Source organism: Mastigoproctus giganteus, chromosome 7 (genome assembly GCF_048544385.1).
Source record: "Mastigoproctus giganteus isolate SK-2022 chromosome 7, ASM4854438v1, whole genome shotgun sequence".
Lineage (NCBI taxonomy): Eukaryota > Metazoa > Arthropoda > Arachnida > Uropygi > Thelyphonidae > Mastigoproctus > Mastigoproctus giganteus.
In genome coordinates this window covers 221,505,949-221,794,306 of record NC_143581.1, presented here as the reverse complement: position 1 = coordinate 221,794,306, position 288,358 = coordinate 221,505,949, and the positions used below count along the sequence as shown (strand labels likewise).

The 288,358-nt window shown below is 37.6% G+C and overlaps 1 protein-coding gene across 2 annotated transcripts; it reads left to right on the top strand.

Annotated features, from left to right (window-relative positions):
- The first annotated feature begins 52,698 nt into the window (after window positions 1-52,698).
- LOC150083713 (uncharacterized) lies at window positions 52,699-287,723 on the top strand. Of its 2 annotated transcripts, none has more exons than XM_090378142.1 (18): window positions 52,699-53,116; window positions 164,067-164,177; window positions 184,045-184,152; window positions 187,110-187,195; window positions 220,843-220,945; window positions 223,113-223,177; window positions 223,284-223,433; window positions 243,238-243,279; window positions 249,294-249,381; window positions 253,144-253,221; window positions 260,631-260,700; window positions 262,738-262,890; window positions 264,922-265,106; window positions 270,763-270,924; window positions 271,412-271,521; window positions 274,976-275,159; window positions 278,926-279,091; window positions 285,364-287,723. In XM_090378142.1, the coding sequence occupies exons 1-18, from the start codon at window positions 52,895-52,897 to the stop codon at window positions 287,259-287,261; spliced, it is 3,981 nt and encodes a 1,326-aa protein (XP_090234268.1). In that variant the 5' UTR covers window positions 52,699-52,894; the 3' UTR covers window positions 287,262-287,723. The 2 variants fall into 2 exon arrangements, with proteins under 2 accessions (XP_090234268.1, XP_090234269.1); XM_090378143.1 differs by lacking the exon at window positions 52,699-53,116 and adding an exon at window positions 148,105-148,687.
- The last annotated feature ends 635 nt before the right edge of the window (window positions 287,724-288,358 follow it).

Genomic DNA, 288,358 nt, shown 5'->3' with positions numbered 1-288,358 from the left:
AATTTATAATACAGATTTGCGCACTAATTAAAGTAGCAACACTACTCAGTAGGCAAGAGGTTATAATCACTGTTGTCCACACCGATTAGGAAAGGCCTCAGTATGAATCCCGCCAACGACATGAGGAATTTTTATGGCTTTTTTCGCAGAGTGGTGAGTTAGTCAGTCCCATGTAAGGGTAGTATAGTTTTACTCCCGGAAGCATTCATTCAGAACACAACCCCCGAAAATTTCCGGCAATTACAGACCCCCCCTCATAGTCACTGTTGCTTTGGCGCTTACAACACTCAATCAAATTTATCAAAACACTCATTCAGTTAACTACAGGTCTCCAAATAAAGAAATAAGTTTTGAAGAATTCAAGAAAATGCAATTGCATCCTTCGGAAGCCTAGAATTTAGATTCAGAGGTGGTAACGCGATTAAGTTCAATTCAAAAGTAAAGATCGTTGGCCAATTTAATGGATTCGTCACAATGCAGGTGAGCTGGGGCATCATACAGCGTGATCATCTAGCTTATTCCCTAAGTTTAATGTTTATTACTCCTGCTGAAAAACTCTGTGTTTAAGATAATTTGCAGAATTGTCCTAAATGTCATCTTAAATTTAGCATTTCGAAAGGACAGATCCAGAAATGTTTTTCAACAGAGGAAACATCGTTCGTTAAAGTAAACTTTACAAGAGATGGCTGAGGACCTATTTTGAAGATTGAGTTTAGTATCCGCACGGAAGACACACATATACAAAAGGCTTGAGTTCGAAATGTAATTCGAACTCAAGCCTTTTCCAACACGATGTAGAACATTTTCATAAACTATTTTGCTACTTTTATTTCTTCTGCCACGCATTTCAGCATACGTTCCTGGTATCTCAGCTGTTTCCTTTTCCTTCTTCTTCTTCTTTGGTCCTTAGCTGGCAGCTGGGGGAGGTGGTTGGCCACGCAACCAGTATGCTGCTGTAGGTGCCGCAGGGTTTCGGACTTGCTCTGTGATGTTCTTCCATACCTTACGATCCATGGCTTCAGTCCTGGCCTGGTTAAGGTCGAGACGTCGGCTCTTCAAGTCATCTTCCACTTGCTTGGCCCACGTTTTCCTAGGCGCGGTCCGTTGGATGCTCCATTGGGTGGGTCGTTGTCTCCAAAGGAGTGTGGATGGTATTCTGTTCGTGCCCATTCTACATACGTGGCCAAACCATCTGAGCCTTCGCTTCTGGATTTGGTCGGCAATGGTTGGTTGCTGTTGGCATCTGGCGCGGATGGTATCATTAGTGATGCGGTCGCAAAGAGAGATGCCCAAGATCTGCCGCAGGCATCGCATTTGGAATACCTCAAGTTTGTTCAAATCTAACTTGAGACAAATCCATGTTTCCGATCCGTAAAGAAGAATGGGCAGGATCAAAGTCCGGAAGAGTCGGATTTTAGTCTTTGTGGAAATGTTGGTCCTCTTCCACAGACACCATTTGAGCGAGGCGAACGCAGTGGCCGCCTGTCCAATTCTGCTGTGGATTTCCATGGTGGATGCAAGTTTCTTCCTTTTCCTTAGAGAAATTTTGAGCCTATAAGCCTTATAGGCTCAAAATTTCTCCGTCAGGTCATTTTTTTTTTGCTAGTCAAGAAAATATTATTTTTTTCAAAAAGCTACAAAACAAAAAAAATTAGTACCTTGGCTTGGATACCATGTCTTATTTTGTTATATACAAATTCTGTGCATTACTTATTCTGTAATAAGTTCATCTGTTATTCTACTTGCTGTCTGCTCAGTTTCCTCCGTATCAGATAAACTAGAGGAAGGGGAAGGAAAAGTAAAGTTCGTGACCAATTTTGAGGATTTGTAACTTTAAGAAGGGAACAGAAAATAATAGAAGGGAACTAAGGAATTCATTGGAGAGGCTGAAAAGCGGAAAAGAACAGAAAATGAAAAGGAACGGTCATGAAGAGCATACGTCCTCTAGCTTTTCACTCAAGCGGGAAAAAGAAGAGATTGAACCCGGCAGGCACAGTGAAAAAAAAAAAAAAAAAAAAAAATCAGGAAAAACTGTGGATGATTCGAGTAGGAACAGTGACACTGGATGAATGGGTCAGACACATGATTGAAAGGCATGGACCTGTTCTCAAGACATTTGTATAACAATCAGCAGTTAGTGGAAGCATTGAAATCACTTCTTTCCCTGATAGGCGAGAAAAAAAAACATTAAAATTAAAAAAACATTGCTAAATATTGTCAGGAAGCATTATGTTTATATAATAAACAGGTTCAGATAATACACAAACAAAATAATTACTTTAAACAGACAAACCAAATTCGAAGCTGAGTCGCGAGCACTAATCTACGCTAAGACTTAACCTTAGTGTAGCGTGCAAGTGGGTCGCCATATGTGGTTCCTTTATTTAGGTTCGGGAGGGGTGAAACACGTTGAACTTGTAAGGTCAAAACACTCTAGTAGACAAAGTCAAATAATATTACATAAGGTCAAACAATCCTAGCAGACACGGTCAAATAAGGCAGATATATAAGAGCCAAACATGGCAAACAAGTGCGGAGATTAAATAACATTAACATTTTCTGTTTACTGGGGGATGAACCTATGAAAGTATTCAGTACTTCGCAATGTTTATAGACCTGCTGTTCCGCTAATCATGAATTCGATATAATTTAATAAAACACTATATTTATAGCATAGCTATTATACAGAGTCAGTCAGTAGTTTATAAGCAGTTTTCTGAACAACTTATAGGGCTAAGTTTGCACCGCGTTTTTGGACATCATTCGGCTTAAATTGAACTTTAATTTCATACTAATAGGAACTCCATTACTCTTCAGGATAATGACGTAGGGGATTTTCGCAAAAAATTTTAAAGTACACAGAGTAAATGAGAAATTCAGACATTTCTCGCTGAACTCACTCCATACAGATAGCATGTAAGGCACATAAAAAAGACATTATAGTGAACAACCAATGAAATCCACCAACACACGACATTCATCAATTAAAAACCCTCTCTATACCCTTAATCCTCATTAAATATATTACTGTATACTAAACTTCATTTTTTAGGCGCGTTAGCATAGGTTGTCTCCTCAGGTATTTGAGGCTGACAGGTTTGAAAAAATTCAAGGGTCAACTGGATAGTTACCTACATAAGGAGAGAAGTGCATAATTTGTATTTTCTTATGTACTTTTTCTTTTTTTTTTTTTTGTTGGTGCAGCAAAAGCCTGTGACTTCCTTGCACTATATGGCTAATATTAATACTAATTCTAATATGCATAATGCTCCTATTTTTTCACTATATCCATTCGTTCGTTCGTCCACCCGCATGAAACAACTCGACTACAGCGAACAGATTTTCATGAAATTTTATATTTGGGCATTGCAGAAAGATTTATCAGGCAATTTCATTAAAATTGGGTGAATATAAATCCGGCAATTATTATTACTTTCTTCTCCCCCCCCATATAATAACTCGACTCTCAGTGGATGGCTTATTATGAAATTTTATATTTGAGCATTACAGATATATTTGTCCAGCCGTTCCAAATTTCATTAAAATCGTACCAATAGAAATCCGACAATTATTGCCCCGTCATGTTGAAACCAAATGTTGCGTTTCACATTTGCTGGAACATCGTCAAGTAACCCTGGTAGAACTTGTTCAAGAAAGATCCAATATTTAGCGGAGTTCATGCGGGATGGTAACAGGTATGGGCCGACTAAGCAGTCACCAACCGTACCTGCCCACACATTTATTGCGAAACGATGTTGTGCCGCATGGGGGCGCACACCGTGTGGGTTGTCGTGAGCCCACACATGATCATTGTGCTGATTGAATTGAAAGCCTTCCCGAGTGAAATACGCCTCATCCGTGACCAAAACATAGGCTGGAAAATTCAAGTCTTGAACACTTTCTTGGAGAAACCACTGCGCAAAAGCCACACGTGCAGGATGATCTTGGGGGAGCAGTAACTTTGGAGATGAAAGGGGTGTAAGGAATCGTCGTGTCAGACACGCTGTACACTGCAACGAGACACTCCTAAGGCAGAGACAACGGCACGTGTGCTGGTAGTAGGATTATTCTGGACGGCATTCAACAAACTTTCTTCCATGGCAGAAGTTCGCGTCGAACGTGGTCTGCCCGCACTACTACTGTTACCTCTAAATGACCCATAATCGCACAAATTTTGATGCACACGCGCAAACAAACGGTGATTCGGTACATGTCTGTCTGTCTGGGAAGAGTTCTCCATAAATTCGTTGAGCGGCTCGTCCATTGCCCTCTGCTAATCCATACACTAGGTGCATGTCTGCCAGCTCACATTTCGTATATCGATGCATGCTCTTCGTGCGGCGACTACTGCTTGAATGAGTAAACCAGAAATTTTCCCTCTCGCAAACTGATGAACAGTGCCGTCTACCGACTTACGGTGACGTTTACGGTTATGGGTTCCTATGCGATTCACATTCCTTTAGATATTACCTACCTCCCCTAAACGTTTGTACCAATATTTTTGAGACACCCTGTATATACGAGGTGTGTCTAAAAAGTAATTAGACTGAATGCGTGGCTCGAAAACTGGCAACACTGTAGCCACGCCTCCGACACCAACCGAGGCGTACATTCTTACTTGATGTTCAGTGCAAGTTTCAACTCGATAGCGTTAACACGTCTCTGACTTGACAGCGAGTTGTGTAAGTGTTTGTAATAGTGACGCGTTACGAAAATGTAAAAACGAAATCTCGAGCAGCGTTGAGCGATCAAATTTTGCGTCAAACTTAACGAAAAATTAAAACGCTTACGGAGAGCATGCTCTATCGAGGGCACAGGTTTTTAGATGGCATAAAGCATTTTTGGATGGCCGTGAGAGTGTGGAAGACGAACCACGTTCTAGAAGACCTTGCACGTCAAAAACGGACGAAAATGTGACCAAAGTGAGGGCTCTCGTGGGGTCTGATCGACGTTTGACAGTCAGAATGATCGGTAGTGGGTTGAATTTGAATCACCAAACCGTTCACGACATTTTGACCGAGGAATTAGACATGCGGAAAATTTGCGCAAAGCTGGTTCCAAAAAACCTCACCAACGAACAAAAGGAAAACCGAAGGAATGTGTGCCTGGACCTTCTTGAACGCATCGAAAATGACAAAAAAATTTTCAAACATGTCATAACAGGTGATGAAGCGTGGATTTTCGAGTACGATCCCGAAATCAAACAACAAAGTTCGGATTCACTGAAAGCCTCTGGAGTCAGGAACTCTTATGATTCATCTATAATGCTACTAAAAAACTGACTCAAATCGATAAAATGCCTTTACTAAACAAAAAATAAAAATAAAATACACATACTGACTGCATAAACTGTATATCAAAATAAAATGGTATATAACAGGAATAAAATTCGATAAAATATAAAATTAAAAGCGCTAAAAAGATGTTTAAAATCACTATAACAGGAGCTTTCGACAGCAGCGACCGCCTTCATTAGCAATAATGGTTGCAGGTTATCCGACAATCTATATACACTCTGCTGCCAGGTAGGTGTACTTTATTAGGCACACCTACCTAGTAGCGTGTTGAGCCTCCTTCAGCCTTCAAAACAGCCTGAATTCGTCTAGGCATGGATTGAACAAGATGCTGAAAACGTTGTGCAGGAATGGAGTACCATGCTGGATTATTTGCAGAGTGTGTCACGCAGTTCCTTGAGATTCGACGGAGGTGTAGGCCTGTAGCAAACAGCCCTTTCCAGCTCATCCCAAATATGTTCAATAGGATTGAGATCCGAACGATTGAGCCGGCCACTGCAGCAAAGAAAAGTCATTGTCATGTTCCTGGAACCATTCCATAGTGATTCGGGCTTTGTGCACCGGCGCATTATCCTGCTGGAAGTAACCAACTGACTGAGGATAAACTGTCAACATGAACGGATGCACTTGATCAGCAACGATGTTTAGGTACGATGTGGCATTCAGACATGAATCTATGGGTATCAATGGACCCAACGTGTGCCAAGAAAACATTCTCCACACCATAACACTATCCCCACCACCTTGCACAGTAGTTGTCAGACATGACGGGTCCATGGATTCATGTTGTTTTCGCCAAATTCTGAGCCTTCCATCAACATGATGCACCAGGAACTTTGACTCGTCAGACCAAGCAACTGTTTTCCAATCCTCGATAGTCCAGTGCTGGTGTTTCTGTGCCCACAGGAGGCGTGTTCTTCATTGAGATATAGAATAACAAAGGTACGCGATGTGGCCGTCGGCTGTTGTAGCCCATTCGCGACAAAGTGCGACTAGTGGTCTGTTGCGTTATTTTGTTCTGCGCACCAAGGTTGTATTCTGACGTGATGTGCAACATTGTGGCCCGTCTGTTTGCTTGCACAATTCTAGCCATCCTTCTCTGACCTCTCTCATTAACAAGCGATTTTCTTCCACAGGAGTGCCGTTAAGAGGATGTTTTCTGTCCGTTGCACCATTCTCGATACACCCTTGAAACTGTGGTGCGTATAAAGTTCAGGAAAACTGCCGTTTCAGAGATGCATTGTCCAGCATGTCTTGCGCCTACTACCATGCCACGTTCGAAGTCCGTTAGATCACTTCCTTTCCCCATCTTGCTACGGTTTATAAGCTTAACTGATACTAGAACGGTTGTCCTGCTACAACTGTTGTTATATGACTTGCAACGTTGTGGGACAGACCATTTGTGTGCACAGCAGGGGTGTACCTAATAAAATGGCAGCACAGTGTATGTACACATATACGCCCCAACAGGTCCGCGACACGAACTATGGCATCTGCGCACGATCCACTTCTCGTGCGTTGGAACCGGAAATGGAACGAACCACTCTAAACCGTTCGTATCTCCTTAGGACAAGGGCTTCAAAGAGTGGATGAATGCGACAGCTCTTATCTCTATTAAGACTATAGCGTCCAGACGAACATATCCTTAAACTCTCTAGCCATTTCCGGTTCCAAAAGCCATGCGCTCTATCCACAATCACGGCTTCTTTAGCTGTAATGCTATGCCCAGTTTCCCAGGCAAATTGTCTGGCAAACTTATGCCCAGTTTCCCAAGCAAATTGCCTGGTAAACTTAGCTTAGCATTACAGCTAAAGAAGCCTTTAGCTGTAATGCTAAAGACTGTGGACAACATCCAAAAGGTCGTGACAGACCAGCTGAATGCACTTTCAGTTGAAAACTTCCAGTACTGCTACCGGGAGTGGGAGCAACGTCTTCGGCGGTGGATGGCTTTTTAAGGGAACTATTTTGAAGGGGATAATGTTGATTTGTAGTTCAGTTGTTAAAAAAAAATCTATAGCACCAGTCTCATTACTTTTTAGACACACCTCGTATATACAGCACAATATGACCTAAGTCTTTGATGTGCCTAAAATACAACAGCCTTCCACTATACTGATTAAATGGTAGTCTCTGTACCCAACTGCGGTTCCATCTCCAATTGGACACATTCCGACGCAAAATGAACTACAGTACATATAATGGAAGATGAAACAGCAGTTTTTTCGCATCGTGACATGCCCTTCCTTAAAAACATATCCAAACAATAATTATTGCCACAACCCTATTTGGTGCTGAAATGTGGACATCAGTTGTCTCAACCATCACCCTCAGACGGATCTAGTAGGACGAATTCTCGGTGTAACGGTAGGCAGCCTATAAACACGACTCCGCCTACAAAAACATACTTCTGCTGTTCAGAAAGTACTGATGACCAGAATACGTGAAAATCACTAACAACCGTAAAGGTGCTGAGATTATCTGGGAACAAAGCGACTGGAACTGCTGCTTCTGAAAAACCCAGTTCCATCATCAAAGAAATACTGCTCTCTGTCTTAAATTTGGGAGGCTCCACCTCGCAGATCGGTTCTTGCCATTAATAAACCTAAACCAGTCAATTAATGGTTTTATTGCTTGAATTATTCTGAATTCTATATTTTCTCAATATACACCATTTTAAACAGACCGATTCTCAAAGGCTAAAGAAAAAACACGAATAAACTTTAAACGTAAATAAAACTAGAATCAAATACCCTTTTGGAACAAAATAATTTGTCTAACTAGTCCTATCTCTAGTACTATCGATTTCATGACAGCCATCATTCTGAAAATCCACAAAAACACAATTGGATGATTCGTCGAGGAGGTGGAGAGCAAATAGGGAGAATGGCCGCAGGACAAAGCCAAGTCAAAGTGGCCAGGTTGCTGAACGTAATTCGCAGCACTGTAAACAGATATGGTACAGTTCCAAACACGAAAATACCTGTTTGAGGCCGTACTCTTGTCACCTGTCCATGTAAGTCGTGAAGAAATCTACATCTCGCAGTAACTTCATAAAGATTTTAGAGCAAGAAAACTTGCTTCGAGGCTTGGACTTAGAAAATGGCTTATACCTAAGCATGCTTGGATACACAGTTGTACAAGTCGTCTACACGACGAAAATCTGTCAGTGTTTCCTTAACCCTATACACAATAGAGCTTATTTGAATTCGTGCTAACTGCATGTCGACTGAAAACAGGAGCAATGGGCCATAGGCATTCACTGGCAAGTCTTTTGTAGGAGAAATTGGCGCAGAGATAAAAGCATGCAACCTCGCCAAAAATGGATTAAATCGGCCATGTGAAAAAACGGGAGAAATGGTTCTAGTCGTTAATCAACAAGAGTGACTACAAGTGGGTCCATAATCTATAAGTGACAGTCGTAGTTTCCATGGTAGAACGCTCCCTAGCCCAACACAGCGCCAATGAATTCTCAAAATCGCTTGAGATACGTGATGTCCATCGTTTTTGGTCTTTGAGACGATGGAAAAGTCCACTGCATTTATGCGAAATGGTCATGACCGTCTGAGAATCTCCAGAGAATATGACTTATTGAAGTTTATCAAACCAAAAATGAAGTCAGAAGAGTTTGGATGGGTTTCTTAATATTAATGCCAAGGCAACTAAATCCACAAGGTGCAAGTATAATGTGACTATGAATTGTTTTCTATAATTAGTTTCCTGTTTAGTTTTCTATATAATTAGTTTCCTGTTTAGTAGGATTAAAAACTCGAGTTTCTAGAAGAAACTCATACACCCTTAACCAAACTAATCTAGCCACGGTGTGAAAAAGCATAAATTTACGTTCTGGACTATTCTGTGCTACCTAGATTGCTGCAAATAAATCTTTGATTTTACAAGCTATAAAGCCAGGTTTGCTCCTGGATCAGAAGAACGCCTTTATATGTATAATCTGGCCAGCGAACAGTCTGGCCGAAATCTTGTGGAACATCTTTGATCAGGAAAGCATGATCAAGCATAGCTGACATACTAATCTAGAACTATGCAACTGACAAAGCATTTTTAGCTGGATTATTTGGTCTCAGGCGAGGTTAGCATGATTTTTTATCCCGGAAACTGTGGTTCTATTTGCGGGAGAAAATTTCTCCCACAAATAGAAAACGACCTCAGAACACGCAATTTACAGACAGAATATACGGAGCAATATGGCCTTAGTCGCTGATGCTCCTAAACCCTACAACAACTGAAAAAACAAAATATCATCTCTGCACTACAACTAAATAGATCGAAAATATTCACACAGGAGTATCATGACAGTGATTATAGCCAATGCAGTTTCTTGATAAACATCTAAATAAACATCCATTTTAATAAAAGCCGGCGTTAAGAGAAACCAGTTCATCTAAGAAATATTGAAATTTTATAATAATTAAAATAGGCGTATTAAAACCTTGATAAGATCAATAGTTTAACAATTCGCTAAATTTTACTGCTACAAAACATCAACCCTAAAGTTTGTTCCCCTTTCTGCAACCTTTTTTTTTTTTTTTTTTTCATAATCTCCCCGTCAGAGCATCACCCTTAAATGGGAAAGTAACTTTTCCTTAAACGAGGGGCAACATATTGTACATGCTGACTTACGGTTATGAGTAAACATATATAACGCAGAGTTATGTTCGAGGAAACTGTGCCAGGCAATTCTTTATTGTAACTGACTTGTGCAGTCATTAATAACAAGATTATGATCTAATAAATCTCTCCTTGGATGTGAAAATTCCATTTGTGTGCATCTAAAATAAAAAAAAAAGTTATACAAAGAAACGTTCTAATAAGAATACTATACACAGATTTCTGCTAAATTAATCCACAAGATTCGGATTTACGTTAAGAGTCAATGCCCCAGTAATGAGTTTCAAGTGCACATTAACTGGGATGCATACATACAGATACTCTTATTTTTATATTCTTGGCCACGAAAACAAAAAAAACAATACATCTTTTATCTTTTTCAGGGCAATTATTCTCCCGCCAGTTCTGGCATGATTATGAAGAATATCAACAAAACTTTGTATCTATTATGCCGTAAGTGGAACTTCATTCTTTCTTATTTTATTTTTAATATGCATATAAAAGAAATAACAATTACGATAAATATTACGCAAATTAAAAATTTTATTAAAATAAATAATATAAGTTGTAAATTAATATTCATAATAATTAACGAAGCGTATGCTAAATTGTCATATTTCTTAAATAAATGCACGGGATATTTAACACTAACAATTTTGATATTTTACATCACAGCATTCAAAAAATAACGAATTATTTTTTCACTTTGTAGCGACACCTATAGTTATTTTTAACTCAACTAAATATCAACTGTATCATCTGCTCGTATTCTGTAGGTTTCGTTCTTTACTTCGCGCTTGGTTAGCTATTAAAAATTGCCACCTGGTGTCAGCGATCTTATTTCTGAAGGATATTTTAAATGGAGGTTAGTCGGTCAAAAACTTCTGCATCACTTTTAGGGAAAAGGGAATGTCTTTCACTGCCAAGTCACGTTTCTTATCTAGGCAGAGTACTGAGTAATATGCATTTCATGGTTCGGAAGATCAATGAAATGATAAGAGGTAAAAAAATTCTATCGTCGTCATTTGAGCTGTTGAGGGACGTTTATCCTGGTAAAAAATCTAGAACAAACGACGTCTGTCCGCTCTTTACTACACGGAACAAGGCGATTATTTCCGGTAGAACGGCAGTGAAGTTAAAGTTTCTGACATCCGTCTATTTTTGGACAGTCGGTTTCGTTCAAACGATGCTTCTGAAAGGAAAACTTTGATCTTAACCATTTTTCTCCCCTTTTGGTGGTGTCATTCGTATGGAATTTTGGTATGTGGCCATTATTTATTGATTAGATATTTTTTTTTCTCTCGACCGGGCTGGTTCTTATTTTTTGTTTGAGAGTTTTTTGTACGAAATATAAGGAATGATGGTTTTATCAGCAGAACTGCGAATTCTCAAAAAAAGTGAAAAGAAAAAGAAAGATAAATGATGATTGATTTGAGCTACTGTCGTATTTACTTCACTGCTTTCAAAGAAAGCTAAAGTTGGGACAACGATGAACTGCGATAACAGCAGAACTCCACGCCTCAGTAAAAAACAAAGAACGCGGATGTGGGAGTGTCATAATCCTATAACAGAGAGATCGCACGAAGTGATGCCAATGAAAGACAAGATTGGACACAAAAATCAGGCTGCGAAAATATTAGTTTTGTTACTACAATCAAACATAGAGTTCACTCATGTAATGTTCGCAGCCTTCCCTTTATAGAATATTTCTAGGTCAACTAGTGTATCACGCAGTTTCCTTGTATCTTCGAACACAAATTTCCTTCATAAATTCCCCATCATCTTTCCTTGGTCCCAAATTTGCTTCATAAATCATCTCGAATATGTTAACTTGCTAGATATTGTCCACCCATTTTCTTCAACCCATGGATGCTTCCTCAAGTACAAACACCAATTCGGTTTTAATTGGTTTATTTGGTTCACTCTAAGGTCGTTATTACACCACCATAGCCCTCTTCTACTTTAACATGGGCAATCTTTCTACAGCCAAGGGCCCGAGGAAATTTGTAAGCTGCTTCGGGGCAAAGTTCTCGCTATTATATTAAAAAATTGTAAAAGTTACTGCTAAATTCAGTGACTAGGCTGAAGTTGATGTCTGAATTTACTTTAAAACAATAAAAATATTTGATAGCTACTCTCGAGCTGTTTTGGTGGTAATAATCTACAAGCTATGATCTTTTTTTTCGGTCCCTGAATTCTCATTCAAGGACCGAAATTCGTGAGCACAATATCTTTCTACCTTACTAAATTTTCCAATATTGTAAGGTGGAATGAAGTTACAATTCCTACGGTGTCTTTCCCACAACCGAATTTTATTTTTGAAAATTTTAATATGACTGCCTAAACTGAAGAACCACCTGGTTCATCAGTTGCATGGAGAGCGAAACAAGGCAAATGGGGTCCTTGTTCCTGGTATCGCAATGAAGTTATATTTAAAATTTTATATCTGTGATTAATTTGCTGATGTTTTAATTATATAATGTTCTTTTAATGATCTTTAATACTGAGCTTATGCTGATCTTTTATATACGACTATATTCTGTTTATATAGCTATATTCTATTTATACACTCGCAGTGACGACTTGTAGCAGAGAGAAAGTACAGGATGAATTACACAAGCGGCGCGTTTGCTGCTTGTGTAATTCATCATGAAATACAGAAATATTCTTGTAGTCTCAAACTTGTAAACTCCTCTTATCTTATATCATCTTCCCGGAATAAAAATAAAAAATTTATTTAATATACTACATTACCAAAAGTACTGGGACACTAACGAATAAGCATTTTATGCAAGCTGTTGGTTATGCAAATATTGTAGAGGGCAGTGCGGTAGCGCAGAGATATGAGTTACAGGAGAAGATCGAGATATCCTTTACAATCGATGTGCCAAGCAGAAAAAAATCTCAGCGAATTTGAGTAATTCGTCTAGCAGAACTTGGCAAATAACAGATTAATATGTTTCTTAACCTTCCAAAGCTGGGATACTGCATGCAAACAGGAGGCCTCAACTCTGCGAGTAGAAAACCTTGTGTATTTTGACAAGGGATTTCTGAACAGCTGGTTATACAGTATATTGTCCAAAAAAAAAAAAAAAAAAATTAACAAAAAAATCAGCCATATCTGGCTACGAACAAGTAGTGCAGAAGTAGTTTCATGGGTTAGGCCTGCCTTTGGTAGTGGGATTGTGGCTTTGGACCAATAGATTTTTATGGATACGACTTGAAGAAGGAACGATACTTGACTTCCTGGATGATACAGAAAAATTTCTATCACCCAAGAATATTTCCATTCGGAAATATTTTTCGAAATCTAAAATTTAAAAATCTGATCTCTTAACTGTTATTGTTATTATTTAATCAAGTTTGAACTGCAATTGCTTCAGCCCTGAACAGTCAACCAGCTAAATAATGTGCATTCTAATCTGACAAATACTACACCATTACAATATACAAAAATTTATAGGTAACTTACAAAGCAACACAGACTGACATTTAGAATTAGTGGTACATTTTGTTCTACTTAAAGTAAATTCAGATGGATTTTACAATTCACAAATTGTCCAGACATCAGTCCCCAAAAATTCACAGGGTAATGCTGCCTTTGGTAGTGGGATTGTGGCTTTGGACCAATAGATTTTTATGGATACGACTTGAAGAAGGAACGATACTTGACTTCCTGGATGATACAGAAAAATTTCTATCACCCAAGAATATTTCCATTCGGAAATATTTTTCGAAATCTAAAATTTAAAAATCTGATCTCTTAACTGTTATTGTTATTATTTAATCAAGTTTGAACTGCAATTGCTTCAGCCCTGAACAGTCAACCAGCTAAATAATGTGCATTCTAATCTGACAAATACTACACCATTACAATATACAAAAATTTATAGGTAACTTACAAAGCAACACAGACTGACATTTAGAATTAGTGGTACATTTTGTTCTACTTAAAGTAAATTCAGATGGATTTTACAATTCACAAATTGTCCAGACATCAGTCCCCAAAAATTCACAGGGTAATGCAATGACCAGTGAGATAATTTCTTCACCACAGTTACTTGACTAACTAACGAAAAAACATGTAATGGAAGCTGTTGGTTATGCAATACTGTAGAGGGCAAGCACAGCTAAGGTTTATTTGAAGGACTGGAACCACAATGGTCGCGAGTGGTCAGACAGAAACGCAGATGTCATCTTTTATGAATCCAGAAATACAAGAAATGCTGACTTGGCAAAACTTCCAGCGTAAGGACAGCCTTGGACAGGGTCTTATTCCAACGTTACTTATTTTTACAAAGCATTCAGCGTAAACTTAGAGGGTAACCATGTCAAGGAAGTTAGATGGAGATACCCTATATACCCAGTTGTTAATCATTTAGCTTTCATCTTTGTTCGCCATCTGGTACGGCTAGTGTTCTCGTTGCTCTGGTATAGGGATCCACCAGCAGCAAATTTGCCAGAGCAGCAGGGTTGCAATAATCTCTACTATCAATATGATTGTCATCTGCCTTGCTAAGTATATTTTCTCCCGAAGTTGCTGAAAGTTGAGGCTGTCTTATAAGGTGAGATATATAGTTATTTCAAGAAATGGATTACCTGTTTGCAGGTAATCCATTGTAGCTTTGTAATCCATTCATCTCAGAAGAATATTTTGATCTTGTATGGTGCTGCGGATGCTCATATTTCTTTTCTATATAATGAAACTGTGTGCATTATGTGATACACATATTCTTTTGTGGTGTTCAGATCCTTGTTGTGCAGTAACGTTGTTTCGCCTTCCATTTCAATCTCGATGTTTTTATGTGAAAGGATTAAATTTGCTTATTAAGACTTAATTTTTTAATCAAAAACGATACCAAAGTCCCCAGCCTTACATTTCCAATTACATTCCCATTAAGCTTTCGCTAGATTTGTATAGGTCTTATATTTTGAGAGAAAACTATGTGCTTTGCTGAGAATGGATGGATTACTGTTGAACAGTAAGCCGGAGAGCCCCTTCCCCTTTCCCTGTGACACGTCGACTTCAGCTGATATCGAATACTTTTTGCCTTTAGTCCGTGATCCTTCCCCTTCCCCCTCAGCAGGAGTCAGCTTAGAGAACTTCCTTTAAGTTTATAACAGTTTTTAAGCATTGAGGTACAGCGTGAATTTGAATATTTGACAGTAGAGAATATTCAAAGAGATCGACTATTAACAGGATGACGGAAATAGTTGACGAGACAATAAGAAGGAAGTCGTCTGAGTAATGAAGAAAGGAGACAAAGTAAATGCCAATGGTTACTACAAGATACGTTTTTCCAAAAAGAAGAAGATAAATAAAAATAAAATAATAAATTTTCTGTTTATACTCCGGGACGACCAAACGGTCAGAGGAGTTCACAAATAGACAGAATACAAGAAACAGCACCGTATTCAGTAGTCACGGGCTTGAACCCCCGTCACTCAAGGCACGTGTACTTATGCACCCGCGCGCCTGACCACTAGGCTACGGCGGGGGTCATCTTGAAACGATATAGTGGCGTTTTGAAGTTGGGTCTGTCCACCTTACTCATCGCGAATTCATGTGATCAGAGGCGCACTTTTGTGTGCGCGAGCAGCCAGTTACCCTAAATGAACCTTGATAAGGGGCGAATGTACAGCAAGAGCAGCTCATGTCGACTGGGACAGGGGATGCACCTCTAGGGAGGTGTCCTCGGCGCAGATATTACTCTGTATGCCTCGACCATATGATTATTTCTTATGGAAATTTCTCGAACGAACTATGGAGTGAATAAACGCCTGGTTAACTAAGAAACGGTGAGATAGAAAAAGCTATTGAATGAGTAGAGAGAACATTTTCAGGATGTTTTCACATGAATAAATCCATTGTTTCATGAGTTTTTATATCAGAAACAATGATGAAATACTTCAAAAACTACAAGCAATAGAAAGTGGAACGTCTTTTTCGTGGCCCTATACAAAAATTGATTATAATCTTTGTTTATTTAATGTTTTAAGCATATACTGTTTCATTAACGTTTCATATATACCATTGGGTTTTGCAATAAAATTCTTGAAAGGTCAGTTTACCAATGCCATTGCTGTCTTCAAGATCTGATATTAGATTCATTTGTTCAGCAAACTTTTACATTTAACGGATCACCAGTATACAATATGATGGAAACAAGTGTCCTGGCCGCCATCTAATGATGAGGGAAAATAGGCTGGTATCGTCTCCAAAGTTCCTCATACTTATTGATAACTTCGATACCTGCCCGAAAATCTCCAAGAGAGAGATTAGAAAAAAGGTAGATGATTAAATTTACACTTTTCAAAATAAAATGTTCCCGTCTGAAAAAAGATCTAATTTTCTTCCAATTCTGAAAAATCATGCCTAAAATTCAGCAGCAACCAAGTAAGAAATTGTGCTTTAGGATAAACCAACTAAAACAAAAAATTTCCTTGCACTGCCTTCTTTTCAGTACAGATTTCTTAGTAGTCCATGGTGTCAAAAGATTTCAGTGGCCAAACTAGATTTCACCTTGACTGATGGTGCACTCGTGTTTTTTATTTTTTATTTATTTCTTTCGCATTGGTTTGTTTGCTCTTCAAACAAGTTTGAAGAGCAAACTCGTTTTGTCCTCATTTTATCTTCTCCTAAGTTCTGTCCCATGATAACACACTGGTCCCGATACCGCGATCACCTTAGGAAACGTCCAGTAGATCTGACACAGTCATCGAACGCCAAGATAAACTGCACGATCCATTTGGTTATGGTAAATAGTTCGGTAAGTACATACTCAGGCTGATGCACCGAATCTTATCCGGTCTTATCTCTTACGGCTACGTTTACGTTTATTTTGGTATGATCACAGTAGTGGTCAAATTGAAGAACATAATTTGCTAAAAAAAAAAAAGTTCTGATTCTTAAATTTTCTTTTAGAAATAATCTTAAAAACTGCATTTTTTTAAATATTTTTTCTCTTTCTCTTTTTTTATTATTCAAAGCTTTTTGTATCCAATTAATAATTTTGCAGGTGTGTTAGTCTAACTGGAAAATTATTAATAGTTGCCAATTCTGAATTCACAGTTAAAAAATTGTAAAAAGGAACATAGTTCGAAAACAGGGATCGCAAACCTTTCTGAGACTAAATAAAAAAAATTAAAATAAAAAATGAAGGACTCGCAAATTCGTATTGCGTGCCACAGGTTCGCCATCCCTGGTCCAGGACATAATCAACTTGTCAAGGAAACCATGACGAGTTTCAATTCAATTAATGTAGTCGATTATCAATTAATTGGTTTTAACCCCCAGACCATTTACTTTTCCGTGTAAAATCAGACATGACTTAAGAGAAAACGAAAGAACTCATCATTTGAACTTTCATTGCAGACTACTGAAGGAAAAACAAGCCAACGATCCCGAGTTCGTCGCTCTCTACCATTTGCGACAAAGAGCAGCCAGACATACTCTAGATCTCCTCAGGCTACCGGTAGGTAGGACCTTTCATGTTTTCCTTTCTTCCATTTCCTTATCTGCAAGAGTCGTGGCTTATATTTGATAGGCCTTTCCACATTACGGTTATAGATTATGACATTTCGCTCTTACAACATCAGGTGGCAGCCATTATAAAACCTGAAAAATTGATTACGTGACTCCTTGCAGAAGTGCGCTCCAGTCACCTGCAGCACGCGCTCCATGATGACGCACGCGTTACCATGGTAACACTTTAAGATGAACGAGCAAGTTCATTTATGAGTATTTATGGTTGAATGGATCAGTAAACTTTTAATTTTAACTAAATCATTGAATTTTTGAAACTTATAAATCTCTTTTTATTGTCGCATGGATGATTAACCTGTTGACTTCCAAAGCGATAGTTCGTGTTTTTATTGTTTTTCTTCTTATCAATTTTTATTTTATTTATTATTATTATTTTATTTATTTAATTTTTTTTTTTTTTTTTTTTTTTTGTCCAAGCTTAATCCTAATCACCACTCGTTATCAAAAGTCGTTAGTTAAAGAAGGCAACAGAAATTATCAGACCAAGCCATTCATGCAACACAACAATTTTTGTGATTATTTTAGCTGATATTTTTTCATATTTTGCAATATTACGTCATCATTCCTTTGTGAAACAGCGCATTTACCACGGACTATTTGTTTTCAAAGAGAAAATTCAGAAACAGAACACAATAGTAAATGGTGGTAAATACGAGCAATATTCTTTCTTTTAAGTACAGCCTTGTGCAAAGCTGCAAATATCGAAAGAAGGGCCACACACAGGAATGCCTCCTATATACGAAGTTTTGGTATAACGAACTTATATCGAATCATCGATATAAAAAAAATAATAATAAATAAGTAAAAATTATTACTCTTAAAATTCTTTTTGCTCCTGTTTTTTTTTTTTTTCGTATTCTTTTAATACGTACACGTATTAAAAGAATACGAGTTTTTCCTCTGACTTTTTCTCACTCCAGTTTCTGATATATAAGTGTACAAACCGATTCATATATGTGAATACTAAACTAATTAATTAAAAAAAATAATAAAATGCTTTTATTTTTTTTAATTAATTAATTTTTTTTTCAACAATTAAGAATGGAAATATTTGCCATTTCGATTTATGGAGGTGTCAAAATTTTATGAACCGAAACAAAAGAGTCCTTTAATTCAAACGTTCTTGTTTATGCGTTAATATAAAGTGAATTTGTTTAAGAATGTTATTTTTTAAATAATAAAAAAAAAACTGCTGCACAATAACATCTATTTTGCGAATTTTTATCGTATAAACTTTGTTATTGTGAAGATCTTTTGTTGGAATGATGTTCTTATAAATTTATTTATTTATTTATTTTTATATAATTTTAAAAAAATTTTATTATTATTTATTTATTATTTTTTTTATATATAAAATGGTGGGACACGTCAAGGTGAAGATGCAAAGTGTTATACGATAAATGTAAAATGAAGGCTGAATAACCTTCATTGCCAAAGTCCAAAAAAAATTTCGGCGTTATCAAATGGAAATATTACGTTAACTGTTTTTTTTTGGGGGGGGGAGGGGATGAACATGATTACTTTTGCTTGTTTAGTATTTGCACCAGGGCAACTAAGGGTCCTCGTGGGTAGCATAATTGGTATAATCACCATCCTTCCCCCACCAAGTGGAAAAGACCTGAGTTCGAATCTCGTCGATGATGCGAGGAATGTTTATAGACCTTTTTCACAACGTGGCTGAGTTAGTCGGTCTCAGGCGAGGGTAGCATGGCTTTTCTCCCGGAGATGGGTTTTCGTCCAGCAAACAGAAAATCGACCTCAGAAAACACGCAATTTACAGACATATTATATTACGCTGATGTATCTAAAACCCTACAACAAACATACAAAGTGAATCGTAAGTGATGGCAGTAAAAAAAGCTCAAACATTGAATGTTTACCCTTTGGTCAAAAAATATATAATTAAACCTGTTATTATGCATCTGTATCAGTTGCACATTACAAAGTGCTGAGTCCCTCAAGGGTGACGTAATGCTAGTACGCAGTTTCTGCTTGACAGAACCTTTTTTTGAAGGAGACATCAATATCTCCAGCGCACATCTTAAGATGGTTATTTCTAAGTTAAATAAAATAATAATGAAAGAACTTCCGCAGAACTATGAGAGTCCATTTTGAGTGATTTGGATCACTGCCAACTCATGCCATTTAAGAGTGTGTAAACCTTCCTAAAGTTTCTGTTTTAATAACTCATCTGCTTCTGTATAGAACGGGATCGTATGGTGTTAGTGGATTTTTTGTTTTGTGAATAACTAGTTACCTCGAACAGCTGAGCATAAAACAAATAAACAAAAAAAAATGATTTGAAGATTACTTATATGACAGTAAAACAACACATGTCATACTCAAGCTCAGCTCTCTCCATCAAGGAAAGTTCATTGACTCAAAATATTTGCACTGTCGATTGATAAATACTAAGATAGGTTGCCTCAGCTGCTCTAATCTTGTCATTAATGCATCCTACTCTGGCACCCGAAACTGTCTGTCCACGCACCTATCGAACTAATTACAGACGATACAGTTCATTAACTCACATGATGTGGGAGGTAGAATTTTCTCTACCTGGACTTCTTTGGGGATGACTAATCACTGAAGAGAATTTTTAGACAACATACAATGGATGAGGTCTATTTTACAGTTGGCAGTTTGAATTTTAATTGAATACAGTTTTCTTTTCATTTAAATTAGTTTATTTTCTTATTTTGTTTGATATAAACGAATATTATTAATCTTCTGTATGTTCAAAGTTAATTAAATAAATAATAAAAGAGTACATAATGAGTGACGCTTAAAATGCTTTCTAATTTAATGTGTTTCTTTTTTTTGAGTACATCCACGAGATTTAATGACGCCTTAAAGTTTTCTTCGTAATTTTTTCCTGGAAGTTTTTATTATTTTTTTTATTTTATTTATTTATTTTTATTTTTTTTTTTTCATAACTTCGCTGGATCACGCTGGAAGGGAGGACTACAGAGATACACGAGGTGAAGAGCCAAAGTCTCTGAAAAAACTTCTACGGGAATACGTTTTTCATTTAAAAAAATTTTGTCCGAAGAAAGGAAGCACCATGATTACCTGGTAATTACATATATATATTCTGGTTGCTGTTTTCGGGATGAAAACTTCTGCCCGGAGGGAAACAATTCAATCAACACACGAGGCTGGTTAACTCAACCAAAGTATAAAAAATGCCATAAAATATCCTCCCTTCCCGACGATAAATACTTTAATTCGCCAGGTAGATGGGAATCGAACCCAGAGTGTGAGCCAGGTGTGAACTTAAGGTGTGAACAAGCAGCAACGTTATCTATTGCGCTTCTCCCGAGGGACTTAGGTCACCAGTACTCAAGTAGTTTTCGTAGAACTTTTTTCATCAATTTATGACACCTGTCTATTGAAATACACTGGCTGGTCAAAATATTAAATACTCTATTTACATTGGCAAGTTACAAAGGAGATTTCGTCACATCTCATCCCTGATGCCTTAAAGACCCCCGGGAGAGTCAACAACCGAAATTTAACATCGAGATGGGCAAGATACGTGACACAACTGACTTCCCAAAAGGACTTATTGTTGATGGTCGATAAGCTGGATATACAACAGCCAGAACTATGCAAGTCACGGGCTTGCCTAAGGCTATAATATCCAGAATTTATAAGTTGTGGTCGGAAGGCAAAATAATCTACTTCCGGAAGGAGTAAGGCAACAAAAAGAGGTTACAGAAGAGGAACCATATGATCTTCCAAAGGTCAGCTGCAAAATCCAAATTTAGCAGCTGTTATCCTATCCAGAAATACTCGTTTTGGCTAATACTGAGAATGAAAGAAGGAAGGAAAGACTCCCGCAATGAATCGAGGAGATTTGACTGGAGAGAACTGGAAACAGTATGTGGTCTGATGAATCCTAGTTCACTTTTTAGCACAGACAGCAGGGCAGGAGTGTTAAGGCAAGGGATTGAGATGATGGATCCATCATGTATCCCCACTCTACAAACTGCGTGAGGCACATAAATTGTGTAGAGAACACTCTCATGGCATGGATTGAGTCTACTGGTACATCTATTTTTATATTTCTTTCTATGCACTGCGCGTTGTCTTTATGCTTATTTGTTCGCAAATATCTGATTACATCGCATCTTCCTCCGCTTGAGATGGAAAATCACGTCTACACAAAACAACGCATTACCTTTTCCAGATTTTACAATCCCTGGAAATTCTTGTGTATAAGTTTTCTGAAATTTTGTGCCGTGTTTCTTAGGCAGCTCACTGAAGGACACTGTTAATTAGTTTCGCGCAAGTAAGAAGAGGAAGCAAGTTACAAAGAACAACACAGTTATTCCGCGTTCCAATTTTGCAAAGTAGACTAGCACATCTGAAGGCAAATGCGTTAGCGAAAATAAGAAGAAATTCGCAGGATGGCAAATGCATTAACCTCTATATCATTTGGGTAATCAATAATTCCTATAAAATGTGCTTGTTCCTTAAATGTCCCAATACTTTTGACAATATAGTATATATAAAAGAAATTATATAGGGAAAAAAATTACAAAATTTAGCACATAATCTTCAAAATATCAGCATTAACCGCACATGAAATACAAAGGCAATTCCTTATCAACTTTCTTAAATTATGAAAATATAATACAAATAACTCAAAGTTTATTTAAACTAATAAGTAAACTCCATTCTCCATTCAAGATCAATTTTCTCTTTGCAATAACTTTGTGCTATCTTTTAACTCGCAATTTATTATGTGGTTCTTGTTAGGGACAACGGTGACCCATAAATCTGCTAAAACGAATCAGGTTTTTTTACTCGTTTGCTTGCATTGAAGTATCTCTCCATCGTAGACTGCATGTCGCCTACCGACCTCCGTAGACACAAAAGAGCCTAAAATGTTTGCTTCCTTTTTTTTCCAACTTTTTCCGACCCCCTTCCATCCTGATCTACGCTAGGTAAAGAGGACGCCTCAATGTTTCTCTTCTTATGTCGATTGCAGACAAGAGGATGCGTCACCGGGTCAAGAGCCCAATCCATAACCCTCTAATGAAACAAGCTCACGGGGTTATTTGACTCTAAAGTGTTTCGCGAACTTGGGCCAAGTAATCGTATTAACCTTTTTAGCGATAACAGATGTTGAGGAGGAGGAGATGTTGAGGAAGTGTGAATTGCATTTCATTTCACACTTCGAAAAAGGTGTAGAATGACACAGTAAAAGACTGTTTCAGTCAGTTCCGGTCAGCTTCTTCATATAAAAATAATTTTCCTATGAAGAAACTGACCGGAACTTCTAAAAACAAATACTCGAATTAAAAACATCATAATCAGGAGTATGAAAGAGAATGTAGTGGTGAGGGACGGGTATAGACGAAATGTCTGCTTAAAAAAGCGAAACATTACTTTGGAAATTACCAAGATGGGCAGAGGGAGTTTCGTGTTTTCTTTGTGCAAAGAGATGTTTGAATGCAGCTTGAGGCTTAGTGGGTGACGATTTCAATGTTATTCTTTAATCATCCAATATTCAATTTAAAAAATATCAATAACTGTTTGAGAAGGCGTGTTTCTTAATCAAAATCACTGTTTGCTCCTGAAACTTCCAACGTAATTTTAGGTAGTCTCAAATTTCAACCACTGAGAGCATTTTGGTATAGGCCTGGCAACATGGGCGCGAAACAGGCTTACGAATTTTACACGAGTTCAGGGTAACGCGTGTAAAACCATGCCGTTCCTTGAGACAATTGTTGGCTACCATCCGCTTGATTATATATTTCGTCCAAACTACATCAGTTCTCTGAGCCCTCTTGAGTAGCAGAGTTCGTATAACCACCATCCTCCCCCACACCGGGTGGAAGAGACCTGAGTTACTCGGTTTCAGGCGAGGATAACATGGTTTATCGTCAGGCAAATCGATCCAGAGCACACGCAATTGCAGACATATACAGCGCAATATGGTCTAAGTTGCCGATGCATGCCTAAAACCTTATAACAACCCAATCAGTCCTTTGAAGAAACACATCACTATCATTGCTCTGACCGGTCTACCAGGCCGATATTCATCAAGCACACTTGAGCGACTATTTTCGAAACAATTCAAATTCTGTGTAGATTCTAGTACAACTTTTGCTCTGTTTAACTTCATTCAGACAGTAAATGGCGAATGATACTTCGATGTTACACAGGCAGCAGAGACTGAAGGAGCAGTTGTCGTTTTAAAAAAGTGGCTGTCAAGTTGGCTCCAGTGTAGCCAACTTTATAATGTATCTCAAACTTGTATTACAAAAATAAATTAGCGACTCACATTGGCACAATGCCATTTTAGTGACCATTTCGCATACTAGAGGGCAGCACCGACATCAGTATTGTTAACTACAGTTGTTTTGAAATTTAGATTTTAAAATTTAATGTGGGAAGTACCTAACAGTTAACATTTGATATAATACAAATTATTCGAATATTTTTTCATATTTTAGTAGATAAACCATCATGTGTAATAATTCATAAAAATTATACTGTGTTTCACTAATTCAAAATTCCCATCTAATATAATTTAAACTCAAAATGATTAAATTCAATCATATTAAAATGCGTCTATCAACTCTTTTCGGATGGGGGAGGGAGGGAAGAGCAGTAATTACCGCCATAGTTCTTTTCTTTTTTCCCGACGTCTGTTTGTCCTCCCTCGACCTATTTCGTAATGTCGCCTCTGGTGTTCAGCAAGTTTGTGTCCGTAAAGTATTTCAATCATTCTGAGTGGTTGGCCTCAGACAATTTAACACATACACTTAAAAACGCCTAAACAATTTACTCCACGTTGCTATGGTTATAGAAACCTTGTAAGGTCAGGCACCAGTTACTGTGGTATGGGATATACACGTCCGTGACAATATGCAGAGTTCGTCCGCCTCTCATCAGTGTCCTTTGCTCAATGGATCGACCTGATGGACGTGTTGTCGGTTGCGCATCCCTTCTAGTGACCCGACCAGGAACAGTTATGCGGGGTGAATCATTCCCGCTTCGCTACACATGACTACAGTTCCACAGCGTGGGTGCCGTTGCTTCTAAAGTACAACATTCTAAAGGTGCTTAGGTGTGAAGGGTAGACAGCTGGATGTCTAAGAAGCCGAGGGGATATAGAGGGAGGGAGTAATGCACCGTTAACGTTATCTTTTTTATTCGCCTGAAATTCTTTCTTCGTTAAGTACAAAAGGCTTACTTTGAGCGTGTATCGCCATCTAGCGAACCTTTTGAGAATTAATAGTTAAACGCAAAGAAGGGCAAAAGAGAGAGAGTATTAATTGGCCTCAGTGAATAAAAGAGAAGAACCCACAAAAACATGTTGCTGCGTAAGATTAATGATTCCGTAGATCCGGTTTTAGTTTCATTAACAATCTTCAGGCAGACCATTAATGGTATAACCAGGGAACCTAACAGAAAGTCGGTGGAAGAATTTTTCTAGCACAAATTCCTCTACATGAGTGGATTGTATTCCGATGATTGCAGATATACGAACGCTACGGCATTCTATTAGACTTTGGTGGAGGCTGGGGGTCAAGGTTGCACAGGCCAAGGTTAGGGGGCGCTGGCTGAGAACCTGAATATGGAGTGGCACACAACACCCGGATCTGCTCTTCAGGTAAGAGTGAGTATGAGCGCCAAACAGCATCGGCGTGGTTACTTTGTGGGTGGTGCATTGTTCTGGGAGAATTTCCGCTATTTCCACACGCTTCTGATAACCTTTGACACTGTATTTTTGGATTTTGTGAGGGAGGAAAAAGAGAGAGAGAGTGTGTGGATGTGTGTGAAAGGGCCGACCTTAAAAAGAATGTGTGAACTTTAAAATAAGCGATCTCCCTCACCCATTCTCAATGTTGTCTTTATGAAGGCGTTTTGGGAATAACTATAAACATTTCACTTTTTATTAAATCGCACTATTTTTTATATAATGAAAAACACATTTATTAAAAATACAAATCAAAATGTAAAAAGTCGAAAAAAAATTTGTTTTTGTTTTTATGATAAAATTATAAAATATTTATTTTTATATACTGTGTATATATACAAAAAAAATAATAAATATTTTAATGGTGTTTATCCAACAAAAACAATCCATTGTGCACTTTCGTAACTAATAGTGCCGTGGATTATGACAACCCATAAAACAACATTCTACAAGTTAATTTTTTATTCATGATACTATTTCTTTTCTCTGCAGTTTCGCAAGCTTCAAAATTTTCGTACTAACAACATAATTGTTCTGTAGTTTTAATATTTCCAGCCAAATCAGCCTGTTTGGGGATTAGGTTGGCAACACTAGCAAACATCAAGAGTAATCCTGAAGTTCCAGGATGAAATTTTTGACAACAGGATGGTTTCTAACAGCTACCTTGAGGTGTAAGGCAAAGGACTGCGTGGCCAGTCCTTTGTCCTAATGTCGCAGATTTAAACCCATGGAATTCTTTTTTATTTCTGCAGTTATCAAAAAGACAGGGTGTTTCAGAAGAATCCACAAACCATTCCTGGAAGAAAGCGACTGAAGCTGAATTTGTTTCTGTGTTGGAAGAAACGTTGGCATATGTTCTTTGCAACTTCACACGCTGACTGCGACACATTATTGATAAACGCGGAGGACAGATGGAATATGTTATGGTATGAATTTCCTAACACTGCTAAATACAGTTAAAGTGTTAACATCTATTTCTAAACAATATTTTATGTTTTTCAAATGAATAAATGGTATGACGAATAAAAATAATCGCCAAGTGCTTTATGCATATTGACAGAGTAATCCACAGCTGATTTCCTAAACTTCTTGACTCGAGGACGCTAAAATTCCAAAGACAATTTCGAGTGGTTTAAATTCATTTTGAAATCTAATTAATATGTAATCTGAGTACATAAAAACCCAGGTTTTTAGTTAGTAATGCCACTTATGGCAAGTGAAGCAAGTGGGAAAGTACATGGAGAAAACGAAAAATGCAGCTTGACTTCTGTCAGTCGTGTGTTAAGGTATTCATTGGTACAGGCTGTGCCAAGTATGATAACACAGCGTTGCAATCTATTTCGTAATATGGATACAATCGATGGAATCTGGTCGACAGATACAGTTGTGTAACCACTATTTTGTTTTTTTATGAAAACTCCAAACACGAAAGGTATTAGAACCTACAGTACTTAGTATGGTGCGTGGTTGTAGGTTGAGAAGATGAACGAAAATACGTGTTGAAATTAAACTTGAATTTCTATAGATTGTAATTTTTAGGAAATGCGTGTGGTAGGTTGTTCCAGAAAACAAAGCTGAAGGGATAAATGGGGGAAAAAAGGTTGTCCTGTGAGTTTGAGGTCGGACGGTAAGTGGATGTTGGCTGAACGAGGCATGTATGGTCAACTGGTTTAGGAAAGGGAGGATGATTAGAGAAACAAATTCAGAAGACGAGCCATGGAAGTATCTTTCCATGAGCTGGGTCTGTGTCATCTATAGAAAATGCATGCAGTAGAAACAGAACATTTACAAGATATGTGTTACAAGCGAGTGGAGAGACTTTCTAAGAGAATTTCATTAATTAACCTAACTGCCCTCTTTTGAATGGAATCTAGAAGACAGAGAGGTTCTGGGGGCGCCACAAGAGATATGGCAACAATATTCCATGATAGGGTGAATTTCAGATTTATAGTCGTTTAGAAGAAAAGTAACGCCGAGGGCAAAAGAGCAAACCCAGTTTTTTCGATGCAGAGGAAGCAATATTTTTAATGTGCTTATGCTAAAAGAGATTAGAAATCAGGGTATTCCCTAATACAGATATGTGATCTTGTCTAGAAATCTGAGAGTGTCATTGAAAATAATAATAGAAGCAGAAGAATCCTCTTTTGGATCGAGTTTTAGGACAGAAATAACCTAGGTTATCTTCGCCCCATTGGAAACCAGCATTTAAGTAATTGACAATGGATATTCGAAAACTTGAAGCTGTTTGTCTAGGGCAAGGTTTCTCAAACTGGAAGATGGAATGCAATATGCATTCATCAGCAAAACTACAGATAGGATTTCCAGTCAAATTAAGGTCATTAATATACAATAGAAAATAAGTGGCAGAAAGAACTGAACCTTGGGAAACAACAGCATTAGGTGGAGAAGTTAATAGACAGATAGCCATCTGCCATCAACCGCAGTGAACGGTCAGAGAGAGAACTGGATACCCGATTAAAAAAACCAGTTGGCAAACCATAAGATGGAAGCTTATTAAGACCTTTATGCCAAACACGATCAAAAGCCTTGGAAATGTCAAGAGCAACTGCTTCAGTTTCACCAAACGTTTCCATTGAATTTTTCCACAGATGGATAACATAAGCCAGTACATCACCAGTGATCGCCACTGACTGAATCCATATTGGCGATCATTGATCAGACGGAAGGTTTCAAAATAGTTTAAGAGTTAACGGTTAATGAATTTGTCCATAATTTTGGAAAAGGGAAGGAAGTGCAATAGGACTATAATTGAATGGGTGGGGTTTCCGGCGAGATGGTATCTCTGCCGCTTGTTAACCCCTGGATTAAAACTGTGATGGGCTTTGTAAAGTCAGTGTATCTGCGTATACCTTCGCACCTTGCAATAAAGATCATAATTATTTGTCACCCCTTTTAGAACTGACTGGGTATGAGCAATTTCCAAGCAGAAGAAAAAACACGAGTGGAATAAGAAAGTGTAAAAAGCAACACAGAACACGAGTAAGCTCAAGAGCATAGCTTTTGAGAACAAGTGGAGAAATACCGTTAAGACCCGGAGCTTTCTTGGGGTCAATATTATTCAAAATTCTCCTAACATCGTTTTGACAGAGGACCTCAAGAGGTATTGAGTGCAGTGTACTAGGAAGATAAGTGGCAGTGGTTAACCACGATTGTCAATACAAGAGTTAGAAGGCAAGTAAGATGTTAGTAAGTTTGATTTATCTTTAGCTGAGGTAGGAACAGAACCATAATGTTTTAATAGAGGTGGAGTACAGATGGGCAAAAGTTGCGGCCAATAACTTTGGCAAGAGTAGAAAATGCTTGAATACCGTTCGGATAAAAAGTAAGTTTCTACTCTTAGCCTGATCAAAATCTAGTTTGGACTGATTAATTATTGATTTACAATTGTTGCGAACTTTAGTGTAAAGTTTACTAGGTGGTAGATGACTCTCATCAACCGGTGCAATACCACCACTTTGCTTATTGGAGGCTTGAAGTGGTGGAACCCATGTTTAGTCTCTAGAGCTAAGTTCCGGTCAACCCTTCCCTATCTCTTCCATCATGCATTATGATTGATGACTTTTGAGGTTATGATGAACGTCTTGGTGAGATCCAATATTCCTTACATTTCGAGGGTACAGCGCTAAAACGGTGTTCGCAGGCCGGCCGCTAGTTAGTACACCGGATCGAACCTATTGGTAACTCTCTAGGAGGCTTCCGGATCAGCTAGTGTATAATCTTGCTACCTCTACTCTGCCAGATAGTGACTGGAGGGAGTCCGAGTAGTGTGTACGCGGGGAGCATTGTCGAGGCCACGTTATGTCAAGGATCTGGGTATATTCTTACCATGTGTACGCCATATCCAAAAATTTCAATACTTCATACAGCATATCCAACCACTTTTTCTTACTATTGAATACACCATGAATTTTCAAACTAATAGAACAAGCTTATCTGCGAAAAGATCTAAACCTCCCAAGGACTTCCTAATTCATTTCACAAATATACGTGGTCTCAATTCCAATCTCAACGATGTCCATTTCCACTTGCAGTCTTGCAAACCCCATGTACTTTTTCTGACAGAATCTCAGTTATCGGTTGATTCAACTACTGCTCATCTCAGATGCCCAAATTATTCGCTGTATGATTCCTTTCTCCTCAAAGGTGGTACTTGTGCATATGTCCGTTCTGATATTCCCTGTCAGAGACTTGGCAGTTTGGAATCTCCTTTCTTTGATCTTCTCTGGCTTAAAATCCGTCTACCTCATTGTGTCAAATTCACCTGTTGTCTCTACCGTTCTCCCAACTCCACTAAGAGCTCTTTGACTTCCTCTCTTTGCAACTTGACTTTCTCCAGTCCAACTTTCCTAACAGTGAGACAATTTTCCTTGGTGATTTTAATGTTCACAACTCCAGCTGGCTTCCGTTTTCTAGTCACACTGACCCAGCTGGTCGAGATCCTGAGACTTGCAATTACTAATGACCTTGCACAGATTGTTCATTTACCTACAAGAATACCGGACAATCCTAATCATACAGCCAACACGCTTGATCTTTTTATCACAAACAACCCTTCTAAATACACGGTCGAAGTGAGAGGTCCTTTAGGCACTTCAGATCACAACTTGGTGATTGTCTCGTCTCCAATGGAGCCTTTATCTCGTGGCTATTCCCAACCTCGTGTTGTTTGGCATTACTAGAATGCAAAATGGGATGACCTGCGAATTTCTTTTCTTCTTTTCCTTGGTCGGATTACTGTTTCAAAACTTCTGATGTCAACGTTTGCTCAGATCGTGTCAGTGAAATTATTCTTGCAGAAATGGAATCCTTTATCCCACACTCCACTTTAAAATCTCGTCCTTTATCTAAACCTTGGTTTCCCAATAAATGTGCTAAGGGTGTTCAAGAGAAGAATGTTGCATATCGTAATTGGCTTGTTTATAATTATTCAGTTTCATTTTCTGCCTACATCAAAGCTCGCAACAATTGTAAAGCAGTTATTAATCAGTCCAAACTAGAGTTTGAACAGATTAAGAGTAGAAAACTTGCTTCTTGCCCTAATGGTAGCCGAGCATTCTGGTCCCTTGCCAAAGCTATTGGCCGCAACTTTTGCCCATCTCTGTTCCCACCTCTGTCCAAACCAGATGGTTCGGTTGTCACTTCAGCGAAGGATAAAGCTGACCTGCTAGCATCCCATTTTTCTTCCAACTCATATATTAATGAGCTTGGTAAAACACCTTCCACCATTCCCAACACGCTCCATTCAATGCCTCCTGTGGTCTTCCGTCAAAAGGATGTTAGGAGGATTTTGACAAATCTTGATGCTAAGAATGCTCCAGGTCCCGATGGTATTTCTCCACTTGTTCTCAAAACCTGTGCTCCTGAACTTACTCCTATTCTTTGCCGCCTTTTTTCACTTTCTTATTCCAAAGGTGTTTTTTCCTTCTGCTTGGAAATTTGCTCATATCCAGCCAGTTCCTAAAAAGGGTGACAAATCCCTCCCATCCAATTATCGTCCCATTGCAATTACTTCTACTCTTTCTAATGTAATGGAGAAATCAATTAACCGCCAACTCTTAAACTACCTAGAAACCTTCCGTTTGATCAACGATCGCCAGTATGGATTCCGTCAGTGTCGATCCACTGGTGATGTTCTGGCTTATGTTACCCATTTATGGACTAACTCAATGGAAAGGTTCGGTGAAACACAAGTAGTTGCTCTTGACATCTCAAAGGCTTTCGATCGTGTTTGGCATAAAGGTCTTCTAAACAAGCTTCCATCTTATGGTTTGCCAACCGTTTTTAATAATTGGTTATTCAGTTTTCTCTCTGATCGCTCACTGAGGGTGATGGTAGATGGCTCTCTGTCTTCTAACTTTTCCACTAATGCCGGTGTCCCCCAAGGTTCAGTTCTTTCCCCCACTCTTTTTCTCTTATATATTAATGACGTTCTTCCATTGACTAGAAATCCTATCGATAGTTTTGCCGATGATAGATCATTGCATTCCACTTTCCATTTTGATAAACCTTGCCTTGTTCAATCAGCTTCAACTTCTAGAATATCTGCTACCAATTCCCTAAATGCCGATCTTCAGGTAATTCTCCAGTGGAGCAAAGACAACTTAGTTGATTTCAACCCTTCTAAAACTCAGTCTTGTCTTATATCTCGCAAAAAGGATTCTTCTGCTCCTATGCTTATCTTTAGCACGGTACTAAGTACTATAGGTTCTAATACCTCTCGTGTTTGGGGTTTATATATATATATAAAAAAAAAAAAAGCAGAATATGAACCTGGAGATTTCGATACAAGCCAATTGCGATATGCAACATTCTTATCTTGAAACAGCCTTAACGCATTTACTGAAACACTACGGTAAGTTTTAAGGGAATGAAATTTTTAGTCGGAATAAAACTGTAGAATAAAAGATTTCATTCCTACAATTATAATTTCAATGACACGATTTGAGCAAACATGAAATATCAGAAGATTAAAAACAGTAATTCAACCAAGAAAAAGAAGAACACAAATCTCGTTAATCATCCAATTTTGCATTCTTGTAGTGCCAAACACGAAGCTGAGTATGGCCACGTGAAACATGTTCCACTGGAGAAGAGACCATAACCATCACCAAGTTGTGATATGAGGTGCCTAGAGGACCACTCACCGCAACTGCGTACTTGGAAGGGTTGTTCGTGATAAAAAGATTGAGGGTGTTGTTGGCTGTGTGATTAGGGCTGTCTAGTATTCTAGTAGGTAAATGAAAAATCTGCGCAAGGTCATTAATAATTGCAAAAGTTTCAACATCTCAACTAGCTGAATCTGTGTCAGTAGAAATCTGAACCCAATTGGAGTTGTGAACGTTAAAATCGCTAAAGAAATCTACCTCACTATTAGGAAAGTTGGATTAGAGAAATTCGAGTTTCAAATAAAGGAAGTCAAAGAGTTCTAAGTGTTTAGCGGAATTAGGAGATCGACAGAGGCAACGGATGAATTTGAGAGAATGGGGTGGAGAAATTTTAAGCCATAGAAGATCGAAAAGAGGAGGTCCAATTTTGGTCTCGGGTAGGGAATATCAGAGCGGACATACGCACAAGTACCACCTTTAAAGCGAATGGAATCGGACAGAGAATAATTAGGACAACTGACACAAGCAGTGGTTGATCAACCGATAATTGTGATTCTGTTAGAAAGTGTAAATTAGCCTTGGCAGACTAAGTGGGAATGTACACTGAATGGACAGAAATCAAGGGATACCTACCTAGTAGGCCCACCTTTCGCCCAGATAAGGGCAGTCACACGGCGAGGCATTGAATCCACTTGTTCAAGAAAGCGTTCCACAGGTATTTCCATCCATGCTTGCTGCACCGCTGTCCATAATTCCGCCGCATTCCTGGGTGGAGTGTCTGCGCGTGTAGCACAGTGGTATCGTCACCGTCCTCCCCACACCGGGTGGAAAAGGCCTGGGTTCAAATCCCGTCGATGACGCGAGGAACTTTAATGGGCTTTTTTCACTCCGTGGCTGAGTTAGTTGGTCTCAGGCGTAGATAGCAAGGTTTTTCTCCCCAGTAACTGGGGTTTTTTCGTCCAGCAAAACAGGCAAATCAACCATAGAACATACGCAATTTACAGACACAAATACGGGTTAATGTATTTAATTACGGGTAACCCTAAAATAATAATAATAATAATTCCTGGGTGGAGGATCCGAAACTCGAACGGACCTTTCCACAGCATCTCAAAGATACTCCACAGTGTTCATGTCCGGAGCCCATTCCATGGTGGTAAAATCTGCGGAATGCTCTTCGAACCATGTTCTAGTCACCACGGCTCTGTGGGGCGGCGATGCCCTGTGGATACACGATGATCATGAAGGGATTCAGATGGTCTGCAAGGATGGACACGTAATTATAGACGCATCTCTGGACCATTCAGAGATGCGTCTAGACATACCAGAGGTCCCAACATGTGCCAGTTGAAGACGCCCCAGACCATTATCGACCGTTCACCTGCCTGAAGAGTTCCTTGTTGAAATGACAGGTGCAGAGCTTCGTTCGGCTTCCGCTGGATACGCACCCTCTCGTCTGCTCGAAATAACTGGAAACTAGGAGACCCGTCTCCAATCATCCAAGGTCCAGTGCCGATGTTCTTTAGCCCAGTTGAGGCATAAATTCCTGTGTCGTTGTGTTAGCAATGGGACTCTGGTGGGTCGGCGGCTCCCATAACCTATTGCGGCTAATGATCGCTTGATGGTCTGGAGCCGTTTCCTAGGTCTCGCTCGTTTAAGTCGGCGGTGATGTGTGCCACTGTAGCGCTCTGGTTGGGTGAAACAGTGAGAGACAGACGTCGACTGCCAGGTTCATCCACCACCTTTCTCCGCCCACAGCGCTGTCCACGATGAGATGTTATTCCAGAAATGGAGTATTCCCAATACACTCTTGATACTGTAGAACGGGGATAGTGCAATTTCTTTACCACCTCCGCAACAGAGTGACCCATGCGTCGGGCACCCACTATCATCCCTCTTTCAAAGTCGGTTAACTCACAACGTTTATCCATACTGACATCGAATTACTGTCTATGTGAACGCAGTGTAACTATATACCTGCCAAGCGGTGGGTTGGTCCACCAGCGAGAGGGTGACAGCATCGCGTTTCTCAGGAACCAGGTGTCCCATGAATTCTGTCCTTTCAGTGTACATCATTTAGATTGGAACTGAGACCACGCGTATTTGTGAAATGAATACCGAAGTATTTAGGAGGTTTAGAGTTTTTTGAAGATACGTTTGTTCTATTAGTTTGACTATTCATGATATATTCAGTAGTAAAGAAAAAAATCTTATAGTTTGCGGCATACGATTTGCTGAGCTGACTATGCAATAATTCATTCCGTCGCAATTTCGTTCATATAGAAACGTACTACCTAACGTCTGCATATTTGAAAAAGGAACTAACAGTCAGCACACTTATGAAGCCAAAGAAAAGTTTCACGGAACTATTGTACATTTTTGACAGAAGCGTTCAATGTGTGTGGGGCTGAGGACTCAGATCACGAAAATTACTGAAGTTTGTGTTTGATTAATCCATTACAAAAATGCGGAAGGACTATGGATATTGAAAGGGTAACTTTTGTGGGGTGTAGGGAAGGAATCCTTGCTGTTCATTATTTTTCGCTGAAGCAACTAAAAGGAAGAATTGGGAGGAAGTGAGCATGCACCATGGCCCAGACCGATTAACTAGACCACAAGATCGTCAAGTCATTTGCAGCAGTGACAGAACTGGCCGCAAGAAAGTCCGTTGAAATCCGATCGAGACAGGATTCCAACAGGCTTCCTTGCGGGATTTCTTTTCATAGTCGAATTAGTGAAGCTCGGGAAAGGTCGACTTTGAGGATTATTAAAATTCATCAATATGTTAAGCTCATATGATCCAAAATGCATTGCGCGGTGCATTGTGATGTTTTTTAAGTGGTTTTAAGTTTTATATGGTCTCTCCCTTTCGAGATTTCAGGAGGGGTGGGACCATACAACCATCGCCCAAGACAAAATGAGTTCGTCACACTGCAAAAAATATATAAAACAATCGCATGAAACACGGGATTCGAACACAAAGTTGAATACATGCCGTCTTTCCACACCATTTTACCAGTGTGGGAAAACGACAATCATAACCAATACGCTACCGCGGAGGCACAAACGATGACCATGGGCAATTTCAAAATATGGAGTCCATTATTCAGCGTAATCCATCCAATCTCTTTTCTTGGATTTAGCGTAAAGATGACTACGGGGTTTCGAGAGCTAACACGGACCTTGGGATAAACAGCTTCACCAACCCACGGGTGGTGAAGCGTGGAGAAACCCGGATACCGCGGGTTTCTCCACGGTATCCGGGAAAGCTGAACCGACCCCCTCGACGCCCTGAAGATAACCTCTTAGAACACCGTCGTAATACCGAACAGTGACAGTGTGTCTTTTTGGTATTTAATGATCGTTGACAAGGACCCTAAACAATAAAAACAAAACAGTTTGGGGCACTTAGTTGCATCCTTGCCTTCTTTGGGGAGGAGGGCAAAGCAATGCGAATGGTAAAGAATTTTCCTCAAAAGCTGCCCGCATCATACCATGATACGGCAACTTGCCTCAATGAGAAAAAAAAAAAAAAAAAAAACTTCCACAAAAAACCCACCCACATCGGAGGTTAATTTAAAGATGAATTGATTTTCAGTAAAGTCTAAGCTCCATATAACTATCCTCAGGGGAATGAGAAAGCGGTCGTTATATCAGAAGGATGTTATATCGATTGTTCATAAAATACCATTAGGTTAATGAGAAATTAGCCTGGACCAACCACATAGGGCGTTATAACGTGTGGGACATTAAAAAGAGGGTCACTATAAAGAGCTTCAACTGTATATCGAAACTCTGTAGCTAAAAACGGGAAAGCAAAAATGTATGGCATTAAAATAGCAAAAATCTTTTTACTCTTTGAATGCCATTAAAAAAATAGGGCATTACTTTTGGGCGACATTCATTGGATTAAGATTGGCAATAAGATCAGATTAATTGACAATAGCAATAGATTAATTGACATTGACTTTAGTGCACAGAGTAATTTTAGCATTCTATAAGTACACATTGAATATTAATTTTAGAATTGTATGAGTACTGCAGACTGAATATTAAAAGTTAATTGGGTTTCATTATTTACAATAACCACCCAAGCAACTAAAATCATGAGACGACAGTATGCACCACTCACAAAAGCAAAACTATAAATTCTGCACCCTCTCCCCACCAGTTAGCCACTGACCACTCAATCAAATGTATCCGAGAACTTCTCCCTATGTACTGAACACTCACTGCAAACGAGACGCGTGCAAAGTAGGAACAGGTCTGAACGTGCAGGCAATAGTAGAGATATCAAACAAGCAAAACGAAACTCGATAAAACGCTTACGGTGTTTAAAAGCGGGTTCGGCGTCGGATGCCATATCACCAATTTGTCCTTTGGCACGACAGCCACAAGTTTGAACTTCTCAAAGTCGCTGATATAATAAAAAGATCGAAGACTGAGGGCGATTTAAGTGTGAGCAAGTCGGTCAGTCAGGCCAAAAAAAAAAAAAAAAAAATCAGCTGACGGGCAGCACTCACCCATTGCTGAAGAAAGTGGTGAAAGCAGAACTGAGTGATAGTTTACGAAAACGTTACGTCGTAGCTCTAGATGCCACACGAGTGTCTGTAATTGCATTTTCAGTCTGTAGAGATGCCCATAAGCCACATATCAATGAACGAACACCAAACGTCGTTTTCAGGTGTCCAGCCTATCGCTCTTCGACCATGGAAGCGTATAAACAATTCCCATGGAAAGGGAGTCTCGATGCACAGTCTTCAGATCAAACAGTCGCGTTTGGGTATGGAGGATGCCTGAAGACCATTATCTATTGCAATATGCAATGCTGCTTTGAATCATTCGGGCCCGGACCATTGGTTGTAGTGCAACAAAAACCATCCTTGCCGAGTCGTATGCTGACATCTTGGACAATTCCGTAGTGCTCACACTCCGATGTTTATTATGACATGAGGCCTCCATGTTCTGGCACAATACTCCATCCTGTTCGTTGTGTATTAAGCGCCAAAGCAACTAAGTTTATAAGGCGCTATTATGGCGTGTATATTCTTCCGTTCGTTTGCTGGACGAAATACCCGAGTTCCTGGGAGGTAAAAGCAGCTTTATCCCGTTTGGTTTAAAGAAAACGAAGTCTAACAAATCGCCTGGCCGGCCCAGAATCCAGACCTCAATCAATAATATTAATATTTTTATTGTGCATAATAATAAAATAGTAAAAATAATTAAATCGAAAAGATATATATCTATACATTCGAAGCTCTATATAACGACACACCAGGGAATGAGAAACGGTCGTTATATCGGAAGGGTGTTATATCGATTGTTCATAAAATATCATAAGATTAATGAGAAAGTGACCGGGGCAAACCAAACCACATAGGAGGTTATAATGTGTGGGTTAAAAATAGGGTCGCTATAAAGAGCATCGACTGTAATATTAATTTTACATATTTTTGGTAAGTTGCTGTGCAGAAACAGTACATTAACAATTTCCGGGTTCAGCCACATTCCTATTTCTTAGATTAAGAATCCAGCTGTCGAAAACTCTTTCGCCGTCTGTGCTGTTGGCAGGAATGACAAGAATTAAATCTGTTCCGTTTTCCAAGATAGCAGGATGATGCCGTCTTGGAAAACCTGATGCCGAACTCCAGTGCGTACCAAACGCACACATAATGCAAATAATCATTAAATTAAGTAATGCAAACTAATACACACCCTTTATGCTTGCACACTACGGAAAGCACCACTGCTGTTGACCTATGTGTGAGGTGTTTGCCTAAATTATCCGGACTGTAATGTAGTGAGGGGGGGGGTCTTAATATCATACTTCCGAATATTTCATGTTGCCCCTTTGAAGTTGTCCCTTACGAGATAATATATTTTCTAGCAAATTTTCCACTGGAAGCACATCTGGAACAGCTCGGTTTCTGCCCTCGCGGTACCGCAGTAGATATAATCACACCAATTGTAAACAGCAAAAGTTCGAATCTCGCCAATGACGAGAAGAATTTTTATGGACGTTTTTTCTCAACGTAGCTGAGTTAGTCGGTCTCGGGAGAGGACAGCAAAGTTTTTTTACATACATATTGCAGACACAATATACTGTAGCCTCATAGCCTTAATGACTTCGGTACCTAACACACACACACACACACACACACACACACACACACACACACACACACACACACACACACACACACACACACACACACACCTCTGTTTCATCTCTTGCAGTGCCTTCTCTTCCATTTTCGTTCCATCTCCAAATTGGTAATACAGTATACGATTAGTAAGATGTCACGCAGGTAATAAATACTTGAATTAATAAGAAAACACTGAACACTACTTTAGTTAGCATTAGTAGAGGCATATGATGCAAGAAAACAAGCTTAAACAGCATCAGCAAAAATAAATAATAATAAAATAAAATAAAAAATAATCCCATTTCGCAAATCAATTCGCTCTAAAAGTTTGTCCAGTCTTCCTTGAATTTATTTAAGCTATCAACTTCCACAACGACAGATGGAAGTTTGTTCCAGCAATTAACCACACGCTGGCTAAAGGCAATTTCTGCAAATCTATTCTACAACTGTCTTTCTTCAATTTGAATTTACGCCCCATCATGTTCGTAATCTCAGCAAACGGATGTATCCCATTAGCATTGAGCCTGCCCAACCCATTAAGGCCATATACACCTCAATCAGATCACCACGCAGGTGCCTAGTCTCCAGACGCTGTAATTTGCAGAACTTAAGCCTTTCTTCGTAAGAGGACCCCTTCATTTCCCCTCACCAATCTTGTTGCCCTCCTCTGTACTCGTTCTAGCACAGAGTTGCCCTTCTCTATACTCGTTCTAGCACAGAGTTGCCCTTCTCTGTACTCGTTCTAGCACAGAGTTGCCCTTCTCTGTGCGGAGCAATATGGCCTTAGTTGCTAATGCTCCTAAAAACCAAATAACAACAACCCTTCTCTGTACTCGTTCCTAAAATGAGGCCTCCAGACCTGTATGCAGTACTCAAGAGGTGCCTGACCATTGCCTTATACAAAGGAATAATCACCTCCTTATCCCTACTAGCAAAATTAGTAGCAAAATTCCTGTATATCATTGACAAGACCCCATGACCTGACCTAGCAGCCTGTCTGAACTGTCAGAAAACTTCATATCTGACTGTACAATTACCCCCAAGTCGTTTTCAATCTCTACCACCCTGAATCTAGTAACACACAGTTGGTAGTTTTTCAGGGGTTAGTTCTATCCATATGCAGTACTCTGCATTTGTTAATGTTAAACTTCAGTTGCCACTTCTCAGCCCACCTGCTCAACTTTTCTAAATCCTGTTGCAGTAGCACACTGTCATTAATCACCCTGTTAACTTTTGTATCATCAGCAAACTTCGACATTAAGCCAGATATATCATCGTCAATATCATTGACAAATACAAAAAACAACAATGGACCCAACACCGAACCCTGGGGGACACCACTAATAACATTAGTCCACACAGAGCGGTGTCCATTGATTACCACCCTCTGTCTTCTCCCACTGAACCATCCGTTTATCCATTGTAGCAACTTGCCCTTAATATCATACTTCTCCAATTTGTACAATAGTCTTCCGTACGCAACAGTGTCAAAAACTTTCCTGAAATCCAAATATATGATATCAAAATTATTTTTTGCATCCAGTTCCTTTGTAACCACATCATAATATCCTATCAAATTTGTCAGACAACACTTTCCCTTAACAAACCCATGCTGTGTCTGAATTATTGCTGCAGTCTTGTCTAGATGATCCTGCAATGCATCTTTAACCAGTGACTCCATTATTTTACCCGGAACAGAAGTTAAATTAACTGGTCTGTAATTACTCGTGTCACCCTTCGATCCCCCTTTGTGAATTGGGGACACATTTGCACATCTCCAGTCCGTGGGGACCTCCCCTGCGTCCAAGGATGCTCTCATAATTATGGCTAAGGGTTTTCTTACTTCCTTTGCCGCCTCCTTTAATATAACTGGACAGCTCCCATCCACCCCAGGTGCCTTTCTTGTGTTTAACTTCAACAATTTATCCTCAACTTTGCTCTCAGTTATTACAAAATCATTAAGCTCCCTGTCAATAAGCTTCTATCCTCCACTTCCGTACCGTACAGAATTCCTCGTGTGTGAATGTAGATGCAAAATACTCGTTCAAGTTTTTAAATGTACTACATTTATTCTATCTTTCACTGCTACAATACACAACAAACCAGGTCAACTATCTTAAAATAAAGTATAATCCACCAAAAAAAAAAAAAAAAAAAAAAAAAAAAAGGTACATCATAGTAATGTTTCAGCTATTTCGCCACAGCCTTACGGGAACAAATCTAGTCTGAAGTTACTGGTGGACCGCGGCTCTACTGGGTTGCAGTTTAGCAATCTGGCTGTCCGTTTCATATGGGCTCTTCCCCACTCGTTAGCATCTATTAAAAGAAAGCTTGGACCAACTGATCCTGTAAAACGGTGGATATAAAGTTCACGGATCTCATCTCGATAACCATACAGTTGTCACAGTTCCTCGTGCGAATCTAAATCCGTACGGCCATTGACAATGATTCTAGTTATTTCTATTCCCGCAATGTCAGATTCTGGCTCCTCATTAACTCCAGATGAAAGTGCATGGAGAATCCGATTGAACACCATCTCTTAACTCATCAATAAAGAGCAACATGGCCCACTGCTTGCAGGTTAAGTCGACATGCTAATTATAGTACCGCACAATGTCTTTATATAAGGGCAGAACCTGGTACTACAGCATCATACAGCGTACCAGTCTTCTGTGTAAAGAATGGGCTAGTGACCTAACCGAGTTCCAATGGTGCGGGGGCGGGGGGGCGGAATCGTTGGGCCATATTAACGTGGACAAGCATTTCGGACACGGCCGGTCTGATGAATGGCGATTCCAACTGTACTACGAGTATGAGGACGGAAATGCGGCCTACTGAACATGAGGCTCTCAAAACGCGTTGCACTGGCCAAAGGGGAAATAGTAATGGTCAAGACTTTTTTTAAGGGTGCATGCCAAAATTGGCTAAATCCATTAAAAAACTATCCTCAAGTGCCCAGAACACAAAATGCATAATGCTTTATTATCCTTCTTAATCATACCAAATCTTTCACTCCAAGATTCTTGAAATTCTCTGCTACTCCCCGCTCCATTTGAACGTTTTTGTTTCTTTGCTGGTTGAGCTGACATTCTAAACAATCTGTAAAGGGCAAATAGCAATTAAAATATTTTTGAGAATGTATGGGAATTAATGAAGAATAATATCCAATTTCCACGCCACATACAAACCGTAATTGACAATGAAGGAGGCCACACTAAATACTGAATGTGGATAATATATCTCACATAACTTTACTAATAACTTATGTTCTGAACGTTCTGGTGTGAAATGTTCGAATTTTTTTGTTAATTTAGTTTCACAATTTCGTCAGTACGTCTCACCACTCTGACTTCAAATATCTGCATGAAGTTTGAATTTTTTTGGGACGCTCTGAATTCCGCGTGCCCAAAACATTTGTACGCGTGGAACTTTGGGCAAGCGTGCCATGGGTTCACCACCCCTGGTCTAGACTCTAGAGCATGTTTGGATGGGAGACCCTGGGTCCTTTGGTACCTATCGATCAGCGCCTACCTGGAGCTTCTTACAGGTCCATCATTTCCAATCATATGCACCATCATCGTTATGGTCACCATAATGGTGACCATCATCCCTAACCACCAAGGCATTTTTCAACAAGACAACACTCCATGTCACAAGGCTGCAATGATGTTGAGAGTTCGGTAAGAATTCCGGCTAATTCTCTGCCATCCCACGACCGCTACATTCACCCGATCTTATCCCATCTGAACGTGGAACATAGTGGAATGGTAAGCTAGAAGCCTAGAACCAGTATCATCGAATGTCCGGCAATTGTGAAATGCAATGTAGTCGGCATGGTTATCATATCTGTGAACACCCTCCACTACCTCGTGGAGTTTTTGTCACGACGTATTCAAGCCATGCTACCTATTAAAGGTTGCGCAACCACGTACTATCATCGTGCCCATTATTGCCTCAACGAATGGTCTCCTATGCTATGCCGATGACTCAAACTGCTGACTCAAATTAACCCTGGCCACAACCCCGTTCAACTCAGCAACAGGATCAATTCCCAACTTAAGGAACTAGAATTGTACCTGGCAAACTTCAATCTAAAAATCAACCCACTGAAGTCTGCTCAGGTTATATTCTCCCTTAAATCCATGCCGACAGTACTCAACGTTTCACTCGCGGGGGTACGAATACCAAACGTACCCTCACATACACATACCTCACATACCTTGGCGTTCTGTTTGACCAAAAGATGTCCTTTGTCAACCAGATTGACAAAATCAGTACCAGATTTTCTCGTCTACGGTGAATCTCAAAGCAGCAGCTGTTACACGTCCGACATCCTGTCACTGTTAGAAGGTTCATCACCTCCACCTACCCCGCCATTCTGTATGGTGCAGAAATATGGGCCTCTGCTGCACCTAAAAACCTCAAGCGGGTGTACACCGCTGAATACTGGCTACTGAAATGGGCCAATAACAAGCTTCGGCTACCTCCTGCTACCACAACCACCATGATGGCACAAGCACTCGACATCCTGAGGTTGAAGAGCTATCTCAGCGTAAAACGAGCTGTGTGTGTGTGTGTGTGTGTGTGTGGACAAAATAAATTAAGGCTATGAGGCGTAAATTATCTGTAAATTGCGCGTATTCAATGGTCTATTTGTTCTGCTCAATGAAAAACTTTATTTACGGGGGAAGGGGGCGCGCACATCTTCCCAACTAATACTGACACTGGATTTTAGAAGCCTATAAAAAATTCCTTGTGTTGAAGGGATTCGAACTCCGGTCTTTACGGTGTGGGAGAACGATCATAACTACTGTAGTATCAGCGACAGCATTATCCTATTAAAACATAAATTAGTATTAGTATTAGCAATGGCCACATGGTGCAAGGAAGCCTATGGATTATGCTGCTTCAGCCAATTATAAAGAGTATTCAACACAACGTCGATTTTGCGAATTCCATTATGGTATAGACTTCACCTAGTGGTAGAACTCCATGCGATAATGAGACTGCAACTTGTACTTTTGTATCAAAAGACTGAGCTATACAAAAAAGTATATGCCGCATTACAATTTACAATTGATATTCTGCAATGATGTCCAAAGTATTGCTTTGCATCACTAAATCTTCGGTCCAGGAATTTTCTTTTTACGTTAGTAAGGAGGTTTAGAGGCTCACGCAGTACGTGTATACCTGCAATATAACCAGGTCCTTTTTTCATAAAGTGGCTAAGTTAGTCAGTCCGCGGAGGGGACTGCACAGTTTCCACCTAGGAAGAGGCAAACTGATCAAAGAATACCAGCAATTTACAGCCACAACACGCTACCGCTTTAGCACTTTTTCTGTAGAGAGGTCAGACCTCCATCTCTATGGGACACACGTCAGACATTCACTCTATTTAACAATGCATTCGCCAATCTATATTCCTATTATGATACGCTCCCTCTCTTCTCATCTATCTGATCTATCTTTCCATCGTTCGTTCGGTTGTATATGTGCGCGCGCACGAATGAGAAAGACGCGTAAGAATTACGGTGATCACCGCCAGAGGCGCTACTTCGGGTGAACGACCACGAAGGAATGTCCACAAAACCTCCCCGCTGGCTTGACGGCCTTGCCAGTGTGCCCTCGTGGTCCGAGCTGTCACCCTTTTCTCGGCAGCGTTCTTCGCGAAGAGAAAGCGAAGGTTGCCTGAATGCAGGATGAGGCAGGATGGTGTTCCAGCTAGCTGATGACCGAAGAATATGCCGGAACACACGGCGAAGATCTGGTTTCCTTCGATTGTGCGTACGGAAACAGGTGTAGAATGTGTGCATGTCCTTGGCTGCGATTTGGCGGCCTCGAAGTCACATTAACATGTTTTGCACATCCCATTTCCAGTTTTCTTCTTCTTCTGTCATTTCTCTGCAGCTGTGTGTTCGAATGATGATTGGGGACACTTTCTTTTTTTAACCACTACCTAGTGAAATCCTTACTCGTAATACACATTAATTTGTACCAAAGAAAACACTGATTAGCACTGTAAATCCAGAGTTCGTAAACAAATTGGAAACAAGCTGCTTATTATTTTTCTCACTCTTGTTTTTTATTTATTTTTTTTATTAAACCTACATAACAAGGGAGATTTCCCATACTGCTTTCCACAAAGAAGTAATGAAATTCTCATGTTATGTAGTTTCTTCGTAAAAAAAGGAGCTTCTTCGAATTTTTTTAAAGTCTCTTTATTGCCATAGTTACCATAACTTCTGCTTCACTGAAAAAGGTTGCCCATTTAATGAGTTCTTTAGTTAAAAATAAAAATCACATGGTGCAAGGTCAAGATGCATAAAAAGTAAGACGATAACAAGTGTTAGGAAAGGTATTCAGAAGTTATGGTCACAAAGTTATGTCATGGAGTAAGTCCCAATTTTCGGAGATCAGGTCTCTTCCTTCTCATGGCATCTCTGAAATACATAATAATTTCTAAGTACGTATTCTTGTTAGCAGTATGGCCAGCATAATTCATGACTTATTCCTTTTAATCAAAAAATAATTATAAAAAACTTTACTACTGGAACTACCAGTCCCAGTATTTTTTTATTATTATTATTATTATTTTTATTTGCAAGAGACATTAGTGTTAGCATTATAATGCCTAAATGATGTAAGGAAGCGGGCTTTTTCTTCATTTGCAAAAATATAAACGAAAAATTCTCTATGATTCATACCTTCTCCCGTCGCCAAAAAGTGGCTATCCAATTTCACTTTGAACTTTACTGAACTTTCCATCTCAACCTATGGCAAGCAATTCATTCCGATTATACGTATACAATATGCTACTCAAAAGGTGGTAGATAACTCTCGTCAACCGATCCAACACCACCACTTTCCTTACTGGAGGCTTGAAATGGTGAAATCCATGTTTAGACTCAAGAGCAAATCTGTTACTCTCCAAACACTCACACTTTCTCTCTCTCTCTCTCTCTCTCTCTCTCTCTCTCTGTCTCGCCAATGAAAATATACTCCTTAATTTTACTGATTCGCTACAGGGCCTTATTTACCTCTATCAAGGGCACTTCCGTAGCCAGGTGGGAAGGAGCAGCAGCAGTGCATAGCACACGCTTCTTGATTAGACCGGGGTTCTAGCCCGTCACCACCAAATACGGAGGATGCGGAAAGGTCAAGGAATGACCACCGCATATTCCCGGAGCAATATGGCCTTAGTTGCTAATGCTCCTAAAAACCAAATAACAAACCTCTATCAGGACCCGCCCCCCTCCCCTGAGATGTATAGCTGATATTGATTAACACCGTTTACCAATCTGGTTGCCCTTCTCTGAAGTTTTTTCTAGCAGCTCTATGCCCCTTTCTTCAAGTGTAGTCTCCAGACCTGAACACAATATTATTTTCATTCAGGTCACAGACGTTTTGTCCGCAGGTCGTAAAGCTAACACCAAGTTTCATTTCGTGTCAATATTATTTTTAGATAGTCTGCATCACGATCACATATTTCAACCAGTTCTTCATAAGGTTCGGAGTAAACAGGTGACCAGGAAAACTCATGGAGTCCTATCGATGATTAATCAAACAATGTTCTTTAGAGATAGGTAGGTCTAATCCTACTGTATAAGGCAATTGTAAGACCGTATTTGCAATACTCTGCCCATGGAGACCTCATCTGAAAAAAAAAGACATTGATCTTCTTGAATCGGTACAAAGACAGACAATTGGCATTGAAAGTTCGGCAAAGGGGCACCGAACGAGGAAAGACTTATGATTATGTTGGCTATAGAGTTTGGCAACCAGGCACCTTAGAGGGGATCTTACTGAGGTTTATAACCCTCCGGGAGGGATAAAATGAATGAAGCAAAATTTTCACTGTTATAAAGAATTCTAGAAGTAGGGACCATAAATTAAATCATTCACAGGTGAAGAGGAAGTTGCCTCCGCAGGTGGCTGAGGCTGACAGTTGGAAGAAATTAAGAGATCAATTGAATAGTTACCTATGCGAGGTGGGAAACGCATGATATGTATTTTTTATCTACTTTTCTTTATTGGCTGGCGCGGCAAAAGCCTGTGGCTTCCTTACACTACATGGACATGGCAAGTACTAATCTATCTGCTGTTGAAAACTGAAGAACAAAGCAGTTGCATAATAAGCTTCTTTGTTCCAAAATATTGACTTGGTAACTACCATACAATACCCAATTTAAGATTCCATGTTTTCGATACTTATTTGAGGCTAATGCGCCAATAAAATCCAAACTTATTTGAGGACTGGCACGAATAATGAATAGGAAGTAAGTTCATCATTTGTTGATATGCAATGTCTCTCAAAATTCGCATTACATCATTGACAAGTTTTACAATTCAAACATCCTATCCCTTGATAAAGCTTTTTCACTATATTCTGCGACAATAACAGTCTCTGAGGCTGATTTCGCCAATAAAAATTAAAATGTCATAGGTCTTAGTTCAAAAATTGACATTCTAACGGCAAAAATTATAGCTAAAAAAAAGGTTTTCATATTCGATGTTCAGATATTTTTAACAAATTCAGTCCTGAAACTTTAATTTTTTTTACCAGATCGGTAAAAAAAATTTTTTCGCAAAAATAGGCTCAACGAAAGATCTCCAACTGCTGAAATAATTTGCAGAATAATTCTTTCAATGCCAGTGACCGTGGGATCAGCTGAAAGGTCATTCAGAAATTAAAATCAATTAAAAATTATTTCTGGTCTACATGTCACAAGAAAGGCCGACTGGATTGGCGCCAGGGCTATTAAATATGGAAGTCAGAAAGTGACAGCTTCCAGTTGCCAGCTTTCACAGGCAGCAAAATGAATAGTATGAATAGCATCTCCTTGTAATAGGACTGCAGAAAAATATATTCATTTTCATAAAATATAAAATTTCATAAAAATCCATCCACTAGAAATCGAGTTGTTACATGCACAATGACTCTGAATTGGAACAATCTCTATTTTAAACCTTTTTTTTTTTCTTTTCTTTCTTTTTTTCAAAGAACCAAAATTATGACAAGTCTGGACTTAACACAGGAAGTCTGAATGTCTCCAAGCGCATCATTTGAAGCAAACCTGAATCAGGATGGCAACGTGTGGCCATGAGTTATGAACAAGGTGATTCCATATCACTTGTCCACGTTTATGTGAAGAAAATTTCCAACCGTTTAGGCGCTTCAAAGTTTCAGCATACCGTTTCCAGCTAATTGTTTTCTGCTGGAATGATGTTGGCAAGTCTAGCAGCAAAAGGCCACGGTGATCAAAGAAAACAATTACGGTAACTTTTCCTGCGATAGATGTTCTTTATGCTCTCGAAGAATGAAAGCGCTTCTATTACTCGCTTTCTTGACCACTCTACGACAGCGGATTTTTTTTTTTTTTTTTGAGTAGCACCCTACGCAGTTAAAATTGAACAAGTGTATTGCAATCCGTTTTGGATGCACTGTCTATTTGAAATCAGATGAGCAACAGAACACAACACATGAATAATATAAACACACTTTTAAATCTCTGGTCTTCCCAGCGAACTGGTACACCCACAATGAAAGCAACGCGGAGATGGGGGGGGAAACCCCTGGTGCCGTTAGACACTAAATACACTTTTGTCTATTTGAAATGTCATACTAAAAATTACACACAACCGTAACAAAGAGCAAACTAAGCGAAATAGGTGTTACTGAGAACTAGAATGTCGACATGTTGGTTGAAGGCTACGCGCGTCCGTTTCCTGCTAAGGACTCTCATGTGCCGAACGTGTTTGATGGGAAAACCGTCGTAATTGATCTCTGACTCAGCGCCCAAACTCTTTTTATGTAAATCCAATGCCATCAGAATTTAACAGAAGAAAATTGCACGCTTGCGCGCAAAAGTTCACCATAAAACCTTCATTATAAAAATTTATTAGTGATAATAGTAGTAGCAAATGATGCAAGAAAGCAAGCATATATGCAGTGATGTCCAACCTACGGCCCGCACAGAAAGTGAACTAAAACAGCATTTTTAATTTTGTTAATTATCAAAAAAATTTTTCTCATTAAATGTTTTGTTCAGTAAATGTAATTGTGTATTGTACTTAATAAAATTTTCGAATATTTTTCAATTTTTGGTGCATCATTATATTTATTTACCTTAATATTGAAAAGCAGTGATCCTTTTCAGGTTGTAAATTTTCTAAAGTTAGCTTTTAAAAGCAAAAGTAAGGTATTTTTTTTTTTTTTTTTTTAAACAAAAGTAAGTCATTTTTTTATAATTTTGATAAAATCTAAAAAATAAATCACTGACATAGATTTGTTCCACATAAAAGTGTTGGGAATTTGCATTTTTTATATATAGCCTGAAAATTAAACGGTAACATGAATTTAATTGATTCGAGAGTGTAATTTTCAATACTGTATTTCCAATCATTTTGCAAAACTGACTAAGCTAAATTAATCACAGCGTTATTTGCAGATATATCCTAGAATAGGACCGCATTGGTAATGATGTTTGCATTTTGCATTTGTTAACTATTAAGAAAGAAACTTGCTCGCGATTAACTTAAAAAAATCCGAACAACCCAAACTTTGTTTTAATAAACTTGTAAGAGTACACTTTTACAAGTTGAGGGTAGTGAGAGGAGAGGTGAGGAAATGAAGAGGTTTTTTTTTTTTTTTTTTCTTTTTGAGTTAAAGTTTGGATTTTGGAAATAGTAAGATATTAGATAAGGGGGGGGGGGGGAGAGAAAAGAAACAAGAGAGTTATGGAAAGAAGTGGAGAGGTCTTGTTTGCTTTTTTTTTGGAAAGTGTGGACCAGTGTATTCTGAAGTATAAAGTAAAGGTGGAGTTGGCCATCAGTTGGGTGATCGGCGTGCCTAGCAACGTCATCGCATGATGTATTTCTGAAGTAAATACATGTGTAGGAATCTACAAGTGCGCCTAGGGTCCGGCCCGTTGAGAAGAGCCAGGTGTGCAGATATGTGAGTCAAGAATCTACATGGACGGAGAAATCCAGTCCAAGAGTTCCCGAAGAAGAGATAGACCGCCAGAAAGATTTGAAACGGGTGTAAGAAGCCTGTCTGTCACGGAGAAAAAAACCACAGCTGAAACAGGAACCCAACAGGAAGAGTGAAAAAGAATTAGGAGTAGCGGCTCGTTTTCAGAATGTAAGTGTGTTCTAGTTTTTTTTTTTTTTTTTTTATTGAACTCCGAACTCAGACTCATAAGCTAAACTCTGAGAAATTGTTTGACAGTTTCTTTCAAAGGAAATCTCTTTTTGTACTGTACAATTAAGTTATTAATTTGGGCTAGATATAGATAAAGTTAATGACCACGAAATGATGTAAGGGTACTAAAGGGGTAAAGGGGGAAAAATATATACATGAGGGAATTAATAATAGGAATAACTCATAGGCGTAGTAGGATGAGAATGTTGTAACCTATATTATGATTCTAGAATCTAGATAATGTGTTAACAGATGATAAAATAACAGATAAGATTCTGGGTAGTGAATTAATGTGTGTAGAGAAGAAAAAAAATTATTTTATTCGGAGACCTTGAGAGAAAAGGCAAACCCTTCCCCGTATTAGAAAGGGGGAGTAACTAAGAAGCTAGCTAAGGGAATAATTACGATATAAATAAGTGATTTTCAGTGAGAATTACTAATGTAAGGGGATAAAAAAATAGTAATTGATTTTATAATCATCATTCTTCTCTTTCTTGGTGATTCCTCTCTCTCTCTCTCTCTCTCTCTCTCTCTCTCTCGGTAACTCTGGATTTTTTTTTTTTTTTTTTTTTTTTTTTGGCTGGTGCAGCATAAGCCTCACGCTTCCTTGCACCATATAGCTAATAATAATAATAACCTGTAAAGGAAGAGAAACTCCGTTTCCAAACAACAGTTGGAATTTATAAATTGTGTGAGAGATTACCAGTAAGGAAAAAGGAAAGGAAAGCTTGTGTTAACCAACACAAATTATGTATACATATGAGAAATATTTGAGAATAACTGATGATGTGAGTGAGACGGCAAATTGTCTTGCATCATAGTTCCTATATATGAAAATAAATTTTGTTATATAATGTAAGACTTGTAAATTGGCTCATTAAAAGTTTGTTATTTACGAAAATTTGGTGTGGTTTTTAATGCTCTGCTAACTCACCGCTTTACCACTGTAGAATTAGGATTGAAAGAAAGATGTAAACATAACACAACAGTTAAAAAATAATAACTACAAAATTAATTAAATATTATATTTCATAACTCTCTAAATATAAAATTTGTAATTTCTTTGCGATTTTTTATTTTTGCTGATATTTATATAAAAATGTAATTTTCATTTGAATTTTCACATGTGTAAAGGGCATACCACTGTTGCAAACTCTCACCTCCGGTCAACTACTGTATTCTCAAACATCTGTCAGTGCTGTTAACATACAAGATTCTGATTTCTACCTACACACATTTATATTCAATAAATACATTATGCTGCTACCTATTTTCGCAATTAATTTTCACCTAATTAACATTGTTTGCTAATATAATCTAATTAACCTTTTAAGAAATAACGGAAATGAAAGCTTGGAGGAATTTTTGTTTTTAAATTGTTTATAGCAGGCAGCGAGAACGTGTTTATAAAAGCTGAACTTCATGGGAGGTTAGTTAACCAGGCGGCGGGTGGTTAACTACCCTCTGAGAGTAGTTAACCACCCTCGGAGACCTTTTATGTTCCCGGTAAGAATGAAACTTAAACCCATCAGCAAGCTTTTTTTTTTTTTTTTTTTCATAGTGGGTTGTTTTGTTTTGTTTTTTGCGCTTAATTCAAGGAAAAGCCAATCCTGTTTTATTTCCGCATTACATCTTTTAATAAAACATTTCTTCCCCTTTCCCCCAAAAAATTCTTTAGACCGAACAAAATCCTTCCAAACAAAAAGTTGATTTTTCCCCTATTATCATTTTTAATTAAAATATGGGAGGTTGTAGCTGGCATTTGTATAAAAGAAACAGCTAAGTACCCTTTTATCTTCCTGCTACAAACACGGAAGATGAGTCTCAGAAGATGAAGATAAAAAATTGAACTTTTTGTTTGCGTTTTTTTTTTTTTTTTTAAACCCTTCCTCTTTCTTTGTGCGAAAAGATAATTGCTAGTCCTATACAGATTGACTTATCATGCGCGGAAAGTTTGTACAGACATTAACTACGAAGAATGCATAAGCAGTCGGACTCAAAGGGTTTTTTTGTATACTGGATCGTTGATGGATTACTTAGCACGATAGATAAACGATTTTTTGAAAACACCTGTAGCCAGTAGTTATTGCATACTTTCCACTTTGGTTCCTTCTTCAACGATGCGTACAAATGAAACAAGTCATCTCAGAAGAGCTATTGTTGTTGGTCGTCATGGACACGTGATGCTGTACACATAATTTACTGCCACCTACACTAAACAAAAATTTTAATATTAATTTCAGCACAGAAGCTTATGAATGGAAGAGTTTTAGGATGTCGTGGGTTTGGACAAACGAAATTCGTGGAAGGGCTAGTAATTATTTTATATTATTAAGTTTAATTGTTGTGATGGTTAGAGAGGCCATCTGGTGTTGGAATATTAACTATAGTAATATGAATACATGAATGGAATTAGCGTAGGTTGGTTAAGTAGAGCCGTGCAAGGCCTCTTTTCTTATCTTTCATACTTGTGCGTTCACTAACCCATCTTCCATTGCCTGAGGCTATTAGACTTTGTAGCATTGTCGTCAATCGTCTTTCGAACAGTAACACCTCCATAGTGGTGCTTTATGTGCTGTCAAGCATAGTCAAATGAAACACCTGCAAGTTCGATGTCCGCTACTCTTATTCTTAATCCTTGCCTTCTACTCGCTCCCTAGAGTGATTTCTTTTTTCTCTTTCTTTTTTTTTTTTTTTTTTTTTTTGATTGATATATGGCTGCCAACAACGCTCTCAAAAACTAAAACATATAAACTTTGGCTTTTGACAGCACATATGAGAGTCTGAATTTACTGTCAGCACTCATAGTTGAGAGTCAAAAAGTTCCTTTGAGAGTCAGAGTTTTTTTTGGGTCCAAAAGAAAATATAAAGGTTTGCTAAATTTCTTCATTGATTCTTCTGTTCCACAACCGTTTCTGCAGGTGCAGTTCGAAATAATGCCACAGAAGCGAATTTTAAAGAATAAACAGTGAAATTCTGTGTATCGGTGGATGATACTGGATGTCTTGTGCAAGCTAATTAATGTAAATGATTATAATAGTGTGATATGGCGTATGTTAGTCTCACCAGCACATCAAGCAATTAAAGATGGCAGTTGCACATTAGACCTAAGTGTGAAGTTTTGGGAGAATCATACAAGGCGAATGCAAAACACAGTTAAGCTGGTTAATCCTGTTCTCATCATCTGTTCCTCCTTCCTGCTCTCCCATGATTCCCCTGACAAAGAAACAAGTGACGTGAAGCGGAGGATATCCGGAGTAAGCGTCCGGGCTCACGACACTGGAGAGAAAGAGGGGCTGTTCAAAAAGACAGGAAGACGCCACTGTGGAGGTAGCCCGGAGCGGTAGGACGTCCCTTCCCGTGTGCAACGACCGAGCCTTTCCCCACGCGTACTCCTTTGTTAGTCCTGTTGCCCCAACAACGGGGTGCACAATCCAGAAGCCGCTACTTGGCGAATCCGAAGTTTCGGTGTACACTGTGAGTGTTGTGGCCCAGTCTGCAATTTTAGGAGCGCCAGGTCTCGTGCGAATGAGCCATGCCGACAGTGATATGTTGGACTCGTCGGTAAGGAGAGGGATGACGCTGTCCATAAGTAACTGTCCGCAGTCTCCTGTAATTATCTCAGCTGTTCGTTTGATGTGTCTTGTTGGATATGTACAACACAATGCTTCAGTGAGGGCGGAAGTAGATGGAAAAAACCTGTAACAGCAATGTGCACCAACTCTAGGCGTAGATAGGAATGTCTCTAAGGGGTCTGCATGCAGTGGAACAATTTTTTGAGACTGGGATAAAGAAACTACAATCGCTCACCCCTTTCGTTACTCCCGTTACTAGTCCCGTAGGATCTCCTCGATCGCTGAGAAGAAAACCACGACATAGGCCCGCCCTGTGTAAGAAGTATGGAGAAGAGCCGGGAAGCTGCGATGAATTGGACCACACCGAAGACACGTACCTCCAACAGGTAAGTGATCGAGTTTAATATCAGGTATAATGGGAGTTCCAGTATTATCGCTTTATTTACTAGATTTACTAGATAAATGTTTGGAGTACTAATTGTGTTATCTATTACTCACAATTATGTGTTAGTTAGATTTACGAATATATTTTTTGCCAGACTCGGTTCACTTAGCTTTTCTGGAAAATTCAGCGCAACTAAAAACATCATTACACGGGAGAATAAATAAATGCCCCCTGAAAGTTTAATTTCCCAATTAGATAATCCACGATAAGATCAACTAATACCGAAGGCAACGAAGGGCATAAAAATAGGGGAATAGGGGGGGGGGGAATGTTTCGTACCACAGTCTTAAATAAGCACGCAAGTTTAAAAATAGCGACTGTTTTTTTTTTATGCTACAGTGCATTGGGCTTACCAACTGGATGTTCGGTTCTCAGCATGGATGAGTAGTTGAAAATGGAATGTCCACAGTGTATTAACTGGAATAATTTGAGTTCGAATGACGGGAACTCATCGTATCGACTGTTGTCAAATAGCAATGGCTTGAGGCGATGCCTTATATCAACAAAACCTAAGCTATACTCGCCTTACTAGTTGGTGACCTTGACCGCATCTAGCAAAGAGGCAGGTCAGGGCTTAAGAACACACCCTAGAATGGCCAAGGTACAATTAATTTTTAATGGCGATTTTATTTTCACTGAACAGTACCAACAATACTTTTTTGTTTTGACTTTTTAATGAGCTGAAACTGAATTGAAAGAACTAGGGTTTAATTCCAGCCTTTGCATGAGTGGCTCGTTAAACTGGCTGACATTTTCAACTGATGTATAATTATACTACGGGGGCCTTCCGGAACCATAGTTTAGAAATACAAAAATGATCCGAGACACGTCAACAGATTAGCTAATCAATGTCCATATAATATGCTAGCACATTGTTCGATCAGGATGAACAGCGTAGTTAATCGCTATAATAGGCATGTCTGATAACTTCATTTCAACATATTTTAACAAAACAGTTCTTATCCCGAGGAGAAAACTGTTGCTACTGAGTATGGAATTGTCAATGTCCGAAGAACAACAACAAAAAACGACTTGTTTACTTTGTTTTTAAATTTCGATTCAAATTACTGTGGGCAGATCATTTGGATGGATTACTTAGCTAAAGAATTCAAAAACAAAGGGTTAACGGGACTGCAGTCATAATCAGATTTTTAAAAGGTATTACGTTTTTGTACACGGAGTTTAGTGATTACTACTGCCACCTAGTGTCCGTAACTCTAAAACGCTGCCAAATACTCTACTTATCCTGCTTAGAGAAAAATTATCAATAATTTGCGCTGAAAATCTAGACACGCAGACAAAAATTTTCTATCATATTGAATCGAAATTTATTACCAATTTACAACGGTTCCATAAGATATTATTATATCATATGCTTGTAATATACATTGTCCCGTTAAGTAAACCGAATATAGGTACACAAATGTACTTGACATGTATTTTCAGATCATAAATAACAAGGTAGCGTGGCAATTGGCACAGTCATGCATCATTGGCAAATTACAGTAAATAATCAAGTGGTTGGCCATCGACTAAGAAATGCTTTCCAATTCGATTCAAGCGAATCAAATAGTACTAAATATCTGGGACTTCAGCATATCCTTTATGTCCAAATTATAACTGTGTGATCAGATCTCAGGTCCACGACACAAACAAAGTTATTCTTAAAAAAAGTATCAGAACACGTGATATTCGGGTGGTGGTTTATTTCTTTAGATGTACGGTGCGAAAAAAAAATTATTATGAGCCATGAAGTGCCTTAATAAATACTGCAAGAAAAGATGAGTGAGAGAGAGAGAGAGAGAGAGAGAGAGAGAGAGAGAGAGAGAGAGAGAGAGAGAGATTCATTAAGTTGTAAAGATGACGTATATCACTTACATGATAAACAAGAACCATTCCTGATTTTTCAGGATTCCTGAATACTACTTTAGGACGCGCATACAAAAAACAGTAAAAGGCATCAGATCCACCGATGGATACTGAATGCCCAAAAACGTTATCAACTTTCTGGGAAATTATTCTGGTTCGAAACGTGGTTTAAGTTGCGAAGTACCATCTGGAGTTACCTTTCAGGTTTTCATGTGTTTCCTTGAAACACGTGGCAATAAATACATACAAAACACAAAAAAAAAAAAAAACCCCTGTGGAAAGCATGGAAAACAACCCACTGGATGATATTTTTCTAGTGTTCATCATTATCATCCAAAAACTACGAACAAACAAATTCCTCTTTTCACTCTAGTTAGTGGGGCTAGTGAAACCTTCTTTAGGTTTCGTTGGCCCACTAACATTAGCATTAGCATTAAAGTGAAACAGCTCCTATTCACTAAAGATGATCCAATTGATATAAATTCTCTACTATAAAAAACACCATATTAATGCTCCATATCCGTAGCCGAGTGGTCAGGGCAGGAGTGCAATAGCACACGCTCTTTGAGTAGATCGGGGTTCAAGCCCCTGACTGCTGAATACGGTCGATCTGCCAACCCGCACTGGACCAGCGTGGCAGATTATGGTCCATTTCCCTCAGCATGAATTGTTGAGGAGGCTTCCATCCTGCAGTGGGTTGATAATGGCTGCACGTTACTTTTTACTTTATAAACGTACAGTTCTTAAGCAACCTGAACCTTGTACGACTGCATTTCTTCAGGAATTCATTTATTGGGACATATGGATTACTTACGTCATTAATAAGGTGTGTGTTAAGCACCAAAGCAACTAAGGGTATGGGGAGTCATTATATATTATGTATGTAAATTGCGCGTATTCTGTGTCAATTTGCCTGTTCTGCTGCACGGAAAGCTCAAGTTTCCGGTAGAGAAATCCATGCAATCCTTGCTTGAGAATGATTCAGTCACATTCAGTCACTAGGGAAGATGGTGATTGTATCAATTGTACTACCCGTGAGAGCAGTCATTTGGCGTACATAACTATCCATCGAGTGGCGATGAATTTCACCAGGTTTAACATTTTAGGTCAATGTAAATCGAATAATAATTCGTTTCTTTTCCCGGTTAGTTAGCGTTGCTTCGCCATTTTAAAAACGTCTACTAAATATGCGACCAGAATTTGATTAGTGTTGCCACTAGCGACGCAACGAAGACAATCAACGGACAGCTTCACAAGTTATTTTGGACAGTCTTTCTGCAATGTTCGCTCTCGTATACAATTGCTGTGGATTGCGTGCGGCTTGAGGTCGGTTTGCCTGTTTTTTAAGGGATGAAAACTTCAAGTTGCCACTAGAAAGATCCTAACTATGCCTGTGACAAACTCCGTTCTTGATAGCTCTTAATAATAATGGAAAAAGGGTAAGTAGATCACCTAAGCAATAAATGCTAATGCGTAAAAAGTTACATATATTAAAAATCTATAAAGTTAAAAGAAAACTTACCCAACTTTACTAGGTGAAGGGAATCACTTGTAACGTGGGCGAAGTGGATCAATGAAGTAACTGTATAAAGAACAAGAAATATGAAGACTCGTACAAACGCTTGTACAAGACCCCACTTCTACACTTCCCAAATTAACCTATTGTGGGAGGATTACAAGGTTCACAAATGTACAAACGAACTTCTCATATAGCTCAAAAAACATAGGAGCATTCCCTTTTACTCCCACATAATATTCGTAGAACCTAAAGTTGAAGCTGCTGAGGATCACGTGGTATTTCTTCCCGGAAATTCAGGTTTTCAGCCAATAAAACAGGTAAACCATTCAGAGAAAACAAGAAATTTACAGGCATGCAATTTGTAGATACACTGACACAGCATGGCCTAAGTTTGGTCCATGACTCACCCGATAACTGTTACCTATGGCGTCCATTCTACACTGCTCGACAAAATTAACAGAACAAGCAGGGAACGTGGTATAACTCGCGCAGCTTGCTATGAAGCGGGACAAAATTTGGTATGGTGGTGTACCATAGAATAACGATGAAATAAGGAGACAGCGAAAAACTTCCGACAGGTGTGAGGGACACTTATATGGATTGTATACGAATTACTAAAACGGTCGCATTACAGAAGTCGATACAAGATGCTCGAAAATATCGTCACATGGCATCAGTACAGCGTATGATCCTCTCTAGCGGCTAAACAGCGGTGAGTCATGCTCAAAATAAGGGTGTTTATAAGATTCTGTGGCAACAAATACCATTCTTTCAACAGTCCTTAACTCACTAAGTGACCGAGGAGTTGGCTGTCTGCGTGCAATGCAACATAAGAGTCACTGACGTCCCACACATGTTCGATCTGATTTAAGTCTAGCGATCGTGCTGGCCACAGCAGTCGTTGGATATCTTCAGTTTCAAGATATTCCTCCAGCAATTGAGCATATGTGCAGTGGCGCTTCGTGCATGAAAAAAAATCTGGGCCAACCGCACCCCTAAAAAGTCGCTCATGGAGCTGTTCTCAGTACCTCTGCACAGTTACAGTACCCCTATCAAAAACATGAAGACAGGTACGGCCGTTGATCATAATTCCGCCCCACACGAGAACACCGCATCCACCGTAAGTGTCTGTTTCTCTGATATTGGAAGGATGGTATCGCATTCCTCATTGTTTCCAGATGAAATAACGTCTAGAATCTGTTTGTAGGATAAAACGGGACTCATCGGAGAACAGAAGTGTACCCCATTTTTTCAGGCTCCAAGTCACATGTTCGCGGCACCAGTTTCGACGAGCTCTTCATTGGTTTGAGGTTAATGGAATACAAGCCACTGGTTTTGTTGCGTAGAATTCACTTGAATTGAGCCTTCTTAACACAGTCTGGTTGGAAATGTTCTCGCCTCTGGCTGCAGCAACCTCAAGACATAGTTGATGACAGGACATAGTAGGATTCCGTCTTGCTGTTAGAGCCAGGTAGTGGTCTGTTCTGGTTGACATAGCCCTCGGGCGACCTTAGGGGCTCTTCTTGTAATAGTTCCTGTCTCCTGAAACAGTTTCCATAGTGCCGAGATGGCACTGAGAGACACATTAAGCCAACGTGCCACCTCCGCCTTCGAATGCCCGGCTTCAAGTCGCCCAACGGCCCTCCATCTCAAAGAATCATCTAAACGACGATAATTTGCCATCCTGAGTACTGGAGATGTGGCTATCCCACTGAGAAAGCCAAAAAACTGGAACGAATGATGTGGTGGCAATCCGTGTTTTATAGGCATGAATAATTTGCATAATGTGCAGCTCTGTAATGTGGTAGATCAATTTCTATTGGACACTCGGAATTTGCATGCCAGGATGCCTAGTATATCCCCTTCGGGACACTGTTTACAATAAAATATTTATGAAAAACAATTTGTTCTATTAAATTTGTCGAACAGTGTATGTATACTTTATTCTAAACAAAGAGGCAGTCACTATGGATGGTCGTTGAAACTAAACAACCACAATGTTTTTCTTATCCTAAACCACAGGTTAAAATAAGAAATTAAAGCAGGCAACTAAAGCTGTAAGGTGCGACTGTATCATGTCTTTATATCGCACGTATCTATGGTTGGAAATGCTGTTTAGCAGGATGAAAAATTCAGTAACGGGGTGAATCATGTGGACTTCTCTCGAGACCGATTAAATCGGCCACAAAACCCATAACCGTTCCCACTGAAAAATCATCTGGAGTTAAAATCAGGCCTTGCCATAACATGATGTGAAAGAACACTAGCGACTATGACTGCTGTACTAACACCGCGAGGACTGAATATATAGTCATTCCTATAGAAAATAATGTTATGTACTGTATACAGTACAGTATACAGTACATAACATATCATGCTTACAATGTAGAGTATTTCTTTACCCAAATCTATCAAACTGTGTGCAAAAACGTTTGAATAATTTGATCCACTTGGGTGCGAGTACTGAGACTGCACATACACGCTGATGTAACTAAAATACGATAGCTTCTAAAACCGTGGTTATACAAAGGAAATGTTGTTACAGGATCCTCCCTTGTTTACATTTCTTTTATTAATTCAAACAAATTGAATTAATTTATATGAATATGTACCCAGCATCAGAAAAAAAGAGTTTACTAGCTCGTGCTAAAAGCATAATAGGAAATAGGACAGTAAGGGGGGATATAGTGAATGGAAATGGAAGGCTGAAATCCCAGAAGAACAGTACAGGCATTAAAACTGAATAAATAAATAAACTCCCTTGTACTACCATAGTAACCTGTGCAACCACTGGACATAACAGATTTGAGTTATGATGGTGACGCTTCGTGTCAAACTTCCGTTGAATTAGTCCCTGACATGATAATGAACGTTAGAGTTAGAAATATCTTTAACAGTTGATCCAAAGGATTCTTCGAAATTTGTCCGTCTTACTTACTGGTTGCAAATATATATAGCTCTCTATACAGTATGGAGAAGGTGATATGCTCCACCTACCGAACTAATTTAAATTTAAATCTATAACAAGTTGCATGAAAAAATGATCCATATTTTGATCCCCTTGTTCTCCTCCTTCACCAATTCTCATCCTAATAATAACACAGGAATCGAACCCGGGTTTACACAAATCGACTTACCCTCCTAATATGCGATATAAACCAATCTGAGAGGTTAGTTGGTTGTAGATTTTAGGCGCATCAGCAACGTAGGCCATATTGGGCGTATTTAATATGCCTGTAAATTGTGTGTCGTCTGTGGTTTGTCCAGCCAGCAAATCGTTTTTGCTTTTTGATGGACGAAGGATCCTAGTTTCCGGTAGAAAAAATCATGCTACCCTCGCCTGAGATCGACTAACTCAGCCACGTTGTGATAAAAAGACCCATAAAAATCCCTACGTCCTTGATGAGATTCCAACTAAGGTCTTTTTCCACCCGGTGTGAGGAGGACGGCGACTTTAACAATTGTGCTATCCATAAGATATTTGCAAGGGTCCAATTAGGCGGAAAAAAATCCATATAAATGATAACCTTTATAGAAGTCAAGCAGGTATCGAACCTATACCACATATCACAATCACTCGTGTAAGGCACGGAGTATTTTTTGTTAAAACAGTTGAGAGGTTCCCTAAAATCCTAAGACCAAAGGTTGTGTGTTGTCAGTACAGTCTTGTTTATTTACTTCTTGGGCTTATAGCCTCCAGATTGAGAGGAAACTATTGCCATTTTTAATTTTTAAAATTATATAAAATAAATAAATTTTCTGTTTATACTCAGGGGCGACCACGCGGTCAGAGGAGTTCACAAGGACTAAGCAATTTCCGGTTACTCAAAGCACGTGTACTTATGCACCCTTTCGTCTGACCAATCGGCTACGCTCTTAATGAACTCGATTAATTTTAAATGGTCTCATTCCTCTAATCATTCTGGTATTATATACTCTGCCCGGGATAGATCGACTAACTACGTCCAAATGAAGACACTTGAGAATTTTGGGTTCGAATCCCATCAAAGAACTTGAACACAGATTTCTCTGAACTAGTGACAAGTGGCGGAGCTAACTACTATAGTGTCAGAGGACTAAGAAGTTATATAAGCATTTCTTCTTAGATTTTTCTCTCTCTCTCTCTCTGATGGACTACAAACATTGGAGTGTTCGCACAGTTCAAAGTTTAGCTAACCAGCAGATCAAAAAGGAATTTCGGGTGTTTAGAGTATTGAAGGGTGGAGTCTTCTAAGCAAGCCTTCCTGGAGTTACCAAACTTCAATAGGGCCAAGCAAAGGTAGAAGTCGAATGGAAATTCATCACCGTGGCCTTGTGACCCTATAGGGCATTGGGGCGTTTATCGCATCCCCCATTTAACCCCTCTGATAAAATTCGGATGATAAAGGACTCGCCAAGGCGTAGGTTAACAAAAAGGACTTCACACTTAAAGGAATTGATCCGTTAACTTTTCATTCACAACATAGACGTGGGATTACTTACAAGGTCACGTGATCATCTGGGTGTGCGCGTGTTTGTTTGTAACTGTGCTTGTCTCTAACAGACACCGTCTGTCTACCTGTGGTTCGCTCTTCCTGGTTACGGGAGAAACTCCACCCACCCACACGGGGTCACCTGGCTGTTGGAATTATTACTACATTGGCACCACCCTTTAAGAAATAAGGGGTGATGCTGGGGGAAATAAGCTGCCATAACAGAAGTAACAGGAAGCGACTTTTTACAGAGAAAGGCGTTGATTTGATTGCTGGGTTCACTGCAAGGGCACAAACGGATATCCTTGGCATTAGCTTTGTACGATAGAACAGGATATTCTATAGAAAATGGAGGAAGCAAAAACCAGGTGATATCGTGCATAACGAATCGATTATCTCCAACTCCCTTTTTACCTGGCTGGGTCAGGGGGAAAAAGTAACTCGGGATAATAACTAAATAGGTTTCAATGCCTCAGAGTAATGGATTCACTCTTTCATTTACACGGATCTTCTAGTTCCAACGCAACTTCAATACCATTAAATGAAATATTATATCCAAGTCTAAAGGTCCTGCCTTTTTTATTTTTCTGTCATCAAACAGCTGAAATCAGGGAAGATACACTGTGGAAGGGCATCGTATTGGATAATCATCAAATCTAAAGAAAAATAAGGTTTGTTTCCAAGATCGAAACAATATATGCGCTAAAATATTTTTGTTACATTATTAAACAACGATTTAATTTATTTAATGATAACAAAATCTACAATGAAGTGTAAATTTCGTTTACAGTGTACACAAAGTCAGATATATATTTAAAAAAAAAAGAAATCATAAAATTCTGAATTCATAAAACCCATTACTTCAATAAATATGATAATCAAATCTTTTCTTATTCTATACATTAATTCCTCAGTAAATGTGACGGAAGGATCCGTCATGCTTTATTGGCTCATACGGATCTTGATCCTTCTGCTACATTTATTAAGGAATTAATATATAGAATACGAAAAGTAGAAGAATTTTGATTATCATATTTCTTGAAATAATGAGTTTTATGAATTCAGAATTTTATGACGCATGCAATAAAAAAAAAAAGAACAAGGCTAGGATTACATGTTCATATAGTTCTTTTCGTATTTTTCATTGTAAATGACAATACAGAGTACGGCTACATACGCTAAGTTCCAAAAATACCTTTTTGATACTTCTGGATCCAGTTTCATTATGCATTAAAGTGCATAATGAAACTAGATCCAGAATATATTCGAATCCAGGCGAAACACATGCTGTACAAATGCAGGAAAGAATTTTTTCAGTGAATTTAGAGAATTGGCCAACCATTTAGTGGATCCTAATTGCTTCGTAGCTTTAGAATAATAAGCCAGAAATGGTTCTTAAATGAAGTTACTAGTAAATACACTGTTTGGCTATTTTATTAGGACCACGGACTACATACGTATGTAGCAAAGTTTGATAGTTATACCAGTGCACAAATAGAAGAAGCCATACGAGGCGCGGGAACCATTCCATTGTAAACCGACAATACAAGCTACTGGAGGCAGTATAATGGTGTGGGACCTTGGTATACGGATCACAGTGCAGGCACTGTGAACGTCAAAGCACATCTGAACATCGTTGAGGATCAGGTACAGTCAGCAACGTTGCGTGTTTACTGCTATAACAATGCCACCATCCACGGCGCCAAATATGTTTGACTGGTTTGAGGAACGTGAGGAAGATTTTAAGCTTCTGTCCTGGTGAGCACTCGAACTTCAATCCAAATAAGCCTCTCGTCAACACAGTCCTCTGTCCACGCCATTCCTGCAACTGAAGACAAGTTCGTTGCATGAGCGATCCAATTTCCTTGTCATTTTTCAGCACTTTGTGACTCCGTTGCACGTCATGTGGGAGCTGTGATTCAGGCCAACGGCGATCCAAAAGGCTATAGTTCCTGGTCCTAATAAAGTGCCAGACAGTGTATAATGACGTAATAAAAATAATTTAAAAAGTTTTCTTTTCTCGATTCGGCATATATGTCGAGGGTGAAATTATTAATATTAAATTTAACAGCTTTTGAATTAGCTCAATTGCTAAACAGAGTTTAAAATGTTTCAATAGAAGCAGTGGCGGATCGTGACTCTGATGTTTCGGGGTGATGCGTCTTAAAGTTACATTAAATTGCCTTGGTTATAAGATATATAGACATACCAGTAATAATAATAATAATAATAATAAGCAAGTTAAAAATACCACAAAACATTAACTAGACATTTACCATTAACAGATTTAAACTTTTATTTAAAAACAAAATTCAGTCTTCGGTTTTTATTTGTTGAAAATAGATTAATAACTTTTTCATTCAAGTTTGGTGCTCTGTTGACTAAACTTTCTCTATTGAAAGCATTGCTAGAGCATTTAGCCTTTCCTGATTCATAATGCTTCTTAAATATGTTTTTATTCTTTTTAATGTCGAATGGCAGTGTTCGGGCTCTGAAGTAGTCATCGAAACGATCAAAAAAACTTTTATGAGTTTTGTAAGTTCACTAAGAACTTCAGCTACATTATTTTCTGAGATAAATTTCAGCAAGTCAGTTAATTTGCAATAATTGTGTAGATCATGTCTGCTATAGAAAACTTGTAATTCCGTAGAAATTTTTCTCTTTCAATCATGGGATATGCCTCAATAGTCTCCCGTACCTCTTCCATGAGCATTTTCGTACGAAAAATAACAAAGTTCTCCTTGTTAGCAGCAATTAATTGTTTTGTAAAAGAATATCTCTCACCTATGTCAACACACATATAGTCGCATACTTTCTTCGCTTCAATCATGAGTGTTTTTGAAGGATTTTCACAGTATACTGAATTCCTGATTTTTAGAATGCCATTCTTTAAAGTTTCCTATATATTCATGTATTTTAACTGCCTCAATTTCTCGAGATTGCATTTGATTATAAATAACTTCCACGTGAGGCATTATCTGATGGAAAATTTCTAACCAGAACTCAAATTTTTCATTACTTAAGATGTGCAAAATTCCAGTTGCTTCTGAAATTGTTTTATTTGCGTTTGCTGTCGACAGTACTTCCTCCATGCACTTTTTTAAGGATTCAAAATTTTCATAAACGCTGTTCACGGTGCGTATATTGAAGTTCCATCTTGCAGTGGAAGGTCGGGCAACATGGCTGTACATATGCTTTCTGAGAACAGATAGACGCTGTGGTGATCTCGAGAAAAATGTTGGTAGCTACATGAGGTTCGAAAAGAATATTCTTGAATCTCGGGTACTACTTGCTGCATTTCTCATCAGATTCAGTTGGCATGCATAGCAGTGAATAAAATGTGCATTTTTGTACACTTCTTGTATTTTAGCCTGAACTCCCCCTTTCTTGCCTTTATCACACTTGCGCCATCAAATGTCTGAGCAACCAGTTTTTGAGTATTTCCTTCGAGGATTATGTCTAACTGATCTACAGTGCGCTTCGATATTCTGTCTCTCGTTTGGTTTTCCGGAGTGAAAAAACCCCAAAAATGTCTACATTCATTTCATATCTCAGAACAATTACCATTTGTATATGTTCTGAAACATCTGTTGTGTCATCAGCCTTGACAGCTATGAATGAAGCTTCTTTAATTTCTCTTTTTATTTCATCCCGGCATATTTGCAGCAAACAGTCAAGAATATCATTCTGAATAGTTTTTGAAATGCCTTTAAATGCAGCATTACTTTCTAAATGGTTCTTTAAATTGGAATCTAATGTATAGGCGAAATTTATTAATCCTCTGAATACTCCTGGATTTTTAGAATCGTCTTTTTCGTCATGTCCACGTAAAGGAATTTCGAACTGTCCACAGAATTTAATGCAGTCTATTATTTTAGATAATACCTCCTAATTCTTGGTAACTTTTCTGTTATGTTTGCAGATCGAAAGTCTGTAGGCCTCACTAAGCTGTTCTTTAATATTTACGCTTCCTAAAAGCGATAGTGAAATCACATTATCAATATGTTTCTTCGAACTCCCATGTTTTAGAGTTGTTTTTTTTTTTTTTTTTTTCATTCTGTTTATGTTTGTAAAGCCACGTTTTGTCCATGTTAAGTCACCTCCGAACAGTAAACATGGAAAACAAAACCAATACATCTTAACTTCACAACCACAAAGCCAACTTTTCCTTTGGTACCATTCAGTTTTAAAACTGCAAATATATTTCTTTTTATTACTTATTCCCCGCTGGGAAATTTGAATATTTGGTGTGGGGCGGTCTTTTTTAATCGCATTTTTTCTTGGAGAGATAATTGTGAAAAACTAAGTTGCTGAAGTTTATTCACTGTCACTAGATTTACTTCATGGAGAAGCATGGAGGCCATGATCGAATCAAATTTCACAAAATCGTGTGTCGTAGAAATAATGTTTTACTTACACATCACCTCATAATATAAACTTCAACTTACCAAGTTCAAGCTCAATTCGCAATTAAGCTGTAATCACATAATTACACTGTTGAATGTTGAGTATTGACTTAACGCTGATATTATTTAGTTACTTAATGGGAATTCGGGCGAATAACAAAAAGACACCGACATTGTGGCTATACACCCATCATGGTCAACGATGAAATCTGAACTGCGGGCTTTACAGTGACTTTGGTTCGTTTCACCTATAAAAAAATGTATATTGGCAAGTTGCCAATATATGCTAAAAAAAAAGGAGAGTGTAATAATACTTTAAAAGAATTACTTACATACACACATTTTATTATTTTGAAAGGAAATACACCAGACAACTTTTTCCATGTCGTCTATATGCATTAAATGTACTGTAAAACTGCTCTGCTGTAAATGGCAACCAGTGCTGGATACACCGTACCACCACTTGCCTATAAGGGAAGCCAAGAAGCCAGCATTCATCCATTCAAATCTTCTATTCAAGAGCATTAATTACTGTTGAAAGATATACAAAGGGTACTAGGAAAGTTTTGCAATATGACGCAACAATGAATCACAGGAAGCTGCTTGTTGCTGCATGTTGAGACATGTTCATACGTGCATAGTAGCCGCCGCGCCAAGTCGATGGGCTCAGTTATTCATTAGTAGTGAGAGTGTCAAGTGCTTGCGATGGCATCGTGGTCACGAAATGAGATAAGGACAGTTTTGCGGTATAATTTCGTGCGTGGTTTAACCATAGACCAGTGCTTAGAAGAAATGACTCTTGCACTAGATGATGATTGTCCACATCGTACAACGATATTCAGGTGGTATAGAGAATTCCAAAGGGGAAATTTCACTCTGGAGGATTCTGAGAGGCCGGGAAGGCCACGAACGTCAGTTACGGAGGCAAAACGTTACTGCTGTGAGGAAAATGCTTGACGAAAACAGGCGAGTGACCTACCAACAGATAGAGGATACTTTGGGCCTAAATGCACCAGCAATTCGTTCGATTCTGCAAGATCATTTGCACGTGAAGAAACTTTGTTCTCTCTGGGTGCCGCATCAACTGACTGAAGAGCAGATGACACGACGTGTGACTTGGTGCCGGGAGATGTTAAAAAAGTTTGATAAGGGACAATCTCGGTATGTGAACAACATCGTGATAGGTGACGAGACTTGGCTGTACTATTAGGATCTGCCGACCAAGGCTCAAAACAAAGTTTGGGTCTTTGATGATGACGACACACCCGTAATTGTCAGAAAATCCCGATCTGTAAAGAAGAAAATGATAGCTGTATTTTTCAAATCGAGTGGAATTGTGGAACGTGTCGTTTTGGACACGCAGAAGACAGTCACAGCTAAGTGGTATACTGAACAATGCCTGCCTAAAGTCATTGGATCTATGAAGAACCTGCGGCCAAAGTCAAGAATGGACACCTGGTACCTCCATCACGATAATGCTCCAGCTAACCGCGCCAAAGCCTGCACCGAATATTTGACCACGACAGGACTGAAACTTCTCATGCACCCTCCCTACAGTCCAGACCTTGCTCCCAGCGACTTTGCACTGTTCCCGCATGTGAAAATGAAGCTAAAAGGGAGGCGGTTTTCCAGTGATGAGGACCTTCTACGGGCTTGGGACAACGAGTGTGCTTTACTCCCTAGTGAAATTTGGCAGAACTGGTTTAAAGATTGGTTTCGGAGGATGGAGAGGTGTATTGAATGTAGAGGATATTACTTTGAAAAAATTAAATAAACAAAGCTGTATTGCAAAACTTTCCTAGTACCCTTTGTATTTTTGCATTGTGAATACCATGGTAGCCTAAAAGGTATGCTCTGTTCTCATGACTTCTCCAGGATTGCTGACGACATAAACATCTATCTGCAGGTTTTAGTTTAAAATTAGTTTCATCACATACCCTCTCTGAAATTAGTTTCATCACATACCCTCACAATAATAATAACAATAAATATTAACTTACAATACAAGTGTAGTGACATCAGGCTTTACGTAGTTCAATATATTGAAAAATCACGAACAAACCAGATACAATGGATAATACAGAGACAACTAATAAATAGAATAAACAGCATCAGGTCTATTTGACCAGAAGATTCATTTCGATTATATTCACTTTCTGAAGTATAATTATCACACAGAACGCAATCTGTGTTTCAAGGAAAGCAAAAAACACTCATAAAAAGTCATTTTAAACAAGGACTGGGCAATCATAAGTATAAAACATACACACAACAAAAGGAACTGACCAAATAATGCAGACGAGTAGGAAGGATCAGAGTTTAGTTTTAAGAAAATTTCTACTGGAAAGCAAATTATCACTCTTTGTAATGTTCAGAAAAATGTCTGTAGACGCAGCCAATAAGAAAATTACTTGAATATGCTTTTTGAAAAAACGTCGAGGTGTGGAATCAGGAAGAAGGAGACGTGAAAACTAAGTGAAAGAAAAATCTGTTGAAAATTTCATTCAATGGGTCCATGAAGTGGGAAAATAATGGGATAAATTTAATACACCAGAATTTTATCACAAAAGGCGAAATTCTTGGCTGGGACTTTGGAATTCACTTCACCAACAGAAAATTGAATAGTGGTTAAAAAAACAGTAATCTTCTCAAAAAGAAATTATTAGATTACTGCGTGGAAGCAACCAACTACCAGATATTCATTGGAATGCAAAATGTGTCACTGCCTGGCGCACAGTGAGGCCTACGGTTAATTAAACTTTGAATTTGGAAACGATTTCAAGTTTTTATTCGTTTATTATTGAAATTACTGGAAATAGAGGATGCACATATTATATGCGGGTTCTGTTAATAAAAATATTCATCGCATTGCATTGTACTTCACAAAATTTCATATAACTCCGTTCACTGTATATCTAGATTTAAATAGCTGGGGATGCCGCAGTGCCTATGGACGAGTCGCCCCTGAATAGAAGTAACATATTTATATGAGGAAAATTATCGCATTAATTCTATATTCTCAGCAAACACATAAAATGTGACGCTATTGGTAAAAATGTTGAAAAGAAGCAAGTTATACAGTATCAGCGAAAAAAAAAAAAAAACGCATACTAAATGTAGCTCGTAACTTTTCTCACTTCATTACCTATTCGTTCTAAATAACCGCTTTAAATCTGAATAAACGTCCCAGCTCAAACATGAATAGATGTGAATTTATCTAACTTATGAGTACTCTTTGGTTAAGGCCATCTTTTCGCAATTTACATATACGCCTACTTATATATGTAATCTGAGAAAGAGTGTAGTCAGATCACTCAGCAGATGCCTCGTTTTCAGATTAAAGACCCATCGTTCTCACTCTCTTTATACGAATATCCCCCCCCCCCTTATATCCTTAATCAATCCTAACGCTCTTCTCTGTACTCTTTCCAACAGGTCTCCACTTCCCAAGCCTATAAGTAGCCTTCAAGATGTGGCCTAGCCATTGGTTTACCAAATGGAATAATCACCTCTTTGTCTCTACTGCCAAAGTTCCTGCATCTTCTTCGCAGAACCTTTTAAGCGGTCCTAGCAGCTTTTCTGCACTGCTCAGAGAACCTCATATTAGACCATATGATTATTTCTGAGTTGCTCTGATTTTGCTCTTTGAAGTACCTCTGTGAACGGGAGACTTTTTGCACCTCCAATTTACGAATTTTGACTGAATCCCAAGGATGCTTTTATGATTCACTATACTAAAGACTTAATGACTTCGTTTGCTGCTGTTTAAATCAGTGTTCGAACTGAAAAACATTGACACCTGAATTGTCAATATTTAGCAGCAAAAAACAAGATTAAATATATTTTTTGCCAAACCTTTATCCACCATGCAAATATCACGCAGAGTAGTTGTCAATGATTTTAGCATTAGGACGCCACCATTAGTTAACTAATGTGGCCGGATCTGCAATCGGCAATGAACTTAACACTTTGGAAAATCTTTTTCTCGGTTACAAAAATTTTCAACTACTAGAGAGACTGCTAGTATCCGCAATGTTAGTGCAAAATACTGTTAACCTCGATATCGAATGGGCCAATATAGTTCATCCATTTTCTTCCAATGCGCCCATAAGCGAAAAATTCTTGGCTCCTGTTCTTCGCATTCCTAGTCAAATATTTCTTATAATCTACCTTGCACACTTAACCATCTGATTAAATGTATTACGGACTAATTTATATTTACTGTAGGATTCAAATTTTCCGCACATTCCATAATACAGTAATTGGTCATGAATCAGAATACACGGTTTTCTGTGTAAATCAGAAACTGTGTAACACTGTAAATCAGAAAACCATCCATCAAAAAAACCATGTAAACAAAGTTTTCTTGATGAATGGCCGTGTCTGAGTCTGCTGGATGCCTGATGAACGTTACTGACCAGAGTATGTGTCTTTCCAGCTGTGAAGTATGGCATATAGCAGAAGCACGTTATCTGGGGCTGTTTCTCATGGGCTCGGACCACTGATCGTTGTACTTGCATTAACGAACATATTCGGTACATTTAAATTATTCCTACACTGTGGTAACATGCGAAGTGCCCTTTATCTGGTGCATGGCAACGCACCATGTAATGCTGCACAGTCTATAATGACTTTGTTTGAAGACCTGACGTACAAGTCCTCGTGGATAGCACGTTTGGTAGAATCGCCGTCCTCCCCCACACCGGTTGGAAAAGACGCATTCGAGTCCCGCCGTTGACGTGAGGAATTTTAATGGATCTTTTAATAAATAAATTTTCTGTTTATACTCCGGGACGACAACACGGTCATGCCTGAGTTAGTCGGTCTCAGAGAAGGGCAGCATAGTTTTTCTCACGGAAACTCGGGTTTTTCGTCCAGAAAACAGAAAATCAGCCACAGAATACACGCAATTTACAGACAGTATACAAGGAGCAATATGGCCTTAGTGTCGCCCATGTTCCTAAAACCCCCTACAACAAAGTGGCGTACAAAAGCTACATTGTCCTGCCCGGAGCTCCGACCTTAATCCTATTGAATGTCGGCTTCTGGTGAAGACAAGCCCGCAATCAGTAGATTAATTGACCGCTGTATGGTCAATTCATCCAATGAATGGACCAAAATACCGCCTTCCTGTTATTAAGCATTGGTTCGGAGTCTATCGAACCATTAAGACCAAAGGTAGGGAAATGCATTATTAAATACTTTATCAAAAGAAACATGCAACATGCAGGTGTCCGGTTACTTTTGACAATATAGTGTATGTTTCATGTAAACGTAAACTATTATAAATTTCCACAAAAAAGGATAGATCTATTACAGCATTCACGTAGTGAGTAGTGAATAAATCGAAATTAAATAAAACGGAACCGTGGGGGGGTGGAATCCGGGGTGTAATACAGTCAGATTCGAACCCATAAACTATATAAGAAATCTAACTCCATGAGATTGCAACTTATAAATTAACCGACTGTGTACGCTTGAATCAAATCAGATCAACTGGGTTTCGCATATCGAGAGCCATAGCTACATTGAGCTGCCAAAAAGTAAAAAACTGGTCACTACGGTAATGAATACTGCACGCTGCTGTAATGTTTGTGGAGCAAACCAAACTTATACTACAAGATATGCTACAATAAAGTGGGTGCAAGTATGAAAGGTATAGAAGTAGTATTATTTAATACTACTATTAAATAATACTACTTCTTTGCTTGCAAAGACACTTTACTTTTCATCATACTTTCTTCGAAATCGAAGTCCCGTGCTCAGTATGGTCAAAGTTTAGATAAATACTGCATCTCGATAACGTATCAGCGATTTGATGACTGGCCAATTTCCAGCGTTCACAAGACACATACAACAACAACAACATATACTTAGGTATATGTTGTTGTTGTTTGGTTTTTAGGAGCATTAGTAACTAAAGCCGTATTGCTCCGGGAATATGCGGTGGTCATTCCCTGACCTTTCCGCATCCTCCGTATTTGGTGGTGATGGGCTCGAACCCCGGTCTAATCAAGAAGCGTGTAATACGCACTGCTGCTCCTTACCACCTGGCTACGGAGGCGCCTTCTTAGGTATATGATGTCGTATCATTATTCACTGATATGCATCTCTTGAAATATAATTAATTATTTATTATTTTAAATCTCAGAATAGCACAATAGTTTCGGTGGATAAAATGCAAATATAGGCGATCGCCAAATTGGTGATCATAAATAACATCATCTTGGGCTTCAAAATCATTTGCCTGGAATTTAAATTTCATATGCTATACTTGCTGCATAGGTCGTTATATTAATTTCATACCAATATAGAACCATAAATTATAAAAATTAAAATAAAGTCTATTTTAATAAAATCAAACAGAATTTTTTTTTAAGATATCAAATTTCTGGGATTTTTGAATTTGATCTTACACTGTAGATCCACGTAAAAGCGCAATCAACCACCATGGTCGAAGTTCGACGCAAGTTAGGGCACCGCATAAGAGGGATGTCGCATTGTGGGAAGTGTCGCCATATATTACGGGTCAGGACCAAGTTAAATAATTGTTTTCTGTTTATACTCCGGGATGACCACACGGTCAAAGGAGTTCACAAGATAGAGGGAATACGAGAAACATCACCGTATTTAGTAATCAGGCGGGCTTAAAGCCACGAAGCATATCCTGCTTGTAAACTGCGCGTACTCTGCGGTTGGTTTATCTGTTTTTTATGATGAAAACCATGAAACCCTCACGAGTAATACTGATAAAGGTATATCAGGCTTAATGTCTAAGTTTGCAGATGATACAAAGATACAAGGTTAATGATAGTAATTATTGTAAGCTACTAAAACAAGATCTAAAAAATAATTAGGCAGATGGGCTGAGAAATGGCAGCTGAAGTTTAACATCGACAAATGCAAGGTACTGCATATGGGTAGCAGTAATCCTCCCAGATTAACATACCGAATGTGTAGTTTTACACTCAGTTGGAAAATGAAAAAAAAAAAAAAAAAAACTGGGGGTAATTGTGTAGTCAGATATGAAATTCTCTGAGTAATGCAGACAGGCTGCCAGGACAGCTTATGGGATTTTGTCAATGATATACAGTAATTTTGCTAGCAGGGATAAGGAGGTCATTATCCCCTTATATAAGGCAATGGTCAGGCCACATCTTGAGTACTGCATACAGGTCTAGAATCCTCATTTTAGAAAGGATGTAGATCTGCTGAAACGGTGCACAGAAGAGCAGTGAAATTGGGGAAGGGAACAAAAACATTCGCTTTTAAATGTCCAATCAAAATAGGCTTAATCGTCATTTAACTGTCAAACAAAAAACTAGATTCACTAAAACACGTTGAACCCAGACAAATTTAGACTAAACAGAGACATCTTTTACAAGTAAGTATTTCTCAATAGATAGTAACGATAAGAAGTATGACTATTTCACTACAATTTCACTGAAATTCTCAGTTGAACTATTTTCTTCGTTATTATAAAGTAATACTGAGATTATTCCATTTACTGAGAAGAGGAATTTCTAACAAAGTAATTTCAAAATTGAGTGGCAATATTATTATCGTCTTTAAAATAATATAAAATCAATGCACCAAAACATTTTTTACAAGGAGAGTCAGAACATTTTTTTATTTCTAAAAGTCTTATTTTCCTTTGAAGTTGAATATGGACCAGTGGCAAAAAAATTATTATCCCAAAATGTTATGTGGTTCGTTATTTGAAACCCAATAGAATAGCATTACAATTGAAACTAGCTGATTACAAGCAATTTATACGCATCCTGTGAGTTCTGATTGTAAAAACTGTACTGATAAATCTAATATCATTTCCTATAATAATGGCATAGTATCTGAAAAACACATTTTTTAATGAGTATTTGAAGATGTGCAGAGGACTGTATAAATGTCGTAAGGAAAACTTCGTGATATCTATAGTCGGCAACGCGTCAACTGAAACACTTGTTATAGGAATTTGAGGTCCAGAACTGTCCGAGGTTCCACTGATGTTTCAGAGTTGAGCTAAGCTAAGAGTTCTAGAATCATTAGATTCTAGAATTTTTTTTTAAAACTTTTTTACAATTTTTTTTTTTTCGAGAAGCAAAACCAACAGTCTTTAAACATTTAACTCAAATACATAATTTCATGAGTGAAATATCTATATATAGAAACCTCCAAAAGTGTTGCATCTTAATGATTAGACGCAATGCAGAAGGCTGAAGACACTTAGTTGCGTTTTTATTTTTCTTCACTCATCAAATTTTAAAATAATGGACTTTTTAACTATTTGAATAAAAACTTGTTTTCGCACTCGTCTCGAAATAATTTCGAAGGACATTATCGTTGTCTTTATATCAAGATTATTATTACCAAAAGAACGGTTTGCTGTAAAAATTAAGCAGCGCCCTATAATTTTATAGTGCATTTATCACTAACGAAATATAATTATTTGCTATCTTAACACCATGGTTATGGCTAAGAAGCCGAAACAGGATTTTCCCAAACATTATTTTTTTTTCTTCTTACTGTTAAGTAAAAGAAAAGAGTGATCGTGATTGATTACTATTGGGAAAAAATCCCATGTGAATATCTTGGCTTGTCTACTTGCAGTGTTATTGTCCTTGGTTGGCTAGCGAAGAAGAAAAGTGTGACGCTTCAAGCCATTGACCTACCAATGGGATAAGACAAACAGAAGCTTGAATACCGCTAATACAAACAGGAAGGCATCTTATTTGCATTTAATCTTTCCTAATACCATTCAACAGTGCCAAAGACAACAGAATCCATGCCTATAAACATGCTTTTATTTCCTCCTAGCTAGCGATAGTAGCGCACTTCCTTCTTACCTTAGTTTCTGGGACAGTTTAATGAGAAACGACCATCCTTCTTTGAATAATACTGGTAATCACCGCCAAGTTTTCCACTACTGATGGTAGCGGTGGAGTTGGCCATTCTGACGCTCTAGAAGTAAATTCAAATTTCTGTCTTTCTGGTAACATGTATTAAATCAATCATTTTAACGCTTAAATTCTTATAACCAATTCCAACAATCCAAAATTAGCCAATCATTTAGATAATTCATAATGATATGAATCAAATACAGTCGGTAAAAATAAGTAATTTATAAATAGTCAGTGTTATTTATACATTAACAAATTAGAGTAGTATTTATTTATACTACTGTAATACATCTAAATTTTAATAGCTATGATTAAAGCAGAAATTGTTAAACTATTGCACTGCCCAGTTGATCTATTACTAACAAGTTTAGATATATAAACTTTTGTTAGTAATAGATCAAACTGGGCAACTTATATATATATACAGTATATATAAAAGCGAGACGATGGAGGCGTAAATTACACAATACCAAAACTAATAGGAGAAGGAGAGAAAAAATTGGAAATATTTGGAAATATTGAAGGCAGGAGAAAGAGAGAAAGTATGTGAATATCCTATATGATATAATGAATTAAATAAAATTATAGGTTGAACTGGACAGCCAAATAGAGAGAAGGGAACTGTAAAGCAAAAATGATTAGTTTAATATAATAGCAAGTACCAGATAAGTGTGGGATAATTTGGTTATAGGTCCAAAAAAGGGAGAAGAAAATTACAAAATTAAAATCTGACGCTAGTTAAAAATAAATATTGATGCATAATCAGGTGTTTCATCAGGGGACTACACCTGAACATGTATCAAAAACTGCGTTTCTATACTTATCCATATCTGTGGGGGAAAAGGAAATTTAAAAATAAGTGAGAGCAAATAGGAGGGCAAAGCAACAGAACTTCCACAAAAATATGGACAAGGTAGTCCCAACGCAGTGCATGTTGTAAAACGTAAGGAACTAAAGTAAAATAAGAAGTAATAAAATTAAAATAAGTGCTTACAGTGTAACTTAGATGCAATAATAGGTGGTTAAAAGTGAGAATTAGCAAATGGCGCGATTTTGAAAAATTTGGGAGAATTTGTATAAGAATGTAATATTAGAAGATAATGCAAGCAAATTGTATAAGGTAAGGAAATTAAGCGAGGTAAGGGAAGGGATGAAAATGTAGATAAAACAGGCGAAGATGGTGAGAGGTAAAGGAAAGTAGGAACGTTTGTATCGCCCTCGTATTGCACTAATAGCTTTAAGAATGAAAAAAAAAGGGGTAGTAAAAAAAAGTAGAAAGATAAAAAGCTGAGAAAAGAATATTAAAAGATACTCGGGAGAGATGGGATCGTAAAGTCTCATCCATTTAGAAAGTGTCCTAGCTAAGAGATCCAGGGCCCTTTATATATATAATTGGTACTATATAGGTATTCAAAGTGTATTAAAACATTGGCATAAAAGTACTCAGCGGGCCATATGGCCAAAAGAACCTATAAACACTAAGATAGCCCGTGTTGGTTTACATTGCTATACCCTAGAAATAAACATATAATTAGCAATAAAATAAAAATATAATGATTATGCAGCTAATTATTGATAATCGGATACACTGAATGGCACTTTTTAAAGATGCTATTATAATTCTATAATACTATTTAAAAATCGCTAGTCATTTTGAGGATTTGTACATATGTATATAGTAGGCACTACCTTATGTCACATATAGTTTATGCTCATTGAAAAAGTTGTATCTATATTTGTTCTTAAGGCAGTAATCTTCATTTCTACTTTGTAAAATATTTTTAACGGTATTTCATTTCAATTGGTCTTGTTACCTGTCAATCTAAAAAATTGAGAACCAACTATTTATTTTCATAGGACATTGTATAAAGGTCAAATTTATAGAGTACTATTAACTATAATTTCAGTCTATTAGTTAGTATTGAATTTACATGAAATTCAGAGAGCGCTGCTTTCTTAATAATTTATTTAGTTCGTCTTGCAGTTATCTGAACTGATAGGGCGCTGTTGTCGCTATTTGTTTTATAATAGGTAATATGTGCTCAAATAATTCATTCTTTATACTCACTACACAGAATAGGGTGGTAGGCTGCATATTCCTATTTATTCTTTTTGTTGTAATTGTTTTTTTTTTTTTTTTTTTTAATTTAATTTAACTGTTTTGTAATGAAGGTCTGCAATTTATTACCTATATCAGATAGGATGAATTATTTTAATTATTATAAAATTCTTACAAATATCAATACAATCCTTTAGCAATTAAAGGGTTAAAGGATTGTTAAATACAATCCTTTAACCTTTTGTAGTTATACCAGGATCCCTTACTAAAGGGTCGGGCAATTACGCTCCCAGTATATCCGAAATACCATTATAAAAAGCTATTTTCTTTGCTTTTCACTTTTTACTTTCTAACTCTAAAATTTCATACCTCAAGATATATAGCAATTCGAGGGAAATTGAGGTTCTATTACTATATTTATTCTTACCTCCTTTCTCCTTATGTCAGCATAAGCTTTCTTTTGCACATACACTGTGCTGCCACTTTATTAGATACACCCCTGCTGTGCACACAAATGGTTTGTCCCACAACGTTGCAAGTCACATGACCACAGTTGTGTATATAAATGCAGCAGAACAACCAGTCAGTTAAGCGTACAAACCGTAGCAGAAATGGGTGAAAGGAGTTATCTAACGGACTTCGAATGTCGCATGGTGGTAGGCGCAAGACGTGCTGGACAAAGCATCTCTGAAACGGCAGTTCTCCTGAACTTTTCACGCACCACATTTTCAAGGGTGTATCGAGAATGGTGCAACGAACAGAAAACATCCTCTCAATGGCACTCCTGTGGAAGAAAATCGCTTGTTGATGAGAGAGGTCAGAGGATGGCTAAAATTGTACAAGCAAAGACAGGCCACAATGTCGCACATCACGTCAGAATACAACCTTGGTGCGCAGAACAAAATATCGCAACGGACCACTAGTCGCACTTTGTCGCGAATAGGTGGATATATCAAAGTTTTAAACTTTGATATATCCGCCTTTTGCTCCGTTGCCAAACAATAAAGACCTACCAATTCCCAATCCACCTTCCAGAGAAGAGTCTTCAGAACTGGACGATGAATAGGGCGGACAGGATAATTTGGAATACACTTCAGAATCCTGTTCAAGTGAAAACGCAGTACGTTTCCCTAATCAGCTAGAATTGGATGACTTTGTGAGGGAATCCAATCTAACGGAGAGCTCTCGACATCTCGTTTAAAAGAGTGGAATTTATTAGATCGATCTGCAAGGTTTCCGCATATAGAAAATTACATGTTATTTATGCTTGTTTTTACACTGTTGCAGAATTCCTCTACTGTTGTTTTCATTGCTCCTTATAAAAAAAAAAAAAAAAATTGTATTAGTCACAATACAGAAGAGTGGTATGTTTTTATAGACAGTTTAAGTAAATGTTTGAAAGCAGTGTTGCTTAACAACAGGAATACAGATCCATTGATTCCTGTCGCACACGCTATTCATTATTAAAGATGGCTGTGAAAATGTGAAACATGTGTTTCACATTTGGGATGTTTGTGAGGGATTTCAAAGTACTGGGGGTTCCTTCTGTATTTTCAAGCTAGTTTCACGAAGTTGTCTTTCTTTCTTTGCCTCTGGGATGGTGGGGCAGCAGATCAGAAGTACAGGAGAAGAGAATGGTATGCCAGAATTCAGTTGCAACCTGGTGTACACTGTGAGGTAAACAACCGTGATTTCAAGAAATTTGAGTCTTCCTTCCATCACTCCATATTAAGCTGGTACTGATCGAACAATTTTAAAAACATTAAATTCACATGATGAACACCATCAGGCCTATAAATACATGTTAACAAAATTGTCTGATGCAAAAAAGTGAGGTATTTATTTCGTGGCATATTTATGTGTTCTCAAGTTCAGCAGATGTTGGCTTGTCAAGAATTGGAAGACAGAATGACTGATGTTAAGCGAAATGTCAGGCAGTCGTTTCGCCTTGAAGTCCCTCACAAGTAACTTGCATGGTAACATAAAGAGAGAAAATTATAAGGAACTAGTTGACAACGTTGTAAACTAGTTCTTATAATAATAATTTAAAAAATTAACAATTAAAGGGAAAAAATGGGATGCTGAATCAATCAAGCTCCATTACTTACACTTCAACCTGGATTTTTTTCAGACCAAATCTGACCCATGTTGGCGAACAGCGTGGGGAGAGATTCAACCAGGGCACGCAGTCAGAAAACAAGAAGAGCACGGAAAAGAGGTATCAAGAATAAATAAATAAATAAATATTCATTTATTGCAAATACAGCAAGCCCATCACAGCACATGGCTAGGGGCAGGTAAAAATACAACAGGAATGAATAAAATAATAGAGTATATGTACATAGCAGATTTTATATAGATATTAACAATGCCTAGGAATTTTAGTTATGAATTTAAAAATTGCAGAACAGTTATGAATTTAAAAAAAATTGCAGAACAGGACATTTGGCTTTCAGTTGCAATTACTGGGTTGGATTATTTTTCTTCATTTTATCGGAGATCTGACTCTTGTAGGCTTCAGAGTTGATTAACCTGTTGCCAGTGTTGTGATAATTTATGAGGTGAAGAGATGCATTGGGGAACATTCTGTCCATTTGTTTGAGCCTGGAGAGGTTGGATTTGAATTGCTGGTTTCTTGAATTTACCCTGTTAGGGATAGCTATTATATTGGCTAGGTTTGGTGAATCGCATGCAGAGGTGATTAACTTTGCAAGAAGCATGACTCCAGACTCGTTGATCATCTGTTGCAGAGGCTTTGTTTTTAGGTTTTTATAAAGCTGTTGCCTGGATATTGTATGGGGAAAACGAAGCTTACTATTGAGCCATCTAAGAACCCAATATTCTAGGGCAAGGAATTTCTTGACGGTTACTTGAGGAGCACCAGACCAGATTTCGGAAGCATAGGACAGAATGGGAAAGATGCATCTTTGAACATGCTTAATGACTGTTTTTCTGTCTTGAATCGCTGTTGTTTCTTGTTTGATTAACCATTTTGCTTTTTGAATTTTTTGAGCAACATATAAATAGTGGGCATTAAAGGAGAGATTTTTATCAAAAACAACTCCAAGGTCTTTGTGAGCGTAAACATTTGGAATTGGGACATCTGCAATTTTTATTTCTGTGTGGTTGGGTTGTTTCTGAAGGGAATAAGTAATTTGAGCAGATTTTCTTGCATTTATATTCAGATTGAGATCTTTCAGGTACTCGATGATTTCACAAATCTGTGAATTCGCATCATTGATAACTTTGCGAATATCATCACTGGCTTTGGAGATTATAAATAACTTTAAATCATCGGCATATGCCAGTAGATTTGGATTTTCTTGTAGAAGTGGTTGAAGAGATGCTGAAAATATAGTACTGGAGAGAACGGCTCCTTGGGGAATGCCTGTTGAGGTTGTGACGAGAATATTGTCAGTACTAGTGGGGAAGAGGAGAAGTCTGCGATTTAGGCTGTATTGAAGATAGGAAATAATCATTGTGTCAACGAGAAAATGATTTTTTAGTATTTGAAAAGCTTTTTTTGAGATCTATGTTGTCGAAAACACCTTTGATGTCAAAATAAAATACATCGCATTGTGCCTTATCTTGAAACGCAGTTTGGATGCGTACAATGGTGTCAGCTAGGCTTGTTGTTGTGGAGCGCCCTCTAGGACCAAAATGCATATTGACAGGCGTATTAGCGAAGATTGCATGTTGAAGATATGGGAGCATGATTTTTTCAATAATTTTAGTAATTATTGACGAAACAGCAATTGTTCGATGGCCGGGATGGTTATTTCTGCAAGCTTTTTTAGGAATCAGCGTAATCCTGAAAGTTTTCCACTGTCTTGGAAGGAATGGCTGGCAGATGCACCTGGAAATTATATGCACTAACGAATGTATACGCTGGACAATCTAATAATAAAACCAGGGATGCCGTCAGGACCTTCACTACTATCAAGGCGTATTTGGTTAACTGCACGAAGAAAGGTGCGATGAAGCAATGGTGGGAGACTGTGTTTTGGTTTTTTGTTTGAGATGATCACACTGATCACAAAAGACAAAGACATTCAAGTTTACATTTTTAAGATTTCTCTCTTTTTTTTTTTTTTTTTTCTCATTAACCGGAAGAAGATTTCTACTTTTTAATTTCTTATTTTTCAGTTTACTGTTTATTGTAGGAAAAGATTAATACTCTATTCTGAACAGAAGTTAAACACTGTTAATAAATGTGATATAGTTACTGCATATTTACTTTTCTTTCATTTTTGAGATCACTAATGCTATGCAAAAACCTAAGGTCATGTTCGGAACAGCATACCCATATTTATAAAAGAACGCCAAAAAAAAAAAAAAGCAGATAAACAGAACATTTTTAAAAATTTGTTACAAAGTGTTATTATTATTTAAATATTTTACTTATTAGTAGATAAATATCTTTATGAGGTGGTGGTGTTGCATGGTAGGCGATAGCTAAGATTATAAGGCGTGAGTATATCATATGTAATTGCGTGTATTTTTCGCAATCGGTTTCCTGTTTCGTCGACGGAAAACTCGAGTTTCTGGGAGTAAAAAGCGAGCGCATGCGACCCTCGCTTGAGACTGACTAGCTCAGCTAAGTTGTAAAAAATGCCCATAAGAATTCCTCACGTCACTCAGGTTTTTTCCCACCTCGTGTCGGAAGTCGGTGATTATATCCACTGTGCTACCTACGAAGTCATCTTTATATGAATAAAGATTGCATTGTATTGTGCTATATTATCATTATTATTATATAATTGCATAAATATAATTTGGAATACACTTCAGAATCATGTTCAAGTAACGCAGTACATTTCCCTAATCAGCTAGAATTGGATGCCTTTGTGAGGGACTCCGGTCCAATATAATGTAAAATTATTAATATTAGTACAATATTAATAATTTTACATTATCTAAATAATGAATATAAATTTATTTATCCTTTTATTATTAATATTATTATTATTTCGGTCACGGGTGGATTATTCCGTTCATGGATTACAAAAACTCCTCTCGGATCTGCGAATGACGCTACTTGACATTGGCAACACTACAATCAGACGCGATAAAAGTAACAAAAAAAAATATTCCGATAGAGGTAGTAGCTCTCCTAATTTTCAAATGATTACAAAGTGAAAAATTAAAGATTTTAAATGGCAAAATTAGTATTATTAATTGTTTATGACAACACAAACGATTAATACTTTACTTTTATTATTGGTTTATACTATGATTACTTTATGATGATGATGATTTAAATAATAATCAAGATGATTACCACAACTGACTATACTATAGGCACCCATATTCCATCATGCATATGATTTTTTTTTTTTTTTTTTTATTACAGTATAAAGTAAGACGCTTTATACGGCTGGATACAATGTACATTGTTTAAATTCTTTTTTTAAATTTAAATTCCGAATAATAGGAAATACTCACACTAGAGGGCAGTACATTACACATAGTACTGCTCACTTCGTTTGTCGTCTTGGGTTATCAGGTCTTGTAAAACTGTAGCCATTATCAATCCACTGCAGGATGGAACCTCCTCAACGATTCATGTTGAGGGAAATGGATCCTAATCTGCCACGTCCAGTGCAAGTTGGTCTTGTTAAGTGATTATGTAAATAACTGTTTCCAGATTCAATGCAATCTTGTTCAATTCTATCATTTTCACAATATCATACATCATCTGTGAAGTGCGAAATGCCTCCACACTAACAACGATATATAATTTATTATATGAAAAAAAAAAAAAAAATAGTGTTGCAGAAATATTGAGGTTAAATACAAAAAAAATGCGAAAAAGATTTAATAAAAAAGTTCACATTTAAACATATAGGTGAAATTCGCTGAAACAAGCATTGCCGTTTATGAAACAGTAGAATGAATGTTTAATCATTTAAAGATAGTGAAATCCATTTGTTATATATCGAATATTAACATAAAAAGGTAGCAAAACTTTAAATGTTGATATATATTAAAACTATATATTTTATTTGTAGCTGAATAAATAATGAAATTCGTTATTCATTAATGAATATTGAATTTCGAAATTTTACCTTATAATGTGACTGTATAAGGGAAAAAATTCTTTGTTGTTTATGTTATTACGTATTATTTTTTATTTTTTAATTCGGTGTGGTACCCCAGTTCGTTCAATGGTGTGGAAGCAGGTGCGCGATTCTCAAATACACCACTCGCTGCAACTTTAAATCTGCACGCAGCCATAAAAGTATAATTAGTAAAAGAAAAATTTTCACTCTTCATTAACGTTTAATTACAACTGTGTTATTACGTAATTTTTTCGCGGACCTCATACCGCCATTTCGAACATCACCGCCATAAAATGTAGAATACTTGCTAAATAAGCTAAAACGCTTAAGACTTAAACTAACGACACTTACTGACTCTGGATTTTAATAGCCTTCTGAGAAAATAATCTAGTCTGGATACGTGAATGAGGATGTCAGTTTATGAGCTCGAATGTTCCCTGAGTTAAAGAGCTCACTTAGGATATCTCCTCCTAGTGTGAGGTGGTCTCCGCAGAGATCACTTTAGAGTGATTCTCTTCCGAATTATTGGAGAGAGCATACAACTTTAACACCATGACAGTCCTACCTACGAATTCAGTGATGAAATGATGCAACAAGGTAGGTACAAGCATTTCTTGAACTTTCTCAAAATACAACTCTACCATCAGAGCTGGATTTTGCGTAGCTTCCCACTTCACAGGACCTCTTTCCATTTTTCCACCATCTATAAATGGACAATGTATCACTTCAAACGAAAGCTGACGCTCGTTGATACTATGTAAGCTTTTGAACTGCAAGCTCACAAAACCAACGCCCCTTAGCAGACCCTTAAAGTACTTAAACTTCGCGTAAATACTTTTAGAGGGTTCGACGTTCGCTATCCGTCAATTTCTTTGCCCTATTAGATCGTTGTACCACTCTTTATCTTCCATCGTTTCACATCACTACTTTATACGTGGCATCGGAACACTTTTGAGAGAATGGTGCATATACTGGCGAGCATAAGAGCACCTACTGGATTGGGGCGGGGTCTAAGGCCTCCCCCAGAGACATTTTGTTTTATATTATATAATTGTACTGTCATGTGTTGACGTTTTTAAACGATACTAGTACGGAACACACGATCCCACCAACAAAATTTCTGGGTAAGTCACTACTAGGGAGTCTTGTTTTTGAACTGGTTATATCCATTCTGTTTATCATACTGGATATACTGTATAATTCAAGTGTACTTATCTTTCATGAAAAATATGAAGGGCGCGAGAGGTCAAATCATTCTATGGTAGTTGCTCCATTCTTGGTCCAACGTGCTGTTCCTTAAGTACGATGGTTACTCAGCAACAACGGTGTGTACAGAGATCTGACAAGTCATCGTAAAACAGGGAATAAAAGGTTAAGTTAGTGCTTTCGAGACATCGTGAACAGAGAGAGCCGTTGACGGCATTGAACTTTGACCTGTGAAGGTTAAAACAGCTTTCCTTGTCTTCAAGGTGTTTTTAGTATGATAAACCAGTTCTTCAGAAGCAACACTCAAGTTAGCAAACAAAACTCAATGAAAGACTGTATCAGCAATATCGTTGAAGTATTTTAAGTCCTTCCTTCAGCCTTCAGAAAATTTACTTCTACTCTGGATCAAGTTCACACTTGTGAGCCTCTTTTCTGTCACAGATGAGGAGCCTCATCTGTGACAGAAAATTTTCTGGGGAAAGTGGGGAAGGGAGCAAACAATACTGGTGCCAACAATATAAAAAGTAATTCTTCACTTCCCCCCCCCCTCAAGTTTCACATAGGGCTAAAAAAATTTTTCCCCCACTGGGATTTTACGATGAGAATTCCGAGAACTACAGTATAAAACGTGTTGCGAATGCCACCTATGGAGAAAAATAAGAACTATAATTTCTAAATGCTGTTAAAGTGGTATTACACTAGTATTTTATTTCGGTAAAATAAAACGATAATCCTTTCCCCACGATTATTTTAGTCATATTGTCCTTCCAAATATAGAAATATCCTCTTTTTTTTATAATTCTGGAAAGAAATTGCAACTTTCTTTGCCTCTTTCGCTAAATTCGTAAAAGTAAAATGGTTACTCGGCAACATCATATCAGCACCGCTTTCCACATGGGACTATCCGGCCTGTCCAAGATGGCAGCAAAAAATAGATATTATATTTGAAAGTTAAGCGAGTTAGTCTAATGATCGCTAACAGGTGGTAGCATCATATCACTCCAATATATTAACTTGAGGTAACCCTATCATAAAATGTTCGCTCAAATCAAAAAAGCTTTATTTTTATTTATTTAAAGCAAGATGGCCTCAAAAAATAGATATTACAGTATATTTGAAAGTTAAGCGAGTTAGTCCAGTGATCGGTAACAGTGGTAACATCATCTCACCCCAATATATCAACTTGAGGTAACCCTATCATAAAATGTCCGCTCAAGAAATCAAAAAGGCTTTATTTGTTGTATGTATGTGGTAGTTCCTTATCTTGTTGGGAAAATGTTTACATGTTAATTCTCATGCCATGAAGACATGGAATGAAGTGGTCTTGAAGAACTTGCAAGTAATGGTCCATGTTCACTGCGTTGTCAAGAAAAATTGGGCATTTCCATGAAATAGCGTACCACCGTTTATTCGGATACAAATATTTCTCCGTTAATACAGGGATGTTGTCTTTATTTTTTGGTAATGTACCTACTGTGCACAACAAAAATTAATTTTAACCAGTCTGTTAATTGCTAATCTGCTTGCACATTTTTTGTTATCAAATCTTATTCAAAACTCGAGCTTCACCACATTACGACTATCAGTTTGATTCCAGCAGGGACAAGGAGATTATCATCCCACTGTGTGCGGAAACGTTCAGGCCGCATCTGGAGTGCTGAATACAGGTCTGGAAGCCTCATTTTAGGCTTCAAGAAAAGAAACAAGATTAGGCAGGGGCACAAAAGCGTACCTTTACCAAGAGAGATTTCAGTTCTGCAAATTGCAGCATCTGGAAACAAGGTACCTGTGAGACCTGATTGTTGAAGTGTTTGAGGCTTTGAATGGACTGAGTAAACTAAATGCTGATGGTAGCCTTATTTTTTCTTGGACAAAACACATACACACGGACATAAACTCAAACTGAAAACGGATGGCTGCAGGAATAGATGTGCGAAAATCTGCTTTTAGCCTGAGTTTTAGTTAGACTACCCACTTCTACTGTTGTAGAAATGATCCCAATACTGTGCTTTTCGCACACAACACAAGATGTTCAGTAGTATCTCTCATTTTATTCACAAACGCTGTGAAATTTTTCGTTAGAGGGCAACGAACCAGTAATAAACACGTGTTTACAAATTATGTCGCACTAAATTAAACAACTAATAAATATACAGGCGACTCAAACAAAAATGTCTTTTATTATTAACTTTTATACATGTACGACAAATGGTATCTATAGTTATTACTGTTTTTAGTACAGTATTTATGCTTTTATGAAAAGGTCAGCAACTCCGATAAAAGGTTTAAAAATAAATTTAACAGCAATTCGTTGTTCGTGTGATGCCTATAAAAGATAATTATGCATAAAAACGCTTTCCCCATTTTTTCTTTCAAGAGAGAGAATGATTATATATCCTACTGTTATTAACTTTCATATTTTGCAATCTCACCAGACATGTGGCGCTATCTGGCGTACTAAACTGGAATCAATATTCATAAATTTCCGTAGACATTCCTCCTTGGAATAGCTAATGATCTACTAGCCTATTACTCCACCTCTTAATGATACCCCCTTCGCGTTAAGAACACCTGCATGAGTTGGAATTCTGGGAACTGATGCTCCTTAATTATCTGCTGACTGTTTAGCATATCTGCAGTATAATTTTCAGTTGAGCAAGTTAGGTACATTGTAACGACATCACGAACCCCAAGAGTGATAGAGGAAGGGGGAACATTACTGCGCAACGCGAAGGACCGGAAACTCATGAGGTATTTGTTATAATGATGTGCCAACATCCCTCCTACATTTTTAAGCTGGTAAATAGTTACGATTTAATTTGATTATTTTGGAATATCGGAAGTATTAACGACATCAAAAATTATGCAATGCTGTAAAAAATATTGTTAAAATTCATTCGAATTGAATTAATAAATATACTTGTTACATCAGCAAGTGAGTGCAATACGATATTACTAATGTTTCTATACTGCACCGCGTTTAACTTTGATCAGGAAATGACATCATCGGAAGCTAGTTAAGCAAGCACTTGTATGTACGATACAAAAATTTGCGCGGTGAAAGTTTCAAAAGACAACACCAGGAAATTTTTTTATTTTGCTGGTTTCAGTCGAAAGTGACGTCAGAAACCGGATAACGACGCCATATTTTTGCATTACTGAGCAAATACAGCACTTCCTCGGAACTAAGGCAAATATCATTTGTAAATACTCAGTTTATAAAACACTAAGTTAACACTTAAAACACTACGTGTTTGTGTTATAAAACTGAAAGAAATGTTACCGCGAGAAGTTTGGCTTTTTTTTTTCTTTCAAAAATCATTGCTTTTATTATTTCATATCGTTCAAAATGTACACGGCTGTCATTTTTGTTTTACTGAATTTATTAATGGACTGAATACCCATAAGGTTATTACTGAAAATTTTCAAAGCAAAAGCATGATTGTTTAGCAACCTTCCACAAGGATTTTATAATCATCGAGCCTTATGAACACTTCTCAGTGGAGACTGAGAGTTTATTTTCCGTGACCCATACGGACAGAGCAGAGAGAACAACCGTAGACTGGGTTTCTATGGTGGCGCGGGTAGGGCCCTCGATGATGATGATAACCATGTCGTCGGCGTAAGAAAGCTGAGTAATGTGTGGGTAGTCAGTCCCTCAGGAGCCAGTCGTCGAGTATCATATTCCAGACAGCTAGCCCCAAGATGGAGCCCTGGGGACAGCCTCGGGTGATGCATTGATATTTTGTTTTAATGCTGACCTTGCGGTTAGAGAAGTAGTAGCTTTTGAGGCAGTGGTAGAAATTCCAGGTACAGTTAGAGACTCTGGCCTACTGAAGAACGCCCGGCCACTACACTGTGTCAAACGTTCCTTTGAAGTCAATGAAGATTGCCAGTACATAAGTTGCATCCGACTGTTCTGCAACTTTGAGGGTTTTAGATAGAGCATCAATTGTGGAGCACCCTTGTTTGAATCCAAATTGAAGCGAGGATGCCAAACCACTGGCTTCATATCGGGGTTGGAAGCGGGAGAGCAGCAGTCTCTCAAAAACCTTGCCGAGAATGGGAAGCAGCGCAATCGGGCGGTATGCCTTGGAGGTACCTGTGGGATCCTTAGGTAAGAGCCTCAGGTTAGCATGCTTCCAAAGTGATGGAAAGTTACCCTCATTCAGACAGGTGTTGAAGAGCTTAAGAAGCTCATCGGAGCTATATGGGCCAGAGACATTGCCCAGTCTCGCCTTCAATAAAATCCAGACCAGGAGCTTTACCTTTTTTGATTTTTTTAATTGCTGCATCGACTTCCTCCTCAGTGAATGGTTCCTCCATAATGTCTGGCTGGAAGCTGGAATTTTGTACTGCTATCTTCCTGTGGATGTCAGTGTCAGAGTTAGTGTTGTCCTGATATATTAGTTCATCCAGAATCCGGTTTACTGTATCTTTCCAGTGTGTAGTCTCGGATGAGTCATCAGAGCGGACAGAGTGTATGACATTCATGGATCCCAGCTTATTCCTCACGAGTTTGTGAACTAAACCTCGCGGATTCCGGTTCCCCTCAGTTTCGACAAGGGAACGCCAGGAGCTCTGTTTGGCATGGTAAATTTTGTTAGTATATTCACCCCGGACTGCTTTGAATCGGTCTCTATACTGTTCTACGATGTGAGCAGGTTCAGTCCTTCTCTTGCGTTGGTACTCTTTGCGAGCGCGCTTCAGAGAATTGCGCAGGTTAGTGAGTTCCTGCGACCACCATGGTACAGATCTTAGGTTCCTGGAAGCCTCTGAAGCTTTGAGAAGCAGACTCAGCACAAAGTCTGTTTTCTGCACACTGTTCATTGATTGGTAGGAGTTGCTAGCTGGGTCATGAAGAACATCTTGAATTACATTGTCAAACTAGTCCCAGTTTTAGTAGAGAATCTTACAATAACTTGGATAGACGCTGTTTTAGTAGAGAATCTTACAATACCTTGGATAGACACTGGACAAGGGAGGGCAGAATCGGTAACACTGTAAGTGATGAGGCGATGGTCGCTAGTAGTGGCCATATCATGCACCTGCCAGTGAAGGAGTCTATTGCGAAGAGAAGAAGTAGTCAGTGTGATGTCCAGATTAGACTCTCCAGTTCCCGAAGAGTAGGTGGTTGGTTGTCCTAGTCTGTTGATGATTTCAAGGCCGCGTGAGGCAATGAATTTCTCTAACATGTCTCCTCTTGCATCGGTAGAGGTGTTGAACCATTGTGTCGACCGGGCATTCGAATCTGCTGCTATAATGACATCAGTGTTCTCCAGGAGGTCAAGCGCTTGTTCGAGTCGAGCTATGTGCAGGAGGATATTTGTACCAAATTGGAAATATGCTGTTAGGACCGCAATACGGCCGAAGCTGCCTTCTATTGTAGTCCCCGCTAGGTGGGGAGTGCAGAGTGATTCTATCTGTGTTACTACTAGGTCTGGATTGCGGACGATGATAGCAGCGAGGCACAATTGGTTTGTCGTCTGGATTTTCCTGAAAGCCAGGGGGGGAGTAACCAGAAACCCTTCCACGGACGCAATATGGTTCCTGAAGGAGAAGAATATCTAGATTCAACTCGTCCGTTAGAGGATGAAGCTGTGTTACTACTGAGATGGATTTTTGGCCATTGATCTGAGCTATACGAAGTCTGGGAGCGGGGGGGGGGGGTTTGAGCATCCTATTTACCATAGTTAGTCATTGCGGCTAACTGCAGCTATATCTGCAACTATATCTGCAGCTCTTCTATATACAAGGCACGCTCCATCCTGCACAGAGTGACCGTAAGGTTTGTTAGCTGCTTTGCAATTTGAGCATTTAGGAGGCGAGGCTTTGTTGGGACAGACCTTGTAGAGATGCCCTGCCTCAGCACAATGCCCACATATTGGTTGTTTTTTAAGACACTTAGCATAGGTGTGTGCCCATAACCAAGACATTTGTAGCATTTCAGGACTGGTACAAAATCTCTGAATCTGTGGGATGACCAGCCCAGAAAAATTCTATCCTGGCTGTGTAGGAATCTCCTTATCCTGGAGGACACTTCTATAACCCAATTAAGTCGACCACGAGTCCGTGCATTTTGGAAAATTGAATTTTCATCTCCTTAATGGCTTCTTCTTTGCTCATGGATTCAAAGAGATTTCTGTTATACACTTCTTCCAGTAGGTCATCTTTTTGGATTGAGCTATCTACGTCAAACACAATTAAACTTGGCCCCCTGAGTTTAGAGGTTTCAAAGGTAAGAGTTAGATCTTAAGCTGTGCCGCAAGACTTGATCTGTTCTAGATCTGACTTAGTCGCTGCTTCCAATATTATCTTCCCTTTGTCGCGAATTTTGCGAATGCTTTTGATTTGGAGATTGTCTAATTTTGGTTTTATCTTCTTTAGGACAGTGTCCTTCACTCCATCGCTATCTGGGATGTCGCACCCTTCTCTAGCTTTTATAATCAGCATATGCTTGTTCTGTGTGGTGGGGATCTGAGGTAGTTTGAGCATGGCAGCATAAGACAACTGGTGCCGAGTATCTTCATCAGAAGCTTTGTTGGAGGGTAGCCCGGTATTCAGAGCTGCTATAGTTGGATTTTTGGTTACTTTAGATAGGGTTTTATTAGTTTGTTGGAGTTGGGCATTGGTGCCTTCAGCTGTTCATTTTCTATAATAACCTCATATAACTTCTTCTCTAAAGAGCCCCAGCAGCGTGAAATTTGTAATGATACGGCCCTGGTGACGTTGCTGTTTTTTAACTACAAAAAAAGTCAGCATTCCATTCTGCGCCTCAGTTTGTGTATAATTTTCAGGTTGGGAAAATCTTTGCTGAATAAATTCTGCATTTCATCCCATTCCTCTTCATCCTCCCATTGTTTGGGGGGGGGGGGAGTGAACCAGAAGCTTCAGGTCTTTTGAGAACCTTTTTCTTGAGGGGGAGGAAATCTCTTTGTGGATGCTGCGGGAGCACAATCGCTGTTTCCCCCATTACAATTGGCATCGTCGCCGCCGGGGAACAGTAACCCCGGGAGAGTTGTCCGCGGCAGGTATGCCGTGTTCATTTGCCGCGGAAGCCTGTTGTTTCGTGGTCCGAATTTTGTTTCTAGTCATCGCGATCGAGGAGGGAACCCCCTCCGAGTTTTCTTTCCCCGAGGACTGGTGCGGTTGCCTGCAGGAGCGCAGTGAAGATCTACGATGTGCATTTCCTTTTCCAGCCATCATGCAGAGCTATAAGCAGCAGATGCCGAACTTCCTTGCAACCAGTCTACAATATTCCGAGAACTTCATGTCTGACCGTATCGTAATACCAATTAAGATACCCTTTCCTTCACTACCGGCTTTAGTTCAACTCCGCAAAGTGTATAAGTTATTTTGGGGTTACTGTTCCCCAGGTGCAATACCTTACACTTTGCTGGATTAAAGCGTAGCTGCCATTTTTCTGACCATCCCTGTCCAGTTCACTCTGAAGAAGCTCTGCTTGGCGGTGATCATTAACTATTCTACCAATCTTTACATTACTTCATCATCTCTACCAATCTTTACATTACTTTATCATCTCTACCAATCTTTACATCACCTAACCCAATCTGAGGAATAACATAACCATTTATCAAAATCCTCTGCCTCCTGCCCTGAACCCATCCTGCTATCCATCTAAGGATTTTCCCTGTGGGTTTATAGGTTTATGAAAAATTTATGTTATAGATTTTGCATGTATGAATTTTACCTAGATATTTTTGGGTATACCTTTTCTCTGATAATATTATTAAGGTACATGAACTGTTCATCTGTAATCTACCCATTGATTGATCGTGCTAAATTTTACTAATATGCGATACACCTATCAATTTTGGAGTTTTTATGATCTTTACGATATTTGCTACCTTAGTTCTCTCATGATTTCCTAGACGGCGCTACAAACCACAAGGAAATTTTACCAAGAGAAACGGGCAACTGCAGATTGTAAGAAAGTAGAAAAATAAAGATAACAAGCGAGTAATAAAAGTTTTTATGCGTCTTTTCTGCGTGAAATTAAGAAAATAAAAAAGTCTGTTGGGGTTAATAAACTGAGGTTTTTATGTTCTGTCAACCTTTATTAGCTAAATGTGTGAAGTGACAGATCCCACGAATCTGGCAACGTTCAACAAAGGCCTGCACTGTGCGCGTCTTGTTTGGAACTGGTGTGAGGTCAATATGTCAGGTCACTCGTAGACCTCTATGAATAAACGTCATGACAATAATTGTCCGCTAGATGATATGAACATCACCTCGCAGTGCCAGTTGCTGCAGGGTGAGGACCTGTCAAAAAGGCTGCAATACAACTCTCCGCCTGGTCACCGAAAGGTTTCTAAAGAAATGCTCTACGATAAGAAAAGAGAGCTTTTTTAAAAAAATAGACGTCATTCGTTATCAGCTAATAATGTAGTTAAAGATCAGGAAGTGTTGGATAATTTCAAAGTCTGGCATGAAGGTTAAGGATACAATAATTGCAACGATCGAAATATTTTAATTCGCTAGTTAGTGCAGTAAGAGTGGTATTTAAAACGGAAAAGCTTTAATATCCCGCAACAATCTCAGTATTCGAGTTGTTTAGAATATGCACTGAGACAAGCAAGACGTCAATATATTGCATAAGTAAATTTAGTGAATTCTATGGTCGGTTTGAGTGTCCTGCGGGATTAAACCAGTGCTGCTGGCAGATAAATTCATACAACTCTAGTCCGAGACTGCCTAACTCTGAGAAGAGGGGGGGGAGAAAAAAAAGCAAGTCCATAGAAGCTCATCCCGGCCCGGCGTGCACAATTCTCAACTTCTAAAGGTAGTCCTTTTCCACATAGCAAGAGAACAGGGCCCAAGTTAGTCAGTGCCAGGCGAGGAGTGTACTGTTATATCTCCCGGAAACTCGGGGTTTTTTTTATCCAGAAAACAGGCAAACTTTTTTTTTTTTTTTTTTTTATGTAAACCCCAAACACGAGAGGTATTGGAACCTATAGTACTTAGTACCGTGCTTGGGTTTGAGGTTGAGAAGACGAAAGAAGATATTTGTTGACATTAGACTTGAACTTCTGTAGACTGTAATTTTCAGGAAATACGTATGAAGGAAGGTTGTTCCAGAAAACGGAAACTGAATGAATAAACGAGAAAGGTGAAAAGTTGGTTCTGTGAGTTTGAAGTTGGACAGTAAATGGATGTTGGCTGGTGGCGGCACGTGTTCGGACCGTTTTGAAAGAGAGAGCGGGAATTATAGAAGCCAATTCAGAAGAACAGTGCCCATGGAAGTATCTGTAGAAGAGGCATGCAGCAGAAACAGTGCGTCTATGAGACAGCGAGTGGAGAGACTCTGTTAGAGATGAATCATTAATTAACCTAACTGCCCTCTTCTGAATGGAATCAAGAAGCCTGAGGGAGGTTTTGGGGGGGCACCACACCAGATGTGGGAACAATATTCCATGGCAGGGCGGATTTGCGATTTATACAGAGTGAGCAGATGTTTGGAAAAAAAGTAACACCGAGAGCAAAATAGAAATCCAAGTTTTTTAGATGCAAAGGATGCAATATTTGTAATGTGCTTGTGCCAAGAGAGATTAGAAGTCAGGGTAATATCCAAAAGAGATATATCATTTTGCCTAGAAATCAGAGTGTCACGAAAGATAAGCATAGGAAGAGAAGAATACTTTTTTGCGAAATATAAGACAAGACTGAGTTTTAGAAGGATTGAAATCAACTAAGTTGTCTTTGCCCCACTGGAGAATTACCTGGAGATCGGCATTTAAGGAATTGGTAACAGATTTTCGAGAAGTTGAAGCTGATTGAGCAGGGCAACGTTTCTCAAAATGGAAAGTGGAATGCAATGTGCTATCATCAGCAAAACTATGGATAGGATTCCCAGTCAATGGAAGAAGGTCATTAATATACAAGAGGAAAAGAATGGGGGAAAGAACTGAACCTTGGGGGACAACAGCATTAGTGGAGAAGTTTTAAGATAGAGAGCCATCTACCATCACCCTCAGTGAGCGATCGGAGAGAAAACTGGATAACCAATTACAAAAAACAGTTGGCAAACCATAAGATGGAAGCTTGTTTAGAAGACCTTTATGCCAAAAACGATCGGAAAGCCTTTGAGATGTCAAGAGCAACTGCTTGTGTTTCACAGAACGTTTCCATTGAATTTTTCCATAAATGAGTAACATAAGCCAGAATATCACAAGTGGATTGAACCTGACTGAATCCATACTGGCGATCGTTGATCAGACGGAAGGTTTCTAGGTAGTTTAAGAGTTGGAGGTTAATTGATTTTTCCATTACTTTAGAAATAGTAGAAGTAATTGCAATGGGACGATAATTGGATGGGATGGATTTGTCACCCTTTTTAGGAACTGGCTGGATATGAGCAAATTTCCAAGCAGAAGAAAAAACACCTTTGGAATAAGAAAGTGAAAAAAGGTGGAAAAGAACAGGAGTACGTTCAGAAGCATAGGTTTTGAGAACAAGTGGAGAAATACCATCGGGACTTGGAGCTTTCTTAGCATCAATATTCGTCAAAATCCTTCTGACATCCTTTTTGACGGAAGACCACAGGAGGCATGGAATGGAGCGTGATGGGAATGGTAGGAGGTGTTTTACCGGGATCTTTAATACACGAGTTGGAAGAAAAATGGGATGCTAGCAGGTCAGCTTTATCCTTGGCTGAAGTGACAACAGAACCATCTGGTTTGAACAGAAGTGGGAGCAGACATGGGCAAAAGTTACGACCAATAGCTTTAGCAAGGGACCAGAATGCTCAGCTACCATTAGGGAAAGAAGCAAGTTTTCTACTCTTAGCCTGTTCAAACTCTAGTTTGGACTGATTAATAACTGCTTTACAATTGTTGCGAGCTTTGGTGTAGACAGAAAATGAAACTGAAGAATTAGAAAGAAGCCAATTACGATATGCAACGTTCTTCTCTTGAACAGCCTTAGCACATTTATTGGAAAACCAAGGTTTAGATAAAGGACGAGATTTTAAAGTGGAGTGTGGGATGGGATAAAGGATTCCATTCCTGCAAGAATAACTTCACTGACACGATCTGAGCAAACGTTGACATCAGAAGTTTTGAAACAGTAATCCCACCAAGGAAAAGAAGAAAATAAATCTCGCAGGTCATCCCATTTTGCATTCTTATAATGCCAAACAATACGAGGTTGGGAATAGCCACGAGATAAAGGCTCCATTGGAGAAGAGACAATCACCAAGTTGTGTTCTGAGGTAGCTAAAGGACCTCTCACTTCGACCATGTACTAAGAAAGGTTGTTTGTGAGAAAAAGATCAAGCGTGTTGGCTGTATGGTTAGGATTGTCCGGTATTCTTGTAGGTAAATGAACAATCCGTGTAAGGTCATTAGTAATTGCAAAAGCCTCAGCATCTCGACTAGCTGGTCGGTGTGACTAGAAAACGGAAGCCAGCTGGAGTTGTGATCATTAAAATTACCAAGGAAAATTACCTCACTGTTAGGAAAGTTAGACTGGAGAAAGTCAAGTTGCAAAGAAAGGAAGTCAAAGAACTCCAAGTGATTAATGTAGTTGGTAGAACGGTAGAGACAACAGCTGAATTTGACAGAATGAGGTAGAGAGATTTTAAGCCAGAGAAGATCGAAAAGAGGAGATTACAAATTACCAACTCTCTGACAGGGAATATCGGAACGGACATATGCACAAGTACCACCTTTGAGGCGAAAGGAATCATACAGAGAATAATTTGGGCAACTGAGATGAGCAGTAGTTGAATCAACCGATAACTGAGATTCTGTCAGAAAACGTACATGGGGTTTGGCAGACTGCAAGTGGAAATGGACGTCGTTGAGATTAGAATTGAGACCACGTATATTCGTGAAATGAATTGGGAAGTGTTTGGGAGGTTTAGATCATTTTGCAGATAAGTTTATTCTATTAGTTTGAAAATTCATGGTGTATTCAATAGTAAGAAAAAGTGGATGGGACATGCTGTATGACGTAATGAAATTTTTGGATATGGCGTACACATGGTAAGAATATACCCAGATCCTTGCATAACGTGGCTTCGACGATGCCCTCCGCATACCTACTCCCACACTCGTACTCCCTTCAGTCACTATCTGACAGAGTAGAGGTAGCAAGATTATACACTAGCTGATCCGGAAGCTTCCTAGAGATCCCAATAGGTTCGGTCCGGTGTACTAGCTAGTGGCCGGCCTGCGAACACCGTTTTAGAGCTGTACCCTCGAAATGTAAGGAAGATTGGATCTCGCCACGATGTTCATCATAACCTCAAAAGTCATCAATCATACTGCATGATGGAAGAGATGAGGAAGGGTTGACCGAAACTTAGCTCTGTAGACTAAACATGGGTTCCACCACTTCAAGCCTCCAATAAGCAAAGTGGTAGTATTGTACCGGTTGATGAGAGTCATCTACCACCTAGCACTGCCTGGTAACACAGAGGGGGGTAGCATTCCTCCATGTGGTGTGGGCGCCACACCTCGACCCCTGCTTACGTTGGTTCACACCTGGGTGGTCACCCACCGTGTGCTTGTGCATGGAGGTTATACCCAGGATTACTAACATAAAGCAGCGGATTTGGCTGTCACAGACAGTCCGGACTTCGCCGAAATTGGGTCCACTTGATTTGAGTGTCACCCGAATATTAGTTCCATCAACGTTTTAGACTCCCAGGTAGCAAGTACAGCTTGTCTGGCATATCTGAGAGAATGTCTGTGCAAACCTCAAGGACCAGGGGAATATACGCTATTACAGATACACAATATACTTGCGCCTCATAACCTTAGTTGCTTTGGCGCTTAACGCCTACTGAAATTCACTGTATTAACGGCGAAGTTTTACACTGATCATAGATATGCGTTTTCATACATTCCATCTCAACGAAATATGCCTTTTTCTATATTATTTGTTTTTGTAATTAAATTTTGAGCGATCACTGGCAGTTCCCATTGGTCATAATAAATATAAAAAAAAAAAAAAACCACCTTAGGTTGAATGTTCAGAAAAGACTTGTGTGTTTTTTTTTTTTGTTTTTTTTTTAAATCGAGGAGAAGCCATTATTTGAGAACTACCATTTTTTCACATTGTTAAGCTTGACTTGCTCTGTCGTCCCCATACTGGGTGGAAAATACCCTAATTCGAGTCCCGCCGATGATGTGAGGAATTTTTATGGGGATTTTTTCACAACGTGGCTGAGTTAATCAGTCTCGGGAGAAGGTAGCATGGTTCTTTCCTCCCGGAAACTCGGGTTTTTCGTCCATCAAAACAGAAAATCGATCATAGAACACGAATTTACAGACAATATACAAGGAGCAATATAGCCTTAGTTGGTGATGCTCCTAAAACCCAGGGCTGTAGTGAAGGGGATACGCGGGTATACCCTCTGGATTTTTTGGGGGGAATAGCGTATACCTTCTGGAATTCGAATAATAAGCACAGTATACTCTCTGCATACGTAACAATCACAGAGTACACCTTCTGCTAATTTTACGACTACAGCACTGCTAAAACCCTATTACAACAACATGACTTGATACGATAAGCAATATTCGCTTTTTAGCTTCACTTACAGGATGTTGAAAGAGACATTAATAAGCTATTCAGTGGCATCCCAAGATACTTTTTACTGTGCGGGTAAGACTTAATATTGCCGCCCCTTGATCCCGCACAAAAAGTAAAGTATAGTTTGAAAGAAGAAATTTGATCAGTCTGTCCATAAGCTGCCTGTAAAACACAGCCATTTAAGCATTTATCCATACTGCCTACACCTTGGTACCGGTGTAGGCAGTATGGATAAACCGGTCCTGAAGGTACTGTCACAGTTAACTTCTTTGAGTTGGTGTCATTAGAGAGGACATCGATACTGTGTAATAATAATTACAAAGGAGCGACAACGACTGTCAGACAAATAAGAAACAAGCGCAACTTCCCAAGTGAATGGATGCAGGAACAGATCGATACTATCGCTCAATTCCTAGCTACTGATATAAATAAGTATTAGACGCCCACTATAGAGTGACCTTGCTCCATTCAATTTCTTCTGTTTTAATAAAAAGTGCTTTTCAAAACTAGAGTGGTAATCATCAAAGTCTCTGAGGAGATGTCCAGTATAAATATTTGTTGGTTTTACGGCGCATCAGCATCTTAGGCCATACTGCACCTGAGTGTTACGTCTATAAGTGTGTGCTCACAGACCGATTTTCATGTTATGCTACTGAAAATTCCGGAATAATTCAAGGGGGGGGAGGCCCTGCTCCATTTGTCTCAGATCAGCTAATTATAGCCTCGAGTGAAGAGGCGTTTAAGAAATTTCCCCAATCTATGATGGGGCTCGAATCCAGGCCTCTCCAGACGAGTAACAAATGAAACCACTACATTGCCACTATTTTTAAAGGACTCAAAGACCTTTGGCCTTATTTTGACTTTCAACAAGTGAGTAAACTAGTTTATAAAATCTTTCTCAGTATTGAACAGTCTTCGAAGATCAAAAGAAGCAATATGTATTGAAAAAGCATTTTTAACCTTTAATAAAACTTTAAAGGCTATATGGAGGGCACAGGCCCGATTTGAGGCGGCACTGTTTCCCCTAATGGCAACACCCCTGTGTTTGTCTGTCAACATCTATGCAACAACGCCACCTACAGCGATAAAGGCTTCTGCACCATTATTTCGTCTGCTTATTCACCTAAGCACACGATTAACTACGACCTCCCAAAGTCATTTCGTCGTCGTAGAGCTGCTCAAAACCTCTCCACCCAACTTGCTGTAGCTTCCAAGAACAAAACACGGGAGGATACATTCATTGCTACATTTGGGTGTACTAGGGAGGACCCCGAATTCTTGTCTGTTTACAAAAAAAGTACTAATAGTTGGAGTCATTTCATGGTGTGGTTCTTCACAAAGTGCAGTGTTATTAACATCTGGTAAGATATGTGTATCCACTCCACGAGGCATGACTTGGAATAATTCATCCGTTCTGAAGAAGGGATAACAGAACAATCCAGCTTATGGAGATACCCGAAAGACCAACTGTGTCAGTATTAGCAACGGCAACACGCAAAAATCAGCGAAGCCATACATTACAAGCAGGAAAGGCTGATTTATGATTAAAGTAATCTGTTTAGGTAAATCCAGAATCCATATAATCTGTTATTCCTAAAATAACAGGTTACAGTTTTCCTATACTTTCTTAAATTGGAATCTTCCTCAGCAGTTGATTTTTCTCCGTGTTTTTTTAACAAACTTTTCCTAGTGCTGAATTTGTTTTTCGAGATACTGCTGATTTTTATCTTTTTTTTTTTTTTTTTTTTCCGTCATTCGCACTAATGACAATTCGTGCGCATCGTTCGAATATATTTTAGGGATTTTATTACAAACTCAACTTTTTTCATCCCCTGCATTGAGAATGACCTCTGCAGGGTTGGAGATTAATAACCTTTATTTTTTTTAAGCCAGTTCTAGGATCTCCAAAAACATTTTTTTGTTTTGAACAAAGGATAATAGCCGAGTATTAAATACAGTATTTTAATAAAGAAAAGATGGTAAATGTTGTCTCAGTTACATGCTCTTAAATACAGGGGGGGGGATGTTCCGTTTTCGTGAAATATATACATGTATTTACCATCATTTAACGCCTACTCTTAGGGGTCAATGGTTTTCTTGTGTATAAGGTTCTCATAATTGGCGGAAAAGTGGAAGTGGGAGAGGGTGCGCCCTCCAAATAAATAAAAGCTAAAGGAGAAACTGTTAGTATACTCGTAATCAAAATAAAATATCAATGTCAAATTTGCGATACACTGTTGTTCAGCAGGTTGCAAGGGACTTTAAGAAGCAAAAAAAAAAAAAGTTAACGACTTTCCCTTAACCTTTGGCCACAACCGCAGAAGGTGGGGTCTGTTTGTAAATCTTTTTTTTTTTTTTTTTTTATGATCTTCTCCTCAACCTGTCCAGTGTTATCTGATCTTTTTTGAGCCCGTCTCTATAAATAAACTTTTTATCTAAAATTGCGGAATGTTTTCTGATGCTATGATACGCCTCCCTGATGAGGTCTAATAAACAGAAACCGCATTAAGTTATCAGCATTATTTCTGAGGCAATTTCGTGTTATTTCAAGTTCTCGGAGAACAAAACGAAACGAAAAGACTTTAACTCAAGAGGATCAAGGTAATCTCCGTCATCCATGAACTTTGAACTCGAGTGGTAGGTCACAGTTCAACAATAACTTCGAAATTTGAGCTCCCAATTTAAAGTCGGATTTCCATCTTGAAGAAAAAATTTCCAAAGCTCAGCCACAAACACAAGCAGGTAGAATGTCTTGGTATCTTTGGTCTTGCTTATCCAACACGCTAGGGTGGCTGAAAAAATGAGCAAATTACTGCAGCCGGTTCTTTAACAAGCTGGATACAGTGTTGGCCTGCTCCCCTTGATGCCTCATTTTAAGAGACAGTAGCTTGTTTGCGTGATCAGCCAGCAGGGGGCAGTAATTACCACTATTTATGGTTCTTCATCGCTCACTGAGTAGCAACCAAGCGTGCAAAGTAACAAGATTTTGTTCCTTAAGAATTCAGAATGTTCATCCAGTAATCAGTGTCCTCTGACTTCCCCTCCCCCACACCTCCTCTCGTAGTTCTCGTGCTAATGGTGAACTTGATGACCTACGCAGCGAGAGGTGCGAAATAAACCAGACATGAGCTTGTGGATCGCTGGCATTATGAATAAGAAAAACGCAAATTTGTAATTGATTAGCTTACTCCTACCACGGTAGTTACCGAGAGCGCAGCAACGACATCTGCAGGCTATAAGTGTACCAGAATTCTAATTTCCTAGCACGGATTTCGAAACGTGTTTGCATTAGAATTATCAGCAGTGTCTGCATGATGATTCGCTACTAAACTGGTTGTGCATTAGAACATTGGCATATGAAAATAACAGCATATAAAGTTTATATATATAGTTTTTTTTTTATTTGAGTTTACTTCAATTATAATTTGTGCATATGCAAGCATTAAAAATTCTACCTGTAGACAGAGCCACCAACGCTTTCAAATGGTAGTTGCCAACTAAATGCCAAAACACCTGCCTGATGTCAATTGGTCTCGGTTCATTGACCTGTCCTAATTCTCTGTGGATGCCTCACATCCGACCCCGCTTCCCCTTAATACACAACAAATATGTAAATTACAGTCGAGCCTCCACTTGCCCTACAACTTCTGTATATAACGTTTTATACATATGTCCCACTTTGGTATGCAACACTGCAACCCCGTTAGCCAACACAGCTGATTTAACGTAATCGAATTCCCATGTATTACGCGAGAACACGTGCCATAGATGTACATCAGAGATTATGCAGAGTTATTAAGCATAATTATCAGCACTGCATTAAGCCTAAACGACTTAAACCAAAGATTTAAAAAAAAAAAATAAAGTTTTTTTTTTCCTCCTTTACACCCGCTATGCGAACCTGTTAGCTATACACTGCAAGACCCGTTATCTGTTTGACTTAAGGGGTTGTCAACGAGAGGGAGGAGGTAGTCATGTCAAAGGTCGGCCTCTTCATTACTGGGACTCTGTTACTTGAGCTAGCCGGAGGGATGCTTAAAGAAACTCAGCGCTGCTGCCTGTCAAATGTCAGACTGAAGGAGAAATTTTCAAGTGTGTGTGGGGGGAATGAAAGCATGAACATCGGAATGTTGAAATGCGATAAAAGCCACACTCGACCGCCCAATATAAACAACCCCTAAATGGGGTCATTAGAGAAGAAGCAACATGGATGTACGGCAGTAAATTTCGGAGTCCTGTTGCAAATATGCTTGTAATTAGTTTCCATCAACATCATAATTTCTCTGTTTCTGTATGTATACAATGTACTTCTACTCCTGTTCCCTGAAATAAATCAATTCGTGTGCATTTTCTGAAAAATTAAACAAAAAGTATTTAGAAATCAATGCCAAAAAGTTGCAGCCTTTTCACGTTCGTTTCCAAATACTGTACAACTTATTTGCGTTTACCATATAGGAGGTGTGCCTATAACTCTAAACGTATTGAGTTTGAATTTCGTGTGTAGCTTGTGGAAGCGAAGGAGGAGAGATCATAGCAGGGGCATGTTGACACATGTTTACATTTGCGGCAGTAGAAGACCTTTGGGGTGGACCAGTCAGTCTTATACTAGCAGTTGTTGTTTCCAGTCGAAGTAAAGATGACTGACCGTTGTTTAGAAAAAAGAATTAACGTCAAATTTTGTGCAAAATTCGATAAATGTGAAATTTAAGTGATTTGGTTCGTTCAGAGTGATGATTGGCTGTGGGAATAATGGCTAAAGAGCTAATTTAGATAAAGAAACACTCATTCTAAACGAAAAACTTAAAAAATGAGGAAAATTTCTTCGAATATTTTGCAAGCATTTTGAATAATGAACACAAATAGCGAAGATAACAATTGTTTAATCTTTGTACGAAAGCTGGGAGGGTGGGGGAATGTGCTTCGAGGAACACAGTAATCCTGTGATGAAACATGGTGTTTCCAAAATGACACTGAAACGCTAGCAATCCCAAGATCCCGAAAGCGCTCATCAAAATCACGTGAAAACAGTGTTGATTTGTTTCTCTAACATCCATGGCACCGTTGATCCAAACTTCGTCCTAAGGAGTCAAGCAGTCAATCGAGCGTATCATGAAAAAAATAATCTGTGCCACACAAAAGTAGCGAATTGTAGCACAATTAGTCTGGGTCGTCTTTATCCCGTTGGGGACCCCGAGTACTCGAAAAGAGTTCAACTGTATTAATGTGTTTGATTAAAAAAAAAAAAAAAAAAAAGTGTAATAAAGTACTGTATTATATATCTTTATTGCAATCAGTGAAAATTTTGCATATTAACTCTAATAATAATTTTAATAAGAAATATAATTTAATTATAATAAGAAAATTATAATAATTCGTCTGACGTAGACAAATTTTACAATTTTAATTATTCGGGCTCCAACAGCAATCAGCTCAAACGCTTGTACCACTCTATTCTTGCATGACCACTAGGCTACATCAGGCATTTCATATGTATATATAGGTTTTCCATAAAAGTACTGAGCGATTTCATTCAGGTGAAACTAGGAGAAGGGGGATCAAGACTCCAAGACATGCATAAATTTTTATAAACTTCTGTCTAACAAAACCTGATTTATTAGCATCCCACTTTTCTTCTAACTCTTGTATCGATGATTTTGACAAATCGCCTTCTACCATATCAAACACATACTCAATGCCTCCCGTGGTCTTCTGACAGAAGGATGTTTAGAAGAATTCTGAAAGCTTGATGCGAAGAAAGCTCCAAATACTGAAGGCATTTTCACTTCATCTCAAAACCTGCACTGCTATGCTTCTTCCTGTTCTGTGTTACCTTTTTACACTTCCTCATTCCACGGATTTTTCTCCTGTATGGAAACTTTCTCACAATCTAGTCAGTTCCTTAAAAGGATGACAAATCTCTCCAGTCCAATTATCGTCCCAATGCACTTCTACTCTTTCTCAAGGAATGAAGAAATCCATCAACCGCCAATCTTAAACTATCTCACACCTTTCAACTAATCAATGATCGCCAATATGGATTACTGGCTTGTGTTACTCATCTTTGAACAAATTCGACAGAAAAGTTTGGCGAAATTCAAGCAACGACTCTAGACATTTCCAAGTAGTGTTTGGAATACAGATCTTCTAAAACAGCTTTCTATCTAGTTTTTGCAATTGGATAGCCAGTTTGTTTTCTAATCGATCGATAGCTGCGTATAATGGTAGACTGCATTCTGTCTTCAAATTTCTCAACTACTGTTGATGTTCCTAAAGGTAGTTCTTTCTCCACACTTTTATTCAAGACCTTGTTTCACTGACTGGAAATCTTATTCATAGTTTTGATGATCATAAAAAAACTCAATTTCATCTTCCGATTTAAGAATCCTTAACCTGCATAAACAGTTTTGAATTCTCGGATATCCACTTTCAGTTCCTTCAGGTCACTCTTCAATGGGGCAAAAAAAAAAACTTAGTTAACTTCAATCCTTATAAAACTCAGTCCTGTCTTATTTCTCATAAAACAGAGTCTACTGTTCCTATGCTCATCTTCGATGACACTTAATTAAGCAGCGTCACATATTTATTGGGAATAATCCTGACTGAAAATAATTTCTGTTGGCATAAGCACATTACAAATCTTGCTTCCTCTGTATTAAAAAAACAAAAAAAAACCACCTTGGTGATTTTTCTTTTTCGCACTACTCACTTTATGCAAATCTCAAATCCCCCCCCCCCCTTACCTCTCTCAAGGATGGCCGTTCAGTTTCTACTGCCATGTGCAATGTTCTCCTAATTTAGCATTTGTAATTCCACCACTCTCCTCGAACACCAATCCAAAAACGTGCCTCAACAAGCCGATGCCCATTCAATTGTCCAACTCCAGGCTCACAGAACCAACTTTTCTTCAGTTATGTTTCCTGCCTCTTTTCTGGAACAACCTTCCTTCACACATGTACTTCCCGAAAATTACAATCTATAGAAATTAAAGTTTAATGTCAACAAGTATCTTTTGTTTTCTCAGCCTTCAACCCAGGCATGGTACTAAGTATTGTAGGTGATAATACCTTTCGTGTTTGGGGATTTTATAATAATAAAAACAATAATGCTAACATACTCCTTCGGGATCACAGACTGAACTAACACCGAGCTGGGGGATATCATGAGAAACACACGGACAGTGACGACCAAGAGCCGCCAACACCACCAGAAGACAGCCGTGGATAGGCTGACACCAACGCTTTGGTGACTCTAGTATTATCACTTGCTTGCACATAATGCCAAATATCCGTCATCATGGGCTATTATGGTCCAGAAAGATCTTGCTCCCCTGATGATGTTATGTATTTTACTTAACAGTCATGTAACCCGTTGGATCCTTATTGAGCCATTAGTGACTTCCCTTTCTTCCAGTCTGCCAACGCAGTTTGTGGTAGTTGTCCGTAGGTGTGTGACAATCAGCAAACAAATCCTCTGTAGATCAATAATTACTGATTGTAATGAGACAGAATTCGGTTGTTTTAGATTAAACGCTGGAGGGAAATTAAAAGAGAGCGATCCAAACCAACTTATAAACTGGGAAAGGAATCGCTATGGAATAGGTAGTGTTGTAATCATCTGAGAAAAATGATATGCAATGCAAGGACTTAGTGCCGCAAGTCAGAGTTCTTTTCTTTCAAAAAAGAACTGTGGCTGCTGTGAGATACTGAGAGGATGAAATGATGGACGATAATCCTCTTCCCTAATGAACTTGTTCTCCTGGAAGCGTGGACTTAACCAGGATTTTGTATATTTTCAAAATCGCATGTTTTACTCATGCGTTCACAAACGATATTGTCATATGATAACAAAGTACTTCCAAACAAAAATTTACTTACGTCAATTATTTTTCAAATTATTGCCTTTTACATCTTAACCTTTACCCTAGGTGTATTATATTATAACCTCTATGCCGCTCACCTCCCCCCCAACACACACACATTCTTAGGAATGTTACTACGGCAATTCTTGACGTAGCGACTACTTAAGAGCAGGGCAGTTTTTCATAAGAAAACAGCCACACCCAGTTAAGGAAAGCGGCGCGTGTTTGTCAGGCACCCAATCATATAATTTGACAGGCACTTTAAGTAAAAGTATGAAAGAATTCTTCAAATTTGAAACTCCAAGGATTTTAGGTGATTAAACTTAAAACACATAGGAACGTCAGAGTTGCAATCTATCAACTCTATCTCCTATTTTATTCCATGCATATATAAAACACAAATACAGTAATACAGTTTGTGTGTAATCATTTACTGATGGTTATACAGTATATAGTTAAATAAAATAAATAAATTTTCTGTTTATACTCCGGAACGACCAAACGCTCAGAGGAGTTTACAAGATACACAGAATACAAGAACAGCACCGTATTCAGCAGTCACGGACTTGAACCCCGGTCACTCAAGGCACGTGTACTTATGCATCCCCGCGCCTGACCACTAGGCTATGGAATACACAAAAACCCTTATAAGATGGACATTAACAACTTACAAAGAGTATTTTAAACCACAATGCAATGCGTCACGCCCTTGCAGACAGCACGGCGGTTATGTTACGATTGCCACCCTTTCAACATGGGAAAGGGCTGGTTCAAATCCCCATCAAGCGGGATGAATTTTTATGGACTTTTTTTCACATCGTGGATGGATTAGCCCATCACGCCTAGCGTTGTATGGTTTCTACCATACGTATTTTTTTAATAAAAAATTCTTCCATCAAACTAACAATAAAATACGCGCAATTTACAGATGCAGTACACTAAAACCTCATCATAGCCTCAGTTGCTCTGGCGCAAATAATATCAGCAACAAGCTAGGCGTCAGCTTGTCTACACTCGAACTGTGGACTGCCAGCCGCCCATAAACATCTAAGAAGTTGTTTTAACTTCCAGATAAGTGTTAGAAACATGTCGTGATATGTGTTCGTTCATGTCCAGAGATTAATTATGAATATTTCATAATGAATATATTTCCGGAAATTTTTGAATATGCCTTTATGATAACAACAAAAACTGAGTAAACGATAAAAGCCATTTATTGGGATAGGGAAAAATACATACTGTTCATTCTACCACAGACCACCTCTTCGGCTTTATTTCCTGTTTGGTCAATGGTTGTAAAAAGGACATATCCTTCTTTTTTACTAAAGGAAAAAGAAAGATATACATCTCAAACAAAAGAGTAATTAACAATAAAATTCCTGAGGAATCTGTGTATTTATGTCTGTAAGCAGGTTTTCTAACCTCCAGGATGTGAAAAATAGCCTAGAAAATTCTTCCGTCTTGATGGGATTTGAACCTAGGCCTTTTGCATACGGTATGGAAGGAGTAATTGAAAACGCTAGGCCATAAGTAAGGAAAGTTATAAATCAAAAATAAAAATTTTAGAATAAATTGCGAAGAGTATATATGAGAATCTTGAACGAAACAACGTAAAAAAAAAGGCAAGGCACCAATTTTGTAACATGAAGAAGTCTGTTTTGAACCTGATGAATGTCCTATAGTCGATCGAAATGAAATGAGTGATTTACTGATGGTTATAAATGGACAGATAAAAGTGAAGCCGCTCGCCTCCCGGTTAATAAAAAAAAGTTCTGCTAACAATAGAGCCACGCATCAGTACACCAATCAGGTTTGTGTGCTCGTGGCCTGTTTTAGCCCAGTAACTTCAGAGTGGAGTGCTCTACCCTTCAGAACAAGCAAAAGAACGTCACTTTGAGCATCCAGCAAGGTTTCATTTATCATCCTCAGTCATCTTTCTTCCCTGCACGCGACAAGTGGGTGTTTGTTTTGCCCTTTCTTCTTCAGACTTTGCGACATGCAGATGCATAATTACTTTCTCTGACAATCTCATTAAATCGCTGCCAACTGTTGTGCATGTCACTGCGAAGGAAGTACGTGCACTTAGGTCCGACAAGCATCATGGGAGTGAGCAATATCGAAACCTACACACCATTTTGCACAGTGTAATTTGAAAGACAGTCACAGTCGTTCATTGGATATGCGGGCCAAATCCGGGTATCTGACAGCTGACGTGTCTAGAATGACACGGCTGCGCAGTTCGCGAAGAAGATAATTAACATTGTAGCTAATGAGCCTCCGCCAACTTTATTAAAACGAGGATGTTCTTGACCTTCAACCGAGACTTTATGACAACCTCGATCTTTAACTTTCTCCAGTTTCGTCGGCGGGTATGCGTTTAAGGCGCAAACTGAAATGTCTGGGGGAGGGGAGAGGAGAGTAGAGGGAGGGGGAAGGGCGGCAAGACTCCCTGTTGACTTGATTAGCGTTCTCGGTCTGGAGAAACATTCCTCAGTAAGATAGATGAGCATGTCTTCTACATCCGGTCCTGCTAGCCGCTCGCTGCCAGCCCTTACGTCACACAAATTGGTATCACGTGACACATTTCCGGTAAGACACTGCGTGTTTTCGACTGTGGCCTTGCACACCGCTAAACAATCGCTATGGCATATTTTTGCTCTTTCATTCCGTCTTGATGTATGCTAATCTTGTTGAATATTGCTTTACTAGACAGAAAGGTAGCCTTGTTTACCATGAACACCGTACGCGCGCGATGCTACCTTTCCTTGTTCCTCCCAATTTGTCTAGACAGTATATTTTGCACCATGCGTCACTTCCCCTGTGACCTCATGTAATACTCGAAGGACAGACCATCGCAACTTAACAATCCTCATTCCAATCTTTGATCAATGGTTTCCAAGCAGCTGAGGCTTAATTCTGCATTTCAACTGTAAATCACTGCATTTGATTTGTCTCCTTGAATATTTTTATCTCTCTCTCTCTCTCATACGCACAGTGAAATTGCGAGTGAGGGGGGGACATATCCCTTTACCAGAGGAAGTCCATAAATCAATTCCAAACAACAAATCATTTGAATGCAATTGCGATCAAAGAAGATAAACTAGCCATAAACAATTAGTGTAAAATGAGCACTTCTTTTTTTTATAATTGTAGTCGCCCATCATGACTGATTATCTCCCCTCCCCAGGATACTTTATGGAAACGTTCACATGCTCTTCATCCAAATTCAGTTTGAAAAAGTCCAAACACGAGTATGAATATTGTACCTTCCACTGGAATCTTCCATACTTTTCAAATTTCAAACCAGGTCTTTGTGGTTTCTGTTCTTGTTCTTATCAAGAAACCCATGCATCAGAAAGCTAACTGCCTACCAGGAGTACACAACGTCAGTGATTCTGTATTCTAGCTCTTTTGATGCCAAAATTTGCTTAACCCAAGGATCATTTAAATATGCCCCTTTCACTTTCGCTTCTGATAATTTTGGAAAGTTAAGCGTATAATACTGGAACAGATCATTTTGAGTATCCAAAACTTTAACAATATACATTATCTATTTGGACCAGAGCAAGGCTCATGATGGTCCGGGGCAACGACACACGTCCCAGTTCCTCATACATATTGTGAATGTCACGTACGTACTTCATTATTAGAAATAAAATATTTTATTAACGAGCATTCTGGTTCCTAAAAATTTATATTTAAACCCCTGGACCAAAGCATAGTTAGCTGAATTGTGTTTATCAAAAAGATAAGCTTAATTCCTGTCTGACAAGCCATTATCACTTGAAATAGCTAGCCCCTAGCCCACTGCTCTGCTGTCCTATAGACAGAGAAATTAAAAATGTTTAATGTAAATGCATTGCAACGAAGAAGGAATCCTGGCATCCTGACGTAGCCATCGACGTGCCATTTGCAGTTTTCATAGTTGACCTTCTCCAATAAGAACCTCGCATTTTCACAGTTTTCCCTTCGTACAAAATGATTGGGCTATAAGAATCGATGGAAATGATTGGGCTATAAGAATCGATGGAAATTTATTCCCGTTGCGAAATAAAACATCCTTCAACCTTCTCATTCAGCTGTTGACGAACAAAGGCCACTCCTCCAACTGTGATCAATGCAGCTTCAAAAAAGATAAAGAACCAGCAAGTGCAAAGAAAGATGTAAAATGAAATGTTGGTACCTATAAACAGAAATCTTGCAGCTAGGATACAATAAATTCCAGCCAATCATCTAGAGCTCTGCAACTGGATTTGGAGAGACCAGTCTCTCAATAAGTTTTCTAATTCACTTTGATTAGGAAAATACGAATTTTTTGAGCGTGACTGTTGAAATTGCAGTCGTCATCATCATCATTGTGGTCACAACATGACGTCTCTTTGAAGGAAAGTGAACTGAGGAATTCAAAGTCTTCACTGCGTGGTATTGAGACAACAGCAGATGGTATACTCGGGTGCATAAATTTTTTTCGATCGTTAAGTTTTTTATACACTGAAATGACTATTGTACAAAAGTAGCGTCTGTGCAGTAGTACAGTGGTATCGTCACCGTCCTCCCCACACCGAGTGGAAAATATCAGGGTTCAAATTCCGTCGATGACGAGAGGAACTCTAATGGGCTTTTTTTTTTAACTCGTGGCTGAGTTAGTCGGTCTCAGGCGTAGATAGCAAGGCTTTTTCCCCAGAAACCGGTTTTGTTTTGTTTTTCGTCCAGTAAAACAAGCAAATCAACCAGAGAACACGAAATTTACAGACACAAATACGGGGGACGGGTTGTACAAAAGTAGCAGTAATCATCATGTGTTTAGCGGGTCAACTCTAAATTCGAGGAATTTTTAAAACGCACAACTTACAGCTGCATAGTTATCTTTCCAATGGCTATCCTTTTAATTGATAACTACCACAACAGAAGTAAGGTGATCATGACTTGACCACCCACAAGTATTCCACAATATCCCGCTGTATAAGGCAATAGGTAAATGTAAGACCGCGCTTGGAATACTGTGTCTAAGTATTGAGACCACACCTAAAATAGGACATCGAGCTTCTTGAAAGGAGTTCTTTCAAGAAGCTGGATGTCCTGCAAACGGGCACTCGTATGAGGAAGGACTTCGAATATGTGGGCTACAGAGGGAGACCTGACTAAGGTCTATATTATAAACCTTAGTCAGGTCTATAATATAGACCTTAGGTTATAGACCTCACCGCTTTTAGCCAGTGAGTTTTAATTACTGGAATAAGTTACCTCCATGGATAAAGCTAATACCAAAAGCGGTATAATGTAACAGAAGTGAAAATTTAAAATTTGCGATTCCTCCCAAATATTGTGAATGTACGTACATTCAAAGCAAAACAGAAAAAAACAATACCAGACCTGTACTCAGTGACCTGAATTATAAAAGAAACAAAGAAATTGAAAAAAAAACCTTATCCCTACGTGAGCTTTTATTTATGCTGTATGTTAAAATTTATAAATAAATTAAGGATGGTGCGCAGGCGTTTGTCGGTAGGTGGTGAAATCTCACGAAGGCCACGACAACCAGCTCTGATCACGGATGAATAGCTACTGGCTGCAAAGCAGTCTTCACACGTCCAATTAGTTGCAATTTGCATTTGCCACACAAACAAGGCATTGAGGGCGAGAATGCAAGCGTGTCTTAATAATAATAATAATCATTTTATTCTCAAAAATAGAAACAAACAACTAACAATTACTTGCTTCGAGCATGACGTTGTGTGATCAATGTATCGTGACTAAGAATGTTTAATCATTTCCACAGATACGCGAAGACTTCAGTGTCTACCCAATCACCGAAAACCATTCCTAATCATGATCCTGACTTAACTCTTTGATGTGACATGACGCAAATCCGGTATGACAGTTTCAACAATTGGGGAAAAGCGCCCAATCAGAGGTCATGCACGACCACGTTCTGATCTCGACTTCAACAATTGCGAACTCCATTCTTGAAACTGACAGTAAAAACGTGTTCGGGGTGTGAAATGGTCTCTTTCATGTAATGCATTTGAAAAAAAAAAAAATAATAATAAACGGCTTGTGACGTCAAAAACGTGGTGTACATTGCTTTTAGGCCAGATGCAATGATAAACTGCTGATACAATTAAAATTCTCCTGTCATCAGAAATATACTCTTAAACCCAAAAATTATAATTTAAATTGGAGTATTACGCTTACTACCACTGTTTGACATGGGCACGCACTGGTTTGATTTGGCTAAAAATACAACCTTATTATCTCTCTGTCTAATCGGTCTATCTATCTCTCCTGACCTTTATCTGTGCATTCCTCATGTTTCTCCGATCTAATGTTACGCAACAGGGAAGGGCCGCCTACGTTCTAAACTCACATTGTTGGCAATGTGCCAACAACCGTTAAAATTCATATTTACAACATCAAAAGTATGTTAGGTGTGTCGATAGTCAAATTTTGCGCAATCCTCATCGCCGCAAACTCGGTAAACAAGTGAAGCTACTTGATATAAGTTGTAGTAATGTTTTATTTATTTTATCTTCCTGGATAGATGTACCTTTACGGTTACATATCCTGTGGAAAAGAATCTTTGTTTCTTGGTGGTCTAAAATGTTTTATACAATCTTGTTGGTTCCGTTTGCACGTGCGTGTATGCGTTTGTGTGTGTGTGTGTGTGTGTACGTGCTGCGCAGTTTATTCTGAGACTCTGGTTCCATCCTAGGGATGGATTACGTTTCTCAGTAATTATGCCCACCCCCTTCAAAACTGTTCCCCCCTCAACGATAAACGACTGCTTGAAGTAATAATTTTGGATATGTGTCACCCGTAGCAACCTTCCCCCCTGGCAGGATATTGTGAAGTTTTGTAGCGTACGCGTTTTCCTGATTTCTACGAGGTCTATAAATTGTCTCATCTACCCGCGCACATCAGTATGAAGGATTACAATCAGATGAAAGTCCGCATAATCAGGCGTAAAATACTCTCCTAAGTCCTGAGTTGTGTGTCATAAGAATTTCTCCTTCCTATCGTAACAGATCGATTTTTCCCCACAAACCCCTTCCATAAACAAAACGGCTTCCAATTCATGTAACTCAATTTATCCAATTATCCGCGTATTCATCTTTCTAAACATGAGATGAAATGAAATTAGCTATTTAATTATCGATGCATTTTCTTCAACACACAACTGTCTGCAATATTTAAGAGTACAAAAGTTATACTCTAATTGATCATTTTATTACGATTATGGCCTAATAGCGCGTTTGGCCACTTTTCGCCTCTATTACTCTCTGAAACGTCTTTTCACAATCTATGAAGTTCTTAAGGGCGTGAAGAAAAATGTACCAGGTAATCTGCAAAATACCTTGCAATTATTACGGAGATGTAGGCAGAAGGGCATCTTTACGAAGACGTCCCTCCAGTTAAGCCTAGTTGTTTTTTTGGAGGTGTGATCTGGGATTAAACTGATCAGGCCAGATGTATAAAATTTCCGCCTTGTTTCTCAAACAACCACGTACATATTTGGCACAGTGAATAGTCAGTCGCATTATTATCCTGGAAGTGTTCATCCCCGTCAGGGCGTACGTGTAACATTTTTCGAAGCACTTCATCAACGATAATGCTTAAGAGAGAAGTAAAACTATTCTATGATCCTACTGCTCGATGGGATCACAGAGTCAACGGTATACCATGAAAACTTACCCAACACTTATTCATTAGGTACTTGTGCTGCTGATATATTCGTATGCTGAAGCCACTGACTGTAATCCCTTCATGGCAAGTTGATGTGGTTTCCACGTACGCAAATTGTGTAAAGCGAGATTTAAAAAAACCAAGTGACCTTCCTCCATTCTTTTAATAAATAAATAAATTTTCTGTTTGTACTCCGGGACGACCACACGGTCAGAGGAGTTCACAAGATAGAGAGAAGACTACAAGAAACAGCACCGTATTTAGCAATCATGGGCTTGAACTTCGGTCACTCAAAGCACGTGTACTTATGCACCCTCGCGCATGACTACTGGGCTACCTCTTGGATCTTCGGTTTTCGGGCTTGGCATCATAGCACCTTTGTTTTCCATTAACTTCCGAAATCAGTAGCGTGTGGTCTGTCATAACCCTTTCTCTGCAAAGTTCTCGGCATGGTACGAGTGCTAATGCATGCGTGGTTCCTGCACTGAAGGAATTTTACTGTCATCCGATGACGGTCCACCTTAACAATCTGTTCAAATACTGCGGACTTCGTTCTGTAGTCCACCTGCCACACCTGCCTATCTTGGTTCTTTCCCCTCCCCCCTACATTTCTTTGTTCTTTGAATATTCGAACAGCAATCTTCTGTGAACACCTTTTTTTTTTTTTTTTTTATGAAAACCTCAAACACGAAGGTACCAAAACCTATAGTACTTAGTACAGTGCATGGGTTGAAGGAGAAGTATGGGGGGAGGGGGATGCCGGAAACTTTGCTCTAGAGACTAAACATGGGTTTCACCACTTCAAATCTCCAATAAGCAAAGTGATGGTATTTCACCGGTTGATGAAAGTCATCAATAGGAACTGTGTTGCGCACAGTAGGACTTATTAGACGCGAACTGACATTCGTACCTCGTTTGACGCTGGTGAGATCCTTTTCTCTCCACATTGCCAGTGAATAGAAATAAGGAGTAGCAGATTTAGCATTTTCCAAACTATAAGCACAAATACTTTTTGGGGTATTATATACACAACTTGCACAAATAGAATAAAAGTGCTTTTTGTTTATTTTTTAATGAATTAAACGTGAAATACATTTCAAGCAAGTTAACACTCTTGATATTGTACCTTAGTTCAAGTAATAGCAACATCCAACAGAAATATCTTAAGCGGCCATTTACCACCCCGTTTACGTTTAAATCCGTCACTGGGTGGGTGACGGATTTAAGAAACATATCCCCAACCTTTATCGACATCCAGGTTGGGGATATGTTTCTTAAATACACCCCACAGCACAGGACCTCATCAGTTCTAATTTTAAAGTGGCCAGGCAGTACCAGTGGTGTAGGGCAGGGTTTTCCAACCTGTGTGGTGCGCGTAACGTATGAAAGTGGTCCGCGAACTTGCAATAAAACATTGTTTATGGTAGGCAACAATCCCATCAATAGTGAGGGGTGATGTAAGAGTGTGCCTATAACGACCTAATGCAGTGTTTCTCAATCTTTTTACTCTCGTGGCACATTTTCCAAAGAAGAAAAATTTCGCGGCACACCTACGTAGTCATAGAAGAAGAAATTTCTAAATTTCGCGGCACACTTGGAAAATTTTGCGGCACACTAATGTGACGCGGCACACCCTTTGAGAAACACTGACCTAATGTATACTGTACTACATAAGTTAAATGAGTACATATCGCTGTATTAAAAAAAAAAATACTGTACAGTACTTATTAATGTATTTGCATGTACAATTTAATATTATTCGTGGTCCGTGGTCTCTACCTCAAATATAAAAGTGGTATGTGGTTTCCAACTCATATAAAAGTGGTCCGTATCCTTAAAAAAAAAAAGTTGGGAAACGCTGGGCTAACAAGTCCAAATAGAAAATTACTTGTTTCTCAACACCCAGGTGGTACATGGGGTAATATAATAAATGAAAAACAGAACGCTTAAAACAAAAAAACAAAAAAACAAACAGATTATGGATTGTGGTTCGGTTAAAAAGAGTTCGCCAGAAGAAAGTTGAGACAATACGCTAGAATACAAAGATTAATTACAGTATTTCATTCAGAAAGCAGGCCACACACACACACCTTTAGAGAGCAGTGGAGAGAATAAGCCTTGGGGGAAATTACTGTCTTATTAGCGTCTTTCCCCCCCCCCCCCCCCCGAGTAAACCCATCAGTTTGACAAGCCCTCTATACTGAGTTTTAGAAAAAGAAAAGAAACTTAACATACAAATAAAAATGATAAAAGTCTAGAATCGTTTTTTTTTTTTTTTTTTTTTATGTTGAGAGTTGCATTTATACTTTAAGTCAAAATTCTATAATAGAATGATGCAACGACTAAGTTAATTATTAGTAACGTTGACTCTCCTTCATTTCCTGTCCTCTTTTAAGTATAATGAGTCCGAACTTGACCCCCTTATCTAGAGCACTGCCTTCGAGGGTAGCAAAGCTACTACGATCGCTGTTTTTCCATATTATGTCGCCAGGTTCGCTATCGCAGTAGGCGGAGAAAAAGGGCTGATGACTGAAGGGGTTCCGATAGTTGGTATAATATGAGTAGTTGGTATGTTAAAAACTAGAGTGAGAGGTTCAAAAATCTCACGGAGAGGGTACAATAATTTGCAGTTAAGCCTCTGATTCGGAATCCCCTCAGAACGGAAAAAAATTGTATGGGCGTTTCTCATACTGTGACAAAGTTATCGGCCTTGAGACAGGGCAGGCTGAAATTTTCTCCAGGGGAACAGGAGTTTCATCCTGCAAAACAAGCAAACTGATCACAGAATAATAGAATGTACACTAGTGGACAAAACTTAAGATATACACTGGCAAAAGTACAAAAGTTATCAGAACAGTCGATACAAGTCAATGAAATTTGATATCAGCGTATTATGAGTATGAGTATTAGTATTAGTAACGGCCGCATGGTGCAAGAAAGCCTATGGCTTATGCTGCACCAGCCAAAAAAAAAAAAAAAAAATCTGAACAAAACAATGATAAAAACAAAAAAATAATAATAATAAATAAAATAAATAACTAAATAATAATAATAATAAATAAATAAATTTAAAAAAAGGAAATTAAACCTATCATCCTATGCGCTTCCCTTACCCGAAAGTACTGTCCAGATGACCTTTGAATTTCCCCAAAACTGTCGGCCTCTACCACCCATGAAGGCAACTTATTCCAGTAATTTATAACTCGCTGGCTAAAATAAAACTTCCTGCAGTCCAATCTAAACATTTCCCCCCCGTAACTTGAATTTATGTCCCCTAGTTCTAGCATCATTTATAATCTTGAAAATTTTGTCCTCATTCATTTTACTGATGCCTCTCAGAGCCTTAAACACCTCAATCAAATCTCCTCTAAGGTGTCTAGTTTCCAAACTCTGCAACCCACACATTCGAAGTCTTTCTTCATAAGGACGCCCTTTTGCCGATCTCACCAGGCGAGTTACCCTTCTTTGCACCCTTTCAAGAAACTCGATGTCTTTCTTTAGGTGCGGTCTCCATACTTGAACACAGTATTCCAAGTGTGGTCTAACATAAGCCTTATATAATGGGATTATCACGTCCCTATCTCTACTTGCAAAAGTTCGATAGATCATCGATATGACACCATGGGCCTTCCTTGCAACCTGTTTTACAATGCTCAGAGAATTTCATGTCTGACCGTATCGTAACACCCAAGTCCCTTTCCTCCAGTACTGGGTTTAGTTGAACTCCACCAAGTGAATAAGTTTTTTTTGGGATTACTGTTTCCCAGGTGTAATACCTTACACTTTGTTGGATTAAAGCACAGCTGCCATTTTTTTTGACCATTCCTGAAGTCTATCTAGGTCTCTCTGAAGAAGCTCAGCTTGACAGTGATCATTAACTACTCTACCAATTTTAACATCATCTGCAAATTTAGACATCACGCCCTCTATCCCTTCATCAATGTCGTTTATGAAAATTAAAAACAACAGTGGTCCTAATACTGATCCTTAGGGAACCCCACTTCTTACATCAACCCAATCTGAGGAATAGCCATTTATCACAACCCTCTGCCTCCTGCCCTGAAGCCATCCTTCTATCCATCTAAGGATTTTCCCAGTGATTCCAACCTGTTCCAGCTTATAAAGCAATCGCTCATGTGGGACTGAGTCAAAAGCTTTGCTGAAATCTAAATAAACAATGTCGAAATTATTCCCTAAATCCAGCTCGTGAGTGACCCTTTCGAAATAGCGAACCAGATTTTTTAAACATGATTTTCCCTTTACAAAACCATGTTGGGTATCCTTGAGAATTTCAATTCGATCCAAATGATCCTGAATTCCACCCTTGATCATTGCCTCCATGATTTTCCCTACTACTGAAGTCAGACTGACAGGTCGATAATTTCCAACTTCACTTTTCGAGCCACCCTTATGTATGGGAGATACATTTGCACTTTTCCAATCCAAGGGAATCTCCCCAGAGTCTAGTGATGCTCGCATAATTAGCCTCAATGGTTCAATGCACTCGCTTGCCGCCTCTCTTATGTATGGTACTATTGCTCCATAACATAGGTTATAGAGAAATAGTACCGTACTTAATAGTAAAGCATTTTTTTTACATACTCGTACTTTATCATGCAAATTATCTGTGTTTGAAAAGAAGTAACCAGAAAAGGTGGTTACAGACCTTAATGGGGCCCTCGGGAGTAGTCGTTGCAACCGCCATTCTTCTACAGTGCAAAGGAAAAGGACTAGGTTCGAATTTCGTCGAGAAAGATGGAATTTTTTATTGGATTTTTTCTCACTGTGGTTGAGTTAGTCTGTCCCAGATGCAGGTTGCATGGTTTAATCTATCTCCCAGAAACTAGAGTTTTTAATCCAGCAAGTTTGACCTAAGAACGTACGCAATCCTCTCGTGTTTGGGATTTTCATAAAAAAAAAAAAAAAAAAAAAATTACAGACACAATATACCAATGACCAAGGCTTTATTTATCTGTCTTGGCACTTGACACATAAGTTAACATTACTTTAATGGGAGAGCTAATTGGCAACACTGAAAACGGGATCTAAAAAAAAAAACAAATTAACAACTGCATTAATTTCATTTAACGGGTACTGAATCTGTTGATGAGACTATTCAAGAACAGTAGCCCACTTTTCAATGTTAGTAAATCATGTAATATTCTAGGAACAGTTGCGGTTGTCGTTAGTGTATGTGTTAAGCGGGAAGGTTAGGGTTTTGTGTGTTAAGCCTGTTTGCTGAACGAAAAACCAGAGTTTTTGGCAGAAAAAACAATGCGACCCTCGCCTGAAACCGATTGTTGCATTTGTTTTTGTGCCAAAGGAATTAAAGCTATCAGTGTATTGTATCTGAAAATTGCATATATTAGAATGAGGAGAAACTATGAATTTTTTGTTCCTTTCCCGCTAGGTTGTCGAGTGTCTCCCCCATGGATCTTTAACACTATACTAACCCCCCCCCCCACTCCCAACTCCTCGGCTTCCGTAACAGTGGACTTTGGTGGTGTGGATTAAGCGGCAAAGCAACTGTGAGTTCACTGTAGCTCGAATCACAGTGGACTCACAGTGCACTGCTGTACCCCAAGCGTTGACCCTTTACTTTTGTAAACTATTATGTATTTTCGTTCCTGCATCATTATCAAATACACTGGAATGCAATTTGCTGTTGACAAAGATGCGGACTTGCCCTTGAGAGGAATTACATGATTGGCTTGGCTTAGGGTCATCTCTATTACAGCAGTCTTGCGGTTATCCCTGAGTAACGCTAATGAACAACCTATCGATGAAGGCCAGAAGTGCGCATAAATCAGGCAGGCAGTGGGGACTGATCCCTTTCACCGGAAACAACGCTCACGCGTGAAGAGCTTCAATCAGTGTCTGTCCGTCTCTGGAGGAAGGGCAGCTCGTGTTTTTTTTCTCTGTTTCTTCTGTGTTTGCAATGGGCAATGCTCCACTGGAGCAGGCAACTAAGAGCGGTTTCATTCCGTTGATGTGCCCTAATGAGGACACGTGTGTGATCCCGACCACCCAAACGTTTAAGTAATTGACGGAAAGTAAGAAGATAAACACGGTCTCATCACCATTACGACAGCCAAGTCAGCTCGGACTCCTCGTTGATGTATTCCCACATGTATTTCTTACTCACAGCCTCTTTGCGTGTGCTTTAAGCAGAGTTAATGACTTCATTACTTTATCCTTGCCGAATGTGGCACTACATCCTCTACACCTGTGTGCGTATGCGTGTGTGTACGCTTCGTGCACGTGCTATGAATATTGTCGGTCCTTTTCGCTTCTAGCTCTTTAACTTCATCTGGTTAATACCATACAGAATAAATACGTGTAATCAAAGAGGCCCACGTATAAGACTGTAACAAGTCTAAATATTAACTCAGCATCATACTCTTAATCGTTTCCATAGAAACAACAGTAACTGGAACATGAAATATAGAAAACGAAAATATACTACTCAATTCAAAACTAAACAAAGTCTAGACCAAACCATTAATTGGGGAAGAAAATTATTTATATTTAATTATTTTTTGCTGAAGAAAGTTATGCAAATTATACAACTAAATATTAGTTTAAAAATACCACCAGGTTGTGTGCACTATGACAGTATCATTGTGCAACTACTTTTAATTAGTTTGAATAAGCATAATTATTACAAAAAGTAAGGTTTTTATAGTAAATAAATGTAAGTAGTCACTGTATAGTGCCTGGTCAGAATAAAATAAATACCCGTAGTGATTTATATGGCATGTTGTTGTATTCAGGATAAGTAACTTGATACGAGGAGTTCCAGAAGCTTAAGCTCGTCAATTGTAATGTTAAACATGCTACGAATAAAACGAGCACTTCACAAACTTCAAAATGGGCTTTAAGGAAATGGAGTCCAAAAATGTCTCAAAAAATTCTTAAGGCTTTAATTTATCATATTAGGGTTATCCGTAATTTAATACATAAACCCGTATTTTGTCTGTAAATTGCTTGTTCTCTGCTCTATTTGGCCGTTTTGCTGGACGAAAAACCCAGTTTCTGGGGGGGGGGGAACCTTGCTATCTACGACAGACGACTAACTCAGCAACTGAGTGAAAAAAGCCCACTAAACTTCCTCGCGTCATTGACGGGATTCAAACCCGGGCCTTTTCCACCCGGTGTGGGAGGACAGTGACGATCGATACCACTGTGCTACCCGAGAATGCAGGATATGGCTTGATGAAATTCTTAACTGGGACAAACATGTTTGCACAATCAAGAACAATACTGCATCTCTAGTAGGAACATTTGCTCGTGTAGCCGCTGCAGTTAATCCAGCTCTCCTTTGACGAGTCTTTTTTGACCCTAATTTGCTCTTATCGCACTATATTCTTTTCTGGGAAATAATCCCACAAGGAAACAAAGGAAAAATAAATACCCTATTAGTATTAATGAAGACATACTGATGCAAGGAAATCAGAATTATTCAGCATTAGCTTTACAAAAACATCACCTGATTTCATTTAAATATCAATCCAACCCAATCTTATTACGTAAGCTCTGCAGTCTTACAAGATTATGAGATAATTTTCTTCCAAGACATAACAGACTGACTATAAGGGTTTTTTTTTAAATCCTGTAAGGAGGGTTTAACAGCTACCCTTCCTTAATTTAAGGGTTTGCTCCACCTACAAAAAAGGTATAGTATCTCGATTATTTAATTTACTCAAGTTCACAAAATTGCAGTCACCCTATATATATACACACACACACACACACACACACACACAGTGAGTGGTCATTTTATTAGGTATAAAAAATTCTTTGCATGAAATGGAATGCTCTTTCAGTAAGAGTATCACGTATTGGAACCATGAGATATAAAGCAGGCGGGCATATACGACAGGGATTCGGTATATAGCATATGCAATTCAGCGGGAACAAGGGCAAGACGAAACATTGATTATGACTGATTATGGTATGGCATTCGGCGTCAGATGCGCTAGTATGAGTACTGTATCTCGGAAACTGCAACCCTTCTGGTGTTTTCACTTACGATTGTTTCTCGAGTGTATCAAGAATGGTTCAATAAGCAAATAACATCCGGCCAACGGAGCCAGCAAGTCTTGTGCAGGGCAACAGAAGGGCTACAATTAGCCAAATAACAACCCGATACAAATGTGGAACCACAGAGGCATTTCAGAATGCACAACTAGTCGTACCTCGACAAGAACAGAGTATCGAAGCCGACGACCGAAACAGATTCTACTCGTGTCAACAAAAACAAGGAGGTACGTTTACAGCGATTTTAGCTTACTGTAGTGTACCTTCCAAGTCACAGGATCTTAATCCAATTGAGCTCCCTGTGGTATGAAGTAGAACAAGCTCTTCGGAGTAAAGAATGACAAACATCTAATTTGTAACAACTGTAGGAAACAATTGAATCAACGTAGACCAGCATCACCGTGGTATGCTTTTCGCATCTTTCTAAGTCCGAGTAAAAGCAATCTAGGATTAATTTCAAGTATCCAAATGTAGACCAATACATTTATACAGTATTGTACTTAACAGTTATTTCTCAGACCATTGAAAGCAACATACCTTGGCGAAAATCGCTCAATCTTTGTATAATCATCATCAAACCTGAATAATCCTTCAGCAAATGTCATTACAAATATCAAAAGTAGTAACGGACCCAGTATTGAACCCTGTGGGACCACATTCGTAACTTCAGCCTAATAATAATCAGTTATTAGGTGACTAAAAAAGTTCGTGGGGTTTTCAAGGTTATTATTTTTAAAAATATATTATGTGGATGCCATCAGAGATGGGGAGTATCAGTCGATGCACATCCAAAGTACAAGTGTCACAAAGCTGACGCCAAGCAAGAATGAAGTGCAGTTTCATAAAATAGTGACATAACACTTACATTTTATTTCTACCTCCGTAATACAGGTTACCTGGGCCATAGGCACATTCACGTTAAGAACACAGTTCAACACTTAAACACTTAATTTAAAAATCACTAAATTGACCACTTAGCCCCAGTCATTATCTAAAAATCTTTTGACTTCATAACTCGGTTATCGCCTCTATCATTGGAGAGGTGGTTCTCTACTATCTACTACTAAAACGAACTATTACATTAGGGTCAACCGAAAGGTTATTTCATATACCCATGTGTATTTTGTCTGTAAATTGTGTGTTCTCTGGCCGATTTGCCATTTTGTTGGAAGAAAACCCCCAGTTTCTAGGTGGAGGGAAAGCCTTGCTATCTATGGCTGAGACCGACTAACTCAGTCACGGAGTGAAAAAAGCCCATAAAAGTTCCTCTCGTCATCGAAGGGATTCAAACCCGAACCTTTTCCACCCAGTGTGGGGACGACGGTGACGATACCACTGTGCTACACGCGAACACACTGTCTAGTACAGTGGTTTTCAACAGGGGTGCCGCAACAACATTCCAGGGGTGCCACGTAATTTGGGTTTAAGTTACTTAAACTTATTATTATTTTTTTTTATTTATGTTTATTTCATTATAAAACGGTGTACAGTATCTTTTTAATTTTGTGTTGATTTATAATTGATGTTTACTTAGTACCTCTATATAAAGAATAAAATTATTATATACTGTGTATATATATATATATATATATATATATATATATATATATATATATTAATAGTTATATTAGTGATAAAAGGAAAGCAAGAAATAAAGCAAAGCAAGAAAGTTAAAAGCAATAACTAATATTTATGGGTTAATGCAGTTGCAAGCAATCATGCAATACACCCACAATGTCTATAGAATATCATTAGAAAAAGTAAATCAATCCAATAATAAGAATACCATCAAGGACTTAAGAAAACGCAAAAAAAAAAAAAATTATTATTATTATTATCGCTTTTTACCGACAATCTAGATGACTTCAACTGGGGCCAACCACCCAGAATGAAGGCAAAAAACGACAAGAAGTTCTCTGTTTCTGTGATGATCAATATATGCTAAGTAATTTAAATCTAAACCAAATATAAACCAGTATAGGCCGAACATAAATCGAATATAAATAAATCGAATGAAGATAATTAATTAAGAAAAATTTTGAAATATTAGAATCAAAGGTAAGAAATATAAGTAAAATATAAATGTAAGCATATATTAATCATCGTTGACCCGACAGAGAACGTAATTTAAGGATTAAAACAAGATTAAATATATAATACATACTACATTTGACCGTATCTAGGACATAATGTAATAGTCGTCAAAATAATATGTGGTGCCCCCTATCATGTAGAGATAGTTATGCTAAATTTCCCGGAAAAACGTTAGAAAAGTTACTTAAAAGTATATTAAATAACTTAAATAAAACTATTATAATAAATAATAACTTACCTATTATAAATGCTCTAAAAAATAATAATATTCATCAAATACAAACTTTTGACTTTAACAGTCTATTTACGAGCATTAACCTTAATAACTTAGAAGTCGTCCTCCAGAAACTATATTTAGAAAATAAAAATGCTATAAAGGTTGATTTAACCTATTGGAATTCTCTAATAAAATTATGCATCTTTAATAACTATGTATATGACGGAACATCGTTATATTTGCAAGTCACTGGCACCCCTATGGGAAGTCCAGCATCAAGCATAATCGCAAACCTTTATCTGTATTATACAGAAAGAGAATTTCAAGATAACCTACTTATATACAGATACGTAGATGATATATGTGTTTTTAATTGTCCACATTTTGTCCAGGATTACAGTGGATTATATCCAGGGGAGCTTGTGTTGGAAAAAACTAATAGTTCCGATACTATAGCAAATTACTTGGATCTTCATATAGAAATATTACATAATAATAAAATAGACGTAAACGTATATAATAAAAGAGATGCATTTAATTTTAACGTAGTCAGCCTTACAAACTGGAAATCAAATGTATCAAAATCAGTGCATGCTAATATAATTTTATCGCAATGTTTAAGGATTGCTTATATCTGCAATAGTAATAAAAATTGTTCAACAGGCTTAACAGCGTTGTACGGCAAGTTTATTAATAATAATTTCCCTATTGCTTACCTGAAATATCACTTCAGGAAAGCAATTAGCATAATTAATTTCAAAAATTTGTTTTCTGAACCTATCGTTTCAATATAATTTTCAATAAAATCGTTATATTTAGTGCCATGTATATATGTAAATAGGATACACTTTGCATTCTTGGTGTCTTACGGCGTAGAAAACTTGTACCCACCGGCTTGCAAATTACAGTGTATCATTTTTTTTTTTTTTTTTTTAATACATATAGTTAAATTCATTTAAATTTACTTAAATTCACGCTGAGATAACATGCAAATTCAGCTCAGGGTCCTACTATAGGAACGGGTTTGCGATCCCGGGCATACCCGAGCCACAACTTATATCTTGTAATGCCTTTAAGCTGTCCTACACTCTTTATTTTTATTTCTCCGAAATTATTAGGGCAATCCGAGGACGTAGGAGAAACTATTTCTTATCTATACCACTATTTTTCGCCTTTGTGGAGTTCAGGTTCTATTTTTCCTACTCCTGTAGTTTTTCTTCTTACTATCTGCATGTTTCTCTTTGCGTTAATTTAATTTAATTATTTATTTTTACCGTATCCATCACATAGGGGGCACCACATATTATTTTGACGACTATTACATTATGTCCTAGATACGGTCAAATGTAGTATGTATTATATATTTAATCTTGTTTTAATCCTTAAATTACGTTCTCTGTCGGGTCAACGATGATTAATATATGCTTACATTTATATTTTACTTATATTTCTTACCTTTGATTCTAATATTTCAAAATTTTTCTTAATTAATTATCTTCATTCGATTTATTTATATTCGATTTATGTTCGGCCTATACTGGTTTATATTTGGTTTAGATTTAAATTACTTAGCATATATTGATCATCACAGAAACAGAGAACTTCTTGTCGTTTTTTGCCTTCATTCTGGGTGGTTGGCCCCAGTTGAAGTCATCTAGATTGTCGGTAAAAAGCGATAATAATAATAATAATTTTTTTTTTTTTTTTTTGCGTTTTCTTAAGTCCTTGATGGTATTCTTATTATTGGATTGATTTACTTTTTCTAATGATATTCTATATATATATATATATATATATATATATATAATAAAAGAATATTAAGAAACTAAGTAATCATAGTTTGGAGAGTGCGAAAATGAAGATAGTGTTAATTATGGATCATATATATATATATATATATATATATATATATATATATATATAAATTTTCTGTTTATACTCCGGGACGACCAAAAGGTCAGAGGAGTTCACAAGATAGACAGAATACAAGAAACATCACCGTATTCAGCAGTCACGGGCTTGAACTCCGGTCACTCAAGGCACGTGTACTTATGCACCCGCGCGCCTGACCAATAGACTATTTGTATTATAAAATGTAATTTTTATAATTATATTATTGTAATAACTATCATAAAACACACACACACAGAGAATCGGATGTAACAGGCAGAAAATTGGGTAGATTGAGTAGGGGTGCCGCAAAATAAAATAAATTACTTAGGGGTGCCGTTATAAAATAAAAAGGTTGAAAACCAATGGTCTAGTACATTTGTTATTTGAATGAACCTATGTCTTAGTTGCCTCCTGTGCTTCCGTACATATGCAACTAATATATTGGTTCTTTCATTGGTAATCAAGATTAGTATTCTTAATCAACAAATATACCAAGTTATTGGTATATTCACCACAAGTCAACATTCTAATGGCAATTGACTGTCTAGTACAATAAAAAAAAAAATAATAATAAAAAATACCATATTACAAATACACAGCTATTATTTCAGACCTCCTAGACGCTGGATGACAGGAGCGCGCCGCCGCTCCTGGTCTGTTTCGACGACCAATCACGTCGTTCCTGAACTCTATTATGGCTTTCTCAAAATAAAATTCTCTAATACTACTGTATAATAAAAACTCTGTATAATATAACATAAAATTTTGTATAATTTAAAACAATAAATATCTATATAGAATTACAATAACTATGTATCTATATATACAAGTTCTATTTACAATATTTACAAAATATACACTATTTACATATGTCTACATTCCCACTTCGTCTTATTTCGAAGACCTTCCTTACAAACTCTTTAAAATCATGGAATTTTCCAATTGTTAAAAATATATCTGTAAATTCCAATTCACTTAAATTCATATCCCCTAACTCTTCAATCCTCATATTTCACACAATGCCATATAATGTGAATTAAATCTTAACTCTTTCACAAGAACACAGTCCAGTCTGTTCTATCCCTAGCTCGCATAATGTTGCCTTCAGTTCGTAATTACCATAGTAGCGCGAAGACCCAGATCAGGCCAACTCACATAAATAAAATAGTGACAATTGACGAAAAAAAGTAGCAGCTACAATTTTAGTTATTCGATAATATTTACTTTATGAGTATAAACTGGGAACAAAAGCTACGCAAGCAGCCGTAAGATACGTGAATGCATAGTCCAAAAATAGTTTTAAAACATTTAATCAGGAGATGAGTCACTTGATGCATCCCGCGCGAATGACTGATCGCCTTTGATGGATGACCAACTGAGAACCACCACCGAGTTGGATTTAAGCGAAAAGCATGTCAGGCGCTTGCAGAAACATTGAATGTGAGTGACGAAACCATTCATACGAATTTGCTTCTACAGCGAAAGACGTACAAACTGAGCAAATGGGTTCCACATAACTTTTAGTCAACAAACTCAACAGACGATCAATTTGTTGGTCGCTACTTTCACGTCGCAATAATAAGCCAATTTTAGACGGATTGCTGATGTGCGACAAAAAATGGCTTATGTCAACACCAAAATATGACATCAGTTATCATCCTCTGAACCTGTGCCGCATCCATCAAAGGCCTTCACAAGAGATTTTTTTGCAGTGTGCGTCGAGCAATACAGCTGGTATCGTCCATTCCAAACGTCTACCCTCTTGGCCAAATGATCACAGAGGACAATAAAGTGGTTTTGTTCATTTTTCATATATGTTTTCATTTTATCGTAAAAATCTGCAAGAACTTTTTTAGTCACCTGATATTGCCACCCTTTGTCTTCGATCATTTAACTTTTTATTCACCAGTATGAATAGATGTATTCACTCCATTCTAGGAGGTCATCTGTCAGACCGAGGTAGCACAGTGGTTATAATCACCGTCTTCCCATACCGCGCGAAAAAGGCGTGAATTCGAATTCCGGAAGGTGACGAGGCACTTGATGCATCCCGTGAGGACGACCGACCATCAGGCGGTGAGGCAATGAATCTTTATGGACATTTTTTAAAACATGGGTAAACAGTCGGTTTTAGGCTAGGGTTACATGGTTCCCCCTCTGGAAAGTGGAGTTTTTCAACTAGCAAATAGTAAACAGAATAAATGCAATAACAGAGACAATATACGCCTCGTAGTCTTAGTTTCATTTTTTTTTTTTTTTTTTTGAGAAGATGAAAGAAGATATTTGTTGACATTGGACTTGAACTTCTGTAGATTGTAATTTTCAATCCTTTTTGCGAGATATAAGACAAGACTGAGTTTTAGAAGGGTTGAAATCAACTAAGTTGTCTTTGCCCCACTGGAGAATTACCTGAAGATCAGCACTTAAGGAATTGGTAGCAGATTTTCGAGAAGTTGAAGCTGATTGAGCAGGACAAGGTTTCTCAAAATGGAAAGTGGAATGCAATGTGCTATCATCGGCAAAACTATGGATAGGATTTCCAGTCAATGGAAGAAGGTCATTGATATACAAGAGGAAAAGAGTGGGGGAAAGAACTGAACGTTGGGGGACACCGGCATTAGTGGAGAAGTTAGAAGACAGAGAGCCATCTACCATCACCCTCAGTGAGCGATCAGAGAGAACACTGGATATCCAATTACTTAAAACAGTTGGCAAACATAACGTAACCTTCACTAAAGTTCGAATCAATAAGTTTTCGAGAAAACCAACTTGGTGTGCAACATCTCCAAACAAGAGAAATGAAATGAAATTCTCTCAACACTCCGCAATATTTTAAGTTTTTGTGAACAACAACAAAGAAGAATTCTACACGAAGTTTCAATATTGCACGGACAAATCCTATGAACCAGGGGTCAACCTATTTTGAGTGAACAGCCATTTTTGATCTAATTTAAAAAAAAAAAAAAAAGAGAGAGAGAATCCATCCGAAGAGTCGCAGCTCAGCGAAAGCTGAAGGGGGGGGGAGTTTTTTAAGAAATGGAATAGACTGGGAAGACGTTTAATTAAAAATATATATTTTTTGAAATAGTATTTATTAATACTGAACAAATGTAAGAAACATCCAATTAGGTATGAATTAATGTGACTTTTACTGCTGAACTTCTTGAGCGAGTCTCTCAACATCAGGCGAGTATGCCGCAATTTTCATTTTTAAACATGCTAAGAGACTCGCATTGTTCAGACGGTGCCTTGATTTATTTTAATATAGTTCATGGTCGAAAATATTTTCCCGTAGAAATACGTCGAACCAAAAACTGAGAGAAGTCCAAACGTGCAGATCTTTTCAAATTTATATAAATGTACTGTACTTGTCCGGTAAGCTACTCCACCCATTGAACAAAATTTGGTCTTGCTTTTTTCAACTCATCTATCGCCGTCCATTTGTGTAGAATTGCAGGAGCAGCCTTTTGCCTCTCCAATTTCTCAATTTCAGTTTTAAGGCATTTTAGTCCTGCACTCCACATGTCCTTGATTTTTAAATCCTCCAACTCCATTTCAAATTGTGCTTCATGTGGACTAAAAGTGAAAGAGCCTCAGGTTGCTGACCCCTGCTATAAACATATGTTCAAAAGTCTTTTATTTCCGAGATATAAAAACATTAATCATGAATTACAAGATATAAAAAGAAACCGAAAAAACGCCTAAAAGAAAAGCGACAAAAATGCAGCTGTTCAAAGTGACCTCCATTTTATTCAATGAAGCATTCAACGCGACGAATCCATGAAATTCTGGCATGTCTTAATGGTTTCAGCAGCTTCCAAAATGCGATTTCTCAGTTCGCCTTGCGTGGTAATATGCGTAGAATAAACCACGGATTTCATGTGACCCCATAAAGTAATCGAAGGGTGTGAGGTCGAGCGATCGTGATAGTCATTGTACAGGGCCGTTCCGACCAATCCATTGGTTGTTGTATTCCGTATTTAAAAAGTTAGAAACATCACGACAAAAGTGAGTTGGAGCATCTTGCAAAACCACATTCTCTGCCGGTTTGAGATGTCTTCCAACAGTCTCACAGATTATTCCACAAAATACGAAGTATGCCATTCTTAGTAAAAAATAAGGACCATTAGGATTAATTTTTGAGTGCGTCTAGCGCCAAAGCAACTAAGACTATGAGGATACACTATCTGTGTCTGTAAATTTCATGTAGTCTGTGATCGACTTGCTTGTTTGACGGACAAAAAAAAACCCGAGTTTCCTGGAAGAAAAAACCATGCACCCCTCGCCTGAGGCCAACTGACTCAGCCGTGTGGGGGGACCATACAAATTCCTGGTATCACCGACGGGATTCGAAGCTAGGAATTTTCCAACCAGTGTGTGGATAACGGTGATTATATCTGCTGTACTGCCAGCGAAGCCAATAAGATTTCCCACAAAACATCAAACCAAACATTTATTTGGTTTGATTATATAAAAAATATATATATATTGATAATGAGTACCAAAAATTGTATCTGGGTGTTCTCTGGAGCAGGTATGAGCGTTTCGAGAGTTGAGAATTTCATTTCTATAACAAAATTCATCTGTAACCAGAACATAACTGAGGAATTGAGGTTCACGTGTACATTGCAAAATGACCAACTGAGAGAAGCGTTTCAGAAACTTTTCTCAGTTGGTATAAGAATTTGTTCGAATTTGACACGTACGATGAAAACGGTCTACTTCGCCAATTCTGTTAATGCCGGCCGTTCCGAGGCATCCGAGCTACCCAAGCAATGCCATATTCCACCGTCACAGGTTCAAATTCGCTCTTCTATATTAGACTACCAACGAAACTGTTGTAAATTGCTGATGTCCGAAACGTTTCATAGTAAAATACAGAAGAGCTCTTTTAATGTACGGCAACCGTTCATTACGTCAGATGCTGGTTGGTTACAACTAAATACCCTACAGAATATTAGGCACGTCAACGACGTAGGCCATACTGCGTCGTATATGTCTTTAAATTCCATGTGTTCTGTGGTCGATTTGCTACTGCTGGACGAAAAGCCTGAGTTTCCGGGAGAAAAAACCATGCTACTCTCGCCTGAGACCAACCAACTCAGTTACGTTGTGCAAAAGACCTATAAAATCTCCTCGCATCATTGGCAGGATCCGAACTCAGTTATTTTCCACCCTGCGTGGGGAGGACGATAATTATACCAACTGTGCTACCCACAAAGACATGTCAGAGCGTGGAATTATGGAAAGTTACATTTTGTAAGGGGTTCCTGTCTCCTTACAAAAGTCGTTTAGGCCACGAATGTAATACTGAAATTTTGAAATTTCAACTTCGAAATTTTGTCATTCTCGTCAATGCCATTGACAAATTTGACAAAGATAAATCAAAAAGATTTAGTCCCACTTGGGGAATGTTTATTATTTTCATTATTCATTTCATTTTAAGGGTTAGATATCTCTCATAGCGGATCCGAATTATCGTTATGTTGTCATTAACAATTCAGTATACAACGATGGCATAAATTGCAAAATTACCATTCACGGACATAAGGCTATTTTCTTAGAATCTGCTCTCGGTGAACTTCTACGTATAAGTGGTTTTTCTAGAACTAGAAACGCGAATGGCTTTATATAAAGTCACGTTTGTTAGATCTAGTCTGAGATTCAAAATGACTTCCTGAAAATAAAGGTGGTAAAAACAGCTGGGTAAATCATTAAAACCGGTGTCCCGAAAAGAAACTTTCCGTTTTTTTTTTTTTTTTTGTCCCAAAATGTTTTCTCCCGGAAAGAAACTTTCGGGACAAAACATTGAAAACAGGAACGTCTGGCCACCCTGTGATAGTCATCTGCAACGGACTCTGTACGTTTCTAAAATAATTTAAGTGTCAGTCAACTGCTGGCACCATTAAATATATATATAAACTTATAAATATACCGTATGTGTCCACTTTTTTGATTTTTTAGTCTGATCAGCCTAACTGCAGAATTGCTTGTTCTCTGAGAACACCTCCACTAATCCATTGATATTTTATATACTGCACATATATAAACAGCACAGCCCATTCTGCGTTGCTTAAGACTAAATAGGCCGCCGTAGCCGAGTGGTCAACCTCGAGGGTGCATAAGTACACGTGCCTTGAGTGACCAGGGTTCAACCCCGTGACTACCGAATACGGTGCTGTTTGTTGTATTCTCTTTGTCTTGTGAACTCCTCTGACCGTGTGGTTGTCCCGGAGTATAAACAGAAAATTTATTATTATTTATAGGACGAGTTGCGCGTCGGAAGCCATTATTAACTACGACAAATATAAAACACTATCAAGCAACGACTGGGAAGATGATTAAACGTCCTGAAGACTTTGGAATGTCGGTAAATTTCAGTGGTGGTCATATTTCCAACAGTTTGCTCCCCAGTGGCGCACAAGGGTTTGGAGAAAGACAGAGAGGGGGGGGGGGGGGAGCAGCATTGGAACTTGTTCACTTGCAAACAACCGTTGCATATGGGAGTGAGGGAACGCAGATAATTGGGAGGTCAGGGTACACAGTACTATCAGATATAGCGACGGAAGTGAGCCAATTTCCATTGACGAGGCTCACTCGCCTCCGCGGTCATCGTGAATGTATAAAGCAACGACTCACAAATAGACTATTGGATTACAAAATGGCTTGATACTGAATAGCAATATGAGTTCAAAAAAAATTAGGTTTTGGTTTCGTGTAATCGGTATTAATTTTTTGAAGTATATCAAAATAAAATCATAATTATTGGTGTTCAATTTATTCTGACCGGGCACTGTATTTAAATATGACAGGTAAATTTATTAAGGATAAAAAATATACCAAAACACAAGAAGTTTTTAAAAAACTGACAACCTTAAAGGAAGTAAGCCGAGGTTTGTTTTCTCCTAATGGATTCCGCAACATAATCAAAGTCTGAAGTTAGGGGGTCACTGGGAGTTCGAGTTGGGTGCGGTCAAAAGAAGTTGCTGAAGCTGTTATTGAAGAAATCTCGGTAGCGCAGGAGCAAGCGGCGGATAACAAATGACAAGCGGACGTACCCGAAACAACAAGTATAGAGATGAGGAAATTTTTGGCCACTCCCTACGCACCCAAGAGGTACTTTCAGCAGATCCGGACATACACGCATCACTTTTGCGCTACGATTTTTGGCATGTCTTTAAGTTGATTTGCATCGTCACAAAACATTTCTTTCTTAGAAGTGCGGTGACTTCAAAGAACTATAGAATGTAGGCCAAAACGTATACAATTTGGGAACAGCTACTAATTACTTATAGTGACTTACAAGCCACCGTAGGAGTGGCTTGTGCAAGAACAATTTTGTATACCTCACCCTCCAATCAGAGAGAATCAACATCCAAAAAACAACACTGGTAGTCAGAAAACCAACATCCAAAAACAAAAAAAAAAGTACTTACAATAGTAAAAATGCAATAATAACACCTCACCAAGAGAATGGCTATCTTCCAACTTCTCATATAACGTTATAGTTCCCCACAGTTCTGTTGCTTCACCGCTCTTCTCAAATTATATATGACCTTTTCCCATTGAAAAAAAATTCAGAAGTACTACCCATAATTATGCAGATGACAGAACACCACATTTTACCTTCCAGCAGGGAAATCCTCCGTGACAGCAGAATGGATTTGCCAGTAGTCACTCGTTTAGAGAAGTGTGAATTGGAATCCGGTCAATGACTGGAGGAATTTCTAAAGTCGTCTTCAATCGAGGCAGTAGTTAGCCGATCTCGGGAGGAGGGAGTTGCCATCCCCATGAGTTATTCCAGGTTTTCCATCCAGCACAACGTGCAAATTGGTCCGTGACCAAAAATAGCGCGCAATATGGTCTACGTTGCTGATGCGCCTAAACCCAAAAAACAGCCAGCAGGGGAAACACTGCTCTGCAAACAGCTATATAACTTTTCAGACCTAACTAACTAACTCCACAACTAATTCCAATTTCAATTCATTTCATTCTTACAAAATCCACTGTTGTATTATTTATCGGAAAAAGGTATACCGCTCCCATGCTCATGTTCAGTAACACTCAAATTGATAGAACACACGTGGGAGTTCATCCTGGAGGTGTTTTTTTTTTTAAACTTTTTTATGATTTTTAATGATTTATAAAATCAAGCACTATTATATCACGTTAAAGGAATTGTTAGAAACTCAAAAAGTTTTTTTTTTTTTTTTTTTTTTAATTTCTTTCTTTTAGGCCCCTGAGCACACATATGTGTAATGCGCCTATTGCTTCATGTTCGTCAGTTCCACAAGTCAACTCTTCTAATGGATGGGTTTTCATAAAATTTTATATTTGCCTCGTTTAGATAGCTTTTTTGAGTCCTCCCAAATTTCATTAAAATTAAACCAATAGAAATATAGCAATTATTATTTCTTTGTCCATAAGCACATAATAATTAGCTCTTTTAGAGCGAATATTTCAGCACTTCCAAATGTCATTAAATTCAGATCAAGAGAAATTCAGCAATAATTATTTATTTTATTTTCATACGCATCACAGAGGCTATCCATATTCCGTATACTGTACTGCAGCGGCACTGGATATCACTTTTGTTGCCATGCGCTGGATGGAATAATGAATGGGCAATGTGACGGATGCGCAGAAAAGAAATATAAAATCCGTTGCTTTTTTCGCTCGTTTTTTCTTTTAATTATCACAAATTACAGTATTACTGTTTGATAACGCTATTATTTATTATTAAATAACTTAGTATTAGTATTAGTAACGGCCGCATGGTGCAAGAAAGCCTATGGCTTATGCTGCACCAGCCAAAAATAAAAAAAAAAATCCGAACAAAACGAGTAAGGAAATTAGGCAATGCAAGAGCAAAAATCTAGTACTGTATTAGCGTTAATACAGGCAAATCGAGGCAAGGAAGCCAGGGTAGTTTAGCAGCAGTTCTGATCTAATCAAGTCTTTTCACACAATGGAATAATTGGTTCTTTGTTCCTAATAGCAAAATTCTTATACATCACAGATAAAACTAACATGAGCCGTTCTAGCAATCTGTCTACACTGTTCAGAGAATTTCATGTCGGATTGCACAATTACTCCCAAGTCTTTCTGATTATTAACTACCATGCGTTTGTTGCATCCGAAGAAAATAAAATCTAGGATTACTATTACCCAAATGTAGACGCTTACATTTCCAAACGCTGCACTTTAAATATCATTTTTCAGACCAACTGAGCTAATAATACAGGTGGTGTTTTTGAAGCAGCATTTCTTGGTTACTATAGTTTACAATTCCACCAAACCTTCATGCCCCTAAAAAATATCAGAAACAACAAAGCACCGAGTGCTAACCTGCATACAACTCCTCTCAACATCCTATTTCAGTCACCAAAAGCATCTTTAAATATCATTTTAATCACTTTAAATATCATTTTTCAGACCAACTGAGCTAATAATACAGGTGGTGTTTTTGAAGCAGCATTTCTTGGTTACTATAGTTTACAATTCCACCAAACCTTCATGCCCCTAAAAAATATCAGAAACAACAAAGCACCGAGTGCTAACCTGCATACAACTCCTCTCAACATCCTATTTCAGTCACCAAAAGCATCTTTAACCCTTTGCCTTCATAACTTAACCAACCTTTCACCGTAGCAATATTGTGTATACCTTAGGTACACGCTTTAGTATTTAACAATCACATCGTATTAAAGACTTTACAAAAATCGAAATACACTAAGCCAGAATTATCCTTTGCATCAGCTTCCTTTGTGACAGCCTCATAATAGCTTATTAGATTACTGTAACGAACCTATGATCATTTTTCATGTAATTCCGTTTCTGTCCAAATAATTCTGCACTACTGTATATCCTTAAACGTGGATTCCATAATTTTCACTATCACAGGGTTAACTTACGGGCTGTTATTACCCATAACACCCTTGTAATCATTTCTGTAGATTGAATAGATATTTAGCTACCTGTAGTCAACTTAACCTGTGGCCAGAAATGTACTTTATAACAGATAGGGCGTGGAAATTTGTCCAATACTTCCTTCCTTTAATGTAAATTAGATAAATCCCAACAGCTCATCGTGACGTTTACTCATTCAAGCATTTTTCTACAAATATACTTTCATTAAGTACACAATCGTGTAGCTATAGTCATAATAAATATTGGAGTTATCTGGATCAATAGTACTTTCAGTACTATTGATCCAGATAAATCAATAATCAATATATGTTATTTATCTGGATCAATAGTACTGAAAGTACTATTGATCCAGATAAATAACAGTTAACAGTACTATTGATCCAGATAACTGCTATCTAGATCAACAGTACTTTCGGGCCTAAAAGAGTGCTCACTTGTAAATATTGATGCAAAAGGTTTATTTAGCTCATCAGCTATCCGTTTAGGGTCAATGATGTTATATGAGGGGTGGGGGTTCAAAAAAATATTTGTATTCACCCGAAGAAATGTTTTTTTTGTTTTTTTTTTTGTTGTTGTTTGTTTATTTATTTTATTCCTTGTAAATAGCTTTGATGCCTCTATTGCAGCCACACAAATTTTGGTTTCGATCTGACAATTTTTTTTCTATGCAGCATTGAATGAAGTGAACCATCACAATGGATAAAGTGGAATACAGATCAATGATTCGGTTTCTCTTTCTGCAAGGAAAAACACCCAAAACTATCCGCAAAGAAATGGTCGCTGTTTATGGAGAAGATTGCCCAAGTCAGAATGTTATTCCACATTGGTATAAACAATTCAAATGTGGAAGAACCTTAGTTCACGATGAAGAAATCTCAGGAGGTCCAGCAACTGCTGTAACAGAAGAGAATGTTGCAAAAATTGAGGCATTAATCCTGGAAGACCCCGTATTAGCGTCAAAGAACTAGCTGCAGAGCTCCAAATTAGTGTAGGGTCTGTGGAGAACATCATCCATCAACAGGAGCATATGAGTAAAGTGAGCATATTTAGATTCCCAGACTTCTGATGAAATGTAAAGGTACATGTCAAATGTTGTCGATGTGCCAGGAAGAATAAGAGGAGGTTTTTCACGGCAAATCACCACGGATGAAACTTGGATCCATCACTGTGATCCTGAAACCTCCCCATAGAGTTACGTACTGCTATAAAAGAAAAACGATGGGAAAAAGCTGCCTAAAGGTGTGAGACTGATCCACGATAATGTCTCTAGTATAATCACAGTTGGTATAATCACTGTCCTCTCCATACCGGGTGGAAAAGACGTCAGTTCGAATCCCGTCGATGACGCGAGGAAATTTTTTTTAGGTCTTTTTCAGAACGTGACTGAGTTAATCGGTTTCAAATGGTAATAGTGTGGTTTTTTTTATCGAAAAATCGAGTTTTTCGTCCAACAAATCGACCACAGAGCACGCAATTTACGGACATATTATATACGGAGCATTGTGGCCTAAGTTGCTGATGGGCTTAAAATCCTAAAACCAACCAACCAGAGGGGCGCAAACACGCCTGCAAGTATGTTGAGAACTGTATGTAGGGGTTTCGTTTTGGGAGCCCCCCCCCCCCCCTTGAGAACCTTCCCACAACATTGGACTATGTTATAATGATACAAAATGTCAGCTTTTACACTTAGGAAATAACAGGTCCAAAATAACTTTATACATTGAGTGGAGCTGGTTAAAAATGGTAGAGGAATAGATTTGGGAGGCGGCGATTCTCTGTGCAGTGAAAAAAGGCGGCAGCAAAGGTCCATAGTGTTCTTTCGATGATTTATTTTAAACAATTGCTTATAGAGATCGGTGAGGTTATAGTTCCATTGCCACACCTAAAATGGATATCGAGGCTCTTAAAAAAGTCCAAGGCCTCACCTGAGCAACGCGCCTGGTGAGCTGACTAATGGAAAAGAGACTAAATTTTTGACATTTTTCAAAGAGACTTTGAAAAATGAAGCTTGGAACTAGGTATCTTAAAGGGGATCGACTTAAATCAACAAGTCTCCCAGAGGAGATAGTAAAATAAATGAAGAGGGAATTTTCACAGTGCTAAATGCTATAACCAGCAGACAAATTGAAATTAAGGGGCAAGAATTATAGACTGGACTGTAGGAAGTGCTACTTTAGCAAGAGAGTTGTTGATTGTGATTGCCATTATGTTGGGGTCGACGGGCTGAGGAAATTCAAATACTAATACTACAACACATTTAAGAGATCTGAAATCCACTTTACACTTAGTCCAGCCCAATGGCATTCCACCGTTTTCCAAGTTGAAATCTGCAGTGCCCGTTCTGGATAGTATTGACAAATGTAAATGATATCCATCTACTGTGCTTCTATTATACCTCTCTGCTACAGAAATGCTCTCTACAATATTTGCGAAACAATAATATGCATAAAACCTTAGTTAGCAATTACTTTTGGTAACATGGTGTATACCTTAATTGTGATAACAGTACAATAAATTAACATATTTCGTATAATTCCTACGTTTGGCCAGAAAATTATATTTAACATAACCCAACTTTTTTTTCCGTAAGTTTTCAGGAATTTTTGTATTTCGCTTATTATGCCTGGAAATGATAATCCCACTCACCCCCCCTCCATATATAGTATTTCTTTTCTCACTTTCTTCAGAAATCACTCAACTAATGGCGAAATAATGAATAGCACTAATAGATCCACTAGGCCTAACGGGACTTCATTATCGCACGCGAATGCGGAAGGTAGTAAATACTATAAATTCTCCCTTTTTGTACTGAGGAATGTCATTAGGGATAGAGATGTGTTAATGGCACGAGGGTGTATATGCATGTGTCCCGCTATTGTTTCTCCAATCACAGCACCCTTTTTCCATAATCACTCGTTCGTGGCTTTTCTTTTTTATGTTTATCGCTTGCTCTTAACGGGCGACCACACTTCATGAACGAAAGAGGGCAGAGGGGTAATGGTTCGTTCAAACAATTTTAACCGTCAGACGGCGCTGCAACGGTATTGTTAACACAAATGTATTTTGTTGTTTCTCGTGCGCCTTAATTCCTTTTCGACGCATGCCACTTTTGCAGCCGGTTCCCGTGTATTAAAATCCTCTAAGTGGGTTGTTAAACCTTCGATGACCTGCAGAGGGTAGATTTACCGTTAACTGCATGGTGGCGAATTCTGTAAACCCCCTTGAGATTTTTGATAAACTTCTGGAAGAGTAAATGTTAAAACAAAAAGATGGGGGGGGGGGGTAAGCGAGGGTCAGAATAACAGCTGGTTTTCCCTCGCATACCTGACACAGTTTGTTAACCTACAAAAAGGTGCGCAAAGAACAGGTGTACTTAGTCGGTAGTGAACAAATAACTGCAGGCATTCATTTTATGGTTATATGAAAGTACCCACAAATTCAGCTTTTCAATGGTACGTAAGAGTACTCCAAAATACTTCTGCTGATTAGAAAGCATTTCTCTGATAGTAATTAAAATATTCTCCTGATCAAATGAGTTAATATAAAACAAGAAAGTTTAGGTAGCTGTAATATTTTCTGTGTAATGAGTAATCGGCGCGGGTGCTAGGTACACGTACCTTGAGTGACCGGGGTTCAAGCCCGTGACTGCTGAATACGGTGCTGTTTCTTGTATTCTGTGTATCTTGTAAACTCCTCTGACCGTTTGGTCGTCCCTGAGTATAAACAGAAAATTTATTTATTATTATTATTTGAAAACAGCAACTGAAATTTAAAAAAAGTCAGAATATTCTAATTTGACGGTGGCCATGTTGAAACAAGACTGATACTCCTTTACACGCACGAGTAAATTTGATTTAAAGTTGGATTATAAACACAAAAGTTATTGGAGTCACCCCACTGGCATACTTATACCCCTAAGCCAGTTTTCTGTTTTTGGAAGTTATGCAAAAAATAGAAACAATTTCAAAAAAGGGGCAATTAGGTAAAAGCTATGCGTAAAACTTGACAAACAACTTTACCATCAAGTACATTCAAATATGCTTGTTTCTTAAACCAATGGTGTCACAGTCTGGTCATCTTCCCCATAAAAACAACATAAAGAAGCACAAGTCTCGAATATTGGACTGCGAAATGGTTCAATCGCGTTACCACTCACCTTAACCATATCTAAGCTCTATTGCCAAAGTTTTCGAATCAGATACTGGCTGGGCAGCCTCAACAAATTCATTATTCAATAACTCCACCTTAACCATATCTAAGCTCTATTGCCAAAGTTGTCGAATCAGATACTGGCTGGGCAGCCTCAACAAATTCATTATTCAATAACTGCAAAATCAACAATTACTAACCTCCTCACAGTTCAAGCCGCGATACTAAATGCTTTCCAAACCAGAAAGGAAATTGCAATAATTTATGCCGATATAAAAGCAGTCTTCGATAGTCTGGATGTACATGCCTTACTTCATCTGCTCCAACACGCCTTCCAAATAAAAGGAATTTGCTGAAGTTCCAACAGGTCCTACTTACTTGTCGGTCTATTTATTACCGTACAGATAGTCAGATCCTCCAACGCCAACTCCATGCAGGAGTTCCACAGGGTGGTGTCTTATCTGGACTCCACTTTACCGCCATGATGATCCCGTTCTGCAAGGGTAGGGATGATGTATGCACTTATGCAGACGATATTAAGATCTTAACACCCATCCAACCGTCCATGACTAATAGTGCATTGTGTGAACAGATTAATTATAAGCTTCTGAACTTATTCGTGTACTTAGATAAATTTGGCTTGGCCCTAAATCATGGTGTACTCGCTCAAAAAATCGCCTACGCTCGTACACCCGAAACTTAATGGCAAACCTATCCCAGTTGTTGAGACGCATAGAGATCTGGGAGTAACATTTGATAATGAACTTACGTTCAAGTCTCATATTGACCTGATTGTAAAGAAAATGAACTACTTACGTTGGGCAACAAAACAGCACCTCTTGCACGTGAAACAGACTACAACAACCGCACGATATTTAAGAACCACAGTGTATTCGGCCATTTTGTATGGCGCCGAACTGTGAGCGTCAGCCATCCCTACCCACATTAGGAGAATATATGCGAGTGAAATCTGGCTGCTGAAGTGGGCAAACCATAAGCACCACATCCCTCAACAGTTAAGGACCATAAAAGCTTAAACTGCAGCGTTTACCAGACATCATTGCCTGGAAACGATTAATAACCATAATCAAAATGATGACTGGCATGATATCATGTTTTTGGCAGCTTTGTGAGTGGTACATCCCGCCATCTGCATTAAAAGGCACAAAATCCTTGAGAATGAAGACCAACAGACTGAAGATGGCCGACAGGTTTATACCCGCCAGTGCGTTAGAATCAATTCAGTTCCTAACACATATTGGAATTGACCTACTAAGGCTCATAGAAGATCCGAAATACATGTATAGGAAACAAACCGCAGTGTGGTTCGCTGAGGCTACTGTTGCCTAATAGTTATGTGAATTTCTGTCAAGAACTGTGTGTACGCAATTGAATAGTGTATATCTCGCACAAGCTGATTCAGTGGATGTGATGTTAACATGAACTTTTGTATTACAATTGCCAGGACTCTAGACAGAAAATGTAGTGATGAGTAACGCAGTTTATATTTCACCTTTTCGTGTATATTTAACCTTTCTTGTATATTTTAGACATTCTTTTATTCACATTTTATGGTAACCCCCTTTTATTCACATTTTATGGCATTTTCTGCCGTGAAGGGAATTTGTCACTTACCAGTGTACACTTATATTTTAAATTTGGTAGGACAAATAAAGATTTATTATTATCTATTCTCCAATCAAACCTGGACACCGCTCCTTGTAACCAACTGCTCATTGACAAAAACCTTACTATCCTCTCTAAAAATAATCATAGGACAACCAACGATTGCAGGAGCTGCAGAACCAGCGGATGGTGACCAACAATTCAAATTTTCATAATCAGATTGGATTTAATGAGGATGTTCCCCTTAATTCCACTCAATCGTAAAACTCCTTTAAAATAAACTCAATAAACTTTGTTCATTAAATCTTTAAATTTGTCATTTATATGTGTTTCTTCTATATTTGTCATTTATGTGCTTGTTTTATTTTATTTTATTTATTTATTTATTTTATTTTATTTTTTTTTTTGGTAGTTGTTGGCGATGCGCCAACAACAACAATCGGCTTCTGTAGCCATAATGCACCTCCCAAGGTTTTTGCAGTACTTTGATCCAAGCCCAAGGCGGGATTCGAACCCGCGACCTTTGGGTTGCCAGGCAGGCACTTTACCCACCCGGCTAGCCCGGTCGGGCTTGTTTTATATTTTTCACTGTATGTGTGTGCGTTTTATAACGCATTTATCTTTTGTATATATTTTTGTGTAGTATAACTGGTATTCCTCTAGCCGACAGCTGTCTTGGGTGCAGAAATTTGCAATATATTGAATAATTGATTAGTTAGATTTAATTCTTTTCCTCAGTTCCCTCCCTAGTGGCTAGCGACTAAAGTTCTACCACGAAATGCAGGGTTTTTATCCCACGAAATAAGCAACCCGACCAGGATAATACACGCCATTTGTAAACATCTTATGTCTATGCCTCATGGCCTTAGCATTATTCTAAACTAACCAACAACACTTCCCCAGTAATGCAAATTCATATTCAATGTTAATTTATCAACATGACGGAAATGATCATTAAATTTAAATAATAAAAAATAAAAATAAAATAATAATGAAAAATACAATATTACGCAAGAAAACCAAATAATAATTAATAAATTTTCTGTTTATACTCCGGAACGACCATACAGTCAGAGGAGTTCACAAATAGAGAGAACACAAGAAACAGTAAAGTATTTAACAGTCACGGACTTTCACTCCGGTAACTCATAGCACGTGTAATTATGCAGCCTCACCACGACACAGGACTCTACGCCTCAACTGAGCGAAAGAACATCGACACTGGACCTTGGACGATTCGCGACGGGTTGCCTTGTCCGATGAGTCCCGTTTCCAGTAATTTCGAGCGGACGGGAGGGTGCGTATCTGGCCGAAACCGCACGAAGCTATGCACCCGTCCTGCCAACAAGGAACTATTCAGGCAAGTGGACGGTCGGTAATGGTCTGGGGCGTGTTCAACTGGCACACGTTGGGACCTCAGGTACATCCAGACGCATCTCTGAACGGTACAGGCTACGTGTCCATCCTTGAAGACCATCTGCATCCCTTCATGGTCATCGTGCACCCACAGGACAATGGACTCTTCCAGCAGGCCAATGCGCCTCCCCACAGAGCGTGGTGACTAGAACATGGTTCGTAGAGCATTCCGCAGATTTTACCACAAGGAATGGCCTCCCCGTTCACTGGACACGAACCCTGTGAGGCATCTTTGGGACGCTGTCGAAAGGTCCGTTCGAGCTTTGGATCCTTCACCCAAAAATGCGACGGAATTATGGACAGTGGTGCAGCAAGCATGGAGGGATACCTGTGGACCGCTTTCGTGAACTAGTGGACTCAATGCCTCGCCGTGTGACTGCTCTTATCCCGGACGAAAAGTGGGCCTACCCGTTACTAGGTAGGTATCCCATGATTTCTGTCCACTCAGTGTACGTAGTATGGTATATTTCTGGAACGTTAGCAAATAGTAAAAATACATGATTATTAAAAAAAAAAAAAAAAGTATGAAAAAAAGAAATAATAATTTCCGGACTTCTATTGGTCCGATTTTAATGAAATTGGAAAGGCTCGATAAACCGTTCTAAAAGAGCCAAAATTTCTTGACAATCCGTCCACTAAGAGTCGAGTTATTACATGAGAGTAGGTGGACGGACGGCCAAGAAAATAATAATGGTCGGATTTCGATTTTTCCGATTGTAAAGAAATTTAGATGGCTCCACAAATCTTTCTAAAAGGTAAAAATATAATAAAATTTCATAAAAATCCACCCGTTGGGAGTTGAGTTGTTACATGAGGACGAGAAAATAAATAAATAAATAAAATAAAGTAATAGTAATAATAATTTCCGGATTTATTTTGATCTGATTTTAATGAAATTTGGGATGGCTTGACAAAGTTTTCTAAGAGAGTCAAATTATGAAAATCCATCCATTAGGAGTAGAGTTATTACATATAGACGGATAGAGGAACATCTTGAAGACACTAGGCACTTTATGCATATACACTGCCTTTTATATGGACACCTGCCTTTAGACAAAAAAAGAGCGTTTATTGTGTCATTTAACATTTTGTGCTGAAACTTGCTTTTATGACGGCCTTCAATCTTCGCGGCATACTCTCAACCAGCTTTTTATAAATGTCAGGTGACATGTTCCTCCACTCGGTCTTTAACGCAGCCACCAATTCAGTCTTGTTCTTTGGGCGATCTCGACGTGCACGTACCCGAAGATCCAATACATCCCAAAGATGCTCGAGAGGGTTCCTCTAGGCTGGCCAATCCAACTTTTCCACACCCATGTCCTCAAACCACCCAGTTACGACCCGAGCAGTATGACATGGTGCGTTGTCTTACTGATATAGGTATGGCCTTCGCTGGAGTATTGCCATAATGTTGGAAGTGAAAAATTGTCCAGGATGTCCTGGTATTGCACAGCATTCATGGTTTTGTCGATAATGACTAATGGGGCCCAAGCCAAACCATGAAAGGAGCTCAGTACTATGACACTGCCTCCACCAAACTTCATTGTTGGGAGGATACAATCAGGAAGGAACTGTTCCCCTGGCATTCGCCACACCCAGAAACGGCCATCAGACTGGTAGAGTGCGAACCTCGACTCGTTTTCCACTGCTCTACAGTCCAGGATATGCACCATGTTAATCCACCATGTTAATCGGCGTTAATCGGCGTCCACCATGTTAATCGGCGTTTAGCATTTGTTGAGATGATCAACTCATCGAAGCCCAGTGTGCACATTTATAGCAGGTTCTGTGACGTGTTGCATGCATAGGACCTGTTTCCCTATCCATAAAGAGGTGTCCGGATATTAATGGTAGGGCAGTGTATATGCTAACGCGCCAAAAAATGTGAAATAAATAATGATACTATTCTGCAGTAGTTTTTTTTAATGCGAGGATAACTGCATATATTGTGATCCCCTTGTATGTACAGGAAGCTTACTGATATACTTTTTTGCTTTGAACTGAATTTGCACCTGGAGGTATATTGTCCGTAAACTGCGTATATTCTATTGTTTGGCTGCCTGTTTTTCGGGATGAAGAACCCTAGTTTCCGGAGAATAAAACATGCAACGCTCGCTCGCCCGATCCGACTAACTAAATCACAGCGTGGAAAAAAAAAAAAAAAAAAAAGTTTCCAAACGGTGTGCTAGCTGCAGGGATTAATGATATACAATGATAAACTAACGGCATGCATTTAGAATATTATGCAAATTATGGTACTAATGATCGAAAACTTACAAAATTAAAACAAATCAAAATCAAAACCACAAATCAAAACCACAAAAAAAAAAAAAAAAAAAAACTACAAATGAAATTATGGAAAAGTCTAGGTCTAAAAGTCGTAACGGAAATAAACTCGTTTTGCAAAAGAGTTGACGGTGAAAGCTGCTGAAGACTTGTTTTGAAATAATAAAACTACTTCCTGTGAGTTTTTTCTTATTTCTTCCAATAATTACCAAGGTATTCGCTCGCCATAAAATACATACGAGGAAGGCGTGACAACCAAAGTAAATAAACCTATTTAGTTAAGAAAACATGGCCAAGCCTGTATACCCGGACATGGCAAGGAAGACATTCTTGCAATGAAGGTGGAACTGTTAGGGGAATAAAAAAAAGAAAAAAAAAAGTTGCGGTCTGATTGTTAAGACTGTTTAACCTGCAAGACAAAAAATAGCACAAGCTCTCAGTGGTGGGGAGGAAAAGAGCATTTACTAAACTAAAGTGATAATGTGAGAGTTCACTATGGCAGGGAGGGGGAGGAAAAGAGTGTCCAGAAAAAAGAGCGGAAAATGATGACGACATGAGAGCTTAAGGAATATTCTTGCCATGACGAACGGATAGGATTAAGAAGCCTTACCTTGGCGGGGCAGTTTAATAGACTGTACCGAGATACTGCTCGAAGCGACTAACCAGTTTTCAGAATGCCCTAGAACAATCTCCAATTTCCTTTAAGCAATTTCTTCCCGAGTAAGGCATTATGATAGGTTTACATCTAAAGATGGAATACCAAAAACAAAACTGAAATTTAAATTATAAATCGAACTCAACTCGACTCTTTGCGTATTCATACAAAAAAGTCTCTATAACCATAAACTTCACGTTTCCAAGTTATTAATACAGTATATAAAATGCAGTTGTTGTTTGTTATTTGGAGCATTAGCAAGCAACTAATGCCATATTGCTCCGGGGATATGCGGAGGTCATTCTCTAACCTTTCCGCATCCTCCGTATTTGGTGGTCATGGGCTCGAACCCCGGTCTAATCAAGAAGCGTGTGCTACGCACTGCTGCTCCTGCCCACCTGGCTAAGGAGGCGCCCTATATGCAGTCAAAAGCTGCCAATTTTGACTGCATATTAATATATGCAGTCAAAAGCTGTTCAGCTTCGTTGCACGGTTTTCTATTAAGTAAAATGAGACAAAATATTGGAAGTAGATTTGCTTCTATTTCCATTAATTTTGTTCCCCTCCCACCATACCATCTTTGCTATCCCTCAAAACAATTTGAAATTCCTCTACTGAAAAACAGTTTTTTTTTTTTCCTACAACACAAAATCAAAACCTACAAAAACACAAGACCAAAGTCAATGAGCCTCCTCCGATTTGTCAACCCTCAATCAAGCTGAAATTAGCAATGGCCCATTATCTGAAACTCCTCGTCTTGATACTCCAAAGACATGCTGTCTCGGTTTCACAGCAGCTTTTAACAAGGTTTCTGATGCTTTGTTATCTGACGACAAGAATCTACAGCTGAACCATATGAACCAAAATAAAGTATATTCAAATATAACAGCGCTCCTGGCGGCAATAATAATTAATAAGATGCCAGTATTGCATTGATCCTATTATGTTTGTTGATTTCGTGGAAGTATGTTCAAAGATGTTCACGGTTCAGAAACGATAAACGGTTTAAGTGGTCAAGCATAAATTTTGGATATGCGGAAAAACAGTAATGGGGGACAAACTATAGGATTCTTTCATTTCAACAATAGAAAATTCCTGAAATGCAGTCTAATCACTGTAAGTGACCATTAATTCGAAATTAATAAGTTTTATTTCAAGTTGTTCTACTGATTATTAATAAAACGAATCCGTTTATTCGAATTTTATTTTCGCACAGATCACTGGTCGGTGACGGCATTGCGTAAACCATTGCGCAATTCCGCCACCCTCACAAGTAGCACAGCGGTTACGATTTCTGTACTACACCCTGGGGAAAAGGACTGGATTCGAATTTCGTGAAAACGGGAGAAATTATCTGGACTTTTTGCACACCCTAGCCGAGTTAATCAGTTTCGAGGGAGGGTTGTAGGGCCCTTCCACACCAAAGAAACCCTTATCTGCTTTGGCGCAAACAACAACTGCGCTACGTCCACAAGCATTTTATCCAAAAAAAAAGTTTCTCGGTTTATTAAAATGAAGTAAAAACATTAAATTTCTAAGCAAATATTATAAATACAAAGTTCCGTAGCAAAGAACGCTGTATTATTACTAGAGCTGACGACAGTGTTAATGTTTTGTTTTAGAACACGTGCAAAGTAAATTACATTATTCTATATTTGTATGCAACCTACCAAAATTACTCAGTTAACGTCGCCTCACTTAAAATATAGTTTTATAAACTTTAAAAAGAGTCAAATATAAAAGTAGCTATTCATATAAGTTAAGTTCCTATGAGAGTAGAATAGCACGAATTTTAGGCGAAAAGAAATCCTAAAATCAACAACAACAAAATTTCAGTTAAAAAAAAAAAAAATGAAAAGAAAAGAAAAGAAAAAGTTTCAAAAACTTTCTGAAAAAAAAAAAAAAAAAAAAAAAACACTTCGCATTTGGTATTTTCCGCCTTCTAATTAGCTGTCAGTTAAGTTCAACTTTTTGCAAAAATATTTTTCCTGTTGTAAATAAATTGGCAATATGTTCGGCGCATGTCTGTGGCGCTATCAGTTCAACTATTCGGATAAGCGAATTTCGAAAAATCGACGTCCCACTTTACAGTATTTTTTCGCGTCTTCTACTGTATTTTTAACCTCACCGCGTAAATAGGCAAATTTCACACATCGTGGGCTCTGAACGCAAATATCCACATCTGTGCAGACTTCCAAATATAATAACACGAGTAAAAAAAAAAAAGTAAACTGCAACCATTATCAACCCACTACAGGATGGAAGCCTCCTCAACAATTCATGCTGAGGGAACATGCACCATAATCTGCCACGCTGGTCCGCAGATCGAGAGAGCGTGTGCTACGGCACTCCCGCCCTTGACCACTCGGCTACGGAGACCTTAATATAACACGAGTATTTAGGAATATTTAGTGTCTATTCAATGTTAGTGTATATTTGCCGCATTTGTTTATCTTTTGATTTCTTTGGAAACCTTGTGTAAAAGCTAAACATCTGCACGTTCAGCTTTTACACAAGGTACTTATATCAGCTTTTATATTATGTCATTCAGCTACTGAAATCAAATCGACATTTTTTTAGGAATACGCTCTATTTTTGAGAAATTGTTCCATTAGGTGGTCGTGTTAGTGATTTTCTTTTGAATGGGATATCTGGAAGGTATCTCGAAACACGTGAGGAGGTGGGAAATTGCACCCAGGTCGAGTGAAAGTAGAGAAAAGTGACCGGATGTGTGTGCCGACACAGTCAGTCTGTATGACACAAACAATTGTTCAACTCCCCCCCTACCTCACGCTACCCCTGTTATCTCTCGTGTCTTGGCCCATCGGTCCCTCTTTAAGGTATCTATTTAACCTTCTTTCCGACTGTCTCCGGACGCTTCAAACTGATTACTGAGCATTCACGCACTAGCGACTGCAACACCCTCTGGCAGTGTCCTGAGCAGGGCGATGTGGGACAAGCCAGACGAGCTATGATTGGCCGTCGATAACGGCCTAAGGTAGCAGTGGTCGACATAGAGGAAGTACGGCTCAGCTTCGCGTTGCTTCGCCGCCACCGTGCGACACTGAGAACACAGACAAGAGGATAACGCGGGAGAGCAGTAAAGCACTTTTTTCAATACCATCCAAGCCGGGGGATGGTTGAAAGTATGTGGCCGACAGTGGGCATTTCAAGTAATAGTCTACACAGCGATTAAATTAGATCCCGAACTCCGCCATCATCTCAAGTGTCGCTGATGGCGGTGTCTTTGCATTGTCTGGTTTCAGGCTAGGCATCCCGAGGAGCGGGTAATCTGCAGTGTTTTTTTTTTTTTTTCTTTCCTCTCCTCTCACGTGATTATAGCGCCCCCACCGATAGAAAAAAAAACTGTGAATTTCGTGGTGCCAAACGAAAAAATAAAATGAAATGTAAAGTAGCAGTGCCAGACTTTAGGTGACCCTGACCAACCCAGCCTAAATCACTTCCTCCCAAAACATACCACACGTCAAAGAAGTGAGCATGCTTCGTTCGTGTCTTTTGTGGAGTCTCCGCAACGCTAGACGGAGTGGCGACATTGAGCAATGTGAGGTCGAAGAGGTTTGCATTCGAATTTAGAGGCAAAGGATTTCTTACAAGGTAAGATAATTGATACTTATACACGCTTTCTGTGGGTCTTTTCTAGAAATCAATCTGATCTGTTCCGAATGATTTTTAGAAGGCGAGCACCATTCTAGTTTAGTTTCCCAAACCGATGCCTTTTTGTTCTGTATTTATTACATTACTATAAAAGATTCATTTTAAGATTCATTTGTAAACAGGTATGTGGCACTGACTGTTAAAGAAGTCTTCTTGTATCTTTCTGTTCTAGACACTACACAAAAATTTATTTAGCTCCACTCAAAAGCCCTCGGCACTTTCTAGTACCAGGGTGATTTATTGAAAAATAATTATATATACAGTACATACATATATATAAATCGAAAGTCTCAATCATGTGATAAAAAAAAAGTATGACCACAGTTGGACGAGGGATATTGAACAAAAATCAACAATAAGGCGATCCACTTTTTATTATCCTACCATTTGTGGATCATATAGACATTCTAATTTAACAATAAACTAATTTGTAAAACACCAATCAAATCTCGGAAGGGAATTGATTTTAGTTACAATGATAACTACAACCAATTCGATTTGAACCAGTCCCATAAAATTATGGATCAAAAATACCAATTTATAATAGCTTCTAGAACTTGAAATACAATCTAGAACAGCATTTCTGATACCTCAATGACTCCCTTTAAATTTTCAAAATTTCTCACGTGCATCCAAATTAAAAAAAAAAAAAAAAAACGGTTTTTCAGCTGCAACTTTGCATTTTTCAAATATTTATAAATTTCAGAAAACTGGCTGACCGATCTCAATAAGGAGAAGGTTGGTCTAGAAATGAGCACCTTTCGTATTTTTAATCACGAATGAACCAAAATATTATTTTCTTGCAAGGGCGGATCATGGAGGTGATAACTGGAGTAAATTACCGGGTCCCGCTATAATTATTCCAAAAGCATATTCTTTTAATACTTTGGAATAATTCTATATTAATTTTCATATGCTGTTATCCCACCTCCCAAATGAAAGTTGGATTCATCCTTATCTTCTTAACAAATTCAAACAGTCATAAGATAAACTTTAAAAGAGAGGGCCCAAAAAGTTACAATTTATGGCTTTCAACTAAGCTTCTTTAAACACACAGTCTAAAAATTATTTATTATTTTTATTTATTTTTTGAATATGCGCCAAGACAAATAATGCCACTAGGCGCGATACATCGTGCTTCAATAAATCGAGTGTATGGTGTATTCTCTAGCCGTTTGCATATTTTGCGGGATGAAAGACCTCAGTTTTTGAGAGCGAACCATGAAGTCGTCGCCTGAGACCTTTAATGGGGGAAAAATTCCATTAAAGTACCCCACTCCATCGAAACGAGATTCGAATACGGGAACGCACAAACTGGTGCTTTTTTTGTTTTTGTGCTTATTACATTACTGTAAAGGATTCATTTTAAGATTCTAAAACATCTTAAGGTACCTCCCGTTGAGACGGAATTCAAATCGAGACTTTTTCCACACCGTGTGGAAAGACAGATATAATCACTATGGTAGCCAAGGGCTGTAGCGTAAAGTGGTTCATTTGAATATTTTGTGAAATCTATATCGTGTTCATGAAGTCGCATATAAAATTTAAAAGATTTTAAAAAATTATATACTACGAGCAGATTACTTCAATCATTTTTTATCCATTACTAATGTCTATTATTTACGTAAACAAAGCGGCACACCTGCCACAACGCCCTAAAGGTATGTGTCAAATTGCTAACAGCTTCTTAATTATATTTCTTCAAAGAAATCCAACCGTTTTCTCTAGCTAACAGATAAATGTGGTCTGAATTTAAAATTAAATCACAAGTCTCCCTCGGCTACCGAAGATTCCAGGGTTCTAAAATCCTTCTTGCATTGTTTGTAAGTTGCGTAAGAATACTAGGGCGCAACAATAAGGCGCGAGCTATTCCTTCAGCTTAAGTTCCATTCTGATGACGTCATTGTGTTGCTACATACATGCATACACTAAGGTAAATGAAAAGCCAGTAAAACAGGATTCTGTTTCTGGCCCGAGAATAAGAAATGCTATCTCTCTCTCTATACACTTCTCTGTTTGTTTGTAAAGTCCTCATGACTATTTTATAGTCGTTTTTCTGCCAGTTTTTTTTTTTTTTTTAAAGCGTCAAAATGCATACTTGTTTACTTTAGAATTAATGTTTACCCACAAAACAGCTATAGAAATGGCTTTGTGGAAAGCACAGAAACATTAAAAATGAGTTTCTAACACAGTTTACAATCTCACGTTCATTCCGTCTATCCTAGAGTATCTCTCCGATGAGGGGGGAATGGGGGAGAAAATACAGAGAGAGAGAGATGCTGCTAAGACTTATTCTATTAGGATTCGTTTTCCTCTTGCGAGTCTTGCACTTCCTTGTCCCACTTCCACACTCACCTGGGACTCCCAAACGAAACCATGTCGTTTGGTAACGTGCGCAGAAGAGCTTAAAATCGTTCCGTGTTCAAAATCTGTACAGCGTATATCCGGTGAACGCCTTAATATACAAGAACCATTAAGAAGTTAGCGGTCCGTGCAGTTTCCCATGTCTACAATACTGAAACAAAGGCAAGTAAAGAGCTCGCGGAGGAAATAAAAGCAACGCCAACTCATCATTGGGTCAAAGAATGACCCATCCATGTTCTTCGTATAGGTCGTTAGAAGGTGTGAAGTGAATTACAGCAAACCCCCGATGTTAGTGTTTTGTGGAGTGCACATACAGGTCACAACCAGTCTGTTTTAGAACAATATAGGCCGTCGCGATGATGTCATAGTCCATTGTAGACTCACACTCACTATCTACTAAATGTAACCCGCCGTTGTAAAATAAATTGCAGGTGGCGTAAGAGAAACGCTCGCATACAAAGGAAACTTTCGGCAGGAGGGACGTTTAAAGAAATTGCATTTGTACTAAAATTGCCAAATGGAGAATTATTCTCTCTCTCTCTCTCCTGTTGAAATAACCGCACAGTTTACCAGCAGGGAGCGGTGTTGAAGTGACAGATACATTACTGTAAAGGCTTCCTCTCTTGAAAGTCAGCGCAAGCACACACGCGCCTATTCACCCTTAAGGGAAAAGTCTACCTTGCAGTGCCCTCTGTTGGAAGAAGTAGGACAATCCATTACGTAAGATTTGGATTTACGCTAAAGTTAGTAAGGTTTTATGGCCCCAGTGATTAGTTTGAAGATACAAAGTTCCGCATGTCGCGTGTTCGAAACCTACACATCACAAAATAGGCTGTCCTATTGCTTTAATACGCTGCCATTTTGTGTTTGGTTCATGGATCTCTTCTTGCCTTCCTATTTAAACTGAGCATGGCCTCAGGAGATAGTACCTTTTATTACCACCGTTTGCCTATGGAATTTTCTAAAATAAAAATCACTTCGAAACTTTGTCATCGATCGTTTGATTCTGACATAGTGACCTCAATTCACTCATCTAAAAGCATAACCATCGAGAGCAGACCATATTATGGCCCTTCTTAAATTCTTAATTATGGTTAATTACACACACACACATACAAGGTTGCATGCATAAATTTTAAGTTTCCTTGTCCTATTTCATAACTGTCAAATGCGGTCATAGCAGTCTAGTTTAAGATCATGGCCTGAATGGAAGTACAACGTATCTCTTGCCTCTAGACATGTTACGTTTATATTCATCCTGCTAAACAATAAAATAAAGTCGGTTTATATCAGAGTTGGAATGAACGCGTTACGAGTCCCTATGGGAAAATAATTTACGTAATCCGTAAAAATTTTAACTATCTTAACTAAAATGTTCTTAAACATAAAAGACAAAAAGCTACTTTTATGCACGCTACATTTGCCCATTCATTCCTCCATCCAGCGCATGGCAATAAACATAATATCCAGTGCTTCAGCTACAATATACGGTATGTGGATAGCCTACCTGATACGTATGAAGAAAAAAATAATAATAATAAATATTAGCTGCCAGATTTTTATTGGTCCGATTTTAATGAAATTTGGGAAAGGTAGACAAATCGTTTTATCAGAGCGAAATCTAAAATTTCATGAAAATCCATCCACTGGGAGTTGAGTTATTACAGACCGACAAAGAAATAATAATTTTCGGATATCCATGACTGTAATTAGATGGCTAGACAAATTGTTCTAAAGGTCCCGAATATAAAATTTCATGAAAATACATCCACTAGAAGTCAAGCTGTTATATCAGGACGAAAAAAAAACCCTAATAGCTGTCACATTTCTATGGGCCTGGTTTTAATGAAATTTGGAATGGTCGACAAATATTTTTAAAGGGTTCGAATATAAAATTTCATGAAAATCCGTCCACTGTAAATAGAGTTGTTACATGCGGACGGATGGATGGCAGAGTGAAGACAACAGGCGTATTATGCAGGTATCCTAACGCGCCTAAATATCAATATTCTTTTATCAGTCGTATACAGCGCAAATAAGGTGTAATGTGGTGCCCTCTAAAACTCGAGGACGGCTTCTCCAACAGGCCAAGATAGAATCAACCGTGATTTAACATCGGCCAACTTTCAGTCGTTCAGGTGATAAGAATCTATTGGTGGTCAGTAAAAACGTTGAGGGAAGCTGCAACTATACAACAAGTTTAAATGTTTTAGTTATAAGCCTGGCTTCTCTTTAAGGATATAATTATCCTATTGGCCACCAACAGATTCGTCTAAACAATTTCTGCAATACAGAAAATTTCTTCACCACCTGCATTTGATGGGACTTTAATATACCAGTTACGGGTCACTAATTGTTGTTATTTACCGCCTCTTTCCCCCCAACCCAGATAAGTACAGTATACTGTATATTTAGTCCTGCTTTCCCTACCCGTGATGCTTCTCACAAGAACCATGGGGGCAGAGAATCGCGTGATAGGCTAAGATTGCTTTTCGTCTCTTCCCTGCACTCCACCCTGTGTAGTTGCTCTTTTGTCCTTTAGGGTCAGCGCATCCTAATGCTATTGGAGAACCACACTTTCCCGATCGCCCGAAGTTGTTTTGGTTGTGAGCACTTTTCTTGAATGAACGGAAATATTGTATTTCGTGTTTATTTTAGTTTTACCGCGTACATAGATGGTCAATTAGTATTGTTAAAGCTGTAGGAGGTTTTTTCGTGACTATTTTTTGTTTCCGCATTGAAGAGACAGTACAAGGATCTCATTTGAAGGTCTTTTTGTTTCTGTGTTTCAGCATGTTTATTTTTTTGTTGTAGTTGTTTTTTGGACATACTTTTCAAATCAACTTCGTAATCATTAAACGGCTTTCTGAGAAGAAGACCAAGAAGTGAAGGACCTTCTATTCCTTCCCCCTCCCCACCTTAGCGAAACCTTTACAATCACTTTTCTAAGAAGTAACTCGTTAATGTTCGCTGACAACTCTCGAAGTTTATTCTCAACAGTAATGACTTTAAGTCTCGCTGAGCCTTGGTTTATAAGGGTGTAGGGGTGGTAATGAAGACCATAAATAACTCACTGCCAGTAAAGTTGTTTCCACAACCGCCAGAGGGCGCCTGAATTAAATGTCCAGAATCAGACCCTAGGTCTGTCTGCGACTAAGCAATTTCAACCACTCCTCTGAGAAAAAGTGCGTGCAATTTTGGGTTAGAAACGAGTTTCGATTCTGTTTGATTGAGAACGAACACTGCAAACAGGTGTCAGAAACCGTGGCCAGCACAACCGAAACACAAACTCTGAATATAAATAACAATTATTAGCCACTTCTTCAACCCGCCTATTATGGCTTGGCTTGGCTTCGAACAGATAACCGGAAATTCTACATTCGAGGCAAAAAATAAAAGAGAACACAAGTAATTAAGCAGGCTTAGCCTGTAGTACATCAGATTATTTAAAACATTTAAATGACTGGATGCTACTCATTTATCCTCACCATCCACGTCCTCATTTGACCGAACAAATACGTGTTTAGCATTACAGCTAAAAAAAGAAAGAAAGAAAGAAAAAGAGATCAAAACAAAGCCCAGAAAGACCTGAACATATTAGTACGTCATCGACTTGATTTACAAATTTCCGTTCTTAACTTAAAGTTTTAAACAAGTAAATATACAAAAAAAAATCTTTTGCCATGTAATGAATTGTGTATGTAAATTTACCCGGTGAATTGTAAAGTTGGCACATGCTGCCAATTATGAAGAATAAATATGAACGTTTCCACACGTTTCGATAAATTTACTACTGTATTAGAAAGTACATTTTCGCCTACAGAAATACACCACTTTCACTGTGCAATGAGCTGTGACCATCCGCAAGATGGTCACAGTTCATTGCACTGCATTTATTAGTTTTTAAAATTTATAGCGGGAAAATTGGGCATCGTGATTACTTTCAAAGGAAGGCCGCTTTCCAGATGAAAACGTCTTTCAATTATTTTAGGTGATTTTATTGACGATAGCCATGTAATATACGGAGCTCTTTATCCAGGGAATTGGTAACTTTATTACAAATAAAAAAAAAAAAAACAGGAATCCTAGTAGCATTTTTAGGCGTGTTAGTATATATATATGCGAAAAGCGCCTATTGTATTCACCATGTCTGTCCATTCGTTCGCACGTAACAACTCGTGGGCAGACGGACGAATGGTTGAATTTTATGACGGCAGATAAATTTTCATAAAATTTTATATTTGCTCTTTTGGAAAGGTTTGTGGAGCAATCCAAATTTCATTAAAATCGGACCAATAGAAAACCTTCTGGCAATTCAAGTCAGAGGGCTTTAAAGATTACAAGAATATTAGCGTATATTGTAGTATCATACTATTAGCTATCTCCGTGGCGTCATAATTAAGGCATAGGCATAAACGTTTGTTCTTCAATTTGCTCTGCGGCATCTAAGGCATCAGAAATCTGTATATTAAGCGGTCAGTTTGCCTATTTTGCAGGATGAAAAACCCAAGTTTCAAGGAGAGAAAATTATACAATTCTTGGCAGGGACCGATTAACTTCGTCATGATGTGAAAAAACTTTTTTTTATTGCAGTCGTTGCTAAGCTAGCCGCGAAGACTACGTAAATGTCAACAGAAAAATAATAGATTATATATAAAATACAAAGTTTGTCCTGTCTGCCTCTTTTCTATCAACTGGAACCCTTGCTCAAATTGAGACTGAAGGCAGCAGAAATCTGTTCCAGTTATAAGTTTACTTTTTAAAGTTAAGCTCAAAGAGTTTTGGCTGTTAAACTTAAAAAAATCCAAACGTTAAGATGATCGATAAGTCTGTACGTCATAGTAACATTCGTAATCGTGGTGTCCAAATGTCAGAACAAGACTAATGTGTAATGTTTGCATGTGCTTGGATAAATTTTTGATAGAAAATATATTTAATCCTGTTTTCGTTGTAAAATATTTTCCAATTTGAGAACTGCAAGTTGCCATACAAGTCAATGCAATTAAATCTGGTATGTATGTGTGTGTGTGTGTGTGTGTGTGTGTGTGTGTGTGAGAGAGAGAGAGAGAGAGAGAGAGAGAGAGAGAGAGAGAGAGAGAGAGAGAGAGAGAGAGAGAGAGAGAGAGAGAGAGAGAGCGCGCAAAACTATTCTGAATACACAGTTTCGCGTCCCCTCCCTTACTTCAATGGGATACTGGACAACTGTGTTCAAATCAATGGATCCAAAATTAACACTTTTCGTTATGCAAATTGGAAAAGAATTCCTCAAAACCATTTTGAATTTTCTTCATATCAAACTCATTGGGAAGTGGGAAGAACTGGTGTCCGTCAAGTCGAAAAAAATATATATCAAATTACATTTCTTCTTCATTTATTTTTATTTATTTATTTTTTGATCGAGTTTACATACTAGAGTTTCACAAAAGAGGTGCATTTTCATTAAGATGAAGGCCTGAATACTGTATTAACTTAGGGAAACTAGTTTATTTATTAATTTTATCCGTAAATGCACTTGCTGTGTTATCACTACCCACTGCAAAGGAAATGATCCTTCGACGACTCGACATGCTTTTTGCTGAGGGATTTTAAATCTCCAGCAACAATATTAATCTTGGTATAAGAAAAAGCTTCAGAAACAACATATACGGTTGCTAAATGATGAAAGCAACTATCATCTGTGAAAAGACTAATACATGAACAGGTCTGACGAACATAAGGAGAAAGTAACAGGAAAATCACATACGCATTCTGACACTTCACTCGGCTATGAACAGCTGACAGATGATGAAAAGCATAGAGAGAGGAACCTGTTATAGCAAATGTTTCGGCTGTCATCTCGGGACTTCTCCCAGCATCCATCTTAAACACGGGGTTTGGACTAAACAGGTACTATTAACGAGAGTGATACACATTCTGAGACCAATGGCATTTTCGTAGTCTCTTGGCTGGGCGCCCGGATGCAGAACTCATAGTTTAGGAGTCATTAAAATAAAGAATCAAAGTGGAGTAGTTTGAACACACGTAACATGCAATTTACCACACACACGCTGAATAAACTCCTATAAATTTGATCCTCTAACGATGCTAAAGCAGTCATATATGTCTATCCCTTGCCTTCTTAAGCTTCTCAGAAAACAAAACTTAAATCACCTTAAATTGTACAGAAAGACGTGTTCAATTACTGCAAATAACTCTAAACTCATCAGTTTTCTTTGAAATGCTGGTAGAGAGCATTTGGGCTGTCAAACAGTTTCGTGGATTTTTTTTTTTTTTTTTTTTTTTGTAGAGATAAACAGAGGTCTTCATTACGAAGAGAACAAAAAACAAAGGCACATTGACAGGCGTTGACAGAGACCATGTATGCTCATATGAAATAATGAAACTCCTCCTCGGCCCAAACACCATACGTAAGCGCTGTTCTTAATTAAAAGATAGCGAACTCGGTGAACTGACCGCCTTTAAATATTTCAGAATTAGCGAATCCCCATTAGACATCTGCCTCAGTCAACGGGGGTTAGCAGCGAGTGCGTTTGTTCTTGCGGAAAATAAGTGAACTGCGGTTGCACGAGCCAATTCATTGCTTTGAGGTAATGTAAACAGAATTAGTGTTGTTTGAAGACAATTTTTACTGACGCTAATTTGTGTGTGTGTGTGTGTGAGAGAGAGAGAGAGAGAGAGAGAGAGAGAGAGAGAGAGAGAGAGAGAGAGAGAGAGAGAGAGAGAGAGAGAGAGAGTGTGTGTGTGTGTGTGCAGTATTACATTATCTCCATCTATTATCCCAGGGTCTCTTTCATCTGCCATCTTTTCAGTCTGTTGTCCAATGCCCCATCCTTTATTAATAATAGGAACTCTCAATACCAAGTTGCAAGTCAGGTTTTACCAGTAGTATGACAGGATTATATGTTAGCAGGTTATCGGGAGGGAGTCAAAGTAAATTTAGTTTATTACCTTTTGATCTCCTGTGCCATTAATAGCAGTTTGGGGACATCCAAGTATATGAGATCTGACAATAAAGTAATCAGACTAATTCCGTAATAGCAAAAAAAAAAAAACACACACACACTTGTGACTAACCTTTACAAGGTGTGGTCATCTTCAAAGTACATACTCTCCTTTTAATTTTATGTCTTTGCCATGCCTTAGAACATTGCTGAATATCGTTTTGTGAAAGTTTTTTCAGCAGCGCCGCCATAGTGCATTCAGCGTCCTAAATTGATTCAACATGAACTTTCATAAGGAGTTTTTTTTTTTTTTTTTTAGTTTGGGGAATATGAAGTTGCATGGGGCACGATCAGACAAGTACAATGGAGAGTTCCTACACCACGGGTCAGCAACCTTTACCATTATATGAGCTGCTTTAAAAAAAAAAACAAGATCTCGGGCTCGACCTCTCAACGTTTACAAGTGTATCACTTATCTTAAATAAAATAAGCTGGTTGTGGAATTATTATAAATTTTTATTATAAAAAATACATTCGGCAGTGAAATAAATTTGAAGTAAATTTAAAAACTAAATCAAGCACGCAATCAATGAGATTTATGGCACTGGGGTTTTCCAGAAAATTATATTAAATAAATAAATTTTCTGTTTATACTCCAGGACGACCAAACGGTCAGAGGAGTTCACAAGATAGACAGATTACAAGAAACAGCACCGTATTCAACAGTCACGGGCTTAAACCCCGGTAACTCAAGTCTACGGCGGCCTCTTGTATTTTTGCTGACCCCAAGTCCCACAATGTTATTTCTATTTTTTTTATTTATATTTTTATTTAATTTTTTTGCCAAAAATTGCCTTAATGAAGAAGTGCGTGGAAGGATGCATTATCATGATACAAAAATCCACCTACACAGGTAGATACTGTATTAAGTCTTTTCGACGAATGCGCCTCAGTAATCATTCCAAAACACTCTTTGATATTGAAAAGTGAGATCAGCATGGCTTTGACTATCGATTTTGATATGTCTATTTTCTTATTGTTTTTCTTTTTTTTTTTCTGGGATATCCATATTTTCCAATATAGACAGATACAGTATTTTGTTTCAAGGCCATAGCAGAAGATCCAGTCTCGTTGCCAGCTATTTTTTTTTTTTTTTTTTTTGGATAGGCTTGGTTTGCTGAAATCTTTAAAAGGCGTGAGCAAATTCCTTTTTATCTAATTTTTCGCTCATAGGCTGAGTTCTTTAGGCACCATCTCAGCACCGACTTTCTTCATCTTTAGATCTTTGGTCAAAATCAATCCATCAGTTTCTCTGTTCCTTTCCATTCTTCTGCTAACTTCTGAATAGTCAATCGATTATTATTTCTCCCTTTGGATTACCTTTTGCACAAACCTGAATCTGAAGAAGTACACGTGCCTAGAGTGACCGGGGTTCAAGCCCGTGACTGCTGAATATGGTGCTGTTTCGTGTATTCTGTCTATCTTGTGAACTCCTCTGACCGTTTGGTCGTCTCGGAGTATAAACAGAAAATTTATTTTTAATGTCCATAATGATAACATAACGGGCTCGCTGTCGTTTGCTTTTGCGCCAAAGCAATTACCATGCCAATAAACTGCATGCATTCTTTGGTCAGTTATAATTTGCTGGATGAAAACCAAGTTTCCCGAATGGGGAAACAGTGCGACTCTTTAAGGAGACTGACAAACTTCGCCACAGTGTGAAAAAAGCCATTAAAAATTCATTCTTCTGTCAAAATGGGATTCTAACCCAGGATTTTTCAACCCGGTGTGGAAGGAGAGCGATCGTAAGCACTGTGCTACACGCGAGGTTTATGAAATCGTTTCTTGTCACTTTTGGAGAGGTCTGGGTTCGAATCCTTTCGGCGACTGGAGAAATTCTTAGATATCTCTTCAGTAGGGATGTAGTTAGCCGATCTGAGATAGGAGGACAGAGTTCATCCCCCCCCCCCATGAGTTATTCCGGGTTTTTCAGCTCGCACGACATGCCGATCGTCCCGTGGACATACACTTATATAAATATACACAATAAAAATAACACAAGAACTGGCACCTATGGCAAAAGTAGTTTATGGGCAAAAATCACAGAAAACACAAATCAGCAATTATAATTTTTTTAATGTATTGTTATTTGTAATTAATTATTGTGCTATAATAAACATTCCTACAGTTGAAATCTAATATACTAATAAGAATTTTAAAAGTTTACGGTGAGAACATTTCCCTTGTGCTTAAAAATGAATATTTTTAAGTTAAAAATTAGTTGAGCGTATGCTAGATATTTCGTATGAAAGTTGTGATTTTAGTAACATGTCGCAACTTGGAACCAGAGGAATAGATGAAAATTTTAATCAGAAGATTTAGCAGCTCGTTTCCTAACACTAACCAAAGTTGAAATCTTCCTGGTGGGATAAGAGGAGTTGTGTGCTCGGTTATCTATACCGTGTTCTCTTACCAGTCTTGGGAAGAAGTTTTATGGCTTTCCTCCAAAAACTTGGTTTTTCATTCTATGGACAGACAACCGATCATGCAATCAGTTTACAAACATAATAGTGTAGAGTGTGTTTAATATCAAACAGCACCAGGGGTTCCTCCATTTCCGCGTACTATACACTGTGGGTGTGAAACAGAACACTGTCAATGTCAGAGGTTTAAAGGTGTATGGATTTCGTAGTGTCGTGTACCGTTGTTCCTCTTGTGATTTAGCCGCTGGGCCCCTAATGGGACCCAACGTTGTCCACACTCTGTCTAGAGGCAGATCAGGTACACCAGTACATATTATAGTTATTTACTCTGGCAGGTCTTGCCACCAAATTTTCTGAGATTTCAGTGGCTAGGAGCTAAAAAAAAAAAAGTACTAGTTATGAGAATTGATGTTAAGTTTTTGGGTGTAGGGCTCAAACAATTTAGAGATGATTCGGACGCTAGTAGTTGTAAGTTAGAGAGGGAGAAGGAGACTGAAGGCTGGGGGAAAAGACAGATATGGGGGTCCATAGAGAAGATGACCCCCAAATCAGTGGAGCAGGCCTATGGGAAAAGAGAGGCGGCGAGGAGACCAGGGATAACCTCCCCCTATTAGGTACTCTCTCTATTAGGTCCTTTGGAGGCAAAGGACCTAATAGAGAGAGTACCTAATAGAGAGAGTACAGCAGGTCCAAATATAGTGTGGCTTCTTTACAGCGCCTTTCCGCCTTCCTCACTTTAGCACCTAATGAGACCGTAGCCGAGTGATCAAACGCGATGATGCAGTTGTACACGCATTTGAGTTAACAGCGGTTCGAATCTACGTGACTGATAAATACGATCCTGGTCTTGCATTCTCCCTTCCTTGTGAATTCCTCTGACTCTATTTGGTAGTTGTGGTTATAAACAGAAAGTTTATTCATTTATATCCAAAATATGTCCTTGAATTTTCATGCATTAATCAATGAAGAAAGTTACAATTTTAAAAGATAAATCTATATTTTTATTTACTAGTTTATACCCTGTAACAAATGTGTGTCCTGCCTATACATGTGTAAAGTTGAAACTGGTTCTCCATAAAAAAAAAAAAAAAAAAAGCCTAGGTATCACTGTTTTAAATCATCCAGAAAAAAATATTCGCAATAAGACATGTAGTACTCACTTAACGAGGTAATAACATCGATCCAAACTGTCTACATATGAAAACCAGGTCACAGATGCGAGATGCGAGTTGTCTCGCCAAGAGCAAGACTTACTGAACTTCATACGTATACAAAGTTGAGTCCCTGGAGGTTTGTATGCCTGCATTCTCGAACGCAACACGGGGGGGAGGGGGGGGTAGAACCAAAAAAAAACTTTTATTTGCGCATTATTTTTTATGAGTTATTCAACCGCATATAACCTTATATGCACCGCATATAACCTTATATGCGGTTTATATAAGGATAAGTTTATATTAGATTAAGTTTAAGTTAGATTAAGTTTATATTAGATTATTACTTTTGTTGAAATTATTTTTTAAAAAAATGGAAGATCTTTACGTTAATGGTGATGAAATGTATTTAATATCAGGATCTGTTGATGTTTCCTTCGGAACATTCTTCAGCCTTTAGCTTCGAAAAATAGGCAGGCTGACATAGTACTTTATCTCTATTTTAAGAACAGAATTTTAAAGGAAGGTGGTAAATAGATTTAACACATTGACAGAACCTGTTTAACTTAAGCTAACTCGTTTAAAGTTTCAATATAATTTGAAATAGCAAATTATGAAATAGCAAAGAAAATAAATCCATGGTAAACTGCGCATAAAAACATGATACAAAACTTGGCACTGATAAAATTCGTTGATTTTTGAAAATTCCACCAGATGGCGCTCCCTGATACTTAAGGGCAGAGTACAAAATGTGACTTCGACAGTAAATCAGCTGCATACTTCGTTCATTAGGTATTCAGGCAACACGGGGGTTGTTAAAATATGAGGAACACTCTCCGAAGTCTTTCTATTGCCAAAGTTAAGAAATATGAACGTTAGCCCAATTTTTTGGTCACTTACTGATGGCATGCAGGATGAAATGGGGGGGAATGGTGCCCTGAATCCAACAGAGAGGTCTAATTGGAGAGGTATGTCTCCCTGTCCTTAATGTTCCGCCCCACTCTCTCTATGTGCACTCCCTGAGAGGTGGGTGTGTTGATGAGTAGGTGCAGACGCAACGTCATCACGAAAACAGAGAGGGAGCGGTATGGGGAGGGGGACCTTGTGAATAAGGGATATAACAAGGGTGAACGACCACCCCTACAACCCCTTACGAGGTGAAGGTTGGAGTTCATCAAGTGTGGATTCCTTGAGAGATGATACACTTGGCATTTGTACGACACCACCCAATCTTCCCCTTTCCCGAAGTAAAGGGAGTTGTGCTGAGAAGTGAACACATTCCAGAAAGGCTAGTCATTTTACGATCTTAATCACGGCAGTGTTTCTTCATTACGATTCATTAATTCAGCTTAAATACTTAACAAACGTTGTTTACTGAGGCTATCAGCACAAGAAGAGGACTGTGGCTAAAGAAAATATTTTGTACTTTGTAACTTCGTTTCATGTTTGAGCCATTTAGCGCATTGTTTAGACTCTTGCAGTTATTCGACTCCTCTTGTGGGGTCATCCGAATATTCCTGCCTGCTGTGATTACAGATAACGAAGTTCACTATGCGCCACTTCTGTCATACATACATACATACTTATACAGTACGTATAGTTGCTTCTTCATTTGGGTAAACCATAAATTTTGGCAGTGAGGATGATGAAATCTTTATTTAGGAAATAAAATTCCTCGGATGTTCTAAAATACTATATATCCCTGCATTTATTTTCGTCATTGATTCTTATAATCAGACTTTACTCGTAGTTCAAGAAATCCCATATCGACATAAATAAATTACAACAGATAGAGAAAAGGAGACAAAAGACAGAGAGAGAAAAAAATTATAAAATGAATAAATCAAAAACTTTATTATTTTTCCCATTTTGTTAAATCAATGAATGACGTTATTTATGGAGAATTCTTTGTACTAATGGCAGTCACGGCGCTAACATTACGTAGTACTGAAGGGGAGTGGGGGGAGGATATCGCAGACAAAGCCTGTTGCTTATATGTGCATTTCTCCATACGCGGAACAGTCCCTTGACCTAAATTGAGGCTATAAGCATAGCGTGACTCGACTTTCCTTTTCTCTAATTGATTCCGCATAGTTTTGGGGCCCCCTGCTTCCTTTGGCCAGAACGCTGCGGTCATTCACGCGACCCCTACAAGTAGTGGGCGTACTGGCACGCGTAATATATATGCACCTAATTTCTATCATTATAAAAATGATGCTTATCCATGTTCTATTTTAATGAATGAGTAGTGAGTACAAGCGCCCTCTGGAGCGTTTGTACTCACAAAATAATTATGTTCTGTTATAAATGAATTCACATATAACTTTTATGTTATTTATATTTTTATATATTTATATTATTATTTTTGTTTTTTATGTAGCTGGAGCGGCTTGCTCAGTATGAAAGATACTTGTCTCGACTGGCTGCACAGACAGCAGAGGAGCATCGAGACAGCAGCGACACCACGCGGCCACAGGAAAAAGCAAAAACTGTAAGTTACGTTATTTTTTATTTTAAATCATTTTTTCATCGTTCGAGTATACTAAACTCCTATATATTGCTCTGGATATAAATTTGGTTGGGATAGTCCTAACCAAAATTTTAATTTTCATTCGAAAACCGAAGACTAACCACTTGGTATTTTCTGTAAAGGGCCATTGTGAAAACTGCTACAGTCATAACACAATGTTCCGGGTAACTGTTTAGTCTGCAAAACTGGGAGATATCAAGTTATCCAAGTAACTTTGGACCTACCATCAATAACGTCGGTTAGTAACTATAACCTTGAATAACCATCATTTATTGTACATCTGAGAAGGAACATCGCATCAGCAATTTAAGGATGGAGGATATCAGAATCCTTAATGTACGTAAAGCAATAGAATTCATCACATGATTGCGAGTTACACAATGCACAGCAAAAAGGAGTATTAAATCCTTCAAAAAAAAAAAAAACTACAGGAGTGTTAATTGTAAGTGTTCATTTAATGCTTTGTATAAGGAGCCGGCCAAGGATAGAGTAGTACCGGCCGATATGCCCAGGATCAAAATTTAGGAGCGCCATCGTGACTCTTATTAGTTTGAGAATTCAAAATAATAAGAGCAGGGGAGGAATTCAAATTTGCTTGGAAAACTGTTGGTTTCGTGTATATCAAAAAACAATGTGGTCACCTGAAGTCCAGACTGCGAACTGTCCAGGCCTGATTTTGGATAATCGTTTGCAAGTAATCTCTCTCTCTCTCTCTCTCCTTCCCTCTCTTAGTAAAAAATGTGATTTTTGTGATTGTCAGATCGGCTGCTTTGGTCGGGTATTAGTTGTTTTGGAAGTTTATGGCCGACTACCTTGAGCATAGGGTGCCAGTTTGTATATGCGTCATCACATGACAATACAAGATTTGAAATTAGACCTCTCCAGACCAGATAGAAGTCTTTTTATTTCCCCTGGGGATGATGAGCATCTCTCCTCCCTCTCTCTTTTATTTTCTTTTTTTTTTGTGGGAGCATGGGCACGCCCCACTGCCAAACCGGGGTAATCTTCCCTGTCGACCCCCTACTTCCAACTTCTAACCCCCCAGCCTTCTGCCTCCCCCCCACACTTTCTTCTTACATAGCGTCTGTACCACACATGCCAAAATTCAAAAAACATCAAAATTTATGCCCGATCTATTAGAAAACTTATCTTTCAGCGATTGTTCCCTTATAGCCCCTCTAAACAGCGACTACTCTAATTTCATGGCATCTACTCTAATTTCATAGTTTTCCTCCATTTATTTAGGTCCCAGCCACTGAAATCCCAGGAAAGTAGGTGGCAGGACCTGCCAGAGTACTTTTGAAACAATGGTATACCCGGTCAGTTCCCCGAGGCAAGGTATGGTAACGTCGGTTCCCACTAGGGGCCCGGCGGCTAATTGACCGGATGAACAAAGGGTACAACACACTACATAGCACATAACCTACACACCTCAAAATCTCTGGCCCGATACAAAGCTCACTTGTGGAGGTGGGAAGAATCTCAGGAGCCGTTAGACACCAACATAACTTACCTTACACCAGACAGAAGTGTCGAACCTAATACAGAACTCAGGTGCTTTAAGGCCACCTCTGGAGTGACTTCGAAAAGTTCCAGTCTGTTATCGTGTGATGATGTTTTGTGGAGAAATATTCAACAAGATGTGTCACATAATACGAAGTGGGAAAATGTTAAACCATTTTCCCACTTCGTATTATACAGTAATGTATAATAACAGGACTTCTGACGCACCTTGTAGTGCAAAATTTACAGGGATGGTGTGAATTCATGTTTTGTAATGTTTTTTTTATTTTTTGTAATTTTAAATTACTTTCTGAAAGTGATTATAATAATATAAACAGAACCTGTGTCTGTTTTTGTTATTGTCACTAATTTAACAATAATGATCGAATCAAACCTGGTTAACTTTTCTTTCTTTTTATGGCGTGCCGAAATACAAAAATGTTTCCTTTTAATTTGACACGAGTAGCAAATACAAACAAATGTAAATGATCACCCTGGCGAATAAACTGAGGCTACTCCCCATGACACACACTGCACAGATGTATAACAACTTACTGTGCATGAGTGGGTGACGTGACCTGTTGCAAAAAGGGAGGTTTCTCTAATAAGATTCGTCAGAAGTCAAATAATGACTCCAGTTTGTTCGAATGAAGAATTTCTCTTTAACGGAAAGGTTATAATCAGGAAGGCAAATAATTAAGTCGTACTCTAAAACACCCAAGACTCCCCTCCACTCATCCCGCCACTAACCACAGGTAGTGATCAGTTTTTGCGCCTCCCTGTCCACCTACACATATATTCTCACTTCCCTTCGCACTTAAGGTAGCATACTCCTGTCACAGCAGGCGGAGAACTTGAATTTCGATGTTAACAATTAACGCCCAGAGCACACGCCCATTGGAAAAATAAGAGATCAGCTCTATGACCCTCCCCATCCTCTTCCTCCTCATAAAGTAATTCTGATTAAATTTAAAGCAAACGAATTCGGCAATCTGAAAGACTAGGACTATTTTTTTCAAGAATTCTTCTGATCACTTTAAATTTGTATTATCTATATATAAATACCGGTTTAATTATACGCTGTCATTAGAAATATTACGGGGTTAGATTTAAATGTTTTTCGTGGTTTGTTATCTCCTAAGATAGTGCAGTGTCTTAAAGAAAGAGAATGGAAGACTTTTGTGAAGCGTCAACACGGATACAACAAGGCGTTGGGGTATCACTCACGATGCGCCGTCATAATCGGACAGGTAACACATAAATCAGGTGTCTAAATATAGTTATTACTGCATTCTGTTGAAGAAATATAAAGATAAACACAGACCTATAGGTTATCGTTAGCATTTCTAGGTTCGTCGACCCGCTTTGGGTGAGGTGTATTGATTGACGATCAAACTGATAAATTCTGATTGCAGCAAAAAAAGCATCCGTTTTAATATATCTTTATCGTTTGTGATTAACTACGAACAGTAAGTTGTTTATCGATGCATACAGTACTGTACTGTGACTGTAAGTGTTTATAAGAGATCCCAGTCATTTTGACCAAAGTAGTGTCTCCAAAAATTTATATTGTAGTCAATCTATGTGAAGCAATACGCCTGACTCGGAACAAGGTTAAACTCACTGTGCAGCAGATAATCGTTTCCGTTATCAACGCCTGTCTTTTACGATCTCGATGTCCTTCTGGCAAATCATTAATGACCTGTCTATACACACATTAAAGCGACTTCGATGTGTGTTATGGAGAGATGACCCAGACAGACTGCATTATAAATTTCTAATCACCACTATTCCGGGTGAATCAACTAATCCCTGATTGGTCAAGCAGTAGCTCCGTGAGAGTTGTGCATTATACGTCCATAAGAAAGAATTCCATCAAAGTGGGTCACTGTCGGTCTTGTTATAGCCATGGCTGGAGTTATAGCATGGGTAGGACAATCGAAGTCAATTTATGAATGTTACGTTTAGAGTCGGCTGTTAAAGCTGCATATAAGGGCGATCGGATGGCAATGAGACCTTTCAAATAGACAAAATGCCAGAAGTTTTCTAAGTTGCCCTCCTCTCTCTTAAGACTGTAATCAGGATAGTGAAACATCCAGCTATTCTTCCGAAGCAAAGTGCACCTGGGGACTTTATTTTGGACTATGGAAACCTAGGTATTCATGTATCAGAGCCTGGTTACCATTTTAAATCGTATAACCTTTTTCAATCCTCATATCCTCGCTCTCCCTCCCGCATCCTCATACGTAAGAATATGTGAGGGAAAGAAGAGATTGAAAAAGCTTATGCAGTCTCTCTCTCTTTCTCTCATATCATTTCAGACTTTTCATAATAAAAATGTCCTGATGGCATAGTAATTTTGTCACGCTTACTCGTCTGGAGAGTTCCGGATTCGAATCCCTTTTTACTGAAAAATTTCTTCAATTGGGACTGTACTCAGCAGAACTTAGAAAGTCCAGAATTCCGTCCTATACCGTCAAGTCCGTGAATTCCGTCCATCTTCACAAAATTTATGAGAAACTTTGCAGATCGCTTGGAAATAATGTTAGTCAAGACGCACACTATTATAAAATTAATCGCCAGAATGCCACGTCTGTGTAAGGTAGTGATAAAATCTCGTGGAGGATATTTTAATGAAAAATCAGTATAGTTGTTAATGTTAATTATTTCAATATTTTTTGCTGTTAATTTTTCAATGCGTAATAAAAAATCTTAAAATATTTTGTAGTGTGTTGTTTTTTTTATATTAAACTGTACATTGTCATTGCTAATTTCAAAAAAATTAATGAAAACTGTTGTCGTACTCTGATTCCGAACTTTTAAGCGGGAGGGTACATGGATCTACTGAAGGTTCCGTGCGTGTTAAAGCAATGGTGCTCAAGCCGTGATTTGTGATACTTTTGTGGGTAAGAGAAAGAACAAGTTAGTTAATGCACGCAGTGCGTTATATTTCAGGCAAGTTAGCAATAGTATTAAAAAAAAAAAGCCAGTAAAAAGCAACGACTTTTATGCGCGAAACGACATTTCCTTTCTGTGCTTTCGCTATATTGCCCATTCATTCTTCCAACCAGCGCATGGAAACAGATATACAGTATTAATCAATGCTTCAGCTACAATATACGGTATGGATAGCCGGCCTGTATAGATATGTATGAAAAAAGAAATAACAATTACTGGATTTCTATTGGTGTGATTTTAAGGAAATTTAGGAAAGATCGACGAATTGTTTATAACAAACGAAATATAAAATTTCATGAAAAACCATCTACTGAAAGTTGAATTATTATATACGAACGGACGAACAAAGACGAATAATTGCCGGATTTCTATTGGTCCAATAAACGAGACAGACAGACCGACAAGTCTTTTTGAAAGAGCTACGTATAATGAAAATTTATCCAATGTGAATCCGTTTACATACCCACAGATGGACAAAAAGTAATAATTCCCGAACTTCTATTGGTCCGATTTTAATGAAATTTGGGATGGCTCGGCAAATATTATTTCTAATAGAGCCAACTATAAAATTTCATAAAAATCATTCACATCCACTAGGAGTCGAGCTGTTAAGGACGGACGAACATGGTGAAGGCAAATATGCGTTTTACGCACCTATGAGGTGTGACAATAAAGTTCTAGGACTGGAGTAATAAAAATAACAAAAAGTAAAGGAGCTCAAAAATGATTTTATTTTTATTCAAAGTAATCAGCACCTGTTGAATGCACTTATTACACCGTCCTAAAAGTTTTTGAAAAGAACCAGCGAAGGCGCCCAAAGAGATTGTATTCAGTTCGACAGTTAGTTTTTCTTTATGTCCTCAACAACCTGAAATCTCTTTATTCTGAAGGTAGTGTTCACCTTGGGAAAGAGGAAGAAGTGCTCTAGTGCTAAATTGGGTAGGGTGGATAACTGATCTGTACAACGCCATGTTTCAAATGTCTCGCACAAGATGTTGTGCAAGAAGACTCAGCTGTCTTTCTCTTGAAATTGCGGCCTCACCAGGGAAATGTGCTTCAATAGTCTTTGAAACGTCTGTACGTAGAACACAGCACTGATCTCTCCCCCTTTTCAGGTATAAATTCCTTGTGAATCACATCCTGTTTGTCGAAAAATATTTTTATTAATAACAAGATACACCAACAGGTAACCATTAACAGTGTATCTGAGATCAGAACAATAAACATAATAACAATAATATGAAATCCAACAGGAAGATAAACATTGATATAGATTCAAACATTAAAATCATATGTGCAAAAGAGGATTGCATTAAGTTAAGTTACCGGTAAAACAAGTAATCATTAATCAGTTAGAGAATAGAAAAATAATAAAACACATAAATTACAATAATTAGATCAGAGCTAGTCACTTTGCAGTTTAAGAGAAGAGGCAAACTTGTGGATGGAGTTCATCAGTGACTGGGAGTTGTCAAAGAAGTTAATGAGAGAGTCATTTGCTGATTTGCTGATTCTGTTCAGTGGACTGAACTTCATAAAGTTCGTGGTGGCAGAGTCAAGCCGAAACGGTGTAAGATTCCTGACTTGTCTACAAGGAGCATTGAAGTTGATTTTGCTAAGGATATCAGATGCTTCATAAGTTCCAGTGATTACTTTGGCTAGAAGGGTGATGTCAGCAGTAACTCTTCTGGTGAAAAGAGGCCTCGGATGAAAGTAATCACACAGCGATTCATAATATACTGAGTGATAGAATAGATGATTACGGTACGTAAGGTAACGGACAAAAATTTTTTGGACTGCTTCAATTTTGTTAGTTAAAGTCTTTGTGTGAGGATTCCAGATGGGTGACCTGAATTCAAGGATTGGCAGAACAATAGTTTTATAAAGGATAACCGCATATCTGTAGTTTTTGAACTTGTGTGTGTTCCGTTTGATGAATCCCAGTGTTTTGAATGCTTTGCTGGTGATTTTAAGGACATGAGCATCGAATTTAGCACTGCTGGAGAAGAGAATCCCCAAGTCGTTAACTTGGTCACACCTTTCGATGATCACAGAGTTAATACTCTACTCCGTATTTATTAGTTGTGGAGATCTGCCGGATGAGAAAGAGATTACTTTGCACTTCGAGGGGTCAGCAGACAAGCCATTCAGAGATAGCCACAGAGAGAATTTATTGAGAGCACATTGAAGCTGTTGAGAATCGGTAATCTCCTTCACTGCTGAGTAGATCTTAAGATCATCTGCATAGAGAGCAACTTGAACTTCTTCCATCTACACCTCCAAGAAGGAAGATCATTTACGAAAACAATGAAGAGAAGAGGGCCTAAGGGGGAGCCTTGTGGTACTCCACTTAGTGGTATAAAACAGTCTGAGTTCACTTGATTGATGATAACGCTCAAGGAACGATGCGTAATATAGCTGCGTAGCCATGAGAGCAAAGGGTCACGGATACCATATAGCTTAACTTTTTCCAGAAGTTGTTCGTGCGGGACTTTATCAAATGCCTTAGATATGTCTGTGTAGACTGAATCAACTTGTAGGTGGTTATCAAGAGCTTCAGAGGTGTATTGCCAGAAAGGAAGTAAATTTGTGACTACTGACTTGCCACTGCAGAAACCATGTTGATTCTGATCAAAGAAAGGCCTGAAGAATGGCTGTTTTGCAAGGTTATGGGTTTCCTTAATTTCCTTAATCCTGGACTTCTGTGAACGAAACGTTTTGGTCTTGGCGACAGTAGTGTAGCCAGGATTTTCTGTCAGCAGGTACATTCACAAAAAAATGCGCAAATTGCCTAAAGCCAAAAAGCGCCACAATACCACATTTTGCCATCAGGGAGGTACGATGTTGACACTCTTCGTTGTTTCTGCCCATCCAAGAGGCTGTGCAGCACATTTTGCACAGACCTTCCTTTTCCCAAAATCTTCATGCAAAATTTGACGAATGGTCTCTTTATTCATATCCAACTCATCAGCTATCATTCTGAGGGTCAAAGGATAATCTCTTGCCACAATTTTCCGAAATTTTGCAACTCTAAACTCAATCCGAGAGTTTGATGGGCGCCCACTTATTGAAACATCGCGAACATCTTCACGTCCATCTTTCGCTTATACCATTTATTTAAAGACTTAAAATGTTTTATAACCATAAACAGTTTTTAACATTTTTATGCGTTTCTGTTGCAGATTTTCTCAGTTTAAAGAAAAATTTGATATTCGTTCGGTGCTCCATTGCTTTTTTTTTTTTTTTTTTTTGGTAGTTGTTGGCGCATCGGCTTCTGTGGCCATAATGCACCTCCCAAGGTTTTTGCAGTACTTTGATCCAAGCCCGAGGTGGGATTCGAACCCGCAACCTTTGGATTGCCAGGCAGGCACTTTACCCACCCGGCTAGCCCGGTCGGCGTGCTCCATTGCAAAATCACGACAAGGAACGTCAACGCTACTAACAAAAATGTTAGTAGCGTTAATAAATAAATTTTCTGTTTATACTCCGGGACGACTACATGGAATACTACAACAAACAGCACCGTATTCAGCAGTCACGGGCTTGAACCCCGGTCACTCAAGGCACGTGTGCATATGCACCCTCGCGCTGGACTACTCGGCTACGACGGCCGCTTAATAAGTTTACGAGATAATACGAATTTATTCATAATTCACATTTATTTGTTCATCATTCTTCGAGAGTTTTCTTAATTTTATTAAAATACGCTGTTTTGCCAAAATATATGCACATCCTGAGATTTTTGGTAAAATGAGCCATACCCGTCAACCACCTGTCAGGAATAGGTATAAAAGCAAACGTTACTAGTTATTAGTTGACGTTACTAGTAAGCAGATTAAGGAAATATAATACAGGCTGAGGCGTTCAGCTTAATATATAATCCCGCGTGGGGTTACCATAGGATGCGATATTTGCATTCAATCTGTTCTTGCTACTGCAGCAAAACTAATCACCAAATGGAAACATCATGGTGCCAATACATCCAGGAAACGTTCCGGCAGGCCACAGAACTAGACTGAAAGAGATCAGAGTACTCTCAGAACAGTGGTGCATACAGTAAATCCCGTCAATCCTTATCGAATACTGCCAACAAGGAGTTCAGACAGACCACAGGAACTGATACTGGTACAAGAACAATATGTAGAGAGCTGAATAGCATCAGATTTTATGGAAGAGCTGCACACACAAAGCAAACATCACAGCACACACAATGTACAGCGTCGACTTAGGTACACAATCCATCATAATCCGTCCTGGAACGTTGGAAAGCTATGGTATGGAATGACGAATCATGGTAAATTGTTTTCCGATCTGATAGTTGTATTTGGGTCTGGTGGATGCCCGGGGAATGTTACTTACTAGCTTTTGCCATCCCAACTGCGAAGTTCGACAGAGGTGCTATCACAGTCTGGGGTTTTTTCTCCTGATTTGGGTATGGGCCATTGAGCATCGTTCCTGCAAAAACCATGCAGTACATTCATATTCTGTACAATTCCGCTCTTCCTACGCTGTGACAGAAATATGGGGAAGGCCCATTTCTGTTTCAGCACAGCAATGCACCATGTCATATTGCATAGTCTGGTGACTTGGTCTGAAGACATGATCGCGCAAAAGTTTCATTGGTCTGATCAAATCACCAATCTTAACCTCAATAAACACCTTCGGGATAAACTGGAATGGTGGCTTCGGAGCAGGCAAAAATAAGACAGACAGAATACAAGAAACAGCACCGTATTCAGCAGTGACGGGCTTAAACCCCGGTCACTCAAGGCACGTGTATTGTTGTTGTTTTAGTTTTTTTTAGGAGCATTAGCAACTAGGGCCATATTGCTCCGGGATATGCGGTGGTCATTCCCTGACCTTTCCGCATCCTCCGTATTTGGTGGTGACGGGCTCGAACCCCGGTCTAATCAAGAAGCATGTGATACGCACTATTGCTTCTTCCCACCTGGCTACGGAGGCGCCTCAAGGCACGTGTACTTATGCACCCGCGCGCCTGACCACTAGGCTACGGCGGCCTAATTGAATTGATCGCCGTGTCGAAGGAGAAATGGAACAAAATACCACGTTCCTGCTATCATAAATTGGTTCGGAGTCTACCGACATAGATAGATATATGAACAGCATACATATATCTATCTGAGCCTAGTGGGCACTATTTAACCTCACAGCTTAGGCCTGTTTCACACGAGCGAACTCAGTAGCGCGGAATGTATCGTTTTGTTTGAAAGCCCAATGCCAAGAATTTAAGACAAATTAATGACTTCACACTTCTGAAAATTTTACCGTCCTGTCCAGAGATGCATGCGGCTGAAATCCAACTGCCAAGTTTCACCGTTGAAGATTCCCAGTCAATAATAACTTCCGCGCGGTTTTATTACCCTTTTATTTGCCTACAATTAAAAACTTTGCGCTCACTCGCTTCAGTTCGCTCGTGTGGAACAGTCCTCAACGGAACCAAGTGAAGGTCATCAGCTGCAAAGCCTAATGTTGTGCGTCGTGGTGCCTACTGTAATGGTCAGACCGTCTCTTGTGCACGCTACCACCCCAACAGAATGCATTGGTGTATAACTCCGTCTACAATACGAAGAGAAAGGAAAGCAATAATTGGAACCGGGGATGCTCTTTGATGGTTTCCAGGCCATTTACAACGCTAACAAGATGAGACAATGTGGTAAGACTGCTGCTTAACGAGCCACAAAAACAAAAGATGAACCACAAAAGATAGCCGTGCACTTTCAGAGTATTTTGGATGTGGCTCTCTGCGCCACGTATAATGGCGCTTGTAATGATTTACAGCCTTGCTCCTAACTATTAAATCGCAAAAATTGTAAAACACGAAACATTTATAAAATATCAAATACACAGAACAAAATACAAATAAATAAAATACGCTAGTGATGTCTCTCTGAGACGCAATTTTTTCAGTGACTTAAATATATTTGAACATGAAAAAAAAGTTCACTTCCAATATACGTGTTACGAATCCTACGATCTTTTTAATGAAACACCTGTGTTCATTTGGCATCTGTTAATTATTTTAAAACCGGTTGAATTGTAGAGGGGTTGGCAGGTTATTCTCCACGGATAGGTTCATATTTTTTCGTGTTATTTACAACCATCGATCGATGAGAATTCCAATTTGTAAAATATGACACTGGGACGGATGGAATGACAAATTTCAAAATTTCAGTTAGAAGTTGGGAGGGATGAAAAGTTCCTCCCCCATCCCAAACCTGCACACATCTTGTACGGGGAAATGAAAAATAAAGCGTCTATTATCTGATGGCTCGTGTTGCAGACCTCCTGCGGGTAAGGCAAACTGGACTACAATTTCAGTGAATGGATAAATTATCCACCTGTTGCCAAATTTTTGTCGTCAGACAGGAAGTCGGCTTAGTCCCGCAGTTTTTAAGTTCAAGCGCATGCTCATTCATCATGTTTTCTGACTGTTGAAATAAAAGAGCTCTTAAAACGCATCGGGCATAGAAAAAGTGTAAGTTTAAAATAAACTCCTCTGGACCTGTGCGGTTTCCTCGAATCTAAATAAAATATTTATTTTTATTTGTTTATTTTTTTACACGATAGCAGAAATCACATTTTGCTACGCTAAGCTAAAGGCAACTAGAAGCTCCTACTGTGACAAATGTTTCATTGGTGTTGCTGTCTCATCGGAAATCGTGTTATGATTAATGTTAACTTTTCTAAGACTGAAACGTTTTAGGCTCTTATTTTGACATATCAAATCGAAAAGAGTAGAAGACTAAGAGTCTAACACAAATATACATTGAAGCTGGCACCTTCGAAGCATGCACTAAGGATACTCTATCCATATGATAATACAGTATATCTCCAAAGGGACTCACTGTAGATTAATTCTATTGCAAAAGAGAAGGAAGAACAAAAAAAAAAAAAAAGATTTTTCTGGAGCAAACTTCAGTTTCCCTAACAAAGAGCAATAGTTATACAACACCAACTTATTATTTCGATCGTTAATTTGTTCTTGTTTGTATTATTGTTGTTGTTGTTGGGTTTTAGGAGCATCGGCGACTATAGTCAATATACACGGACCATGTTGCTCCGTGTATATTGACTGTAAAATGTGTGTGTGTTCTGAGGTCGATTTTCTGTTTGCTGGATGAAACACCCGAGTTTACGGGAGAAAATACCATGCTACCCTCGCCTGAGACCGACTAACTCAGCCACGTTGTGAAAAATGCCCATAAAAATTCACGTTATCGACAGGACTCAAGTCTTTTGCATCGGTGTGGGGAGGGCGGAGATCCTACCAACTGTGCTACCCACGTGGGCTGTATTACAGGGAAGGACTAGAAGTTTCCACTGTGAAGGTTATGAAGTGGAAAATAAATAGTTTCTTTAGAGAAACACTTCCCGCTGAACCAGTGCATAACGATACAAAAATAGTGTCGTCGATTATAAAAAGATTTTAAAAATTTTCAAATGGCAGATGCTGAAAATGTGTAGTCGCATCTTTTACACTTTCCTTCTTTTCGAGATTTGTAAAATAAATAAATAAATACTTAACTAATATAAAGTTAATTAATACTAAGAATAATAATTAATGACACTAAATAGATATGACATCGTTAGGTTGACATCGAAAAATTTGTATCTACACTATCCACCAAAAGTATTCGAACACCTCTCCTCATGTAATGAACGGGAAGAGCCAGAGCAGGAACTGGTTTAAAAGTATGGGTAGATAACAGTAGAGATATTACAAATAGGTACAATGAGTCACTGTAAGGACTTATGAAGTTCAAAGAGACTTAATCATCGGACACCATATGAGCAATTCATAATGCATACGACAGCCATACGTATGAATTTCATAATGCGGTGCTTCTATTCTACCTGCCTTACGATTAAAAAACAAAAAAAGACAAACTGTTACTTAAAAAGTGGATACTTTACCCTGTGTATAAATCTAAATTAATAAATTGCATCAATTGAGATCAAATTTAGAAACTATAGGAAATATTTCGAATATATTGGAAAAAATGGGTACTAGAAGGTACTCTACACTACGTAAAGCTAATCGCAAGCGATGAAGGTGTGCTCAAACAGCTACCCAGACCAAAACACTGACAAATGAGAACCACCGATCCCTGAAAAAAAGTGATAAAAGCGACATCCTTAGAAAAAGTTACGTTTGAAGATAGAAGTATCCCCAGAAGTGTCCGTTAGTGCGTCCACAGCCTCGGCATAGATTATAAATAAGTCCCACATCATACTAACGTATTCCAAATTGTGTGTGATGCCTAATCCATTGTCCTTGGACCGTGGAACGATGGAAGGAGATTCTATGGAGTAATGGGTCGCGTTACAGTCTTCAGATTAAACAGTCCAACGTGGAGAATGTCTGTGGGCACATTGTAAGCACAATATAGTTCGCAGATCACGATGTGAGCTGTTTCTCGATTGGGACTCGGAATGTTTGTTGTAGTGCCAAAAATCAATGCCTAGTGATATACTGATATGCTGGACAATACTGCGGTGCCTACACTTTAGCAGTTTTATGGAAATGAGCTCCTGTTCCAGCACGACAATGCTCTATCCCATACAGCGAACAGTGTAAAAATAAAGTCCAATAACCTGCCTGGCCGGCCCAGAAACAGATCTGAACCTGATCGAAAACCTTTGGGATGATGTGGAACACTGCATCAGAGAGCGATTAACACACCCCTGCTGAAGTTGTGACTGCACACTGAAGGAGGAATGCACACAAATCCTCGCTACAAGAACTGGACGAAAGTATTCCACGAAAGATGCTTTATTGGGAATAAAAGTGGGCCCCTTCTACACATTATTGATTTCTTGATTAAAACCCGTGCTTTTCCAAACGTAGTGGTAGTGGCGTCCGAATACATTTATTACGGCACGGCATACTATTACAGTAAAGTATTTCAAAAGTTGTTACGTGATCTTAAAAACGAAAATAAAATACTTCACATTTTGGTTTTAACGTCTACTATTGCTAAAATAAAACAAATTCGGCCTTCTTATTAGCTTTAAGTTAAATTTCTTTTGACTAATTTAAAATAAAGGGATGGCACAGTGCAAGTGGCTAGTGCTACTTCTCTAAACTCCGACCGAGCTAGCCAGGTGGATAAAGTGCCTGCCTGGCAACCCAAAGGGCGCGGGTTCGAATCCCGCCTCGGGCTTGGATCACAGTAAAATACAAAAACTTTGGGGGGTGCATTATAGCCACAGAAGCTGATGCGCCAACAACTAACAAAAAAAAAAAAAACTTCTCTAAACCATGATCCATGTTCAGATAAGACGTACTAGTTTATTAAAGAACATCGATAAGGGATAAACAACTCTTATCGATGTGTATGTTTGCGTAGTGACATTACTATCACGCCTTTTCATGATATTCTTCTATACACTGCTACATTTATTCAACGTTGGGAAAATGTACTAATGTCTACAAAAAAAAAAAAAAAAAACGAATGCTGATCACTTAACCAGTAAAGGACACCAGCCTTGAGTTCTCCATCTGCTGTAATTTTACCCTCCTTCACTGGCAAAATTACGGGGAGGACAAGTCCGAGATGTAAGAAAGGTGATTCTTGGCTTTCCAGCGACACGATCTAGTGCTGTCGCCAAAGATGCTATATGCAGTTCTGCAGTGCCATTCAGCAGGACGAGCTGCTTTGACAGTTTTCGGGGCATTTTCATTAATCGAACCTCGTAGCAGAAAATCGACATGATTTACTCCCGTCGCATCCCAAAAAGACACGATCATAACTTTTCCAGCAGCTGACTTTTTTCTTTTTTTTTTTGATGGCAGGGAGTGTTTATGACGGGCTGATTTGACTTAGAGTAAAGCAGTGCACCCATGTCTTGTCACAAGTTGGTACCTGCTGCAATCCTGTCCCCCTGTGCCTTCTAGCCAAAAAGTTACCGTGTTTGGTACCCACTGCGCATACTTTTTTTTAATAGCAGATGACCATGAATAATTGTTTCCACACTTTCCACAATTATGCTCAGTTTGGATGCAGTGTCACGCAACATCGCGCCTGTTTCCCCAAGTCCCTCGATGTGATGAATATTCGCGCTAGTGACAGCGGTAGGCTGAACATAAACATGAACATCGATCGCTTTCCGACTACGTCGCGGCCTTCTAATAACCTTGCGCCAACTGGACACATTTTTGTAGGTGATATTGTCACATGTAGTGATGTATCATCACAAGCTTGGGTCCCATGAGCTCAGAGCTCTGGTGCAGCTGCACTACTTGGGCCTCTGGTCTCGTAATCATACCATGCGCGTAATCTGCAATGAATGAATTTAATGTGGGTTTCACATTCTCTTTCACCAGAAATTCAATAATACAGCAATGTTCACAATTCGAAGTCGATAGGGTCCATCTCCACCTTATATTGTGCATACGCTGCCACAGGGACGTATTCAAGGGGGAGGGAGCATATGCCCCCTTAACCATGCGTATAGGTGTTCCTAGGTCTATCTAAAAAAAAAAAAAAAAACTCAAAAACCTGGTCGTCTGGTCGTCATGCCCTCCTTACGATGATACCTGGATACGACAGTGAGCTGCCATGATCACTTGGCAAGAAATGAGAGCAATACGTCGGCGAACAACCATAAAAAGATTTCGACGTTACTGGTGTTAGTCTTGAAAAAAAAAAATAAAATAAATAAATAAAATAAATAAGTAAACAAATGAAGTCCAGAAACCTTGAACCATCCTCGTAAATAAAGCAAACTCCCACCCACTAAAAAAAGGGGGAGGGGAAGAGTGAAGAAAAAATATCCAATCTAATTTTAAATAATGTTTGTTTGTTTGTTATTTGGTTTTTAGGAGCATTAGCAACTAAGGCCATATTGCTCCGGAATATGCGGTGGTCATTCCCTGACCGTTCCGCATCCTCCGTATTTGGTGGTGACGGGCTCGAACCCCGGTTTAATCAAGAAGCGTGTGCTACGCACTGCTGCTCCTTCCCACCTGGCTACCTACGGAGGCGCCTTTAAATAATGTAATATTAAGCACAGACTGCGTAGGGGTGGGGATATTTCAACACATTAAGTGTTTAAGGAGATCAAGTATGATGAATATGGCCGTAGTTGCCAATGCCCAAATAAACCCACAACAACATGAGGAAATATTTAACCGACAATAACAAATACGTAAAATCTTAGCAAAAAGTAGAAAAGATTTTGTAATCCTCAGGGATTACAAAATATTGTTCATTGGTATATTGTGCGATTTCTTTCATTTTACAGAGTACGAAGAACACTTAAATTAAGATGTCTACGAACACAATACCCACTACTAATTGACCCATTATTTTATTACCCCTCCCCCTTTCCATTCAGATAAACATGGGAAGAAGGTTTTTGACCTTTGGGTGATTTTCCCCTCCGGTTCTTTCGAGAGGGACATGTGAGCAGTCGAATTTCGAGCACCGATAAAGTTATCAACCGTCCACTCCGCAGCGACACCGCCTGAGTGACAGTAAACAAGATAATGTCAGTGGACAGTCGTAAAATGTGAATGACGGCCCAGCGAACGGAATACCAACATAGCTCAAACGATGCACTTCAAACCACATGACACACACATGCACATTCTAATACAACCAGGAAACAGTGGTGCTGTATCTGGGTACAAAAACACTAACAAACAACTCTATGTGTACTGTCGCTGTTCTACGGGGTACAAGTAGAATATGAAATATCCTTCCAAACAATTTCCGCGAATACCTTAGCGTCGGGCATTTTATTGGTGCCAGTATAATTTCGATTTAATATAATTGTTGAATACGGTACCTAAGGTGTGGTAACTTGCTGTAATAAAAAAAAAAAAAAAAAGTAAAGTGCAGCCATTATCAACCCACTGCAGGATGGAAGCCTCCTCAACAATTCATGCTGAGGGAAATGGACCATAATCTGCAACGCTGGTCCAGTGCGGGTTGGCAGATCGACCGTATTCAGCAGGGGCTTGAACCCCGGTCTACTCAAAGAGCGTGTGCTACTGCACTCCCGAATTATTATTATTACTTTTTTTTTCATACGTCTTGTTAGCAAGATTTTGATTTAAAAAAAAAAAGCCACGCCAATTCTACAACAATTTCCACCTGGAAGACAGTGTCGTCCGCATATCAATTTAATTTATAGTTAAAATATTTTAACAAATACATTTAATCTACTGTACCAAAAATGAGAAGGCTGGTCTTGTTTGCTTGGAAATATGAAAAAGCCTTCTCTTTTGCGATCACTTTTATAACTAACGTACAGTAAATGTAAATCGAGTTGGCAGTTTTTGCTATTATACGAGAATTTATTTATGGTGCGTTTGTTGATGTTCGGAATTCTATTTGCTTGAAACTTATGCATGTAGGAGAAACACATTTTCATGAGAGCAAAGTCGTACGAGATCGAAGTCAAAATACGTTTCTGGTGGGGGCAGGAATAAAAAAAACTTTAATCATCAGTAGAATGACAAATTTCAGAAAAGTAAATGAGGTATTTGCTATCCATAGCTTCATCACAATTTATGTTCACAAAAATACATTTCACTTCGTTTCCATGACAACTACTACCTTCTGGAATGCCGCGAGTTTAACGTGTGAATGAACGTCAACAGATTTAATCCAGAAGTCAACTGTGACAGCACGGCACCAAACACATTACCTCTGTGTCTGCCTCCTTCCGGTATGTACCCCCCCCCCCCTTCGGCTTCATCCGCCCACCTCGGACGTTAAATTCTAGGTGACACTTGAAAGAAACACGGCCGACTAAAGCCTACGTGTTGAGCAGAGTGCAGGTGAAGGAACTATTAGCACAACACACCTGTCTTGGGCAGTCCAATCTTTCTGAATTACTCTTGCCCAAGTATGCGATATCTTATCTGCGGCGAAGAAAGCCATCACATCGAAAACGTCCGTGCCATTCAAACGGGCAACAGCTGTAATGTCATTGAGTGTTTCTCCGTAAATGGACAAAGGCCACGGAGATCAAGAGCAGACGTCGCAAATTCTATGTAATGTTTCTTTGACTGCTAGTTAATGCCGTTTCCATAGCAACACGTCAGAGACATCCCAAGAGCGAACGTGCACTGCTTACGCGTGATGTTTTGCGTTTTTGGTTCGCTGACTCCAGTTGCAGGACTTTTAAACTACGTGACGAGAAGCGAAAAGCAGCATCTATTAATCTGCCCAGTTTTGTTTTAATTTAAGTAGAACAGTTAATCACAGAGTACTGCTTGTGCGGAAAAAGGTGTCCATTTACACACATGCCTACGCGAATCTCGGCAGCTATCGGATTTTACATTTTTCAAATGTAACAGGTTAAAAACAGTATCTGCTTCCGTTTCGGGATACATTTCGAAGGAAGTATTTCGGTGTCGAATTGTTTATGCAGAATATCATCCATGTACTGACATTGACGCTTGTAATTGCATACCCTTGCGCATTCCTTGCCGGGTTTGTGTTGTTAACTCAACTTTTCTTTTTTAATTCTTCTTGTTCCATTTTGGGAGATTACGACCAATTAGAACAGTTAATTCTTTAATACAAAAGCAGAAAATCTTAAAATTAACTTACTTGTAGCTCTCTCTCTCTCTCTCTCCCCTTTTCTCCCCTCCCGCTTCCCTCTGTGATTCCGGAGTCACGAGAAACATGTTCTCCAAATGTTAATTTTCGTAACCCCACTTGATTAGAATTGACAACGTCATACGTCATTTCGGCAGTATTACAACAGAATAATTTGCGAAATGGTGTATACCAAGTGATTACACGTTTTGAGTTTGTTGTAGAGATGGATTGCGGTTACCTTCATCACTTATTACTCTGAAAAATTGTTATTCATTTTGGCTCTTCATGAACCTTTGTTCATTTACATAAACGGTTAGTGACTTTCAGAACTAAGGATTATAATCATACATCATGCTTTTGTTTCTGCTGCTCCTCCTGACACGTGCCTTCGTAGAAGTATTTCCATAACCACAATTCCCAACACTGCGGCATTTTTTTTTTTTTTTTTAATACTATACTGCCGTCTCCACAACGGAATATGCTTGTTGGTTCTTCATTCTGAAGACGTTCCTTTACGAGTGTTAAATAACTTTTTGGACGCCTTATATATAATTGTTACGTAACACAATCAAGAGAACCTACCAGAGAGAACTTTCTCTTTTTATCTCGTAGGAAACAAGAGAAAGTTCGCATGACCATAGTTTAAATTTTCCACGTAGCCGATAAACAAAATCAACTGGTTCTTTAAAAACAAATAACGTTAATAATTTTCAAAAAACCAGTTATTTACCTTTTAAATCTCAACAAATGTGCAAAGTTATATGCTACGTGTTTGAACATATGCTTCGATATGGAGTGGTAATAATCGCCGAACTCGCTCACACACAGTGACCCAATGCCTTGAGTACCATGAATTAAAGTCGCTGGAATTTATATCGGGGTGAGCGAGATTGTTCGAACACCATATATAATACACATACGTATCACAGCATTGGTAAGCTATTATGTAATAGATATAAATGACGCAAAAACAAGTTTGATTTGCCGACAAAATAGTGACACCAGAGAAATCAGTGAAATCATTGCATTCGGTGCACAAAATACGTGTAACGTTGACCATTCACAAACACTGTTGTGTAAGTGTCACAGTTGTTCTGCGTTATTAGACCGGTAATATTTTGTCAGTCTGTTTTTGGGTTTATTGAGCAGATTTTCCTTCGTTCCTCGCCTTCTGAGCAGATTTTTCGAAAATTAATTTTCGATTTTAAATTTTTATTTTTTTGCAGTCACAGTTTTACCTTCCCCCACAAGTAAAGGAGCGTTTTCCCTTTGCTCTAAGACAAAATTGTTGGAAACGAAGTTTTGCAGCTGTCACGCTGGATCCATTATTGCGTAACGGTCCCATCGGAACGGGGGTACATAGTTTTTCCCTCTCAGAAACTCGGGTTTTTCATCCCTCAAAAAAGACATTGGTCTGTTTTGAGGGATGAAAAACCCTAAAATCCTTCAGTAACCCTGAAGGATTACTGAAGCTGCACGTCCTTAGTTGTCTCGGTCGAAATTTTAAAAAGTCCAATCCAGTAACTACCACCACATTTAGAATAAACGCAAAGGGCAGTTGCTGTGGATTCTGGTTAGACGAAAGGCCTGAGTTCCAAGTAGAGAAACAAGAGAGAAAGAGAGAGAGAGAGAGAGAGAGAGAGAGAGAGAGAGAGACAACAACGTTATTCCAGCTTCAAAACCTTGATCCAATCCTCCCCTTCTTACTCTCTGTAGTTTATATATAAAGACATTTAATATCAACCAAATCGCTCGGTTGAAAATGCATATTAAATTTTGTTTTCCAGATGGTAAAAAAATGTGAAGAGCGCAAGGAGGAGTCACAGCTGAGCAGAATCCAGGAACTTTTCCCATCAGACGATCTCCGACTCTTAGAAAGAGACCCATTATCTCCGGTAAGTACTCACATTTACATATTTATAAATATTAACGCAGAAAGGGATTCTGACACATGTATACAGCGTTATTACAAAGTCCGAAGTCTGAAGCATTCACGGTTGACGTTCGATTTCAATAAATTCTGAAGGTTGCAAAATTCTAGTGAATGAACTCTTCAATTTGCGAACTTCCTATAAAATTCACAACCTTAGAGAATAAAGGTCATATCATTATATTCTCCCAGGTTTCGGAGACGAATCACCGGGGCATGAAAGACAAGTTTTTGATATTAATCATTTGACAATTTCTGTACATTATAATTTTAAAGAAATTCATACGAAAAAAGGCTATTCTATATAACGGAAGTAGGTGGGAATAAATCAATGAAGGAAAATGAATTTGCTGCTTTGGTATTTGGTAATGAACTCTGAACGGGTGCTGGTTGATTGTGCACATCTGTTTCAGAAGAAACTGTCAGAAATGAATGCCATGGAAAATGGTTTCTAAAAATCTAGAATGGTATAGTGACCTTTATTTATTTATTTGGTTTGGCGATTTATAATTCTTATAAAATAATTATTTATAATTTATATATTTATAATTCTTATAAAAGAATTATAAATCGATAAAAGAATTATAAATCGCCAATCGATCGGAACAGTTTTTAGTCATGTTAGCATACATGAGTAATGCGCCTATCGTCCTCACCATATCCGTCCGTCCGCCCGCATGTAATAACTCTATTCCTAATGGATGAATTTTAAAAAAATTTTAATTTGGCGCTTTTAGAAAAATTTGTCGAGCCAATTCAAATTTCATTAAAATCAAGCCAAACAGAAACCGGCAATTATTATTCCCTTTTCCGCCCATACGTCCAACAGCTCGACTAGTGGATGGAATTTCATGAAATTTTATACTTCTCTATTATAGAGACGTGCAGAGTAATCCCAAATTTCATTAAAATCGGACCAATAGAAATCTGGCAATTATTACTTCTTTCTCCATTCATCCATCCGCCCGTGTTCGTCCGCATATAATTACCCTTAGTGGATGGATTTTCATGAAATTTTATATTTGGCTCGTTTGGAATGATTTATTTAGCATTCCCAAATTTCATTTAAGTCGAGCCAATAGAAATCTGGCAATTAATATACACACTGTATATATATATATATATTTTTTTTTTTTTCCATACATATCGCATAAGCTATCCATAGACCGCATATTGTAGCTGAAGCACTGGGTATTGTTTGCTGCCAGGAGCCGTTAGAAGAATGAATGGGCAGGGTTGCGGATGCGCAGAAAAGAAAAATTCTCTATTTGAGCATAAAAGCATTTTTTTTCTCATTTTATTTATTGTTATTTTTCGTTAAAAATCATGAATCACTGCTATTTGCTAATGCGCCTGGAACGTACTGCCTACATTAACTTTGGACCCTTTCGCAAATGCATAAACGCCTATTAGCTTCACTATATTCGTCTACTAATAACAATCGACTTCCAACTGAACCGATTTTGATACAGTATTTGGTTCTTTTAGAAGCATTTGCCAAGCCATTCCGAATGTCTTCGAAATCAAACATACGCTGTTTAGCAACTTATTTATTTCACATATAATACAAGCCATCGGACCCTCCAAACAGCATATCTTCGAAAAATATATCCTCTAAACAGAATTTAAAACAAGTTAATGTACGCAGTACGTTTTCCGGGGGTGTTAGAAAATAGTAATAATTCATAATTTGCAACAAAAAAAAAAAAAAAAAAAAACAGGAACAATTTTTATGCGCGAACAGAAAAAATTTCGCTTCTATGCATCCGTCACACTGCCCATTCATTCCTCCAACCAGCGCATGGATTCAACAAGATAGTCAGTGTTTCAGCTATAATATACGGTATATGGATAGCCTCTTTCTGCTGTTCTCATGTCATTCTCCTATTAGGATATTTTCCACTAGTGGTTTCTTGACCTCTCCCTCCCTGTAGTCTTAATTTTGTCTTACACTTTACTATTCCCATCCTCTTCCCTATTTCTTTTCATGGGTTCTCCCCTCCTTGCTCTGTTTGGAGGGGGGGGGAAGACTCCAACAGGCCCAGCTCCTCATGCCTTGGACGGATGCTGGAATGCCCATTCCTGGTGATGCGACCCTCCAGTAACTAAGCGGCCGATTAAAACACATTTTAATCGGCCGCTTAGAATGTGCTCGTTCACGATATCCACATTACTCACACCCTCATCTGGCCTTGGCAGATTTTGCTTCTTCACAGTGACACTTCTCGTAGCTTTGTGGGGAACCACTGGGGCCGCTTACAGATACACACACAAATGTCCACAATACAAATAGCCTATGAGATACGTAAGGAGAAAAAAAAGAAATAATAATTGCCATATTTCTATTGGTCCGATTTTAATTAAATTTGGGACGGCCTTGCAAATTTTTATAAAATGCCCAAATATTGAATTTCATAAAAATCAGTCCACTGGGAGCAGCGGCATTACGTGCGGACGGACGAACGGATAAACGAACAGATATGGAGACAAAAATAGGCACGTTACACATACATTGGCGCCTAAAATTGAGAGTGGGGAGATGGAGATAGGAGCGTATTTTGTGACGCCAAAAGACATAATGGACACTACACGGCTAATGTTCCTCAATTTGTAATTAATGCATGAAATAATAGTAAGGATTTATCGGAAAAAATCGAGTACTTTAACTAGTAAACGTATACATCAGTGTAGGGGCGTATTCAGGGGTGGGCAGAGGGGGCATATTCCCCTTAACCAAAAATTTGAAATTAAAGAAAAATAACGCAGAAGGCGTTCTACAAAAAAAAACTTAAAAGCCTGGTTGCCATGCCCCCCCCCACTCCCTTACGATGATACCTGGATACGCCACTGTATCAATGGAAAATTAATGCCTTCAACGCGTGTCTATATTTTGTATGTATGGAGGAAAATATTTTCTTTCAGAAAAAGAGCATTCTTAGGACGAAATCAGGACCTGCTACCAAGCTGCAGAGGGTGCTGTCTAAATCTCGCATATCACCTGTTGAGCTGTAAGTTAATTTTCCAACTACTGTTTTAATCTTGTTCGACTGTTGATTAATTTCTTTTAATCAGTCATAGCATAATTTTAACATTATTTATTATTTATGTTTGACATTCGTTGGTCAATTTAAAGTAATTTTATTCATGAACTGCATTTGTAATGCAATCCAGTTCGTTTGTGTGTGCGTGTGTGAGAAAGGGATAGAAACAGCGAACGAACAGCTGTTTTAAGGTCTTTGGCTTAATCAAAGTTCAACGTCCACAAAATACAATCAGCATCTTCCACGATAAAAGATCGCACAGATGAAAAGCCGATGTCAAAAGAATGCCAGGATAGCACCAATCACAGGGAGAAGCTGATCGCGAATGGCGAAAAAAACGCGTGGCCTAATATCTACCTATCTGTGCATGTATGTAAGTAGGTATGTAATACATAGATGCTAAGGTCAAAGATGTCGCAACCTTCATTCTGCGCTGATCTTCCCAAGGTAGATGGCGTCGACTCAATATTAGCATACTGATTTAACACCTTTTTATATGCCGTCTATCAAAATAAACTGCCCATACCTCGTCTGGCCGGTCACGCAACCGCAATTTGCATACCTAATTTTTAATAAAGCCGCAGTATGACGTTACGAACCAGAAGAAACACTTACGATACGCTTGGCGGCCCAACTTATCCGATTCTATCTTTGCTGGCGATGGCGTTATTGTCTGCAAGGGAAGTGATAGAAAGGAGCGGGGTAAAGGTGGTGGGGGTAGGGGATTTTACTTTTTTTTTATCGTTTGTCGAACTTTAATTAAGAGTATATGGGTTCATCACGAGTGAGTGACCTAGACACCCCTTGCGGAGACAATAGTGATCAAATAAAATGTTCTCTTCTGATAGATACCTACGGACATGACAAACGAACTGAAGTTCATCATCGAAGAGTGTAGCCTACAGAGGGGCGGCTTTATAGTGACACAATATTACAGACGAGTTTTTGCACCCCCATTCATACCTTCCTGATGGCAATTTCGTACTTCCTATGCATGACATCCTCCAACAGGACGCACTACTGATATATTTATGTTTTTCTTTAATGTGATACTTCAGGACAATCGCGTGGCTAGGGGAGATTATGTCTTAAGTTAGCTGTCAAACGCGATGCTGCTTCAAGGATATAATGTTACAATTTCCATATATTGAGTTGTTAGGACAGTTTGCCGGTCCACACATTTGCCGGCGTACGATTGAAAATTTTATTTACATATTAATAAATATTACAATATAAAAATATGTATTTATATAAAAATGCATATTAAATAGATTCATTGAAAGTATCAAAAATATGCACTCTGAACAGAGATTCAAAGTGGGGGATAATAATTATTTTCATGGGCAATCTTAGAGATAACCACAATTGATGATCAGTACAATGCTTGAATGAATTACGCTTAAATTTAAAACACAAACGGAATAATCATTATTTGCTTTATATCTTTGCGCACTTGCTAAACTTGAATTAAGTGATGGACTTAAACTTAAAAATTTTATATTCAATATTCTATTAAAACTGCCTCAAAACGCAACGTGCATAAAGGTCTGATATGTAAACCTAATATTTTATTAGGTTTACTGTTCATCAATTTGGAACCGGTCGTTTTATTAGATCAGCCACTATTTCTATCAGGTATTTTTTATTTTTCTATATATATATTTTTTAATTTTTGTTATATTTTTTTCCCGTCTGCGGGCCAAAAATAATCGAAACAAAAATAATTTTCGCCTGCATCACAAAAAAAATAAAATAAATAAAAATAACAAAAATTATTAAATAGCCCTTATGGTTTCTCTCTATACAAAATCCATCTTACGCTATTATTAGCAGTTAAGCACAAGATGAAAACCAGAAAATTATTTCAATGTGATAGAGTTTTTATTTATATTTCTTTTTATTTTGTTCATCCGAATCTATACAAATATCTGCTTTTGTCAGTTTTAGCAGTGAAAGGAAATCTGCCGAATTCATTCACAATTTAAAAGTTATGTATTAGTGAAACTGGTATTTTATTATTTATGATAACAGTTTCTATGAAAAACCAACTTACCTTTGAAACGAAGAAATCACATCTGGATCTTGGAAGAAATAACTTTATCAAAGGGATAAAGGACATCAACTAGTGCAAACAGCCTGGGCTCAATCTCTCTTTGGATCCAAAACAGATCTAAAAAAAGTAATAATAATAAAACTTACTCAACACTTACTGGGAAAATCTGCACTTAGCAGTTATTAATTAGTGCTGTAGGCTTTCTACATTGACCATACTTTTTTTTCAATTATATATACAATCGAGTTTCACATCAGCTGTGATAAATTCTAAAGAATTATGGTATACAAATGCGTAACTTGATGTACAATACTTTTTATAGCCAACACTGTAAATGGATCTTTCTGTGATATAAGAGTGAAACAAATGAAGATAACTGCGGTCGAGTCAAAAAAAAATCCAGCATTAAAGCTGGCTTTTTTTCGCATGCTTTCTGAAAAGATGTTAATTATATTTATAAAGTGAATACCAATATAAGTTTGGATTAATTAAAAAAAAAAAAAATTGACTGCTGGATACTGTGATAGCGAGAGAAAGTGGTGCTTTGGTTTTATTCTGTAAAGAATATATATTTATTAGGTGCATTTTACTAGTGTACCCGCCAAAACTGTTTCAGAGAAGAAGTAAAGATTAACCTTTCCCTCGGCTCCCTTCGCTGACATATTGTTTAAAATATATTTAAAAAATAACTAAAATACAATTTGATAATTTTTGTTTTTCATGTATGCTATATCGTCCTTTAAAAAATGACAATCACAGCACAGATAAAATTACAAAATTTTATTACAATTATACTAGTGTACTCAGGGCAAATATTTCGTCAAAAATAATGGAACTGTTAAAAAATAACGGAAATTTTGAAAATTCGGACGGAAATTTTTTTTTGGAAAATTTTACTGCAAATTGCATTTTTCTCTCTCTCTCTCAATTTTACTGCTAAATAAAGCCTATTGCAAAAGAAATAAGGTAAAAGCTTGTTTAGTCTTTAGTTATTTCAAGTTCAAAGAGCTCCAGGACAGACGGACATATGCAAATTATTATATAGATTTATTAATTTATATTTAAATTTGCCATTTTTTCTGGCAAAATTTATTATTAAAAAGTTTGAACATCTCCAAAATGGTTAATATACGATGATATGAATTATGAGAATGTATTTTTAAAAACAAAGATTTGTTTAATTTATCCAGTTTTGCAACATGTCGTTTCTTCCATCGTTGGAAGCATATCTGAAATAATTTTTTCTTAATATCTCAAGTATCTTTTGCGATATTTGTTGAATCTCCAAGACCCCCCCCCCTCTCTCTCTCTCTCTAAACTGTCAGAGAGAGGGGGGGAGCGTCCTTTGAATCTTAAACCCCACCTGAACATTGTGCTTGTTATAAAACATCTTCTCCAAAGGCTAATCATAACATGCCACGTATTTCTGAAGCTATTCTACCAAGCTTGAAACATGACTTGATGCAACTATCTCTGGTCTCTGAATCGCTAATAAAAAAAGAAAAGAAAAGAAAAAAAAAGAAAGAAAGAAAAACTGCGGAGTACATTACATATATTCACTAAACAGTTTCACATCACCTACCTCGAAGGTATACTCCATGATCTTGGCTGAAAAAAATCGTACTATTATCGGTAGCACTTTTACATGACATTCTCATAACTTTGGAGGCATCTCGTGTATGATGTATGAATGCATTGAAACACATAATGAGTTTAGATGGCTAAAAGTATTAAAATATTAGTAATTCCTAGTACTGAAATTTTAAATGCTCCATTTAACAAGCTGGTTTCAAATGATAATCTGAAGTAATTCATTTTACCAAAGAAAAAGGAATTCCCCCAATTTCAGATCACAGGCAAACCTCAGTTGGTGCGCAGTATTTAGCAAACTAAGAGTAATACTAAATCGTCGATCTGACAATGTGTTGCCTTGGTATTGCAATATTAGCTTTAAAAAGCACTGCTTCAAGAAAGAAGTATATTGCTATTTAATTAAAATATATGCCATCCCTCACATTTTAAATATAAAACGATATAATATAATACTAAAACACTGAAATATGATAAATACTCGATCCTAAATTTCATTAAAATCGAACCAATAAAAATTTAATTTTTTCCCTCTATAAAATCTCGAGTTATCGATAATTGGAGTGTGTATCGGTTATTTTGTTATTTTGTTTTTGCGCCAAAGCAATTAAGTTATTCACACGTCAGTGTGAATAACTTAATCTATACAGTATATGTAAATTGCATACACACTCTGGTCAGTTTGCCTCTTTATCGAATTAAAAAACCCAGTTTCCAAGGGAAGGAAAAATCGCGCAACCCTCTCCAAAAACAACTAACTTGGCCACAGTGCGGTAAAAAAAATAAAAAAATAAATAACACAATTAACATGATATGGCAGGACAGCGATGATAACCACTGTTCTCTTTGAGAAGGTAGATGTTTTGATGTTTGGGCATTACTCAATAAGGCAACATTAGACCGAAAGCAAATTTTCTGCTAATCCCTGGGAAGGTTTAGAATCAATTCATATTCCATGGTTCCCCAATTTCTTCCCTTCACCCACGCACCCACAGGAATCTATATACTTTCAGATATCGGGGTATTTAGAATGAAGGGTCGATCCGACTAAATTTTCATCCTGTGTTTCTTTGGTTCCCAAGAGGATTTTAAGTCCAATTCCGATTCCATGGTCCCTCCGAGATCTACCATACAGATATCACAACATATATAAATGAAAGTATTCTTCTTCGGATATTACTCGAGAAGTAAAAGTGAGACTGACACCAACTTTTCAACGTATGGTTTGTTAGTCCTTGGAGAATTATTATGCCAAAGTCTGATTCCATTGCCTTCTCCTCCCCCTCCTCCATACAGAAAGCTATATATATAAATGAAACTATGTTTTTGATGTTCGGGTAAACTTTCCAGACTTATTTGGTATATCCTTCTAGACCTTTGTACCAACTTCAAGCCGACCAGTTCACTTCTTTCTCCTGTGTTAGCATCACGTAGTGAAGTCATTTGATAATCGAATGCGCCCAAAATGGAATGCTTTTTTTTTTTTTTTTTTTTTTTTTTTTGTTATTTTAGCTCCAACTAACTATTCAATACCAAAAAGTATTGAAGAGAGAGAAAAAAAGAAAGGGGGAAAAAAAAAAACACGATCTCGTAAAAGCTAAGCTAGCACCACAAAATATGAGGAAAAGAATTACAAAAAAAAAAAAAAAAAAAATTCATAATTCTAAATCAATAGTTTCTCAATGAATTTTACGATTCCCGTTCCATTTAAGATCTGTTTGTTACACAGTAGTTGAATGTACTTGCTACTGTTGCAATATAGGACAGCGGAGAGGATAGACTGGAGTTAAATTTGAAAATTCACAGGCACGCTTAGTGAAAGGCAAAGAGGAACCAAATCTAGGTCATTAAACTGTGGTCGTAAAAGATCAGCTTGCGGAAGTTTAAACGTGGATTCCTTTGGGAGCCCGCTAAGAGGCACTAAAATACCTTCATATACCACACGGGGAAAGGGGGAATAAAATAAAAAATAAACCAAAAACTGAATTACACAATCTACAGTACCTTGACAGAAGGAAACGCGCACGACCCATTTAATATACAGTATATATTATGGGTGTTAAATTTATTCTGCCAGGGCGCCATGCATATGCTCACTATTTGCAGAGGGCACATACCCTAACAACCTGAATTTAACATAAATTATGTGAATAGATATTAACTTTCATTCTTAACATCACTGCTCTCTCTCTCTCTCTCTCTCGTCATTATTATTTTTTTTTTCTTTGACGGGTATCCCTTCGAAATCTTTAAAAAAACGTCTAAATTTCCGAAGGTAACTCAAATTACAGCAATTTTCCTGACAACGATAACATCATTGACAGTAGAGCCTTGGGGAAAAGAAAGGGCGTAATTTTGCCTGCACTTTTCTTAAAAGGAATGGAACCGACCACCATCATCTCGCACCTGTGACTTAGCCCCCTCTGTTTCCTTGAACTGGGACCGTAGTAGTAGCTTGCTAACAAACATTACCCCACCCATTCATACAATTTTCCCTTTTCAATAGGTCTTCTCACGTGCTTTTTTCCATTTATCTATCTACCTGTCTCATACGTGTATACTTGTACTTTAGGACTAATGTTTATTTCAGTGGCTGCGCATTCCTAAGTCCTCCCCATGCCAAAGTTTTGACATTGAAAAGACAGCAATATTTCATGTGTGAAAGTTTCATATTATTTTTATTCAATGGAATATTAAATCAGGAAATTATTTTATGATAGATGTAATCTCAGTCGAAAACAAAGCAAAATGATATCTAAATTAATAAATTACTTCAATAGTTTTACGTTATATTTTATTTTTATTTGTTATTTATCATTACTTTATATATATATATTTTTTTTTTCAGTTTTATTTTATTCATTTTAAGGTTTAAAATTAACTTTATATACAAGCACCTATAAGCCCACTTAGTATCAACAGACCACCAGTCCTACAGACCTTTCGTGTTTAAAGAGATAATAGTATTAACCATACAGCGCAAGGAAGCTACAACCTCTTTGTTGCACCGGCCAAAAAAAAAAAAAAAAAAAGTAGATAAAATACAAATTATGCGCTTCCCTCCTCACGTAGGTAACTATCCAGTTAACCTATGAATTCCTGTCGGCCACAATTACCTGTGGAGGCAACTTGTGCCAGTAATCAACAACTCCCTGGCTAAAACAAAACTTCCTGCTGTTTAGTCCAAACCTCCCCACCCCCCGTAATTTGAATTTATGGTCCCTGGTTCTGGAATTCTTTATAACAGTGAAAATTCCGCCTTCATGCATTTTTCTAACCCCTCTCAGAGCCTTATAAACCTCAATCGGGTTCACTCTAAAGTGCTTTACTTAATCGAAGTCTTTCCTCGTACGATCGCCCTTTTGCCCATCTCACCAAGCGAGCTGCCCGTCTCTGAACAATTTCAAGAAACTCAGTCTTTTTTTTTTTTTTTTTTCATATGAGGTCCACTACTTGGACAGTGTTCCAAATGCGATCATTCAAGTGCCTTATACCGAGGGATCATGACCTCCCTAATCTCTGCAGGATACCGTTCGATAGATGTAATCTCAGTGGCTTTCCTGGCCACCTGTTCACACTCCTATTAGACTGTCCAGCTACATATTCATCCCATCTCGGCATCCTCCTCGTGGTATATTTTTTTAACGGACGCATATTTTTTTTCATATGCGTTCATGGATTCTGTGACTATTGCTTTAAAAATATATCCTTGATTCTAATACATTCGCCTACCTCCCTGAAATCAGTCCAATTAATAAATGCCACGTAGCGCCTTAAACTGTCATAGTTCCCTTTTCTGAAATTAACACTCATCCCTTTACCTTAAATAACTATTGCAAGATCTTTCTTCATCTTCCAACTAACGACTGCGTGATCCATTCCAGCCAATGGTTCCTGTTCTTTAAGTCCTCTGATTCGTGAGTAATGACGAGGTCAAGAATATTTTTACCCCCTAGTACAGTGGTTTTCAAAACGGGGTGCCACGTAATTTGGGTTTAATTTACTTAAACTTATTATTATTTTTTAAAATTTATGTTTATTTCATTATAAAAAGGTGTACAGTATCTTTTTAATTTTGTGGTGATCTATAATTGATGTTTACTTAGTACCTCTATATAAAGAATAAAATTATTATATACTGTATAGATATAACTTGTATTATGAAATGTAATTTTTATAATTATATTATTGTAATAACTATCATATAACATATTTTTTTAATATTAGATATATATACTGGTGTTCAAAGAAAGTGCATCACCTAGGAATTTCACATTTCTAATCCTTTTTCGCGATGGTATGTTACATTAATGACTAGCATCACAAATAGAAATATAAACAAAAGATATTAAGGCAAAGCTAAGTAATATTTGACAGTTGCTCCCAAAATATTCCAAAATGAGCATTTGCAACCTTTATACAACGGTCTTGGTAAACACGACAATTATGGCTGAAATGTTATTAGAAGCCGTCAATTTCCTTCAGTTTATCATTTTAAATGGAAAACAAAATGAAAAGTTCACCAGATGCAAACTAATATTTAGTTGAACCGCCTCTGGACCTGATGACAGCAGCACCGTCGAGGCATTGACAAGATCAATTTCTGAAGATAATCAACTGATAGTTTGTGGTTCCAAACACGAATTATGGCTTCCTCAAGTTCACGAAGGGTCTTTGGTTTCTTTCTGGCAACTGCAGATTCCACACGATGCCAACAGTTCTCTATAGGATTCAGGTCCGGGCTGTTTCCTGGTCAGCTAAGAGTTGTAATGAACCGTTCTTCCAACCATTTTTTCACCTGTAACAAACGCAAATACATTACTGTGAAACCTCTAATGCAGAAATGAAGCTAAAGTAACTACAGAAGTGCCTACTTACACTTTTCGCCCGATGAAAGATGCAGTTACTTGGCAGGTTGAGATGGTGTCTAATGGTTGGCAGCAATTTGTTTTCCAATATAGTCAGGTATCCATTGGCATTTATGGAACCTTTTTATGAACTACAGGTGACCTACTCAGCGATACGAAATGCATCCCCATATCATTTGGCTGGTAGGGAATTTCACTGTAGGCACCATAAAGTCTGGATGGTATTCTTCACCACATCTACGGCGAATCGTTTGTCTCCCATCAGAGCCATGCAGGTTGAATTTCTTCTCATTCGAGAAAATAACTGACTTCCATTGCTCGGGGGTCCATTTGAGATGCTCCTTACACCAAATTAATCAGACCTTTTTTTATTTTTTTGTGTGAGGAGAGGCTTCCTCTTAGGACGACGGGCTACAAGTCCATTTTTGAAGAGGTGTCTTCTGACTGTTACTGCACTTGCTACCACTGCTGTATGTTCTTTCCATTCTCTTTTCAGCTCAGACGAAGAAACGTTATGGTTTTTAAGGCATAAGCGCTTCAAAATGCGGTCCTGTTTTGGCGTAGACTCGTTTGCGTCCGGTTCCTTTTTTTCATGTCAGCAGAACCAGTATTCTTGAGTTTGGAGGGAGAAAATCTACTCACTGTTGACTGATTACAAGACACTATATAAGCAATATGTGGGGAAGAACATCCTTCCTCACGTAAAGCAACAATAGCACTCTTCGTGGCGTCAACTGCACGTAACTCGCCATCCTGACACGAGCAAGGAATGACTGCAACTCTTGTAGAGCGTGCTTATATAGCTAAAAATAACAGCTGAAGCAATATTACGCCATCACCTACGCGTGTCAATCTTAACTGATGCAATCTGTAAGGAATATTGCCATATTACGTTATTCAGACGACAATTACAATTTTAAGGGGTAATGCACTTTCTTTGAACACCAGTGTATATATATATACACGAGTATATATAACACATTATTATAACATGCATATATATATATATATATATTCACCATGGAAGTTTTCCTCCCACTTATTCCAATAAATTAGGTGCAAATTGAAGTTATGCATAATAAGGCATTCACATCTGCTTGCCCGTTCCATTTGCATGTACAGATTCTAGTACCGTTCACAATTTTCTGGTCTGTAGCTTACTGTCACACTCATTTTACCTTTGCTTCCAACTAACTCACACTACACAGATTTTATGCTGGCAGTCGTAACTTCTGACTCACCAAAAGCTCTTTTCGTGCACAGGCTGCTTTTGATAAAAAGCATGACCCCCCCCCCCAACCACCCATTCTATCTTCTATCTTTCCTAAATACATCATACACATCATAATGAAAGTAGTCTCTAATTTTCGGGTGGCACCATGTTTCTGTTAGCCCTATTATGTCAGCATTAGTTCAAATTCAGCATTAGCCCTATTATGTCAGCATTAATTCAAATTCTCCCATTTTATTGACAACATTCCTGATATTACTGTAGACATAGTTAAGACTAAGTATTCCTCTATAATTTACTACCCTGACACACCCCTCAAAGTTATTTAGGCTTGTTTCTCTCTAGCTTTATCTTCCCGCTCATTTGAAACGTTGCTACACTCAGAACATTTTGCCAACATCGGTTGTTGCAACAACAAACCGGAATCCTTGAGGTGGGTGCAAGTATTACTTTGACCCATATCATCAGATAAACGCGGATCTATATTACCCTTCTCCCCCTTATTAGCAGTTTCCCTGAACCCTTAAGAAATCCTCAGTGATACTGACAAAAATCTTTGCGCCACCTTTGTTCAAATGAATACCTTCTACCTACAAGTGCAGTAAAAATCCCCCCCCCCCAATAGAGGCTTGAAAACAAGGCTCTAAGGAGGGAAATTTTTTCTCAAGTCGTGAGTTAATCCAAAAGTACATAACGTGTCTGAGCAGAATTGCAGACACATACACATTCTGGCCAAACTAACGGCATTTGTTCAGCATGGCCCTATATTAACCCAACAAATCGTGAGTTCATGTTCGTTTAATATGGTAGCCCCATACGAATAATAATGTGCTCTTCATCCCCCTTAAAATCTGTTGGTAACATCATTAATCGTTGCTCCCGGAAAAAACACCCTAGTTCTGCAACTCCACCTGTCTTTATTACAAAAATGTTACCCATTTCCCTGAAAATAGAATTTCCTACTAAAACTAAATCTCCTTCAACCAGCGCAATACGCACTTGACTATTCTGTCTGGGACCCAAATGGGGTGGGCGTGCATCATTACGCAGGTCACGAGATGCTTGAGTCTCTGACAAACTCAAGGTTACATTTGTTTCTGGGGCAAGCACTCGTTTCTTTAGTGACTCAAATTCTTCTAGTAATGTTCCAAGTTTTAATTTAAGATTGATAAGGAAAACACTGAAACCGAAGGAACAAAATGTAAACTTGCAACTTCATATATTCGGGTGACAATTTTTGTTTTGTGCTTATTTCAGTTTTCAAGAAGCACAAAAAGCCCTAAGAAGAAGCTTATTACAAGGTAGTAAGTCGAAATAAAGATATCTGTCGGGGTACCCTTCGTCCCTCCCATGCACCGAAAATTTCGTTAGTTTATGCATACGATTTCTCAATGATTGAAGTCTATTATGTAAATGGATGCCACCTTGTTTCAAGATGGACGACAAGCAAAAGCTTCATTGGGACACTAGAATAGTAGTGAGCAACCCGCTTCCTTCTGCACTGTCTGATGCGGCCCCCGAGGTTCCACTAACTAAAATTAAATATTAAATTCCATAAAATAATAATATATTCAAAAAAATTAAATCAACAATATAACTTGCTCAACAGAAAAACTTTTTTTATTTCTAAAAAGTTAACCGATGAAAGTGTTTAAAGTAGTGACGGACAGCCAACGGCCACCAAGTTTTCTGTGGCCCTCAGGAACCCTATGAAGACAACTTCATTTTTTGCACAGATGATTTTTTTTTTCTTTTAAAAAAGTAATATTTCAAATATTAAAGCCCTACTACACAGAAGAAATGTTAATGAATGAAATAGGCCACGTAGTTAAAAGCATAATTTAATGATAATTATTATTAAATTATGCTTTAAAATTAATTTAAATGCATAACAAAGAATTTTATTTATGCTTTTAAAAAAAAAAAGCATAACAAATGATGCCATGTGTTAAAATTATTTGAGAATGCAATCCTCAAGCACTGCTTGAATATTATGCTAGCAGTATACAAAATACAAACAAATGATCATTGCTTTTGTCACAGACCCCACTTACACCAAACTATAAAAAACAGATTCACTTCATAAACCCCCTTGAAACCTCTACAATCCAAGAGCCATTAGACAAACCGAGGGAAAATGGGTATACTTTTAATGGATATCAAATAAGCGTATACGGCATCAACTTTATGCTTTTTTAATGCTTGAGAACAACTTCAGAATTAAGGACCACGTACTCAAGTATTTTTTTTTAAGAGGATAATAACTAACTATAAGCAAATCCTCATAATGCATACATAATGACACGCTTCACGTACACCATAAATAGATGTTCCCCAAAGAGGTGTTCTGTCCATATTCCTTTTTGAGGTATCTCCCCCACTTCACGTTGCTGCATAAGAACTTCATTTCTTATCCAGGTGACTTCAAGATACTCATCACCTCCAGAGCCAAGAAGGTATACATGTTTCACACGCGCTTCAATATGCCAAAAATTTCGAACCTTATAGCTCACTGCAAGCCTTTAGGGATAAATGGCAGCAAGTCCGCCCAGGTCTCTTTCAAACAAAAAAGTACAAAAATACTGTAACGTCATAGTCCTCCTGGACGGCCATAAATAGTGGTTCCCCTGTCAACAGAATCACGCATTACCTTGATTTAGGAGCCATACGGAATGAACAACTCAGTTTTCACAACACTCTGCAACACCAAGAAGACTAACGCAGTCCTTTGGAAAGCAAAGCACGATCTAACCGGCGATCATCATTACCAATAACCAACTTTAACTGGACTTAAAGGAATTAATCCTAATCAAGACCAAGATCGTTGCCCTTTTAAAGTTATCACAGCATGGTTGGACTAGTCAAACCGGAATTATCCCGCTTCCTCTAAGCCAAAGGATAGAAACATGGAACTGAAGTGAGGAGTATCTGCTCCAACTTTGACCAGATCGGAAACCTCCAAAGGATATTCTCCCTTCCAATACCTTGTGGACCTCTCTTAGATAACTAGACTTGTGTGCCAATAAAGCATATGGAACTGCCATTTATCAAAATATATCAGTAGATGCGCCAATAGCTTTTGCTAACCTTTATGACATTTGCGGTGGCGCCTTCCCTGTAAATTTTAGGACTGGATGGTCTAACAAGGCTTTCCCCCAAAAATGTCCTCCCGATATAAAACCTACAGCTCAAAACACATAACATTTGTAACAGTAAAGCCAAGCAGAAGACGTAAGAAGTCTACCGTCATATTCAGCTCTGAATGCAAGGTAGCCCATGTTTTATCGATTCAAGCTCAACCTCCAGCAGCTAACACGACCCTCTACCACAAATCCTTACTAAGTCTCCAAAACTCCACTACATCACATTTACCTCATAGTCGAAGTGACCGAGAGGGGATCGAAGACCAATTATGTAATAGTGATTTTTTATCCGTGTTGAGATTCGCCTATTGTACTTCAAGCGCCCCATTAAAAAACAAAACACAGGCGAACTCTGGATAAACTGTTTACAAATCATAATGAATGAGTAAAAAGCCACTTTGTGATCTGTGTGTGAGATTTAACCTGATATGAAGTTAAATCCTGATGTAATATTATATTTATAGCTGTAACTGAAGCTTTACTTTGCAAATAGTGAATTAGTATTTGTAAATGTATTGTATGTCTATTTTCTCATTGTATTTATATTGTACGCTTGCATTTCTCACCGTATTGTTTCTGTTTTCCCTCTATTATAATGTAAATTACAATACACACGATTAACACACCAGCTAGCTGAGTTTTACCATGTACTGGGTGTAACAATTTATGCTAATGAAACTGATTATTATTATTGACTGAATATTTCCAGTTGATAATCTGTTGTAAAGGCCTCTCCATACGAATTCCCGCATTCTTATTTTTCTTTCGAGAGGAGTCTTTTTCCGTAACTAGCTGCTGTCATATACCGCTAACTGCAACGCCATTTGGAATCATCTTCCTCTCGACCCCGATCGAAGTGTTTAGGCATGCTGGGTGTGAGGATTCTTAACGAACACCTACACTCTGTCGGGAGTTCCCTATTTCTGGAGAAGTGCACGACCTTCGAGACGGGAGCCTTTATCACGTTTGAACGTTGCCATTTAGGAAGGCGAGAGAAAGCGTGGGAGAAAGAGATGCAGAGTCTCCTTGAGATACTGGGAGCACCCAGCAATGGAATTAGCTAGCGATTGTTATACCGCAGCCGACCACGTGTGCGCGCACCTTGCGGACTAGTTGCAAACAGGGGGTCACGTACTCCGTGAAAACAAGGCGGCCACTTCGTAGAACGTGAGATCTCCCACGCGCGCGCGCACAGATGCATATACGCGAGCATGCACGCACTATACAGAGAGAGAGAGACAACACCCTCAGGGACACTGCGTTCAATCTGTGTTTAGAGGTTACAAGCGTGAGACGATCCCAGCTAACAAATAAATGAATTGGACCTTTAGGAGTGCACGACAATCGCTGTCCGGGTGCCTTTTATTCCCCGAGAACTACATGGGGTGCACGTGCAAGAATGAGATGCACAACAAGACAAGATATATGATGGATGGTTTGAACACCAGTCCAGCCACCTCTGAGGGTAAAGTCAGCATCAAAATGAGTTGCGTAAGAGGAGCAGTTTTCACCATGACCAGTGGCGTATCCAGGTGTCATCGAAAGGGGGGGGGGGAGTCATGGTGACCAGTTCCAGGTATAATCGTAAGGGGGAAGCATGGTGACCAGGGTTTAGTGTTTTTTTTTTTTAGAAAACCTCCTGCCTTCTTTTTCTTTAATTTCAAATTTTTGGTGGGGGGGCATATTCCCCTTATTCCCACCCATGAATACGCCCATGCCCATGACAACCATCTTTTTGTATATTCTCCATCATCTGCTGAAATGTCATTCATATAGACCATCTACATCGTACCAATTTTCGGGATTTTTAGTCCCTCCCTCCCTAGTTACATATCATTACAAAATCTTAGAATTCTAACAAAATTACGTTGCAAATCAAATATTGCATTATTTGGGGGGGGGGCGGGAAGAGTACGGTTTTTTCTTAACTAAATGTTATAAATTATTTTAGGAAAGTATATATTACAGTATCTTACACGGATAGTGCAATTTTAATGGGAAAATTAAGAAAAATTATTTTTTCTATTTTTTCATTTCACGATCATAATTTGAATAAACAAACAGAATTTTTTTAAAAAATAGTTTTGCTAACTTTGGGATTCTAAAAAATTCAGAATTCTACAAATACCGGTGCAAAAAAAGAAGAAATTATGTCGCACAAGATATATAAAATATCTTACAGAATTTGTAAGATATACCAAATCCCTAGTCAAAAATAATTTTTATTCTTGACTGGAGGGGGGGGAAGAACGCAGTTTTTCATGTGATATGAATACTGAATATGAAAACTGAGTGGTTTCAATCTTTTTAAACAGGTATACCCACTCTGTATCAAAGCTTCAATTCATGCATCCATTTTTATTTTTTCCTGTTTCCAATTTTCAATGATGCTAATTATGACAAATCCAAGAGTTCTTTGCATATTTCGTAATTAACGACTTTAAAATGATTTTTCTCTCGCTCCTTATGCACACTCCTAACGACCTTTCAATACCTCCAAAATTACACGTGTCCTTGATTGACAACAACTGCTATAATTCTTAAGTCCAGTAGCTAATTCTTCAAAGTTCTGTCTTCTGGCACCGCTTCTGGAAATTGTATATCAAATTTCAGTTCCCCATGATGAGTGTTCCTTTTTGCGCGCAGCTATAATGTTCTATCACTACTACCCAGGGAGGGGAATAAACCAACCAGGGGAAATTTTACATCCAAAGGTTGGGGGAGAGAAAGAATAAGTTTGTTTTTATGTTGATATGTTTTCAATTTTTAGTTTCCACAGTGACGTTATATCCGCTCTAAGGAGTCTACTAGAGAAATTAGGAGCAGTCTTCGGTACCCAATAGTTTCGCCCCTGATTTCTACAGTAAAAAACCCCTTAGAACACACACACACACACACACATCCAATACCAAATGAGTAATATTAACGACCATTCAGAGCAGTTGATGCCAAACTTGCAGACAGTTCCCTGAAACTGTGGGTAAACAAATCAAAACTCGTTGCTTCCCTTCAGCAAACCGTGTCCGAATCAATCCAGGGCATCAATTTCGTCCGTCATCGGCAGTGTCGTGACGATGGAATATTTGGGGAGTGTCATTACACCTTGACACTGACAAATTGACGGTAAGTACCGGTTGGGAGACAGCGAGCGCGCGCGTACTTGCGCACTACGTGAACACTTGCACGTTCAGCGACAAGGTGACCTTTAACGGTCACAGGTTTTTTTTTTTTTTTTTTCATATTCGTTCGTTCTGACAGAGGTCCTGGAGAACAGAATAAGAAATTCTTGGAAGAATGAATGGAAGACATCGCTGTACAAATCCAAGCTATTTCACATCGAAGTTGCACTGCAACAGAAATATAGAAATATTCATTCTGCGAATAAATATTTCTAGTGAAATATTTATTCGCAGAATGAATAATTAGCTAATACCAACCAATCCGGTGATATTTACAATCAAAAATTTAAAGTTATATAAATCTAAAAGAAGGATAATACCATATATAAAAGCTAAAGGTGGAAAAATACCCCATGAAATTGACCCACCGTCCCTATATCTCTATTAAAAGCGTCAATGTCTTGCCATCTATTCAGGGTGTATCCTTTTTATCTGAAGTTATTTCCAGTTCACGATAGGATTTTCTCACTAGCCAATTCATAATTCAGTCTAGATCTCCTTCATATTTTAAAAGAGAAAAAATAAATAAACAGTGAATAGGATTGGGTTCAGGAGAAAAATAAAAGTTTTCATATGTAAGTACGTATACCTATAGAGTGGTTTCGCCACACACCCTTAGATATCCCCCCCCCCCACTACCATTTACAACTGGCGCAGTCGATGCGCCATTCTGGAGCCCCAATCAACGCAAGACCCTTTCTTAAATGAAAGGAAAGGATCCCACTCGCGTTGTATATTAGATTAATAAACAATAATGCGTTGTTGTTATGGGATTTTTTTTTTGGCGTAAAGGCGACTTAGGCCCTATTGCGCTTATCAGAGTAATTAAGACTAGATATGATGACTGCTAGGGGAAGGAGTCAGAACAGTGAGAACTGTTGTAAAATAAGAAATGTGGTTGCAGGTTTTTTTTTTTTTTTCTTTCCCTCCTCATTTCAATTCAGTTTCTCATTTTTGTTTTTAGCCCTGACATTTCAGAAGCTAAAACGAAAATGCAATGCATTTGGAAATTTTAGGTTTTCGCAATGGCTTAACCGTAGTTACAGAGGTAACATCTTATCAGTAAAAAGGGAGCATGGTACAGTACAGGTCAGAGACATGACCTGTCACTGGAGAAGCCCTTTTCCAATTAAATGTTTATTTCGGAAATTTGTTTTCGAGCTAAAATAAACAAACAAATTTTCTCTTTATACTCCGAGACGACCACAGAAGGTCAGAGGAATTCACACGATAAAAACACAATACAAGAACATTAATACCGTATTTAGTAGAACTAGGATGGGTTAATGATTTCCTCCAGATTTATTATTCGAATGAAACCATTATATAAAATGTATAATTATTTCATTATTACAAAAATTAATTTTATTTTAAATTTCTTATTTTTTTTTGTTTTGGTTTCAAAGCTTTAACGGATTTTGACTTTGTTTGTGGTTTCTTGTGGGGGGTAATAGGAGAGGAGGGGAGGAGGGATTTTGCTTATCATCTAAATCTGAACTATTTTAGTCCAGGCTTGCATTTCCTGTTTACGGCTAACGTTCTCACCTCTCACACCCCACTTATTTTGACCTACTGCTCTCCGGTACCTTCTTAAAAGACCACCCTTCATGCAGAATACGTGTTTTGGCGTTTTGTAACCCCAAAGGTCGGTAAAGAATGACGTGGTTCGGATTCCCTCCACTCCCATGAAATTCTGTTTTGTTTTGTTTTTCCTGCTTTCTAGCTAAATGCCTGCATACATTACACAGTTCACCATTTTCAAACACTGAGGGTCTGAACAGTACGCCCAAAAACCAGGCAGAAAAGCAAGCGGCCATCACAAAGTATTAAAAATAAATCCAAATTTTAAATTTAAATGTATTGCACTCAGCCTAGACACGTTTGTTTATGCATTCCGTTGCGTGGTTACATGGAAGATTGTTCTTCCCCGAAGAGCTTAAAGATTCAGGTTCTGTTTGTTCGGCCCTCGCGGCAGTGGACACGACTCTTCTTGAACACCGTGTGGAAAAGGTACTTTTATGGACCATGTTAGTCGATCTCAGTCGATGGCTGCATAGTTTGTCTCCAAGAAATTGGGATTTTCCATTCGGTAAAACGAGCGAAGAATACACGCAATTTTACAGAAACAATATACTAATGCCTCGTCGGATCAGTTACCTCATCACTTATTCCAGATAACTCTATTCGAATCCTTTTTTGCTATGCTAGGCTCACAAAAATTAAAGTCAAAAGTCTATAAGTAAAAACAAACATTTTATTTTACTTTTCATAACAGCATCAATCTGTCGTGTACTACATGCAGTACTTTCGTAATGAGTTGCCTTGGTATTGTATTACAAATAAACTATATCTATACTGAGAAGCTTCTTATTATAATTTATGTGACAAATATAGTACTGTCAACCGACAGCCATTTCCACAGTGCTGTAGTTTCTTCGAAGGGCGAGGGTGCCCAAGAAAAGGGGGCAGACTGGGCAAAACCATGAGATTCCAAGTGGTGTTATCTCATTCCACACAATATGTTCTAAGTAGGTCCTTTTGTACACGTTAACCCATGGCGCTTATCGATATGATGGGAAAATGCAGTATTTAACCGCATTACAATAAATATCTATATTCCACTTCGTTCAACATTATGAATAATAGAACGTATCTCGATTTTGTTTTAAGATAATTAGTAATGAAACAACCGATCAGGTGCCGCTAGATTCCTTTCCATGTATTTGGTTTTTATTAGAACTCAAAAGGCTACGTATCCTTATAGGACTATTTTCATTTCTAGCAGTCACCTCAAACTATCGTGTACTACGTATTGTATCCTGCAAGAATGCAGTACTCGTGTTTGAGTTGACTGTGGGTCAACCTCATGCGACTGCTAAATACGGTGATATAAATAAATAAATAAATTTTCTGTTTATACTCCGGGACAACCAAACGGTCAGATCAGTTCCCAAAATAGACAGAATACAAGAAACAGCACCGTATTTAGCAGTCACGGGCTTTAACCCGGGGCTGCTAAATACGGTCACTCAAGGCACGTGTACTTATGCACCAGCGCGCTTGACCACTCGGCTACGGCGGCCGTATTCTCTTTATCTTATGAACTCCTATTTCACTAAAATGTATTTATTTTAGTGAAATAAATATATAAATTATGTTTATACTCCAGGACGGCCACATATTATTAGGGTTCATAAGATAGAGAAAATATAACATCATCATATTCATCAGTCACGTGAGCTTGAACCATAGTCAATTTAAACACGTGTACTACTATAACACGTCTACTACTACCTCGCGTTTGGCCACTGGGCTAACAGCCGTGGCTGCCATCATGTTTCAAGATGGCTGCTAGAAATGAAACTAGTCCCATCAGGAAAAGTATCCCCACCACAAATATGCTGTAAGCTTGGTTTGGATCCGACTGTAAACACAAAAGTTATTTTTCCTTTCACTTGCACATTTGATAAATGACTTAAAAATCACTTCCGCAATATAGTTTTTCGGTGAGGTTGTCTGTTTATTTGTAATGCAGTATTTAGGCAACTTGAAATGTGTCTCATAAGACATCGCAAGAGATTAATGGCATTATAGGGAAAAACAGTTTGTTTTTTCTACTACAAACTGGGGGTTATAAATCGAAGTAAGCTTATCGCAAAGATACGATTACATCATTCTGTCCATACTTGATTACTTTCCTAGGTATAAAACTCTAAATCTGTTTTATTTTGACGATCCTGTTATTTTGTTTCCGATCCTTTTTTTATCAAATGGAACTGAAAGCTTCTTGTTCGAGTGTAGTTTAGGCTGAACCTCGTTAATTTTAGGATTAAATATCCAATTATCTAGTAGTCATGACAGTGATAAGCGTGATTTAGCAGTTCTGACTTCAAGTTAAAGGGCCACACAACGTATCCTACGTGAGAACACCCAGTGTGACCGAGTCTGAACAAATCAGCAACTGTGTTATATAGCTTTGGCTTCCCAGGGCTCTCTCTTCATCGGTTGCGTGAGAAGAACTTGTTGCCATCGTAGTCACGGCTAGCAGCTATGGATTCGCTTTTGTTTCCTTCTGATGTCCATGATTGAATTGTCAGATACTGAACACGAACAGACCGCCGTCTTATAAACCTATCCTGGGAAATAATTTAAAGCTTTCTCTCACCTTGCTCCCTAATCCTTCATGGCAATGGTCTCCACCCTTCTGACAGCCCCGACCAACAAAATAATTCGGAAAAAAATTATAGACGACCATGCATGCACGCAAACAAAAATATAAACAAAAACGATAAGCTCATTTATTCTTCACTATTTACGGAGACTTTTGATGGTGCTTGACAACGTGGGATTTGTTTGACTTTCATTAGCATCACTATGAATTTGATGGTCCGATTGACAATGACGTAACTACAGAAATCTATCCAGTCACATGGTTGGGATCAGCTAAGAAGGATATACAGGCAGTTCTGGCTTTACTAGTTCTCGGGTTTACGAGTTTTTTTTCCCCCAAGTATCAACAAAATCGAAAATATGAACATTAATTGCAAAAACTGAATGTTAAACATTCATAAATACCGCATTCCAAACCACGTGCGTAGCTATACAATACAGTGTACCCCGCTTTACGATATTAATCAGTTCCAGAGACACCATCGTATCATTAAAATATCGTAATGTGAACCTAATAACACGTTTTTTTCGTTTCAAGATCTCGGATGTTGACATTTTCGTTGTATAACTAAGCTATTTATCTCTCTAAAATGTCATTTTTAAGGTCGCGAGCGTTACCTTAAGGCCATATAAAAGGTCGTCAGCATGGTTTGTAAATTGTATTAGTTACCAATTCAAATCATTAAAATGCACTACACTTTCGTCGTTATCATATGTTCTGTTATAAGAATCAGTGTTAAACGTATTTGTGACATTTTACTAAAGCACATTTCTGGAGGTCACGACCATAAAATTCCGGTTTATTGGGCATTTTCTGTTACTGCAAGCAATTATAAACGGGTAGTAAACTCGATCTTCTTGCATTTGCGAAAATACTGATAGCTGGAATTGTGTGGTTTTTTACCTTATTATGATGAAACGCGTTTCCCCTTTACTGAAATCTTCAATCGCATAAAAAACAAATAATTTTTCAGAATCTTCTCGTCATGCCTTTTTTTTTAAGCTTCGTAAACTTGTTACTCCACGCGAATCGTGTTAGTTTGTGTGTGCCGTTAAAAAATGCTTATGCATGCAATACTGAAATTTATAATTAAAAGAGATTATCTTGGAAAAAAATGCCTCTTGAAACATTTCTGAAGAAGACGACGCCTTGTGCAACAAACCAACGAGTGCCGAGCCAATAATGAGTGATCAACGAGTGTGCATTTAGTCGATGATGAAGAATAAACATTCTTGTTATTTTTGTTATTTGGGTTTTTTTTTTTTTTTTTTTTAGGAGCATTAGCAACTAAGGCCATATTGCCCCGGGGATATGCGGTGGTCATTCCCTGACCCTTCCGCATCCTCCGTATTTGGTGGTCACGGGCTCGAACCCCGGTCTAATCAAAAAAGCGTGTACTACGCACTGCTGCTCCTGCCCACCTGGCTACGGAGGCTCCAATAAACATTCTTTAACATTTGTAAGTCGTAAATAATTTCTCTATTATTATAATTTGCTTGATTTTACAGGCTACGTTTTCATTTCTTTGGATAAATCAACCATTGTTTAAACAAACTAATTAGCTAACTAATTTCATTGTCGAGAACGTAACCCCTATTTTTAACCTTATGTCTATGTGATATAAATTCCCGCTTTACGAGCGCGTGATGGGAACGAATTACTCGTAAAGTCGAGAACTACTGATGTACCCAGTGGTCAGGAGCGAGAGTGCATAGCACGCGTTCCTTGAGTGGACCGGGGTTCAGGCCCGTGACTACCAAATACGATAAATATTTGTATTGACGATTTATTGTATACTCTACTGACTTGGTTGTCGTGCCGGAGTATAAACAGAAAATGTATTTATTTTATTTACCTGTATAACCTTCTTAACACAGGGTACTTTGTGAACTCCAACTATGGCACAGGTATGAGTAGCTTTTCAATGAATAGTGCAAAGCTGTTTGGAATTTCTCATTAAAAAAAAATTTTTTTTCAAGAACAGCCCAGTGAAATATTTTAACCAAATATTTGAGGAAAACATAAAAACAATCAAATCTTACAATATTGCAAGATTTGAAATACTGCAAATCTTGCAAACGAAATAAGTTTACAAGATTTGCAGTGTGTATTTGTTTGTTTGGAATAGTACGAGGAAGCTAAGGCCATGAGACGTGCAATAGTGTGTACAACATACTGACGCCTATACTGCATGTTTCTCCAAAGTTTTGGGAAAAAATCATGCCTGTGTTCTTGAATCTAGTGGTTTTTTGTATATTCACGCACTGAATATTAACCGAAGATGAGTCGAAGATGAGATTACGACAAAAATAATTATGAAATAATCATTCTGGCCGCGATTCCTAAATTGTCCCCGGTTTAAAAAATTGCCGCGCGCTCGCTCTCGCTCTCTCTCTCTCTCTCGCACGCACACACCTCGCGGTAGCACAGTTAATATAATCACCGTCTTACCCATACCGGATGGAAAATACCCGAGTTCGAATCTCGTTGTTAATGGGAGGAATATTTTTTATGGATCTTTTTGAAAAAGTGGCTGAGTTAGTCGGTCCTCATATTAGCTAGATTCACAAAACGCCACAGGAAGCGATTCGAGTCGAATACTCCAAGTTACATTTATTTGTTGTGAAAAAAAAAAAAAAAAAAAAAAACAACAAGAAAAAAATCCCATCACATTCATGTCATTACGTAACGTTCATGACAACTCCCTCATCGTAATGCGCCGCAACACTGCGGCTAAATTTCCCTTTCCCTCCTTGCGTAACGTAATTTGTGAATGTCTCCTGACAACAGAAGCTAAAGGTACTGCTTTTTCTTATAAGAGTATAAAAATACTAAATATCGCCGATTTCAAATTACGTATCAATAAACTTTAAAGTCACATTTTACTATAAACATTAATCAGGTTTTAATTCGTTCATTGCTCAAAATCTCGAACCAGTAGGTGGAACAACTTGGTTTACGTCGCATTAATATCACTGCGTAAAAGGGTCGACATAATACCAAAAACTAACACGTTCGTTATTACTCTATGGAAGGCTTCAGTGAGCTTGAACTTTGTGGTTAGTTAACTGCAACGTCAGACAGAAGGTTGTTGTCATAGTAACGAAAAAAATGCAACATTAAACAGATGAATTGGTTTTGCTAGTGGATTACCACAAGGTCAACCAATGCAGCATTAATTTTTTTCCTTCAGAAATTGAACACATACATAAAGCATAACGTGCAAATTATTGTTATTATTATTCCCACTTGCAGCCTTAAATATTAAACGCGCATCTATATTAAAAAAAAAAAAGTATCGTGTTATAAATTCGTCAAACCATACCATAATCGCTGCAATTCTGCGAACCCTAATTATTATTTTTTTGAACTTCGCTTTAAAAATAAAAGTTCTTCACTGCTCGACCAAGACTCAATAAACTGAAGCAATAAAATTAGAATGGATTATAGCACTACCTTTATCTATTACTAAAAGATGAATAAAAGAAATGTGTTTCTATAACTATCTGTACAATTTAACTAATTCACATGCAAATTGAATAAGGAGAATTACGAGAATTTTAACCGCCTATGACAAAAGTCATGATTCCCAAATATTTCAAACTTTGTATCCCGAATGAGACAATCTGTTTGCAAGATGGATAAAACTAAACAAAGTACAGTATTATTATTTAATTTTTCATAACACTAACGTACTGAGATCCACTTGTTTGTGACGATGACCATGGGCATAGCCAAACGTACATTTGCCAACCGTGCTGAAAAATGTGGGAAGGACTGCACTGAGTGGTGCAGTAGTTTTTCCTTGTCCCTCTTTTCTGCAGGTAAAATAATAATAAAAAAAAGGCCATCAGAAATTGACTGCACCTAGTACTCGAACACAGAGATCTGCGTGACCACACCGCTATCTCGTAAGCATGGACGTCGTTTGATTTCGTCTTATCGCAGAAGTTTGCGATTGTTGAACGCTTTAACGTGAGCCTCTTGATTGGGCGGAGTTAAACAATAAAGAAAACGGTCCAGGCGTATCTGATAATGTCCTTCAAGACTCCGTTTGTAGTGACAGGAAGTGGAACTTGCGACATCCCCCCCCCCATAAGTCCATTATTTCCCAAGTAGTTGTCTTGGGTGCGTGTTATGATCAGATTACAATGAGAATCTTCTGAGACAAGTCATCCTACCATAGACTTCATAATTGGTTCCCAGAGAATATCTAAAAAACAAAAATAAGCGGTAAAGTACACCGCGATGCATAACTTTAGTGAGTGATTGTTTTTTTTAGAAGACGTTTCATTGCATTCAATCTCGCAATTATAGTTATTTCTGCGCAGAATTGCCAAATCACAAGCTGTGACCAGAGAAAACAGAAAGATGTATTGAAATTAGAGAGAAAAATCAATGCGGCCAAACAGTTCTTTCATTTCATTTAGAGTTTTTTTTTTTTTTTTTACCCTCTTCCTAGATATTGTTTGGTGTCAAACAATGCGAATAGGACTGGACTATACGAAAATCTGATGGTAATAATACGAAATTCAGAAAAGTTTCACTAGATTAACTGCAAAGTTGAAGAGCATTAGTTTCACCAAATAGTGAAAATTTATCCAAGTATAGTAGTCGTCTGTGGGTTTAAGTATATAGGATTTAAGAGAATTACAAATGAAGGAAATATATTGGCATACTGTATTTTGTGGCTTAAACACTAACGAAATATCTCATCCTGGAGCTTATACAAAAGCATTCATATGAGCCAGACAATTCATTAAGGGTATCTTGCAATATCCACGGGGAGTTTCCCTCATCTTTCCTCAGAGATCGTTTTGAGACCATCGGCATTGCGGTCTCATCTGCTGCTGCAGGCCATACACAACTCCGCTCACAGTCCTTAAAATGGGCTCAAATCACAACATCCATTCTCTTCTAGAGTTTCACTGCGTTGTTTTTGCATGATTATGTTCATTACCTACGAAAATAAACGTTGTGATCACGGCAGTCTAAATGGATATGAGGCACTATAACAATCTTTTCTATTGTACTTTAGGATAAACTGTGGATCTTCACAACAGTTGTGGGCGCAGAATGGATTATTTTTGTTTATTAAATTGCTCTCCAATAATGAAGAGGACACTGCAATGCCAGCTGTACGAGAGTCGGAGACGTTGTTTCTCTCTGCACCTTCAAATTTTCGTCACAGATGTGCCTCATGGCCTGTACTTCTGTAACGAGCTTTCATCTTTAGATTTGATTGAATCAATTCACCTACATTTTTCCTACCATTATCATGCACAGAATTCTTCTTTAGCTTGAGGACTCTGTCAACGAGTTTTGCACGGTCTTGTGTTCCTTGGTTATCCTTGTAACAGTCCTACAAACAAAATGATGACTGATATACCCAACGGCTACATTTTAAAAATATCTCCGCGTATCACACCGACTTTACCCAGATCAAGAACGATACTATCCCTTAATTAAACCCCTCCTTGTTCACTCTGTAGCCCAAAGAAATTCACTGTTACTAAAAGTATTGGATATCGATGAATACGCATGTTTATGCACTACTGTAGGGACATTGCAGTAGCAGAGTTAAACAGAGCTTCAAAAAACAGAAGTGTTATTTACAGTTAGTATGCAAGCGGAAACGAACTCAGTGAACTGGAATATACGCAGGTGGAGAAATGCCATGAAGCAGAACTTGGCAAACGACGAAATTCAGAGCTTCTCAACGTTCCGAAAATGAACCCTGCACACAAGTAGAGGGGATCATCGCAACATTATAATGGTTTTACCAAGTTGGTGAAGTCTGGGTTCGAGTTCCGTCATTGACTGGGGGAATTTCTAAAGATCTTTTCAATCTAAGCTGTAGCCGATCTCAGGAGAGGGTATAGAGTCCCCCCCGACCCGAGGGGATCCTCGCAATATTATAATGGTTTTACCAAATTGGTGAAGTCTGGGTTCGAGTTCCGTCATTGACTGGGAGAATTTAAAAAACGAAATATAAGACGAAAAAATATAATTCACAATAAAATTCAACGATTTTATTCCAAGAGTAAATGGCTACGAACTAATTTTTAAACACAGAATTCTGAGATAAATCGTTTTCTAGCAAATTTATTAAAAACATCAAATTTCATATTGCGAGCATTAAGCAATATTTATTCCAGCAATATGAAATATTGCTGGAATAAGTGTTGTGGAAATTACTTAAAAACCAAATTTATAGAAACGCTTTCGAATTTTTTTAAAAACAAAAAATTAGATTTAACGCAAAGGCATTTTAATATGTTTGGTATAACATAGTGAGGCTTCGGAATGAAGAGCACCTAGGACTTTGGGAATATCAGAAGAGTACCTAGGACCTATGAACACCAAAATACGCTCCTCTTTGCTCCCCATGAGTTATTCCTGGTTTTACAGCCAGTACAACATGCAAAATCGGCACATGAACATACATTTACTCAGACATAACACACAATGGCGCAATATAGTCTAAGTTGCTGATACGCCTGAAAACACCGCCACAAACTACAAGTAGAAGGCAATTGTTGTCGTTGTCGTCGTCGTTAGGGTTCAGGTGCATCTGCGACTTAGACAATGCTGTGCCACTGTGCAATATGTCTAAATAAGTTTTATTTGCAGGTTGTGCAGGCTGAAAATCCAGGAATAACAAACGGATAAAAACCGTACTCCCTTCGAAGACCCCATCTATGGAGGATTTTAGAAATTCCTCCATAGATGGGGCTGGAATCCAGGCTTCAGCAAATGAGTGACAAGCGGCGAAACGACTATACTGTCACTGAGAACAGAAGGCCATGAAAATTTGAACATGGATCAAGGAGATCAAGTATTTTGACACAAAATCCCTTCAGAGTGTGTGTTGTGTTGTCCAAAAACACCACTCCCAAAATGCTTTGGCAAGCTAGTTGTAATATTTTTAGCTTCATCTGTTTTTGGTTCTGTGGGTTTTTTTTCCCCTTCCCCAGAACAGTTGAGGAACAAAAAAACAACTCATCCTATATATGCCTGGCTGGTTGTTGTGGGGTTTTAGACGCATCAGCAACTTAGGCCATATTGCACCGTATATAATATATCTGTGAATTGCGTGTGATCGATTTGCTGTTTGCTGCACGAAAAACTCGAGTTTCAAGGAGAAAAACTATACTACTTCACTACTTCGCCTGACACCGACTAACTCAGCCACGTTGAAAAAAAAAAAAGGTCATTAAAATTCCTCGGTTCATTGACGGTATTCGAACTGAGGTCTTTTCCATGTGGTTTGGGGAGGATGGTGCTTAACTAACTATGCTAGCCACGAGAACCTAAATATAGTAAAAAACGATGAAAAAAAAAAAAAAAAAAGACAAAACATTTCTTTGAAGTTCAAACATGGTATAGCCGCAGAAAGTCTCCAATAAGTAAAATGATGGGCAGAAAAACATTAAAATTCTCTACCCCCTGGTACTATCCAGTACCACAGAAGTTCAAGCTTTCCTCTGTGGGAAAGCTAGTAACACACTTGAGTCGTGCCCATTGAACTGTACCTGGATAGTTTCCTTCAACACACTGGATACTTACAGTACCATTGCCTTTTGCTGAAACAAACAAGAAAAGTAGAGGGAAGGTGTAAAAATTCTATACAGAGGGTCAGAAACGTGTGATGGCCTAAATATCAGTCTGTAGGTGTGTTTCCACTTCCGAGGTCTGGGTCAACAGTGTGTATACATGCTCAAGGATATGAGTTAATATTATGAACATTTCTTATAAAGACCAGCAAACATGCTAAGAAGCATGCTTGCTCCACTTCTTAAAATTCGTTATTCTGGTTATATATATATATACATACACTACCGCTTAAAAGTTCTGAATCACAGCGTATGACATTTTCGTTATTTTTTTTTAAATGTGTTGTGTTTTTTTTTATATTAGACTTTACATTGTTATAGCATTAGCTACAACAAAGTATGGTTTAATATAAAAAAATACACGACAAAGTAAGATTTTTTATTAAGCAGTGAAAAATTTACAGCAAAAAAACACTGAAATGATTAATATTAACAATCTACTGATTTTTCATTAAAATATCCTCCACGACATTTTTTACCATTGCCATACATAGACGTGGCATTGTGGCGATTAATTTTATAATAGTGTTTTCACTAATATTATTCCAAGCAATATGCAAGATTTGCCATAAATTTTGTGAATATGGGCAGACTTCACGGACTTGACAGTCTAAATCAGGGGTCCCCCAACCTTTTTCATCGGAGGGCCACATAGAAAATTCATAACAAATGGCGGGCCGGAGTCGGTGCAATTTTGACGACTAAAAACGCTGTAAACCAAAAACGCAATTTTAGCGACTTCATCAGATCAAACGGGGTGTACAAGATAGAAAAACTAGAAAAAATTATAAACACGGGATATTTATTGTAAATAAAGCCATAGTCATATCAAAAATCACAATTTTTATTGTTATAATCACATTTGATATTACAGAAATAGCAAATCAATGAGATGTTTATAGTTTGTTTTGATTTAGCAATAATTGAAATGTTAGGTTTAATAGTAGAAGTTCCCAATCTTAAAGTCTTGCAAGTGTTCACTGTCATTTTTGATCGATGTTTGGATCTTATATATTTCATTTTTGAATATATTTGTTCACATAAGTAAGTGCTATCAAAAATAAAATTATTCTTCTTGCTAATTTTTTTTAATTCTGGTAATTCATTTTCTGTCCAAGTTTTATAAAAGTTATAATGTTTCATTTTTCAATAATATTTTCAGGTTATTGTTACTTTGAAGATCTATGATTTCTAATTGTAGATCTTTATCTATTTGTGAAACATTTAGATCAAATGGATTCTGAAATAATGTAAATAAGTTTCTATTGTTTTCGAAATCAATAAATCGATCAACAAATGCTGCCATCAATAATTCAAGATTTCGGACAAAATTGTCGGTAGAAAAAAATCACAATTGGCATATTAACTTTCACAACACAAAAAATGGGAAAAATTATTTTGTTCAATTTGATTTTTACATAATTCTAATTTTGTCTGAAATGCTTTAATATTGTAGTACAAGTCATTTACAAGTTGATCGCGACTTTGGAGTTTTTTATTCAATGTGTTCGCAAATATCTGTTAAAAATGTAAGTTCCCATAACCATTTAGAGTCTGTTAGTTCTGGGACTGGTTTTAATTTTTCGTTCACGATTATGTCTATTTCGGTTCTGAGTTGAAAAAAAAATCTTTTTAACACATTACCGCGACTCAACCATCGTACCTCCGTATGATACAACAAATCGCCATATTCGCTTTCCTCCAAGGAAATTTAAAATGACGATGGTTCAGGCCATTTTTGCGTATAAAATTCACAATACTAAAATTATAGTCGACATTTTTTTTTTTTTTTTTTTATGAAATCCCCAAACACGAAAGGTATCAAAACCTATAGTATTAGTACGGTGCATGGATTGAGGGAGAAGTATGGGGGGAGGAATGCCGGAAACTTTGCTCTAGAGACTAAACATAGGTTTCACCACTTTAAGCCTCCAATAAGCAAAGTGGTGGTATTGCACCGGTTGATGAGAGTGATAAATATGATTGAGTTCGAAGACAAAAATTTACTGCACAACGATTGCTGGTGAATAACACAATAAAATCGCATAGATCTTTCGATGTTTTTGGAATCAAAATATTTATTAACATGGCCGATGAAACCAATATTTTTTCCAACCATATTCTTTGCACCATCGGTCGTAATTGCTGTCAACAATTCCCAATTAAGCTGCAGGTCTTCAAACACTTTTGATACACTATAAAATATGTTTTCACCAGAGGTTCTATTCTTCAAGCTTTCAAGAGCAGCCAGTTCTTCTGTGGCTTCAAAATTTTGATTTATACCACGTATGTAAATGAGTAACTGTGCTGTGTTGGTAATATCTTCACTTTCATCAATTGCAATCGAAAAATTTATAAAATCTGTAACTTTATGTTTCATCTGATCTTTAACATTAGCAGACAAGTCTTCGATTCTTCTTATTAAAAGTTTACGCTGATAAACTTATAGCAGCAAAGTGCTTAACTTAATCAGGGCATATTTCTGCTGCAATTGATAGGCACACTCGTTTCACAAATTCGCCATCAGTAAAAGCCCTCCCTTCTTCAACAATGATCTGAGATGCTCGCAAACTAGCTCTAATTAAATTTTAAATTCTGATTAGTGAAACATGTCATCTGTTGTTGCCTCTTGAAATCAAAGCTCAACTCTTGTAATTTCTTGTTTCACAACTCTCCTCGAAATTTATCGTAAGTTGAGGCATGTTTTGTCGTATAATGCAGTTTCAAATTATAATCTTTCAACACAGAAACTGCTTACTTACATATAACGCAGGTAAATCGGTTATTGTCCCTTATAAATAAATAATTAATCGACCAAAGTTCAGTGAAGACACGACATTCGGAATCAATTTTTCTTTTCCTCGACATCTTGGTTCGCTAATATTAAAATTAAAAATTTAAAGTTGAATTTAAAAAAATTAAAAATAATACACCTTTATATAAATACACTAATAAATTGTTGCAACCGATTCGCACCAGACTGCTTGACCTGGAGCGCATGATAATCGGCGTACTCGTCTTTACATTGCAAACTGCAAAGAACGCATTGCATACAATTCTTTCACTAATACTTACTTGATTAATATTTAGATTAGTGTTTAGCAATTGTTTTAACAGGCGCTTATTTTAATTTTACTATTTCACTTTTTGGCACAACGCTCGTGTTCGCCGGAAATACTCGAGGCTATAAACTTATAGCCTTGGGCACTCGCACTGTTCAGATTTCCAACATCGCAAGAAACACTGCTGCCAAGTGGAAGCGCAACAATGTTGCAAAATTATATTTAGACGCATTTACATTATATTTTGTTTAAAAATATCCTTATATACGATATGTAGCAACCAAAAAAGATTTCTATAGAATAAATTTCGACGAGGCGGATGAAATCGTCTCGCGGGCCGGATGAAATCATCTGGCGGGGCATAGGTTGGGGACCCCTGGTCTAAATGATCCCATAAAACTTCTGTTGGGTTTAACTCAAGCGACTGGCGAACTATAATTTGCAATAAACCCCCTCCTCCTGTTGTTTAGTTACTATAAAGTCCCCGCACAGCATAGCGCTGTGGGTCAGTCTTATAATATTAAATGCCTTTCACAAAGTCGAAGTCAAGAGGATACTGCATTATGTTCAAGAATGACTGTTATGGGCCCCTTTTCTTAAAAACTCAATTCTGACGATGTCACCCATCTCCAGATAAACAGAAGCAACCTCGGATCATGATGGAACCACCATCTTGCTTGACTGTAAGCAATAAACAATGTGGCACCTTTTTTTTTTTTTTTCTTTTAATTGATAGTCTCGCATAAATTTTACGCTTAGATCCCAAAATTTCAAATTTGGATTCAACCGTCCACAGTACGTTTTTCCACTCTTCAGCTCTCCAACGTTGATGACTCTAGCCGAAGCCAACAGTTTTATCGATTTTCCTGTTTTAATAATGGTTTTCGGACCGCTACTCGACCATGAAGTCCTGCTTACTGAAGACGAAATTTTACAGTGGATGTAGACAGGGGAGTTTATCTGTTCCTATTAACTCAACTCGGATTCCAGGTGCATTAAGTCGTCGACTGCGTTTAGAAATCAGTGTCATGGTCTTATCTTGTGCTTCCGTTGTTACGCGCGGTCGTCTCGTGGTTTGCCCTTTGCCAGTTTTTTTGAATCGTCAAACGGCAGTTTTACCGCCTTTAAATGAAACGCCTAGTTTTTTGAAATGCTTCTCGTGGTTTAACTTTCTTTACACAGAGTTATAATAGCACTTCTTTCAACACTCATTTTCTTATTTCTTGCCATGTTTATCACGAAACACACAAAACTTACATCAACCACTCTTTCTGAATGACTGGTGTTTGATTTTATAAGTTGCAGCTCTTACTCCTCAGTTTATATTATTGCAAAACACTCTAGAATTATCTACAGTACTGAAATAATATTCCCACTTTCTAGAATATTCTACAATTCTAATAACTCTGGAATATTCTACAATGTTCTGCCGTATTCGAGAACATTCTATACTGTTCTAGAATATTCTCGAATATTCCAGAAAAATAATTCTTAAATATTGGAAATACTTAAATACATAATATAAAATATTTTAATAAAATTCGTAAACAAGTTGGTCCTATTATAAAAACTTTGAAAATTAAGAAAAATGAAACGTGATTCCAAATTTTTAGGCGGAAGTGTGTGTGTGTGTGTATATATATATATATATATATAAACAATTTTTTAAATTAATTTGTATGCTCTTATTTCACAAAGTAAGAAGCCAATTTTAGTTTTTTGGTGTATTAAAGCAACAGGGCTGTGTAGCGCACGTGCATGCATACAGGTTAAAAGAGGGCGCTGAATGACACTGATTAACTATATGGCTGACTGACAGATTGCAGCTGTGCGGTGAGACAAATGAATTTTACCGCAGGAGAACGTCGATCGCTGTTGGTGGTCGACTGCAATGGTTCTAGCGATTCTTTCATTCACAGCTGGCCAAGAAAACGTGGCAAATTCGTCTCTCTCTCTCCCCCCCTCCAGGGTTTTAACACTTGTTAAATAATAACAAAATCCATTTCCTAATTAAATCCTGTTTTAAAAAATGACTACGCAAGATGACATCTGTTATTTTAAAATAATGATGCAGCTGAGAGTGTGCTGCATCATTATTTTAAATAAAATGAATTTTCAGATAGAAAACAAACAGCGTCGTTTATTTTTGTCCTTATACTTATCGTTATTATTATAATTTTTTATAGTTTACCATAAACTGATAAGTATGACTTAAACTTCAATATGATAATATATAATTTATTTTTAAATTCCCAAATTACTGTACATAAAGCAGGAAAAGCGACCAAAGACTTCATGCAATTTTCAGAATAAAAATTAAAAATTCCAGGTCAGGCCAACTTGTATATTTTGCGGGATGAAAAAAACCTGTGCAATAGACGGATGGGCTTGGTACAACTCTGTCCCTCCTGTCGACTAACTACACCCCCAAATGAAGTGGTAACTAGAGGAATAAGAAATTCTTCTAGTTATGAAGGGAATTTCAGATTGCAACTTGTTTGGCGAGGTCCAAAATCACTACACTGTTTTTTAGAATGATCTCGATACACCTTAATTCGAATTGTTTCGAATTAAGGAATGAGTGCAAATTGTTTATTTCTCCTTTTTTGATATAGCTTTAAATGTCTGAGATGCTTAATATATAACTTAGTTTATTTATTGATTTTGAGAAAGTTTACACTTTTGACATATCTTTCATCAGGGTCAGTAGTCCACTGCCCAAAGATGATATGGTGCCAACGACTCCCGTTATGGAAAGTGAACCTCGACTGTTCATTATGGACGGACCAGTTCAGTTTACAATGGTATGTACACCATTTATATACGTTCAGGAATTTTCATTGCTTTGATAAAAAATAATAAATGAATTTTTCCCAGATCACTCTTTTAAAGAAATTATCAGAATTAAGCCAGTGCGTAATATTTTATATAGATCAACTTTTGCGAATGAATGTCATGACTACTACTCACTTCCCACAAATGAGAGCATAGTTTTTTTTTTTTTTTTTTTTGTGCACTTCTCTGACATGGCCTGACGTAGCCCAGTGGTCAGGAGCGAGTGTGCATAGCACGCGTTCCTTGAGTGGACCGGGGTTCAAGCCCGTGACTACTAAATACGATAAATATTTGCATTGACGATTTATTGTAAACTCTACTGACTTGGTTGTCGTGCAGGAGTATAAACAGAAAATTTATATATTTTAGCACTGTGCTTCATAAGTTGAATTTTGTTGTTGAGTTTTAGGCGCATCAGCGACTTATATTGCGTCATTGTGTATTGTGTTTGTAGAAGGATGTTCACGGGTGGCTTTAAATGTTGTGTGGATGAGAAACCAGGAATAACTCATTGGGGGGGGGGGACCTACTCTCTCCGCCTGATATCGGCTACATCCTAACTACATCCTAGATTTATGATTGATTTGATTTTTGGTAGTTGTTGGCACATCGGCTTCTGTGGCCATATTGCACCTCCCAAGGTTTTTGTAGTACTTTGATCCAAGCCCGAGGCGGGAATCGAACCCGCGACCTTTGGGTTGCCGGATAGGTACTTTACCCACTCGGCTAGCCCGGTCGGCTCCTAGATTTAAGAAGCATTTATAAATTCCTCCAGTCATCGACAGGATTCGAACCCAGACGTTTCCAAACAAGCGACAAGTAGCAGAAGTGCTATACTGTCACGAAAAACGACTCATCTATAATGCCGGCTCTGGGACCCTAGGGTTTAACGAATGAGTAAATTAGACCTAACGATTTCCAGCCCACTGGAATTTGCATTCATCAATTCCTTTATGGCAGTCCTTGAAGAAGGGGGGCTGAAATGTATCAGGCCCCGGACTCATAAGGATCCCAAATCCCAACAAAAGCACCCTCAATCCAGACAAGAACTCCACCTTGCTGTCCTTTTCCTCAATATTAATCCTCCCTCCCGTGCCCCAGAAACTATAAGATCGACCCTGGTCCATGTTCTAAAGACACCAAAGGCGTCGACTTAGGGGACCGAGAGTTGGGGGTATAATGTGTATATATATATATATATATATATATATATATGAGAGAGAGTGAGAGGCCTGCCTTTCTAACACTAACACTATGATTATATTTGTCTTTAAATAGGGTTTGATTCTACCAATTACTTCACGAAAGAGGGTTCCTTAAAATATGAATTGTGTTGTTTCCTATGTATGAGGCCGACTCCTATAATTAACATTTTCTAACACTAACACTATGATTATCAAAATTTTTATTTTTTTTTCCTTAAACACTATTTAAAGACAAATATTAAGTCTCCCCCCCCCCATATTTCCAGTGACAATCAGTCACTAGCAGAGTCATATTCAAGCGAACTGCATGGTCTCTCAAGGCCCTAACAAGAATTGACCAAAACAAATAATAAAAAATATATATAATAATAAGTAAATAAATAAATATCACTGTGCTGTCTTGTCAACTATGGGTTAAAATTAAGTTATATTAAAATTTAAAAGCGATAACTATTTATCTCATTATTATTATTCCATTTATTAATCAATTTATTTTGACAATGAGGATCCCATTATAAGAGTTCCCTCGAGGCCTTCAGCGGTCATCAGCCTAGATTTCCACACAAATATGGAATACTTTGCGAAATATATTTCACAAAAATTTAAATATATTTTTCATATATTTCACAAAAGGTATCTATCTATCTGCATATATATATATATATACACATATATATATATATATATATACACACACATATATATATATATATATATATATATATATATTATAATTTATTCTTATTCTTTTCATTTATATATCATAATATTTTAATATAATATTTCAATATTATTTATAATAATAATAATATTTCAATGTATTTATTCCTTTAATTTTTAACTAAAATTGTGAAATTTTCATTTTTTCATTATCAGCTCCACCTCATGTATATCTAAAAATATTAACGATTTAATTTTTAATTATTTTTAGGGTGTTCAGAGGCAAGAAAGGCATCTGTTCTTATTCAGTGATCTTCTTCTAATAGCAAAGCCTAGGTGAGTATCGAATCGTTCAAGCCATTTTCAGAGAATAAATTCTACTCTTTTCACTTTAAAATGCAATTATTACTTATTTTAATGGGCATTTATTTCACTTTTATAGATCGTCCGGTGCATACAAACTAAAAGAAAAGGTACGAGTATGCGAATTATGGCTCTCTACTTGTCTGGAAGATGTTTGCGAAGCCCTCAAATCTATTGAAACCTCGTTTGTGATTGGCTGGCCAACAACGAATATTGTAGTGACGTTCAGGTAAATATAAAAGATTAGATTATGTAATTGGATATACAGTAAAAGATTTTTCTGTACCAACAGTGTTTTCACATATTCTGGAAAGCACAATACGTACATTTAATGACAACGCAGGGTGATATGCACTCGATCTTTCGGAACTGTCAAATTAATTGGACATTGAAATGCTTTCTTTATTTATTTTTTTATATATTTTATATATTTTTTTTTTATTGAACTCTGTCTTAATCCCACGTATTATTATCTTACTGAAACAATAGGCAATTTGTATGCCGCCTGGAATGAGTAATCGCATATTACCAAAGGACTTCTAATTAAACCTGAAAGTCAACTAGCGGCTGACAACAGGGCCAGCTAATAACAAGGAACGCGATCCTAATAATCCTATTAACGATTTTTAATACTGTTATCTGTTACTTGCCTTCCCTTCCTCGCATTGCATGGCAATTTTTTTTAAAGTATAATTTATTTTTCTTTTCACTAAGAAGCCGATCATCTATTACCGCATACAATGCGTTCTGATGATCAGCTCGGGCACTAAGTAGTAATGAATTCCCTGCGTCTAAATAATAAACATAGTTTTGTAAAGAAAACATAAACAAAAGCTTACACTTCAAAAATAAAATAACAATACAGTAAATAATTTAAGAAAACTGTCACAAACTTGTAGAAGACATAAATATACTCAATTATACAAATGTACGTTCGGCGGATGCTGTATTATTGACTTTAAAATATAATTTGTTAACTTAATTAAACCTAATACATCTTGATCATGTTGGACATTCGTTCTTGGTATGAAGATCATTCTCATTAGTATACAAACACAAGAAAAATAATAACTTACCTCCTTAAAAAATATCCTCCAAAAAAACCTATTGCTGCTACAATAACCGACAGCAACCGAACCTACCAAACGACTAGCTGTAATATTTTTCTAGAGTGCGCTTTACAATAAATAAATGCGCACCCTGTGAAGGTGAAATTCGATAATAATAATAATTATTATTATTAATTGAAATCAATCCTAAATTCTTCACTAAATTCGATTAATGTCAGTAATGCCCAAATTCGGGAATATTACAAATATTTAAGCCCTACTACAGGAAACAATGCACAAAATTTCAAAAATAAATGAGAAGACTTCCATTAATATAGTGATGTGAGCATTTGAATTTTTTTTTTTTTTTTGTGAGGCCACTGTAGCCGAGTGTTGTGAAGTACGAAGTACAAAAAGTGCACGCACTTTGAGTGACCGTGATTCAAGCGCGTAGCTACTGAATACGGTATAATCCTTTTGTATTCTCTCTACTGAATACGGTATAATCCTTTTGTATTCTCTCTACTGAATACGGTATAATCCTTTTTGTATTCTAGCTACTGAATACGGTATAATCCTTTTGTATTCTCTCTATCTTTTGAATTCCTTTGATCTTGTGTGGTCGTCCCGGAGTAGAAACAGAAAATTTATTTATTTACTTCTTGTCCAAAAAACAGTGTCGATTACGACACATCTGAGACAATTTCTTCAGGGAACGAGGCAAAGTTATTTATTATTATTACTATTATTATTTCTCCCTGATGGGGGTTCCATTTCGTGACGGATACTGGTAACAAATGCACAGGGCGGTTGTTATGTCCGGTGTTACTGTTGATCACCCTCGTAGGTGGCACAGTTGGTAGAATCGCCGTCCTCCCCTCACCGGGTAGAAAAGACCTCAGTTCGTGTCCAGTCTATAGAGTGAGGAACTTTTATGGTCCTTTTTCACAAGGTGGAAGAGTTAGTCGGTCTCGCGAGGTAGCATGGTCTTTTCTGCCAGAAACTCGGGTTTTTCGACCAGATTACGACACATCTGAGACAATTTCTTCAGGGAACGAGGCAAAGTTATTTATTATTATTACTATTATTATTTCTCCCTGATGGGGGTTCCATTTCGTGACGGATACTGGTAACAAATGCACAGGGCGGTTGTTATGTCCGGTGTTACTGTTGATCACCCTCGTAGGTGGCACAGTTGGTAGAATCGCCGTCCTCCCCTCACCGGGTAGAAAAGACCTCAGTTCGTGTCCAGTCTATAGAGTGAGGAACTTTTATGGTCCTTTTTCACAAGGTGGAAGAGTTAGTCGGTCTCGCGAGGTAGCATGGTCTTTTCTGCCAGAAACTCGGGTTTTTCGACCAGCAAACAAAATCAATCACAGAACACACGACAGCAATAACCGACAGCAACCGAACCTACCAAACGACTAGCTGTAATATTTTTCTAGAGTGCGCTTTACAATAAATAAATGCGCACCCTGTGAAGGTGAAATTCGATAATAATAATAATTATTATTATTAATTGAAATCAATCCTAAATTCTTCACTAAATTCGATTAATGTCAGTAATGCCCAAATTCGGGAATATTACAAATATTTAAGCCCTACTACAGGAAACAATGCACAAAATTTCAAAAATAAATGAGAAGACTTCCATTAATATAGTGATGTGAGCATTTGAATTTTTTTTTTTTTTTGTGAGGCCACTGTAGCCGAGTGTTGTGAAGTACGAAGTACAAAAAGTGCACGCACTTTGAGTGACCGTGATTCAAGCGCGTAGCTACTGAATACGGTATAATCCTTTTGTATTCTCTCTATCTTTTGAATTCCTTTGATCTTGTGTGGTCGTCCCGGAGTAGAAACAGAAAATTTATTTATTTACTTCTTGTCCAAAAAACAGTGTCGATTACGACACATCTGAGACAATTTCTTCAGGGAACGAGGCAAAGTTATTTATTATTATTACTATTATTATTTCTCCCTGATGGGGGTTCCATTTCGTGACGGATACTGGTAACAAATGCACAGGGTGGTTGTTATGTCCGGTGTTACTGTTGATCACCCTCGTAGGTGGCACAGTTGGTAGAATCGCCGTCCTCCCCTCACCGGGTAGAAAAGACCTCAGTTCGTGTCCAGTCTATAGAGTGAGGAACTTTTATGGTCCTTTTTCACAAGGTGGAAGAGTTAGTCGGTCTCGCGAGGTAGCATGGTCTTTTCTGCCAGAAACTCGGGTTTTTCGACCAGCAAACAAAATCAATCACAGAACACACGCAATTTCAGACAGTATATATATGGAGCAATGTGGTCTTAGTCTCTAACGCTCCTAAAACTCTACTATCAAAACAACAACAACTCTTGGTCGAGGAACTCTATTTCGGGATTTACTATTATTATTATTTATCCAGGATTTATTATTACTATTATTTATTCAGGATATATTATTTATATATTATTCAGGACTATTATTTATTTATTCAGGATTTATTATTTATTTATTATTCAGGACTATTACTTATTTATTCATGATTTATTTATTACTATTATTATTGTTATTTTTGTTGCTCTTATATTATTTCTCCCTGATTGGGGGTTTCACCTCGTGACGGGTATTGCTACCAAGTACAGAGGGTGATTATTGTTTTGTCTTGTGTTACTGTTGGTCGAGGAACTCTCTGACGATCCTACAGGTGTTCAGGATTGCGACTTTCTAGAGTTCCTTGTAGGTGTTCGCTGGAAGACCTATTGCTGCTAGGCTGTTATGTATGATCTTTGGCACCATATAGGTGGTTGACACGATGATCGGGATGGTCATTACTTGTTGCATATTCCACATCTCTTTGATCTTCTATCTTAGGTTCATGTACTTGCTGATTTTTCCTCAGGGGTTTTCTGGAGGTTGCCAGTATTGGATAAAGTAAAAAAAAAGTAAAGTGCAGCCATTATCAACCCACTGCAGGATGGAAGCCTCCTCAACAATTCATGCTGAGGGAAATGGACCGTAATCTGCCACGCTGGTCCAGTGCGGGTTGGCAGATCGACCGTATTCAGCAGTCAGGGGCTTGAACCCCGGTCTACTCAAAGAGCGTGTGCTACTGCACTCCCGCTCCTGACCACTCGGCTACGGAGGCCGTTCAGTATTGGATACTGCTATGTAAATCAGATAGGTAGCCTTTTCCTTCTCGTCCACAAGGGTTATGTCCGGTTTTTCGGTGTGCGAGGTTTTCTAATCCGTTATTATGGCGTGGTCCCACTGCAGCTTCTGGGGTTTGTACTTGTAGTACGGTACACTTTCTTTGATCAGCTGGTATTTCCTTGCTAGCTTATGATGTATTATCCTGGCTACCTGGTCGTGTCTCCGAGTGCACTGTCTGGGTGATCACCTTGGATCCAGCAGTGATATGTTTGATCGTTTTTGAGGCCAGGTGGCATCGTCGACATGTGTCATCTGACACCTCGGGCTCCTTGGCGATATATTTTCTATAGATTTTGGTGTTGCTTACCTGGTCTTGGATGACAAGCATGAATTCTTCAGTCTCGGAGAAGAGCGCCCCACTCATGAGCCATGCATTCGAAGTAATTTTATATATGTGATCTTGATGGAGGTCATTGTAGTGTGTGCCGCGGAGTGTGTTTTTGCCCATCTTTCTAGCATCGTTGTGCCGTCTGGGAGGGAGGGGACTCCTCGCTTAGGTTGAGTGGGGTTTACCGCTTGTCTATCTTCCTTATGGCCTGGTAGAGTACTGCAGTGTGTTTCTGGAAGTAATCCTTCAGGTTGTCAATCGCTGATTTCTGTTGCTGGATTAGGCCCCCGCTCCTCCTCCTTTCCGAACTATTGTCAGTCTCCACGGCTGACTTCGGTTGGCGTTGCCGGCACTTGGTCATTATTATCCTTGTCTTTTTCATGTTATCCTGCAGCTCGGTGTTAGTCTAATCTATGATCCCGAAGGAGTGTGTTAGCACTGGGACTGCATAGGTGTTTATGGCTTTTACTATGTTTCCTCCGTTCAGCTTTGCTTTCAGTAGGCTTCTAAGTCTCTGATGGTATTTGTCGGACAGGCAGGCCTTGATGATTTTCTTGTGCTCTAACTGCTGAGCCTGCATCATCCCCAGGTATTTGTAGGTCTCTTCCTCTGTCATGACTTCGATCTCTTTACCAGACTGTAGCTTGTAGTTTCGGCCAACTAATTTTCTCTTGTACAGTCCGTGGGTTTTGCATTTGTTCAGATCAAATTCATCCTGATATCTTTGCTGAATTATTCGGTGTTCCGGAGTAGTTGCTGGATTTTCTGGAGTTGCTTTTCGCTTGCCGCGTAGAGCTTGATGTCATCCATACACATCAGGTGGGTGAGGGTGTACAGATTCTTTCTTCCTTCTTTGAGTTTATTATTATTATTATTATTTCTCCCTGATTGGGGGATTCCACTTCGTGACGGGTACTGCTACCAAGTCCACAGGTTGGTTGTAAGTCTGGTGTTACTGTTGGTCGAGGAAATTTCTGACTATCCTACAGGTGTTCAGGATTGCGACTTTCTGGAGTTCGTTGTACGTGTTCACTGGGAGACCTATTGCTGCTAGGCTGTTATGTAGGGTCTTTGGCACCATACCGGTGGTTGACACGATAATCGGGATGGTCGATACTTCTTGCATATGCCACATCTCCTTGATTTGATGTCTCAGATTCGTGTACTTCCTAATTTTTTCCTCATGAGTTTTCTGGACATTGCTAGTGTTGGGCACCGCTATGTCAATCAGGTAGGTAGCATTTTCCATCTTGTCCACAAGAGTTATAGCCGGTCTGTTGTGCGGTATGGTCTTATCCGTTATTATGGCACGGTCCCAGTACAGCTTGTGGGTTCGGGTCTCTAGTACTGCCTGGGGTTCGTACTTGTAGTATGGTACACTTTCTTTGGCCAACTGGTATTTCCTCGCTAGCTTCTGATGTATTATCCTGGCTACTTGGTCGTGTCTATGAGTGTACTCAGTCTGGGTGATCACCTTGCACCCCGCTGTGATGTGTTGGATCGTTTCTGAGGCCAGGTGGCATCGTCGACATGTGTCATCTGATATTCCGGGCTCCTTTGCGATGTATTTTCTATAATGTCTGGTGTTGATTACCTGGTCTTGGATGGCTAGCATGAATCCTTCAGTCTCGGGAAAGAGCGTCCCGCTTGTGAGCCATGCATTGGAAGCAATGTTATCAATATGATCTTGATGGAGGTCATTGTAGTGTCTGCCATGGAGTGTCTTCTTTGCCCATCTTTCTAACTTCGTTTCTTGTGCTGTCTGCTGTCTGGGTGGGTGGGGGTTTCCTCGCTTAGGTGAGTGGTGTATACCACTTATCTCTCTTCATTATGGCCTGGTGGAATGGTGCTGTGTTGTTCTCGAAGTAATCCTCCAGGTTAACTATCGCTGTTTTCTGTTGCTCTATCAGGCCCCTTCCTCCCTCTTTCCGAGCTATTGTTAGTCTCTCCACTGCTGACTTCGGGTGGCGTTGGCAGCTCTTGGGCTGCAACATCATTGTCCTTATCTTTCGCATGATCTCTTCTAGCTCGGTGTTAGTCCCATCTATGACCACGAATGTGTATGTTAGTACTGGAGCTGCATAGGTGTTTATGACTTTAACTGTGTTCCCTCCGTTCAATTTTGCTTTCAGCAGGCTTCTGAGTCTCTGATGATATTTTTCGGTCAGGCACTTCTTGATTTCCTTTTTCTCTAACTGCTGAGCCTGCATCATCGCTAGGTATTTGTGGGTCTCTCCTTCTGTCATAGCTTCGATCTCTTTACCAATCAGCAGATGGTAGTTTCAGCCAATTATTATTATTATTATTATTATTTTCTCCCTGATTGGGGGTTCCACTTCGTGACGGGTATTGCTACCAAGTACACAGGGTGGTTATTGTTATGTCTGGTATTACTATGATCGAGGAACTCTCTGACTATCCTACAGGTGTTCGGGATTGCGACTTTCCAGAGTTCCTTGCAGGTGTTCGCTGGGAGACCTATTGCTGCTAGGCTGTTATGTAGGGTCTTTGGCATCATACCTGTGGTTGACACGATGATCGAGATTGTCGTTACTTGTTGCAAATGCCACATCTCTTTTATCTCCTGTCTTAGGTTCGTGAGGTTCCTGATTTTTTCTCCATGGGTTTTTTGCAGGTTGCCAGTGTTGGGTACCGCTATATCAATCAGATAGGTAGCCTTTTCCATCTTGTCCACAAGAGTTATAGCCTGTCTGTTGTGCGGGATTGTCTTGTCCGTTATTATGGCGCGGTCCCAGTACAGCTTGTGGTTTGAGGTCTATAGTATTGCCTGGGGTTCGTACTTGTAGTACGGTACACTTTCTTTGATCAACTATTATTTCCTTGCTAGATTCTGATGTATTATCCTGGCTACCTGGTCATGTCTATGAGTGTACTCAGTGTAAAGTGTAAAGTATGTTTGGTGTCAAGCGGCACCAGGGGTTTCCCCCATCTCCGCATTGCTTGCATTGTGATGGGTGTGCCAGTTTACCGGAAATGCCAGAGATTCAAAAGATCGCCTCGGATCCCTCGGTGATGTGTTGGATCGTTGCTGAGGCCAGGTGGCATCGTCGACATGTGTCATCTGACACCGCGGGCTCCTCGGCGATGTATTTTCTATAGTTTCTAATTTTGAATACCTGGTTTTGGATGGCGAGCATGAATCCTTCAGGAGAAGGATTCATGCTCGTCTCGGGGAAGAGCGTCCCGCTCGTGAGCCATGCATTGGAAGCAGTTTTATCTATGTGATCTTGATGGAGATCATTGTTGTGTCTGCCATGGAGTGTCTTCTCTGCCCATCTTTCTAGCTTCGTTTGTGCCTCCTGGTTGGGAGGGGACTCCTCGTTTAGGTTGAGTGGGGGTATACCGCTTGTCTATCTTCCTTATGGCCTGGTGGAATGCTGCTGTGTGTTTCTGGAAGTAATCCTTCTGGTTAGCAACCGCTGTTTTCTGTTGCTCGATGAGGTCTATTAGGCCCGTACCCCCCCCCCCCTTCTTTCCGAGCAATTGTCAGTCTCTCCACGGCTGACTTCGATTGTGTTGGCAACTCTTAGTCATCAATGTTCTTGTCTTTCTCATGATATCCTCCAGCTTGGTGTTAGTCCAATCTGTGACCTCGAAAGAGCATGTTAGCACTTGGACTGCATAGGTGTTTATGGCTTTAACTGTGTTCACTCCGTTTAGCTTTCCTTTCGGCAGGCTTCTGAGTCTCTGACGGTATTTTTCGGTCATTATTTCGGATATTATTTTTCAGTTATTATTGTTGTTATTATTATTATTATTACATCTTTTAATAGATGTCATGAAATCGCTCATATTTTTCTTTCTCATTAGCGAAAGCAATGAAATCCCATCTTTGAAGCTGGTTTAATTATCAAACTGAACACAAATGTCTAGTTTATTATAGTTGTTATTATTCTTAAAAACTATAGCATGTAAAAAATCATGGTTTTTAATACTCATACTACTAGTGCGTTGTAGTAACCTGCATACTAAAAATCTTACGCACCATATCATCTCTGCCGGACCATGCAAAAGCGATCATAGGCTAACTGTCAGCAACTGGCACCCTAGACCAGTGGGCTCCAAACGTTTTTGGTGGCGCACCCTTATCTTCCTTAAAAGGACTAACACGCACCCCGGAATAGAAAATAAATATATAAGTTTAATATTTTTTTATTTATAAATTATTTACACGGAAGACATTATATCTAAAATCACATTTATAAACTCACATATAATTTTAAAAGATCACAAATTAAAAAAAAAAAAATACAAAACAAAATTAAATTGAAGTTGAAGTACAAATGCATGTACTTGAATGTGCATGATCAAATAAAGTCACGCGATCAAACAAAGTCCATACTGCAGTATTAAAAAAAAACATTTATAATTTTTATTTTCAATTACGTTTCGAAAAACTAGTTTTCGTAATTAATAAATATTGATTTATTGCGGATTATCTCGCGCACCCCACTTTGGAGACCACTACCCTAGACGATTCATGCATTAGGTCCCCCTTCCTCACATCGGAGGGCACATGTAGGCTGAAATTTTTCCTGACCTACACGGTAGATATATATTTCCCTGTATGGACGTGCTGCCTCTCGGATATTGCCACTTTCCGACAATATGGCAAGTGGCAATGGACATTGCAGTGTTCTATGTACTCCGATACACAGATCACCGTAATCAGGGCTTTTATTTGAGGAGAAGGAGAAGAATGCAACATAGAATTCAATTTTTTTGCATGATTTTTGTTTTTTTTATTTGTGATGTTGACAGTCGCATACAACATGAAGTCGAACTTAACACTAGTTAAGTGTTAAGTTAGCTTAATGTCACGACATTAAGCGAATTTAACAAGTTTATTATTATTATTATTGCTCTTATATTATTTCTCCCTGATTGGAGGTTTCACCTCGTGACGCGTATTACTCCCAAGTACACAGGGTGGTTGTTGTTATATGTGGTGTTACCGTTGGTCTAGGAACTCTCTGACTATCCTACAGGTGTTCAGGATTGCGACTTTCTGGAGTTCCTGGGAGACCTATTGCTGCTAGGCTGTTATGTAGAGTCTTTGACACCATACGCTTTTACTGCGCCAGTCACAAAAAAATTGAGTTATTCCCTGAGAGAGAAAACAAGAGTCAGAAGTAGAAGGGAATCACCAAGAAAGAGAAGCATGATGATATCTAGCTCAGGATCCTGGGTGTGCCAAGATAATTATGATTAGGTTTAGTCTTCAGAAAGAGGGTCTTACCCATGGATCTTGGCGACATCAAGTGATGGACAGGTCTAGCTCTGCCCATTGCTTCGCATTCATTTGCCGATGTAGTCCTGTGAATAATTTATCGTTAATTTATATTAGAATCCGTTTTATAGGTTATTATTAAAGATTATAAAAGTGTAGTTTTTTAAGTACACCTTCATTTTGAGGCATTTTAAAAAGGTTAGGTTTATTTACACCATTAATTCGGGATGGATTCAAGCGAAAAACAATGTGTTCATAATCTTGTATACTACAGATTACGAAAACCGTTTTGCGCATGAATCCGTCCTGAATTGGTGATGTAAACTGTGTAACCTTTTTAAACTAGTAAGGCCGATGACAGGCCTAGAAACTGGGAAGCAGTGGGCGGAGCTAGACCTGCCTATCACTCATTGTCGCAAAGATCCATGGATATGAGCCTTGTACTGAAGACTAACCTGTGAATGTTTTCTTTACATCACGTCAGAGGTTACGATTGCTGTCCTTTAATTTTTTAATTATGGGGAAAAGGCCTGGGTTTGAACACCATAGAATTCATCGTATGAGCTTTTGCATAACCTGGTCGAGTTAGTTTGTATCGGGCAAGGATTCATGATTTTTTTATCTACCAAAAGCCAAATAAGCCATTCTTCTTCTTCCAGTCACATAGTTACCTGAGGAGCTGTTGTGGCCACCAACAAATGCCTCCAACTGCATCGATCATGTGCTATACGAGCGGCATCGCAAAATGTCACGCCCAAAAGTCCACTGATCCCATCCTTCCACCTAGTTGCAGGTCTTCCTTTTACAGCAGTTTTTGGAATTGGTTTTGTTATGGTCGCTATGACAAATATAATCAAATAAGCCATAGAACGTGCAATTTACAAACGCAATACACTGAAGTCTCATATTCCTAGTTGAATTATCCAAAATACTGAATAACAATAACAACCCATTAAATAACAATTATTTTTAAAGGTAGAATAAAACATTGTCAAAAAATCAGAGTTAATTTAATTATTATTAATTATTGCTTCGCCGATTAACAATAATTAAGCTATCGTTCAACTCAGTTAGAAATAAAAACTTTAAAAACAAATTAACTTTAGACTTGTTTCTTTTTCTTCTTATGTTTTCTTTCTTTTCTTTTTTTTTTTTTTTTTTTTTTCTTTTTTTTAACTAAGAAAATTATGGAAGTTCTCAATTTGTAGAAGGAGGTCACAAATATGTACCATATCTGTAAACAAATTTTTGAATAATGGCCACAATAAGTTTCTGGGACATAATATTTAATAATAAGGAGAAGAATTAAGTGATTCTCGGTAGAAAAATTGAGGTCATCGGTCATCATTTATCATTAAGCAGAAAGCAAGCCAAACATGGTGGCCAAGATTGAGAATATACACGTTATTCCTGAGATGGAATGGGGAAGTTGAGGGGGGGGGGGAGAAGGAGGAAGAGCTCTGAATATTTTTAACCTGTAGTAATTAAAAATAATTAAGATTACACAAGTAATATGTATTTGTGAATTTGATAGGGGTTGGGGAATGAAGGCTCCGTTCACTTGATGTAATAGTTTCTATATGAATCATATTTATTATTAATTGAATAAACATATGAACATATCAGTATCTTTATACCAATTACTACAATATACGCTGTTCAGACAATATTCTGTGAACCAACACACGAGTGAGAGTTCATGAGATTGAACCTTTGATGACTTCGGCAAACTATACAGAACAATTAATAATAATTACTAATTATTAGTATCGCCTGGTCGCCTTACAATGTGCCTGCTTTTAACTATTATTTCTGAATCAATACGTATAGTTTTCCAAATAAACTTATTCGCGTAAATGCTAATAACGCATAGAAAATTTTCAATGGCGCCTCTAGACATAGCGTTAATTGCTAGCCGACTTTGTGTCTCCCCTTTAAATCCAAAGATTCTGTTATATGACGCCTTCAAATGCCAGTTGTGATAACTAGTAGGCGCCAGTCAAAAACCAACTCTTAGTGGATTAGGTCCGTTTCCTACATTGACCGTCCCGTGGACACCGGCCAGGTTCTTTAAAGACATCTGAAGGAGACAGCATACGTGATATCCATTAGCCTTAAGGCTGCACACGTGTGTCAAATCTTCCCCAGCTAGTCTCTTTATGTTCAGAAGTTGGTATTGGTCACTGGTGGAAAATGACGTTCATCAGTTGGAGAATGCTCTTGGTGGTAAACAACACGACGCGGCAGAGAGTGCCCGAACTCCGAGATGCAGACTCGTTTTTGGATGTCTTTAACTTCAACTGAGGTCAAAAAATTTAAAATTATTAATAGTTTTCTGTAGTTCTAAATCACAGAAGAAAAATAAAACCATTCGAAATCAAAGGTAAGTCTTTTACTAATAAGTTTTTTTTTTTTCGTATGTTTTTACCCCTTAAAGAGGAATGATAAATGGAGCATAAGATGCTAAAAATGTTAAAGGAATACATCCAATTTCATTAAAAAAAAAATAATCTGAAATAATAATAATAAAATAGTTTCATTAAAATGAAAAGTTCGAAATCATTTCCAAAATTTAGTCATTTCCTATTTGACAGATCATCTTAAAACATTTCAATACCACTGTCCCAACTGTTTTGAATAATCCCGCCATCCCAATTTGAAGAAGTATCTGATTTCTTAGAGAATCACAAAACATACAGTATTACGCTATTTAGGTAGATAAGTTAGATGAGATGGGCTAGTATAAAGACATACTGGAAAATTTAAACCTACTTTTAGTTCTCCTCCAAATATTGAGCTCCACCACTGTAAAGTGAGACCCTAGGGTATGTAGGTATGTGTTTTCGACCTGTGGGAGGCGTACACGAGCCCATAAGAAATAAATTGAAAATTAATTGCAAATGCATAACACAGAGGGGACAGTTCCTTTGTGGTTTGGATGCCACACATCGGCCCTTGTTTACATTGATTCACACCTATCATCTCTGGTCATTCTAGTTTACTAGGTACCATATTTCAGGACTTCCACACGGAATTATACCCAGGCTTACTAACAGTCCCACCATTGTGAAGGTGCAAGCAGAGGATGTAGTTGCTGCTGAACGACCGGACTTGACTGAAATTCGGTCCACTTGATTCAAGTGTCACCTGAATATCGATCCCATCAGCGTTTTAGTCTCCCAGGTAGCAAGCCTGAGCTTGTCATACCTGAGTTAATGTCTGCAACAGTCTTTAGGACTAACTAAAGACCTGAAGGACTAACTAATTACATTTTTTTTTTTTAAGTGGCACTTTGACAAAACAGGTTGAGAACTTCTAACGTAGGTGAAAGGGTCACTGTCCTCCTTAAGATGGTACTATTTTTCGATTGTCGTTTCATAAGTTACTTCAATATTATGTAATTTATAATCGATAAAATGCCAACTAATTTTCATAAAATACCATAGCCAGCTCAGTAGGCTACGTAGCTGATGCACCACTATTTCAGAAAATTATATCAATCAAATTTGTACGTAATCTGAATTTTTCTGCTTATAGTGGCACGTGACGATTATTTAAATCTGGGCACAACCACTTGAAATAAATTTTGCTTAAATTTGTTTCTTTCGCATATAAAAATATAATTACAAAATTTTTCGTCAAAAATAATAAAATATATTCAGTAATCATTAACATCCCTATCGGGAGGGTACAGTGGTTATGTCTTCCATGATGGTTTTTCATACAATGGTTGAGAGTTACATTTGACACGTCCTTCAAATGCTCTGATTTTCGAAAAAAAAAATTGACGTTTAAAGAGGTCTGAGCTCAAATCTCATTAACGACTAGAAAAATTCCTGGAGGCCACAATTAGCTAATTAAAAGAAACAGCTGCCACTTGTAGTGGATGAAACTTAGGTCGAATTTCATTTCAATATATTGTGACAGCCGCATAGCCTTGGTATCCTTATAAATACATTGTTATACGAAAAGCAGGCGATATCGCAAGTTCATGAGAGATATATTATCGTATCTTTGTAGTGGGAGCATGAAAAAAGGCAAACGTTATTATCTCCAAACTTATTACGTAATATTGATTCTCTCATCATCCTTGGAAAAGCTAAGTCATCTCTGGAAGTGTGGCCTGGCTAAGTATTGTTACAGAACAACTTCTTCCTGGAGAACATCGACAATGTTGTATCCAGACGGTAATGAAATGTTCCAGGAAGCTAATGTCATTGAATTTGTTGGCTCCTCAAAGATGCATCAGAAAGCAACAAGATCTGCCGATGGATATGGGAAATCTGATGATAATGTTCTTACAGGAATGGGCTAACATTCATGGATATTTCAGTATGCATTGTAGGATCCATGCCAATGAATGCCGCTGTAATCGCCGCCCGGAAAGATGTGCATTCTATAATATTTTGATAGGGTAGTGTCAACATAAATAAAAAAAAATAAGTAAAGGATAAAATTTAAGAAAAAAAAAAAAGGAAATGTGAGTTTCAAGGCCTTTTTTTGAAGAATGGGCAAGTGCTTAAATCTGATCTCGGTACTAAATTTAGTACCGAGACCATCAACACATAAAGTTCATGTGAATTTTTCTTGAACACTCTGGTCCCATTGCAAACAAATCAAGTTGTTGTTGTAGCAGGGTTTTGGAGCATCAGCGACTAAGGCCATATTGCTCAGTGGCCTATGTATTGTCTGTAAATTGTGTGTTCTGTGTTTGATTTTCTGTTTGCTGGACGAAAAACTCGGGTTGCCGGGAGAAAAACCATGCTACCCTCGCCTGAGACTGACCAACACAACCACGTTGTGAAAAAGGCCCATAAAAATTCCTCACATCATCGACAGGACTCGACTCAGATCTTTTCCACCCTGTGTGGAAGGACGGCGATCCTACCAACTGTGCTACGCACAAGGGCAACAACAACAAATGAAACAACAATTCACTAATAAAACATTCTAACTATTATGTCGACCTGATCACAGTCTGCGCAGGTAGCACAGTAGTATCGTCACCGGGTGGAAGGGCTCGGGTTCGATAACCCTAGGAACTTTAGTGGGCTTTTTTCACTCCGTCTCTGAGTTAGTCGGTCTCATGCGTAGATAGCAAGGTTTTTTCCCAGCAAACAGACAAATCGACCAGAGAACACACTCAATTTACAGACAAATAAATATATGGGTAGATGTAATCATTTACGGGGGGGACCCTAATATCATAATTTGGTTGGTGATTTGGTACCTGATCACACATGAAAGAGGTCCAGCCCAGTTAGGATTTATTTCCTCAAGCTTTAAGTGCTGCATTTCTGATTCTTAAACAAAGTAAACAATGGTTGGTGGAACCGACTTCCATCACTGGTTGTTGAAGTTGATAGCCTAAACAAATTTAAAGCTCAACTGGACAGGTATTTCGAACGAACGGAGGGGTGAAATGGGAGTGGGTTTTTTTTTTTTTGGCTGATGCTGAATAAGCTTGCTTTCTTGCATCATATGCCTCTGCTAATGCTAATGCTAATGCTAATAATAATAATAAATATATACAATATAACACGTGTTAGTTTTGGCTCATGCATCAGACTAATTCTTTTGTGTTGTTGTCAGACAGAAATAATTTCTATCTTCTAGAAATTAGCCGCAATTACTCTTAAATACACTGTCAGTTTAAGTAGTCATTTATTGAATAATCATAAATAAAACCGATATAATAATAATAATAAAACAGGAAGTCAAAGATATGTGGCATATGGAACAAGTAATGACCATCCCAATCACCGTGTCAACCACGAGCATGGTGCCAAAGAGCCTCCATAAGAACCTAGCAGCAATAGGCCTCCCAAAGAAAACTTACATGAAACTCCAGAAAGCCGCGATCCTGAACACCTGCAGGACAGTAAGAGAGTTCCTCGACCAATAGTAGGCCGCCGTAGCCGAGTGGTCAGCGCAAAGGTGCAGATGTACACATGCCTTGAGTGGCCGGGACTTAAGCCGTCACTGCTAAACATGGTACTGTTTCCTTTATTCTATTTACCTTGTGAACTGCTTTGACCGTGTGGTCCTCCCGGAGTATAAACAGAATTTTTAATTTTTTTTTTTTAATAATAACATTAATAATAGTAACTGGCCACAACCAACCACCCCATGCACTAGGTACCAGTACCCATCACGGGGTGGAAAAAACTCCATCAAAAAGAAAAAGATTTTATAATAATAACAGCCAGTGAGGAAATGCCAGTTGAATACAGAGTGTGAACATGTACGAACCCCTAGAGACCCCAACCCACAAGCTGTACTGGAACCGCGCCAAAATAACGGAGAAGACAATCCCGCACAACAGACCGGGCATGATCCTTGTTAACAAGAAGGAAAAAGCTACCTATCTGATCGATATAGCGGTGCCCAACACTGGCAATCTCCAGAAAACCCATGAGGAAAAGATCAGGAAGTATACAGACCTAAAACAGGAGATCAAAGAGCTGTGCCATATTTAACAAGTAATAACCACCCCGATCACCGTGTCAACCACCACCGGTATGGTGCCAAAGACCCTACACAAGAGCCTAGCAGCAATAGGTCTGTCAGAGAACATCTACAAGGAAGTCCAGAAGGTTGCAATCCTGAACACATGTAGGACAGTTTGAGAGTTCCTAGACGAACAGGAACACCAGACATAACAACCACTTTGTCTAAGTACTTGTCACAGGGTGAACCCCTCCCCCATCAGGGAGAAATAATATATAGTAATAATTAGACTAGTCATTTAATTTGTAATAAAATAGAATGATTGAATAAAATTGAAAGTAATAAAATTGTTAAAAGATGCTTTAAATTTCAAGAATGGATTTCGCTCCTCACAAATGTATAGTTGTATTTATACTAAACTGAAAATTTATACTTATACTAAAACTAATATAAATTTAAATTTATACTAAATTTAAATTCATACTAAATTTAAATTCTTACTTATTTAAATTCATACTAAACTCTGCAATCTAGAAAGGTATTTTGCACCTCTTATTCTACTCCTGTAATCCTTGGAAATAATTTAAATTGTCAGTATAAGAGAAATCTTCAATTCACTCAGTCACAAAATTTCAAGACCAGAAATTCGAAGCAGTGGCGTAGCTACCGTGTAGGCAGGTAAGACAATTTAGGGGCCCGGTGTCTTTGGCTGTCTCCTGTTTTTGCGATTTTCATTAATTAAGTAGGGGCCCGGTGTCTTTGGCTGTCTCCTATTTTTGCGATTTTCATTAATTAAGTAGGGGCCCAAACATGTTCTTTGCCTCCGGGCCCTACGCTACTGATTCGAAGGGCATAAATTTGTTAGAAAATACAATGTTCTGTTATTCGTATATCTTCCATCGTGGACAAATTGTCCAGTCAGATATGAAGTTCGCTGAGTAGTGGAAACAGACTGCCAGGAGACAGCTCATGTGATTTTGTCAATGATATAAAAACACAACTTTGCTAGCAGGGTTAAGGAGGTGATTATCCCATTGTACAAGGCAATGGTCAGGCCGCATCTTAAGTACTGCATACAAGTCTGGAAGCCTCATTTTAGGAAGGATGTAGAACTGCTGGAATGGGTGCACAGAATGGCAATGATTTTGGTGAGGAGAACAAAACGGTGGTCTTACCAAGAAAGCTTCAGTTCTACAAATTGCATCGTCTTGAGACTAGGCACCTGCTAGGTGATCTCATTGAGATGGTTAAGGCTTATTTTGATAGCATATTTGATAGCTTACAGATCAGAACAAAAGTATTCCTACTACTTCGAGCACTTTGCTTTCCTGTTGTAGTCTGATGCATGATTTTAGCTTAAATGTAAATTAAAAATACCTCATTAAACTGAGATATGCATAAATACAAAAGTAACGCTATATTATTCCCAGGTTATGCGACAATAGTGCTTATTGCGCTATCAAATTACGTAATATGATATGTTGTACGGTTATGTTATAATTATAAAATCATGTTACTATTGTTACAAATTTATAGTTTATAGACTTATCAAAAATACTTCTAATATGTGACATTGGTTTCAAACATTTGCCTTAGGGCCGATTCTAAAGTTCATGGGTCGTGTGCAAGGATTAATGATTGGAAAGGGACAGCAAGGAGTACTCCTTGTCTGGATTTGGGAGGACTTTATTAGATTTCGAGGCTAGTGTGCATTTTACCCGATTTTCCACCTTTCCTCATGACTGGTCCTATTTGGTTCACTATGTTCAAAATTCTACTTTTGATGCTTATGCATCCAGTGTTCTTCGTATAAACGTGTCTCATTTTCTCTCTTTGTGAAAACATCAGTGAATATATTCTTCCTACTTTATAAAAAATTATTTTGACTATTTTTTCTAACATGGGAAGAAATATGTTCATCAGTCCCTTTGCACTTTGCTTTAACTGCTCATTCAAATCATGCTGCTCACGAGACATTGCTGTTTGACCTGGCACCATTGTTACTTATTTGAACAGGAGGATCTTAGTTTTCTGTAATATTAGTAGGAGCTATTACTGTAGTTTATTTTCGTTGAAAATAGTTTATATATTTTCGCGAGAAATTAAAAAGTAGATAACATAGTAAATGACATAAAACGGTATCAGGAAAAATGGATCAGCCGCATAGAAAGTATGAACCCAGACCGGATCCCAAAATTAGCCTTTAACTACAAACCTGCAGGCAAGAGAGATGTTGGTCGACCAAGACAACGGTGGCGAGATCAAGACCACCTCCAAGAGCTACAACGGAACAGGTCTTAAAAGACCTAAGCCAGACCAAGTTCATGATGATGATGATGATGATGATGATAGTTTATATATGCAAAAGAAATGAGGTTTCGAGCTGAAAAGGAGGCGCGTAATCAGTCAGCCAAGAAAGCCCATGGTGTCATATCGATGATTTATCGAACATTATTCTGTAGATATATAGAGGTCTTAGTCCCACAGTATAAGGCCACATTTGAAATACTGTGTTCAAGTATTGAGAACTCATCTGAAAAAAGACATTGACCATCTTGAAAGAGTCCAAAGACTGGCAACTCGTATGGTGAGATCGGCAAAGGGGGATGATCATATGAGGAAAGACTCCGAATATGTGGGCTACAGAGCTTGGGAATCAGGCACCCCAGAGGTGACTTTATTGAGGTTTATAAGGCTCTGAGAGGGGGGGGGGGCTAGTAAAATGAACGAAGGCTGAATTTTCACTGTTATAGAGAATTCCAGAATTCGGAGACGTAAATTAAAATTACAAGGGAATAATTATCTGTGTGAAGAGGGAAGGGTATAATTTGTATTTTCTTATCTACTTGTGTTTTTTTTTTTTTTTTCCCCTGCGAATTGTTGTTGTTGTTGTTGTAGCAATGTTTTAGGAGCATCGGCAACTAAGGCCATATTGCTCCGTACATGTTGTCTGTAAATTGCGTGTGTTCTGTTGTCAAATTTTTGTTTGCTGGACGTAAAACCGAGTTTCCGGGAGAGAAACCATGCTACCCTCGCCTGAGACCGACTAACTCAGCCACTTTGTGAAAAAGGCCCATAAACAATCTTCACGTCGTATGTGGAACTCGAACTCAGGTCTTTCCCACCCGGTGTGGGGAAGACGTTGATTCTACCAACTGTGCTACCCACGGGGACTTCCGGCCAGTAATAAAAAAAACAAAACAAAAAAAAACCTGTGGCTTCCTTGCACTATATGACTATTACTATTATTAAAAGGTATAATTTTTCCTACTGAATCAGAAAAAGTTTGTAATTGGAATTTAACGAATCGTTATAGTTACTATAAGATGTATGCATTCAGGTTACCAGCCCTGCATATTTTAACGTAAATAATTGAAAATGATATTCAGAAAATATTCTGTTTAAAGTCTGTCTCTTGTGCATGATTCCTTGTAAATCGAGAATGGTTATTTTGAATAAAATAATTCAGAGTTTTAACTTTTGCATTTACAAAACTGAAAAGCGACAGCTAAGAATACTGTGTTCAGTTCAGTACTACAATATTCTGATTAGAGGCGCGTTCGTAACCATTGTCTTCGCGCCCGTAAACCTCTGGGGGTTCACCTTGTCGAGGGTCGTACGTGACACTTCCCACTCGTGCTTCACGCGCGTGTTTTAAATGTAAATTGCTCTAAGTATTGCAGATGGTAGGACGTAAGTCATGTTTGATGCCAGTTTGTTCTTAACTTGCTGCTAACTTTTTTTTCCTTCTTTACTATCCCATAGTTTACCACAGACGAAAGAGCTTTGGCAAGATAAACTACACTGGTAAGTTTTTTTTTTTATATTATATATTTTATTTATTCGCCATTTTATTTTCTATTGAAACGCACAATAAAATTTGTTAATAGACATATGCTCCCGTATAATCATAAATTTAATGGCATTTATTATGTAACCTATAATAATTATTGTAAATTTATAATAATAAATGCATAAGAAATTTGTGATTTAAACGAAGCAAACATTTTAATAACACATAACCAGAATTTTGAATTTAAGAATTTTTTATTTAATACCATAAACAGGTTTTCGTAGATGTTACGGGTACATAATTATGTAATAGTGGGCTGTAATGAATGTTTTATTTGAAAGGTGAATGTACACAAAACTTATTATTCAACTAGATTGGTATCGTTATTTAAGTGTAGTTTTATTGCAGGTTTTGTAGACCTGCAATGTGTCAAGGCATGTTTTTTTTTTTTTTAGGTAATAAAAATTATTTAAATATGATTTTCTGGTAGTATGCTATTCTGTAAATATGGGCGCTGCAGTAATTTAACTTTGTGCGTGTTCCGACTTGGTATAAATAGTCAGTAAGTATGGTAACTACTTAATGTTGAAAGTGTTACATTAGTAACTTCCTAAGCATGTTGCGTTAGTAGCTTTCTTCCTGAGCATGTTGCGTTAGTAGCTTTCTTCCTGAGCATGTTGCGTTAGTAGCTTTCTTCCTGAGCATGTTTTCTATGGAGGAGGAATTAGTGCAATCAAATAAATAGTTGATTGGTGTGTACTTTTGGTCAGAATTAAGTGTTTCTTTTGTTACATAGCATATAGCCTAATTTATTGCAAAGTTAGTAGTGCTCTTTAATATAATGCCTTATTCAAGTAAAAGTTTCATTTCCAGTAGTAGTTATTAAAATTTGCCAAAGTGGCAGTAGTGCTGACAAAATTCACAAAAAAAAAAAAAAGCCTGTCTTTTCATTTTCAGTAGTTCCCAGTTTTATGAGAAAAAAAAAAAAAAAAAGAATAGTCATGTAAAAGAAATTAAACGAAACTGTAAAATACAAATAAATAAATAAAATTGTTGTGATAATATCAGTATTAGCAGATTGATATATATTTTTTAATACAAAACAATTCGGATAGTGCTACTGCTGTATTAAACAATTCTACTAATTTAATCCAGTAGAATTGATACAAGTTAATTACAGTAAAAAAATGTTTTATTTTTCATATTCTGTTTAGTTCTTTTTCTGTTTAGTGTAGTAAACTGTACTTAGTAATAAGTCTAATGGCATTAATTTAAATGTCTACTTGACTGCCTTCTTTTAAATCTTAAAAATGGAAAGGAAAAAAAAAAAACAACTTGCATCTGTTGAGCCTTTCTTGCTTATAAAGCAGCATTTTCGTTTCCTTCTGTCAGTGTGGTGACTTACCTTCAATATTGTTATATTTCACACTAAAAACTGTCATGCAGATTTTACATCTTGCACAGTTTGGATTATCATATGCTGCTAATTAGGATAATCTAGTTATTTATCCAGTTATTATCAAAAACTGTTGGATGAATTCCACTTGATGAATTCATCAAGTGGAAGAATCCTCTGATGGGATTCTTCCACTTGTTCAGATTACGAACCTAAGGGAGCATAAATTGAAATTGAGGAAGGACAGATGTAGAATAGATGTGCGGAAATTTGCCTTTAGCCAGTGGGTGGTTAATTGCTGAAACAAACTTCCATCTGTCGTTGTGGAAGCTGATAGGTTAAATAAATTTAAGGAGGTACTGGACATATATTTAGAGGGGATTGTTTTTTAATTTTTTTTTTTTTTTTTTTGGCTGATGCTGCATAAGCTCATACGCTTGCTTTCTTGCATCACATGCCACTACTACTACTAATATTGTCAAAAACTATTGAATAATGAACCAGTCATGTCAAAAACAGTTCCATAATCTTTTTTTATATACTATTTTATTAAAAATTAATATCTTTGAAATAATAACACTAAACATGACATTACATTACACAGTCTTATCACATCTGTTTATGATGTTTATATCTGTTTAACAGTGTTTCATTTCTATGTTAAATTTAGAATTTTTTTTTTTGGCTGGGAGCATAAGTCTCAAACTTCCTTGCACTATATGGCTAATAATAATAATAATAATTACTGGTGACAAATTATGGGTATATGGCTGTAACAAAGGCACAGTCCTCTCAGTAGAAGATTCCATCGAGAGGCCTGAAAAAGCAAGACAATTGATCAAATGTGAAGGTCATGATTATTATGTTTTTTGACTTGCAGGGCATCATTTAAATTTAATATTTAATAAAAAAGTAAAAATAATAAATATAATGAAAAAGATACAAGGTATGAACAAAAAGTTTTTGAAATTGTAGTGTCATAGTAAATCTATATTTATGAATTTCTTTTGCATGGTCAAACAGGGAACCAGGAATACTTAAAAACAGTTTCACGGCAATTTTGCAATGCTGTTTTCAGAAAATGTTCGAAAAAGTGGGTTTCAGGGAATTGGTGCTGGCATCATAATGATGCTCTGAACACTCAGTGCATTTCATTCAAGAATTCCCATCTGCCATATTCAATGGATTTAGTTCCCATTATTTTATTTTATTTTTTTCAAAAGTTGAAAGGGTACAGATTTGCAATAACTGAGGAAATTATTCAGAATGTTGCACAGAACTATTAGCAATTCCAAAAGAAGCCTATTGGGAATGCTTCCAGAGGGTGCAGAAGCATTGGAATTGGTTTATACCCAGGGATTCACATCTAGTGAGTATGGGCTGTGCACACCCAGGGTCCTAAGCTGGATATCATCATTCTTCTCTCTTTCTCTCTCTCTCTCTCTCTCTCTCTCTCTCTCTCTCTCTCACACACACGCGGCAACTCAGAAAACTGTTTTTGGCTGGTGCAGCAAAAGCCTCAGGCTTCCTTGCACCATATGACTAATAACAATAATATACTGTCTGACAGAGACTACCTCAAAAGAGATCCATCTGAATAGCTGGTAAGCTTTATTTCCAAAATATTAATTCAGTCCCCGAACCTTTAATTACACCTTGTATATTTATAATTTGCATGTTCTGGGCACTGGCCTGTGTTGCCTAGGTTATAATCTGGCACTACTGTTATCTGAAAATTCACATATATCAGTATGTGGCTTTGAATCAAAGATGTCACACTAAAACCAAATGTTTGTTTACTTCACGCAGTATTGTTTGTAGGACATCATGAGAAGTAAACTCTTTTGAACTTTTAGAAACAAGAAATGCAAATAATAAAGTAGAATTTTTCGTTTATCATGTCTTAATGCATTCAGTAGATATATCAAGATGTGAAAAAGTTAATGAAATTTTGTACATCTTGATACATATATTGTCCCCTTAGGCTCATAGGCAGCCACTTGCCCCACATATTAATCTGTTACTCCATAGCTTATGTTCTTGATTGATACAAGTTTTTATTTCGCTGTTGTAATGGGTTTTCTCAACCCATGTGGCAATTCTTAATTTTGCTGATTCCATCTGAATTTTTTTTTTTTTTTTTGTAGTATTTAATTTAAAATGGCATATTTTTCTGACATTTCAGTGTAAAGTTCTTTCTTGTTATGAATTTGAAAAAAAATCAAAATTCTTTGCTGTATATCTAGTTGAATCATACAGAAGTATAAAGTCAGGGTGTGATTAGAATTACTTAAATATACTTTCAGAATATTTGAAATTCAAATATATTTTGAGAGGTATTTCCAGAATTTAAAGTGCAGACAGTAGTTTAGCCAAGCAGAAAGAGATCTTATCTAATGATAAAGAGCATCCGACTACTGGAATATTAGTATGTTGAATTGAATTATACTAAGTAGCTCATTTTCCACATAATTTAAGTCTCTTTGTTTTTTTTTTTTTTTTTTTTTTTTTTAGCCATTCAGATTTCTTTATGATACTTGCTTGGTATCATGAAACATTGAAAAGTGTTAGAAATAAATAAAGCAAAGTTTAACCGAAGAAACACAACTACTACTTCTGTGGCTTACATTCTTGCTGTGTGTTCATTCAGTTGAATCATCTGTCAGTCAGTAACTTTGATATGCTATTCTGTTCAGCAGATATTTGATTATCACTTTTCCATGGTAGCACAATACGTTGCCACCTGCTACTCATATGGAGAGATCTGGATTTGGTTCCTATCAATGACTGAAGGAATTTTTAAAGTCCTCTTTGAGGCTGTTGTTAGCTGATTTCAGCCAGAAAAAGTAGACTTTATCCTCAATTTATTCTGCATTTTTTTTTAGCCCAACAATATGCAAATTGCCTGTGAACACTTGCTTCTATAGAGTCATAATTATGCATAACTTTTAATTATTTCATTTTCTTTCTTTTGAGAATAATAATAATCACTGCTCATTCAATGGTCAAAATTGAAAAGAAATAAGCTTGTTAATATTCTTGATTATTAAAAATAACATATTTTATTTTTAATAATCAAGTGTGTAAAAGGACATTAGGAATGCACCTGATTATGAACTAGAATGCATTCCATTGTTCTCCCAACCATTTTGAGCCCTGTACTCATTATACAGGTACATTTAAGGATTAAATAAAACAGCATATTATAACTGATAGTGAAATATTAATGAACCATTTTTTTTAATCAAGAAGTGTGTGCGTGCTTGCTGAATTACTTTATGGAAGCTGAAATACTGAAGTGGCATGGCTTGTTCGGCTCCTGCAGATTTTCCTAACTAAATGAAGGTTATTTTAGGGAAATCTACTAAAGTATGCAATGGGGACAACATTAAATATGGTTGCGATTACTTTTTAATATGGTTTTTTGCAGTTTGTGTTAAGTAATAAATAGTTGTAGATAGTATTCCATTTTGTCATCCTTTATAACACTGTGAAGCAGTACTAAAACACACAGGTAGGTAAGCGTGATAATAAGTGCATATTGTTAAACATCTGAATAGATAAAATTGGTTGATTAATTGGAACCCAAATTTATATATATAATACTGTACATCAGCTAATTGCTTCACATTAATGATGAAAGCAGGTAAAGCAGATAACATGAAATGGCCCAGAATAGACTAACAAAGAGGCAGTCTAATTTAGTTAAATGTATAATTTAGTCTATGCAGTCTAATTTAGTTAAATGTATCCATACATACTGTGCTTTCAGGAGATTATCTAATAAAAGAAAAAAATAGTTACAATACTATTAACATTTAACAAGTTTTTTTCAAAAAATTTCATTAAAATTGCATCTTGTTAATGACATTAACAAGAGATTAATATGGATAGAGAAGAAATTCTCCATTTTCATGAAGGATATGACAGCAACAAATGTTAATTAATGTGATACAGAAGTGTCATACATCTAGTGAGAGATGATTAGTTGAAGAAGCAAATGAGTCTTATCAGAATCATTAATTTATTCATTAGGATTAATATTGAGCTTACTGATTGCATTCCAAAGGAAGAAGAGGCAATGCTGCCATGTCCAGGTATTTTCCAACCAAAGATCAGCCCAATCAAATTTTTATTTGAAATTTACCCATTAAATGTAACAACTTTTGATTGTCATGGTTTTAAGGTTGAAATAATTAAGCTATTCTGTTATAAAGGAAATGGACCAAACTCTTTGAAGTTACACTTAAGCAACTTCAAGGAGTTATTCAATAACTTTTTAGAGTTTGCTTTTGTTGAAACCTCAATCCAAACAAGTGTGGTGTGGATGAATCATTTTAGTAAAATATTTGAGGAAGGGGATGCATTGGTGGCAACAAGTAAATACTGTTTTATCATCCCATATGCCTTGGAAAATTTCGCCTCTAAGTGTAGATGGTGAGGGGAGCCTTCCCGTCCAACATTAGTCATCATCCATCATCATGACGATAGTTAATTTTTTTCTCTAATTGGCTAACAAAAATTTGATTCTTCTCATGTTATAAGGACCACAAAATAATGTAAAGAAGTTTGACTGTAAAAATGGAATGTTTAATTGCATTAATGGAATTGTTTCATTCATTTTATTTACAGTTTAATTGCTGAGGCAAAAGAGAAGGAAGGCTCTTTACTCACATCTATTCAGATTACCTTCTGGGATCACAGTTTAAACAGAGAATTTGTAAGTTTAGTATTATAGGTTTTACTTATTATCATTTTGATTTGAAAAAGTTTTATTTATTTTTTTTAGTTTTTTTATACAATGCCTGGGAGCTTTAATATCTTGTATCAGTTTTAAATTAACAAGGCTTAGATTCTTGTGTTGTCTTCTTATGATATCAAAATTTCACCACTGACTGGTGAAATTTTGAAATCATAAGAGAATGGATCTGGAATCTAAGCCTTCAAAGCACAAAGTTGCTAATGTATGGTGTAGGAATAAACCTGTGGTTGTTATGTAGAACTGGCATTCTGCATTTTTTGGCTTGTATAATATTTAGCTTGGTCCTTGAACATGCACACAGACATAATACATAATAAATCACAGGAACTGTGGTGGGTCTTATGGTTTATTAATGTACCAAAAATATCTCCAAACAATAACAGTGCAAAACTGAACCATGAAATAACATTTTTGTTTTGGTATGTAAAAAATGCCCATGATTTTTTAGAAAACTACAGAAACATTTTAATGACTTTTTAAATGATTAGCTAAAGTAACAATTAGCTGGAGTAGGGACTACTATTAAGAATTAAAATTTAACTTGGAAAATAATACAAAGTTTACATATGTGCATGACATATCAGACTAAAGCTTGATGTTGTCTTGGAGTCTCAAGCATTGTCTTCAACACATGAAATTTATGTAGGCAATATCATCAATTTAATCTGCACTCCTCCCTTTACACCTTCAAGGAAGTGCAGGACAAAAGAATTTCTCTGCTATTGAGATTTCCTACCTTTGCTCCAAGGTCAAGAAACTTAATTTGTAGCACTTTATTTCATGATGATCATTGAGAAATTTCTTGTGATCTTCCCTAGGACAAGGGGAATCCACTTCACAATTTGAAAATTCCTGCTCTAGGACATTTAGCCCATGCTTTATCCAATAAAGTATATAGCAGATTACTGCTCAAATCAGAAAGGTGAATTGTGGTCTTCTGGTTATATAGTGGTTTGCATTGTAGATGCTGAATTCATTTGTCGAATATTTGTGCTACCAGTGGTGATGGTGGTAGAAGGATTCAGGAGATTTAGACTGGTGAAAACTGTTATGACACCCTGCAAGCATCATGTAAGCAGGAAAAAAGTGTCAAGGGCTGATTATAATATTGGTGGATAGTTATAATCCAATCATTGATACCTATCACCTCTCACTGGCTTATACTAGAAATGAGTCCCGAGTCTCAGGAAACCTGCCTGTAAGGTATTTTTGATATCAACCTATAGCATTAATGATTCTGAGGCACAGAAATTTCACACACAGACACACAGAGAGAGAGGGAAAGAGAGAGAAATGCCTGCCAGAATCCTCCCTGCTCTGTTGGCATTACCCAGTTCTGCTAGACATATGGGACTGAGTTTTTCCACTACTCTCTTGTAGGGCATATGATACATCACTGTTGAGCCCACTAAAGTGCTTCCTTCTTACCTTGAGCATTGTACATGAGAGAGTTGGTCTTTCCATCAATTTGAGGGGACTGTGTGAGCAATGTAACTGCTGAGGAATATGCGGTGGTCATTCCCTGACCTTTCCGTATCCTCCGTATTTGGTGGTGATGGGCTCGAACCCCGGTCTAATCAAGAAGCGTGTGCTACGGACTGCTGCTGCTCCTTCCCACCTGGCTACGGAGGCGCCAAAAGGTTGAAGTATGTTGACAATAGAGAAGGCGACCCCAATATGGTCAGTCAGGCTGGCTCAGGCCCCACCAGGAGGAAAGATGGGGGTGGCAGGGAGGGTAGGGGACAGAAAACTGTCCCCCCCACCAGGGAACAGGCGTAAAGGCACCGTGCAAGGGAGCACGGAGCAGATTGCCCATGAGGCATGCCAGAGGCAAGCTGCCTCATGTCATCGTCATTTGGTTAACATCTGGTCCTGGTAGGTGTCCAGGTCTGTGATGAGGTCAATGTCATGTTGGTTCGAGTCTGTCAGTGTCTTGTTCAATTGTCCTGTCCCTCTGCTGCCTGTCATGTCTGTGCTCCAGTGGTTGATATCAAATCGTTCATGATCTTGAGCACCTGATAGTGTCAGTTCCAGGTGGATGTCAAGTCCAGTAGTATTGTCATTCATAGGGCTTATATCCATTCGTCACTGACATACCCCCATAAAGTTGTCACATTTATGGGGTATGTCAGTGACGTTCCATGACAGTAAGTGTCCTTTGCCTCAGGAAGAGTTCCTGGGTGAAGTTGGAGAATGCCAGATATTCCTCCCTTGTGTCTAGCAGGTGGTATTCCTGTCCTCTGGGTAAGTAGGTGAGTTTTATTTTCAGGATGTTGCAGAGGTCATCATAGAGCTGGCAGTCATTCTTGAGTCATACATACTGCCAGCTCTCCAGACCTCCACAAATGCAGGAAGCTTCCTCTTCTATCCCGAGGAGGGACAGCTTAGCATTGATTGCTTCATGCCCTGTTAAAAGATACGTTAGCTGCAGTTCTGGTGAGAACCAGCTCAGTGCCCTGGGGGAAGATCCGGCTGACATAAGGCACAAATTTCCTAGTAATTTTTCCAGTGTGGGAGTGATTCCATCGTTCTTGTCTCACTTGTATCAGTTAAGCTTGGAGCCTGCTCTTTTCTGCAGTGGGATCATTTGCTGGGTCCGTAGTGTAACCGAGGCGGATTTTGCTGGTACCCTTGGCTAGGTGGTGTAGGAGTCCCGTGCACACATCTCCAAATCCAGATGCCTGCAAGGATTTGCAGGGCGTGTGTGCTTACTTTACTGCTTGTACTGTTGATGGTGAGAAGAATTGTTCTTTGAGTGGAGTCAATAATTCTTTTGTTGATGGCAGACGTGGCCTTGTACCACGCTCCAGTGGCATAGGTGGTTATGGGTGCGAAAACATTTGTTTTATGGATAGTGTAAGCTCCGATTTTAACCTTTGTATATTTGAGGTGGTCTTGGAAGGAGAGGTTCTGATCCAGTATGACTCCGAGGTACTTGAGCTGCTTGGTGAATTTATTGTTGCTTGGTTGATTTTTATCTGGGGAAATTGCTGGATGTCTAGCTTTCCCTTCAGCAGTATAGAGTTGGTTTTTGCCAGGGAGATATTTAGTTCATATCTAGTATGGTAATGACATGCGTGTATTCCCCTGGTTAGGATTTGGGTATAGATCAGCCATCTAGTATGATTCAGACTTGGAATGAGGGTAGCCAAGTCTTGAGAGTGATTACTTCCCAGGGTTCCTGTCACCTGGTAGGCTCTGTCCTTGGATTGTTGGCAAGTTCTGTGGAAACAAAGTTTCTTGGGCGGGAACTGCAGAGTTTTCTCCTGGAGAGACTCCAGCTTTTTCCTTATATTTTGGCAAACAAGCAGATATGGTCGTTCTCATTAGGAAGCCAGTTCCTCCTGCTACTGACCTGCTGCATAGTGGCAAGGCCTAGTCGTCTGAACGAAAATGTAATATTTTTGGCAGATTGGGGAAGGACAGTTACAAGTAAACCAAAATTACTTTATTTTAATCGGTGCTTATGGATATACTAAAAACACCCCTAAAAATAAGTGTTCCCAAATAGACTTAGTTTTTAGTAGGAGTTTATAAATTTTTTTTTTTTCCTTTTTACAGCTTATTAGTGTGATTGCATTAATATTCCAGTACTGTAAAGTACTGTAAAAAAAAGAATTTATAGTACCTATAAATTCTTTTCACTGTGACTTTTTTTAATGATTTATTTAAAACAAAGTTTATTCAGTACATTTACTCAACATACTTTCTTGATTCCAGCGTGAAGCTGTGAAAGTTAACAATCGGCATACAGTCCTGGATTGTATAAAGTTTGTATTAACCCAGCTGGGAAAAAGAGTAAGTTTATTCATATTTGTTTTTCTGTAACATAACATAATAACATTTGTAATTTGAATAGCTATTTATTTCAAATCTTATAAAAATTGAATCTTGTGGATTTTCATGGTTTAAAGCTACTCTGAGAATAGTTTATGCTACGTGCTTTGTTAATGTATTTGCACACAAAATGATCTTTTTCTGCAATTTAAAAAGAAAGTTGCTCCAAAATTTTTTTTTTTTTTTTTTTTTTTGTGAATAAACTACAAAGTGCTAATATATGTACACTTTCAGATAATTTAATTGGGTTGTCTTCAAATAATTTACATATTCCTTGACTGAATTACATTAAACATGTTTGCAAATGCATAAAGCATCTATTTTATAGTGCTTATTTTCTTTACCATATCTATCTGCACGTAACTTGACTCACAATAAACAGATTTTCATGAAATTTTATATTTGGATCAGGGTTCGAAATGGAAAATTTATATGAATTGGAAACTTTGTTGTAGTTTTATAGCAACTTAACATTTCATATTAACTTTCTGAAAACTGTTGTAAAATATGTTGCATTGATATCTGTACAGGATCGACATGTTGCAGTGGCTAACACCATATGATCCACAGAAAGATACCAGAGTGATAAATGATATAACGCTCGTGCATTTTGAGGACCTTGAGGTTCCCACAATGTACCAGACTTATATATTATATTTCAGCTCAGTGGTATTTATTAATACCATAAGTATTATATGGGGAATTCATTTATGAAATTCCACTGAATTCCTATTGTGGTACTGCACGATATGGTTTTGCTGCTAAATTTTAACCTGGGCCCGACTTTCAAAGGAGGTTCAAATGCATGTCCCCAACATTTTCCTCTCACTTTCCATCTTAGATTTGAGCATGTTCATTCAAAAATGAGGGTGTGTTACACAATTCTCTTGTCTTTTTAAAGAAATTTCATAATGTTATTTGGTTTCAAACATTGCTATGGAACCAAGTTAGTGTTTCATTCATGTCTGTATTAATTTTTTTTTTCATGCAAAATTCTCTCTCTCTGCAAACGAATTCATTTATTCACAGGGACTTGGAAAATAATTTGTGTAGAATTTTTCAGAACAATCGTTTCATTCAGATGGGGTTTGCAGATTTAGCAAAACTTTTTGTTAAAATGGTGTCTGTTGTAACAAGAATTTGCTGTGTAAAAAGTTAGTCAGAAAACAGTGACTGATGTGTTTATGTATCTTGCATATAAATTTCATATTTATATATATAAAAATGATAAAGATGCAGTTAAATTACAAAAGTCTTATCAAACAGGAATGAGCTATAAGAATACAAAATTTATAAAATGTATATAAGACAGGGTTATGAATCTGGGAACTACGGTAAACGCAGAAAGGACCAGCAACCATAATGAATAATAGATAAAAAGGTAAAAATCAGTATATGGTAGGGGAGTTGAGCTATCAGGTGTGGAATAGGGAGAACATGTAAGTAAAAAATCAATTTACCTGAAATAAAAATAAAATGCAATTAATAAGGGCATAATAATTGTAAGAACCTAAAGCTGTTGTCCTAGGACTTCTTAAAAAGGGTTGGCAGCAAAAATTGTAGGAGCCACAACAATCGGGCCAGGTCTCTCCACATTTTCCGGTCCATACAGACTCTAAGCTTTTTATTTTTGCCCCATCTCTTAGATTTTTTTTTTTTTTTTTTTTGTGTTTACATTTCATTCTTCTCTTTCCACAGGATTTTATTTATCATTATTATTTTTATCTTATCTTATCTTCCTTCATGGATTAGGCGATCCGCCTGTTTCAATCTCAAAGAGGTCTGCCCATCTTTTCTTTGGTCTTCCTCTGTCTCTTTTTCCTTTTGATCTATATGTATAAGCTAATTTAGGGAATCTATTATCTTCCATTCTTTCTACATGTTCTTTCCGTTGCAGGCAGACAAAAAAACTGCATCAATTGTGAATTTTGCAAATGTATTTTGCACTGCATTGTGGGTTGCAGAAATATTCAAAATGCATTTGTTAGATGGGATATATATCTCTGTGAATAAAATCCAATAAAAAGACCACCTGATATACCTAATTGCCATAAATATCTTCCCAAAGGGTAAAATGTGTAATTAATGGAAATATAAGAAATCGTGCAAATGGCAATCATGACAACCAGACACATTTTATTGCATTTATGTGTACAAACTGAAATGACAAGTTAACATAATAGTATTATGTACTCTAAATCAGCAAAATAAGTCCTCAGTATTTTTTTGTTCTTCTTCAAGTTTCAATTACAGCCTTGCAACGATCTGGCATAGAGTTAATCAACTTCTGGATATACGGTTGCCCAATTTTGTGATACCACACCCTTACAATGCTCTCTTGCAGCTGAATCTTACTTGTTAGCATCTTCTGAGCAATTTTAGACGACATTATGTACCAGAAATTTTCAATAGGGTTCAAATCTGACTGTTGCTGGGCCAGTCCAACACTGTAATGCCAGCATTTCTGAGGTATGACTGCACATTAAGGGAGAAAAACGATGGAAAATGTTGGTGTAAGTATGTTTTAAACCTTGTGAGACAAGAAAAACTCATGATTAAATCTAAATAGCATAAAACTTACCAATTTTGCTGTGTGGCAAGGTGCTGAGTCCTGTTGAAAAATGTAGTTTTGGATGTCTGTGTGGTCATCTCTAATAACGGGTTTCAGGTACTTCTCCAAGATAGCAGTGTAGGTTTCTGCATTCACCATTCTGTTAATAAACTTAATTTGACCCACCCCTTTGCTTGTTATGCATGCCCAGACCATCTGACCGGCAGCTAACTTTACAGTTGGCATTATGCAGTCAGAATGGTATGCCTCCAATTTTCGTTTTCTGGCATATCGCTTCCCATCTGAGCCATGCAGGTTGAATTTCGATTCGTCAGAAAAGATGACGATATCCCATTGCTCTTTTGTCCACGAAACATGCGTTTCAGCCCAAGCAAGTTGCTTCTTCCTCATTTGTTGGGTCAACAAAGGCTTCTTCTTGGGCCGATGGGCATGCAGACCACATTCCGAAAGCCATCTTTGGATGGTTCATGCACTTGTTTCAACACCAGAGGCCATCTCAAAGTCCAGTTTGAGATCAGGAGCACTAGCATGGCGATTACGAAGGCATAGCCGTTTCAAATATCGATCTTGGGAAGGTGTAGTCACTCTCTTATGGCCTGATCCAGGTCTTCTCTTCACATCACTGCTTTCACGCTTTAATTTCAGCACCCAGGATACTGTTGGCTGCTGGCAGCCTATTTTATCAGCGATAGATGCATAGAAAGCCCTTCCTGAGACAGTGCAACAGCCACACTTTTTCTCTTGGTATTAACTTAACATATGAAGCCATGCTTACACCTCTGCAAAACAGGTTTCATGCAATAGAAGTGTTATCTGATGCAATACCTTTCTTTGAAACAAACAAAATTACTGTAATCAAACAATATCTTATACATTTCACTATAAATGTTTATTTATTTATTTTTTTTATGGTGATGCAGTTTTTATGTTCTCCACTGTATATAAATTTGGAATTTCACTGGAAAATCTACAGGGTGTCTCAAAAATATTGGTACAAACGTTTAGGGGAGGTAGGTAACATCTAAAGGAATGTGAATCGCATAGGAACCCATAACCGGAAACGTCACCATAAGTTGGTACACGGCGCTGTTCATCAGTTCGCAAGAGTGAAAATTTCTGGTTTACTCATTCAAGCAGTAGTCGCAGCACTAAGAGCATACATCGATATACGAACTTGTGAGCTGGCAGACATGCACCTAGTGTATGGATTAGCAGAGGGCAATGGACGAGCCGCTCAACGAAAATATGGAGACTGCTTCCCAGACAGACATGTACTGGACCACCGTTTGTTTGCACGTGTGCGTCAAAATTTGTGCAATTATGGGTCATTTAGAGGTAACAGGAGTAGTGTGGGCAGACCACGTTTGATGTGAATTCCCGCCATGGAAGAAAGTGTGTTGAATGCCGTCAAGAATAATCCTACTACCAGCACACGTGCCATTGCCGCTGCCTTAGGAGTGTCTCGTTGAAGTGTACAGCATGTCTGGCACGACGATTCCTTACACCCCTTTCATCTCCAAAGGGTTCAGTTACTGCTCCCCCAGGATCATCCTGCATGTGTGGCTTTTGTGCAATGGTTTCTCCAAGAAAGTGTTCAAGACTTGAATATTCCAGCCTATGTTTTGGTCACAGATGAGGCTTATTTCACTCGGGAAAGCTTATTCGATCAGCACAATGCTCATGTGTGGGCTCACAACAACCCACACGGTGTGTGCTCCCATGCAGCACAACATCACTTCACAATAAATGTGTGGGCAGGTATGGTCGGTGACTGCTTAGTCGGCCCATACCTGTTACCATCCCGCACGAGCTCCGCTAAATATCGGATCTTTCTTGAACAAGTTCTACTAAGGTTACTTGACGATGTTCCAGCAAATGTGAGATGCAACATTTGGTTTCAACATGACGGGGCGCCTGCACATTATGGAAGGTGTGTTCGTGACCATTTGAACAGGCGTTTTGGGCGTCGATGGATTGGCCGTGGTGGACCCGTTGCCCCCACACTCACCTGATTTATCGAGCCTTGATTTCTTTCTGTGGGGGTCCTCAAATCTATCGTGTATGAATCGCCTATGGAGACGGAAAGGGATCTCATGGTGAGACTCGTCTGTGCTGCTGCTACTGTCAAAGAAACTCCAGGTGTGTTCGACCATGTCCGCCAATCTATGCTGCGTCAGTGTCATGCATGCAACGCGTCTAATGGTTGGAACCTTCGAGCATCTGTTGTAACATTATGAAATGCATCCATCTCGTACTCCATTGTTAATATTATGTCAAATAAATGTTGGCCGCTAATTACTGTCTTGTGTCATTTCTGCTTCTTGTGCCTCTGCTACTACTTTTCCGTGACGTTTCCGGTTATGGGTTCCTATGCAATTCAGATTCCTTAGATGTTACCTACCTCCCCTAAACGTTTGTACCAATATTTTTGAGACACCCTGTATATGCATTTCAAGTTTTCCTCCATTATTTTGCCTATATGCAAATAAGCAGATTATTTTGCCTCTAAGCAAATATGCTTAGAGACAAAATAATCTTTTTCTTGACGTGCCTTTTCCTCCATTATTTTGCTTAGAGGCAAAGTAATGGAGGAAAAGGCATTTCCCCCCAAAAATATGAACATAAACATTTATGGCATTTGCCCAAACATATGCAGACTTTATCACACTTAACAATATGACATATGCTGGAGGCATTGAACTTAAAAAAGCCGAGAACTGAATATTTTTGTGCAGACGTTGTGATCTGAATAGACTTGTTGTGTAGTAGGTAACAGTGTACATTTCATGCTGGTGTGTCACTTTTTAGTTTTTTTATGCTTTTCATTTCCTGATGGTCTTCATATTGTCTCCATTGCACAGTTAACCATTTTTCCCCAGTAGGCCTTCCAAAACAGTGCTTTAACTATAACCACTCTGTATTCATAAAGTAACAGCAACAAAGCATTGTATTATAATTATATTGCCATACCTTACATTCAAATAAGATACTGCAATGGAATATACATTATTTCAATTAAAAAGTGCCACGAGTCTATCTTTCTTATTTTTAGGTTTATGCAATTTGTTGTTCGGATCTTTTTCGTTATATTTTTAAATCCGGGCCCTTTTTGCTAAGAGATTTAAATATGATCTTAAAATTGTACTAAGTATTGCCATTTATATTTTATTTTAATGAATTGATAGACACTACACTATTATATCACATGGTAGGTTGAGTAATTTATTATCAAAATGATACAATTTAAAGGAATTGAACCATCTCAATGCCAAACACTTGTTTATGGCTACATTTTGGGTACACTGTTTCCCATCTTCAGGCCTGTTAATGTGATCCAGGAGTGGGGTCTCTTGATCCAGTTGGGGAAGACTGGCCCAGAAGACTTTCCCAACATTAGTTGTATAGAAGAACCTAGCTGTGGAAAAATAGTTATGTCACCTCTTTTCACACTACAAATCTCTCCCACTCTTCATTAGATTGGTTTAAATTTGTTTCAGAAGTACACAATAACATTTTTAGATTAAACCAAGGAACAACCTTCCCATTTGAAAAAATAATAATAAGTTAAATTAATATCGTATGAGTGGAGAATGAAATTAGAATAGTATTTAGAAATAAAATCTAAACTTTTTTTGTGTGTGTGTACTGTATATGTGTATTCTGGATTTTATAAGAATAGGAAGATGTGTACTTAGCTTAATACTCTTCTTCTTCCACAACTGTGTTTCTAAACACTGTGTGGCCCTGAGGAATGCTTTATTAGGAAGTTTTTTGTTTTACTTTTGTAAATCAAAAACTTTGTACATGAATACCTTTAAATTTTAATTCTTCTTATTTTGGCTTAGTTGTCCAATATTAGTGAAATTATTTCGAAAAGATCAAAAAATTAGTAGAATACTCATTGTTATTTCTTTTTTGATGTATCTCTTTCATCCATTTATGTATCACTTGACTCATTCATCAACTTTTGTATCTGAATTTCAGGGATTAGCTTTTGTAAGCCAAAATGGCAACACTTCCTTGAAGATTTGTAACTTTATTTTGAAATGTTATTTGAAACAATGTTATCTAAAAAATGTGTGTGTGTGTATATATATATATATATATATATATATATATATATTTATTCTGGAAAAGGTTAATGTGCTCCTTGTAATGATTTTTTATCTAATCAGAAAGTTGAAAACATCAAAAATTTTTGTATGCTTTATGGCTAAATGCTTAATTAGAATTATCCGAGAAAATCAGAATCTGTCATGAAACAAAACTACAAACCAAGTGTGCTCTGCATGCAGTACTACTGCTGTTAAATCGATTATTACATTAACCTATTCTGGAGTACGTGTGTGTCTGTATACTTTTTACGTGCATGGGCCCTGGGGAGTATGTACTTATACAGTTATGTTAAACTAATATATATATGTATGTTTGCAAGGTCATTTCATATAACATTTAAAAGTATGTTAAACTCATTCAATAAGGGTTGCACACACATCTCTTATATGTGTTTCTAAGTGATTGTAGACAGTTTTTATAATTTCAGCATGAAAATAGACTTTAAAATTGGAGGGGGAGGATAGCTTACAAATGCTGAAATTCTCTACAATTCAGATGTAGAAGTTTAATGAGATTGTATAAAGTGATACATAAATAGGTGTAGAATGTAGTACTACATCAAAAACTGAAGTAACAAGTTTTTTATACTTTTTTTACTATTATTTTTCAAATTATTTTCAGTTTTTTTGCAATTGTATTTTATATAAATTTTATTTGATTAAAAAAATTTATTTCTTTTAAGGAACTTGTCAGTGGTGAGTACCAGCTGTGGGTAAAAACAGGAAAAGATGATGCACCATATCCATTAATAGGCAAGTATATGATATAGTTCATTAATAAATACAAATTTATTTGTTATATTATTTCTGAAACTGACTTGGAATTTCCTCTGAATTAATTTTAATGACAACATAATTTGAAATTCTGCTGATAAATATTTACAAAGAGAGGAGAAATATTTATAATATTTATATAAATAAATCATATTTATAGAACATAAATTGCTATTTTAACTGGATATGCTTTGTTTTAAACTGAAACAAGAAAATTTGGTTAAATTTTGCTGGATTTTCATATAAAATTTTTTTTGTATTATTAAAGTCGCATTCAGTGGGGAAAAATGTGAACTATTATTCTTTTCTGTTTCAAGTTTGAGGTTATAATACTTAAGTAAATCTCTCATGAAAAGTAAACTTCAGCACTTTAAGTTTCTACATGATAAAGTTAGTCCATAACATTCTTCATATTGCCCTTCTCAGACTATAATATCCTCTCAGAGCCCTCTATGGATATTGTCGTGACAAGTCGGGATGAAGTCTTCTCATAATGGCTCTCTTTGTTGTTTCTGCTCCTCCGAGACGGTGTGCGGCACAACTTTTCACAGCCCTTCCTTTTCCCTAAATCTTCATGTGGAAGTTGACGAATGTTGTCTCATTCATATCCAACTTTGTCGGCCATTTTTCTGATTGTCAAACAATGATCTCTTGCCAATAATTTTCAAACTTTTGCAAGTTTGTCCTTATTGATAGGTTGATGGACATCCATTTCTTGGGTCATCACAAACATCCTCACATTTATCTTTGAACTGCTTATACCATTTAAACACACTTGTATGACTTAATGTTTCATCATCATAAACAGTTTTCAACATTTCATATATTTCTGTTTCAGATTTTCCCAGTTTAAAGCAAAATTTGATATTTGTTTGTTGCTCCATTGCAAAATTGAATATCTTGGAACATTAATGCTACTAATGAAACTGTTTGTTACTTGAAACCTGTCAGCCTACTGGATAGCTTCTCTACCACCATCTGTTGGAGGAAGTTTGAACTATATCATACCACTTCTGTTTATTTTTCAAACTCATCGAACTTGCAGCGGCACTAGTCTGTAAATAAAACAGAGTTTCATTAAAATATGTACTAAAGAAAAAATGGGTTGGGAAGAATAGTTGGTGAAAGCTATGCAGGTATGTTTTTTTTTTTTTTTTTTGTGAATGAGAAAACCCACTTTTCAGAAGTGATAGAAAGCAAATGACCTCTTCCTCTGCTCATTTCCCATAGACCAAAGCATATTTTTCTCCTTGGTAGCAATTTGAATAATCTTACCATATACTTGTGGGCTAAATGTAAATCCAGATTTACACAGACTGTATTCAGATCCATAATGTGAAAAAAATCTTAATTACTTGTGTCTATTGAAAAACGATTCAGACTAAAACTATTTCTGCCACATCTGAGCTCCTATAATGATTTCAGCAAACCTCTTCAATGCTTGACACATTCTGCCCAGGAATACCAGAAACAAACTATACCTAATATTTCTACGTGACTGAATGGTCACTCTGGATGGATTTTATTTCCTGTACCAGCAATTAAAACCATTAACATACTCAATATAGACCTTCTTACTGGTGATCTTCTCACCAGTGATCCAGATTGTTTGAAAAAAGTGTCTGCTTATGTTACTTCGGTAGGCTTCAAAGATTGTGTACATGCTACGTGTTGCATGTATTGATTGTTGTGAGCATCTGTGTTTTTAGTGAACATTGCCTTATTTTATTAAGTGTATTATTTAAATCCATTTCTTATAAGACCAACTGGTCCGCATGCTATACAGGGCACATTGAAACCTCCAATAAAGCCTGTTTATTTATCTGCACAAATGGAATAATGAATACACTATTAATGGGAATAAAATTTACACTTATGTTGCTTAATAAATTATAAGTGCATCATATTGAGAGGTATAACTACTATTTGTAAGTTTGTTTTAATTTAAAAAATGCAGTTCAAAATTCAAAAGTTCATACTAGAGTTTTTAAAAGTATTCTACTTTATTTTTTCCAGGTCACGAATATCCCTTTTGTATTAAAATGAATTTTATCCGTGAACTCTTGAGGAAATCTGAGTTAGATTTGTCCAACTTCAAAAATGTTAGCACAGATGCAAAGTGCACATTTATCCTGAGGAGTAACTCGAACAAGTCATCATTGCTAATTGGTAAAGTATTCAGCCTTAATAAATAACACATATTCTATATTAATAATAAAAAAATATATATTTATTTTGTATGAGTCCATTATAGCGTACAGGCCAATTCAATTATATATAACAGAAATGTAATAATTGAAGTCAGAATTATATACAGTAAACCCCTGCGATTCGCGGGGGTTACGTTCCTGAGAAATGCCGCGAATACTGAGTTATGGCTCCCATAGTAATAAAGGAGTTCCATTCCAAAGTATGAAATATATAAGAAAAACTAGTCTAAAATTTTGTCTATGTATGTATTATATGTATCTTCATAATATGACTATGTACATAGACAGTACATAGTGAAAAGCAAGCATATGGCATCGAAATGAAAATAAGAAACAATTTAATATTAAATCTAATATTTATTAGAAATTTCAAACCAGCACCTTTGCTAGCTAAAAAACTTATCCTGCCAGTGCTATCACCAGTTTCGCTAAAGTGTTGATAAAGATGTTTTGCCTTTTCACGAATGATGAGTGAACTTAACGAAATTTTATTTTGAGTTCGGTCTTCTATCCACAGATTTAAAGCCTTTTCCATTTTTTTCTAATTTAACATCACAAGTTACAGAGCAAATTTTTGAAACAATTAGCGCGTTTTCACGGACACTACGGCAGATTTTTTCTTCCGATTTTTTGATTGATCGTACCGTTGACTCATTGATTTTATAATGTTTTGCCACTGAGAAGACACTTTCACCATTAGAAATTTTGTCTAATAACTCAATTTTATTCGCTAATGTCATCACCTTCTTTGATCTTTTCACATTTCCCTTGTTATTCATAGCCATATTTTTGTACGTGTTAGAAAGAACTTGTCCACAATAAAGTCACTTTCTTCCGTTAATACACACACGAAAAAGTCTGTTTTACACTGCAAAACGGTAGATTTATCACTTTTGTAAGCATATCAATTTATAACCCCAAACCTGGCATTGACATGTTCGTATCAATTTATAAATTGATAAATTTATTCAATTTATAAACATAAATTAAAAGCAAACGACGAAACCTTCCATGGCAAGCGCATAACGCATACTGAACAAGGATTAGCGAGAAACAACCACGCTTGCGATTTTGTCACCCCTCTCCCCCCACCCACTGAGCGCTGTTTTGACCGGAAGAGATAATTGTAATCACGCCCATGTTTTTTTATGGCGGAAAATGTTGACGGCGCTTTAAAATTCACTTTTTTTTTTTTAGGTTTCATTTTATATTAAATCAGCGACCGCAAATAGCGTGGGTTTACTGTACTTATATATTATATTTAAAACTCTCTTTATATACATAATCTTATTTTAAATCCTTTCATTTGATGGTATATAATATAATTGATATTTTATCATGTTTTGCATATTCCAAAATAGTCAAAAGTATAATAAATACCTAGTTGGCTACAGAATAATAATGTAACTGTAACAAAGAGGTCACACCAAGTCTTGGCAAACTTACAACTGTGATTTTTTTTTTTTTTTGTTTTTAGATTATTAACAATATAGATTTGCTTTTATAAGTAAGAACCTTTTTTTTTTTTTTTTTTAATTTGTAATAGAAATTTAATTGAACATCAGTTTTTCCATGGAAACTCTGGTTTTTCACCCAAAAACATGAGCAAACTGAATATAAAATATGTATACACTTTCAGATAAGATGCACTCAAACTATGTTGTGCATATCCAACATCAGATATCCTAGGCAAATGCTTAATATAGGAATATTCCAAATTTTAAACTCTTTAACAAGTATGTTGAGAAATATACAGCTACAAATCACAGAAGTTATTTTATAATCATCCTCCACTACTTTATGAATCCCGCCTCGGGCCTGGATCAAAGTACTGTAAAAACCTTGGGAGGTGCATTATGGCCACAGAAGCCGATGCGCCAACAACTACCAAAAAAAAACAAAAAAAAAACTACTTTATGAAGAAAACAAATTTTGAACACATTCACTGTAAACTGTTTTAAATGCGAACATTTTTACTTCTTAATTACAGGGCCAAGAATTGTAAAGAAAAGCAAAAAGATTCGCAAGCCAACTCTAATCCACTGGCCATTCAGACGCCAATCCAGCAAACAGGATTCAGTAGATGGTGGTTCAGTTTCTGTACAACATGGTAATTTGTTTGGCCAGCCTCTTGGTGAACTGTGCAAGGACGGCAACATCCCAAAACCAGTAGTTGTAAGTGTGTTTGAATTAATTTTTGTTGAATTGAAAGAGAAAGTAGCTTCTGAGATTGAAATAATATGACAATATTAATGGAATAAATAGATGTACCCTTGATGCCATTTAGATTTGAAAAGTGAATTTTAACTGGCTTCTGATGTTATATAATTTGTACAGATATAGCAACATTAGATCATTTTATATATTTTAAAACATTTTGTATGTTTTAATTTAAAAAATGCCAATACTTCATCAATATGAATTGCAGTCAAACTTGGTTAGAGTGACATCAGAAATAATAAACTCAGTTATAGCATCACATTAAGTCAGTTAAAATCTCCATAGAAGTTATCATTTTTACTTTGGTTACATTGTGATTTCAAAATTGCACATAACTGTTATAACATTAAACTTTCCAATGAACTGACTGGAAATATATATATTTTAAAATGTGTAAAATATTCATTCAACGTCTGTTGGTGTTGAACATCAAATAAGTAATCTACTGTGCAGTGTCTCAGATTTTTTTTTTTTTTTTTTTTATGTGTTAACCTCAAACAGGGAGGTATTGGTGTACTATAAAAAGCTGAGATCACACAGTATAAATGCACTGTTGCTCTTGATAACATACACATGGACTTTTCTACATATCGCTGATTTTATGAAATCATAATGATGATGATTTTTTTTTTTTGTTGATTGGCAATGTCAGTTTGATTTGATAGCTTCCTTGGTGCTAGTGTCAGATTTCGTTTGTTTTTTTAAGTTCTTTCCTTACTCAGGCTGTGATGCTAAAGTTCTTCAGACACTGGCTAGTTTGGCCATTTAAACTTCTTCAGTTCTACAGATCTGCTATAAACATTCATTATAATTTTCTTCAATTGACTACATACCTGCACTCCAGCATGTTGTGGTAGTTTTTTTTTCCCCTCTCTCTCTCTCTTCAGTGGGAATAGGATACCATTGTACTATATTTCTCTTCTGAACTAAAAATAACCATTGCTAGAAATATGCAACATTGAGTTAATGGTTATAATATCAAGAATATTACAGTCCCCTCAATGGTACTGTAACTGAGTGTGTACCTGTTTTTGGGAGGAGGCTGCTCTTTTGCTTTGTGCAGCATTATTCAGGAATGCTTTAATTGCATAGCTCCTGTACTTAATGTATGCGTGTAGTCTTGATCTAGGTGTGATGTGCAGGGCAGGAGCTAAGGTGGACCTGTGGTGCCATTTAGGGATTCTCTTTGTTCAGGTTATGCACTTCTTCCATTAGCTCTAGTTTTGGATAGTTGTTGCCCTGTAATTCAGTCCGAGGTCTGATTAATTGGGCTCCATCCAAAACAATATGGTAGTAAGCATTTTAATTAATTTTGGTGTATTTTATGATTATATAATGTCTGCAGCCAATTAAATTATTTACTTATTTTACTTATCAATTTTCATTATGATGTCTATCCGCTATTTATAGATCTGGGTCATGTTCTACAAAGATCACATCATTATTGGCTAAAACTTGGCAGAATTTAGTATTAGTAGTGGTAAATGATGCAAAGGAAGCAAGTTTATAATTGATATCTGTTTTCATGTTTAAAAGGATGTTTTGTATATCTAAACATTGTGTGCATATCAGAATGAGTTTTGTTTGATTTAGTCCAGAATTATCTGTCAAAAAATATTTGTTTTTTTGCTTGAAGCAAAAGTTGCATCATAGCTAATAAGGAAACAGAAAAACCTTTTCTTGCTAATCTGTTGGATGCAGGGATGCTTTAGTAAGGAGCTAATTAATAATTTTTTGTGTTCCCTATTGCAAAACTTTAAAAATAATGCTCAGGATAAAAATCTGTTAATAGTAGTTATCTTAGATATAAAGCAGTGTTAAGGCCACATCGTGATGTGGCCTTACCACTGCCTTAGATTATTGGGTGAACAAAAGGGTTACCAAGAAAGACTTCAGATCTACAAATTGCAGCATTTGGAAACTAGGCACTGTAAGAAGATCTGATTCAGGTTTTTAAGGCTTTGAATGGATTGAATAAGTTAAATGTTGATGGCATTCTTACTCTGGCTCAGACATACAAGGAGGCATAAATTTAAATTGAGGAAAGATAGTCTTAGGATAGATGTGTAGAAATTTACTTTCAGCCAGACAGTAACTGGTGGAAGTTTATTCCAATAGTCTGGTATTCTAGAAGTGGTTAGTTTGAATTACACAAATTGAGACAAGTAATATGGGAAGGAGGTTTTTTTTTTTTTTTTTTTGCTGATGCTGTATAAGCTTGCCTTCCTTGCATAATTTGCCAATATTAGTACTAATACTTAGTCTTATTACTTACAAATAAGAACTGATATTTTTGAATGGTTTATAATAGCTAACATTAAGTCATATTGCAAAAATATTGATAATTGGCAGGTGTCGTGTGCTTGATGCAGAAATAGTCTCATCGGTTTATGTAAAATGCAACATATGAAAAATTATGTTAAACTCTCAGTTTATATTTTTGTAAATATAATTGTACAACAGACTGTAGTCTGTAGATAATTTTAAATCCTAGTCTCTGTATTCCATTATGGGATAGCAAAGGCAGAAAGAAAGCATGCATTGCTCTCACCATGCACTTCTTGATTAGATCAGAGGTAAGACATGAACATCACATGATTATTGCAGTTCGTGATCTGACAGATTTTTATAACATTGATATGCATTTTTTTTTTTTAGTTCAGATATAATTACCAAACCTATTACATTTTTGTGTAAAAATGCTGCTTCATTGATTTTAGTGTGTAACTTAGCATTCAGTTATGTGTAATTTTAACTCATGCACAGGTGCACCTTTGTATATCGTATTCAAGAGCTCTTTAAATTAAAAAATATATGTGTATCAGTGTGACATTAATGTCAGTTTTATCATTCCTCGATTATTGTTTCATTTTGATATTGAATTAGTTTTATTTTAAAAAATAAAATGACAGGCTTAATTCCATTTTAGCATACTTTACACAAAGGCACTTCCACTTGCATAAGACTGATTTTCTTGTAAGCAGTTTGCGAATTTGTTTATAAGACATAGCCTGTTAAAGAGTTAAAATCCATTCTGAAATGCTTACAAGCTATTCACAGTTATATTATAAACGGACTAGATGCCAAGGCTAAGGAAAACCAAGATTTCAGGTTCAGCTTGGATGCACATCCAGACTGCAGTCTGGAAAATCTTCTTATTGTTCAAAAGCAAACCAGAGAGAGAGAGAGAGAGAGAGAGAGAGAGAGAGAGAGAGAGAGAGATTGATTGCCTGAAATAGCAGTGTCTCTCGGGCATCCATTTGTTGATGATTGCTGGCTTCACTACCTTTCCATAGGAATGCTCACTTTTCATGCAACAAAACTAGGCCTGTTACCTGAATGGCAGTGCACATATGTATAAAGTAGACACAGTTGGTGTCTACATCTTAAAAAAAATTATTTAAAATTATACATATTCAGTATGAAAAAATTCCTTACTCATAATTGTGATCACTATTGTATTAAAATAAAAGATGGCACCAAGAAGTCAACCATTGTAAATGATTATTACTTAATTTTTAGGTTATAAAGTGGCATAATTTATACAGTGGTGTGCCTGTGAACGGATATAATATTGGCATGCCTGTCAAAGAGTTGAAATCCATTCTGAAATGCTTACAAGCTATTCCCAATTTATATTATACAATGTTCTTTTTATCTTGGATGTGACTGCTGTAAGCAGTATCTTGTAATCAGTGGATAACAAGAGGCTTTTCTTCTCAAAGAGCACTGCAGTCGGCTGACTGCAGATTGTGTTGCCATGCAGAAAGTATACACTGCTGCCACTTTATTAGGTACACCCCTGCTGTGCACACAAATGTTAGTCCCACAGCGTTGCAAGTCACATGACTACAGTTGTGGATATAAATGCAGCAGAACAACCTTTCTAGTATCAGTTAAGTGTACAAACCGTAGCAAGAATGGAGAAAAGGAGTGATCTAACGGACTTCGAATGTGGCATGGTAGTAGGTGCAAGACATGCTGGAAAAAGCATCTCTGAAACAGCAGTTCTCCTGAACTTTTCACGCACCACAGTTTCAAGGATGTATCGAGAATGGTGCAACAAACAGAAAACATCCTCTCAACAGCACTCCTGTGGAAGAAAATCGCTTGTTGATGAGAGAGGTCAGGGGAGGATGGCTAGAATTGTGCAAGCAAACAGACGGGCCACAATGTCGCACATCACATCAGAATACAACCTTGGTGCGCAGAACAAAATATTGCAATGGACCACTAGTCACACTTTGTCGCAAATGGGCTACAACAGCCGACGGCCCCATTGTGTACCTTTCTTATCAATGAAGAACAAGAGAGCATGCCTCCTGTGGGCACAGCAACACCAGCACTGGACTATCGAGGATTGGAAAACAGTTGCTTGGTCTGACGGGTCGAAGTTCCTGGTGCATCATGTTGATAGAAGGCTCAGAATTTGGCGAAAACAACATGAATCCATGGACCTGTCATGTCTGATGACTACTGTGCAAGGTGGTGGGGGCAGTGTTATGGTGTGGGGAATGTTTTCTTGGCACACGTTGGGGCCATTGATACCCATAGATTTACGTCTGAATGCCACATCGTAACTAAACATCATTGCTGACCAAGTGCATCCGTTCATGTTGACAGTTTATCCTCAGTCAGAAGGTTACTTCCAGCAGGATAATGTGCCGGTGCACAAAACCTGAATCACTGTGGAATGGTTCCAGGAACATGACAATGACTTTTCTTTGCTGCAATGGCCCGCTCAGTCTGTGGATCTCAATCCTATTGAACATCTTTGGGATGAGCTGGAAAGGGCTGTTCACTGCAGGCCTACACCTCTGTTGAATCTCAAGGAACTGCATGACACACTCATGTCTGAATGTATTCCATTCCTGCACAATGTTTTCAGCATCTTGTTCAATCTATGCCTAGACAAATTCGGGCTGTTTTGAAGGCTAAAGGAGGCTCAACATGCTACTAGGTAGGTGTACCTAATAAACTGGCAGCACAGTGTACATTTTGTTGCCTCTGTTATCTTACAAGATATTGCATACATAATGGTATAGGTTTTTGAGATAAAAGATGATTGTTATTGTTGTGTTCAGAAACTATATTTGTATAGTATGGTACATTCCCATGAATGAAAATCTAAAATACAACTTGCACTGCAGGATAAATTGCTGCTGGCTTGAGAGCTTATGGTGACAGAGACCTGTTCAGTGCAAAGAAAGGAAATTCGCCATAACTTTACTCAAATATATATAATATATAGAATAAAGTAACTTGAGCATAAGTTATAATGTGCCATAAAAGGAAGATTTTTCTTACTATTCCTAAAGCCAACATATACACTTATTTTATTTTACATTTAAAAAACTTTATCCTTACTTACATCTGTTGAAGACATCTTAATATTAATGCAGATGTTTTGAAATCTTGGAGTAACATATGTTATTGCTCAAGCTTTAAAATTAAATTTTATTTTAAGATTGATGTTTTCAATTTATATTGGCTCCTAGTGATTTCCTTCCACCTTTAATGGTTTTGAAATGTTTCTAAATCACCACACATTTTTAGTTTACTTTTTTCTTTCCTAAATTACAATTTTAAATCTTTTTTTCCTTATCCCTAGGCAATTCTTAACCAGCTCTTCCAAAAAGGTCCCTTCACTGTTGGAATTTTTAGGAAATCTGCCAATGCTAAGGCATGCCGAGATTTCAGGCTTAAATTAGATGCACACCCAGACTACAATCTACAAAATGAACCTGTTCTTGTGCTAGCTTGTGTTTTTAAGGTAAGAACTGTAATAATATTTTTGTTGCTCTTTATTACCATTTATTATAGTAGTAGCATTATCTTTGAATGGTACTGCTACAGTAATTGATCATTCTTATTTATCTTCAAAAATCATTATTCTGTTATTATTCATTGTTTAAATGATTTTGTTGAGAAAAATGTTAATGTACATGTCTGACCCACATTATAAACTTAGACATTAATTCTGATCTCAGTGTAGTGCCAATTAGGATTTTCTGAAGTGGCATCATAGCAAATTAGATTGTTAAACACCCTAGAAAATTTTATATATTATGAAATGGACTTGGTAATATAAAGGGATTTTTTTTTTTTTTTTTTTCATGTGGTGTTTTGATTAAAATATGTTTGAAGTGTAAACAAAGAGTTATGACTGAGAAATTTAGAAAATGTTTGAGGTTAAATATGTGGAAATTCAATGGCAGTTTATTTTGCCTATCTTAACAAGTTTTGCTTCTATTTATTAGGAATTTCTTCGTTCCCTGCCAGACTGTTTGCTCATGTGTGATCTGTACAATGAATGGCTAGAAGTGGGAGCATTAGATTCTGAATGGGAATTTAGAGAACAAATACTTAGGTATGTAATTTAAAGAACACATAAGATGTTTCAAAAATATGTGTAAAAATTGTATTTTAGAGTCTAAAAAAGTTATAAAATGTGTCCAATTCTGAATGGTTATGGAGCTAAGCTTTTTTGAATTTTAAAAAACGGTTGTGGAGTTTTCGGTGGTAAAAAATGATATGAAAAGAATAAGCAGACGTTATGAATGTTTTACTATGTATGTGTAACTTTTAAGATGCCTTGTATAATATGTTGTATTTAAAAAAAAAATTTTTTCTGCAAAAATTAACAACTTGTAATAACCGAAAAATTATTACAAGTCTTATAGTCTCATAATTTTAAAAGATTGATTTATTTACTACACTTTTAGATTACAGTAAATCCCCGCTATACGCGGGGGTTATGTTCCTGAGAAATGCCACGAATACCGAAAACGCTAATACTGAGTTATGGCTCCCATAGTAATAAAGGGGTTCCGTTCCAAAGTATGAAATATATAAGAAAAACTAGTCTAAAATTTTGTCCATGTATGTATTATATGAACCTTCATAATATGACTATGTACATAGACAGTACATAGTAAAATGCAAGCATATGGCATCGAAATGAAAATAAGAAACAATTTAATATTAAATGTAATATTTATTAGAAATTTCAAACAAATCTTTCAAACCAGCATCTTTACTAGCTAAAAAACTTATCCCGCCAGTGCTATCACCAGTTTCGCTAAAGTGTTGATAAAGGAGTTTTGCGTTTTCACGAATGATGAGTGAACTTAACGGAATTTTATTTTGAGTTCGGTCTTCTATCCACAGATTTAAAGCTTTTTCCATTTTTTCTAATTTAACGTCACGAGTTACAGAGCAAATTTTTGAAGCAATTAGCACGTTTTCACGGACACTACGGCGGATTTTTTCTTCCGATTTCTTGATTGATCATATCGTTGACTCATTGATTTTATAATGTTTTGCCACTGAGGAGACACTTTTACCATTAGAAATTTTGTCTAATAACTCAATTTTATTCAGTAATGTCATCACTTCTGATCTTTTCACATTTCCCTTGTTATTCGTAGCCATATTTTTGTACGGGTTAGAAAGAACTTGTCCACAATAAAGTCACTTTCTTCCGTTAACACACTCTAAAAAGTCTGTTTTACACTGCAAAACAGTAGATTTATCACTTTTGTAAGCATATCAATTTATAAGCATATAAATTAAAAGCAAACGACCAAGCCTTCCATGACAAGCGCATAACACATACTGAACAAGGATTAGCGAAAAACATCCACGCTCGCCATTTTGTCACCCATCTTCCCCCCACCTGCTGAGCTCTGTTTTGACTGGGGAAGATAATTTTAGCCACGCCCATGTTTTTTTTTTATGGCGGAAAATGTTCACGGCACTTTAAAATTCACATTTTTTTAGGTTTCATTTTATATGAAATCAACGACCGCGAATACAGATACCGCGAATAGCGGGGGGTTTACTGTATTTTAAAATAATTTTCCTTTGAAATAAATTAAAGTGGCACTAATTGTTTACAATCTGATGAAACAATGTATAACTCATTTATCTTTAATTTGTCAGAGTGAGAAGTGTAGAGAAGAAAGATATGCTGATTTAATCATTATTTAGTATTTAATAATAATACATTTAAATCTAAAAAGTATAAGCATGCGATAGTCATTATTTTTGAATCTTAGAAAACAAATTACATATTGGAAAAACTGCAGAATTAAGTCTACAGTGAGATAGATTTTTTCCCATTGTGAAGCATGTCTCTGGTGAGGTATTTTTCACTGAAATTTATTTAGAACCTTATTAAATTAGTATAAAAAATTGTAGTATTTACAGTATATATGCTGTAGGGGACCCATCATTTTAATTGAATAAACAGGTAGAACTCCATGCGTAACACAAATTTTAGTGATTATTTACAGTGGCAGTTCATGACTCTGATGTATGGGGGTGCTGCTTCTTAAAAGTTACATTAAATTGCCTTGGTTATAAGACATGTAGACATAGATAGTAATGTGGAATTGTCTAGTGCACAGTTTTGCCTACGGTTAAACTTCAAGGTTGAAAATGATTTAGTGTTGTTATTCATTTATTATTGAAATAATTATTGGAAATATTTGTTTTCCCAGGAACCAAAGGCCTTAGGCTATGGTTTGGCCTGGATGGCCTGGACGCTATTTAATACTTGTATTCAATAAAGCAATTATTTTTTTATTGTTTTATTTTTATTTTTTTTTATTATTGGAAATAGAGGATGAGTATACTATATGCGAGACCTGTTAATAAAAATATTCATTGCATTGCATTGTTCTTCACAAAATTTCATATAACTACGTTGACTGTATATTTAGATTTAAAAAGCTGGGGGTGCTGCAGTTCCGCAGTGTCTACCACCAAGCCACCCCTGATCATTTATATTAGAAGTTTGAATAGTCACAGAAAAGACCACCAAGATGGTGTAGTTACTTATCTGCAGATATATCAGTAATGGCCACTATTAAATTTGAAATTCTGGTAACCAATTGTTGATTGGCAACCAGTTTTGCTGGGGACTGTAATGCAAAGTACAGCCACGACCAAATTGGATAATGATATCATACCCCTTAGGTTGTTACAAATGCATTGAGATGGGGGACCAGAACTGGAGTAACCCTCCCCCAGACACACACAGGTCTAATGGAGCATTTTTTCCAGAGCAGATACTGTCTCCCATTGTCCTCTAGTGGCTACACTACTGTAGGAAAAAGCTACGTAATATTCATTTGTGCATATTCCAGGTGGCTATTTTTTTGTATTTAACAGAATTTTTCAGTATATAGTCAACATGGACACTTTTTTGGTAAATGGTAATTTGGTAATAGCTGGAAAGAAAATGTTTCCTGTGTTGGGAATTAAATAGGAACCACTGCTGATGGATGATAAAATTGATCTGTGAAAGATGATGATAAAATTGATCTGTGAAAGAATTGAAGTAGATTTTTAAGACTTAAAAAATCTCCATATTAAAACAAGTGGCATTGATAATTGTGCTGTGTTTGCATATTTTTTTTATTTTGGGAAATAAAACTCAGTATTGCATTTTTTAATTTAATTGTCCTTTTTTTTTTTTAATGAAACCCCAAACACAGAAGGCATAAGAACCTGTAGTACTTAGTATCACATGTGGATTGAAGGCTGAGAAAGTATAAGATATGTGTTGACATTACATTTGAATTTCTTTAGATTGTAAATAAGTATTGCATATAAGTATTATTTGACACTTCAGTCTGTTTCATTTATTGAACTGTACTTATGAGCATATAATATGTAAACAAAATAACATTTATCTCACCATGGTTGGATAAATGTTTTGCTTACATACTGGAATATAGGCTTTATTTACTTTATTTAAAGTTTTTTATTTTTTATTCTTGTAATTAAATTACTATTTTCTGTTTTACATTTGGTAGCCTGTTGAACAAGCTTCCTTCAGCCAACCTCCATTTGTTACGTTATATCCTTTGTGTATTGTGGCATATTTCACAGCGATCATCAGAAAATAAGATGACCACTCTAAATTTGGCTGTGTGTATTGGTCCAAGCCTATTAAGCCCAAGTGATTCAGCATTTCAGCAACCCATCCTGCAGCCAGAGGTAGATAATCTCACGCTCCCTGTAGAACACTTAAATTTATAGTGCTAAAATGTCTTAAAAAAAAAAAAAAAATCTGATACAGAATCTATATCTAATTATCTCTGTGGTTATTGGTAACATGATACATTTAACTCTTATTTTTTATTTATTTTTTTTTTTTTGTAATTTTAATTTCATTAAAAGATTTGAACTGAGGTATAATCTAGATTTGAAATCTTGTACCTAGTGCTAAGTGAAATTAACACATCTTTTAACTTTTGAATTGAAAAAACAGTTTAAGATGATTAACTAATGTTGTTGTCCTTTTTTTTTTTTTTCTCTCTCTAATTTTAATTAGTTTTGCAACTGTCTTCATTTTAAAATAAACTTGCTTTAATTTCCATGATGAAATGCCTAGAGTCAACACTTTTTTTTTTTTTTTATGGTCCAATATATGAATTAAAATTTGAAGAGATTTAATTGTTATTTTTGACACTGTGATAAATACGTACTGGTGGGTTATTTGGGTTGCAAACGTGATTTAAAATTTTGGATGAAGAACAAAAACGTTTGGGAACCACTTCCATAAATAAATTTGAATAAAGGAGGAACTATCTTGAAGTCATTGCACATTGAATGAAAAATTCAACCTTTATTTAAAGATTGAATTTTTTATTAGAATCAGTCCAGTTAGTATTTTCAGTGACACTAAGTTTGACACCAGGATGGGACAATTTATTTTATGCAGTGAGTTTTTTATGTCAGTAGAAATCACCATTATTTTGAGTGGCCACTAACGGGTTTGAATTGCCTCAAACTAGAGCTTAATTTCCAACTGTGGGAATGCAGAAGCTCCTAGAAATTCATAGATCTATAATTATTTTCATACAAGGTATGACTATTAAATAATGAGGATGTGAATGAGCCACTGCAATCAAGCACCACCTGTGAAACAAAGGCACAGCAGTTGACCTAAAGTTTACAGTGGGACTCCACTAATGTTATCCCACAGGGTTCAGTGTTGGGTCCACTGTTGTTTTTTATATTTATCAATGATATTGATGAAGGTAATCAGGCTTAGTGTCAAAGTTTGCAGATGATACAAAGGTTGGCAGGGTTGTTAATGACAGTAATGGCAGTGTGCTACTCCAACAGGATCTAGAAAATTTGAGCAGATAGGCTGAGAAGTGGAAACTGAAGTTTAACATTGACAAATGCAAAGTACTGCATATGAGTAGAAGTAACCCCAGAGGAACGTACCAACTGTGTGGTACTACACTTAAGGTGGTAGAAAATGAAAAAGACCTGGGAGTAATTGTGCAGTCAGATATGAAGTTTTTTGAGCAATTTAGACAGACTGCAAGAGCAAGTCATGGGGTTTTGTCAGTGAAATATAGGAATTTTGCTAGCAGGAAAAAGGAGGTGATTATCCCTTTGTATAAGGCAATGGTCAGGCCATGCCTTGAGTACTGTGTACAGGTCTGGAGGCATCTGTCATTGTGGAAGTTGATAGCTTAAATAAATTTAGAGGGAATGGTTGTGTGATTTTTTTTTTTTTTTTGGCTGATGCTACATAAGCTCATACGCTTGCTTTCTTGCATTACATGCCACTATTACTATTACTTTCCCTAGTTGTCTGCCAAGTCACATTTCAACACGCTCATTCACTTTGCAGTGAGACAGGTTTTCATTACCTTGTGTTTTTGTAAGTTTCCAGAAAAATGACAGACAAAAGATTGAACGATGAATCAACTTAAATTTTTAATAAAACTAAAGAGAACAGCAATTGAAAGTTATGAGTTGTTACATCAAATTTGTGGGGCATATACTATGTCAAAAGCTGATAAAAATGTGGGTGTGTAAGGACATTGATTAGAAGTGGTCATTGTTTAAGCATTAGAAGAGTTGCATCAGAATTTAATATGGACAAAGAAACAGACAAATTTTAACCAAAAATTTAGGCACAAGAAAAGTGTGCACCAAGGTGGTGCCAAAAATTTTGAATGAAGATCAAAGAATGAGATATGAGAAAACTCCAAGTTTGTGAAAATTTTTTGAAAAAAAAAAAATTGAAGATGATCCAGACTTTCTGAGTACTTTTAATTACTTGCAATGAAAGTTGGATGTTCCAGTACTACCCAGAAACTGAAAGACAGTCTGTGCAGTGACAGTGAATGACAAAAGAATTTTCCAGACCAAACAAAAGCAAGCATAACAAAAACGAAAACAATGCTTATTTTCTTCAATATTAAAGGAATTATTATGGCTGAATATGCTGCACCAAATCAGATTGTCAATCAAACATACTACACTGACGTTCTGACAAGGCTGCTGAAAAAATTCAAAGGAAGAGATCTGAATTGTGGAAGGATGGTTAAATGCTCCAGCATGCAACACTTTCTCTGTTCACCAGTTTCTGGCCAAAAAATAAATCTCTGTGTGTGAACTTGCAGCCTACTCACCAGATATTTCCTTGTGACTTTTTTCTCTTCCCTAGATTGAAAAGGGTACTTAAGAGAACCCATTTTCAGCCCAGTGAAGACATTCAGGAAAAAATTGACCAAAGTGTTAAAAGGGTTTACAGAAGATGATGTAGAAATATTTCTGTGTTTGGAAGAAATGTATGAAACAGCGTGTGCAAGCCCAAGGCAATTATTTGTAAGGTGCAAAAATAACTTGTAAGGCAAAGATAACTTGTAAGGTGCAAAAATTCTCATTATATTTATTTTATTACAACAGATTCATTGGCCTATTTAATAGGCCACACCTTGTATAATTCAGTGATGGGTACATATTTGTAATTTAATACAGTTATTATATTTTAATTGTAAAACCATTAAATAATAATAAGGCATAATGCAAACCACATTTAATATAATAAAATTATATAAAATGGCACTTTCTTTCATACTCTGTGGAGGGCTGGGTTTGATTCACATCTAGAAGGGAGGAATTTTTTTTTTATACACCATGGGTAATTTAGTCTTGGGTGAGGGTTGCTGGTTTTTTTTACATTTTCCTTTCTTGGAACTCTTTTTTTTGTTTTACCAAATAAATAAATCAGTCACAGAACATTCCTAATTTACATACACTACATATACTGTTATGCTCTAGCCTTGGTTGCTTGGTACTTATTCTAAAATAAAAACAGCAGCAGCCTGTGATAATTATTCACAGGTATTCATATGTAGACCTGTACATATTTAATGGTCATATTTTTAATAGCACAGAGCAAATTTTTATATTATTCGGAACTATCAGAATGTGGTATTAAAGAAGTAGTTTTTTAAACAAGCTTTTTTACTTAAGATTTATTATTTTAAGAAACTCTTCTGCTTTTATAACAGTTGAAACAGCATTCCTAAAATTAAATCAAATTTATAACTATGGTCATGTATTCCCACTGAAATTATCCCATGTGTCATGCTCAAGGCCATGCTTAAAGGGGATGTGCTGGATGCAAAATACCTGAGCTCCAACACAGAAAAACTTTGGGCCCCCCCCCAAAGCATTTTTTTAAATGGTATTACATAGCTATGACAAGAGAAGGAGGGGAGGAAATCAACCATACACTCAAGTCCCCAGATATTATTTCACAGTCCTGCTAATGTCTTGATTTGGCTTCTTTTGTTAATACAATAAAACCAATCCATTTTATTGGGTGAAGTTGTATACAATCATTATATCATTATGCTGCCTTTATCTTTGTAATTCTCATTGATAATTAATAATTCTTTAATAGAATTTTTTTTATAAATTTTTCTTTTTTCTGTCTTTTCTCCCATAGATGGTTTCTAAGTTAGTGCCAAAAGTAGTTGCATACCTCGTTGACCATTGCCCACACATCTTTGGAGAAGAATGTTTGCACCTGTTTGGGGATGTTCCTGATAAAGATCCTTTAAGACAAGACTCGGGAGCAGAAGAATCAGACAGTGTGCACAGTGCACACGGAGGTTAGTTTTATCTTTTATTATTTGTTAGAGCCCTGCATATAGGTTAAGTTAAAATTTCAGTAAGTGTTATATCTTTCAATGCTTTTCTCCTACACTTCAATATTAAGATCACTTGATTCATTTTGGGCCACATAAAGCATTTAATTAGTCTTCATCTGAAGACTAGATTAAATTAACTATCTTCAATAATTTTTTTTAATATGCACTGAAATAATAATATTATTTAACAAATATTCAAAAAGGTTCTGTTCGTCTGCATTTCTGGATATTTTTTGGGTATGCTGAGTAGAATATGACTTTAGTTTTTGCACAGCATGATTTACCCAGGAAGGAAAGAAAAGTAAATATGCAAAAATACCAAGATAAAGGTAAACTGCAGCCATTATCAAACCACTGCACGATGGAAGCCTCCTCAATGATTCATGTTGAGGGAAATGGACCATAATCTGCCACGTTGGTCCAGTGCGGGTTGGCAGATCAACCATATTTAGCAGTCATGGACTTGGGCTCTGGTCTACTCAAAGAGGAGGAGTTTTGGTTTTTAGGAGCATTAGCAACTAAGGTCATATTGCTCCGGGGATATGCGGTGGTCATTCCCTGACCTTTCCGCATCCTCCGTATTTGGTGGTCACGGGCTCGAACCCCGGTCTAATCAAGAAGTGTGTGCCACGCACTGCTGCTCCTGCCCACCTGGCTACGGAGGTGCCCTACTCAAAGAGCATGTGCTACTGCACTCCCACTCCTGACCACTCAACTACAAAATATCTATATCGGATTTATTAACAATTTAACTTTCTACAGAATAGAGTATTAATGGCTGCTATGAAGAAAAAACAAACTGAAAAAAAATTACAAATTAAAAAGTAGAAACCCTCGTTAGTTTGTTAAAAAAAAAAAAAAATAATAATAATAATAATCCTGAAAAACAGATTTGAACATCTTTTTCTTTTTTTGGTCATTGTGATCATCCCAAACCAAGAGCTAGATAAAGTTGCCCATTATAGTTTCATCCCACCTTCCTTGGTACATCCTCTCCATTGACTACTGCTTGATGGAATTCCTTCCCATTTTCTTTACTAACATTTCCCTTATTTTGTATTAAAATTCAGGTGAAAATTATTTGTAATTTTCACTCTTAATATTACTAAGAAAGCCATTTGCTACAAGGCAAAACAACTGCCAGGCAGTTCACTTAGTGTCAGTAATTTTTTTCCCAATTCTTGTGAAGCCACCTTCTTCTTAACTTGTGGACTGATAAATATGTTATCTTAAGGAACCAGTGTTGTAATAGATTGTTTGCCCAGTCCTAGCTTAATGTGGAGTTGATGGAAGCAAGATTTTGTTTCTTGGAATCAAGTGATTGTTTACTATATTGTGTGTACCAGGCTGCACATGATTCTGGCAGGCCATTCCCTTCTTCTGTAGTGCTGATCTACTGCCCTGCTGCCCTAGAGACCAAAAAAGTAAGGGACTTAGTGAAACCACCTTGTAAACCCAGTCAGAACCTCACCATCTTGAGATTGCTTCAGACATTCCATTTATAGTGGTTGTACTTGATCTTCTTTAATTCATACTTTACATTTCCACAGTCTCCTTTATTGTGAACAGAGTGCACAACAGGAATCTATGGGTATGTGTATGCCCATTGTGAAGCAGCACAACTTGTAAAATTTTAATTGAATCTGTGAAAAGTGCTAATCTGGAGTGTGACTTATAGCAATTTTTTCATAAAGCTTAATCAAATTAAAACAATAGTGCAAGGATTCTGCAATAGTATAAAACGTGCATGAATGATATGTTCTTTTTCTGCATGTGGAAGTCTCGTAGCTGTAGCTGTGATCCAGTAGCTTCTGTGTTAGGTTTATTTAGACTCAAGTCCCTCACTTAAGTCTTCCATTTTTTGTTGATTAGGGAAATGTGATGCTTTGCTTGAACAGGCCTCTGAGGTGTGTTCCAAGTTATTCTGTTCCCCAGATTCCATTATTCAGTTCTGAAGATTTTTCTGGAAAGTGGATTGGGATTTAGCAAATCTTCATTGTGTGTATTACCAGAGTAATAAAGGGTTATGTTTTGGAATACACTACAGCTTTTTGTGATTGCACCTTTTAAACTTTGATATATTCATCATACAAAAATAGTAGTTATGGTGCATTTTTGACTCTTTCCATATATGACGTATAGCAAAAAGTCATATGCTTACAACTAACTCAAAATTACATTGACTTGCAACTGCCACAGCTGAAATAAGGCTTGTCTTAATCATTCATCGGCACGATTGATTAATTGTTAATCATCCATTCATAGGCTATGAATGATTAACAACTTGTCTTAATCATTCATAAGCATTCCCATTCCAAAGTAGGCTTCATGGTGGCATTAAATTTTGCAGCATAACAAACCATTTGGTAGCCATAGTAAACTGCAAAAAAAAAAACCCAACCTTTTATTAAACAAATAGGACAGGCGCTTATATATCACAACATTGGTACACAATTATGTAATGCATATAAATGTAACAAAAACATAATTCTTTCAATTGCTGTCAAAATATTGACACTAAAGAAAAACCAATGACACTGTTGGATGAAACAAAATACCTATAAGAAACAGTTAAATACAAACATTTTTGTTACATTGTGTTGGACTTCAAAATATGTAATTGTATAACTAGTAGGCCTGTGCAGTAAAACTACACTAAAAAAAAGTGCTGAAGAAACTTTTGTAAATTCTTGATTCGTTTTTTTAGATTTATTAATATCTCTATACATTAAAAAAGTTTTCCTCCTGGTGATATTTATGCGACCTTGAGAATTCCGCATGGTGGGATAGACAGTGGGAGAAGAGGGTGTGGGTCATGTGGGGCAATTACGTCACTACAAATGCACAGGTAAATACATAGGTCATTTCCTGATTAGATATCAATCGTGTATTTCAACAGGTGTCTGGAATCAGTGACATTTGATTTGCTAATATAGTACTTAGCACAATGCCATGACCTAGATTGGCAATGACCAATTCTGAGAGAAAATGACGCTATCAGGAGTCTGCGCGGAAATATAGAGAAAAACGTGCCAAACGGTTACAAACTAATCAGAGAATAAGTTCAATGACAACGGAGCAAGTGGAAAATCAATGCGACAGAAAGCAGGTAGCTAATACGGATGAAGAACAGACCGAAACTCAGCGAACCTTGAAACAGCTCAGGCATAACGTAAGATATTCACAAGATCCTGATAACAAAGAAACCACTGAATTATCATATTGCGATTTAGGTGATATAGTGGATGAATGTCAACATTGTGGTGGATTATCTCTTCACGGTGAACTCGGAAGAGCTGCACATTCGTGTTGTCATGGAGGGAGGGTATGTTTGCCAACATCAGTTTGAAGATGCTTTAAAGACTTTGTTGTTTGACAAAATGGAAAAAGAGAGAAACTTCCGAGAAAATGTTCAAGTCCACAACTATCTTTACGACTTTGCATCTTTCAATGCCAAAAACACAGGTTTTCAAGGTGACGGTGGCCCTTATATATACGATGCGAATATGAGGAGTTTAATGTCCGTTAGAGACATTCCACAATTCGACCAAATCTACATTTATGATGACTGAGAAGTATTGATGGAATGAGCTAAAATAGTGAAAAGGACTGTTGTAAACTTGAACGTTTTCTCATTTGAGTTTAAATCGGTGGGGGTTAGTGAGCAGGGGGCAGAGCAATATTTTGTCATTCTTTATTCTGAAGGAGGGGATATTGATTTCATTTAATGTGGTTTCACAGTATACTTATATTCCAATAATATATGCTGTACATTGTATAAAATCATCATTGGAGAAAGATATCGAGCTTTGTGAAAGGACCGAATAAAATAATACTGTCATTTGTGAAGCTATAAGTCTGTCTTAGCGCTACTTTTATTAATGATACTGTGTGTAAACAAACAAAGTGGTTGGCCATGGGATCACCAGTTAATGATCACCTAGCAAACCTGGTTATGGAGGAGTTAGAGGAAAGAATGAGAATTCAAAGTACAGAGTATCCTTGTTATCCGAGGATAATTGGTTCCAGAAAATTCCACTTAAAACGGGGACCAATTTTTGCAATGTTTATTATTTAAATAAATGCAACTGGGCATAATATTTTAAGAGTTTAAGATCCTATATGTATATAATATCGGTATAGATACATCATATGAACCGTGCACAGACACCATAGTTTATGATGCAGACCTGCTGAGATGTATGTGGTACATATAGATTGTCAGTCATCCTGCAACCACTATAGCTGATGGTGGCCACTGCTGCCGAAAGCTGTTGTGTTAGTGGTTCCAGTGATTTTAAACAACTTTTATCGCTTTTAATTTTATATATTTTATCGTATTTTATTCTTGTTATACAACATTTATTTTATTTTATATTATCATAATAAAGTTGTTTTATAGATTTGAGTCAGTGTTATTTAGTAGCATTACAGATGAATTAGATACACCATAGACAAATCTTAAAGAAAAACTATGATAGTAGTGTGAAAAGCATCATTTCATCTGTATCTAATATTGTGCTCATCCTTCACAATGAGTTGCCCATGTATTGCACTACCTCGAATAAGTAATGCTTTACTGATAGAGAAGACTATTGTTATGTATTCTTGGTGGACGCCACCCAGACGGCACCGTTCCAAAGCTATTTGTATTTTCATCGGTGGGTGGGTAGGCACCCTGGTATTGCAAGTGAAGCATTGCTTATTTGAGGTAGTGCAATACATGGGCAACTCTTGAAGGATGAGTAGATATGGTGTATCTACACCGATATTATATAGTAATGTTTATTATGTACTTGTGCATAGTAAAAAATGGAGGAAGAAACTGAAAAATGAGAAAATTATTTTATTAGACATTTTTTTATTATAATATGTTGCACAATGTAAGGTTAAGCAAAGTTTATTGAAGTTATACTGTTTTTCAGTTGTACGAATAAAGAACAAACCCAGAGTTGTTCATGGTGTTTTTTTTTTTTTTTTTTCCGTATTTTTTCAGATAAAATTGTGTTGCAGCATTTAGTTATGTCTTTAACTTTGTGCTTAATATTTGTTGCACGATCATGAAGAAGATCATTCTCAGAAAAAATAGTCAAGTGCTTGGTCAATTTTCTCAAAGGAAAAAGCTTTAATTCTTTAATTTTCAAATTCTCGTAACTGCGGGGACTCGGATACTTGGGACCCCCCTATAGTCTCCAAATCATATTTGGGCATGGAAGTGCTTTATTGACAATATTTGACATAATCTCTAAGGAACAAAAACATTCTGGATTATGTGAACCAGCTTTCCCCTTTATAAATTCACTTTAGAAGTAGAATGCAGCTGGACGCTTCTTTCCTTAGGCATTTCAATACACAGGTATAATCAGTCTCTATACTATGATATACAGTAAATCAATGTACACAGGCCAGTTTATGCAATATTCCATGTGCCATGCCCCAGGGACTAATGAATAAAGTCTGCTTGCAATGTAGTGAAGGAGAAAATATACAGCACGCATGTGGTTTCCTAGTGTTGCTCTGCTGTGCTTACAGCAATTTCCAACACAGTACTTTTAGTAGGACCCTGAACACATGATGTCATTCTTGATGTTACATGCTTATGTACTTGCCATTCTTTGACTGTTTATAATGCAGTATGGAAAATTATTTTTCCTGTAAACATGTCTAATTTAGACATGTGGGTACATTATAAGAAATCAACATTTTTGAAATTTGTGTTAAATTATTTTTTGAACTATGGTAATGTTGCATTTTTTTTTTTTTTTTTCATTTAAAATAACTTCTTTATCACACTGGTATCACAGATTCAAACACACAGTTTGCAAATCTTTGTAATTACATGCCATCACTAGGCTAGCTTTTTATATTAAAAAAATAAAATCTATTCCTGATTATTATAATGCTGTCAAAGATGGATTTCTTGTATATTCTCAAAGAAATTTGATGGCTTTCATCCCCACCTCCCATTTTTGCCATAAAACTTGCCAACCTGCATAATATTGATCTTAATTTCCATAAATCATTTAAGGAATTCATCCAGATTTTATAAATGTTTTATTCTTCTTAATGTCATATTATCAGTGTTTTTAGCATTAACTCTTTAAATTATACATATAAAAACAAATTTTAAATAGTGTCTATTTATTTATTTATATATATATATTTTTTTTTTTTTTTTTTTTTTTTGCATTTCAAATATGCAGTATACGTGGTTTTTATTTTTTTTTTTGTAGGTGTGTATCGGAGAGATGACTCCTCAATTGATAGTCTTGAGCGAGAACTGCTGGAAGAAAATGAACCAAGTCCAAAACTTCCCAACAAAAATAAGATGTCGTTAACCAATCTGAGCCATGATTCTGGATTGACTCTCAGTGACACTCAGTTATATACACCTGATGATGAATTAGACAGTGAAGGATCAAGTAATGGGGAGAGCAGACGGGGACCACTGCACCACTTAACTAAAAGTGTCCCCCATTTAGAAACAGCTGGACTGGAAAGTGGATCAAATTCTTTTTCTCTCTATGGGAGAGCCGGTGTTAGCATTGATGGTTCCTGCAATGAAGTAATGAGGAAAAGGAGACAAGGTCTCGAGTGTCCTCGCTCACGAACAGCTATATCCAGTTCTGGAAAGAACAGAGGATCTTCCTATTATGATGGAATTAACAGTCACACACCCATACAGTACTCTCGGTCATATAGTTGCGGAACTGCTCAATATTTGATGCCAAGGAAAGTAGAAAATAGTGAGAGAAGAGAATGTGGCGATGTGCATTTAGGATCATTGAATCAAACAGATAAAGAAAGACAGAGTATATTGACTGCTGCTGCTCTAACTCGAAGTGCATCTGAAGAGAGTCTTTTAAATAAATACACCCAAGCAACATCCAAGAGACCAGCCTATCATCATAAAGGTCGTGCTCCTTCCCCACCAAATTTCAAAAGTATGTGGAATCAGCAAGAGGATGTCGGTCACTTGCACTCAGGTAAAGGAAGTAATACATCCCCTTGTTACAAATCAACTCCTCTTCCTGATAGAAATGCACTTTGGTTTGCTGCTCACTCACGCAGGATGGAGTGGAAAAGAAGTCAGTCAACTTCAAGAATTGATGATATTGATTGTTCCCATGACTCTAGTACGCTTTCCTTAGTATCTAGTGAAGATAGTACTCCTCATGTATCTAGAAGCAATTCTAAAGTGCAGGAGTTTGCCAGTAATCCTCATAGTGACTTGTATGGCGTTTATAATAGTCCCAACAGAATTAGTAGTGTGTGTAGCTCCTCTTCTGAAACAAGTCAGAAGTCTCACATTTCTAGTGTTTCGCATTATTCTCAAGGTTCAAATAGTTCTGCAAGGTCTCAGGGATCACATTCATCATATGATTCAGGAAGGTCACAAAGCTCAACTATCGGTAGGCCCCGCCAGCCACCGAGTTACCAGGAAACAATGAACCGTCGGAAACTGTGCCACATGCATTCACATGCAACAAACTGCAGTAAAGTTACAGAGCAAATGATTAAGGAACAGACAGCACTTAGTGCAAGGGCACGACAGTTATATGAAGAATCTGTTCGAATCTATAATGAACAGGTTGGAACTTCTGTAGATACACATCATGCTGTTCTTGTGAAAGTAGACAGTGGAAATGGTTCAACACTATCTTCCCATAGTTCTTCCAGACATGGTGCCCTCCACCGTACAGTAAGTGAAGGCCCACGGTTAAAACAACTGCCTCCGGTACATGTGAGTGATGCTCAAATTATCAGACATAAACGAACACAAAGTCAAAAAACAGTTTCGTGTTCACATCTGCGAGGGAGCTCATTGGTTTATCCACCGGGATTACAGTCAGAGAGCTTAGAAGACTGGAAGAAGGAAATCAATTGGAGTGTTGCTCAGTTGAGAAATATGTTTAGTCATCAGCAGTCCAGGGAGAATGATTTTCAACAGACTCAAGGAAAACAAGAGCTTTCCCATTACTGCTCACACTTGGATTCATCTAATCTTCATCCTAGGGAGGATTTTGTTACTGTGGTGAATGTATTAGGACACCAAAATGGTGCTGGATCACTGCATAAGCGATCAGATTCCATAGATAGTACCAACAGTGGAGAAGAGTCTTTTGTCTAAGTCACATGAGCTTTTGTACATAATTGTAAGTCATCAGATGCAGTAATTCAGATTTTCTCTAAATGGAGCCTCAACCATGCTGGAATATTTTATTAAACTGCATGGAACTTTTGCATGGTTTTTATTGTAGAAAATGACTTCCTTGTGTCTAAGTGCAAACATAACCATGATCATGAATGCAAATTACTCATACATATGTAGCCAATTTTGGAATTTTATTATTGAAATGAGAATTGTTGCTCCTTAGATCCAGTACTTCTGTGAAGAAATGTTCAGTCTACATATCATGTAGAAAAATGATGATGTCCTGAGTACATTGTGCTACATTTGTATATGTAATCTGCATTTCTGCCAATTGCTGAGTAATTTGGCATTTTCCTAGGAGATCAGCACATTAATAGCTGAAATAGATTAATGTGCTTTGTACAGTCAGTTCCAAAGTTTAAACTAAAAGTTGTATGGTCAACTTACCTGCCAAATCTGCATATTTTTGTATATTGTATTATATAGAGATGTAGTTGGAATTCTGCCTGTTTTGATGCGCAGATTTTTTTTGTTTGTTTTTTTGAGAAAAAGAATATACTCATCAAGAAGTTGGAATTACTGTTCTAGTTGAACATATGTATCCTATTTGGAAACTTTAAACTATATTTGTTGTATTTGAACTGCAAACCACTAAGCATTTTAAATAAGTATGTAAACTCAGTTTGATTTAGAAATTTCTTCACAACTTATTTAAATAATTCACATAATTTGAATATCTTTTACTGCAAAACTTAAAACAAATCAAAATAATGTACACTATATAATGAATATATTGTTAAATTTTGATATACAATATTTATGAAAATAGTACATTTCACTAGTTTTTGCTGCACATTTCCCCTTATTTTGGGAAATTATGCTGTTTCTAAAAAGCAAATTTTTATATTAAAATATAGCTTTATAAATATTGTTTCTTTTTAACGACTGTTACATTCTGAAATAAGAATGGTAGTTTTTTGAAGTTTAAATTAAAAAAAAAAATTTAGTATGTTTAGAGCATTGTTTTAAAAGGTGTTTAATGTAATAACTGTTTTCAGTCTTTTCTATTTGGC

Bases quoted from the DNA above. Each gene is read 5' to 3' on its own strand.
- LOC150083713 (XM_090378142.1), top strand. From the start codon at position 52,895: ATGTCTCTAAGGGGTCTGCATGCAGTGGAACAATTTTTTGAGACTGGG. The intron at 187,196-220,842 runs GTAAGTTAATTT...ATCTTTCATCAG, and splicing joins CGCATATCACCTGTTGAGCT to GGTCAGTAGTCCACTGCCCA. The intron at 265,107-270,762 runs GTAAGTGTGTTT...CCTTATCCCTAG, and splicing joins ACATCCCAAAACCAGTAGTT to GCAATTCTTAACCAGCTCTT.